Source organism: Schistocerca piceifrons, chromosome 2 (assembly GCF_021461385.2).
Source record: "Schistocerca piceifrons isolate TAMUIC-IGC-003096 chromosome 2, iqSchPice1.1, whole genome shotgun sequence".
Lineage (NCBI taxonomy): Eukaryota > Metazoa > Arthropoda > Insecta > Orthoptera > Acrididae > Schistocerca > Schistocerca piceifrons.
Window position 1 is genome coordinate 408,602,209 of NC_060139.1, and position 288,358 is coordinate 408,890,566.

The 288,358-nt window shown below is 42.0% G+C and overlaps 1 protein-coding gene across 1 annotated transcript; it reads left to right on the forward strand.

Annotated features, from left to right (window-relative positions):
• Positions 1–18,488: 18,488 nt before the first annotated feature.
• Positions 18,489–206,146, forward strand: LOC124775432 (cubilin-like). Its single transcript, XM_047250265.1, has 10 exons — positions 18,489–18,510; positions 29,410–29,630; positions 104,671–104,921; positions 110,485–110,771; positions 126,060–126,381; positions 132,369–132,581; positions 156,236–156,491; positions 173,847–173,954; positions 174,003–174,296; positions 205,454–206,146. Exons 1-10 carry the CDS (start codon positions 18,489–18,491, stop codon positions 206,144–206,146), a joined length of 2,667 nt encoding a protein of 888 aa, XP_047106221.1.
• Positions 206,147–288,358: the final 82,212 nt, after the last annotated feature.

The window sequence follows — 288,358 nt, forward strand, 5'->3', positions numbered from 1 at the left end:
CTTGGAATATCATTTCATGCAGCAGTTTGAATGCAGTTTGGATTCTTTTTTTATTTATTTTTTTTTAGAAATAAAAATCTATCTTAGCCGCTGCGTGCTGGTTGTTGTGCTTTCGAAATCTCTGCAGCAATGTTGTGACGAGATGAGGTAACAGGATATTTGGTTAGGGCCAGAAAGTCGTTTTACTTCGGTTGCGCAGTAACTGGCACAGAAATTCTCCGCTTCAGAAGAACGAAAAATAAGGAAAAAATTAGAATCAAAGAAATTGCCCATGTTTTATCACAACAACGCCTGAAAGAAATACATTAGCATCTCTCTCTAAACCAAGTCCTATACATTCCAGCATCCTAATTTACTTTTTAAAGAAACACACCGCCATTTGAATTATTATTTATTTAAGTTCAACGCATGTTTCGGCCTTTCACGCCATTTTCAAGTATTTGATTTTATGTCTTTAACGTATATTGCAGGACACTTAACATGTTGTCAAGCCCAAAGTTGGCCATAAATTAAGAAATATATTTATGACCAACTTTGAACTTGACAACATGTTAAGTGTCCTACAGTATACGCTAAAGACATAAAATCAAATATCTGAAAATGGCATAAAAGGCCGAAAACACCGTTGTACTGAAATAAATTGTTAAACAGTCAAATGACAGTTTGTTCCATCAAAATGTATTACATGACAATTGCTCAGCAACATCAAAACCTGTTTCCTAAACTACGTCACTCGAGATAACGTGAACAGACACCCTTACTGAAGTACCAAGGTACAGTGTCGCACCACGCTACCGGATCGAGGTTCACAGGTAGGTCGGAGAGAATATGTCCCAGCCACCCGTACCAAACTATGTAATAACATGCTGACCAGTGCCCACTTTGCACAGAATGTTGGCTAAACTGCCGCTAATGTTCAAGGAATCCTTGCCCTGAACGAAAGTGTGTGGAAGCATTAGCCACAGACACTTGCACAGTCTCCCTAGCAGTCGAGATAAGGAATGCGAAAAAGAGTACGGAAATATAGAAGGTACACAGAAATATAGCACTGGAACATGATAAACGTGGTTTTATAAGAACATATACACTTCATAAGTGTACAGAAATAAGTTGAGACATCGCAATATCTGAATATTAAAGTGTCGTTGTGGTCACATAATGAAACACTCAGCTGTTCACCCTTCTTCAGAGGTAGCAAAATAACAGAAAACTGGTCAGCTCTATAGAGATAACAGAAAAGCTCACAAACAGACGTTTCATCAGTATTCATATTCTTAGGGTGATATTATGAAACTGATCGGTGGCTTAAGAAATGTCATTCAGACAGTCACTGTTACATTGACCAGTTTATGAATAGACAGAAAGTTGCTAAAATCTGTACCAAATCCCCTAAGCCGCGTACAGTGCTTTGTAGATTATAAATGTAGATGTAGGCAAGAGGAGAAGATAGCACGCCGAACATCGAGGTTACCACATTCGTAATCTAAATATATACAGGGCCCTACTTGGGACCTTTCTGCTTTGCACTAAGCCGATTTTGTAGCAGCTACCACATTTTACATGGATGGATTAAATTTCTTTTTCGACTATCTGTTCTGTTTGGTCGATCCATTTTAGATAGCTCCAGACATTTACATTATAAGGCAGATAATGTTTTTAGCGATTTTTCAGCTACAGTGTAAACGTACGGTACTAGATTTCTTGGCGCGTGCAGTACGTTACATGTACTTGAGTTCAGATCCCTAAAGAAATTATCGATCCACTGCAATTCGATACAGCCTTCAAGCATTGCTGTCTTCTTGTAGACAGTCACGACATCTGGGACGAGTCCCATGGAGCTGCCGACATTGTCGACTGGGTCATCTATACCTGGGGTTCCCAAACTTTTTCTCTGACGTAATACTTTCAGAATATTCGTACGTTGATGGAACGGCTTGTTTATTTTTAAGATTAATAAAATTTTAAAAATTGAGAGGAATGCATTTCATTCAACGGTTTTTTAAATTTGAAATCACAACAAGTAACGTAGATGTCATTGAAACATTTAAAAATAGTATCGTCAAAATGGCGAGAAAACTGACATATTAAGTTCTTCACGGAGGACTTATTCATTTCCCGCGGAACACCAGCATTCCGCGGAACACAGCTTGGGAAATCTTGATCTACTCTGTAGTGGCTGTTTCCTGTGTCGACCATATACAATCAACGACGCAACGTTAATTTACCAGTAGTAGTGTTAGTATGTGATATTTGGTCTGGACAGTAGAGAGACATGACTAAGTGACATTAGCGTCACGTATGTTTCGTAATAGAAATATTAGGAATTTTGATAAGTAATAGTATATACAATTTATAATTTTACACAATATCAAATTATTTTCGTTCACAGTCAGAGCCCTTTAATCATTTTTGCATATTTCAATAAGCCACCTGTATGTGCTTCGTACACATACTGTTACTCTCTACCACAAAACATCTACTTAGGCAGTAAATTTAGCGGTGTATATTTGTTTAAGGTGCATTGCTTTCCTTGATGTTGTAACGTATCGACATTGTACCCCTTACGTATCGATGGTTACTGGAACTTTCTATGCCAAGCTCGCCTTTTCTCTAAGGGACCACTGCCCTGCTGTTCTATAGCAACAGTTCCCCATCTCTAGTTGTCACGCACCACCTTGATGGGTGCAAGTAGAACCGTTGTTGGGGTTATTATTTCAAAGCGACATTTTCCACTTTTTAACTATGTACCTTTAATGTTTCAAAAGTATAAGAGACACTTATTCGTATTAAGAACTGGCACTGTTTATTTCGTAACAAAGTGTGTTCTCTTTGAAAATTCACATATGCGGTTCCGGTAGTCCGATAGCCGCATAAGTAATCTATAAACTGATCTGAAAAGTCATAAACTGAGCTATGCAGCATTAAACTGGAAAGCATTGTGTAGCGTGACAGCTATATTGCATAATTGCACAAAAAGTGCTACGCAATACGAAACGCCTGTCTACTGGAAACTTTTTCCATGATTTTGATGAGATGCAGGAGTCACTTACCGGCAGGCAAAGTGCCCCATCACAAAACGCTTGCTGTGGGTAACAGACTCGCGTTCTGGACTATGTAGCACATCTGAAACAAAACGGGTGTTTTAGAATACCTTTCCTTTCCAAGAATAGAAATAAGTCATTAGCCACATTATTAATTATGGAACATTGCCATCCTGTCACTGACTAATTTGCTTGTAAAAACAGCAATGCCTCTATTTTTAAAGAAGGTGAGTGACTCTGATTTTTTTTAAGCTTGCGTTTCCCTTTACTATGTAGTTTCCGTACAACATACAGCGACATAATTACTACTGTTTCTAGAGATTGGCTGTCAATAGTGTAATCACACAGTATTGCATTTCTATATGTATGTATAACTACGTCAGTGTTATGAGGTTCGTGGTAGTAACTTGACAAATATATTCGATCCTTGCACAGTAAAGCGAGACATACTGAAAAGCCCCATTCTACACTCCTGGAAATTGAAATAAGAACACCGTGAATTCATTGTCCCAGGAAGGGAAAACTTTATTGACACATTCCTGGGGTCAGATACATCACATGATCACACTGACAGAACCACAGGCACATAGACACAGGCAACAGAGCATGCACAATGTCGGCACTAGTACAGTGTATATCCACCTTTCGCAGCAATGCAGGCTGCTATTCTCCCATGGAGACGATCGTAGAGATGCTGGATGTAGTCCTGTGGAACGGCTTGCCATGCCATTTCCACCTGGCGCCTCAGTTGGACCAGCGTTCGTGCTGGACGTGCAGACCGCGTGAGACGACGCTTCATCCAGTCCCAAACATGCTCAATGGGGGACAGATCCGGAGATCTTGCTGGTCAGGGTAGTTGACTTACACCTTCTAGAGCACGTTGGGTGGCACGGGATACATGCGGACGTGCATTGTCCTGTTGGAACAGCAAGTTCCCTTGCCGGTCTAGGAATGGTAGAACGATGGGTTCGATGACGGTTTGGATGTACCGTGCACTATTCAGTGTCCCCTCGACGATCACCAGTGGTGTACGGCCAGTGTAGGAGATCGCTCCCCACACCATGATGCCAGGTGTTGGCCCTGTGTGCCTCGGTCGTATGCAGTCCTGATTGTGGCGCTCACCTGCACGGCGCCAAACACGCATACGACCATCATTGGCACCAAGCGACTCTCATCGCTGAAGCGACTCTCATCGCTGAAGACGACACGTCTCCATTCGTCCCTCCATTCATGCCTGTCGCGACACCACTGGAGGCGGGCTGCACGATGTTGGGGCGTGAGCGGAAGACGGCCTAACGGTGTGCGGGACCGCAGCCCAGCTTCTTGGAGACGGTTGCGAATGGTCCTCGCCGATACCCCAGGAGCAACAGTGTCCCTAATTTGCTGGGAAGTGGCGGTGCGGTCCCCTACGGCACTGCGTAGGATCCTACGGTCTTGGCGTGCATCCGTGCGTCGCTGCGGTCCGGTCCCAGGTCGACGGGCACGTGCACCTTCCGCCGACCACTGGCGACAACATCGATGTACTGTGGAGACCTCACGCCCCACGTGTTGAGCTATTCGGCGGTACGTCCACCCGGCCTCCCGCATGCCCACTATACGCCCTCGCTCAAAGTCCGTCAACTGCACATACGGTTCACGTCCACACTGTCGCGGCATGCCACCAGTGTTAAAGACTGCGATGGAGCTCCGTATGCCACGACAAACTGGCTGACACTGACGGCGGCGGTGCACAAATGCTGCGCAGCTAGCGCCATTCGACGGCCAACACCGCGGTTCCTGGTGTGTCCGCTGTGACGTGCGTGTGATCATTGCTTGTACAGCCCTCTCGCAGTGTCCGGAGCAAGTATGGTGGGTCTGACACACCGGTGTCAATGTGTTCTTTTTTCCATTTCCAGGAGTGTATATGAGACCTCTATGATAATTGTGACATGGTATAAGAAATCTGTATTCAATATATATTAATATTATTACATTCAGGACGGGAAAGTGTCATGGCATAACAATCAGTAAAACGATAGGAAAAGATTTTCGTGGCCCGCTCCTACATAGGGATAAAACGGTATTCTTAAGGGAGTAAGAGAAATCAGAGCACTATCCAAAAAGGTTTAGGCGGTTAAGATGTGCTTAGTTCGGTCTTCACCGCAGTATATTCGACGATGGAATGGTCGCGAAATAGTCCGTGAATCCAGTGGTAAGCACCTGGATACAAAATGCAGAGTAGTTTGCTACATTTATTTTTCTGTGATATAGCGTAGTATGGAGTAAATTGTCACAGTGCTATTTATTTATCTGAAACCGAGAATACTATCAGATAACCTAAGAAAATCTGTTATTCCGAATCTAGTTTGACATTAATTTCGTTGCTTTTTGTACGGAGTCGCTGATTTTAACAGATAATTCACTTTTTTTTTCTTTGAACTTAAAACATGTACCACCTCAGAAACGCTTAAAAGTTCTAGCGGAAAGTGATAACACAGATCTAAACGCGGCGCGTCAGAAACAGCGTCGCTTTCTAATAGCTGTGTGTTCTCGCCGATGTGCAGCAGCCAGATATAACGGGACGGTCGCTCCTCTCGCCAGCTATGGCGTCTTGTACATGAGTGGATTACCTAGACAGTAACCGTGGAGGTATAGGTACCACATCGTGGCTTTGCGTGCCCTCTCTGCTGGCGTGGCAATCGGTGTAGAGATCGCGCAGACTGCTGCTGATATTTGCGTAACTGAAATAAAACATCGAAATAAATAGAACAATAATCCACCAAAGAATAAAACGCTGACACACATCCCCATCTTACTTAAAACAGTGGTAGCAACGTCGTAGCAAAACGTCTAACTAGAAACAACGTGAAATAGACATTAACGATTAATAACCATCTTACTGATCTTATAACAAATCCATAACGTGCGTCTTCCTGTCTAATGAAAGTTGTATCAAGCTGTGGTGCAATGTGTCCACTTGGGATACAGGAATACCATACAATGCACCTAAAATATGGAAGACATTTTGGCGAGTTCTAAAAACTGTAGAATTACAATATTTGACAACCATTCGTTTGATGAAATGGTTAACTTGCATGTAAACTACCTGGAAACTGATTACACAATTACCAACACTATGATTAGGTAACTATCTTCCCATGTCACAAGTAGAAGTTTCGTCAACACCAATACTTTGAGTACGTTATGCTTAAAGAAAGCATTTGCTTTTTATTCTTAGTATTGCACACCAGTCTTGATATTACAAAGCCACATTAATAGAAGAGACAGACAAGATCTATCGAAGAGCGGCATGCATGCGATCGTTTAATCAATACAAGAACATCACGGAGTTACTAATGAAACTCCTGTCGTAGACGCTGCAAGAAAGACATTGTGCATGAAGAAGAGGTTTAGGGATATGTGGATCCAAAGTACGGTCTTGTCTACCTGCAGATTACGAAAGTAGTCCCCTCATTATCTAGTGTAAAATTGGCAAGCGATCTGATTTAGAAGCAACCTAGAAATATTAGATAAGAATTATACCCATTTGTAGTTCCATTTGCATCTTCATATACATTCGGCGAAGCATTGTACGTGGCTGAGGGTATTTGGTACAGATATTAGCGGTTTTCTGCTCTATAATCATATTAAGCAACGGAATAATGAGTATTTGTATGCCTATTTTCCACAATCTTCCTATATGACACTATTACCATATGATGTTCGCCACTTAGCTTGTAATTAGATACTATTAGATTCTTAATGTTGTGGCCGTTAGCACATGTTACAGTTAGCATCTTTCATTACACTAGAGGAACTTTTTGTCCTGTTTTGCGCAATTCCTTACGATTGTCGACGTATGACGCATTCCTCTGCAGAGCAGCATTTTCGCTGAACAGTCTTACAGAGTTGCTGATACTATTTGCTAAATTCTTTATGTTAATTGAGATGTGGGACATCCGGCACCCAGTATAACACTTTGTATTATATTAGTTAAATATTCCGTAACTAAAGAGATAGTCTTCAGGAAATCTGGGATCGCTATATTTGATTGCGACATCGTCGTCCCACCAACAGATAACATTTTGAGCTTGGGCGAGATATGGTTGTGGAGGAGTTAACATTACGAGCTCCAGGCAGCTCACTTATTATTGATATGGCTGGGTTAACTCCTGTGATGTATCACAACCAGTGCTTAATGCATGACTAAATTACTTTAATGATCCTCGAACGATCTTGGTCGTAATTTAAGTTCCGTGGCAGAGTAGCATCGCCGGGTGTAGTTCACATATATTGAACGTGATATGGGCATAAAATGCCTGCATTCTGCTGTGTATAGGGAAATGGTGAGGCTCGGCAGGCCTCTGCGATCCAGTCGAGCTGCAGTGGGGTTAGGGGCTGAGACATGAGCAGTCCTGTCTCTGTATGCCTACTGGAGCCAGCTGCCCTATGTGGAACACAAGCGTATAGGAATTTCCAAGGCAGGCTGTGTAGGGCAATTGTCATGGCAGTGGCTCTGCAGACATGGCTCATTAATTGTAAAAACATTATGGTTTTCTGTGTTTATAATAATAATCAATCATGATGTCAGGTGCAGGACCAGGTTCCTCTCAGAGAGAGGGGAGAGGGATGGGAACCATCGAGGACAAGTGATGTCATATAGGATGCCATATTTTTACCAACAACTTCTTGAGTGCTATGTGGCATCATAGTATCGCCATACTGGAAAAATCAGACAACTATGCAGACTGTTCCTGTATCAACAACCAACAGTATAATGTCCAATCTCCAGTTTTCGAATTGGGAGAGGGAGGAGGGGGAAGGGGATAAGAGAGCGAGAAGACAAGGGTTCATTGGTAGGGGGGAAGTGGAATGGTTGATACATTATCTTGGAAGGGAGGAAATCTGGTAGGCTGTGCTCAGAGTTGTACAGCTCCACTACTAACCAATGTCTCCACAAAAATTTAAGTATAGCAGAAGATACAGCGTCTCTAATGTAATAGGACTTTTACGAATGAGAGGTACTCCATTTCTACAATTTCGAAAATAAATAGAAACGATGCCTGACGATTTTGTTACCTTTTCTGTCACATTGCAACAGGGTTGAAAGAAAACGCGTATACGAGTACATAGACAAGCACCCCTGACATCCCTCTTTGACTACATCTGAAGCATTTTATCTGGAACATTACAGAAAACATGCATTACGTTTTTGCTGTATAGAATTACCAAGACATGTGTTGACTGATTGTTAGAAACAATATAAGGGAGCTAAGTATTGATTGATACAACTATGACACTGGTTCTAACATAGCAGAGGTTTTTCTTAAACTTATGTCTGACTTTATACAATAGTGAGGTGCATCTGAGCCCGATGCCCTAAGCATTATTGTGTACATCCTGCTGACAGCAGAAGTGCCTCTCACCAACACTGCACTGAGCACTTCACGTGTTTCTTCGTCACTCATACAAAACATATTATCCCTCCGTGAGCGTGTTGCGAGTAAAATACACGTTTTTAAAAGGATATCAGCCTTGTAATAATATTTTCATAAAGCCACATATAATCTACAGGTAAAATAGATACTGTGCGATGTGTGGCTATTTTCAGCATGCTACACTTCGCGCAACATTTAAGACAAGGCACCGAAATCTGAATGTTTATGAACTAGGAGCACAAATTAAAAGTGATATACATCCGAAAAAATTACGTTTGACGAAAACAACGGAACTCCAGAGATTGAAGGGCTTAATTTTTTAAAAGTGGTACATACTGATTTTCTTTTATGTGCATAGCATTTCCAGGACTGTCACACTGCTGAAAATTAGACACTTTATGCGAAATGGCCCAGCATACAAAGGAAACTGTTTGTGTAATTAAGGTTTTCCTTTCCATGGATAGATGTCTTCACAACTATCATCTAGCTTCTGCAAAAAAATTACTTCTTGGGATCTGGGCATTTCTTTTCTGTCTGTTGATGTTCGCGATAGTCTCTGCAATCATCTACCTGTGTCTGACGAATTTTTGCAGAAGAAACGTCACTACCTCTCTAGTCTGTCCTCAGGTGCTTGTTTGCCAAGAACTTGATTGGTTCCATCTTCGTTGAGTCTGGGGGTCGATAAAAATACAAACTAATTAAATCCAGTTGGGGCTAGATATATCAGTTACGTTAAAATGCACAATGAAAATACCCAAAATTAAATGGGATCGGTAAAGAGCAATCAAAGAGAAGTATAGAATTAAAACAATTCATAACTATACAGTGGCTGATCAGTCCTTTTCCTCAGATCGGACATCTCTCATTTCTGCTTCAATTAGGCCCGACGGTCATGAATACGCTTAACTACAGAACATGGTCGAATGTAAAAAACAATAAAAAATGGGAGAGATGGGGCGACCGCAGTTCAGAGTGTCAATTGAATCACTTGCTGGCGTGGCACAAGCGCGCGTGTGTTTACCTTGCGTTGGCGGCGACAGTGGCGGCTGTCAGCGTGAGCTGCGAACCTGAAAATCTGTTCTAAATCTCTCTAGACTATTAAACACCAATCGGATACATTTCCTGCGTCCTTGGTGAAACCGAGACTCCTAGTTATTCCCCAGCTAACTGGCATGGTACATCCTATTTGGTTGGAATAGCGCGTGCGTCGTTGCCTTCAAATCACTAGCAAGCGTTAACTGTCACTGCTCGGTGCTATTCTCTGTGCTAGGGGACTTTGCAGTTAAATCTTTTTGAGGAGCTTGTGAACAAATATTCACATAATGACTCTCGCAATCATCTGAGCATGGCCCGAGTCCCCTTGCTCAAACACTCAATGATGTCTGCAAGAGAAGAGGAGCCAATTACTCTGTCCACAATTTGCCTGTATCAAAGCTTTGTGGCCACACGTTTTCTTTCTGGCCAATCAGATATTCGTACTTTGTTATAACTACACGCACTAAAGTTTTTTGCATCCTGTCACAGGCATCGTTTCTTTCGTGTGGCTGAGTTTAACTTCTGCTACGTAATACTGAGATAAACAGCTTTTTCATAATGCGAGGTTTTAACGCAGGTGGCTACAATGAGTCACGTATGTTTTGTGTTGAGTTTCTCCAGACGTTTCATCTCCAGACATTCTATCTGGCATCTCCCACCGTGTTTCTGTAGAAAGGCTTACCGAAGGGTTCTCATTAAAAGCTTGGATAAGGGGTGGGTTTTGCCAAGAGCCTAAGCAGTGACGGCTAGCATCTCATTGTGTCCGCTAGATGCCCCATGGCGAACTGTGTCGGTGTACATGGCACGGGCATTGCCGTCGTAAAATTCTCTTTCCGCCAGAGCTGCATCTCGTAGCTCGGGCCAGGGAAATTACTTGCGTACAATTACTAGTGAGAGTGTTAGCAGTTTATTTTCATGAAATGCTGGCTTATTTATTACATCAGCAGTTTAATATCATTCGTTCAATTTCACGTAACTATGTCATGTGACATATCAAGTTAACCGGAATTGTTTTAGGAATTCAATGTAAGGTGTTTAATTTGTTCGACACCTTACAGTACTTGACATGTCGCACAACTCCCACAAATTCTCTGTTGAATGTTTTGGAGACAGAACTCCCTGTAGTCTTCTCAAATGGTGTCAGGGTAATATATTTAAATACTACCACGATATAATAGTGAGAATTTATCATTCTCACAACCATCGACCTGGGCTCTAAGGCAGCATAATCTTTTAACTTCCTGGTTGGGGATTTCGACTTTTGGCACTTACAAGCACCTTTCTCATATGGTATTACATGCTACTGAAGTAGACCAACTACTTTAAGTTATTGTCGAAATAGTCCGACCCAATATAAGCGTGGGTAAGATCTGTGTACACGTTTAATTTGTTTATTAGCTGTTTAGCACACATATCAGCCACTAGGAACCCTTAAAATTTTGGGGGCAAAATAATAGGTTGTTTCTAAGCGGATAGTACTGTCTCAGAGCCAGAAAGATTTTCTTTCCACTCCAAGCTGCATCGGATGTTTGTCTTGCACCTGATCTATCACCATCAGAGTATTTCCTAAGAAATTCTCAGATATTCTTATGGAGCAAGATATAGAACCCATGTTTAATAATTCTTCTTCTGTTTCTCGGTTCAGCCTGATAGGTGAGTGAGACAGCGCAGCTGTGACTATTTTGTTTTTTGGTAGGACATGTTCACTTCAAAATAAAATTCCTGCGGATAAAACACCCAGTGAGACAACTATCCATGTCAGTTTGATTGACATGTGAGATTCTAGGTTCTGGTGATCCATATACATTGCGATTGTTCTGCATACAGGCGATAACAGAATTTTCGAAAGCAGCAGAAGATTGTTAAAGATTGCAATTCAGCGACAGCGTAGTTATATTCACATTTATTCAGCATACTATTTGCAAATGCAGTTCTTCTTTGCCACATTTCTCCACTGATGTCCAACTCCTGGGGTCCACTTCCTGGGATATCTCCACTGCTGACCCAGTTTTGCTGCTGTCCCTGGTGAAGCAAAATGGAATACACAGACTTGGGTGCGCTAGGATGAGCACATTCACTAAAGCTTGTACCAACTGATGAAAGTCCCTATTGGCACCCATCTTAGTTCCACGGGTTGTTTATACGAATGAGAATTCATAGTCTGCTGAATGTCATAACATCATACCCGATGAATCTCCATTAAATTTTTTTAGCCTAAGGCAGTTTCTCACTTGATTTTGGTTGAAGAGTTGTGCGTACTCCATTATAACTATTCACTAGCTGTCATCAGGTCGAATTCTGTCTCAGGAAATGCAGTCACTCATGAAAGCAATCTCCTTCTTTCCAAAAAACTGGTATGTATAGAATGACTGTTAACCTGTACATCAACAACGCATGTGACAGATTCCACGCATAAAAACTGAGCTCGGATCGTGAATTTGTTTAAAACATTGCCATTAATGTATTTCATGACTAAACTTGTCTTGTTGTTGAGTACGATATCAGGAACTTGAATCAAAACACAAGAAGACATAGACGAACTAGACGGTGATATCTTTAATTTTTAACATCTACCACAGTACAAGAAAGCAGTGTACTGCCAACAGGTAGGGTCAAACTGAATGTGCCATAAATTCGCCCACAGTTTGGTCACTTTTGCTGTGGAATCTGTGGGGTAGTTCCTCCAGAAACTTACGTCGATCTTCTTCTGGCAATATAATAGTGTTCATCTGGCAAGAATTCAGCACCAGACTTATAGAGCCATCCAGTTTTGAGAATACTAACGCAATATTTTGTACTTAATATCTAAAGAAATATTTCACGGCCAACATTGGATTTAAATACTTATTTTGAATTGATCACTGCCTTCAACAGTATTTTGCTGTATTTGATTGATTACCCTCCGTTCAGATTTGGTCTTCACTGTGATTTCAATGTGACAGTATGTTCTATGCTGAAATCACCTCATTGGGAGTTGAAGATAAGTTAAAGCCAGTATTTATAATCAGTAGCCTGAGGCAGAAATCTGCTTGTATTTACTAACACGCGCGAAAAATCTGGGGAATGGTTAAAGGACCTATAACAGAAGTGGAAAAGATGACATATTAAGATGGTGATAGCTGTTTTTCTTCAGACACCTTTCTTGATTTGATGTGTTTGCTTCGTTTCTTTCTTTTTGATTTCAGTTTGGTCAACAGGCATTTTTTTCTTTTCAGGTGTGTCTTCTGATGGCTAAATGAAATTCTCAAAATTTCTACTGTAACTATTGTTACGGAGGAGATTTTCTGGATAAAAGTTCCATAACATATGGAAATCCATAAAGGGAATCCCAATTCATTGGGTTACTTAACTGACAGTGAAGAATGTGATTAATTGCAGCTAGAGATTTTTGGTAAATAAATAGTGCATCTTACTATGCTTTTATACTTAGCAAGTATTTTGTATACCCTGCAGAATAGGGAAAACTTTGACAGCAACCAAACTGTGGAAAGACATGCGGATCACCAGAAGCAGCAAAGTCAGTCATCCCTTTGCTCTGCAGAACGCTGGCCATTTCTCCTCAGACAGATAGGTGACCTGCATCCTGGGCCTTTGAAAAAGTGAGGCACCTCCGAATGCTATGACACTAAAAAGACAGTAATGCAAAACCCGCCAACAACGGCTCACGTAAATAAGTTAATTATAAGTTACAAAGAGACAGCAGATAGCGACAATGCAAAACACCTTATTGGTCGAAAAAATGGACGCACGCACACACACACACACACACACACACACACACACACACACACACACACACACAGAGAGAGAGAGAGAGAGAGAGAGAGAGAGAGAGAGAGAGAGAGAGATAACTTTCTTCCTTAGGTGGTCGTAAGACACAAGTTATTTGTTAACCAGTTAGAGGAAGGGGGCTGACATTGCTAGGAACATCCTGAGTTGAGCCAATGAAAAGTCAGTGGCTGATGCAAGACGCAATAACGAGAGTTCATTTTAATTAACATTCGATTAGATGTCCGACTTCACTGCAGCCTTCAACCTTCAAACTTCAACCGGAAAGTCTGCTCAACCTTCAAACTTCAACCGGAAGCTCTGCTGCCAGACTTCCACGCTGAAAGTCACTGCTGGCTATGGATGGAGCTGCCTGAGCTAATGCAGTGGGGACTTTCAGGCTAATCTGAATATAGCCGCCGACGAGGGCTGTAGCATCTGCCAATGATCGATTCGTCAACCAGAACAGCCACCGTCTGCACTATTGTAGTGAGATCGAGCTACATATGACGAGGTTTAGGGTCCTTAAAATCGTTTAAAAGCAATCAAATTACTTAAAGTTTCGCTCTGATGACATGCAAGTACTAGCAGTTCTTGCAGGCCTACAAAAGAAAATGCCTTCAGTATGTTTGTTCGTCCTCAGAGTGCTGCTGTGCTGTATTGGATCATTACCATATAGGACTGACGGGTGGCATCGAAAAATCCAAAGAAGGACCGCTCGTTTCGTGTTATCGAGGGACAGGAGGGGGGGGGGGGGAGGGAGAGGGAGGGACAGCGCCATGGCTACGATGAGCGTGTCGGAACGTCAATCATGAAAGCAAATGGCTTTTCGTTGAGACGAGATCTTTTCACGAAATTTCAACCACAAACATTCTCCTCTGAATGTGAAAATATTTTATTCTCGCCAGTCGGCATAGAGAGAAACGGTCATCACGATAAACTAAGAGAAATCAGAGCTCGTACAGAGATAGTTAAGTGTTCATTTTTCCCTATTAGAGAGTGTTACGGTGGAGTAATAATCTGTAGGTGATTTGAAAAATCTTCTGCCAGGCGCTGCAGTATGGATTGCAGTGTAGTCATGTAGAAGTAGATGTAGATATTTTTAGCATTTCATTCGCCCATCATAAGATAACAACTGAAATGAGAAAATACCTGTAGAACCAAGCTAGGAATGAAATCTGGCAACGAACATACAGAATAGAAGCAAACGCGTAAGAGCAAAAAATAAAAATAAATTAATAAACAGTAAGTAAGGAAATATAAATTTGTGAGCATGTGTTTATACGAACTTTTTTATTTCATTTTAAGTCCTCAGTCCGTCTCTCAGAGGTTTCCCACATATTAATTGTACAAGACGGTCACAGTGTTTCACTAAGGCAGTATGCCTAGTTTGTGGTAGTGATATTAGTACAGCATTGTTCTTGTAATTTAAGCGCACTTTGTTCACGGGAAAACCTAAATGAAAAGACTGTAGTCATGACGCCCAGAGAATCTCTTACTTTGACAAAGAAAAGTATTTAATAACCATATCTTGTAGAGCATCTGAAACCTTTGCCTGATGTTTAGAAACAGGCATGAAATCTATTAAACCTAGATATTCCAATCATTTTATAATTACAAATAAAAATTAATAAAAAATCGATACCTTAAAACAACTATGGTTTCTTGTCAGTCTGAAGAAAGTAACGGTACGTCAAATGGCAAAACTCTGTTCCTCATAGACTTCTATAGACTTCCTTCGAATTTCAAGTAAGTGCAGTGGGTCGAATCGACTTTTTATGACGTCTTGGTTTGCCAGTTTCTGATTTCCACTGACAACGCTTCCACTAACAAGTGATCTTCCACCTCTAAGGTAAGACAGGTTCCTGAATGGAGGCGAACAATAGCAACAAATTGTACTCATGCGAGAGCATCAGAGTTCGAGAGCAGCGAGTTTCAGTTCCAAATTAATGTATTCCGCCATTAGCCTAACTCACTTAAAGTGTTTCCCTCCTCCAATTGAACAATAAACGCTAATCTTTCTTCATCCACTTCCTTGTTTTGCAGCTTTCCCATGTTTCCGGCTTGCCGTTGAACGCTATTTTCTTCCCTTCCTCCAGTTAGAGAAAATGTTGTGTGCTAGACGAAGGGTAAATTTCCTCTGCTAGCTAATTCAGCTTGTAACGTTAACAGCAACCAAAATCTCGTGGACATACGTCTTTCGTCAACGGCGTACCAGGTGCAGTGTGATCCCCTTCGCACCACGAAATATTGCTGATGAAACACCACGGATTTCAAAGTTTATTTATGAGTTTGTCAGTGGGCTGTGAGACTTGTGCACGGTCCTGTCGAAGCGATGAGAGAGTCTACTCCTGTTGCACGTTGCTGTGCAAGTTAGAAGAAATCCATACTAATTTAACCTGCAGATCCATATATTAATGACTGCAGCAATAAACAATATATCACTGTTTAACCCGAATGTTTATATTTCATCTCTCATCAATTTTCTTTGTCGAACGTATCCATACCGATCATGGATTTGTGTAGTGGGTTGGAGAGCTTAACATGTAATGTCTCATACATACGCTTAAACTTGAACCAATGGTGTTACTGTTTCGTTTATCCTCCAAGTGTATTTAAGTTCTAATACAAAGAAACAGCGTTGGTTATTACATGTCAGTGACCACTCGCACAGGTACCAAAGTTCTACAAGCTTTACCACAGTCAGAGTCACTCGATAAGCTTGATCACTTGTTTGAAAAAAAAAATGGTTCAAATGGCTCTGAGCACTATGGGACTCAACTGCTGAGGTCATTAGTCCCCTAGAACGTAGAACTAGTTAAACCTAACTAACCTAAGGACATCACAAACATCCATGCCCGAGGCAGGATTCGAACCTGCGACCGTAGCAGTCTTGCGGTTCCAGACTGCAGCTCCTTTAACCGCACGGCCACTTCGGCCGGCACTTGTTTGAAGTAGCCGTAAATGCGACAGTGTCACCACATTGTTCAACTGTACAAGAATGGACGGCGTCAAAGATAAAACCTTTCGCTAACTCAAAATGACACTTGCGATTGCACCAACGTACAACGAAGTCGCACGCGTTGTCAAAAGCAGTGTTCGACGTGGCACCTAGTCGACAACGTAGCCGACGTAAATTTTCTTAGTTCAGCAAAGGGCCACCACGACCACATATTTCAGAAGCTGAGTATCGAAGCCTACAAGCCTTAATAACAAACACACATGTCCATAACCTGAAGAGTAATAACAGATCAGTCTCCACTCCACCGATTCCTATCAAACCACATTAGTAAAAACGTAAAAAGTTGTGTTATTCAATATTATTATGCAATTAATGTAAGTCATACATGTCAAAGGAAAGGTATTCCGAACTGTCTGCTATTCTGAGAACCCGCGTATACATGTGGATTTCCTACAGCTTATCAACACAAAGAAACCATTGCAGTTACTCATAAAACAGATTATACAAATTAACTATACAGAAAAACGTACATTCGCAACACATAAACAATGCAAACATCACGGTTAACTAGACGGTTTCATGTTGCGCCTTGTCACGGTGTATTCCCATTTACATCAGGTACAGAAGTTTTAGATTTTCAATATTTATTACTGCTGTTTTAATCAACTTTCAATTATGCGGAGTTGTGTTGGTTTTCGCATGCTATCATCACATCTGAGATAAATGAAACTTTATCCGCGTTTCAGCCACAAATTTTGTTCAGAACATTTAATTGTTCTGTAGCCTTACAACCATATGCTTTAAGTGCTGTATATTTCAGTTGTAAATATTTTTTTTAAATTTAAGACATAATTCGTCTCCATAGCTTCCTACGTTTGTGAATAACTGAAGTTTTCACACGGTGCGCCTGCCATAACAATAGCTGCTGTGACTGTTTCGATGAGCAGCTGAATTTGCTTCATCGAGACGAATTAAATGATGTGTCAGAATTTTCGGTAGCTTTTTTTACATCGCATTGTGATTTACAAGCAGTATGAAAAGTCTTTAAAACGTATACACTTGTAAAACCAGGCGGATCTTTCGGGAAAGGAAATTTTGTAATTCTGTACTTGAGATAAAGTTTACAGTTTTCTGTCTTTATGCGTGCAGAAGACACTGCATTTGGCAATCGGATGTATCTTTCAGAAACATGGTACACGAATAATTTTGTCCACAACCAGCAATGACAAACGATACTTGTTTCAAGTAACGATGTGAGCAGAAACATTTATTTTGCATTTATGTCAGTTTCGAAGTGAGGTAAGACATTAATAGTTGGTAGGATGGGCTAGGTGCATTCACATTTGGCACGTTTACATTCGTGAACTGCAAGCCCCGTGTCTGTTCTTCTGAGAGTCACTAACTACAGCAATCTTCAGCGGAATCAATTGTCGGTTTGTAATACTGTACACACTAAGCGGATTACAGATGTTTTTGCTCCATGACTCGAATGGTGTTTCCACCTCTACGCTGTCACACTTAATGCTGACTACTCTGAAGTACGTAAGCGGATACCTGAACACTGCCAGCAACTGAGGTATTATTGCCCCGTCATGGTGGGGACGTATACTGGGACCTGCGAAGAGAGTTCAGACCAAAAGCTTGAACTGAAGCTTTTAAAAGCAGCGGTGGTAGCAAAGAGACGGAGGGACTGTAAACAAGGCGCTTCAGTTACAACAGTAGGCGGCAGTGGCTTTCAGACTCTCTTCTCCATTTTAACTGAAACAGGAGCATTAGACGGTCCGGTCGGAGTACGAGTGGTGGCTTGCGCGCTGCTGTGAAAGAAAGCTCCCGCCGTTTGCCCTGCCTTTCAACTGCGAGCTACGAGCGCTGGGGTCCGCAGCATCCGTAGCTAATTTCGTGCTGTCCGGAAAGGTCCCTGACGGCAGAAGTGCGTCCGCTGAATTACGTGAGATGCGTGCGTATGAGAAACGAGTGTTTGCGAGAGGAGCATGCGGGAAAAATGCTTCTGGGTCACCGGGGAAGCCAGCGAAATAATAATAAAAAAAAGAGGAAACGGGGGCAACGGCAGGAGTTAAAAGAGAATTCCGAGCCGGTCTGGATGGCGCGCGCGGCTTGGGGGACCGCAGGCAGGCTGCTGCCGCCTAACAGCCCTCATCTCGCCCCATCGCACCCATTCCATGCATAGCAAATTGCCGCCGTGCGGGCGTCGACCGAGCCGGCTGGAACGATGTCCTCGCTGCAGCGGTGCAGGGGCGACAAAAAATGACAACAAAAACAGTGCGCGGTGAGTGGGAAAAAAGGGAAAAGTGCGCCGGTGTGGAGCGGGCTCTGCGGTGGCGCAAGTGAAAATCGCGGCCACTGTGCGTGACGCGGGCTGCGTCCCAATCCTCGCAGGCGCGAGCTGCCGCCGCTGACTTTAGTTGCTCTTTAACGGCGGCGAAATAAAAAGTGGGCACGCGCCGGGTGTCCGGCGCCGCTTACGTGTTTTACGCCAGCCATTAAATGAGCCAAATTGCCGTGTTTTATGGCCGGGGCTCCGGCGGAACAGCTATCCCTGTGCGGGAGCCCGGCTACCTTTATCTGGTCGAGCTATCTGAATACTGCGGCAATTACAGGCCGTAGCCGTCTTATCAGACGGCGATACTCCGTGTCGGGTTATTTCACGGTTTGTGAACTACTGCAAGACTGTTTCCACTGTTCGAAGCTCCATATAGACCATCGCAAATCCTTTCACTGTCACCTCATCTGATAACGTTTATTGGGGAAGGAAGATAAAGCTTCGGACAGAATTCTAGTTCAGATCCGCTGTAAAAAGGAAGTGTCGTCGTTGGGCCTACTGGGAAAACGTCCTTCACACTTGCTGTGTGTAACAGTCCGCAGGGGTAAATACACTACTGGCCATTAAAATTGCTACACCAAAAAGAAATTCAGATGATAAACGGGTACTCATTGGACAAATATATTACACTAGATCTGACATGTCATTACATTTTCACGCAGTTTGGGTGCATAGATCCTGAGAAATCGGTACCCAGAACAACCATATTTGGCCGTAATAACGGCTTTGGTCCGCCTAGGCATTGAGTCAAACTGAACTTGGATGGCGTGTACAGGTACAGCTGCCCATGCAGCATCACCGCGGTTCCACAGTTCATCAAGAGTAGTGACTGGCGTATTGTGACGAGCCAGTTACTCGGCCACCATTGACCAGACGTTTTCAATTGGTGAGAAATCTGGAGAATGTGCTGGCCAGGGCAGCAGTCGAACATTTTCTGTATCCAGAAAGGCCCGTACAGGACATGCAACATTCGGTCGTGCATTATCCTGCTGAAATGTAGGGTTTCGCAGGGATGGAATGAAGGGTAGAGCCACGGCTCGTGACACATCTGAAATGTAGCGTCCACTGTTCAAAGTGCCGTCAATGTGAACAAGAGGTGACCGAGACATATAACCAATAGCACCCCATACCATCACTCCGGGTGATACGCCAGTATGGCGATGACGAATACACGCTTCCAATGTGCCTTCACCGCGATGTCGCCAAACAAGTATGCGACTATCATGATGTTTTAAACAAACCTGGGTTCATCCTAAAAAATGACGTTTTGCCATTTGTGCACCAATGTTCGTCGTTGAGTACATCATCGCAGGCGCTCCTGTCTCTGATGTAGCATCAAGGGTAACCGCAGTCATGGTCTCCAAGCTGATAGTCCATGCTGCTGCAAACGTCGTCGAACTGTTCGTGCAGGTGGTTGTTGTCTTGCAAACGTCCCCATCTGTTGACTCAGGGATCGAGACGTGTCTGCACGATCCGTGGCAGCCTTGCGGATAAGATGCCTGCCATCTCGACTGCTAGTGATACGAGGCCGTTGGTATCCAGCACGGCGTTCCGTATTACGCTCCTGAACCACCGATTCCATATTCTCCTAACAGTCATTGGCTCTCGACCAACGCGAGTAGCAATGTCCCGATACGATAATCCGCAATGCGATAGGCTACAATCCGACCTTTATCAAAGTCGGAAACGTGATGGTACGCATTTCTTCTCCCTACACGAGGCATCACAACAACGTTTCACCAGGCAACGCCGGTCAACTGCTGTTTATGTACGAGAAATCGGTTGGAAACTTTCCTCATGTCAGTATATTGTAGGTGTCGCCACCGGCGCCAACCTCTATATCTACATCTACATCTACATCTACATCCATACTCCGCAAGCCACCTGACGGTGTGTGGCGGAGGGTACCTTGAGTACCTCTATCGGTTCTCCCTTCTATTCCAGTCTCGTATTGTTCGTGAAAGGAGGATTGTCGGTATGCTTCTGTGTGGGCTCTAATCTCTCTGATTTTATCCTTGTGTGAATGCTCTAAAAGCTAATCATTTGCATATCACAACATAATCTTCCTGTCGGTTACATTTCGTGTCTGTTGCACCTCATCTTCGTGGTGTAGCAATTTTACTGGCCAGTAGTGTATGTTCCAAATGAGCTAACGGAGAGCCCGTCAGTCCTTCGTGCAGACTCAGAGCTGTTAACAACAACTGCTCTATGATATCGTCCGTTGTGCGTGCTCCTGCGGACACCAAGTGTCGCGATTCAAAGGCTGACTTGTCCGTTAAGCTCTAAGATTAGGTCTTCTGTCTCCTGACTGGTTTGAAGTGGGCCGGCATGACACCGTCTTCTTCATTTAAACTCTTCTTCATTTCAAGTTAACAGTTTCACCCAGCCTAAACACAATCATTATCATCAAGGTTTTCTTTGCACATACATCTGTCACATAGCTAGTCACAGCATTACGTTAAAGCAAGACCCTTCAGAACTGAATGTATTTTTTTCGCCAAAATCTTATTCTATTCGTCTGTCTTGAAGTTTCTGCACCGAACAGTAATAGTTCTTTGGCTGCCAGTTCCTCAAATTATTTTAGAAATTCTGAGGGAATGGTCTCTGTCCATTCTTCCTTATTCAATCTCACGTCTCCCAAAGTTACTTTAAAAATTTGACTCTTATATTGAATGCTCTGTGTCCTCCATATTGACTGCCATTTCTTCTATCTTTATGAAATCCTCCTCCTCACAGAGTTATTCAATCTAGCCTTTCACCTCTTCACTCTCTCCTCTGAGTTACCGGAATTCTCGTCGCATTCCAAATATTGCTGCCATTCCTTTCAATTTCATCAAAGTTTATTTAGACTTCCCTGTATGGCGAGTGCTGAAATACTTCTTCTCTTACCCAAGCTTTCTTCGCAGTCACCTTCCTCGTTTCTGTGTTTGCCTTTCCAACATCTGCGATTGCTCTTTTTAGAGAAGTCCACTGTTCTTCAACTTACCCTCCTACTGTGGTAATCATCATCGAAGTAAGCAGGTAAGACAAAGAAGAGTGGACTACTCTATAAAGAGCAATATCCACATCTGTAGCGAACTTCAAACAGGTCTCAACATTCCTCAGCTCTGAAGTATCTGTCTTCCTTCCACAGCGCTTCTTTCATACGATTCTTTTAAATTTCAGTATACTCTTTATCATTAGTAAATCGTGATTCGAGTTTATATCTGCTCCCACGTACACCTTACAAACCTGTATAAGATTTAGAAATGTTGCACCTAACTATGATGTAGTCCAGTGGGAGTCTTCCCCTTCTTCAGGCTCTTTCCGATGACAGACCCCCGCTCTTGTGATATTTCATTGCATCTGCTCTTATTCACCGAAATTTAAGCAGAACTCAGTTGATCTTCCTACTCTCTAATTCCTGCTACAAAGTCAATTTTCACCGGTAACTTTCTACTCCTTTTCCCACAACCGAGTTCCATTCGCCCATGATTATTAGATTGTATCTCAATTTACGTGCTGAAATACCCTTTCGGTACCCCTATATACTTTGATCATCTCTTCATCATCTGCTTGTGACGTCAGTACGTATAAGTGAACTAGTTTTATCGGGGTTGGTTTGCCTTCGAAACTGTGAAAGTAGCCCTATCAAGGAACTGTTCCTAATAAATCACTCTTTGCCCTATCTTTGTTTATTGCAAATCCAACACCCGTTATACAATTTTATGGTGCTTTTTATATTACCTTGACCAGAAATCTTTACCTTTCTGCCTATAAAACCTGAAAACTGACATGTGATTCCTACACAAAGCAGTCCTACATCCCATTACTGCAGCACTCATGACGGATCAACTCAGAGGGCGATGATGTGTTCCTTCCAATTTAAGTTGTTCGTAATTGTACTAGGTATTTAGTTGAATTTACGGCTTTTAGATTAGACTGACTTATCGTGTAACCGAAATTTAACGAATTCCTTTTAGCACTCACACGGATGAACTCACACTTTTCAATATTTAGGATCAACTGCCACTTTTCGCACCATGCAGATATCTTTTCTAAATAATTCTGCAATTTGTTTTGAACTTCTGATGACTTTATTAGTCGATAAACGATAGCGTCAGTTGCAAACAACCTAAGACGGCTGCTCAGATTGTCTTCCAAATCGTTTATATAGATAAGGAACAGCAAAGCGTCTATACCACTACCTTGGGGAACGCCAGAAATCACTTCTGTTTTACAAGAACTTGTGTCTTACAAGAACGATGTTTTCTAAACCCATGTTGACCTTGCGTCAATAGACAGCCTTCTTCTAGGTAATTCATAATGTTCGAACACAATACATGTTCCAAAATCCTACTGCATATCGACGTGAACGATATGGGCCTGAGCCGTGCGGGATTAACCGAGCGGTCTCAGGCGCTGCAGTCATGGACTGTGCGGCTGATCTCGACGGAGGTTCGAGTCCTCCCTCGGGCATGGGTGTGTGTGTGTTTCTCCTTAGGATAATTTAGGTTAAGTGGCGTGTAAGCTTAGGGACTGATGACCTTAACAGTTAAGACCCATAAGATTTCACACACATTTCAACATTTGATATTGGCCTGTAAGTAAGTGGATTACCCCTACTACCTTTCTTGAATACTGGTGTGACGTGTAAAACTTTCCAGTCTTTGGGGACGGATCTTTCGTCGTACGGTTGTATATGATTGTTGCTTGTCTCTTACCACTGACAACTCTGCGTAAACTCCGCTACCTTCTGTCTTTAACGAGTAGCCGTCGGCCACCGCGTTTTCCATGGTGAGAGATAATGCCTGAAACTTGGCAGGAGATCTTTCAAGTACTTGGCTGTTGTGTACGTAGGTGCCCCAATATTACTGACAATTGGACATAGGGGCACGCCCTCCTTGTGTATCTTAGGCAGACCATACAGTCTAGGTGGCACTGGCGCTTTTTCCCGTAGTTGTCTGATGATCTTATCGGGCATCCCTGTTTCCTTCAAGAGAGCACTAGTCTTCTTGGCCACCTTGGCCGTGGGGTCACACTCCAGAATTCTCCAGGGTCCTCCAGGAGATGGCGTACTTTCTCATCATAAACCACCCGCTGCAAGATGACAGTGGAGTTCCCTTTGTCTGCTGGCAGTACCACAGTGCTGTTGTCTTCCCAGAGTTTCTTGAGTGCAAGCCTCTCCTCGTTTGTGATGTTCGATTTCGGCAGCCTGGCCTTCGTGAGGGCCCTGCAGGTCTCTCGGCGGACTTCCTCTGTCACATTAGGTGGAAGTGTGGCTGCAACTTGCTCTACTGCACTGACGAAACCTGAAATGGGTACGTTTCTAGGGGTCGTAGCAAAGTTGAGACCCTTGCTAAGTACCTTTAAGGTTGTGTCACCAAACTGTATGCCACTCAGATTCGTCACAGTGCGTGTCTCTTCCATCTGATGTGCTTTCTTACACATACAGAAAAACTTTGCAGATTGGCAAGATGAGGCATTCCTTCTAGCACACTCAGCTAAAGACCAGAAGGAACGGTCTACCCAATCCCTTTCTTCTCTGGTTAAGGAGGCTGCCATGTACAGATGAATGTGTAACAGCTCCCTGGCCACAACATCTAACCTGTGGCGCATATCTCGAATCCTCTCTCTCACCAGTGACATGCTGGCTCTGAGTTTTATCCTGTTCGCCGCTCTGGAGTTGATGTATTGTTTAATTCTGGCAAATACTGGTACCACTTCTCCATCTCGACACCTGATGAAGGTTACGAACTACGTGACCGAAATATTGTGCAAGTACGACGCTGATATCCGGCAGAACACCCGACAACAGAAGATGTCATTAGATCGCCGGGAAAGCCTGAAGAGTTACATCAAAAGTCTCTATGGGGACGAGATGTATCAGAATATCAAGTAGCGGGACAAGCTTCGGCAGAAGAAAGGGAAGATGCTGAGCTCTCTCAGTTTTTTGCTGAGGTGTCTAGATGGAGAATTGGTACCAGTATTTGCCTGAATTACACATTCATCTGTACATGGGAGCCTCCTTAACCAGAGAAGATTGGTATTGGGTAGACCGTTCCTCCTGGTCTTTACCTGAGTGTGCTAGAAGGAATGCCTCATCTTGCCAATCTGCAAAGTTTGACCGCATGAGTAAGAAAGCACAGCAGATGGAAGAGACACGCACTGTGACGAATCTGAATGGCATACAGTTTGATGATACAACCTTAAAGGTACTCAGCAAGGGTCTCAACTTTGCCACGACCCCTAGAAAAGTACCCATGTCAGGTTTCGTCAGTGCAGTAGAGCAAGTTGCAGCCACACTTCCACCTAATGTGGCAGAGGAAGTCCCCCGAGAGACCTGCAGGGCCCTTACCAAGGCCAGGCCGCCGAAATCGAACATCACAAACGAGGAGAGGCATGCACTCAAGAAACTCTGGGGAGACAACAGCATTGTGGTACTGCCAGCAGACAAAGGGAACTCCACTGTCATCTTGCAGCGGGTGGTTTATGATGAGAAAGTACGCCATCTCCTGGAGGACCCTGCATACAGAATTCTGGAGTGTGACCCCACGGCCAAGGTGGCCAAGAAGACTAGTGCTCTCTTGAAGGAAACAGGGATGCCCGATAAGATCATCAGACAACTACGGGAAAAAGCGCCAGTGCCACCTAGACTGTATGGTCTGCCTAAGATACACAAGGAGGGCGTGCCCCTATGTCCAATTGTCAGTAATATTGGGGCACCTACGTACACAACAGCCAAGTACTTGAAAGATCTCCTGCCAAGTTTCAGGCATTATCTCTCACCATGGAAAACGCGGTGGCCGACGGCTACTAGTTAAAGACCGAAGGTAGCGGAGTTTACGCAGAGTTGTCAGTGGTAAGAGACAAGCAACAATGTGCAGAAATCAATGTGAGAGGTATGATGAACGTATCTGTTAGGATAGTGAGGCGAAGTTTTTGTTTTGTGCTATTATGTCAGCAGGCGACAGATGCGAGTGCCTTTGCCAACAGCACGGTATCGCTTGCACCGAATCTCCTAGGCATGAGACCATATCGTATGGCTCGTAAACGTCTGCAAAACCCTAGTGTGGTCAGATGAGTCCCGATTTAAATTGGTCAAAGTTGATGGTAAGCTTCCAGTGTAGCGCACACGCCACGAAGCCAAGGACCCAAGTTGTCAACAAGTCACAGTGTAAGTCGGTGGTGGCTCCGTAATGGACTGTGCTGTGTTTTCATAGAGTGCACCGGGTCCTCTGGTGAAACTGAACTGATCATTGACTGGAAATGGCTATCTTCGGCTACTTGGAAACCATTTGAAGCCATTCATAGACATCACCTTCCAAACATCGATGTAATTTTTAAGGATCATTGTGGGCCATGTCAGCGGGTCACAGTTGTTCGCCACTGGCTCGAAGAACATCGTGGAAAATTCGAGAGAATGATTTGGCCACTCAGATGGCTGACGTGAATCCCATCAATAATTTATGGGAAAAATCTTGCATCGGCAACCCTTTTGCAGTCATGCACAGCTACAGAGGCAGCATGGCTCAATATTTTTTCTGAGGCTTCCAAGGCCTTGTTGAATCCATGCCACGTCGATTTGTGCACTACGCTGAGCGGAAGGAGGTCTGACACGATGTTAGGAGGTATCCAATGACGTCTTTCATCTCAGTGTGTAGCACGAGCAATTTGAAGTTTCACAGCTGATACCAGCACACAACCTATAATAGGAGCCATGATTCACACAACTTTCTCTATCCATTGTATTCACATATTGTTATAGTGGTTTTACGGAACTTAAATACCATTGTAAGAATGCATATCGTCGCTATGCCTCACAATATGTGCTCCGACTTACAGCCGCATCAGATGGTTGAAAACGCACGATTTTTCGGCCGAGTGCTCGGCGGACAGTGTCAAGTGGTAACTGAGAGCAATGTCGTCGTTGACCTCACTGTAATGTCGTAGTACCAACTATGTCAACAGCACTCGCTCCATCTCTCAATAAGCCAATGTCTTGTTTCTACATCCGTTGTGGTTTTTTTAATATAGCTATGGCTTGGTTTCACGCTGTATTGCTAAGTGCCGTCGTTATTGGCACTGTTATTAGACGTTTTGATCTCTGTAGCACTTGTAATTAAGCCTTTCGTGGAAAGGATATCCTTTATGGCGACAGAGGATTGGTCGAATGAAATTTAATGTCATAATGAATGGAAGTAACTTCGAATGTACCCGAAGGCTTATAGGACAATTTCTGTTCACACTACGTGTAAATGATGCAAATGATCTTGGAGACAACGTCGGAAGCTCCATGTGGCTGTTAGAGGACGATTATGTTGTAGAGACGACACGATGTTTGACAAATGTCGCGAATTGAAGGACTATCTTGGAAGGATTGACACACCAGCAGGGATCGTTAGCTGACGCCCAACATAAATAAATATAACACAGTGTGCATACAGAAACAGAAATCTCGTTTATCAGGTGACTACATGACCGCCATTCACTGAGAGCAGGCAGTTTCATTAAATATCTGGGCGTATGCACAGGGTACCATCTGAAGTGGAACGATCAAGTAAAACTAATCGTGGGCAAGACACACACAACCCTGAGATTCATTGAATGATATCTCGAACTGCATTTCACCTGCGAAGGACGACCTACAAAATCTTTGTTCGACCGATACTTGATCGTCAGTCTGCAAGACTTACCAGAGTAGACTGACAGAGAAACTAAAAATGATCCAAAGGAGAGCAGCAGCTTCGTGTCAGGTTCCTTAAGAAGTTTACAGTTTCGAAAAGAGATAGCAAATTGAGTTATGTGAGGGCAAATGCACCGTTAATGTGAATGCTCACACCTGTGCGTGTAATGTGGGTCGATCGGGATTTGAATGAAAATGAACCCTGATTTTAAATAATACAACGGAAACGCTCCTTATAATCGAATATAAGATCATCTTTCCGTATTACATTGTCTTGCAATAACCTTTCCATTGCCTGTTTATATGGGATAACTTTTAGGATAAAGGGAGGAGGAGAGTTGAGGTACAGTTACTTTTAGCCAACGGGTTTCTTTAATTTTACTGGGAGTAACAGCTCACTATAATGAACAAGATAACATTGAACGCCTAACCTAAATAATAGAGCCTTAGGGATAATACTATTATAGGAAACAAATTGCAAGAGAATAAACCCGCTTATTACCGTACGTTCCTTAACAGTTAAACAAAATATTGTTTCCTCCTACGCGTAAGTCGTGAAAAGACCATGAAGGTAAATTAGAGGGAATCGAGCTCACGCAGAGGTCTACTAATTTACGATCTTTCCGTTCGCCATTCGCGACTGGAAATTAAACGGGATACTGAAAGAGTTTTAAAATATATCCTCCGCCATTTACCTCATAGTGACTCGCCAAATGAAGATGTACCATATTGCACTGCCTGCTCATATCAAAAGGAAATTTGTATTCTATTCACAGTAACACATGCACTGTAATATCATATTTACCCGCCGACACCAGGCAAGCGACTTCCAAGTAAACTCTCACCTTTGCGGGAATATCCGTAGTGGATGTACGATTACAGGTTGTCGACACGCTGTTGACAAGATTAGGACGTTTGGGTCTGGCCGTAAGTCGTGAACGGATATCCAAATGGTAAGGAACCGCTCGCGAGAAATCCGGGTTCGAGTCCCGGTCCGGAATAAATTTTCATTGCCGTCATTCCATTTCACAGCATTGGCTTGTCCATATTCGCAATTGCGATTTCATTTAATGCACACTCAAGAGCCAAAGACACCGGTACACCCGCCTCATATCGTGTAGGCCCCCGGGAGGGCGTAGAAGTGCGCAACAGGGTGTGGCATGGACTCGACTAATGTCTAAAGTAGTGCTGGAGGGAACTGACACCATGAATCCTGCAGGGCTCTCTATAAATCCGTAAGAATACGAGGGGAGAAGATCTCTTCTAAACTGTGAATTGCAAGGCATCCCAGATACGCTCAGTGATGTTAATATCTGCGAAGCTTGGTGGGCAGAAAAAGTATTTAAACTCAGATGAGTGTTTCTGGAGCCACTCTGTAGCAATTTTAGACGTTTGCGGTGGCGCACTGTCCTGTTGCAATTTCCCGCGTTCGTCGGAATGCGCAATGGACATGAATGGATGCAGGTGATTAGACAGGATGCTTACGTACGTGTCACTTGTCAGAGTCGTATCTAGAAGTATCAGTTGTCCCATATCACTCCAACTGCACACGCCCCACACCATTACAGAGCCTCCACCTGCTTGAATCGTCCCCTGCTGACATGCAGGGACCTCCGATTGATGAGGTTGTATCGATACACGTGCACGTCCATCCACTCGACACAGTTTGAAACGAGACTCGTCTGCGCACGAAACTTGTTTTCAGTCATCAACACTCCAATGTTGGTGTTGACGGGCCCAGGCGAGGCGTAAAGCTTTGTATCGTGCAGTCATTAAGGGTACACGAGTGGGTCTTTGGCTGCGAAAGCCCATATCAATGATGTTTCGTTGATTGGTTTGCCGCTGACACTTGCTGATGGCCCAGCATTGAAATCTGCAGCAGTTTGCGGAAGGGTTGCACTTCTGTCATGTCGAACGACTCTCTTTAGCCGTCGTTATTCCTGTTCTTGCAGTATCATTGTCTGGCGCTTCTGTGTAAATAAATATGTAGTCGAAGATGTCTATCCAGTTTCCAATCCATTACTCTGGATAGTACCTGTGCGCGACTTGCACCTCAGAATATTTTAGTTCGTTAAATACCATTATTTTCAGTATAAAGCATATGTTCTCATTCTTTTTTTCTATATGCACACATAGTTGTTACCAGATTCACTGCGAAGTTGACGCAACGGTACTTGCAGCTGAGGCGCGGCGCGACCACTGCAACAAGACGGTGGACATCTACGAAGACGTGGCGAGTCCCGAGGTGACGGCGGAGAACGTCGGCCGGCCGATGACGTGCTGGTACCGTTTCCGATCATTCCGCGGCACCCCGCGCGACTGGGTGCTGCGAATCCGCTTCAAGAAGTTCAAGGTGGGCGTGCTCCTCAACAGCACTCACTGCCTCGGTGGATATATGCAGGTGAGTAAGGCTCACATGATGGTGGTGTGTATACTGTTAACAGTCTACGAGCGACTCGAGGCACAACAACAATATCTGAAGCATACTTCGCTATATTGAACTTCCCACCTTATATTCAAGATGAATGTAATCTCATGAAGAATGTAATAAATTCCAGGAACACAGACCCTGGCCACTGTAAAATCCGAACTTGTGAACGATCTGTCTGGGCTGCGGAGCGTTGTAGGAACACGAGTGCAATATTGACTCTCAGATCTATCTTAGGTTGAAACAAGGCCAGCCTCTGTTTATAGCATTTGTATATTTAGAGAAAGACTGTTACACACTCTTTGAAATTCTGAAGGTAGAGGTGATCAAATACAGGCTGCAAGTGTAATAGTTGGACATTAAAGTGAAGAAGTATTTGAGAGGTGTTACTGATATATACTAGATTATATGCAGTCATACATTCAGCAAGCTGAGAAGGAAACTAATGAGAAATTTGGATAATAAATTACAGTTGAAGGAGAGAGAAATGAAAACTTAGAGATCTGCTGATGACTTTGTAATTATGTAATAGACGGCAAAGGACTTGGAAGATCACTTGAACGGAATGGTAGTGTCCTCAAATGGTGGTATGAGATGAACATCAACAAAATGAAACGAGGGTAATGGTGTTTATTAGAATTAAATGTGACTGGGGTACACTAAAGTGATTAATGAGATGATTTTGAAAGCAAAATGAGTGATTACGGAAGGAGTACAGAAATGTAAGTCATTTAGAAATGAAATACACAGGAAGTTCAGGGTATTTAAAGCAAAATGGCTGTAGGAAAAATGTGATGAAATCGAAACTGAAATAGTTATGCGAAGGACTGACTCAGCATTTAGAAAGTTATAAGAATCTTCGGCGAAATTAAAAGCAAGAATGTTAACATTAAGACTGTAATGAAAATTCAACAGTTAAATGCAGAGGGGACCGCATTGGTGAAAGGAGCACATTGAAGGCCTCTATGAGGGGGGAAGACTTGTCTTAACAGTTCATGCAACAAAGATGCTGACGACTATAGTATACAGATGCATGGAAAACAAACCTGAAAATGTTTTAAATGATGATCTGTTCACCTTTAGGAAAGGTGAAGATACCTGACAGGCAATTCTGACGTTACTGAAGAAAAATCAAGACAGGTTCATAGGATCAGTCTACCTGAAAAAATAGTTCAACAATGTAACATGTCTAACATTCTGCATGGTTTCTGTTTGTTCCAAGTCGTGTCTCCCTACCACTTTCGCGCAACGACGCTCTGAGCGTGTTTTTTTTAGGGAATTGACTAGTTTGAATCTGGGACCTGTTGCTGGTAAGCAGATGCCAGACCACACATGACATGTAGAGTTCAGAGAGACTAGCGATGATATAATCAAATTCTTAATGATTTCAGCGTCAGCTCCACTGCACTCCCTGTAAAAGAATTTTAATATTAATTAAATTAGTGGACGGGGTTCAAGGCTTTCCTATTTTTAGTTATCTGGAAAACTAACGTCGAAAAAGCAGTTAAGTTTACCGTTAGAAATTTTATTCTACTAACAAAATATTGTTTATAAATTGCAGTATTTATAAAAGGAAATGTTTTACTACAGGATGATAAAAACCAACTGCGTTCAACAAAAATGTGAACGAATATTCCCTGAATGGGTTTCCAAGTTCTACAATGGATCGAAGGATGACCTATGCAATATCACATCTATAATCTAGATTTAAATTAAGTTTCACAAAAGAGAAAACTACGAAAATGGTCTACAGTGATCCTCAACTATCATTAATTACTTATCTAACTTGTTGTAAATTACAGTGGGTGATGTGGCCTCTCAGTAATTATATAACAGAAAAATCATCGCGTTTCAGATTTTAACTTATGTAGCAAATGTAAATACCATGAGCTTCAGTTGACGATCGACACTAGTATTACGTAAAAAGGGGATGTAACAGATGAGACTTCTGCAGTTCTGAGTGAAGGCTTATGCGCTGAAAAATGCGGCATCGTGTGCGTTCATTACCTTGTCGGTGTTCGTCAAGGGGCGGCGGCCGGCGCAGCTCCACGCATCTCGCCGTCTCGGAAGCAAATCTTTTCTAACTTCTCCTTACTACAGTTAACCTATGTTGGTTTAAAAAAAATCTATCTGGGTGGGTTTTCATCTGACCAATCAGGGTCTCAATGTTAACCTTAAGCTCCGCCTACAAAACTTCTGTCCATCCAATGAGAAACGTTATAATTTACGTGGTGGGGCAATGTTTTTAAGATTTGCATCGTAACTGAGACGCGAAAACGTCTCACGCTAAAACTTGCAACTGGTGTGGTCCTTTTTGTGTTATTGTAAGATCTATACTGTTCTTCTGGAGGGCTCTAGCTTTTAACATGGGCTGGGGGGTGGTCCTAGCGGTTACTTTTCGTGGTGGGCCAATATTTTTTAGATTTGCAACGTAACAGAGACGCGAAAAAGTCTCACGGTAAATCTTGCGGCTGGTGTGGCCCTTTTAGTGTTATTGTAAGATCTATACTGTTCTTCTGGAGGGCTCTAGCTTTTAACATGGGCTGGGGGGTGGTCCTGGTGGTTAGCTGGCGACGTGGGTGTCTGTCCCTTATTGTAGGGCCTTCTAGCTTAACACGGTTCTGCTCTCATCTTCTGTTCTCGTTTTTCCCCTCGAAACTGCGTCTTTCTCACGGTGGGAAGGTATGACATGGATTTAGACATTCTTGTGTTAGTCTGTGGTATTCCATTTGCTCACTCGTTACTCGTATTACTTTGGTTAATTTAATGTAACGATTTATTCGGAGCTATGTGACATACTACTGGATTTCCTTATCATGTCAGGGTTTTCATGGAAGGTGTTGGATTTGCCTGACACCTTACATATTACCACCCTTCGAACTTAATTTTTGCACTGAATTTAGGCAATGATTGAATCGTTGTCGAAGTCAGTCAAAAATTATTCCCTTATCTAAAGTTTGTTGCCTACTGTTCAGCCACGTTATTCTGGTTCTATACTAGTTTGTATTACTAATTTATATTTTTACATTCTTCCACATTATTCATCTACATCTACATCGATACTCCGCAAGCCACCCAACGGTGTGTGGCGGAGGGCACTTTACGTGCCACTGTCATTACCTCCCTTTCCTGTTCCAGTCGCGTATGGTTCGCGGTAAGAACGACTGTCTGAAAGCCTCCGTGCGCGCTCTAATCTCTCTAATTTTACATTCGTGATCTCCTCGGGAAAGGAGGAAGTATGTTTATATTGACAAGCGAAGAATATTTTTTATTCTATTATAATTATTATTTTATGATTATTTTCTTTCTTTATTTAAGTGTGAAGTTTGTTTTTTAAGAAGTTTGTTATTGAAAGTGAGGAGTCTTTCACATCGATTTTCTTTGAAATATTTTTTTTATAAATGTAGTAATTAAGTAAAATCTATTCCTAACACATTTTCTAAATATCATGTACAAGTAAAATGTTTTTGTTTCTAGACACTCATCTCAACATTGTTACACTAACAAATAAGAATTATTTCCAAGAATTGGTTTGACAAATAAATATACATACACAAGTATAGAGATATTATCCTAACAAATGGTACAAATGTTAAAAAAAGGGAAAACATCGAACAAGGTAATTTTTTATTCTTTGTTTTTATGGAGAGAAAATAAGTAAAATATAGTTATTCTTTTATTTTTATGATGAGGAAATAAATGGCATATAGTTTTAGTGTCCATTATGCCTTACTTTTGTTCTTTATATAATGTCCAGTTCAGAACTAATGACTTTTTTTATCGATAGTCTATTTTTTACTTAAGTCCATAGTCAATGACTGTTATTTTGTAGATTATTAGCTGTCTACTTTGCTTAACTTATTTAGTTTTTCACACATTTCTTTTGCACAATTCCTACATCACATAATTTGATTCCACACATTCACACAATCCTATGAATGTTTAAGCTTGAGGTTGGCGAATGTTTTTGCACGAAGGTGATGGACTTGAGCGAGATGGATGTGGGCAAGTATTTGATGTACAGCTTCGTTCGTCGTTCCTTGTTGGCTTTGCAAGTGTGTGTTGCTGTTGTGGAGGTCCCATAATGGAATGGAGCTGTGAGTGCAGAATCTCGTGGTTTACTCTCTTTGTATGCGTGAAAGTCATCGTTATGTGTCACTGAAATCGGTCGTTTTTCGTTGTAATACTCCGCAGACGACTAGTTTGCAGTAGGATAGGGATTTGGGAAGGTATGTCGTCTATTCTTCACCCATCTTCTTTCTTGGTGTCAATCTTGGGAATCTTCAACTTCTGACCTTCCTGCTTTTTCTCTGCTTCTTACTTGATACTTGGTTATGGAAGTATTTATTGATAACTAGTCGCTTAGAAGTTCTCCTCTTAGTAACAGTTTCATAAACTGTTTGGGCGTGTCATTTATACTTTGTGGAAGTTTTCTTCAGTTTCATGCATCAGCGTGCTTTTTAATAGCAGTAGTGTGACTTTTACACATATTTTTTTGTCAGTGGTGGCTTGCCCAAGCGGTCTTCTCGTCCGGCCGTTTTTTTGCTCTCTCCTCTGAGTTGGGACGTCCCGGCGTTTACGAGCAGTGAAAGTCCGATGTTTGCTTGTCAGTCCCTGCACCAGTCCCTTCAGCAGTAGATTTACAAGTGCCCTTTGTTGGTCTCACTGTCCTTTCCCTTCTCTAGACGCTGCTGTCTTGTAGGAATCGTGTCTTGCTAATTACGTCCTTTCCTTTTTTGATACTTCTTTGATTGCAACTTGTGGGTCGTTGCATCTGGTTTTTTGCTGGAGTTTTTTACAATGGTTCTTACAAAAAGTTTTACTTATAATCATCTAACATATGACTAGTACCTACATTGTTTTATGCCTTCTTAAAAAGCTTTACAAATTTCGGCACCCTTTCCATGTTACAATTCTAAGATATTTTGAGTCTTAACTTCTGCAAGAATCCTCAAATACGTTTTTTAGTTTTTGTGTAGTGTCGTGGTGTATAGCATTTTAGTATTTCATGCTGTCAGACTATCTATGCTTTATCCCTTCACCTTAATCTATGGTACTATTGGTGTTATTTTTGTTTTTGTTTTTATTGAAACTACTTTCTTTTTCCCACCTTCCTCTCTCTTCATCCTTCTTTCTTCTGACGATCTTATCTGCAACATAATCTTGAAATATTGTGCTGATTATTTACCAGTAATAAAATTAATCTTCAAACTTTTTGATAAGGCTCACATGGTGAAGTCCTAAGGTTTTGCCTGTTTTACTTCAAACTTGTACTGAAGGTGTTTAACAGTGCCAGTCTTAGGTAAAAATACCTCTACTTTATCTCGTAAAACACCCTCTAATTCTCTTTTACTGTGTTCTGAAATACCTTGAACTTCTTGCGATTTTTCGTCGATTTCTTTATGGAGTTCTAACATGAGTTGAGGCGATTCCCCCTTTTGTGCATACCATTCTAATTCTTCATTCTCTTTATCTCGCGTCATTCTTAATTGTTTGTTTATAACTGATATTTCTTCTAATTTTAGCTTTTGCTCAAAGACAAATGTGACATTCCCAAATGTTACGCTACCTTTCCCCATATCTGTTATCGCTCGTCTCTCATTTAAAATATCTACACCTATAATCAAATCTACAGTTAGTTTAGGTATAATCACGAAGTCGGCTTCGATCTTTTGACCTTGTCACCAAAGAGTTAACCTTGTTTGTCTCGTAACTTCCGCAGCATTGTTTCTAATAGGACCTCTTACTTTAATCTTACGTGTTTTCAGAACTGGCAATTCCTCGTTGGCATTACACTGCATGAATAAATTTTCTGAGATCGCAGTCAGTTCACTTCCGCTATCAATTACAATATTGACTGGGATATGCTTTACCATGGCCTTCACAATTGGTTGAATTTGAAATGGTTGGTTCTGCTCTTCTTCTTCTATCATCAACGAATCCTCCACTGAATCATACATGAGTCTTTTTAGGAATTTCCCTTGTGAATTCGAACTTTCTGTAGGATAAGCTTCGACTGTTACTTCTCTCTCTTTTATTTCCTCTTCTCTATTTATTCCTTCATTTACACTTTATTCAACATCCTCTACTTTTTCCTCATCCTCGTCTATCTTCTCCTTCTTCGTCGCTACTTCCACATAATCGCATCTAAATGCTCTAATTATCGCTTCATAACTTCCTTCATTATATACGTTGGGTTGTGTGCCGACTAATAACTTATTTTCAACTTCTGTCGACTGCGCATTATCCTCATTGAATTCGCTTTCCCTGGTTTCCATCTAAAATAGCTCTGCAATACTCATTATTTCGTCCCTTCCTCCTACATTCCTTCTGCATGCCTCTCGTAATTCATCTTCTTCGTCAGTATTCTCCCAATTAATTTCGTCCCAACACGATATTGCTATTTTCCTGTCATCGTTTTCATCTGGTCCCTGCGGATTTGTTTCTTCCTTCGTCTCTTCTCGTGATAAGGTATTTACTTCTCTGTTCAAGGTGCTGCAATTGTCCTGAGTCGGTGCGTCATTCTCTTTGGCATGGGCGCTTTGCTGTCAATTCGAACGTTTATCGGGGTTTGGACGTCTTACCTCCACCTCTTCTATCTGTATTCTCTTTTCTCGTTCAGCTTGTTGATATTGGTTTCTTTGTTGATAATTTGTCGGTCTATTGATTCTCCAATACCCGTTCCGGTTGTCGTTATTCCCTCTGTAATAGTTGTTGCCGCTCCTGGGTGAATTATAGTTATTGCCACATTCTCTTCTAAATCCATGACCGGTTCTTTGTTGAAAACTATTGTCTTTTCTTGGTGCGAAGTTATGACGTGGTTCGTAATTATTGTTTCTTCGTACTGTGTCTTGTGGATTCCATTGCTTTTTGCTTTCGTTTTCACGTGCGCTTCGTCTTTTTCTTGCGTCATTTTCCGAAAATATGAACTCTAGTTCCCTTAGAATACCTTTAAATGCTTCGACGTCACTGCCTCCGCGCCCTACTAATGATTGCTGGTATTTCAATGGTAACTTCATCGCGCAAAATTTAATCAACTCTCCGTCACTGTATGGTACATCTAAGCATTGATTTTTCTTTGCCATTAATTCGAAAATTTTCACGGGTCTTCTCTCCTGAATTTTCAAAATATGGGTTCTGTAATAATTCGTACTTCACTCTGTTCTGTGCTTCGCTGGACCAATATCGTGAGAGAAACTTCACTCTGAAATCTTCGTACGATCGGCATGTCGCTGCAACATTTTGCATGGTTTCTGCGACTGTTCCTGACATGAGTGCACATATTAAGTCTAATTTGTGTGCTAGCGTCCAGTGTTCTGGTAACCCTACTCGGAATTGATCAATAAAAGTTCGTGGATGTAATGAGTTTCCTTCTCGAAAGTGTTGAAATTTTCTGACTGTGAGGAAATGATCGTTGTTGTACTTCGTCATAGTTCCATATGAAATTCGCGATTCTTCGCCACTTTTGTTTCTGATCATTTCTCCCGTCGTTCTTTCCGGTTGTGGTAGATCCATTGGATATTGTCCACTGTAACTTTCGCCTACCCTTGCGTAGTATCGTTGGAGTGGTACGCAATAATTTTCTTCCATCGGCTGTGAACATGTAGCTGAATGCATTACACTGTACTCTTCGCGACCTGGCTTTCCATTGTCATGTATTGGTTCGGTATCTTGTCTGGCTAACCTTGCCGCTTCATTGCACGATCCAGACTGTCTTGAAACATACATTTGTCCTTCTGCATGTCTGTGTGGTGCCATTTGTTCATCAAGAATTTTGAAACGTGTCTGTTGCGGTGCAGGCTGTCTGATTTCACGTATGTTATTTTCCGCCTGTGATTGGAATCGCAAATGCGTAATATCTTTGTTAATTGTCTGTTTTTCCGGTGCTGTTACAGATACGGATGTGGATGCAGACTCAGTGCTTGTTCGATCCTGTTCACTACGCTCTTCAATGGTTTGCAACGACTCTGTTCGCAATTTGTGAAATTGTCGCTTCGTTTGCCCTTCTATTTTGACTATGCGGTTATCATATCTTTTCAGCGCTGCATTTGTGATACGTTTGCGTAACACACTGTTTTCAACAATTTCATGCGCTGTACCTGCTGCTTGTCTAGTGATTACGTTTATCTGTTTCTCTAGTTTCTTGACTTCTCCCTGGGTGTTGTTACGTAATATTTTGATCTCGTCCTGAATGTCATTACGCAATGTGTGTACGTACGCTTGTACCTTGTCAATGTCTGTTCTCAATTGATTGTGACCTGTTACTAAGTTTCCTATCACTTCTCGAGATTCTTTTGCCTCGTCTTCAATATGACTTAGGTGTAACTGAATTTTTTTGTTTTGTTCTTTAATCTCACGCATTTGTCTCGTGGTTTCTGCAATATGTTTCGTCGTTTCTGCGTTCTGAATTTTACTTTGGTTCGCAATTTCTTTATTTTGTCTTGTCATGGTTTCCGTCATTAATTGTAATAATTCCGCCAGATTGGTGGGTCCTATTGCGTTTTCTTACGACGTCCTACGCTCTGTGTTTTCGCCCAAGAGTTGGTTCGCAACCGATTGCATTGAACTGTGCGGTGACACTTTTCTGCTCGAATTCCTTGTACTCTGTGGTGAGGGAGCTCTGATTACATGTACTATGGATTCTAAGTATTCAAGACGCAATTTAGAATCATCATCGGCTGTCTCTCTACTTTCCTGCTCCTCTGTCGTATGCTGACCTAGGTTTTCTGTGCCTTGGCGTACATTATCCTCGTTATGGTGCGTTATCTGTCCTATTTCTCGCAATACTGCATCGTCTGTTGTACTGTCCTCTATTCTCTGTCCATCTTCATGTTGGGTCTCTACCTCAATTCGGTCAAGGTCTCGATCTGCCATTGATAATCTTTCCAAATCCCCTATTTTCTGTTTTAAAAGCAATTCACGCGCCCTACTTCGCGTCAACATGCGCTCATAAACTTTTTGCACACACGACTTGAAACTTATTATAGCCAAGACTGGCAATCCATTCACTTACTTGTTGCGTCAGAACCAACTTGTCAATGATGTAGCCGCCACCTGTGCGCTTGCATTGGAGAGAAAACTTAATTCTAACAATATTAAAATTCATAACTTAATTATGTTATTGTCTCTGCTAGAATGTCTCACTTTCTATTGAATAATTTATTACTATCTATCGCTGCAGCTACTGTTTTCAACTATTTATGTCTTTCAAAAAAGAAATTTTTATTACGAAATTTTTTCAACAGCATATTTTTCTGACCTAGTTAGGCATGTGGTCGACCTTCAATCATGGTATTTTACCATCCTGGCATTCTCTAACATTCTGCGTCGTTCCTCTTAGTTCCAAGTCGTGTCTCCCTACCACTTTCGCGTAACGACACTCTGAGCGTGTTTTTTAGGGTATTGACTAGTTTGAACCTGGGACCTGTTGCTGGTAAGTAGACGCCAGACCACACATGAGATGTAGAGTTCTGAAGAGTTCAGTGAGACTAGCGATGATATAATCAAATACTTAATGATTTCAGCGTCAGCTCCACTGCACTCCCTGAAAAAGAATCTTAATACTAACTAAATTTAGTGGGTTCAAGGCTTTACTATTTTCAGTTAGCTGGTAAAAGAACGTCGGAAAAGCAGTTAAGTTTACCGTTGGAAATTTTATTCTACTCACAAAACATTGTTTGTAAATTGCACTATTGATAAAAGGAAATGTTTTACTACAGGATGATAAAAACCAATTGCGTTCAACAAAAATGTGAACGAATATTCCCTGAATGGGTTTCCAAGTTCTACAATGGATCGAAGGATGACCTATGCCATATCACTTCTATAATCTAGGTTTAAATTAAGTTTCACAAAAGAGAAAACTATGAAAATGGTCTACAGAGACCCTCAATTATTTTTAATTACTTATTTAACTTGTCATAAATTACAGTGGCTGATGTGGCTTCTCAATAATTATATAACAGAAAAATCATCACGTTTCAGATTTTAACCTACATAGCAAATGTGAATACCATGAGCTTCAATTGATGATCGACACTAGTGTTACGTAAAAAGGGGATGTAACAGATGAGACTTCTGCAGTTCTGAGTGAAGCCTTATGCACTCAAAAATGTGGCATCGCGTGCGTTCATTACCTTGTCGGTGTTCGTCAGGGGGTGGCGGCCTGCGTAGCTCCATGCATCTCGCCATCTCGGAAGCAAATCTTTTCTAACTTCTCCTTACTACAATTTACCGAAGTTGGTTTAAAAAAAACTTTCTGGCTGTGTTTTCATCTGACCAATCAGGGTCTCAATGTTAACCTTAAGCTCCACCTACAAAAATTCAGTCTATCCAATGAGAAACGTTATACTTTACGTGGTGGGGCAATGTTTTTAAAGTTTGCAACGTAACAGAGACGCGAAAAAGCCTCACGGTAAATTTTGCAGCTCGTGTGGCCCTTTTTGTGTTATCGTTAGATCTATACTGTTCTTCTGGAGGGCTCTAGCTTTTAACATGGGCTGGGGGGTGGTCCTAGCGGTTACTTTTCTTGGTGGGCCAATGTTTTTTAGGTTTGCAACGTAACAGAGGCGCGAAAAAGTCTCACGCTAAATCTTGTGGCTGGTGTGGCCCTTTTAGTGTAATCGTAAGATCTATACTGTTCTTCTGGAGGGCTCTAGATTTTACCATGGGCTGGGGGATGGTCCTGGTGGTTAGCTGGGACGACGTGGATGTCCTTCCCTTATCGTAGGGACTTCTAGCTTAACACAGTTCTGCTCTCGGCTTCTGTTCTCGTTTCTCCCCTTGGAACTGCGTCTGTCTCACGGTGGGAAGGTATGACATTCATTTAGGCATTCTTGCGTTAGTCTGTGGTATTCCATTTGCTCACTCGTTACTCGTATTACTTTGGTTAATTTAATGTCACGATTTATTCGGAGCTATGTGACATACTACTGGATTTGCTTATCACGTCAGGGTTTTCATTGAAGGTAATGGAATTACCTGACACCTTACACATGGTGCAAGGTGTTCGTAATTATCAGACAAATAGGGTTAAATCTTCTGGAAAGACGGGTAATATACAAAATGTACAAGAACCCAAAGGGGTTAATAAGAATGACGGACGAAGAACTATGTGCTCAGATTAGAAACGTGGTAGAGAGGAATGTAGTCTTTGTCCCTTACTATTCAGTCTATACACCGAAGAAGCAATTACTGAAGTAAAAGAAACATTCAAGATCGGAATTATAATTCAAGGTGAAAAGATATCAGCGATAAGATTCGCTGATGACATTGCTACCTTCAGTGGAAGTAAAGAAGAATTTCAGAATATGCTGAGTGGTGTGCACAGTCTAATGACTACAGAATATGGACTTAAAGTAAATCGAAGAAAGACGAAAGTAATGAGAAGTAGTAGAAATGAGAACAGCGAGAAAATTGTCATCGACATTGGTGAAAGACAGAAGATGAGGTTAAGGGGCTTGCGTGGGGGGGGGGGGGGGGGGGAGTGGTACTAACGTGATGGATCCCACGCCAAGAACAAAATCTACCGACTTCCCAAGACAGGAAGGCAGAGGCGTTATTGCCGACGAAAGCGACAGGTGGACCAAAGACCGACATAATATTACTAAGATGTCTAATGCTGGCCCTGCGGTCGCTCGCCCTCCCTTCCCCCCCCCCCCCCCCCCCCCCACACCCACCGCCCAAATCACGGTGAGTCATACAGAACGTGAGAAGGCTTCAATCGCAACGAAAATATAGCGGTAACCCTCCTGAGTCTGGGGTAAGAGGCTGACATAAAGAAAGTGATCAAGTCGCGTGGCACGAGCCGGCGCTTCCGAAGCACGGTTCACCCGTATTAGTTTATCTCAGGGCTACCGAACTGAATTTTTTCGTAACTTCTGCAAGGCTAAAATGTTGTACAAGACTTATAAAACTTTGTTTGACCTCATCGATTTTCTTTCTGAATTTGGGTTCTTTGAATAGCAGTACTTGAGTCATTTAAATTTTCATATAACTCCCAGCATTCAATAATGGCTTAATATATTTCAGGAAAACCAATATGCTCCCCATAGGCGAAAGTTCGAACTCCCTATCCGCCTTCTCTGCAGATGTTCCGCGTAGAAAACTGTAAAACTGTAAAACGATGTTCCTATCCAAGTGTACATTTGTTGTATGAAGGAGGTCCTGTCGAATGACATTTTTTTCAATTTTTACATGTAAATGATTTAGTTAGGTCGACACTAGACTTCAGGTAGCCTACAAAGAAATAGTTTACATCTTGAGAATGTTTCTGCCAAGTACATTTACGAGTACGTTTTCGCGCCGTGACAGGTACCACTCTAGCGTCACCTTAACCGCTTGTCCACCATTACACTTACCGAGATTGTCGCTTAAATACACACTTCTGCACGCAAGAGTCGCTTTTTCACTGAAATTGGAACTTTCATACGTGTCTTTTGGTTTTCATTGAGCAACAGTGAAATTTATGATTGATAACATACCTACATGCATTATGACGCGGTACCAAAACCAGAAAACTTTTATGTCGATCATCGGATTTGTCTCGATAGCCGGTATCAGAAAATAAGTACCAAACTATAGCACCCCAACTAAAAAGCAAAGTTGACCTTCATATCACCTGGCTGAAAAAAACCGCTTTTCAGCTCCTATCATATTTTCGGAGATATTGTTGGTGGCCATAGGTAGTGACTATGTGTGTAGATTAAGTGCAGCTCCAAATTCATAGATAGCTCATGTTAATTAGACAGTTGCACGTTCATTAATTCATTTGAACGATTATTTCATCGGTATTGTGTGCAACGAGTTAGTTTAGAGAATATATGTACATGAATACTGTTGACGTTAATGAATTCATTATTATTTTTAGTTTTACGAGTCCGCCCCTGATAGCTGAGTGGTCAGCGCGGCGGAATGTCACACCTAACGTTCTTGGTTCGATTCCCGGCTGGTTCAGAAATTTTCTCCGTTCAGGGACGCGGAGTTGTGTTGTCCTTATCATCATTATTTCATCCCCATTGACACACAAGTCGCCGAAGTGGCGTCAATTCGAAAGACTTGCACGGTCTACCCGGTGGGAGGCCCTAGCAACACGGCATTTCCTTTTTTTTGTGTTACTAACGCAACTACATTTATTAATTTTACTATTTTTCCTACTGGCCACTAGTTCTTTCGTAAAAATTCTTCAGTTAAATAGCAGCATAGTACTATAAAATTATTTGATAGTTGCTGTCTCTTGTTGTTGCAGTGTTGCCACATCCAGTGTAGGCTATCGCTCGGATGTAGGAGACACACAAACATCGCACGTCGCTGCACACACGCTGTTAATGCATAACGCAGAGCGATGTTGGAAGCAGCGGCAGCTAGGTATTACAGAAGTGGGAGATTCTAGGTCGACAGCTGATTTTAAGTGGCCAGTGGCTGAACTGTGACAGACGACGGGCTTTGTAGCCCTGTATTTGAACTCATGTCCTAACCTATCTACAAACTCATGATGTGCAACGTATGAGAGAAACTGGTGATCAACGAGCTGTGGCAGAAAGATAATAACGATCGCTTTGTTCTCGGCGCTTAAGGCTAACCTCTACGTGAAAACTCAAGACAGAAAAATTTCATACTATGTTAGGTTGAATAGCCATTCCCGCAGCAAAATTTCAGTCTTAGCGGTGAAAGTAAACTGAAATTTCTCATTCTCATTGGTTACCTGCAACCATCCTCTCGCTGACCGTACGGGATGCCCCAGTAATAATAAATCAGCACTCCTGGTTCGCACTTGGCTGCAGATTTTAGGTGACAAGGACAGATTCCAAACGCAAAAAGAACCCTAGGCTGAGAAATAAGAGCAAATAAAAAAGTCGATGCGATGATGAAAAGATGCAGCGAACTACCAAATATAAAAAAATTACATTTAAACCAATTAGTTAAATGAAAATCGTGATCAATGTCATTTGCTTAGAAATACAAAAAAATCACTGCATTTTAAGATATTCGAACTGTCGACCTTTTATATGTCGGCTTTGAAGGCTAGCACCTACGCTATGCTATTACGCCCTAAAATGTTGTATTTAGAATCTGGTGTCACAGTGGGAACGATTAATTGATGGCCTTCAAAATTCGGTTTCATGCAACTTCCTGCGAAAGTTATCTCATGTAAGCCAATATCTGTGATTATAATAACTGTATAAATGACATGAAGCACATGTTTTTTCGCTAGCACCATTGTGTGTGTGTGTGTGTATGTGTGTGTGTGTGTGTGTGTGTGTGCGTGTGTGTGCGTTTGTTATTTGTAGTGTCATTATTATGTATGATAAAATATGCAATAATACTATCAGACACAGGACCCAAACAATAAAGAAAGCCAGACAAGGAACTGAAAGTGAATTAATTGTTGTGGCAGTCTGACAGTGGTGAACGGTTCAGGCATGGAGGAAACCAACTACACCGCGTGAAGTGCCAACTGTCATGTAATTTTAGTAGGCCTGCAGTTGTCCAGGACAAGCGATTTTAAATTCGATTTAAAACTTCCTCTGCGTCCTGTCAAACTTTTGTGTTATTGTTGATATTTATTGAACTCTTTTCTGAACCACAATCGCTTTAATAATAGTAAACGTAGGTCATAAAGATGCGGCCATCACTGCTATGGATTATTTACGACGAATTAATGACAGCGCATTTAAAATGCCTAGCTCCTTGAAGAGGTGCCAGCAAAATGTCCATTGGTGAACATCACATTTTATTCTTGCTGCTCACTTTTTAGCGACCAATGCTTTCTTTCTGACTGATGAGTTCCCCAGAAAATTATTCCGTAAGGCATTATTGAGTGGACACATGCAAAATATGACAGGCGGTTGATATATTTGTTTCCAATGTAATCAATTATACAAAGAACAAGAGTGGCTCAACTTAATTGTTTGAGAACTCAGTAATGTGCTTTTTCCAATTCAAGTTTTCATCAATATGTACGCCCAAATACTGGTGCATTCTCCCAGTTTACTCATTTGTGCTCATGTGCTACATCAGTTGTTAGTATGACTATCTGTTGTACAGTGCTGAATGTAGTGTGATTTTTCAAAATGTAGGGAGAGACCTTTTTCAAAGAACCACTTAATAATTCTTTGAAAAGTATCATTTAGCACATTTTTTGTTGCTTTCTCTCAAATTGGATCTGTTATAATACTAGTAACATCTGCAAAAAGTACTAATGTTACTTTTTGAATATTAAGTGGAATGCAGTATTCATAGAAAGGAATAAGGAATAAGAATAGGTTCAAAATTGACCACTGCAGGCCTCCCTTTAAGGTTTTTCCCCCCAGTGAATAAAATTTTCTACTTTCTCGTAACAGTCAGAATTATTCAGCACAACCTTTGCATTCCATTAATTAAGTATGATTCAAAACAGCTGTGTGTAAAGTCATAACTTTTGTAAAACTTTTTATCTAAGAGAATAACTTGAGCTACACAAAGAAATGCCTTTGGAAGACCACGAAAATACTAAGTGACGATATATTATTATTTAATGCCTTTGCTGTTTCATGAGTGAAAGTACAGATAGCATTTCAGCTGAGCAATCCTTCTTGATTCCAAACAATAATATGCTAAGTGAACTGTATCCTTTTAATGGTATGACCTCCCTTCAGTATATTATTTTCTTGTTTATTGTGGAAAATTTTGTCAGTAAGGAAACTGAATGATAATTGTTTAAGTCTCTCTTGTCATGTTTCTCACGAATTGGTTTAACAACTACCTAACTTAACTTGTCTGGAAAAATTCCCTGTCTCAGTGGTGCATTGTATATACCACTAAGGATATTGCTTATTGAGGTGGAAAAACTTTTCCGAAATCTGTTTGAAATTCCATCAACCCCATATGACCTTTAATTTTATAGAGTTTTTTATAATTGTATTAATTTCAGTGAAGAATGTCGATGGTACTTATAGATGCCTAAAGTTTTGTGGAATGACGTTTTTAATGTGTTGTCCTGCTTCTTCAATTGAAGCATTGAATCTTACGTTTGCTGCTGTTCATAGAAAGTGATTGTTAGTGGCACCTGAAGCCTCTGAACTATCACTAAGAACACTGTCATTCTCTTAAAATGTTATGGTATCTTGTACAAAGTCTGGCAGTCCTGTCTCCTATTTGATAATGTCCAATTTAGTTTTAATCTTATTGTCAGCATTACTTAGTTCTATCAGGACATGGTTACTTCTGGGCACTTTAATGGATATCCTTAAAATATTACATTATTTTTTGTAGTTTGCAAGTAATGTTGGATCTTGACATACTTTGGAATTTGTATAAATTTCTGTCTTCCTCTTACATATTTCAGTTCCTTTAGTTACCAAAGGCTCACTTATTTTTTAAATGGTTCTTGTGGATAAATTTTTTAGGGAAGCAACTTCGAAATATTGACACAAATATTCTATGGATCAAATCAGGTTAGACATGAATACACCTCATTCTATACCACCCCTTTCACCTATTTCCTAAAATACTGTATCCTGTTCTTTTTAATAAACTTCATTGTTTGTATGAATCTGCCTCAGGGTTATAAGGTGCAGTACAGTTTATTTATATTAATTGAATACCATGATCACATTCTGATGGGACATGCAGAAATGAACATGTCCAGTAAATGCAGCTTTTCACTTACTTCAGGCATAGGTATGAATAAAAACAACATATTTCAATGCAAACTCCTTTACTTTTGTGCTTCAAGACCGTTCATATCAGTGAGTCAATCCTACAATGAAAATAATTCTTCAAAGAATCATCAAAATATGTCAATGTTATCACTTGCATTAAGCATTTGGACATATCTGACTTTGAATGAAAGTATTTTTTAAATAAATTATATCTTATTGTATAATGCTTGCTCTACTGTATTGTATTATGTATTTATAACAACTTAGAGTGTAATAACACAGAAAAGTTGTAATTTGCTAACTGTTACCTCAATATTGCTGACAGTATTTTACCAAAAATTCTGGTTTCATTGTTGCTTCACCATTATTTAAAATATTTCAAATAAGTATCACGAAATACAATGACAAACATTGGCAGTACCTATTACTTGAAAGATTCTTTAAATGTTACACTCAAACATGTAAATCAGGAACATCTTCCAAACAATCGAAAACAATTTGCTCTACCTCTGTGTTGAACAACATAAGCACATCGCCTCTGATGGAGGTATGCTAAGTCCTTTTGAATTTGGCCACACTTTTCCAAAAATAGTTTATAGTAACCCAACAATATCTTTCATCCTGTCATCTCATTATCTCTGACTGGATGGCTGAGAAGTGCTTCAACTCGTGGTTAAAAAAAGAGGTTTGTAATGGTCCATCTGCGTTTATAACGTGACTTTCGCTCTTGTATACCTAGTTGGGACCTCTAGAATGCAGTTCCCATCCACACCAATATAAATGTTTCCCATAGCTTCATACTTGTATCTGAATACTTGTTTGTTTTCACTTATGTGACCTAGATTTCGCAAGTCTTCAGATAGGGATTTCATATCTCACTCTTCTCCATGTATCCCGTGACTGGAAGGGAAATCAGTGACTGTTTCAGCATCTCTTATTGGCTGTAATGGGCTAGTCTTCTTTGCACGAAATGTACAGGGGTGAGAGGTTTGGGTTTGCTCTGTACCATGCATTTTCATAGCCATGTATTTTGGCACATGTTTAGCTTCACTTAAATTGCTTATCGTATATGTATCATTCCATTCTCTATGTGATTTGTTTTAAACTGTGGACTTGTCACCTTTGCATGCCAGCTACTCAGATAGTCCATTAGCAATTGGGTATACATTAAACGTTTCAGCCTGAGTGCTGTCTATAAAAAGGTTATGAATCAATGCCTTACTACTTTTCTCCACACAAGTTGGAAAACTGAATATTGAAATTAAACTCAAACGCCCAAATAATAATTTTAGTTCACTTTTCCTGTGTGTTGAAACGCGTACGTTTCATAGGCAGCGATGGCGAGCCACAGAATCTCTGACCAGAGAGCATGTAGTTCAGTTGCGGGTTAGCAGTTGTGTGTGAGGAGTCGGCGGGCGTCGACATGGCACTCTGGTCAAGATTCAGGACGAGGTGTATTATTTTTAAATAAGAAAGAAATGATGCATAAAGGAAATAAATTAAACAGAAATAGGAATTTCAACTACGGAATAGACGAAAGAAGATACAAACACCTTATGAGGAAGAGTAAATGGATCAGAATTAACAAGCATTAACAAGAATATACTATACACATCGTAGAATAGCAGTCTTAACTAATTTTTTCTTTCAGAATAGAAGGCTATTGATACAGGCTGTCAGACAGAACTACACATCTTAGTTTTAAGTGATGAAATATGCTAGAGATAAGGAATAGTTGTGTAATGAATAATGAAGTGATTTTTATTTTGCAGATGATAATGCATGTTGATGAAGGTGATGATAATAATGAAGTTATGATAATATGGATAATAATGAAGTTTTTCTTTACAGATGAGGATGATGTTGAAGTTTATGTATTTATGCTATGTAGTTATTTAAGTATTTTGTTGCAGTTTGCTTTGACAGCAGGTGTTATATTGCATAGTAGGATGACTGAAGGTTTTGGAAAGGACAGCTATGGAACACATTTTTTATACACATTTCACTACCTGTTAATTCGAAGTTCACTACTTTCCAGGAGAAGCTTTTCATGATACTTACTAAACTTGTTACTTATTATACCTTTTCTAGTACTTGCATTTTTATTTTTTACCCATTTGTGTCTATCATTTATAAATGTGATCACATATACTGCGTTGTTACATAACCTTGCTACAGCTGACTCATGACGAATGATGTTACCTATCCTCATTTGCAGCAATAGGTCAAAAGGAAATATTGTTATGCCTCAGCAATTAATTATTGATCCCAACGCAATGCATTGCTAGCACAAAAACAAAACAAAAAAACAAAAAAAAATGTGTTACCAGTCCCAAATAATGTTACTAGTTTAAGAGAATTCTGAGTAATACTGATCAGCTCTGAATAGTATGTCACTTCAGTAATGACTTCTTAATGATACAAAAAATATATATATAAAATAATGCTTTGTAACTGGCAAATAACTGCCACTGTTTATTGTAATGAGACTACTTATAATGCCCATGATTATTAATGCTATGACTGTAATTAACTGATTTTTAATCATGACTTCTTAATGGTGTGTATCACCAGTTTCAAATAATGCTACTCATTTAAGAGAGTTCTGAATAATACTGAATGATGAACAATGTTTTATACTATTCAATACTTGCTGGCCATTAAGTGCTGATAATTAATGTAACTAAATGATTTATGTTATTAATTACGCCATTAATTAGCTCCTGTTTTCAATGATGACTTTTCATGTTTTGGTAACTGGCCAATGAGTGCCAATAATTTGTATAACTCAATGAATTATGTTAATGCTATGCCAATAATTGACTCTCCTTTTCAATGATGACTTTTGATGAACATTATTCTGTCATACTAAATATGCTTAGTGACTGGCCAAGGACTGCCACTGTTTATTGTAATACGATTACCCATGATGCCAATAATTTAATTTTATGAACATTATTCTGTAATACTAAATACATGGTACAGAAATGTTCAATTACTGGGCTATGAATGCCGCAAACTACTAATGTAATTCCTAATCAAGACTTGTCTGTGACTTAATGTCCTTCACCTTCTCACCTAACTACCTGGAATTACTGTAATATCCATTTGTCCTGTCCATCCTCATGATCATGGAGCACTATATTCGGTTTTTGCACTAATTCTACGTTGGTGTGCCTTGTAAGAGCGTCGTGTTGACACGACATTCTGTCCACCACCGTGAGCGATGAAGACGTTATTATGGTCCCACTGTTTGGTGTACCTGACGTACTGCCAAAATGATAACAGTAAATATTACTATGACATTTCAATGTCTTGGATACGCTGATAAATACTTCTGGGAAAAGAACTGCAAATTGTTTCACTTGGTGTTGTACTTCTGTGGAAAGATATGGACTTTCAGTGCAGCTGCGTGCAACCTAGGTGCTACAACCATGACGCAATCCTTCCAATTCCTTCCCTAATTCTTGTAAAATGAAAAAGTCATATACAGTGCGTGTGCACTTCCTTTCTTTTGTTAATAAGATCAGTTATCCTGAAATTACTAAAGACTTCTATAGTGCATGTGCACTTTATTACACTCCTTGATTTGTTTGTTTGTTGTAGAAAAATACTAGAGAGTACTACAGTCCGAGTGCACTTTTGTCATTTGTCAATATAATTTGTACTCATTAGGTTTATTTGTAGTAAAAATATTAGAGAGTTTTTCAGTGCATGTGCACTTATGTTATGTGTTAATATGTTTTCTACTGAACTTCAGTGCCTGTGCACTTTTCTCATTTTTCAATATTATTTGTACTCATTCTGTATACCTTTTATGATCTCCTGATATGTTCAATACTTCAGTGCGTTTGCACTTATGTCATTTGTTACTCATTGTATATACATTTCGTCATTTGGTGATATGTTCTGAACTGCAGTGGATGTGCACTCATGTCACTTGTGAATATGATTTTTTGCCATTCTGTTTATTTGTTCTAAAAATGCTAAAGAATTTTTCAGTGCGTGTGCATTTTTGTTATCTATCAAATAATTTGTATATACATTTTTCTGATTTGCTAATATGTTTTGTACTCACATTTTGTCTACGTCTAAAATGTTTTATACTCGGTGCATGTGCACCACATCTAATTCATGTACTACATCTGTATATATGCTGTAATTGTAAATTTAATTAGTTAAAAAAAATTCTTGCGATGGCAAGTCCAAATGACTCACCATCGCTGCCAAATTTTTGCCCCCCCCCCCCCCCCCCCCCCGTGGAGGGTTATGAAACGCATACGTTTCGTAGACAGCGATGGCGAGCCACAGAATCTCTGACCAGAGAGCATGTAGTTCAGTTGCGAGTTAGCAATGGGAGAGTTCAGCGCAGTTGCGGTCGAGTTATGAGAGAGTTCAGTTGCATGTAGGGAGTCAGTAGTGGCAGTTGCTAGTAGCACTCTGTCTGTGGTAGTAGCGCGCGAGAGATAGTCGCTGTTGTGTGTGAGGAGTCGGCGGGCGTCGACATGGCACTCTGGTCAAGATTCAGGACGAGGTATATTTTTAAATAAGGTAATGAAGCAGCATTGCGCACATTTGATAATGTAATGTAAATTAACTGTAACTAATTTGTTCAAGAATCGCCCCAATAATAATGTTGTTTTTAAACCAATCATTTTTTAACAAAGAATCCTTTTTTGAAAGAATATTTGCCTTCTATTTCCTTAGAGAAAAGTTTCCCTTAAATTCAAAATTTTTGCAATGAATTCCCTCCAAGCTATGGCGAAAAATAAGAGCAGATGCAGTTTTACTAAGGTAAGAATTTCAGTTTAATTAGTGAACAGGGCCTAAGATCGACATTTCGGTCTATTTGTGTTTTCATTGTCACTGAGATTTTATTATCACTGATTTGACTTAAATTTTTTTTTTATGAGGAACTTATACTTGGGTCAGATTGGTAATTTTTATTTAATTGTCATTGTCATTAAATTTATTTGCTGGGAGGTTATATTAGGTTCTATTCTGGTTAACATTCAATTATTGTGTTCAAAATCTCTCTGGGGAGGTTACACTTAGCTCAAAGTCCATTTGCATTTAAAATAATATCTTTTAAATTTTTGTGGGGAGGTTACAGTGTATCCATTAAAAAATCTACACTGAAATCTCCACTAAGTACTAACTGTTTCTTCTTGTCCCACAGGTAGCTCAAAATTGGAATGAGATAGCTCATAAAAGATAGTTCATAAATAGTTGAAAGTTTCTTGGAGGGGATCTGTAGACTGTTACAGTTATCACAGAAGTATTCTGCAGTAATAACTCACAAGAACGTACTTCCAGGTTCTTATCAACAGAAAATCTATCAGTTTCAATATATTGAAAATTTAACATGTGCTTTGCAACTCCACGTTATTCCATGCATACTCCACAAGAAAACAATGTAAGTCTATAACCCTTGATAATTAACTTATCCGTACCTGTGGTCACATGTTTCTTAGAGAAGTACAAAATATTTTTCACTTCAGAGTTTTTCATTTCTTCAGAGCATACAATAAGCCCATCCTTTTTCTCAACTCTTTAATGTCCTAATGGAGGAAATAAAGTTTTATTTTTCTGGGTACAGACTTATGGTCTTGTACTGATCTAATTTCTTTCAGTGCTCTGTGTCTGTAACCTGACTCTAACCTTAAAAATATGCCCGTATTCGCGTGTCACCAGAGTGTGCCTGGTAGCAATATTACAAGTACCTTGGTCATAATATAAAATTTTCTTATTTTTTCTGATTTTCGTTGGCAACCTTCTTCAAGCCTTAAATCGTTTGTCTACATCTACATCTACATCTACATTGATACTCCGCAAGCCACCCAACGGTGTGTGGCGGAGGGCACTTTACGTGCCACTGTCATTACCTCCCTTTCCTGTTCCAGTCGCGTATGGTTCGCGGGAAGAACGACTGTCTCAAAGCCTCCGTGCGCGCTCTAATCTCTCTAATTTTACATTCGTGATCTCCTCGGGAGGTATAAGTAGGGGGAAGCAATATATTCGATATCTCATCCAGAAACGCACCCTCTCGAAACCTGGCGAGCAAGTTACACCGCGATGCAGAGCGCCTCTCTTGCAGAGTCTGCCACTTGAGTTTATTTAACATCTCCGTAACGCTATCACGGTTACCAAATAACCCGGTAACGAAACGCGCCGCTCTTCTTTGGATCTTCTCAATCTCTTCCGTCAACCCGACCTGGTACGGATCCCACACTGATGAGCAATACTCTAGTATAGGTCGAACGAGTGTTTTGTAAGCCACCTCCTTCTACATCTACATCTACATTGATACTCCGCAAGCCACCCAACGGTGTGTGGCGGAGGGCACTTTACGTGCCACTGTCATTACCTCCCTTTCCTGTTCCAGTCGCGTATGGTTCGCGGGAAGAACGACTGTCTGAAAGCCTCCGTGCGCGCTCTAATCTCTCTAATTTTACATTCGTGATCTCCTCGGGAAGTATAAGTAGGGGGAAGCAATATATTCGATACCTCATCCAGAAACGCACCCTCTCGAAACCTGGCGAGCAAGCTACACCGTGATGCAGAGCGCCTCTCTTGCAGAGTCTGCCACTTGAGTTTATTAAACATCTCCGTAACGCTATCACGGTTACCAAATAACCCAGTGACGAAACGCGCCGCTCTTCTTTGGATCTTCTCTATCTCCTCCGTCAACCCGACCTGGTACGGATCCCACACTGATGAGCAATACTCAAGTATAGGTCGAACGAGTGTTTTGTAAGCCACCTCCTTTGTTGATGGACTACATTTTCTAAGCACTCTCCCAATGAATCTCAACCTGGTACCCGCCTTACCAACAATTAGTTTTATATGATCATTCCACTTCAAATCGTTCCGTACGCATACTCCCAGATATTTTACAGAAGTAACTGCTACCAGTGTTTGTTCCGCTATCATATAATCATACAATAAAGGATCCTTCTTTCTATGTATTCGCAATACATTACATTTGTCTATGTTAAGGGTCAGTTGCCACTCCCTGCACCAAGTGCCTATCCGCTGCAGATCTTCCTGTATTTCGCTACAATTTTCTTATGCAGCAACTTCTCTGTATACTACAGCATCATCCGCGAAAAGCCGCATGGAACTTCCGACACTATCTACTAAGTCATTTATATATATTGTGAAAAGCAATGGTCCCATAACACTCCCCTGTGGCACGCCAGAGGTTACTTTAACGTCTGTAGACGTCTCTCCATTGATAACAACATGCTGTGTTCTGTTTGCTAAAAACTCTTCAATCCAGCCACACAGCTGGTCTGATATTCCGTAGGCTCTTACTTTGTTTATCAGGCGACAGTGCGGAACTGTATCGAACGCCTTCCGGAAGTCAAGAAAAATAGCATCTACCTGGGAGCCTGTATCTAATATTTTCTGGGTCTCATGAACAAATAAGGCGAGTTGGGTCTCACACGATCGCTGTTTCCGGAATCCATGTTGATTCCTACATAGTAGATTCTGGGTTTCCAGAAATGACATGATACGCGAGCAAAAAACATGTTCTATAATTCTACAAGAGATCGACGTAAGAGATATAGGTCTATAGTTTTGCTCATCTGCTCGACGACCCTTCTTGAAGACTGGGACTATCTGTGCTCTTTTCCAATCATTTGGAACCCTCCGTTCCTCTAGAGACTTGCGGTACACAGCTGTTAGAAGGGGGGCAAGTTCTTTCGCGTACTCTGTGTAGAATCGAATTGGTATCCCGTCAGGTCCAGTGGACTTTCCTCTATTGAGTGATTCCAGTTGCTTTTCTATTCCTTGGACACTTATTTCGATGTCAGCCATTTTTCCGTTTGTGCGAGGATTTAGAGAAGGAACTGCAGTGCGGTCTTCCTCTGTGAAACAGCTTTGGAAAAAGGTGTTTAGTATTTCAGCTTTACGTGTGTCATCCTCTGTTTCAATGCCCTCATCATACCGTAGTGTCTGGATATGCTGTTTCGAGCCACTTACTGATTTAACGTAAGACCAGAACTTCCTAGGATTTTCTGTCAAGTCGGTACATAGAATTTTACTTTCGAATTCAATGAACGCTTCACGCATAGCCCTCCTTACGCTAACTTTGACATTGTTTAGCTTCAGTTTGTCTGAGAGGTTTTGGCTGCGTTTAAACTTGGAGTGGAGCTCTCTTTGCTTTCGCAGTAGTTTCCTAACTTTGTTGTTGTACCACGGTGGGTTTTTCCCGTCCCTCACAGTTTTACTCGGCACGTACCTGTCTAAAACGCATTTAACGATTGCCTTGAACTTTTTCCATAAACACTCAACATTGTCAGTGTCGGAACAGAAATTTTCGTTTTGATCTGTTAGGTAGTCTGAAATCTGCCTTCTATTACTCTTGCTAAACAGATAAACCTTCCTCCCTTTTTTATATTCTTATTAACTTCCATATTCAGGGATGCTGCAACGGCCTTATGATCACTGATTCCCTGTTCTGTACATACAGATTCGAAAAGTTCGGGTCTGTTTGTTATCAGTAGGTCCAAGATGTTATCTCCACGAGTCGGTTCTCTGTTTAATTGCTCGAGGTAATTTTCGGATAGTGCACTCAGTATAATGTCACTCGATGCTCTGTTCCTACCACCCGTCCTAAACATCTGAGTGTGCCAGTCTATATCTGGTAAATTGAAATCTCCACCTAAGACTATAACATGCTGAGAAAATTTATGTGAAATGTATTCCAAATTTTCTCTCAGTTGTTCTGCCACTAATGCTGCTGAGTCGGGAGGTCGGTAAAAGGAGCCAATTATTAACCTAGTTCGGTTGTTTAGTGTAACCTCCACCCATAATAATTCACAGGAACTATCCACTTCTACTTCACTACAGGATAAACTACTACTAACAGCGATGAACACTCCACCACCGGTTGCATGCTATCTATCCTTTCTAAACACCGTGTGTACCTTTGTAAAAATTTCGGCAGAATTTATCTCTGGCTTAAGCCAGCTTTCTGTACCTATAACGATTTCAGCTTCGGTGCTTTCTATCAGCGCTTGAAGTTCCGGTACTTTACCAACGCAGCTTCGACAGTTGACAATTACAATACCGATTGCTGCTTGGTCCCCGCATGTCCTGACTTTGCCCCGCACCCGTTGAGGCTGTTGCCCTTTCTGTACTTGCCCAAGGCCATCTAACCTAAAAAACGGCCCAGCCCACGCCACACAACCCCTGCTACCCGTGTAGCCGCTTGTTGCGTGTAGTGGACTCCTGACCTATCCAGCGGAACCCGAAACCCCACCACCCTATGGCGCAAGTCGAGGAATCTGCAGCCCACACGGTCGCGGAACCGTCTCAGCCTCTGATTCAGACCCTCCACTCGGCTCTGTACCAAAGGTCCGCAGTCAGTCCTGTCGGCGATGCTGCAGATGGTGAGCTCTGCTTTCATCCCGCTAGCGAGACTGGCAGTCTTCACCAAATCAGATAGCCGCCGGAAGCCAGAGAGGATTTCCTCCGATCCATAGCGACACACATCATTGGTGCCGACATGAGCGACCACCTGCTGATGGGTGCACCCTGTACCCTTCATGGCATCCGGAAGGACCCTTTCCACATCTGGAATGACTCCCCCCGGTATGCACACGGAGTGCACATTGGTTTTCTTCCCGTCTCTTGCTGCCGTTTCCCTAAGGGGCCCCATTACGCGCCTGACGTTGGAGCTCCCAACTACCAGTAAGCCCACCCTCTGCGACTGCCCGGATCTTGCAGACTGAGGGGCAACCTCTGGAACAGGACAAGCAGCCATGTCAGGCCGAAGATCAGTATCAGCCTGAGACAGAGCCTGAAACCGGTTCGTCAGACAAACTGGAGAGGCTTTCCGTTCAGCCCTCCGGAATGTCTTTCGCCCCCTGCCACACCTTGAAACGACCTCCCACTCTACCACAGGTGAGGGATCAGCCTCAATGCGGGCAGTATCCCGGGCAACCACAGTCGTAGTCCGATCAGGGGATGCGTGGGACGAGCTGGCCGTCCCCGACAAACCCCCATCCCGACCCCCACAGTGATGCCCATTGGCAACAGCCTCAAGCTGTGTGACCGAAGCCAACACTGCCTGAAGCTGGGAGCGAAGGGATGCCAACTCAGCCTGCATCCGAACACAGCAGTTGCAGTCCCTATCCATGCTAAAATCTGTTTTGCTAAGAACGTCTGAACTAATCTACAGAGAGCGCAAACAAATCGACACAATTTAAACGGTTATTAAAATACAAGATTGCCTAGTAAATGCAGTAATGCTGCTACTTGCGCACTGCTGACACTGCTCGGCGGCGGAAGGAGACTAAGCGAATTTACACTATTCAGGTACTAAAACGCGATGCTACACTCAAATACTATAATACACTCGAAATTTATGAATTAAACAATGCAAGAACCAAAAACACGCAAAGAAATTAAGAATTAAACTATGTAACAAATGAGTGAGCTAGGAGTATACGACTTACTGCGACCAACCGACACTGGCCGTTCAAAACAAATCAGTAGACAAACGACTACGCGAATTTACACTATTCAGGTACTAAAACGCGATGCTACACTCTCAAATACTATAATACGCCCGAAATTTATGAATTAAACAATGCAAGAACCAAAAACACGCAAAGAAATTAAGAATTAAACTATGTAACAAATGAGTGAGCTAGGAGTATACGACTTGCTGCTCAGCTGCTTATCCAACGGCGGCTGATTGAGAGTATACCGCCCCGACCTTCTTTATTGAGCAGATGATCCAATCTTTAGAAAAAATTGCTACATTAAGATAAACTTCGGTTTGAGAAATAACTTTTTTGTTAAAAGCTGAATCATTTTTCTCTCGTCCGCTAGTCCAGTTGTTGCTGAACCACTGTTAGTGCTTATCGCTGACTGGCGCGCGTTTGCCAGAACGGTGTTGAAGCCAGAGTTCGCTGTAGGACGAGTAACGGTGAATATGTATAGTATCTGGAAGTCAGTCTGTGGTTGTACAGCGCGGCAAGAACTCTCTTCGCTCCTCAGATACGGATTTAGAGAGCTCAGACTTACGAACTGGAACGAGATTATCTCCGATTATTTACGTGAAATTTAATTTTCTATCCTGTTCTCATTTGGCTTGATGGCGGCCACTAATAGAAATACCTTCTGACGAGTTACCTACCAATATCGATTCCACTCTATGGCGACCATACTATCAGCTTAACAGTAACAGTTGTGGTAATAAATGCTTATTGAATGTGAGTGGGCACTAAATGCTCAACTTACTGTTGACTGTTAAGGACAATTTCAGACTATGGAAGCTCGCAGGGAGGAGGACTTATCAGTCCCCTTTAGGTAAGAAAGGTCATAATTTATGAAGCTTTTTTTCTCAAATTTCAGCGGTTTTAAGACCAGTAGTATTGACTTGTTCAATTGCAATGCACCAACTACACTATGCCGTTTATTCAATTTTTTTGTGTACGCTGCACTAAATACATCAGAAGATAAACAAGTTGTTTGACTTCAGCATCTGCTTGTTTCATTACTGAGTAACTAAAGTCTTCATTGAGTGTGAACTTTCAGGTACAAGTAAATTGATTATCATTGAAATGTTGTTCATAATTTTAAAATGGTTTGTGTAATTGCACTTGATCTGCACAACGGCACTGGCTGACTCATAGATTGTTTAACCCTAGCACCACAAACGGGGAGGGGGGTGGGGGGGGGGGTAAAATTGCTTTCAGTATTTATTTTATTTGTGTATTGTATCTGTCTGTTGGGGTGAAGAAGCAAGAATTTAGGTAGTTGTAGAAAAATATGTAGAGTATGTATTGTCATGGTTTTATAATTTTTGTGAATTATTTAAATCAGCCTATTATACTTAATATAAGTGCAGGCAGTTTTTCCCCCCTCCCTCCCTTAAACATCGGTGACACAACTTTTCTCATTAAAATATTTCTCAATATGGCAGAAAGAAATGCTGTTTGTGACTGTTGGTACCGCTGTATTGTGTTGCCATTGTTGTTTTGAAATAAATCTTCTTTGTTGTTTGAGCATTTGTACATTAATCACAGGTCTAATAAAATGTCTCGTCAGTATCAGAGGTTTCTCACAGATGACGAGGTGTCGGCTATAACAAATGAAGCAAGTGAAGGTGATGAAAGTGATCCAGCAGAAGAATTGTGACATACGATAGTGACACAGCTATTGAAAATGGGTCAAGTTCACTGAGTTCATCCCTTGATTAACAGCATGCAGCTGCTTCCAGCATCCTTGTTACAGCAAAAAGCGGTAGGGAATATATTGCTGCTCCTCCATGGCAAGTACGCAGGTCAGTACAAAACATAGTGAATTTTCGTGAAGGTTTGATTAATGAAGGCTTGATCTCTAGTGTGTCAGAATCTTTCAAAAATTGTATGACTCCAGAAATAATGAAGATTATCGTGATTTATACAGACCAAGAAGTTCCCTGAATATGGAACTAAATAGGAATATAAAAAAGGGAGGAAGGTTTATCTGTTTAGCAAGAGTAATAGGAGGCAGATTTCAGACTACCTAACAGATCAAAACGAAAATTTCTGTTCCGACACTGACAACGTTGAGTGTTTATCGAAAAAGTTCAAGGCAATCGTAAAATGCGTTTTAGACAGGTACGTGACGAGTAAAACTGTGAGGAATGGGAAAAACCCATCGTGGTTCAACAACAAAGTTACGAAACTACTGCGAAAGCAAAGAGAGCTTCACTATAAGTTTAAACGCTGCCAAAATCTCTTCGACAAACAGAAGCTAAATGATGTCAAAGTTAGCGTAAGGAGGGCTATGAGTGAAGCGTTCAGTGAATTCGAAAATTAAATTCTACGTACCGACTTGACAGAAAATCCTAGGTAGTTCTGGTCTTTGGTTAAATCAGTAAGTGGATCGAAACAGCATATCCAGACACTCTGGGATGATGATGGCATTGAAACAGAGGATGACACGCTTAATGCTGAAATACTAAACACCTTTTTCCAAAGCTGTTTCACAGAGGAAGACCGCACTGCAGTTCCTTCTCTAAATCCTCGCACGAACGAAAAAATGTCTGGCATCGAAATAGGTGTCCAAGGAATAGAAAAGCAACTGAAATCACTCAACAGCGGAAAGTCCACTGGACCTGACGGGATACCAACTCGATTCTACACGGAGTACGTGCAAGAACTTTCCCCCCTTCTAACAGCCGTGTACCGCAAGTCTCTAGAGGAACGGAAGATTCCAAATGATTGGAAAAGAGCACAGGTAGACCCAGTTTTCAAGAAGGGTCGTCGAGCAGATGCGCAAAACTATAGGCCTATGTCTCTGACATCGATCTGTTGTAAAATTTTAGAACATGTTTTTTGCTCGCGTATCAAGTCATTTCTGGAAACCCAGAGTCTACTCTGTAGGAATCAAATGGATTCCGGAAACAGCGATCGTGTGAGACCCAACTCGCTTTATTTCTTCATGAGACCCAGAAAATATTTGATACAGGCTCCCAGGTAGATGCCATTTTTCTTGACATCCGGAAGGCGTTAGATACAGTTCCGCACTGTCGCCTGATAAACAAAGTAAGAGCCTACGGAATATCAGACTAGCTGTGTAACTGGATTGAAGAGATTTTGGCAAACAGAACACAGCGTGTTGTTCTCAATGGAGAGACGTCTACAGACGTTAAAGTAATCTCTGGCGTACCACAGGGGAGTGTTATGGGACCATTGCTTTCCACAATATATATACATGACCTAGTAGATAGTGTCGGAAGTTATACGCGGCTTTTCGAGGATGATGCTGTAGTATACAGAGAAGTTGCAGCATTAGAAAATTGCAGCGAAATGCAGGAAGATCTGCAGCGGATAGGCACTTGGTGCAGGGAGTGGCAACTAATCCTTAACTTAGACAAATCTAATGTATTGCGAATACATAGAAAGAAGGATCCTTTATTTTACGATTATATGATAGCGGAAGAAACACTGGTAGCAGTTACTTTTGTAAAATATCTGGGAGTATGCGTACGGAACGATTTGGAGTGGTAAGATCATATAAAATTAATTGTTGGTAAGACGAGAGCCAGGTTGAGATTCATTGGGAGAGTCGTTAGAAAATGTAGTCCATCAACAAAGGAGGTGGCTTACAAAACACTCGTTCGACCTATACTTGAGTATTGCCCAACAGTGTGGGATCTGTACCAGGTCGGGTTGACTGAGGAGATAGAGAAGATCCAAAGAAGAGCGACGTTTTTCGTCACAGGGTTATTTGGTAAGCGTGATAGCGTTACAGATATGTTTAGTAAACTCAAGTGGCAGACTCTGCAAGAGATGCGCTCTGCATCGCGGTGTAGCTTGCTATCCAGGTTTAGAGGGGGTGTGTTTCTTGTTCAGGTATCGAATATATTGCTTCTCCCTAAAATGGCTCTGAGCTCTATGGGACTTAACGTCTGAGGTCATCAGTTCCCTAGAACTTAGAACTACTTAAACCTAACTAACCTAAGGACATCACATACATCCATGCCGGTCGCGCGGTTCCAGACTGTAGCGCCCAGAACTGCTCGACCACTCAAGCCGGCCGCTTCCCACTACTTATACCTCCCGAGGAGATAACGAATGTTAAACTAGATTCGAGCGCGGGGCGGCCAGTGTGGCCGAGCAGTTCTAGGCGCTACAGCCTGGAACCGCGGGACCGCTACGGTCGCAGGTTCGAATCCTGCCTCGGGCATGAATGTGTGTGATGTCTTTAGGTCAATTAGGTTTAAGTAGTTCTAAGTTCTAGGGGACTAATGACCTCAGATGTTAAGTCCCATAGTGCTCAGAGCCATTCGAGCGCGCACGGAGGCTTTCCGGCAGTCGTTCTTGCCGCGAACCGAGTTGTTGTTGTTGTTTTTGTTGTTGTGGACTTCAGTCCTGAGACTGGTTTGATGCAGCTCTCCATGCTACTCTATCCTGTGCAAGCTTCTCCATCTCCCAGTACTTACTGCAACCTACATCCTTATGAATCTGCTTATTGTATTCATCTCTTGGTCTCCCTCTACGATTTTTCCCTCCACGCTGCCCTCCAATGCAAAATTTGTGATCCCCTGATGCCTCAGAACATGTCCTTCCAACCGGTCCCTTCTTCTAGTCAAGTTGTGCCACAAACTCCTCTTCTCCACAATTCTATTCAATACCTCCTCATTAGTTCTGTGATCTACCCATCTAATCTCCAGCATTTTTCTGCAGCACCACATTTTCAAAGCTTCTATTCTCTTCTTGTCCAAACTATTTATCGTCCATGTTTCACTTCCATACATAGCTACACTCCATACAAATACTTTCAGAAACAACTTCCTGACACTTAAATCTATACTCGATGTTAACAAATTTCTCTTCTTCAGAAACGCTTTCCTTGCCATTGCCATGCATCATTTTATATCCTCTCTACTTCGACCATCATCAGTTATTTTGCTCCCCAAATAACAAAACTCCTTTACCACTTTAAGTGTCTCATTTCCTACTCTTAATTCCCTCAGCATCACCAGACTTAATTCGACTACATTCCATTATCCTCGGTTTGCTTTTGTTGATGTTCATCTTGTATCCTCCTTTCAAGACACTGTCCATTCCGTTCAGCTGCTCTTCCAAGTTCTTTGCTGTCTCTGATAGAACTACAATGTCACTGGTGAACTTCAAAGTTTTTATTTCTTCTCCATGGATTTTAATACCTACTCCGAATTTATCTTTTCTTTCCTTTACTGCTTGCTCAATATACAGATTGAATAACATCGGGGAGAGGCTACAGCCCTGTCTCACTCCCTTCCCAATCACTGCTTCCCTTTCGTGCCCCTCGACTCTTATAACTGTCATCTGGTTTCTGTACAAACTGTAAATAGCCTTTCGCTCCTTGTATTTAACCCCTGCCACCATTAGAATTTGAAAGAGAGTTTTTTCTGCAAACCATACTCGAGTAGAACAGGAAAGGGAGGTAATGACAGTGGCACGTAAAGTGCCCTCCGCCACACACCGTAGGGTGGCTTGCGGAGTATACAAGTAGATGTAGATGTAAATGAATAAGAACTTACAACTTACAACCATAGAAGAAATGTACACCTTCATTGGTAATTTGATACTCATGGGCACAAATCACGATACTGGACTGTTTCTTTAGGACTTATGGAGGAAAATACCCGAAAGAATGAGTCGTATTCCATGTGGAGAATTTTTGTACCTAATTAGATTTGATGATAAAGAAATAAGAACCGAAAGACGAAAGCAGGATACGTTTTGCCCTGTTCGTGAAGTTTTCAACAAAGTTGGCGAAATGTTTGTGAAATACTAAATCCCAAGTGCAGATCTAACGATCAATGAAATGCTCTCCCTATTTCGAGGAAGATGTCCCTTTAAGGTCTTTATGAGAGATAAGCCCGGGAAGTATGGCATATTGATTTGGATGTTATCAGTTGCACACACTTGGTATGTTCTAAAAATGGTGGTCTATGGAGCTAAGGATGAACGACCAGCCGAGGAACGGAGCGCAAAGGGAGTTATTAGACGCCTAGTGGCAGGAAGTGGAAGAATTAAAACAGCAGATAGTTATTATACATCCATAGACCTAGCGGAGGAGCTTTACAGTGACGAAAAGTTAACTTTGATGGGAATATTGAAGAGTAACAGAAAACCCCTTCCAGAACAGCTAAAGAAGACGCAGTGTCGAGAGCTATATTCCTCTAAGTTACCATTCACAGATCCGAAAACGGGCAACGCACCAGTTACCTTGGTTTCATACATCTCCAAACTGAAGCCTACAAAGAATCTCCTAACTCTTTCCACGCAACACAATGATACCAAGTTGGATGCGTCGACAGAGAAGAAAAAGATAAATATCAATCTCTACTACAATGAAACCAAAGGGGCATAGACAACATTGAGCAAATGACGCAGCATCATTCAGTAAAACGAGAAACGAAAAGGTGGCCACTATCTCTCTTTTTCACCTTAATATGTATTGCCTGTCCCTGTGCTGGAACAATTTTCACGACAAACAATCCAAACTGGAATGGTGTAAGAAGGCTATATCTGCTAGAATTAGATAAACAGCGCATTAGGCCAGCTGTGGAAGAGAGACAAAAGAATATCATATTTTTAGAAAAGCCTATCATCACTGCTGTGGAAAGTGTTCTAGGGAAAACGCTGCCCAGCATTATTGCAACTATTCGACCTATTAAATTTTATTCAAGAAGTAGATGTCACATGTGTTTGAAGAATAAAACTCTAAAAAGGAAAAAGACAAGATGACAAAGTGTCTATAGTTTGTTGCAGGTATTCCAACTATGTGTGTTACACTCGTTCTACAAAAAACAATCACATGCAAAACTGAAAATAAAAGTGAATAGGAAAGAAAAACTCAATTTTAATTTCTGACTTTGATTTTCTTTCTTATTTGTGGTTTGCTATTGTGTGTTCTTTTATGATTTCTTAATATAATCTGATATGTATGAAATTGTTAGTTTCATGATAAAAATATAAGAATATTTTCATATTCATTACTTTATTTATTGTATTTGTATATGTTATAATGTTCCTGATAACTATGGAAAGTGTGTTGCAACCTAGTAAAGAAGTTCTTAGTTCATTAAATAATCAAAACAAAGAAAAAAGTTGTTAAAAAGTGAAATGAATGTGAGGGCAATTTCACCCACCCCACCCTCCTAGACATCCATGTGACAGATCCGAGCTTAGTATTTCCAGGGTTAATTGTGTATAAAATTAATCGAGCAGTTATATGAAAAATAGTTTGTCTCGAAGAGAATGTTCGTTAAAAGTGATATTTAAATGTGGGTCTTGCGCGACACCGTTTAAAGTCACCGCTGCTCCCGAAATTTCATTCGGACCCACTATACAGATCGCGAAATAAAAAGCACTGAAGAATCTCCATGGGGTTCCTACGAATCTCATACGATAATACAGCATCACGTAGAAGCTTATCATTGTTCCAACTGGAGTAACACAGAGCGTGTAGTAATGAATTCGTATTTGTGAATGCCACGGAAACATTCAGTGAAAGAACAAAATTTATCTATTGTCTAACATTCTGCGTGGTGTCTGTCTGTTCTATATCGTATCTCCCTACCACTTTCGCGCAACGACGTTCTGAGCGTGTTTTTTAGGGAATTGACTATTTTGAACCTGGGACCTGTTGCAGGTAAGGAGACGCCAGACCACACATGACATGTAGAATTCAGAAGAGTTCAGTGAGACTAGCGATGATATAATCAAATACTTAATGATCTCAGCGTCAGCTCCACTGCATTCCCTGTAAAAGAATCTTAATACTAAATAAATTTAGTGGAAGGGGTTCAGGCTTTCCTATTTTTAGTTAGCTGGTAAAATAACGTCGGAAAAGCAGTTTACCATTGGAAATTTTATTCTACTCACAAAGCATTGTTTATAAATTGCACTATTGATAAAAGGAAAATTTTAATACAGGATGGTAAAAACCAACTGCGTTCAACAAAAATGGGAACGCATATTCCCTGAGTGGGTTTCCAAGTTCTACAATGGATCGAAGGATGGCCTATGCCATATCACATTTATAATCTAGGTTTAAATTAAGTTTCACAAGAGAGAAAACTATCAAAATGGTCTACAGTGACCATCAATTATCTTTAATTACTTATCTAACTTGTCGTAAATTACAGTGGCTGATGTGGCTTCTCAATAACTATATAACAGAAAAATTATCGCGTTTCAGATTTTTACTTCAAGTGGCAAATGTGAACACCATGAGCTTTAATTGACGATAAACACTAGTATTACGCAAAAAGGGGGTGTAACAGATGGGACTTCTGCAGTTCTGAGTGAAGCTTTATGCGCTGTTATGCGGCATCGCGTGCGTTCATTACCTTGTCGGTGTTAGTCAGGGGGCGACGGGCAGCACAGCTCCGCTCACCTCGCCGTCTCCTAAGCAACTTCTCTCCTAGCTTCTCCTTACTACAATTTACCGAAGTTGGTTTAAAGAAACTATCTGGCTGTGTTTCCATCTGACCAATCAGGCTCTCAGTGTTAATCTTAAGCTCCACGTTATTCTTTTCGTGGTGGGGCAATGTTTTTAAAGTTTGCAACGTAACAGAGACGCGAAAAGATCTCACGTCAAAACTTGCAGCTGGTGTGGTCCTTTAGTGTTATCGTAAGATCTATAATGTTCTTCTGGAGGGCTCTATCTTTTAACATGGGCTGGGGGGTGGTCCTAACGTAACAGAGACGCGAAAAAGTCTCACGCTAAAACATGCGGCTGGGGTGGCCCTTTTAGTGTTATCGTAAGATCTATACTGTTCTTCTGGGGGGCTCTACCTTTTAACATGGGCTGGCGGGTGGTCCTGACGTAACAGAGACGTGAAAAAGTCTCATGCTAAAACTTGCGGGTGGTGTGGTCCTAGCGGTTAGCTGGCGACGTGGGTGTCCGTCCGTCCCACATCGTAGGGCCTTCCAGCTTAACACGGCTCTGCTCTCGGCTTCTGTTCTCGTTTCTCCCCTCGGAACTGCGTCTGTCTCACGGTGGGAAGGTATGACATGCATTTAGGCATTCTTGTGTTAGTCTGTGGTATTCCATTTGCTCACTCGTTACTCGTATTACTTTAGTTAATTTAATGTCACGATTTATTCGGAGCTATGTGACATACTACTGGATTTGCTTATCATGTCAGGGCTTTCCTGGAAGGTGTTGGATTTTCCTGACACCTTACAATTGTTTAAAGAATTTTTTTTCGAAACAAAGACACGTTTTATTATACAACTATCTGAAACATACCACATCCTCAAAAAGCTAGATTAAACTTGTACAATATTTTGCTTTTGAAGATGCAAGTGGAAGCTGTTTTAGGAAATTGTACAACAAATGCAAGTGGCATCTATAACACATATTTAGTTAATCAATGTCTTTTCACACATGAATTCATGACAAAAGGGTTTTTTGTAACGCAATCTGACTTTGTAAAGAATAAGATATGAAGTCAGGAGCTCTCAATCACACGCAGCTGGGTGTAGACTTTATGACTAAACATCAACCACCGTTAAAAGTTAGCCATAAAACGATATGCAATTACAAAAGTTTAATAATGATCAGCTTATATTTGCAGACTGTGCAATGGGGATCATGGCCCCTGATTATAATCACCGTACATAGATATGGATATGACTAATTTCTGATAATACTTCTTCGAGCTATTTGAGTAATGACGTGTTACGAAAGATATGAACCCGCAACTGGCAGGAACTTACAATATAATAAAATAATGGAATAGATGATAATAAAATGTTGAAATGCGTGGCTTTTTAAAATGTATTGAATTAATGAGATTAATTTATCGGCATGAATGACAAGCACAATAAGCTGAGCAATGCCTGGAAATAAGTTCGTATTAGTTCATATTATTTTGCAGGGCGAAGTAGTTTCTTTCTCGGCTGTAGATTTGTGCTTACCATTCTTTATAATGCTACGTTTGGTCGCCGTGTTCTCCTTTGAAATCTTGACCGTGTTCCCATTAAGCTTATCGGATCTTCGTCATTTTCCAAAGTACACAGGTGGGCTTCAGTTCTTGTAATTATTGTACTATTTGAAATACAAATCACACGACCTTTCTGTTAATAAAACAATACTGTATTTTTCTAAACGGTGCACATGTGAAATACATACTCCTCACTTAATTCATAGCGACCCCAAAATGGCGGTCTACAATTGCTCGCTCAAAATGGCGTGCTTCTCCCTCGTTCACTAGCTGAGCTCGAATCCTTCCTTCCCCCTACTGGTACCAGAAAAAATTCTCTTTTTTTTAACAACTGAAAGTCAAAAAATACGTGACGGTAGGCATAGGCTCTATGATGGGCTACCGCTTCATCTTCTCTCTTTGCCTTTAAAGAAGACGAAAACACAAAGGAAATGCAAAAGGTTTATCACAAACTGTTACGGAATACAAAACACATCAGTGCAATGCTCTGTCGAAGTTATTTCAAGAAACATGCTAGCTCACCTACAAAATCTAACAGGGCAATTCTACAGTCGGATATAGACGACAATGTACCTTAAACACTTGAAAAATGAGTGCAGTGGACGGGGTATTTAACGATGTTGAAGTGGGACAATATGTGTAATTCGAATTACTTCTCCATCCGAACTACTTCCCTTGCAACATGTGCGCACGAGATAGCATCAGACAAATGCTAAACCGGAAACATAGATAAATATTAAATAAATAACTTAAGAAAATACAAATGAGTAACACAAAATGTAATTAAATGATCTATATTGACTTGAAATACGTTGACATCAAAGATACACTTGGAATGTACGTCGAGAATTGCAGTAATCACAGAAATTCAAATTTATTTGTAAAACACTCGGCAAAATACAGACTGGCATAGATTGTAGGAGAGTATGACGAAACTGAATACATAATGCTTTGTACTGAGTAACCATAGACCAGTCCTGTAACGAGCTCCTAGCTCAAGAGAAACACAAAGACCACTTTTCTAACACCTCGCACCTAAATTATCGCTCGTCTTGGCAAATCGTAAAAAGTTCATCACACTATAACAATGAATAATAACCGCGCGATACACGTGGCACACAAATGTAATGACTCCGGCACCTTGCCCATTAGCATGGAATGTTCTCCCCAAATCAGCCGACTGCTGCTGTCGCCTCAGTCCTGTGTCTAAGTCACCATAGGACTCCCGGAAAGTTATACGCGAACATGGCCAAACCATCTATTAGCTGACTGTCTGAGAGTGGGCATAAACCACCAGAGGTAACGTAATTCTTCCGAAGTATCTTGGAAAGACAGAAATCAAAGTACAAGTAGTCCGAATCGATACTGGCTACAGATAGTTATAGGTACTGGCTGCAGCATATTATCGGTACTGGCTACACAATGTCTTTGCAAAATGTTAGCGAAGACTAGTCACTGAATGCAAAACAACTGAGAAAGTGAAACTGTTGTGTAACACGGAACTTTCAAACTCTGTATGCGTTTAGGTTTGTCGATATTTTGCTAAATACTGTAATACAATAATCGGTATAGCACTTGAATTACTACAGACTGACAACAAATTTATGGCCCATTAAGGAGCCATAAAAGTAGCATCCAGTAATCGTTTTTGCCTAAAGTTTAAACTTACCCTTGATTGTTGACTTCAGGTTAATGACTGATGATTTGGTTAGTCTCTTGGGTAACTTAGTACAAAAAAGGGGCCTTCTAAACGTCTCCATCCTCCTAGTGCTGCACTGGTTGTTTAATGACCGACTTGGAAAATTTTGCAAATTCAGAGTATAATTTATCTTCCCATATACTTCCTTTTAATTTGCTCTATCTGAATAATATTCAGAAGAATCAAAGAGAGAACATCCCTTCTTTGTATTGTTGTCCAGAGAACATGGACTCTGTCACATAATACCTGGTGAAACTCTAGAAGCCCCACAGAATGCCGACAGCAGTACAGAACACATAAACACAGTAGGATATGGCATCGACATTTAGCATCTGAACGTCGGTTATCAGCGTGCTTCATCTTCCTTGTCGATCGCTGTCATTCACGTTTTTGCCGCCAGGCTGAAAGAGCGAGACCGTGATTTACATTTCGTCCGTATGTCACTAAGAAAAAAAGAATCACGCGTTTTCCACAATTAGTTACCAAACAGGTTTGAACTGAAAATATCTGTAATTAGCGATATCACGTTGAAGATCATCTGAACAAAACCAAACTATAAGCGAGACTGGAAAAAGTTTTATATTAGCGTAGTAGAACATAATTCGGAGTGATAAAATTTCAGAGACCCAAATTCAGTAGAAGATGAATATAAAATTTGTAGTTCACCTTAACAAAGGAAATATCTCTGAGAATCAACTGTTAATATTTAGGATGAGTGCTAGAAATTTTAAAATGTACGACGAGCACCCAAGTACAATGAAGAGTGAATATCTCCACATCTAATGAAAATCACCATAGCGAGATTAAAACAGTCTTGGAAGTCTTATTCCATAACAATAACAGGTATCGAATGAGTACCCTCAGGAAAAATATTTCATACAGAAGGCCATAAATAATAACGAAAATATGCTAAATGACAAAAAAGCAATAGCGTAACGAAGATATTCTCGCTAATTCAGAGCTTACCATAAGAAAATTGATGAACACTGAAAGAAGAACGGGAAAATAACCTCTCTCTCTCACACACTACACGCACACACGCAAGCGCACGCGCGCGCGCACACACACACACACACACACACACACACACACACACACACACAGTTCTCTCACCACCACCCAACCTCCATCACCACCCCTACAACCCACTCCACAATTACGTAGAGCATATTGGATTATTTGTTGTGAAATGTATAAATGTGACATCAACTAAACAAACACTGTTTTTTGCCTTGTTCCACAAATTGTATTATTGTTGTTTCAGAAACAAGGCAAAAAAATGAGCTGCCAATAATTGCTAGAGATTTGCTATAATTAAATTACATTCTTTATGCTATAGACCACGGATGATGGCTAGCATGTATAGTGTAAACATAATATCAAAAGATCAACGTTTACTAGAGATAAATGATGTGTGGCAGGGCTAAAGTGCTTAGAGGCTTAACTTTCGATTACACATCTATTTATCTATACACAAACGAAACCATTTGAAGACAACCTTGATTTGTAAATTGTTGTCCTGTTAACATCAAAATTACAATGGCAGACAATACAGCGACGATTTAACTTCTGTAAAATTGAAGTCAACAGCCAGACAGTTATCAGATCCACGCTCACTTGACTACAGAATCAGTTAGCTTGTAGTAGTTACGTCTTTTAGGATAACAGTCCAATAACTGTAAACATGTAGCTGAAAAGATCCTTAAACCAGACGTGCCCCAACTTCCCTGCCGTAACCTCAACATAAACAAACTCTGACCACTGTCATACACCGTGTACTACCCAAAAGCTTTCAGTAGCATGCAGTTTCCTTGTTATTCCCTAAAAAGTAAATGCAGGTAAACATTTCGATGACAAACTGAAAATGAACTAGTGTTAATACCCTGCATTGAATTTAACCCACAGAGTATTTTTCAGGCAAAACCCATTTGACGTGATAAATTTCGAACTACGAAACACAGCACCTTGACTTAATATTACTCTAAAGAGCTACCTCCTTTTTTAAAAATTCTGTGAAATAACCTGTGCGGCCACACGTCTTTAATGACAAACAATAGGGCATACACTTCACGAGTGGTCAAGGACAAATTGATTAAGCAGCCATGAAGGGCTTAATAACCGTCCAGTCTGAACAAGCTATGTAAAATAACGTCCATGCAGAATGGCTTAAGATATGTCACGCAAGGAGATAAAAATCTCCAAAGAGCGGGTAGCAATGCAAACTAAGTCACCACCACCTCACTGCAGATAACACGGGTACATCAGACTCTTAACGACAGCAGTCAACATCCGTTATTCGAAATAGAATTCAAGATACGGCCCTTGCTTGAGGGAAGCATACTGTAACCCCAGTCCAGTAACATGCAATTTGTAGCCGGAAATCACACTGCATGCCCCAAATACCTCAAGACTACAACCACAGTAAGCACGTCTCCATAATGTTTCGCACCGGCTTCAAACTGTTTACTGCACACAAATAAATAGCTTCACTTGCTGTCCTGAAACCAAGTTGCATAGTCGTCTACAGCAGTACCTCCTCTTTTCACAAAGCTGTAGCGACAGACTCCAGTACACAGAACATAGTACACAGTACAACGCAGTTTTTTAGCTGTCCCGATTTTTATTATCAGGGTGTTACAAAAAGGTAGGGCCAAACTTTCAGGAAACATTCCTCACACACAAAGAAAGAAAATATGTTATGTGGACATGTGTCCGGAAACGCTTACTTTCCATGTTAGAGCTCATTTTATTACTTCTCTTCAAATCACATTAATCATGGAATGTAAACACACAGCAACAGAACGTACCAGCGTGACTTCAAACACTTTGTTACAGGAAATGTTCAAAATGTCCTCCGTTAGCGAGGATACATGCATCCACCCTCCGTCGCATGGAATCCCTGATGCGCTGATGCAGCCCTGGAGAATGGTGTATTGTATCAGAGCCGTCCACAATACGAGCACGAAGAGTCTTGTAAAGGCACTTGTTCAAGCAGCACAGGTAGAGTATCCCGTGTGAAATCATGGCGGTGAATCGAGGAAGTACAGTACATACTGACGAAACTAAAATGAGCTCTAACATGGAAATTAAGCGTTTCCGGACACATGTCCACATAACTTTATTTGTGTGTGAGGAATGTTTCCTGAATGTTTGCCCGTACCTTTTTGTAACACTCTGTGTAAGGTGACTTTTTAAGAAAGAAGTCGCTGAAATTATTTCCACAAACATAAAAAAGGAATTTTTTCTTTGACCTCTTAGAGCCGTTATAACTTTTTTTTAAAAAGTCTAATAGACGCACTTAATAATTTACAGGAAGGCGCTTTATGAAGTTTAGTATTGAATACCTATATTTTCAAAAACAATACCAGAATTCCTAGTATTAGAAACTGAGTAACCAAATGAAGCGTGCAAACGCGAGTGCGTCAGCTGAAGTGGGCGAGTGGGCGGCGGGATGGAGGCAAGTAACGTGTGTTGCTCTGGAACGTAAAATACATGAAAACCAAATATTTTGGGGTAATACTCGAGTCTAAGGTGAAAATGATTACAACATTCGTGTTTATCACGCCAAGCTACCCTGAGTAAGTCCAAAAGTCTTTTTGTACGTTGCCCAGATGCAGAGATATCAAAGTTAATGCAAGCCTTGGCCATTTAGAGTCAGATTTCAGAGCGAGGATGTACCGGTTTCCGATGGATCTAGAAATGTAATAAAGCAGTCGATACTTACAAAATATCAACAGGAAGTAATTGACACTTCCTTTTAATCCGAAAAAGGTTCTCATGTAACATTTATCGATTACAGCCACAGGTTTTTGCTTCTTTATGAGGAATCGCTTTTTGCATCCTCACTGATTTTTCTGTCCATATTCGCCATTTTCGATCGAGTTTCACGAAACTGAAACTCTATTTAAAATTTAATATCCTATACGCTCTTTTTTCTGATCTTAGGTAGTGATTCTTGCATTCACTTCTCCGCAAAGCATGGACTATTATGACTGTAGAACCAGGGGCACATTTGAAATGTGCGGACGAGTGGAACACTGACATAGGTATAATTCACGAGAATATTCTATAAGAACGTTACCATTCTAATTCATTAATGCCAATACATTCCTTACCTTATTGTGATAGGGATTGTGATTCAGTACATGGTGAATTTATACGTAAAAAAAAAAAAAAAAGAGTAAGGTTACAAGGTAGTTAATTATTTTGTTTATTACAAAGTTAAAGTTTTTCTATTCACAGTTACATTAGAATATATTTATACAGTACAATTACAGACTTAACGAAAAGACACTATAGTAATGCGCTGAAGAGCCAAAGAAACTGGCACATCTGCCTAATATCACGCAGGGTCCCCGCTAGCATGCAGAAGTGCCTCAGCATGACCTGGCATGGACTTCGTACTGTCCGAAGTAGTACTGGAGGGAATTGACACCATGAATCTTGCAGGGCTGTCCATAAATCCGTAAGGGTACGAGGGGATGGAGATCCCTTTTGGACAGCACGTTGCAAGGCGTCGCAGACATGCTCAATAATGTTCGTGTCTGGTAAGTTTGGTGACCAGCGGAAGTGTTTAAACTCAGAAGAGTATTTCTGGAGCCAATCTGGACGTGTGAGGTGTCGTATTGTTCTGCTGGAATTGCCAAGTCCGGCGTAACGAACAATGGACGTGAATGGATGCAGGTGATCAGACAGGATGCTTACGCACGTGTCCCCTGTCAGAATCGTATATAGACGTATCAGGGGTCCCAATTCAATCCAACTGCACATGCTCAAGACCATTACAGAGCCTCTGTCAGCTTGAACAGTCCCCTGCTGACATTCAGGTTGCATGGATTCATAAGGTTGTCTCCATACCCGTGCACGTCCATCCGCTCGATACAATTTGAAACGAAACTCGTCCGACCAGGCAACATGTTTCCATTCATCAACAGTCAAACGTCGGTATTGACTGGCCAAGGCGAGGCGTACATCTTTGTGTCGTGCAGTCATGAAGGGCCTTTAGCTCCGAAAGCCTATATCTATTATGTTTAGTTGAGTGGTTCGCACGCTGACACTTTTTGATGCCACAGCACTGAAATCTGCAGCAATTTGCTTAGGGGTTACACTTCGGTCACGTTGAACGATTTTCTCCATTTATCGTTGGTCCCGTTCTTCCAGGATCTTTTTCCAGCCGCAGCGATGTTTTGAGGTTTGATTTTGTACCCGATTCCTGATATTCAAGGTATACACGTGAAATGGTCGTATGGGAAAATCCGCACCTGCTCGCTACCTCGGAGATGCTGGGTCCCATCGGTCGTGCACCAACTACAGCACCATGTTCAAAACCACTTAAATATTGATAACCTGCCATTGTCACAGGAGTAACCGATCCAACAACTGCACCAAACACTTGTCTTATAAAGGCGTTGCCGACCGCAGCGCCATTTTCTGTTGTTTACAATCTCTATATTAGAATACACATGCCAGTACCAGTCTCTTTGGCGTTTCAGTGTAGTTCGGAAAGCTTACTATCAGCGACTAGTGACCATGGCGCTGCCTAGATCTTATACTTAATAATCTTTAAACATCGTAATAGCATCTACAACTACATTAGCTTAAACATTGTTCATTTATTTATTGAAATAACTGCTTACTTGCGTTGCGATATTGTTGTAAGCAAGTGCTTATGACCGGTAGACTTCTTCAAATATTTGCAATGGAAAAGATGGCTTTATTAGTACATATATATTAAATAAAATCACCGGTTTCGCGCCAGAGTGGCTGTGTTCCCCCTTCGTATCGTGCACCGACGTAACTGTCTCTCTCAGACCTAGACACAGTGCCTCACCTCACCATCTAGCGCCAGTGCCAAATGGTCCATCGTCTACCTTAACCGGCGCCGGAACTCAAGCATTATTTACTGCCTGAGTTTATCGAATGCCACTTATACCTTCAGAAGCAATAAACAATGTACCACTGGAAAATGAGGAAATGCAGTGTGGTTTGCAAATGAGCTGTACATTACACACTGAGAAAATGGAAAAGAGTGCTTATTTCTTTAATTAGTGAACGTGCTGTTCCCCCCTTCATATCCTCACGGATTTATGGACAGCACTGCCGGTTTCGTGGTGTCAGTTCCCTGCAGCACTACTTCAGACATTGTATTGTATTGTAACCGGGGGGGCCTAGAAAAGACGGAGAGGCTCCGTTTCCGCCGCAGCCGCAGCGGTCCACAACCCAACGACGACTACCGCAGTCCACTTCACCCTTCCGCCACCCCATACCGAACCACTCTTTCACGGTTATTGTGCGGCTCCACCCCCGGTGGACCTGCCCCCCCTCCAGGAACGTCTCACACTAGATGAGTGTAACCCCTATGTTTGCGTGGTAGTGTAATGTTGGTGTACGCGTACGTGGAGAGCTTGTTTGCTCAACAATCGCTTACATAGTGTAGCTGAGGAGGAATGAGGGGAACCAGCCCGCATTCGCCGAAGCAGATGGAAAACCGCCTAAAAACCATCCACAGACGGGCTGGCTTACCGGACCTCGACACAAGTCTGCCGGGCGGATTCGTGCCGGAGACCAGGCGCTCCTTCCCAACCTGGAAAGCCGTGCGTTGGACCGCACGGTGAACCGGACGTGCACTTCAGACATTAGTCGAATCCATAGCACTTCATGTTGCTGCACTTCTGCGTGTTCTTGGGGACCCTACACGATATTAGGCAGCTGTACCGGATTCTTTGGGTCTTCAGTGTAGTCTTGCCGTAAGAAATTGCTAGTTTTGAGCTAATAAGTGATTTAATGTTTTATTATTATCAAACTACAGTGTTTTGCGTAAATAAACATAAGGGCATCTACGAATATAATTTCAAGAAACGTAGCTTCCCGCATCGTCACTTAGAATTACAGGGTATAGAGTTGCACTTCCCAGAGATCCAACATTGCTAATACTGCTGCTGCGAGGGACCTCATCTACTACAGTTTTTCTGCAAAGCAGGAAGCAAGACATCATTTGCAACGACTCACTAAGATAATCCAGCGTCGGATGTCTTAATCTCTATAAATATCGAATGGGAAAGCACGCCTATTTACACTGTATGCCGCTTACGCCGCCTTATACGGACTCACTAACTAAATCTAGACGCTTCTGGGGACTTACTAACAGTGAGGGGTCTTAGAAGTGATATCAGTACTATCCGGTCGATAAGCTCTTATTGTATGTAGTTTTTAGGACAAGGATATCTCCTTCATTGCAGTATAACAGACTTACATCTTAGTTTTCAAGTTCCCTCTCCTCCCCCTCCCCCTCCACCGCCCATCCTGTCGTATGATTTCCTTGAAGTCTTTAGTTGTATCAAATGCTCTTGAGCATAAATACTAGGTTAATTTAACTCGCAAATAGGAAGAATGTGATGGTTTTGTGTCATGGTCCGAATGGACAGTTTTGGCAAGTTTACAGTTTTCGCAGAGTCTGGCCGTGGGCAGTGGGTACAACAGAATCAATCATGCCTGCAACATACGGAGCACAGCTTTTATCTTACCGAGACTTGTTGAAATTCGAGTATGGAAAATACACAGGAAAGACGAAATGCTGATAGAACTAGAGGATGCCAGAAGCGCTATGGCCAAAACATTTGTATACATAGATTGACGTGGAGGTGTTGAGCTATTACCATGTCTCATTTACTCATGTTGGTGCCATAAATTTCTTTTATCCGTAATTCTGTTCACACCTCTTCATTATTTGTTTGATTAACCCATCTAATCTTCAATGTTCTTCTATAGCAGCACATTTCGAAAGCTTCCATTACCGGAACATTTTGTCGTCCATCTTTCACGTTCGTAAAATATACAATATGTAATACTTAATATATAATAATCTTGTAATTGGTGACTTCTTGCCGAGACAGTCTGCGGAAAAATATAGCCCGGCCGCAGACCGTGCGGTTCTAGGCGATCGAGTCTGGAACCGCGCGACGGCTACGGTCGCAGGTTCGAATCCTGCCCCGGGCATGGATGTGTGTGATGTCCTTAGGTTAGTTAGGTTTAAGTAGTTCTAAGTTCTTGGGGACTGATGGCTTAAGATGTTAAGTCCCATAGCGCTCAGAGCCACTTGAACCATTTGGAAAACTATATTTATTTTCGTGTTAGGCGTCGTCGTTCTCAACTTCAGCCTAATTTCGTCTAACATACACATTGATACTTACTTGTTACTTCTTGATAATATGTTTTACTGCTTCTAATCATTGATTCATCTCCATTTTCAATATCGTGCCAAGGTTTTTATTTATTGTTCCGTTCCACCATAATTGGATTTTCCTTCTGTTTAATGGTTTTTCATGAAGTTATTGTTTCACTTTCATATCTTCTGAAAAATACCGTACTCCAGAAGTAAGAACCGTTTCTTTTTCCCGCATCTAGAAAATCTTTCACTGTGCTCCTTCTTCCTCTTCCCTCTGAACCACAGCGTACCTACTTCACGTCTCCTGTGTATATTAACATCTGAAGTTTGTGTTGCTCTGACCTTCGCTAGAACAATTGGCTGAGTACTCACCTTCCCCTTCCCCCTCCAACCACCCATCCGTACACACACACACACACACACACACACACACACACACACACACACATCTCATTACCGGGTCGGACAACCGACTCATAGGGGGAACCGACTTCAAGTACCATATCTGTCTCACTGGTCTGAGCGGTTCTAGGCGATTCAGTCTGGAACCGCGCGACCGCTGCGGTTGCAGGTTCGAACCCTGCCTCGGGCATGGGTGGCTATGATGTCCTTAGGTTAATTAGGTTTAAGTAGTTCTAAGTTATGGGGGACTGATGACCTGAGATGTTAAGTCCCATAGTGCTCAGAGCCATTTGAACCATTTTTTTTTGTCATACTGGTCCTGGTGGAGGTTCGAGTACTCCCTCAGGCATGGGTGTGTGTGTGTTTGTCCTTAGGATAATTAAGTTAAGTAGTGAGTAAGCTTAGGGACTGATGATCTTAGCAGTTAAGTCCCATAAGATTTCACACACATTTGAACATTTTTTGTCTTACTGGTTTATGTTTTTCGTGGTTTACCTAAATACAGCTGCTAATTTATGGAGCGCTTCGTCGAAGAAGACCGCGGCAGTTCGCATTTCCTATCCAAGTCCTACCTGAAAAGTAAAGAAAGTTTAAGATTTGACTCTATTATGAGGTCGTTATGGATGTGATAATGCCGGCCGGAGTGGCCGTGCTGTTCTAGGCGCTGCAGTCTGAAGCCGAGCGACCGCTACGGTCGCAGGTTCGAATCCTGCCTCGGGCGTGGATGTGTGTGATGTCCTCAGGTTTAGTTAGGTTTAATTAGTTCTAAGTTCTAGGCGACTGATGACCTCAGAGGTTAAGTCGCATAGTACTCAGAGCCATTTGGATGTGATACTGTTTCCGTTTCTACAAGTATCGAGATGTATGTCTTTGTGTCGGCTCATTACAGTAACTATTCCGTCATAGGGATGCAATAATCACAAAAATTTCCTAGATCGGGACTGCAGTTTAGGGATTCAGACGTCTTTTCTCTCGAATTTAGAGTGCAGTGTACGCGTCCGCCGGCCGGGGTGGCCGAGCGGTTCTAGGCGCTACAATCTGGAACCGCACGACCGCTACGGTCGCAGGTTCGAATCCTATCTCGGGCATGGATGTGGCTGATGTCCTTAGGTTAGTTAGGTTTAAGTAGTTCTAAGTTCTAGGGGACTGATGACCTCAGAAGTTAAGTCCCATAGTGCTCAGAGACATTTGTACGCGTCTCTGCCCCCATCTCGATCGATTTCCAGTCCGAAGTATAATGATCTCAAATCCGACTCGATGCTACATTTTAGACATCGTGGTCGTCATTGTGGAGCAGCCGCCGAATCAGCACATGTTACCAGTATCCTCTGTTTTGCTCAAGTATTCGAACGGAGCGGAGTAGGGAGGCGGTCGCTACCGCCGCGTCGCAATGGCGGCCCTGGCCTGATGTCCCCCGGGCTTTCATTCGGCGTACATTATCGGGGCGCTGCGCTGTGTTTTACCGCTAAAGGCCTTGTTTCTCGCACAACAGGCAGATTGCTTTGTGCAGGCGGGCTGCGCGCTGCGGCGCGGCACACAAAAGGCGCCGCCGGCCTGTGTGCACAGCAGCCGCCACAGCGCAGGCCTGATTACACCACGACCACGACCACGACAGCGAACGGACCGGACCGGACCACACTCGAGTGGGGCTCTGCTGCCGGCGAACCACTGCGCCGTCAGGACGTGGCCTCGATTTAAAATTGAAGAGACACCAGCTTCCGCTCCCTATCCCGGCTGTTTCGTACGCCGCAACCCACGAGTGTCGCTGTCTCTTGCAAAATGGTTCAAATGGCTCTGAGCAATATGGGACTTAACATCTATGGTCATCAGACCCCAAGAACTTAGAACCACTTAAACCTAACTAGCCTAAGGACATCATACAACACCCAGGCATCACGAGGCAGAGAAAATCCCTGACCCCGCCGGGAATCGAACCCGGGAACCCGGGCCTGGGATGCGAGAACGCTACCGCACGACCACGAGCTGTGGACTGTCTCATGCAGGCGCTGTTCGAGGCTCATCCGTAATTACATCGTGCTCTTCCTGATGTTTCCACCGAATTACGGTTCGTGGACACAGTAACAGAAGTCTAGAGCACCTTATCTACCACCTCGAGAAGGCGGATTGGTGGCGATTACTGCCGCCTGAAAACACGCCACGCCAACGTTTTCTAACTTCGCCACTGTGAATCGTTTTAGTCAGGACTTTACATGTTTCTCGAAGCTACATTCCGTCATTACATGTAATACAATGAATACTTAAGCTATTTCAGTACGTCTTTTACTTGGACTTTCTTTTTATTTCTTTTGCCTGTGCCTTTTTCCCGCAGTGACGCAGGGTCGGAATGGTTAATTGGATTTTGATGGTTAATTTAAGGGGTGGCCGGACGCCCTTCCTACCGCCACCCCATACCCCTAGGACGGAATTAGTCTATCCCAACTGTCTGTGTCCAGTGTAAACCATTTTTATTTCTTTTGGCTGTGCCTTTTTCCGGCAGTGTCGCAGGGTCGGCATGGTTAATCGGATTTGGCAATGTTAATTTAAGGGGTGGCCAGATGCCCTTCCTGCCTCCACCCCGTACCCCCAGGACGGAATTAGTGTACCCCAACAGTCTCCATCAGTGTAAAACATGGAATAGTGTGAATGTGTTCGGATGTCTGCGAGCCGTGTAACTGAGGTGGGACATGGGGACCAGCCTGGTATTAACCTAGTGGGACGTGGAAAACCACCTACAAACCACATCCAAGCTGGCCGGCACTCCGGCCTACGCGTTAATCTGCCGGGCGGATTCGATCCGGGGCCGGCGCGCCTACCCGAGTGCAGGACACAGCGCTTTAGCGCTCTCGGTTAACCTGGCGGGTATCTTTTACTTGGACTGTGGAAACATAATTTGTGCAAGTGGCGCCGTAGAGTTCGTGAATATTTGAATACAAGCATTTAAAAATGTACTGATGAAGTAGATCGTTGTAGAAAACTTAATTTTGTTAGCAGAGACGTGATTGACTTAGCACTAGGTAATGCTTTTTGGTACAATCGCTTTTTGATGATAAAATCATGACCAGTTACAGTCTTCAAAGGCTATCTTCAGATAGTACAATAGGGGACAGAGGGGCTTAAATAAAGACCTGAAACAAGTGCAATTACTTTAGGTCTAGTTCTGATATTAGTAAAATGCTATTTACATGCATATGGTTCATAGCATTGGGTGGCATTAGATGAACAAATGTTCTCACAGTATCAACTAAACATAAAATCAGGAAGCAGGGAACTATAAAAATACAACCAAGTATATTTTTCCTTGCCTACTCTTTGCACTATATTCACGCCTCCTCTGTAATACAACCTTCAGTTGTAGAAACCATAAATTTTGAAGTTATTACTATAATATTTCAGTCAGTTAGTCATCAAATATGAAAGTAAAGCAGGTGGTAGACTTGGGTTTATTGATAGAATACTGGGGTAGTCCAATGACGAGGGTTGCCCAGAAAGTAATGCCCGCATTTTCTTCTCAGCTGAAAACAATGTTACGGATGAGAAACGGTACGCCCGCACTTCATTCTGAAGTCTGCTGAGTGAGCGCGCCAAGTTCCCGTCATTTTCGACAGATAGCGTAGCTGCAGCACAGTTTCAAAATAACGTCTGTTGGTGATGTACGTTGCAAGCAACGTGCCGTCATTGAATTTCTCACTGCAGAGAAAGAAGCTGTGGAGCTCATTCACAAATCCTTGTGCAAAGTCTACGGAGCATCTGTTGTCGACAGAAGTACAGTTAGTCGCTGAATACGGAGGGTAAGGTGATCACATGGCGGTTCGGCGGATCTCCACAATTTGCAGAGGTCGAGGAGACCATCCACGGCTGTCTCACCTCACATGCAACGAGCTGACGTCATTCGCGAGGACAGACGCATTAGACTTGGCAGTTGGCGCTGCATCTGTCAATCAGCAAACGAAGTTCATACTATAAACGTATCGTCGACAGGTCTCCAGAAGCAAGTTGGTTTTAAGAAGGCCGTCTTCGGCGCCATGTCCTCTAAATCTTCCACAAAGAAATTGGCAGCTATGGAGGATAATGGACTCCCCATAGCTACTCCGTCAGCCTGTTCAAAGTATTTGTCGTTATATAAAATATGGTATCGTCAAATGGGAGGGACGCTCTAGATCGTTTCCTAGATCATTTTAATTGCCTGCAGGCCGGCCGGTGTGACCGAGCGGTTCTAGGCGCTTTAGTCTGGAACCGCGTGACCGCTACGGTTGCTGGTTTGAATCCTGCCTCGGCATGGATGTGTGTGATGTCCTTAGGTTAGTTAGGTTTAAGTAGTTCTAAGTTCTAGGGGACTGATGACCTCAGATGTTAAGTCCCATAGTACTAAGAGCCATTTGAACCATTTTAATTGTCTGCATCCCAGTATTAAGTTCGCGATGGAAGTTGTAAAGGTTGGAAAACTTCCGTTTTTAGATGTCTTTGTCTACATGAGGGATGATGGGACATTAGGACGTCTTGTTTATCGTAAGCCCACGCATACGGACCGATATCGTCATGCTTCAAGTTGTCATCCAACGTACCAACGTAACGAGGTCTTACGTACATTGGTAAAAAGAGCTTACGCCATCTCTCATGCAGATAGTTCGACACAAGAACTGGACCATCTAAAAGCCGCGTTCAAGCAGAATGGTTATAATGGCAATCAGATCCGTCGTGCTCTGCACATTGAAACTCGCAGAAACCAACGGAAAATACAAGCAAATCGGTTGCACTCCAACCTCCTGCGGGGAGCATATCTTCAAAAATTGGAATAATTTTAACGAAATTTAATACTAAAAGTGTATTCTGTCCGCCAGCTAAGACTAGAGCCCTGTTGGACTCAGTGCAGGATGACAGGTTTGAGACAGCCCGGAATCTACAAGATTCCCTGCACATTGCCAAAGTTTATATGAACAAACAATTCCTACGGTTCAGGTCCGTTGCGTGCAGCATCATCGCCACACGCGTTTATTTCAGCGAGAAAAATCTCCCGTGATGGGACATTGTCCTACGGAATGACATAAAATGTTGCACGATGTGACACAAGTGGTTGCCCCTGCGTCGCGGTATTGGGACTGTGTAGTGAAAGAAGCCTATGAAATACGGCTATCTGACAGTATTGTAAACAGAGATAAGGGGTATCCTTTAAGTAAAGTGTTGAAACCTATTATGTTTGGCATTAAGAAACATCGGTCCTTGTCTCGGACTTCAAAAACTGTCTATAGAATTTGATATGGATGTATTGTTTCCGCGTGCTTTCACCACCGGTGCGCTGTTGTGCCTGTCACTAGTGGGCAGTTACACAACTGGCCATTAAAATTGCTACACCAAGAAAGAATGCAGCTGATAAACGGGTATTCATTGGGCAAATATATTATACTATAACTGACATGTGATTACATTTTCACGCAATTTGGGTGCATAGATCCTGAGAAATCAGTACCCAGAACAACCACCTCTAGCCGTAATAACGGCCTTGATACGCATGGGCATTGAGTCAAACGGACCTTGGATGGCGTGTACAGGTACAGCTGCCCATGCAGCTTCAACACGATACCACAGTTCATCAAGAGTAGTGACTGGAGTATTGTGACGAGCCAGTTGCTCGGCCACCATTGACCAGACGTTTTCAATTGGTGAGAGATCTGGAGAACGTGCTGGGCAGGGCAGCAGTCGAACATTTTCTGTATCCAGAAAGACCCCTTACAGGACCTGCAACATGCGATCGTGCATTATCCTGCTGAAACGTACGGTTTCGCAGGGACAGAATGAAGTCTAGAGCCACGGGTCGTAATACATCTGAAATGTAACGTCCACTGTTCAAAGTGCCGTCAATGCGAACAAGAGGTGACCGAGACGTGTAACCAATGGCACCCCATACCATCACGCCAGGTGATACGCCAGTATGGCGATGATATGGCGATGACGAATACAGGTTTCTAATGTGAGTTCACCACGATGTCTCCAAACACGGATGCGACCATCGTGATGTTGTAAACGGAACCTGAATTCATCCAAAAAAGTGACCTTTTGCCATTCGTGCAACCAGGTTCGTCGTTGAGTACAACATCGTAGGCACTCCCGTCTGTGATGCAACGTCAAGGGTAACCGCAGCCATGATCTCCGAGCTGATAGTCCCTGCTGCTGCAAACGTGGTCGAACTGTTCGTGCAGATGGTTGTTGTCTTGCGAAAGTCCCCATCTGTTGACTCAGGGATCGAGACGTGGCTGCACGATCTGTTACAGCCATGCGGATAAGGTGCCTGTCATCTCGACTGCTAGTGATACGAGGCCGTTGGGATCCGGCACGGCGTTCCGTATTACCCTCCTGAACCCACCGATTCCATATTCTGCTAACAGTCATTGGATCTCGACCAACGCGAGCAGAAGTGTCGCAATACGATAAACCGCAATCGCGATAGGCTACAATCCGACCTTTATCAAAATCGGAAACGGTACGCATTACTCCTCTTTACACGAGGCATCACAACAACGTTTTACCAGGGAACGCCGGTCAAGTGCTCTTTGTGTATGAGAAATCGGTTGGACACTTTCCTCATGTCAGCACGTTGTAGGTGTCGTCACCGGCGCCCACCTTGTGTGAATGCTCTGAAAAGCTAATCATTTGCATATCACAGCATCTTCTTCCTGTCGGTTAAATTTCGCGTCTGTAGCACGTCATCTTCGTGGTGTAGCAATTTTAATGGCCAGTAAAGCACGAGCTGTGGACCCACTTTCGGTGTATAAAGAAGCCGCCGCGGCGAGTTTGATTTCAGTTCCGGCGAGATAATGCAACGGCCTACTTACCTGAAGATGGCGGACAGGTGGACCGCCGAAATATTGTGTCCAGATGCCGAGTGTTCCTGCTAGAGGCCCGATATAAAGACAACGAATTATTACGCTGTGAAATTTTACTGAGCCAGGCGAGGATGACTTGTCGCATCTCCCCCGGTCACCACAGTCCCCGGAATTATTGAGGCTTTGTCATATACTTTGATAACATTAACGATCAGAGGTGTCAAAAAATTTAGCTGCATCAGACAGTACCGCATCAAATATTGGCTGACATGGAACCTCTGAATTCTCACACCGGAAGTTGTGGGGTAACTGAGTCCGAGAATATTTAATTTCCCTCAGGAATAATTGTATATTACACCCTCACAGGCAAGCAGAATTAAGAAATGTATAACATGACAAATATTCACACCTCTGTCAAACTCTAAACCTTTTTCCCCTAACACATTTATTTATCAAACGCACTGCGCAAATCGTGGTGAGCCAATGTTTGCTAACGTAATGTCGGACAATGCGCAACTGTTCAGAGCACAATAAACCGCATGAGGATTGGCGCAAAACAAAGGAACAAGAAAATAAAAAAGCAACATCAGTAAACAACACAAATAAATAGGCATAAGCGAGTGTATGAGAAATAAAGACTGAATAACTTTTGTCTCATTGATTATAACAGCAGTTATTTGCAATAATGAGGACTGTTTCGGAAGAAAGGAAAGCTGTACTTGCAAATTAACAACAGCCCTAAAACGAATTGATTTCATGAAAAAAGTTATTTTAAATTTTAATTTTGAAAGTTGCTGAAAAAGGCAGTTGAAAGTTAAGTGCAACTTCATATATTCGGAAGATGATGACGACAAAAAGTAACATAATTCTCACACAATTACTAACTTGAATATAAAGTCTTTTTTTTGGCAAATAGCGAGGGTTGAGCTCCGACTTTGTAAATCAGTCTTCATACAGCCGATGCTGCCGGCGAGTCGACGACGTCGGCGATGTTGGTCCATAATTTCTGAGTGTGTAGTTCAGTATTTATTGGCGTCTTCCTGATCCTTTCAGTCGTAGACGACCGTGGTTCATGTTGCAGGTACGCGCTGTTTTTATAGAATAATCGTAATTAGTGCGTCTACGTGCATCGACGGAAGTAAGAAACGTTTCCTTCATTTAACGCTTGACGTATCCTGGCGTCATGATGTTTGTTAGCCGCCGGTCACAGTTTTCCCTTCGATCACAGCTACGCAGATTTCACAGATCAACCTTTAGCAATAAGAAGGTGCATTAAGTTATTTGAAACTTGAATTAACAGTCCGCGGTATACATCATATTGTTTCTGATCTATATTAACGACACAGGAGACAATCTCAGAAGCCGTTTTAGATTTTTTGCAGATGATGCTGTCATTTACCGTCTTGTAAAGTCCTCAGATCATCAAAACGACTTCCAAAATGATTTAGATAATATATCTGTATGGTGCGAAAAGTGGCATTTGACCCTGAATAAAGAAAAGTGTGAAGTTATTCACATGAGTACTAAAAAAAATCAGCTAAATTTCGATTACGCGATATGCCACACAAATTTGAGGGCTGTAAATTCAACTAAATACTTAGGTATTACAATTACAAATACCCTAAATTAGTGCGATCACATAGATAATATTGTGGATAGAGCATACCAAAGACTGCGATTCATTGGCAGAACACTTTGAGCCGGCCGGTGTGGCCGCGCGGTTCTAGGCGCTTCAGTCTCGAACGGCGTGACCGCTACGGTCGCAGGTTCAAATCCTGCCTCGGGCATGGATGTGAATGATGTCCTTAGGTTAGTTAGGTTTAAGTAGTTCTAAGTTCTAGGGGACTGATGGCCACAGATGTTAAGTCCCATAGTGCTCAGAGCCATTTGAACCACTTGAAGAACACTTGGAAGGTGCGCCGGCCGAAGTGGCCGTGCGGTTAAAGGCGCTGCAGTCTGGACCCGCAAGACCGCTACGGTCGCAGGTTCGAATCCTGCCTCGGGCATTGATGTTTGTGATGTCCTTAGGGTAGTTAGGTTTAACTAGTTCTAAGGTCTAGGGGACTAATGACCTCAGTAGTTGAGTCCCATAGTGCTCAGAGCCATTTGAACCATTTTTGAACTTAGAAGGTGCCACAGGTCTACCAAAGATACTGCTTACACTACGCTTGTCCACCCTATTCTGGAGTATTGCTGTGCGGTGTGGGATCCGCATCAGGTGGGGCTGACGGATGACATCAAAAAAGTACAAAGAAGGGCAGCTCGTTTTGTATTATGGCGAAGTAGGGGAGTTAGTGCCACAGATATGATACGTAAAGTTGGAGTGGCAATCGTTAAAACAAAGGCGTTTTTCGTTGCGACGGGAACTTCTCATGAAATTTCAATCACCAGTTTTCCCGTCCGATTGCGAAAACATTCTGTTGGCACCCGCCTACATAGGGAGAAATGATCATCACGATAAAATAAGAGGAATCAGGGCTCGCACAGATGAAAATTAAGTACTCGTTTTTCCCGCGTGCCGTTCAAGTGTGGAACGGTAGAGAGGCAGCATGAAGGTGGTTCATTGAACCCTCTGCCAGGCACTTTACTGTGAATGGCAGAGTAATCACATAGATGTAGATGTAGATGTAGATGCAAACAACCCGTGGGCAAACTGTTGGTGCTCGTATGTTGGGTACTTCCGTAATCAAAGCAGCCGAAGTGTCTAGTGGTTCAAGAGGCACCGTACGAAGATTTATGCCGCATATAGTTGTCAGAGCGCTAACGAAAACGGGTGTTGAGAGATTTTCATAGGCGTTCAACACCATGCGACACCAAGAGAGCTCCATAAATAGGGAAAACTGTACAAGTGGAGTCTTCCAAAACCCACTCTTCAATTATGCAAATGCCCGTAACAAGAAGATGTGGTGCCGAAGCCATAAAATCTTGGCTACGGAGCCATGGAAGGAAGCTATTTAGCAGCATGTGTCTATTTTTCACTTCTGAAGAGTGAAAAATGTCGGGGTTCTGCTGTTCATTCCACAGTTACTATACAATGTCGCGTTACTGCCTAGGATGTAATGACTATTTTGGTTGATCAGGCTCACCCCTTGGTACAGTGTTTGATGACCAGTGGTGATGCAGTGTTCTAAGACGGCAGGCCCGCTGTTGACGCAGGTCGCCACGTCCAGGAGCACTCGGATGAGTTGTCGCACGTCCCCTTGCCGTATCGCGGTATTCCTTGGTCCACATGGTTGTACTGCAAGGCCACATTTCTGCCAAGCATTGCATGACTATCTTTGGCTCATCAGGTCAATCTCATAGTGCAATGTTTGTTCCCTAGTGGTGACGCTGTGTTCGAAGGTGACAGGGCCTTGTTCCCTCAGTTCGCATCATTGAGAAATGATTTTGTGAGCATGAGGACGAACTTTCGAATATCCTCTGACAACAAAAGTCACCAGGCGTCAGTAGTATGAAGTGTTCGTAGTGTACTATGTAAAGAAGAGTGCGTGATCGTACTCCACCTCCTTCATCGTTACCAAAACTTGCCACAGTTTTGAAGGAAGACTGTTATAAGATATTTTCAAATCCGTGCAGGAGCTGCATTTGTCCCTTAAGAAGAGTGCCGAAGGGTTTCTTACATAGTATTAGCCATAGTAAAGTGTTTTTGGTGTTTCCATATTTTGTGCACCACCTATGTATGTGACGATACACTGGCATCCCATCAAATCCTTTTTCATAAGCTGGTTTCACTACTATTACCACTTGAGCGGCCATTAATTGAATTAATTAAACTTCAAAGCTCACATGGTGGACTAAATTACCATCTTATCACCCACTCATTTAGGTGATATGCATCTCTAGTGGAAGAGTCGTTTGGAAGTTCCTCAGTAGCAGACTTACCTGGAAGTCACTGTCAAACGGAACGAGGCGCGTGACTTGGGATAAAGCATAATATCGTGTGTGAAAACATGAACGTGTTGAGGCAGATGTACCAATCCAAGACTTTTAAGATACTGTTTCATCTTTAAAAATTATCTTTCATTATGTTCGCTCAGGAACTGCCCAGTTATGAAGCATTATAAGAGAGATTTTACTAGGTTAAGGTTCTAGGCACTCTGCTCCCCATACTTCCTCATAGATCCATCACTTTATTTTGACCTGTGTGACACAAGAGACTGGACTGTAAGGTATTTCTTGAAAACCACTCACATTAATATTCGTCAGCTCTAAATGATCGCCTGTAAGTAATGTCAAATGGTCTCAGCTATGTGATACAGCTCATCAAAGAAATCGACGGCATATACCTTAAATGTAGATTTATCCCATCGGTCTGCATACACATTCGACTGTAAATCACGCTCATTAGCCTAAATCTGCTTAAATTAATACAGTATTTACTGCTAACCTGTCTGTAGGCATTGAGATAACTGCCACACATTCCCCTACACCAACAAACATTTGCCTCCTTGTCCGATACCCAGAGGGAGCAAGCTGAGGAGGCTATGGACGTTCCCTTGCTTTTAAGCAAGGCAAAGTTTTTTGGACAGCGCACGGACTAATTCTGTGTTTTTGGACTCTGTTTCACACGTAACTCGCACTTGGATCGTTCTAATCCAGAGCACGAGTGAGGTCCCGCTAGCTCCATTGTCTCGGAGCTGCATGGAAAAACTTATTATAGAACCATAACGTTCCGAACACACTGTGGCTTTCCCAAAATTTTTACCTTGTCATGTAAGAGCGTTGAGTATCACTCACGCAGCGCAATTAATGAATTATTTAAAGACACGTACCCTCTGGCCTCTTGTAGATCACTGGTACAGCTTCCGACTCGTCTTCACCACATCATATCGTTGTCTGCTCATTCGACAGTTGAAATGTGCCAGTTGGCCGTCAGCTTTCGTTCGTGAAGCATCAGGAGGCTAACAAGCCACATATTTAGCTCTTCTGTTTGTTTTCATAGTTTCATTCTTAAATTACTTGCATATTTTTGTGTTTGAGAGACGTAGTATCGCGTTCTAGCAACGGTAACGTGTGCATTTGAGCAGTCTGTTACCCAGTGGTCATTTTTTTTCGGGAGGAGGGAGGGGACGGCAAGTGACCATTCACCACAGTTGAGCCAGCTGCCAGGCTACATTACTAAACCACCAGAAGACTAGCTAGTAACATATTTAGCTTTTCTCTATGTTTACATAGTTTCATTCTTTAAGTTAGTAGGACAGACAGGATGGTTGCGCTCTATGTGTGGACGCAGAAGGGGCTGACCGTAGTTCGCGAGCAGCTGAAGACGCTTGTGGACACAGGCTGTTGCTTCAGGATGTGGCAACAGAGGAGAAACTTGCGAGACTCATGGGACACCTAAGGTGTCGCTTGCTTCGTCCACTGAATCTGCTATCTGGCCACAGAACTCGGCATGAGGTTCCATGCTCACTGCAGGTAGAGTGGGGGTTTGTTACGCGGTTGCTGTGCTCGAGATGGAGACTCAATGTGGAGGCTAGCCGTCTAACCTCTCCCATTGACTCAGTGAGTGGACGGATGATCGCTCCTCCAGCAAAGTCTGAACAGGCACACGGTGGGAGCGGTTTCTTAGTTATCGGGAAATCCAATGTTATAACCTTTACGGAGCTTCTTAGGGATACAACGAAGAGCCCAGGGCTGGATAATATTCCATTCTGCGCTCACTGTGTCTGTCGGAAGGCCACATGCGAGATGTGGAGGAGTCTCTGCCTGCCGTGGGTGCGAGGTGCTCTACTCTGCAAGTTGTTACGCATGTCGGTGCTAGGGACGTCTGTCGCATGATTTCTGATGACAACCTCAGTTGCTATTGGCGGAAGTGGTGTGCTGGTCTCTCTGGCAGGCCACAAACAGCTCGCAATTGGCAGCATCATACCCAGAGTCTTTCGGGGTCCTTTTATTAGGAACCAATTGCTCTCTACCAGACCGATGCTTCTGTGGCGGTCATGGCTGCAGATGTAGGGACCTGCCCTATCGGTTGTAGAACCTCCTTGGTGTATTAGGCGTGTACTACGCAAAGGGAACAGTTACTCGAGTGGCAAAAAACTTGTGGGGTGCACACGTGGATTTTTAGTCTAGGCCAGTCGATATGCATAGAGCGAAATCAGGTTGTGGACAACGTAGATACACTTACACTATCAAAATTTCAACAATACATAATCGAAGGATTCATAACAAAGTTTCTGAACTTACTGCCCTTCAGGAAAGTTGTAGCGCTCAAATAATTCTCGATACTGAAAGCTGGCTGGAACCTGAAGTAAAAAGCTCCAAAATATTTGGCAAGGGATGAAACGTATATCTAAATTACAGATTTGACGCTTCAGGATGGGTAGTGTTCATGACTATCGAGGTCGGAACTGAGCCTGACTGTGAAGTTATCTAAATACGAGTAGCAGGCCCAGGTGAACTCAAGTTAACTATCGGATGTGTTTACGGGCCACCTAATTCTGCCGCATAAGTTGTAGAGTCAGTCTACGCACAGTAGCGAGGAAATACCCCGATCTTGCAGTATTGGTTGAGGTGACTTCAGTCTACAGGGTATAGACTGGGACGGCTATGGGTTCACTGTAGGTGGTACGGAAAACGGTCTTGTGAGGTACTTTCGAACATGTTTCCCGAAAACTGCCTTGGACTGTTACGAGGGCGTGCTTCAAAGAAATACCTCTCAATTTTCTATGTGAAACCACTTAAAGCTTTTCAAATAACACAAAAACTATTACTATTCTTCATCTTCATTTTTCGTGTCAAAATATTTCTGAACGTAGTCAACCAGGGACGGACACATTTCTTCAAAAGAGAGACCACTTTCTTGATACCGGGACTGTAGATTTTTTGACTTTGTTGACGGAGCCACAACCTGACCTCCGCTTGCACCGTTGCATCACTGTCGAAATGGTCCTCGAAGGTTTTCTTTAAGTTTTGCCAACAGATGAAACTCGGATAGGGTCAAGTTGGGAATGTTTGTAGGATGATCGATGACAGTGAAACCAGGAATCAGGTCGTTGCAGATATCGCCGGTCCCGTGTATGGTCTAGCATATCGTGTTGAATGAAAGGATTCCCTAAGTGCGAACGTTCCCTTCGAATTGAAAACGCGGCCATAGCACGCTGTTTCTCACCACCAACCAAGTTACATTACACACCGTCATGGTACACGCTACGATTGTGAGCTCTCTATTGGCAGAGGGCTGCAAGGATGAGGATACGAAAAATAAAGATGTAGAATGATACTACCGTTTGATTTAGGAACCTTTAATAATTTTCACATGAAATATTCGGAGACATTACTTTACAGCCCACAGCCGTAGTCAGGCAACCCACACGCAGTTTAAATATTTTAGATCTTGTAGCTATAAACATGATTGACCTTATAGTCAGTGACAGTGAAGAGGCAAGAATTAGTGAGAATGTTGTCCTCATCGATATGGTGATTACTAGAATTAATAAATCCATCTAAAAGGCAATGAGAGTAGTTACGCTAGGAAAAGCAGGTCTGAAGCTGTTGGAATCCGATTTAGATAATAAATGGACATCGTTAGTTCCAGTACAACGTGGGAGTAGATTAAAGTGATTGTATTTCGAGCTCAGGAGACGAACATGTCGTGTAAGTGGATTAAGGATGGAAAAGACACCTCGTGGTTTAATGATCAGATTCGGAAAATACTGAGGTAATAGAGGTTGCTGCACTCTCAGTTCAAGAAGGAATGTGCACATGTATACAAGAAAACGTTAGTAGGAATTTATGGGTCTGTAAGATCAGTGCTCGATGCATACAGCAACTTCCACCGTTGTTTGACCGTCGCACAGACTCACTCATGGAGCACATAGAAATAAACATCACTGATTCAGAGCAGCAACTGGAGGAGCTGAAAACAAATAAGTCGCCGGGTCCAGACAGAATTTCAAGTCGGTTTTAAAGGGAGTACACTGAGGCATTGGTCCATTATTTAGCTTGTATTTATTGTGAACTCTCGCCCAGCCCAAAGCGCCAAGTGACTAGAAAAAAACGTAGGTGACTTCGGTATGTAAGGAGGATAACAGAGGGGCCCCGCATAATTACAGACTAATATTCTTAACACAGGTTCGCTGCAGAATTCTTGAACACATTCTGAGTTAGAATCTAAGAACTTTCCTTGAGACAGGAAAACTGTTGTCGTTGCCTAGCCAAATAGGAAGCGTGTCCTTTACTGTCTCACAGTACGTGTCACTCTGTATCCTTCAAATGAAACCCGTCACAATAATACTCTAATTCATGTTTCTCTTCCTCATTTAGATGCTCCCTTTGCGTATCGTCTCTGACACTTAGCAATGTGAGCGTCATAATCTTGGGCCTGTTCTGGCGTTTCTAGTAAATTTCTTACAGTTGCTTTGATGCAAAGCGTTTTATGATTAAACACACACAACTAACATCACATCGTGTTTTGCACTATAACATTTTTCCTTTCTGGAATCACTTCTGTTCTTTTAGTCAGAGGCTTATGATGTTTCAGCACGTCGGTCTTACCGTTTGCTTTTGTAACTTTCAGTTTCCTTGCCGTGCCTTCTCCTATGTGGTTCTCCATCACTGGTTATTTGGTTCATTCCATTACTTGCACTGCCAGTATGCTGTCTTTTCAAAGTCCTATTACGTCATTTTTTTTCCATGGAACTCGTTTACCATACCCTCATCTTCCTGACAGCCTTACCGTGCCCCATCTTTACAACAGCCTTTCGTGGTTCGGTGTGTTCCTGTGGCACCTCCCTTACCGATACTGTCAACCACTTCACGTCAACCCATTTACTTCTAATCGTATCTTGCTGCATCAGTGGAAACACCCTGTTTGCGTAGGAAATTTCTGCCTACCGAACCACTGTTCGCTTCCTTAAAACGGGAAATCTGTAATCTCCCAATACATTTCCGTCTATTCTCTAACTCATTAACGCTCTTCCAAGCATGTTCACTGTACCATGTGTTACTCCTTTTCACATCCATACCTGTTGCTTCTTTATCGGTATATGGTAGTGACAGATTCTTCTTTAGTTGAGTAATTACGGCTCCTTTATCTATAAGGAAAATCGATTCTATACCGAATTATCTGCAATTGATCGATAGTACGTCATTTTCTGCCCTGCAGATTACAAGAGGTAACTAGCTGCCGGTTGTAGCTAAACGCTTCACGTTTTCCAAATATCCTGTTTGCCTTTCGATCTGGTCACGTACTCTGGCTAGCTCTCAAAGCTGCGACATACAATTAAAATATTAAAATATACACTTTGTGACAAAAAGTATCCGGACACCCCCAAAAACATACGTTTTTCATATTAGGTGCATTGTTCTACCACCAACTCCCAAGTACTCCACATCATCGACCTCCCTAGTCATTAGACAATCTTGAGAGAACAGAAGGGGCGCTCCACGGAACTCACGGACTTCGATCGTAGTCAAGTGATTGGGTGCCACTTGTGTCATACGTCTGCACGCGAGATTTGCACACTCCTAAACGTCCCTAGTTCCACTGTTTCCGATGTGATAGCGAAGTGGAAACGTGAAGGGACACGTACACCGCAAAAGTGTACAGGCCGACCTCGCCTGTTGACTGACAGAGACCGCCGACAGTTGATGAGGGTCGTAATGTGGGCAGACATCTATCCAGACCATCATACAGGAATTCCAAACTGCATCAGGATCCACTGCAAGTACTATGACAGTTAGGCGGGAGGTGAGAAAACTTGGATTTCATGGTCGAGCGGCTGCTCACAATCCATACATCACGCCGGTAAATGTCAAACGACGCCTCGATTGGCGTAAGGACCGTAAACATTGGACGACTGAACAGTGGAAAAACGTTACGTGGAGTGACAAATCATGGTGCACAATGAGGCGATCAGATAGCAGGGTGTGGGTATGGCGAATGCCCGGTGAACGTCATCTGCCAGCATGTGTAGTGACTACAGTAAAATTGGGAAGCGGTGGTATTATTGTGTGGTCGTGTTTTTCGTGGACAGGGTTTGCACCCCTTGATGTTTCGAGTGGCACTATCACAGTACAGGCTTACATTGATGTTTTAAGCACCTTCTTGCGTCCCACTGTTGAAGAACAATTCGGAGATGGCGATTTCATCTTTCAACACGATCGAGCACCTGTTAAAAACTCACGACCAGTGGCGGAGTGGTTACACATCAGTAACATCCCTGTAAGAGACTGACCTACACAGAGTCTTGACCTGAATCCTATAGAACACTATTTGGATGGTTGGGAACGCCGACTTCGTGCCAGGCCTCACCGAGCGACATCGATACCTCTTCTCATTGCAGCACACCGTGAAGAATGGGCTGCCATTCCTCAAGAAACCTTCCGGCGCATGATTGAACGTATGCCTGCCATCAAGTCTAAGGGTGGGCCAACACCACTCTGAAATCCAGCATTACCGATGGAGAACTCCACGAACTTGTAAGTCATTTTTAGCCAGGTATCCGGATACTTTTGATCACAAAGTGTACGTACTAAGGTACTAGAATAAGCGGACCGTGAAGTGCCTGCTGTGAGGAGCTGAAACAGTAGCATTTTGGGAATTAAGAAGCCGCTTCGAGTGTACTTAATCTTTTAATTATAGGATCACAACCCGTTTCGTGGCACTGGAAACGACATCGTCAGGTGTCATGTAAGTCACAAGAGCTAAGTAACCCGGAACATGAAAAAAAAACATTCGTTTTCAGACCAGACTAATAAAGCGCTAAACGACGGTAGTCAACCATTCAAAAGCAGCTGATCGTAGGGATCTAAGTCCAAAATTGTCATTGGACCCACAACTCCAGTCTATGCCCATTCCCAGAACAAGAGACGTCATCACTTACTGTGAAACCTTTTATGATTTCATAATAGAAAGCGGCTTCTTAATCCCCAAGTTGATTTGTCACAGCTATGGTTGCCGTTTCAACAAGGTTTTCGGAAACAGTAACAACTCGACTGTTTCACAAACATTTTCGTAACGAACGCGAAGAAAGTAACCTCAGTCGTCAAATTCTCTTCCCCAGGTCACCACTGATGAACTGTGATCATAGATTGATACGGCATGAAAGCCAAAAGTTCCAAAACAAACGGAAAAATCTCCTTATTTAATATCGAGAAGATTATTCCATTGATTCTGTGCCGGTTCAGTTCTATTTGTTTTATACTTTAATCTGTTTTCCAGTGCATTATCCTTTAATGTTTTGTTCTCACCGTTATGTCAGTGTCATTTGCCCCTTCGTGTTTCGACGATATCTTGTCATCATCGTTAAACGTAAATTAGGTTATTTGTATGACTGACAGTCGAATGTACAATCAGTTTTAGGCACATTCTTTACTCATAAATAGCGTTGCATTGTACCTTTCACTAGTGTATAAACGAAGAGGAAAACTTTAGTTTTCAAACTGGGTGAAAAATTTCATGATGACAAGACAGCAGTATTACTGCTAACATTTTATTAGCTCGTTAGCCGCGTAGATAGTGAATCGGCGCCACCTATGTTAGATTCTCTGCCTAGAGTAGTCCTGCTAAAGTTCTCGATACGTGCTCACAAATGACCAGTATGAAAGAGAATAGCTAACGACGTAGTTTGGTACTGTGCCGACTGTAGATGAAAGGAAGAACACTAAATTGTTGGAAAATGTTCGTTGCATTCGAGAGCAGTGAATATTTGCCGATGCAGAACTGCGTCGAGAAAAGGAAGGCAAAAAAAGAGAGGAAGGTGATATTAGTCAGGTGGTTGTGAATAGTGCAGCTCCTTTTGGCTGCCAACTCACAACGACGGAAGCTCCATTTAGGGACAGCCCAATTCATAATTCAATTAAGGGCTCTCTAATAGACGGCTGGCAGCTCGGCGCGGCGTAGTTGCGCAGCGCACGTGCGCACCAGGAGCCGCGAGCCCGCAGTGTTGTCTGCCGGCGCCATTGTCCGCGGCGCGCTCTCGATAATTAACGCTGTGCGCCCAGCTGGCTTCCCGTCTTCCACAAATGAATCACAGTCACCGCGCGCGCCGCTGCCGCTGCCGCTACCAGCCAACAGCTGGCCGCAAGAGCCGGCCGCAGTGCTGTGAGCTGAGACCTTGCAGTTAGGTGCGGTGCTCAAGCACTTGTACTATGTTTTTGACGCGTCTTTCGCATACGGGATATAGGTACAGTTGATTGGCTAATATATGGACTCACTTCAGTGCGTTAAGTGTTTTTTTTTCTCTTCGTTTAACAATGTTCCCACAAACACATCACACATTATGAAGGGCTTATTTCAATAGTGGTACTAGTCCCATTTTGTTCATTGTGAGATACAGAGTCCTGAAGTTAAATGAGCGCTGAAAAATCTGCAGTTGAGATACTAGAAATATTCTAGCATATGGCTTTTTGCTAGAGATGAACCTCTCTTTCTGTTTGTTTGGATCATTAATTTCAGAAGCATTCTAGGCAGAAAAGTGGAGGTAATGGACTTGTACCACTCTCGAAATAAGCCATTCATATGAATCCTGTTGTCATGTGCACTGTAGTACTTGCGCCGTGGAGCAGACTACCCGTTCAGCACCCTCGCGTCCACATCTCAATACCTCAAAGTGCTGCTCGGAGCAGAATGAACATTAATGGCTTGATAAATTTTGAAAACATCTCTCGAGCAGAAAATCAGTGGTCTAACTAAAGACTTTAAAAATGAACTAAAAAGCAGCGTGGATCGCAATAAAATATTTATTTTCAATGGCAACTGATTTAGGTCGTATTGTGACCGTCTTCTGATCATTTGTCCTAGGATGACAGACGCTGGCAGTGAACGAAGCAGATATTGTGCCTCAGAGCAGTCGACGTTTGTGGAACCAAGATACCTGCTCTACTTACCGTCACCATCTATCATGGTATAAATAGTCTGAAGGTGGTCACATCATAATGCAGTTTATGGCGGGTCATGGCCCATCGAACATGGCCGGTGTCTGGTGGAGGTTACACCATTAAGTTATGTAGTGGTTTAGTCTTTGTACACATGTACTGTTTGTGTTTTCCCTTTTATTCGTTTATAAATGTATAGCCATGGTGTTCTTTTAATCATTGAGAAAGGTCTTCTTAGGCACTTGTGGGTTTTATTGTTCTGAAGAAGATGTAGTTATCGACGCCGAAACTTAGGTTAACACTAGGTGCTTTCTACGCAATCGAGGCGGGTTTCTAATTTTTTAATACATCATAACTGGGTAGTATGCCTTGTGCCAGGTTTTAACTGCATAGCCCTCCATGCTTCTCTGTCTTCTGCGTTCCTCTTCATTCTTTGGTGCCCTCCTTGTGGCCTGCTGACACCATCTAGCATTTGGAACCTTCTTCTGCCCTTTTTTCAGTTTCTCGGAACGAAATTTTCGATTGCCTCTACTAGAAGGCAATATCTTCTTAGATTGTGACCTACCCAGTTTAGTTTCTTGTTCTTCACTAACCGACAGAAATTGTTTACCATAAAATATATATTTTGCAGTCAAGACTGGTTTGAATCCACTTTTAAACCATTAATGGCTTGCTTGTGGGTCGTGGTTTGATGTACTAACCAACCTAAAACATCCTACTCGGAATAGCTGTAGTTATTAGTCTGATATTGAAGTAAATTCTGATGCAATTTTGTTCAGTACACTGCTCTCAGTCATCAGTAGAAATATCGGCACTTATAACCTTAACATCCAACGTGGCACGATTCCTATTTGGGTATGTTAGCACCTGTTATCTGCTCTCTTCGAGATGCCTGCAGTAAATGCGGAAGAGTAAAATACGGTGACTTTTTTAGCAAAAGTGTCCAGAGAGGACCAACGTGCTTGTATTCTTTCCATGGACAAACACCAGTAGACACCATTGGAGAATTAAAGAAAGTGTAATGGGCAGTATTTTTGCCGAAAACCACTGTTTTGGATTGGTGTGCCCAGTTCAGTGCTGTTAACGATTAGACACACGGCGCCAGCCGCTCCGGGAGGCTGGACATTCGACATTTGTATGCTCGAGATCTCGCGCTACAGTTCGGATCTTTCTCATGATTATCACTTCTTTAGTCCCTTAAGAAAGGCCTAGAAGTGTCGACATTAGCGAGGATTTGAAGCAGGAATTTGCAAACTTACGTAGCAGGTAACGGTGTTTTGCCAAACGTGTATCTTCAAACTGGTGCGTCGGTGTGGATAATTGTCTCAATTCTCACGACTCCTGTACGATCTCTGAACGGAAAATTTATGGTCGCCGCTTCTACAGTGCTAGCGATTAAAACTGCAGCTACAGAAAGGAAGTGTAACAAATGAATGAATTTATAGTGTGGTACACAGAATTCGTGATTAAATTTTATGGTGATATGGGGTGCAAAGAGTGTGAAATATAGTGCATTGAGCTACCACTTACAGCGGAGGAATGGCGCCGGCCGAGGTGGCCGAGCGGTTCTAGGCGCTACAGTCTGGAACCGCGGGACCGCTACTGTTGCAGGTTCGAATCCTGCCTCGGGCATGGGTGTGTGTGATGTCCTTAGGTTAGTTAGGTTTAAGTAGTTCTAAGTTCTAGGGGACTGATGACCTCAGATGTTGAGTTTCATAGTGCTCAGAGCCATTTGAGCCGTTTGAGGAGGAAATGGCTCTAACCTGTCTGGGTATCGAACTGAACTGAGCGTGGATGACAGATACGGTTATGTCAATCCATATTGCTTCAACACTATGCCAGAGTGAATCAATAATCGAAACTGACAAATGCTGGCATGTCAGTCTGTCGGAAACATATGAACAGTTATTCTCAGTGGGTAAGAGATTTGTAAAACGTGCTGGGCAGGCCAACATTTGAATATTCCTTGCAAATGTGAAACGCTGGTATATTAATAACCAGTTTAAGCGTCAGAATGTTAAATCCAAACATGCAAAGTGCATGCATTGGGTTGTACAGGTGCCGCATGTTAGTTTGTGACACGGTGTTCCATTCTTGTTGGACTTGGTCGGTCAATAGAGGAACGGTTAACGCTGTTTGTGACTGATGCTGCAGTTATCGTCCCATGATCTCCCGTATGTGCTCGATTGGATACGCATCAAGTCGGCTCTCTGGGTTACAACAGCGGTACGTGGGTGAGAGTTATCCTGTTCGAAAACACCCCCTGAAATGCTGTTCGTGAATGGCAGCACAACAGGTTGAATCACTTCATTGACGTAGAGGCTTACAGTCAGAGTGTGTGGGGTGACCAGAGAATGCTCTTGGTGCCATGCGAAATCGCACCAAAGACCATAACAACATGTGTCTAGCACGCAAACAGGTTGGTTGTAGCCCCTCAACTAGCATCCTTCTGATCGTCCCACGGCCATCCTGGCACCGAGGCAGAACCACCTCCAGTGAGCTCTTGTTTGACACCACTGAAGTCGCAAATGGCGATGGTTTGTTGTCAGTGGGACGCTAATTACAGCTGTCCTTGAAGTAACAAGTTTGCAATAGTTCGTTGTGTCACTTTGCTGCTAACGCTGCTCAAATTGCTGCAACAGATGCAGTACAATGCGCGAGAGCCCCACTCCAAAAACGATGGTCTTCCCTCTCGGTAGCGCTACGTGAATTTCCGGAGCCTGGTCTTCTTGCAACCGTATAGCCTCATGACCACCGCTGCCAACAACCGTGCACAGTGGCCACATTCCTGCCAAGTCTTTCTGCAGCATCGCAGTATTGCAGAAGGAAGATCGAGGTATTCGTAGCCCTGCTATACAACTCATAGAGAGGTGTTGATAACGGCGTCTTCATCGCCTAAGAAGCACTGTATACTAATACCAACTCACCAGGTCTAGTCTGAAACGTAGCTTACTCTCACGATTGTTGCAGTGTGTATTTAAAGTAAATCAATTTGCAGCCTCATAGTGGCGCTACTAACGCCACTTTAATGGTACTGGCGTGAAATTTGAATAGACATCATCTTTCCGATGTAGCAACATGACCGCTGGTTTTCGTTTATGTCGTACAACTCCTTCTTGGAGATGCGATTTGTTTTTCCGTCAGTGTATTTCAACCATTAGTAGTAGCGTATCGGAAGGCATACAGGTTTTTTTCTCATTTTTTTAAAAAGCTGTCGATCTAACTATGAAAGACACGTTTGGAAATGAAAATGTCGTAATGCATAGTTCCTGTAAATCATACAACGAGAAGCATGGTTACGAATTAAGACCTCTTACGGGATCGTTAGGTACCCATGGTCTAGGGGTAGCGTCTTTGATTCATAATCAAAACGTCTTCGGTCCCGGGTTCGTTCCCCGCCACTGCCTAAATTTTGATAAGTAATCAGCATTGGCGGCCGAAGACTTCCGGCATAAGAAGTCAGCCTCATTCTGCCAACGGCCTTGTCAAAGAGGCCGGAGGAGCGGATAGAGGTTCAGCGCACTCTCTTGTCTTAGGGGTGGGAAATGGCCCCTAAAGGCGGAAGAATCAGCAATGATCAACGACATGAGGATGCCGAAGGCAATGGAAACCACTGCATTAAAGACACGTAACGTGTGTCCACAGGACATGTGGCCTGTAATTGAAGAAGTGATGATCTCTCCATTGGCAAAAGATTCCGGAATAGTCCCCTATTCGGATCTCCGGGAGGGGACTGCCAAGGGGGAGGTTACCATGAGAAAAAGATTGAATAATCAACGAAGGGATAACGTTCTACGAGTCGGGGCGTGGAATGTCAGAAGCTTGAACGTGGTAGGGAAACTAGAAAATCTGAAAATGGAAATGCAAAGGCTCAATCTAGATATAGCAGGGGTCAGTGAAGTGAAGTGGAAGGAGACAAGGATTTCTGGTCAGATGAGTATCGGGTAATATCAACAGCAGCAGAAAATGGTATAACAGGTGTAGGACTCGTTATGAATAGGAAGGTAGGGCAGAGGGTGTGTTACTGTGAACAGTTCAGTGACCGGGTTGTTCTAATCAGAATTGACAGCAGACCAACACCGACAACGATAGTTCAGGTATACATGCCGACGTCGCAAGCTGAAGATGAACAGATAGAGAAAGTGTATGAGGATATTGAAAGGGTAATGCAGTATGTAAAGGGGGACGAAAATCTAATAGTCATGGGCGACTGGAATGCAGTTGTAGGGGAAGGAGTAGAAGAAAAGGTTACAGGAGAATATGGGCTTGGGACAAGGAATGAAAGAGGAGAAAGACTAATTGAGTTCTGTAACAAGTTTCAGCTAGTAATAGCGAATACCCTGTTCAAGAATTACAAGAGGAGGAGGTATACTTGGAAAAGGCCGGGAGATACGGGAAGATTTCAATTAGATTACATCATGCTCAGACAGAGATTCCGAAATCAGATACTGGACTGTAAGGCGTACCCAGGAGCAGATATAGACTCAGATCACAATATAGTAGTGATGAAGAGTAGGCTGAAGTTCAAGACATTAGTCAGGAAGAATCAATACGCAAAGAAGTGGGATACGAAAGTACTAAGGAATGACTAGATACATTTGAAGTTCTCTAACGCTGTAGATACAGCAATAAGGAATAGCGCAGTAGGCACTACAGTGGAAGAGGAATGGACATCTCTAAAAAGGGCCATCACAGAAGTTGGGAAGGAAAACATAGGTACAAAGAAGGTAGCTGCGAAGAAACCATGGGTAACAGAAGAAATAATTCACTTGATTGACGAAAGGAGGAAGTACAAACATGTTCCGGGAAAATCAGGAATACAGAAATACAAATCGCTGAGGAATGAAATAAACAGGAAGTGCAGGGAAGCTAAGACGATAAGGCTGCAGGAAAAATGTGAAGACATCGAAAAAGATATGATTGTCGGAAGGACAGACTCAGCATACAGGAATGTCAAAACAACCTTTGGTGACATTAAAAGCAACGGTGGTAACATTAAGAGTGCAACGAGAATTCCACTGTTAAATGCAGAGGAGAGAGCAGATAGGTGGAAAGAATACATTGAAAGCTTCTATGAGGGTGAAGATTTGTCTGATGTGATAGAAGAAGAAACAGGAGTCGATTTAGATGAGATAGGGAATCCAGTATTGGAATCGGAATTTAAAAGAGCTTTGGAGGACTTACGGTCAAATAAGTCAGAAGGGATAGATAACATTCCATCACAATTTCTAAAATCATTGGGGGAAGTGGCAACAAAACGACTATTCACGTTGGTGTGTAGAATATATGAGACTGGCGACATACCATCTGACTTTCGGAAAAGTATCATCCACACAATGCCGAAGACGGCAAGAGCTGACATGAGCGAGAATTATCGCACAATCAGCTTAACAGCTCATGCATCGAAGCTGCTCACAAGAATAATGTACCGAAGAATGGAAAAGAAAATTGAGAAAGCACTAGGTGACGATCAGTTTGGCTTTAGGAAAAGTAAAGGGACGAGAGAGGCAATTCTGACGTTACGGCTAATAATGGAAGCAAGGCTAAAGAAAAATCAAGACACTTTCATAGGATTTGTCGACCTGGAAAAAGCGTTCGACAATATAAAATGGTGCAAGCTGTTCGAGATTCTGAAAAAAGTAGGGGTAAGCTATAGGGAGAGACGGGTCATATGTACAATACGTACAACAACCAAGAGGGAATAATAAGAGTGGACGATCAAGAACGAAATGCTCGTATTAAGATGGGTGTAAGACAAGGCTGTAGCCTTTCGCCCCTACTCTTCAATCTGTACATCGAGGAAGCAATGATGGAAATAAAAGAAAGGTTCAGGAGTGGAATTAAAATACAAGGTGAAAGGATATCAATGATACGATTCGCTGATGACATTGCTATCCTGAGTGAAAGTGAAGAAGAATTAAATGATCTGCTGAACGGAATGAACAGTCTAATGAGTACACCGTATGGTTTGAGAGTAAATCGGAGAAAGACGAAGGTAATGAGAAGTAGTAGAAATGAGAACAGCGAGAAACTTAACATCAGGATTGATGGTCACGAAGTCAATGAAGTTAAGGAATTCTGCTACCTAGACAGTAAAATAACCAATGATGGACGGAGCAAGGAGGACATCAAAAGCAGACTCGCTATGGCAAAAAAGGCATTTCTGGCCAAGAGAAGTCTACTAATATCAAATACCGGCCTTAATTTGAGGAAGAAATTTCAGAGGATGTATGTCTGGAGTACAGCATTGTATGGTAGTGAAACATGGACTGTGGGAAAACCGGAACAGAAGAGAATCGAAGCATTTGAGATGTGGTGCTATAGACGAATGTTGAAGATTAGGTGGACTGATAGGATAAGGAATGAGGAGGTTCTACGCAGAATCAGAGAGGAAAGGAATATGTGGAAAGCACTGATAAGGAGAAGGGACAGGATGATAGGACATCTGCTAAGACATGAGGAATTGACTTCCATGGTACTAATGGTACTGGAGGGAGCTGTAGAGGGCATAAACTGTAGAGGATGACAGAGATTGGAATACGTCAAGCAAATAATTGAGGACGTCGGTTGCAAGTGCTACTCTGAGATGAAGAGGTTATTAGCACAGGAAAGGAATTCGTGGCGTGCCGCATCAAACCAGTCAGTAGACTGATGAGCAAAAAAAAAAACTCGCTCGACGAGGTATTACAGTGGTAGTTAGATAGCTAGTTTCGTGTTCCCTGGATCATTTTGCACGATTTGTCGTAATGGTGTGAAACGAGAAGTTTTACATTCACATCATACATTAATTTGCGAATATCGTTACATGCTTGATATTTATAACGCTTTTTTCAAATAATGATATGAATTGGTCATGGAAAAGACACTGGACCCTGGACTCGCAATCGGAGAGACGATGGTTCAAATACATCTGGGCACGCGAGTTATGGTTCCCCGTGGTATCTCTAAATTTCACAAGGAGAATATAGGGATGGTTCATTTCAATATCGCAAGGTCATGTTCCTACCCAATCTTTCTTTAAACCTACTCTATATTCCATGCGTATTCACCTAGTCGCCAGTTGTTTGCCATGTCGTAGTTTTCTTTCTTATTTTGGAATTGGGTCATAAATCTCCGTAGGAATTTTCATCACAAGAATTCATTCCATGCTCGTACCGTTACTCGACTTTATTAATGACTACGAGGAATATACAGGGTGGTCAGAAAATGTGTTAAATGATTGTAGGGATGTTACAGGGCTGGTTGTACTGAGACATAAATGTTATGAAAAAAATTCGATACGTTGCTCCGTTTCCGAGTAATTTAGCGTAGAATTTAGCCAATCGGGGCGCGCTCACATTCAAGCGGCCTGCTAGGGGCGGTGTTGCCCAACGAGTGCTGCGTCTCGTTAGCTGAAACTTGAATTTACGCTCGCGACGATCTGATTGGCTAACTTCAATGCTAAATAACCCGGAAACGGCGCAACGTATCGAATTTTTTTCTTAACATTTATGTCTTAATACAACCTGCCCTGTAACATCCCTACAAGCATTTCACACATGTTCTGACCACCCTGTATACACACGATTCAATGCAGCTCGTTAACTATCATCTCAGGCATTGGGTGGAATATACAGTATAGCTCCTATACTTCCTTCCTTTCCCACGAAAAACCGACTCGACTGAATTTCCTCTTTCTTCGGTGGTGTTAATATTTATTATACCGATAACAACACTTTGCCAACAATTTGCAGTCATAATTGTACTGCAGGATGCGATGCAACTGAAGAACATTGTTCAGTACTGGTTAATGTTAGCGAAAGTAAATACGGAATATTTAAGTACGTCCCACTGTCCAGGAAAAAATGACAAATTGTTTTCAAGTGCACTTATTATTCATCTTACCACATGTTAGAAGTCATATTCAGGCTTGCGTTCTTTTTGATACACTTACTGCTTCAAACTGTGCTTATAGCTGAAATTTAAGGTTAGCTGCATGTTACTAACATCGGTGTGTTCATGGTTGTGTGACAGATTGTGGATGGCAACGCCAAAACTGACGTAAGCAACCGGAAGGATCCAGGAGTGTTTTGCGGTGAGACGGAACAACCACAGACGTTCATTTCTGAGACGAGCTTCGTCAAGGTGGTGTTCCACGCGGACAACTTCACGGACCAGACCTACTTCAGCTTTGACTCACGTGCCGAGCAGCAGCTGGAAGTTTACCTGCGTTATGGGCAGCATCCGGAACTCTACCCCAACAGGAGAGGGGAGGTCATACCCGGGTACGTAATCCCACGACTAATGGAATTGTTCTGTTCCAGGTAGGTGTTGTGACAAGCATGTATAATATTGTTATGACTTCTGTTACTGTATCCACCTTAGTGGACTATTGCAGCTACTCCGACTTCCTGGAAGATTTACCTGCAAGTTCAGTGGCACCACAGTTTTGTCAATAGTGTTCATGTGAGCGTTGAGACGAAACTTGTAAGCTGTATTATCATCAGGCCTAACTGTCGGGATGGTGCTCTATTGTAACCCAGCATGTACGCGAACTGGAGGACGGAGCTGCACTTAGATCCTCGTCATCGTTTAACACAGCAAGGCAAAGGTACACTGAATCACTTTCCAGCGGAGTGAGGGCTAGTTTGAAATTGTATGTAGGACCTGGATCCGAACCCAGAACCCTGCTTTTAGCTTGCAACGTTATTGACTGAGCTATTGTGGAACGACTAGTAAGGCGCGCTAGTAGCTTCTGTAGTAGCAGTTCCTCCTCCCTGTTTTCCAAATTTCATAGAAGCTCTCCTCCGTTCCCTGCCGGCTTACATCTCTAGGAAGGAAGGATGAGGTGGAGCAGTAAAGACGGCAAGATTTTGTAGTAGCTTTTCAGGTGGCGGGCGCACTTTTAATCTGTAAAGTACTTTCAGCTTTGTAGACAAATTAATTTATTCCTAGAACGCAAATCCGGCAAAGTATGAAAGAGAGCTTCAGTGGAAAAATAATATTGCCAGTGGATATTGTGTGGCCGACTAATAGATTTCCTTTATTTTCTTGCAGCAACAATCACAAAAGAATTTCAGACTGTCGTAGCCGGTCTCGACCGACTAGTGCATTTCATGAAAAACTGTAAAAACACTTGCGGCTTGAGGTGACGTATCATTCCTGTCGCAATGTCAACACAGGTTTATAAACTGAATGTTACAAGGCATTTGAAGTACGAGTACTTCTTGATATTGCCGAAATGAAATAAAAGAAGAGCTTTTGTGAGTTTCAAAAAATAATAATCAAGCACTGGCAAAATGTGTGGATGGATCACATAGCAGCAATAGCAAGTTTCTGGGATGGAGTCTCGGTCTGATACGGTTTTAATGTGTCAGGTATTTTCAGAAACAAAAGTAAAGAATAAAATCTGAACGAAAGCTAATTAGGGGAAAGTTCTGTACCTAGAGGTCAATGTATCTAGGATCACAACACTTTTATTTGGTCGGTGCTTAACACTAATCACTAATTTTAGAATCACATGAAGGAAAGCACACTAGAGGCCGCAACAAGGAGTTTCCGTCAGTTTATGTACTTTTTGTTATTTTGTTTAGTGCAGCATTTGTAAATAGTTCGGCGTTTTACACATGTAAGTTCTATATAGTACGTTAAAGCTCTTTGAGGTAGTATCTAAACGGAAGATGGAGGGCGGACAAAGAAAAGGAAAGAGAAGGACCTGATGTTAACAGTTGATTCGTGAGTTTTTGCCTGGGTGAGAAGTGAAAATATGTACCGGGCCGGGACTCGAACCCAGAATCTTCTACGTATTAGGCAACTGCGTTAACCACTGCGCCATCTGGACAGTATCCCGAAAATGCACGGACAATATCGGCGCAATCACCGGCCGAGCCACGCTACCAGCTAGCGCCACCTACCCGCAGTCCCTGTTTATGTCTTCCATTATCGCTAATTTTTAGATTCCCGCCGGAAGTCGAACGGTATTGTGCATTTACAGTGAAGGTTGTGCATCCATTGCTCATCCACGCGAATCAGTTACATGAATCCATAGTGTCTGTTCTTTCAGACAGGGGGGAAAATGAAAGGAAAGGGAAGGAACTGACGATATCAGCTGTATTGGAATTTTTTGAAGAATTGTCTGAAAGAACAGACATCACGCAATCGTATAACTGATCTTTCTCTATGGTGAATCAATCCACACCCTTCAGCGTGGTTGTGCAATATCGTTTGACATCCGGAGGGAACCTAAAATTAGCAAGCGTGGAGGACAAGGACAGTGACTCCTAACAGGTAGCGCTAGGTGGGACGTTGAGTCGATTGGTGATCGTGTCGAGATATTCCGTGCATTTGCGTTAAACATCGTGTCAGGATGGTGCAGTGGATGGGGCGTTCCGGGATGGGAAAGGAATGGCATTAGGTTTCGACCGCTGCTCACTGTGTCTGTACCAGTCTGAAACTGAACACCAGATTTTTTACCACCTTAAAGAAACAGAAAGGAAACTGGGTAGAGCCCTTTCCTGCGAAGGACAGAGGTCCGAGGTTCGAACAAAAATAAAAAATAAAATTAAATAAAAATTAGAGAAACACAACTGCCTAATAAGCAGAAGATCCCGTGTTCAAGTCCCGGTCCAGCACAAATTTTCACTCGTCGTCGCCGATTCCTTATAAAGTCCAGCTGCAGCCGATATCATCAGTTCCTTCCGTTTCCTTTCCTTCTCCCCCGGCCACCTTCCATTTACATAATATGTATTAACATAATATGTGGATTCCACATGACGTTTGTTCTTTCGGACATGTCTGAAGGAACAGACGCCATGTATTCATATTATATTTGGAATGTATTTTTAATTCCTCATGAACAAATTTTTATAGGGGGGGGGGGGATAAGGGGCTATTAATGTTCAGATTTATTACTTAAAATGTGGACACTTCAGCCATACCTGGTCGGTCCTGCACCATTTCGTACCTTTAACCAGCAGGAGGCCTTTTACCATGGAATATGTGATACTTGCATATTAACAGAGTTTCTGTTATGTCTTAGCAAATATACGAGTTTCTAAAATGAAAATTTTTGTTAGTTTCCAATAGCTTCTACTTCAGAATATATTTTTAACTGGTTTTTGATCATACTTCTGCTTAATTTGAGTCTACTTATTGTTTATTTGTTTGCAGTTGAGTAATAATGTAACACCTTTAAATTTAAATCGAATATTTGTTCATAGGTTCATGACCATGTTCCACCTTGGAATAAGTTTCCAAATACGGAAAATCCTAAGTTTTCCGGAGTATTGTTCGTAATTTTAGGAAAACACTGGAGCACCTAAAAAATGAATGCCCTCATTTATAAATGGAGTAAGAAATTATATCAAATCTTTATTACAGGGCTGCGTAGAGGTGAATGTCTGAAAAGAGACGGAAGGAACAACACATTTCCCTACTCGATCGCAATCCATTGGTAACATGAAGTACAATTAATTGAAACACTCAGCATTTCATCTCTTACAGTCAGTGGAACTCAATTCTAAATTTTACATCTCTAGTGTTCATAACCAGAAGTGAATGAGTTAGTATTGCCTTTGTTATCACTGATGTGCAAATCTTTAAAGAGGAAAGTAGCATTCGCACGATGCCTCACTGCCAGATACTATAGCTCGATGAAACTTGAAGCACACATAGAAAGAACAGCTGCAGTACAGAACAGTACACAATGTAACTAAAAGAAATACGCAGTGAGACGAGTACAAATTACACTTTTATTCGAAGACAATAATTACACTTAAGTCAACGCGATTCATCGCGGCCCGCTGGACATTTCGAAAGGTGCGACATGGGTGTTAGTAGTGTGTGAGATCACCACGGTCGGTAATGCTAGCTCTGGAACGTGCCCCCAAGCTCTGGCCACTTGGTTTGTAAGGAGTTTTTGTGGTAGTGCGTTCCATTATTCCACCAGCGCTATTGACAATTGCTGGATGGACGTTGGTGCACATGGACGCGTTGCAGTACGTCTTCCCAACGCATCCACAGTGTGCTCGATTGGATTTCACGTGGAGGATCGGGCGGACCAGTCCATTCGACGAATATCCTCTCGTTAAAAGAGCTTCTCCACTTGCGTTTTTTGACGCGATCGCCCATTGCCATGCATAAAAATTAGGTCAGAGCCAAATGTATCCCTGAAAAGATGCACATAAAGTAAACGTACAGTATCATAAAAACGTTCATCGGTGACTGTGTAGAGTTCAAAGATTTGGAAGCCAGTACGCCAATGGGATATAAAGTGTACACAGACCATAACACATAGACAAGCAGATCGATGAAGTTCGAGAGTGTTCTTGGATGCAACAGGTACCCTCAAACGGCGAGAGGTTGTCGAACACGACTGCTTCGCTGGTCAGATGTGGTAACTCTATTCGTCCACGTCTAACAGTACAGGTGTGCACAAAACTGTAAGCAAGCAGTGCACTAGCAGCTCAGTGCAAGCAGATGTCTTTTTGAGAATCCAATGGAACACGCTGTGCTCCAATCACGACTGTAACGGGTGTTTCAGAAAATATGTTCTTCAAGTAAGACTAATAGCAACCTTGATCGTTTATAGCTTCGACTAGAGACAATCTGCAAATCGCCAGACGCAAACAAAATCGTTTATTAAAGTGGTTATTAATGTTGGTCCGTACTTCTGTCGGAAATAATTTGTTTTGTCAACATAATACACAGACACCACGGGAACCACACTCATGCTCATAAATTAAGGATAATGCTGATACATGGTGAAACAACGCTCTGGTAGGCGGTTTGCGGGTTAAAGCACCTCGGGTTATGACCATGTGGTGCATCTGACCTGCCGTCGTCGCACGGTGGCACTGGCAGCAGTCCACATACGCAGAGGTGTGTTGGTGCATGTCAGAATGCTGTGCAGCGAGTAAATGTGCAAACGTTTTCAGCAGTGCTCATGGTAACTGTGTGTTGAAAATGGCTCAAAGAACACATATTTACGACTTTATGAGGGTTAGACTACTAGGGCGAATGGAGGCTGGTCAAACACAGCAGGCCCTCCGTGTGTCACGTTGTGTGGCACCACATTCTGCAGCTATCCTTAATTTATGAGCATGAGTGTATTATACCAAGTTAATGAACATGACAGGTGAAACTAAGGGTAACTGTGAAACATATATAAAGCAACCGAATTACGAGTAAATATCATTACGCTTAAGAAATAGGAGACCCATATCGTACGAACGATAGACACTGTACTTGAATTCTCCATGCTAGAGATAGTGTACGTAGGCTGTTTAGGTTTTCTTATTGGTAACGCCACGTAGCATTCTGTATGAAAATCGCTGGCTGTGCTGTGTGCAGTCTGTGGCTAGTTTGCATTGTTGTCTGCCATTTTAGTGTTGGGTAGCTGGATGTTAAAAGCGCGTAGCGTTGCGCAGTTGGAAGTGAGCCGCCAGCAGTGGTGGATGTGGGACGTTTCAATAGTTCACCACTTACACTTCTCTCACGCTACCAATACTAAGTGCTCGTACATCTGGGGCGAGCTACATCGCAATAGAAAGAGTCAGCGTTACAGACCACTGAGACTCTTAATGTGATATGTAACACCAGGCGAACGTCGTTACAGCTGAGGGTGTGACAGTTCGATCCAAGTTTAAACGCTAAAGTGGAATCCACCTGTAAGATGTCATCACTGTGGCCACTCAGGTCTGCAATCTGAGTAACTCCTTGCAGAAACGAGAATCTACTCCTCCTACTGCCACTACAGCTGTGTTATTATCAACAACTAACAGACAAATATCGTATAATTATTATTATTTTTAATTTATACAGATAGGAGGTGTTACCCTATGCTTGCAGGTCCTACTGTGAGCGCGTGTTCCGCGACTGCCGCCTGCAGACGTGCTACGTGCAGTCTCCCGCCTACCCAGGCGTCTACCCCAGGGGGCTGCACTGCCGCTACCACCTCAACACCAGGCTGCCCTTCATCAAGCTCTACATCGAGAACGAGGAGTTCAACATAGACGGCCAGCGCTGCGAGAACATCATGACGTGTCCCATGAGGCCCATCTCGTCGGGCGAGCGCAACTGCCCATATGATTACATCAAAATCTACGACGGCAAGGATGAATCAGCTCCTGTCATAGGTATTTAGCAAGGCATTTATAATCTACACTTCAGTCTTCGGTAATTCAAAGCATGTGTGAACGAGGAGGTCAGGAATTTCACGTATCTGAAGACAAATATAAAGTGTTCAAAACGAAGTTATGTATCTAACAACATACTTGTTCAAATTGGATCCTTCAACCACATGAAGCATGCATTTCTCTTACACCCCTCTGAGTAATAACTGTACACTAACACCTTTTCCTGCATATGCAAATCTGACGTAAATTCACAAAAGGACCTCAGACTTTTTCGAGCTAAGTAAAGAACTGACCTCCTCAACTAGTTTTCACACGAAGAATCACATTTTTGGTTAAACGATACCCATAGTTTGTAATTTCACTCTACTACGTGTACCGTCTCAAATAACATTTATGGAAGAGGTATATCTATCCTTGAGAAGGGCGATAAAATTTTAATTCCGACAGCCTCGTAGATAGGGCAGTCACAGCTATCAGTATTCATCTTGGGCACTGATAAATGGCTTCACCTGCGCTAAGACCCAAATATTCAGGTGAACATTAAAGCTAAAAAGCTCCGAACTTGATGCCCAACATTCTGTGTCCGCCAAAAGGCAGTACGTCATTGAATAAAACAGCCGGATGCTTGGATTTCAATCTAATACGGTGGATGGGACCGCTTCTCCGGTCTGTAAGCATTCACGGAACAGAGGAAACGACTGTGAGCTGTCTCTTACTTCATTTCAAAAACGTACCCCCCCAGTCAAAAACACATAACACACTAGGTACCTAAATTACCACCGTTCAACCTATTCTTATTAAAGTCAAAGAGGGTATGTGCAGCATACCAGAATCGATTAACAGATGAGACAGGAACTTAAATATATACTCATATTTCTTCCATCCTACTGGACGATAGAGAAAACGCCACCATTCGAAATATCTAATTAGTAATCTTCCCTGCAAATATGTGACACATTTCGAACTTAATACGTTTCATTGCCTAGGACCTTTGCTTGATTAAATCGGTCACCACATTCATACAAATGAAGATATGCACTCTCTTCAGTCCTGTTTACAGGCCCAGATAACGTACAGTACAGAGGCGCTAAGTAACATACATCAGTTGTAAGAAACCCTCTGCATTCCGTGGCCGTATGCTGGTTGTACAATAAACGTCGAGAAAGATCACTGAAGGCTACTGATATTCTACGCCACCTAACTACACGGCGCAACAAAAGTCAAGGATAAATTATTGGGGCCCGTCACTGTCTACCATTGCGACGCAGAAGTGGAGTACAGCGCAAGCGCAATTTTGATTTCGGGTACGTGATGATACCACTTAAGACCGTACAAAACCATTCGACGAAGTATGAACGTGATCCGAAGCAATAAATATGTATGGGGCGGCTGGTTATATATTTAGTTGTTGGTTCTATAGTATTGTTGGTCGCCATCTTACTAGAGCCTGGCAACTAATTTTGTGGTCATCCAGAAAGCGATGGCGAACATACTACATGGCAACATTTTGGTCTAACCCACTGAAAGGAATGTTTCTTTTGTCCTTCTGCTTATCGGGGTCAGGACTGTGCCTATAATTGAAGGTATAGAGTTCTAGTTCAAACATATATTGAGTAAAGTATCTCGCACACAACACTTTGAAAATCACAGTGTTCAATTGACAGTAAATCTCTTTATTCTAAACAGCACAAGTAGCAGTTCAGGGGCGACTTCTACGCTACGTTCCTTGTCCTTCGCCTTGACTACTAATACTCGAATAACTGTTTGAAATAAATGCTCGCCACGAAAGTGGAAATGATATTCACCGCTAACAGTTATTTTAGCAAAATGTAAGAGATCCAGGACGGTGTACAGTCCTTGCCAGTCCACCATCAGTTTTTACCGCAAATTCGCTTTGTCAAAGTTCGTCTCTGACCTCATCTTAGGCAGAGCGCAATCCGCGTTTAACAGACGCGGATCTTACAGTGGCTGAGTGCGAAGTGAACCTTTTCTCCTGCTTCTCAAATTCATGGAGCTTCATGCTCCGGTGAGTTGTAGGATGGACGGATCACGCCTTTCCTACTTCACCCTGGGGGTGTTGAATGTGGTCTTCTCTTTGGATTCTTTTTCATGGTTGCGTTGCTGCTACTGGGTCTTGTTGCTCATGTTGCGGCGTTCCATTACACCAGCAACAGGCCTGGCCACCTTGTGGTCGGGCGCCACTGCACTTGGTTGCCCAAGTTGGGAACGAGGTCGTTCTGCTACGTCCGAGCGGCGGCATAAAAACGCTGCGCCGCTTGCCGGAATCGGTGCTCCCGCTATTCTGTGGAGTTGTCCGGTGCTGAAGTCTCGTGGCAGGTGAAGCGCTAAATTAAGCGCCTTGTTCTGGACCGTCCGCAGCTTTGCAATTGACAAGTCGGCCGCGTTGCCCCCACACTACAGTAGCGTACTCTAACACTGGCCTGATTAGTGTCAGGTAGAGAGTAATGCCGCAGTGTGGGGTCAGGGTCGTCGCTGGGTTGAGTAAGGGGTGTAACAAGCGCAATCTGCCAACCGCTTTACCCCTTATTTCCCTGATACGCGCCCTCCACGTCAGGCGCCGGTCCAGAGTGACACCTAGGTAGCGTCCGGTGGTCGACCGTGGGATGGGGCCTCCCATGATGCTGAGTGGCTGCCGGTCGACAGGAATCTTCTTCCTTGTGAAGATCACCGCCTGGATTTAGGTTTCGTTAAACTTGAGCCGCCATTTGGTGGCCCAAAGAACGTCACAAGCCGATTGTAGGCGGTTACGCCTTATCCTTGCGTTGATGCTTCTTCCGTAGAGCGCCATATCGTCCGCGTAGAGCGCAACATGCACGCCCTGCCTCTTTGGGATGTCGGCGGCGCCTTTTCTCCTGCCTCTCTGGCTGTATTTGTATACGTGCGGCACCGGACGGCCGAGGGAACATCTGTTGTTATCTGCCTTATGCACAGGGCAGCAGCCTCTGAACGACCGCTTCCTTGCGCACATAATCTTTAGTAACAAAGTTATCAATTAATCTAGAATCTTCTTATTTTTACATGCATTCGGGTAAGTTGTTTGAAAGCACAGAAAATGTTTCAGCTCGCTTGAACTAAAAACTTTGCCTTCTAGTTTATACTGGAACTAACGGTAGATCGTTACCTCTGAATCGTATATTTACTAGAACTTGTATTGGATGTTATTACTACTGCGGTTCTAAAATTTGGTATAACTCTATTATTTAGTAGGCTTTATCATGTGCTGTAACCAAAATTTTCTACTATTAAAATTAGGGTATTTAATCTATTACAAATGGGTATATTTTAGTGACAAATTTGGTTTTCATTAAATTGCTCAAAAACTGTAAGAGGTGGCTTAACATGGTTTCTTAGTTACTACTTTTAGGGTGAATTGAAGCACAAAACAAATTCTTACGTTTCTAAGTTCAATTTACAGCGCCTTTAATTTTATTAAAAACGTGGATTCTAGCTGTAATTTTAATTCTTTTGCTTTGAAACTTGCACCACGCATTCTTACCTCCATAGGCACTTTCTGGCTAATTCTAGCTTTCTAGCTTCATTATTTAGCGCCATTAATTATTTTCTTGAAACTGTATTTTTATGGAAGCCATTGGTTTAATTACATTAAGACTTGATGTTCAAAATGTCATTACAATAAAGTATATGTTGACAAATTTTCAAATGGAAATTTTGATTTTTAATTTTAAACATAAGTATAGAACAATCTTGTGTGCTACGCGCAGCGCGTTAAGGTGACGTGGCTCTACTATCAGTGAACTTAGGGTAAGTCCCGGCACATTCGCTCGGTATCTTACAAACGATACAGCGATTGTTTCGCTTCAAATGGTACTTAGGTATGCATTTTAAGCTCTCCAGTTTTCCGCCCACCGGTGGAGTGATCACTTGGATGTGCAAAATTAACAAGTTCCTGACGAAAATGGCAAAGTGTCATTCTAACACCTCCCTAGTTTGGCAACACTCTCGGGCAACCCACGCACATTCATTGACCACGTTACAAATGTACCTGTCAGAAATTTCGACACCAATCAGCCTGACGGCTGCTCTAGCACCTGAGGTACAGGCAACCATTTTGACACTCTTGGGTCCGGTTTGTCTGTCGTCAGGCGCTACAGCAGCCGCCAGGATGACTTCATGTGGAAGGTTATGACAGGTATATATGTAACCTGCTCAATAAAACTTCGTGTGTATCATATAAGCTTTTTCTGAACGGGCGGGTCTTAGAGGTACGATTTACTGTTTTATTCACACATATGTCAATGTTGCGCCTTCGCCTGACAACGCCACAGGAGGAAGCAAAAGAGGAACCTTGAGAAAGCATAATTACCTTTCACTGCTTCACATAACGTTCAAATCTCGTCGAGTGTTTCTGACGAGCTCCTAGTGGTTCCAATTTGTACGCGAGAACAGAATCTACAGTCGCGCTGCACTCAAGATGGGTGTGATCACGTTCAACAGGGATGCAACCCCAAAATGTCCTACAAGAACGACTGAAACGACTGAGGGTGTCAACAGTGTCAAAGAATGCCCAGAACATCTTTCGGTTGCTCGTTGCGCTGCGGACTGTTGTTTTCGACCACGAAATGCGCAAGAATCAACGCCCCAGGGAAAGGGATGGTTTCATTCATGCCCTCAGAGGCCCCCTTTTCTTGTCGATTCTTAGCAGAGGTGTGTCTGAAATGTTTCCGGCGGTCACCCAACAGGAAACTGCGTGATTTCAACGTCGGGGGTCACGGTTCCGACCTTTATCACAGGGACGTCAGAAGAAGGAGTGAAATGTGGGTCAGATGGGATGTGACTACCTGCCAACGGTGTGACACGTCCACAATGGCGTTGGGCGGAACTGTTGTGAAACAGTGTGACGTCATTGACTCACCTCACAGGTCACAAGAACTTCTTAGCTACAGCCTTTTTTTTTCATAGCGTCGACACCTTGTTGTCTGAGGAGTTACTTTGTCCGACGGTGACGTCACAGTGTATCACGCGCATCATTACAAAGGGAAGGTTGTAGGCACCTTTGAGCGAAATCTGAAACTTACATGTCGCAATGGGAGTCATTTATGATGTTCGAAAACGTGATCTTTTATTTCTACTATGCAGTGTATAAACGGCGACACACTACGGTGTTCTCTTCTACGTACTTGGCTGCGTGTGTTTACTTTGCAGAATGCGTAGTAGTAATAGTAGCTACGAAATAAAGTAATTCGCCAATTAAATGTCGTACGAAAGCTTAGTTATGTGGTAACCCATATAGACTCTTAGAATATGAGTGAGTTAGGTTTATCTTATGCATTTTGGATGTGTTTCAACAATGGAACCGTTGTAGATAGGAAGGTTGATGCAGGTCAAAACGTTACTAGTCACGACTTTTTGCCTCGATAAAGCTGTTCTGTCATGAGCTGAATAGCTATCAAGTGACTAGAGACTGATGACAATACGATTTCATTTAAGGAAAAATGTTTTAGAGACTACCTGCAGGTCGTTTTCAAATCTGGGTCACAAGTGAAAACTGCTAAATTTAGTAGGAATCTACCAAAAAAACAGCTATATTAATATAATTAATATGACAGCTGTTACTTCAGTCATTTGCTTGTAATGATATTCTGACGCTAAAATGTTTATCATCTCAAGTGAAAAGGACATGAGTTGTATACCAAATTGAAAATTACAACTGGTTTACAGACAACGTCGACATACTTTTATCATCAAGAATATCGGAGCATCAGATGTAACACTTCCTCATATCATGAAATTTAACGTTTCATAGTTTCTAATTGGCATAAATGACATATTGTAACAACAAATACGTCTTGCGTATAATAATAAAGAATAAGTCAATCATCTCATGATGGTACGTGAGAGAAGAATCTAAATTTATTATATTTATGGCTACGATTACGAAATCACTAGGGCTAGGATTTAAAAATTACAGAAGTTTGGCATTTAAATAAATAGTTTGTTCAAATTTTTTGTATCTCGACATAGCAAGCGCTCGCAGTATACGCTAAATCCAACAACGAGCTTTATGAAGTCCATTAACGCAAAACACATTGTTCTCCTATCTACACAGACCGGTTCTGGTATCAAATAAGAGTGAGTATTGCATTCGAGGTGTCTAGAAATGAACCCGTAACATAATGCTATACAAACTGTACTTCCCTGACATACGTTCGAAGTTGTGGTTGCGGAAAATTATTTCTCTTCATAGTTGCAACATTGGCATGCGTACTACTATCGAGTACATCACGGCTGATATGGATACCTCTAAATTATGATTGTAATAACACCAGCACACTTCTGTGTGTTCTTATTGATAACATTTAACGTGTTTTCGTTGTTCGCGCGTTCTGATGTACGGTAGTTTTCACTTTGGAATTATTCATTTTATGTCCTACAAGCAGTGTGTGCAATAATTCATTCCGAATATTTCAGAATTAAATGCATCTTTTATCACTAAACACTCTGTTTGTTATGCTGCCGAGCAGTTAAGTAAACTCGCTTTTATTGTAACACTAATGCACCCATTTTTGTTTTAATTTGCTGCTATACGTCTAAACATATTACGATAGGCGACTGCGCTTTTTTATTACCGCCATTCATCACTTTTATGGCCCCATATTTTTTCCGACTCGCAAACAATTGCAGCTTTTTGGCTGGTCTTGTACCGCACAGACCGGCTGTCTGCAACCCCCGGTCATCGACCCCTGCCAACGTAACTCTAACGAACACTCCGAAGCATTAATCCTCCCTTGGGTGTTCCGTCCATGCTTGAACGATCCGTCTTCACCCAAAACTCGCCAACAAATCATGGACTAAATTAAAATGTTCGGAGACATTAAGAGTAACTCCGGGTATTACGGGAAGTTAACGTTCTAGAAGCTTCTCTACCGCTGCGACGACTCGGAACACAACTTCTAACTTCATAAGTTCTCTGGCAGCCAAGTTCTTATTAAATTAACTGGGGTCCCCCTAGAGCAGCAGGAGCTGTGAAAATGAGCTTAACGGAAGACGTACCACTGAATCTGAAAATAAATTGACTTTAAATCTATGGTACTGACAGTGGAGGATGCATGTATAATTTACATCGGTACTAGTCAGAGCTACGTGTATTGTATACGTTTTGAATTACACGATGTACTTTCAATTGCTCGATATAATTTAATAGATATCATTATAGATCTCAGAGATCTTTCTCATTGAAAGTGTTAGTTCTTAGAAGCGCCACTTGTTTGAATCAGAAGAGACAAGTGATATTCAAAGAAGGACGAATAGAGAAATCTATTATTTAAAGCCGAAATGATTAACTATTTTATCGGAGAATGATGGAGAAGGATTTAGGTGTAGATCTTTAGGCCTCAGTACCATCCAAGACTTGTACGTATTGTTCCCCCATCTGGTCTCATGTAGTTGATCAGTGACTCGTCTGAGACATGCAACTCTATCAAGCAAATTATAGTTAAGTTTGACACATCGTCTCAGTTAGCTTCTGGTCGTAAATTAAATCGCAGTCGTTTCGTATTTCCCCAGTAGTTACGCAGTCGTACAGATATTTTCATAATACAGTTCCGTTCACGTTTCAAACAGAATGGTTATCAAATCTGTAAATTCCATCACAGGACTGAAACGTTTCAGTTTTTGGTAACAATCATTTAATTTATTGAAACCGGCTCAAAACTAAAGTTTTCACAGAAAATTAGCTCCACTTCTTACAAATACTGAAAGGAGGACCTAGTTTATGTTCACGGTATTTAAGAGGATAAGAGTATTGTAACAGTAATGGTCATCACAGAAGAAGGAACCACGCCACATTTTTGTTCCTAGGATAACAAACTGCATGTATCAGAGCTACTGGTAAACCTCTCAGAACAGAATAACGAAGTATGTACTAGCAATTACGTAGTTATTGGTCCAGTTTATTACCGTTTAACAATTTTGAGTCTGCTGTCTTAAAAACGCCCTACGACATCCTTTTATTCATACAAATTTACATGCAGAGAGCCATCTGAAGTGCAGTATTATACTCTGTAAGACCTGAATAATGCGATCGGCCGGCCGGAGTGGCCGTGTGGTTCTAGGCGCTACAGTCTGGAACCGAGCGACCGCTACGGTCACAGGTTCGAATCCTGCCACGGGCATGGATGTCAGTGATGTCCTTAGGTTAGTTAGGTTTAATTAGTTCTAAGTTCTAGGCGACTGATGACCTGAGAAGTTAAGTCGCATAGTGTTCAGAGCCATTTGAACCATCATGCGATCGGGTGAAGATTGAACAGAATCTCGGATAGACGCATATAAACAGTATTTCACACATTCACCACTAACTCGTCTAAAGAAAGTTCCAGAAAAATCCTTGTAATGCATGTCATCATGCCTTTGCAATTATAGCCCTATAACCAGGTCTGATCTGTAAATTTTCGTCGTTTCTCAATGTTAGTAGAACGCTTGGGCTCTAGCCCTACTGCCCTATTCACGTGTTCGTTTTACTGTATTGCCTGTGTTGGTTGCTCAGTGATTGTTAAACTCTAACATCATCGCATCGTCCTGGGTTGACTGTTCCTGTATAATGGAAACTCCCCCTTCGCACCCCTCCCCCGCCCCTCACATTTAGTGGTGAAATGGCCCTATGGATAGCCCGTTAAAACCTGAAAACAGATCAGGCATGAAAACAGGAAGGAGGTGTACCGGACTGTGAAAAAAGAAACCAAATGGAAACCGTCAGCTATCCAAGCTGAAGATGTACAGCAGCCAGCAATGACGTCGTGCTTATGTTGTCACGGTGTTGGATTACCAATGCGGAAATCCGTGTTCAAATCTCCCTCGTGAACCAAATTTTCACAAAATTATGGAATGTTCGTCTGGTCATCGACGAGTCTGTTTTCCATTTCCTAATTTGTGTTTGTGTCGTGGTGTAACGTCCGCTCGCAGCAGCCAGGTGTAAGGAAGTGATCTCTAGACGTACGTACCTCCTGCGTTTCTACGCAAGTAGCACATAATATAACTCTTGCGTTTTGTTTTGGAAGTTTTGGCTCTAGACTTCCTTTGTTGTAACATAGTTCACATCCTTTTACAAATTGTTTTTATTTCTGTTAGACGTCTACGCGGCATCTCGCAGGCTCTCACTATTCGATTGCGACGGCAATACATTGTTATCACATGGCTCATAATCTATACCCATTGTATAGTATGATAATTGCCAAGATTACAGAAGGAGAAGAGGCATGCCAATGAGCGGACGGAGAGCTCATAATTTTGTGAAAAAAATTAGGGCACGAGGATGATCTGAATGCGGATCTTTCACTTTGCAGTACAACACCGTCACCACACAACCACGACGCCGTGATTGTGACAATTCGCTTGACATTTCACATCTTTAGCTTGGGCCGTTCACTGAAAACCTCTATTTTTCGTGCTTGATCTGCGTTCACGTATTGACGGGTTATCCACTGGGCCACTTTACAACTAAATATGAGAGAGGGGGGAGGGGGGAGTGAGTAGATGGAGAGTTTCTCTTGTAAGAGCAGCATTGTCAGTATAAGATTTTCGATCCTCTCTAATAGTTTTCTGATGGGAAATGTGATCATGTCGCTGATGGTAATGACCTTCAGTTCATCGTGTACGTCTCTTACACTTGACCAAAGTGGAGCTATCAGTATTAGTCGTAAACATCTGTTCCGAACTGAATTAACAGTGGACTGGCATGCAGTGGCCCGAGACGAACTACCGTACGTCGTTGCTAAGCGCATTATAAACTCTAAGTGTGTTGGTGACGATCATGTTTGTGTTTGACAGCAGAGGAAGTAAGGCGTGCATCTGTTTGAAACTGCTTAAACCACTCTCATAGGCAGTGACGAGAAAACCTTGATATTCTATTGATACGCAGAATAAAATACGTAGGCACCAAGGAATACGTTCGATCAACATCTGAAAACTAATCACACAACACTGATTTTCGCACTATTTAACGCATCAAACGAGATAAGAGGCTACATTGCATTAAATAATTTGGAATAGATCTACTTAACTTAACAACTTTTCGAAGGGAATATGCTGCCCTATCATCTGTTAGCTTCTCTGCTGTGAGGCAGTTTCCCCAGTTGTGTAGCCATCAGTTCACAGTGCCAAAATTTGTTAACTGTATGAAAGATAGTATAACAGAAGTCAGGTACCTCTCGCACACAATAATGATACCGATTAAGTGACAAAGTGCTAAAACATGCTTCACATGAGCCCCCAGTGACACAGCAACTGACTTCTGACCTTACTCAATTCCTGTAAACTACTTGGCATGCAAAGACGTATTACCTAATATCGTAGTCAAGTAGCAACCGTATCTCACTAGCTCGTACTTGAAGCAAATTTAAATAAAACATCAATAAAAGGAAGCATATTTTAGGAAACCAGATCGTGACAAATGTTACTAATACACTCTAAGACGTAGTCCATACGGACAATTCCTTTATAGAGCGTCGTTTTCTCTCTCTTAGAGTATTCATCGCTAAGAACTCGTACACAGCTTACAACTACGGGGCGATAATTCTATCCGCTTTACTCATTACAAAATCCAGAGTCTGTCGTCTCGAAAGTAATACAAAGTCACCTATAAAAAAGGAACCTTGCACTCTATAAACGTATTGAGCACTAAGCTCACTACAAAACCATTACTCACTACAGAACCAAGATGCTGTCTCCGTAAAAGTAATCAAACATCACCTACACAAAAATAACCTTACACTGTATAAACACATTAATGTTCACGTTGTTACTCATCACCATCACGAAACACTTGGAGGAACTGAATCCTGTGTGGTTTGAAACACAAACGTCGCCGCAAAATAGGACATGAAGAGTGGCTAGCCGTCGGGTAGCTTGACAACTTGTATGGGTTATGTGAAAAATTCTGATGGTTGGGCTCTATGTCCCTAGAGTTGATCCAGATGCTAAACCATGGAGAAAGTCATCAAACACGCGTTACTGTATGGCGCTTGATCTTTATGCCAAGCTGTGCTTCCTTCTGGAGGTTCAAATTTTGAAACATATTGGAAAGGTGTTTTATCGAGTACAATTCGATTAGGTAAGAACCTGATGTTGTTTTATGTACTCGTACTATCACAAATAAAATGTAGCGCCTCAATAACAATGGTAATTGGAACAAGAACTCACTTCCTGTTACTTTGTCGGATACTTACATTTCTCACAGTTGCAGTGTACAAAATACAAGTTGATTCCGTTTAGAACCGATAACTTCATATTTCTACGTCTTTTGTTTTGATATTACATTTTGTTGTTGTTTACATTTACTGTGGAAAAAATCGAAAACAATTAACGTAAACAACAAAGAATTTAATTGAGATATGATCAGCTCTCGGAAGATGAAGGTGTCGGCTCGTAACTGGTAACTGTGTTCATTTGTCTGTGGATGCCGATTTCATCTAGCAAATACTTTGGCATCTATAGCCACTTACCTGAAATAAAGCTTTTCTTTTGAGTCAACAATCTTGTGACTGGTTTAATGCGGTCCTCCGTGAAGTCCTATCCTGCACTAACCTCTTCATCTAAGAGTAGACCTTGCACCCAACGTCTTCAGATATTTGGTGGATATATTCAAATCCCCGTTTTCCCGTAAAATTTTTACTTTATACAGCTCACTCTAGTTCCGTGAAGGTTACTCTCTGATGTCGTGGCACATGTACGATCATCCCGTCCCCTCTTCTTGTCAGTGTTTACCATATGTATCTTTCTTTGCCGAGTCTGTGGACAACCTCCTCATTCCTTACCTTATCAGTCCACTTAATTCCCAACGTTCTTCTGTAGACCCTCATCTCAAACGTTTCGTTTCAGTTCTGTCCATGATTCACTACCATATAGTACTGTTCTCCAAACGTACCTCATCAGAAATTTCTTCCTCAAATTAAAGTGTATGTTTGATACCAGTAGACTTCTCTTGGTGATGAATGTGTTCTTTGCGTGTGTGAGTCTGTTTTTTTTTGTCCTCCTTGTTTCATCCTTCACGAGCTTTTTACTGCCAGTGTAGTAGAATTCCTTAACTTCACCTTCTTTATGATCACCAGTTTTGATGTCAAGTTTCTCCCTATTTTCATTTCTGTAACATCTCATTACTTTTGTCGTTTTCCAGTTGACGCTCAGTCTAAATTCTATACCATTTGGACAATGCTTTCCTTTCGACAGATCCTGTAATTCTCTTTCAACTTCGTTGAAGATAGCAATATCACCAGCGAATTTTGTTTGTGATATCGTTTCACTCTGACTTTTTATTTCTACTTTTGAATCTTTCTTTTATTTAGGCAATTGCTTCTTCTTTGTATAGACTGACCAGCTGGGGCGAAAGACTACATCCTTGTCTTACGGAGTTTCTAGTTCGAGTACTTCGTTCGTGGTCTTCTAGTCTAATTTTTCCCACTTTGCTCTTGTACGTGGTGTATATCACCCACGTTCCCCAATAGCTTACTATTTTTTTCTTAACCTTTCACCATTATTGCTCGATTTAGCATTGTCGAACGATTTTCTAGATCGACTAATCCTATGCGGGTGTCTTGACTTTTCTTCAACCATGCTTCATTATCAAGTGCAATCTCAGAACTGTGTATCTGATGCCTTTACCTCTTCTAATGCCATACCGATCGTCACCTAACATATGGTCGAATATGTTTTCCATTTTTCCGTACATTATTCTTGTCAGCTGTTTGGATGCATGCTCAACTAAGCTTAGAACTTTGGTAATAGAGTATTTATTTTATAATTTACTTTCTAATTCGTCTCATTATTTTTTTGCGATGATGCAGTAACATCAGAATACATTCTAAATTATTCGTATTCAAGTTAGCTAGATACAAAGAGAGATAAATTGTTTTTTTTTTTCATTTTCTTGACGAATTTCAGATTTCGTGCTTAGAGATACGGTGTTAAGAAATAGCGAGAATATATTTAATTTCTAAATTGACTCATTATTTTTTGCGATGCTGTGGGGCGCAACTTATTTGTGTGGTATCAGAATATCTTCTCAACATTTTTGGAATCAATTTAGTTGTGTACAAATACAGATATATACCATGTGGTCCACGCACACCATCCCCCATTGACGTTAGTTAATCCCCGATAGCACAAACGCCGAAAGGTTTACCTAAGTAGAACACTAAAGTGCCCTCCACACCAACAAAGAGGAGAGCCTGCTATACTTAAGACCAGCGCTTGAAATCAAACGCTTTACAACTATAACTCGTCCTATAGCTTGTGAATAGAAAACTTACTTGCTGTAGGAGCGGTGCTGGATTAGATTTCTGGGCTCGAGAAAGGTGCCTGTTGAGGAGAATGATTCTCCCTGACCAAAACAATCCATACAACCGCCAAAGCATATTAATTGTGTTTCAAGGCATATCAATATAAGGTCATACGACAGCCACTTTATTAACAACAGTTGGCTGTATTACATAAATGCTTTCACATTTTTGATTGCCATAAAGAACAATGAATAAATGATTATCACAAATGATTTTCCTTTAAACCTATGTTATAAACTGGCAGATATTTATAACTGCATTATTCATAATACTAATATTCAAATGCATGTCCGCCTTGTTGGATGCATTAATGTAAGAGCCTTTCGGGATTGGCATGGAATCTCGTAACATTTCTGCTGGTATTGAAGCGCAAGCATGACATACTCTTTCTTTTAAAACATCTGAATTTTCCGGTTCGGTTTCGTAAACCTTGACTTTGATATAACCCCATAAGAAATCCAAGGGCTTTAAATCACGTGATCTTGCTGACCATCGAATGGAACCACCACGAATCTCCACCTTTCGGGGTACACATTGTTCTGATACTCCTTAATCCCCCTACAATAATAGGGGGTTCATAATGTTGCTGATATCAATGAATCACAGATAAATGAAGTAGGATGTTTTCTAGGAGATCCCTACATTTAGCTGACCAGTTAGTCTGGGACCCAAATAAACTCGTCCAATGATGGTGATGGGGTCTCCTAGAATACCATTCCATACGTTAAGACACGAGCTCGCCTGGGTATGGTCGTAACCAGTGAAGATTTTCAGGAGCCCGGTTATGTATATTGTGTCTGATGACAGGAGTGCCATTGGCGAAATATCATTAATCTACCCAGAAAATCGAAAATCTGCCTGATTAAATCTGGATTTACGGCGACTTTATTTACGAGATATGTCTGAATGATGCCCTGTTTTGGATATCGTTTCCATGTAGCTGATGGTGTAGCTACAGCGTAAACAGATGATGTTATCGTTTCTCCATATCCCGAGATCCGCTGCTACTCTGCTTTGTCCTAATTACGATGACAAATTGGTATTACGAGGGGGAGTGTAACGACTTTCATAATATTAATAACCATGTTAGTATTATTATTACTATTATCTTATTATAGAGAGGAATAACACAGAAACCTAAACACAGTAGCACCGTAACAGTTTCGTTTATAGTTCATTGTACGTATGCGTTATTTTCATTTAAATTATGCTTACCGTGCATGGCATATATTCCTAAATACTCGATAACGTTCCGGGAAACATCGGTTGCGTCGGAATAGGTATTTCCACGACTTACTGAACCTGGAAAGCTTCCTCCGTTAGTAAACCCGTCTCTAAAAACATACGCAGAATTTAGACGTCGCGTCGGTAAACGTTGTGATCACAGCCTCCGGGCCTCAGCTGCACTGCGCTGTGTCTCTCCATAGATGAGTATCATATCGGTGCAGTCCTCGCTGGAATACATTGCAGTTGTTACCTCTTTGACTATAAGACCTGACTCGGAACTACGGACGGCCACGTGACCCTATCAGAGCAGTACCTAGGGGAAACGCGCGCAGATGGTGGCACAGTTCGGTACGTGCGACCGTTACGGTCGCAGGTTGAATCCTGCCTCCGGCATTGATGTGTGTGATGTCCTTAGCTTAGTTAGTTTTAAGTAGTTCTAAGTTCTAGGGGACTGATGACTTAAGAAGTTAAGTCCCATAGTTCTTAGAGCCATTTGAACCATTTCAGTACGTGCACTTCTCTTTTGGTAGCAGTGACAAAGCAAAACTTCTTGCACTTCCGTATATCTAGGCAGATATGAGATTTGCTACTTAGAAACTTTTCACTTTCCACTCTTCATATGATCTTTTGAAATTGGATTATTCTCTCTGAAATGTCTTTGTTTGTGTCAGGTTGGTGGCAAATCTGTTAATAGTTGTAGTAACGTGAGCCAGTTTTATGGGTAGAGTGTGACGCTCGCCATTGTTTTCAGGCGTGTTCTGCGGCATGGGCAAGTTCCCGTACTCCATCATCGGCACGTCGGAGGACCTGCTGGTGGAGTTCTCGAGCTCGGCGGCGGGCCCGCTGCTGAACACGGGCTTCCACTTCAACGTGGGCAGCTGGCCGGGCCACGTGGAGACGGCGGGCGTGCGCAACGGCACTTGCGACTGGCTGCTGAGCTCCGAGGCGCTCGCCTCCTCCGGGGACTCTGAGGGCATCTTCCTGAGCGTGGCCCACTGGTACCCGCCGCACACCTCCTGCACCTACCTCATGCGCGGCCGCCCCGGCGAGGTCGTCCGCCTCTACTTCCCCAGGTACGTCGACTATTAACTGACAAATCCCTTTGGCGCATCACATATACTGAGAAGAGGAAGATCGGATACACACAAATCTCAGGACTTTTCTGTGAGTGTACACAGTGTACCGTCACATAAATGTGATTACCGACTATGGTTGATGTTTGACGTCAATTTCAATGACCACCCACAAACGGCAGGTGGCAGCACTAGCAGTCGAGGGTATACAAAGCGTGTCGGAAAACAATGGAGTCGTTGTCGTAATGCGCAATCGGAGCGATTTATCTGACGTCCAAAAGGGCTTGATCATTGGGTTTTTCACCAAGGCTAGAATCATTTCCGAAAGGACTCCGATTGCAAACTGGTCGGATACCGCCATGGTTATTGTACGCTGTGCATGGGAAAATTGCGCTATCCAAAACTGGTGTTGAGACAAATGTGGTGTACTACCGCCAATAGATGACAGGAGTGAACGACGGCTGCGGAGATGTACACGGGCGAATAGATGTTCCGCTGCTGATCAACTGACCGCCCAGATGAACCAAGGAGCTACCAAGCCTTCTCAAAGACCAACACAGCAGGTGCCCGGTTCATGCAACCACGCTTATTGCTGTTCATAGTCAACAAAGGCTGAAATTTGTAAGCCAGTACCGCAATTCGAGGCCTACTGAGTGACAACACGTGTCCTTTTCAGATGGATCACATTTCATGCTCCATCGGACTGATGGCCATAGACGAGCACCTCTTGAAATATTTGAATGCAAAGCCTCCAGACCGGACGAGGGAGCGTTATGTTTTCGTGGCATCCCCTCTTCATTCTGCCACGCACAGTGAACCAGCTAACATATGTATTTATCCTGGAGGACCTTTTACTTCCCCCACATACAGTTTGCTGAAGGAATCTACCAGCAGCACAACGCAACGTTCCGAACAGCTCATAGTGTACGTGAGTCGTTCGAAGACCACCGGGATCACTGCCGTACTCCCCTGGCCACCAAGCCCCCAAGATATAAACCCAGTCGAGTGTCTGTGAGACCACCTCCGGACTGTTCGTGCCATGCATTCTCAGCCAGGAAACCTAGAGCTGCTACCCACGACAGTGGAGTCGAGATGGCTCCACCTACCTGTCAGTACTTTCCAGAATTTTACTGACTCTCTACCTTCACGTCCGTCATTAGGGTACGCTGCGAAATATCGTCATTCAGTCCTTTGACACGAGGTTACGAAAAAGTTCTTAGGCAGTGTGGTTATCAGCGTACGCAGAGTGCATGATACACTACTGGCCATTAAAGTTGCTACACCACGAAGATGACTTGCTACAGACGCGAAATTGAACCGACGGAAAGATGATACTGTGATATGCAAATGATTAGCTTTTCAGAGCATTCACACAAGATTGGCGCCGGTGACGACACCTACAACGTGCTCACAAGAGGAAAATTTCCAACCGATCTCTCATTCAGAAACAGCAGTTGACCGGCGTTGTCTGGTGAATCGTTGTTGTGATGCCTCGTGTAAGGAGGAGAAATACGTAACATCACGTTTCCGACTTTGATTAAGGTCGGATTGTAGCCTATCGCGATTGCGGTTTATCGTATCGTGACATTGCTGCTCACGTTGGTCGAGATCCAATGACTGTTTGCAGAATATGGAATCGGTGGGTTCAGGAGGGTAATACGGAACGCTGTGCTGGATCCCAACGGCCTCGTATCATTAGCAGTCGAGATGACAGGCATCTTATCCGCATGGCTGTAGCGGATCGTGCAGCCACCTCTCGATCCCTGAGACAATAGACGTGGACGTTTGCTAGACAACAACCATCTGCACGAACAGTTGGACGACGTTTGCAGCAGCATGGAGTATCAGCTCGGAGACCATGGCTGCGGTTACCCTTTACGCTGCATCACAGACAGGAGCGCCTGCGATGGTGTACTCAACGACGAACCTGGGTGCACGAATGACAAAACGTCATTTCTTCGGATGAATTCAGGTTCTGTTTACAGCATCATGATGGTCGAATCAGTGATTGGTGATATCGCGGTGAACACACTTTGGAAGCATTTATTCGTCCTCACCATACTGGCGTATCACCCGCCGTGAGGGTATGGGGTGCCATTGGTTACACGTCTCGGTCACCTCTTGTTCGCATTGACGGCACTTTGAACAGTGGACGTTACATTTCACATGTGTTACGACCCGTGGCTCTACCCTTCATTACATCCCTGAGAAACCCTACATTTCAGCAGGATAGTGCAACGACCGCATGTTGCAGGTCCTGTACGGGCCCCTCTGGGTACAGAAAATGTTCGACTGCTGCCCTGGCCAACACATTCTCCCAATCTCGCACCAACTGGAAACGTCTGGTCAATGGTGGCCGAGCAACTGGTTCGTCTCAATACGCCGTTCACTACTCTTGATGAACTGTGGTATCGTTTGAAGCTGCATGGGAGCTGTACCTTCAGACGCCATCCAAGCTCTGTTTGAGTCAATGCCCAGGCGTATCAAGGTCGTTATTACGTCCAGAGGTGGTTGTTCTGGATACTGATTTCTCAGGGTGGATGCACCCAAATTGCGTGAAAAAGTAGTCACATGTCAGTTCTAGTATAATATATTTGTCCAACGAATACCCGTTTTTCAACTGCATTTCTTCTTGGTGTAGAAATTTTAATGGCCGGTAGTGTAGTATGTGTCTTGTGACTTGAAGTAAACACACAAACTCAAGATTGAATGTTGTATGTTAAACGTGCACGTTCAGTTCTTCAGTAAATTTCTTTCAGACATTCGCGAAAGGATCTTTGTTGACTAATTGCAAAGATGTTCCGTACCCAATATCGAGATATACAGCGTAGATTTTTCGAGTTCTCTATCTCTCAAATGTCGCGAAAGGGGCATTGTCGCCTTTGACAGCTGTCAGGCGCTTTCAGCCCATCACTGTTCTGGGCATTGTAAGCGGACAGCTTTGAAACACACTTCTTCCAGCATGTTTGTTATGAATAGACGTGTGACAGATACTGCGCTTCGAGTTTTCAGTTATTGGTGAGAGATTTTTGTTATTAGAAGTGGTTGCTTACAGGCTAGGATTTGAGTCATTTTATTCGCATGGTGGTTTCAAATGGTTCAAATGGCTCTGAGCTCTATGGGACCTAATTGATGAGGTCATCAGTCCCTAGAACTTAGAACTTCTAAAACCTAATTAACCTAAGGACATCACACACATCCACGCCCGAGGCAGGTTCCGAACCTGCGACCGTAGCGGTCACGCGTTTCCAGACTGAAGCGACGAGAACCGTTTGGCCACTGCGGCCAGCATGGTGGTTTCAACCATGGCTTATTTTCACTAATTTCGCTAGTTTGAAGGTGGTTACCGGCACGTCTTATGGTCAATAGTCAAATAATGCATTATGCATTCAATGTCGTCACTCTCCCCTTCAGCTTAGTTCATTCTGTACTTTTCTGGAAGTCGTGAGTACGTATTTGTGATATTCTGATTTCTTTAACTTCCGACCTAAATAGTGGATGTATCTAGAATGCCAAGTGGCTCATGTCCCCTGTTTGCTGATTTCAAATCGACATACAATTTAGTTATATTTTTTGTTCTTGCTGCCGCTTTCCCAAGCCTTTTTTTTTTTTTTTTTTTTTTTTTTTGAACGTTTAAGTAGCAATTTGACCTGTGCTGTTTCTGTATCATTCCGTATTTACATATTGCTAAGTATCCCCTTCGTCTGTCATTTGTGGCCTGTGATGAAGCAGAAGTCATTGAGTTCCAAGATGGTTTTCCCCAGTCTGTAGTGATGAATATTCCAATCTCTGGATGCAAATTTTTCAAAAGTAAACATACGTTCTACTCACTTACTGAGCGCAAAATTGCTGTAGCAGATTCTGTACAGTATGTGTGATCATTTTCCACAAACCTCACTTGCAGATAATGTTGTTTCGAGCGTTCAGCAATATGCAATAGTTCATGCATATTTAATTGCTTTCAACCGCATCATAATTCATGTAACTAGGAGACGTTTTACCAGTAGCTTCTTATTTCCATTTTCGAATATTCTGATTGGAGGAACGGGCTGCGACGCCGATTCCACCACGTCGGGTATATGTTGATCACTGTTATAGATGTTAACATAAATAGTATTTTTCAAATAATTTTCGCATTGACTGATACTTGATTATAAATGCGATGTCTACCATTCATTGGATTCGCGTTTTCCGTAAGTGTGAGCTACATACTTTAATTCCTTTTTCATGATTGAAGTCAGGTAGCGTCATGAATTTGTTTACAACAGGACATCAAGGCTTAAGCATATGTAGTCAAGTTTCCATAGAAGTACCCACCTTGAAAGGTGTAACGTGTCGTTGATGATGGATTGTTAGAGAAGCTTGTTTCTTCAAAAGACACTGAATTAGATGTGCACATTTTTTAGTATCATTCCACTGATTACGCCACCGTCTGAAGTTATTAGGTACCAGTTTCTTCCCGTGCAATATTTATTCATCAGTTCAGTGTTTATCGCTATGTTTAGTATTGAAGAAAATGCCCGCAACATCTGCTATTTTTATTTTTATTTTAAACCAAGAACGGTTTCTGCCACAAAGGCCATTATTCACTGGCATCTACATGATATGAAACAGCGGAGTATGACAGAATTAATCAAATGATAGCAATACGCATCATCAACAACAATTCAAATACATAAATGTTTAAAACAATTCGTCTACACAATTCAGATAATCAATGAACTAACATAATATAGTGTGAACTAGTCTATTATTAAAATGGATATGTGTTATATAAATTAAATAAAGTTGAAAGGCTTGTTAACAAACATGAGGAAACACCATGGTGACGTAAATACTGTAACAAGTAGTCACAGTTTATTAAATCGACATATTTCTCTTGAACTTGCAAGTTAGGTGTCGTGAGAGGGCACAGGACTTTAATACGGGAGAAGCAAGTTAGAAGTAGGGCCAGTACGGGGTGGGTAGGTGATTAGGCAAATGGAAATTATGAGACAAAAGTTCGATTTAAATGACTGACAGAGGTGCATAATGACAAGACGAGAAAAAAAGTAAAAGTATTATTACGAAACGAGAAAGTACAGCAGATGACGTTCAGAGACGCTACGATGGTCTGGGAAACAACGGTAGTAAAGTAACAAAGGACATTTCTGGCGCAAACACTATGTTAACATGGCATGTTGCGATAAGGAACTTAGCATGGCATGCTGTTTACGATAAATGGGTCTGTGCAAAGAGATATTATAGGGTACAATTAACTAGCTTATAACACGTCGAAACTATTCCGAAAGGAATTCAAAAAAACAATGCTTTTGAGGTTTTTTTTCTTTCGTTAAGAATATCACTGTTACTATGGTGCACATGACTGTAGACTTTTGTTTCCTCAAAATTGTTCATACGGGTACTTTTTTACAATGTATGCGTGATTATTATATTATTGGCAATATTAGTGACCATGTGTCGTTTTGAAATTAAGTAAGACAAAAATCTAGATTTATCCTCTGCATTCTTACTCGCTACTTACGTATGTTCTTTGAATCTGTTTTCAAAACTTCTGCCTGTTTGGCCAATATAAAAGGCGTTGCAGTCGGTGTAGCAGGTATTTTAGATTCGACGTTGTGTACAGGTAGCTGACCTAGTGTGTTTTCGGCTTTGAAGGCAATTCTTACACTATAACTGCTTAACAATGTTCTGTGTTTATTAGAAACGTTGCCATAAAAGGGAATTGAGATGAATTTATATCTTTACGGCCACATCGTCAGTAACTACATAGTCTCTGTTTCGAAGAACAGTTAAGAATTACATCTCTTGTCAACTACGGAGAAATGATAGCCGTTTTCATATCAGTTCGGCGCAGTATACAGTGGTTTGCTGATCACTACTTGGAAAACGTCTTTCAATGCTGCGAGTTGGTTGTTCAAATTTTTCGCATTTGCTTCATCCTGTCACTAGCTTAATAATGTGATTTACAAGTGCCTCCTGTGCAGTTTCAGGATAAACCGCATCGAAGCGCCCATCCAGCCTTATGAAGGTGACTGCGGGGAGTCGCTGACGCTGTACGACGCTGCATGGGCGGACGACGCGCGCATCATCAAGACTTTCTGCGACACCTTCTCCAGGGCCATGGAGAAGCACGACTTCGTCTCCACCGGGAACGCGCTCTTTGTGCGCTTCGAAAGCAAGACTGGCAGCTATTCTGGGTGAGCGACAAGAGTACCTTCTTTCAGAACTGAGCTGGTGCATATCAGTTTGTATGACATTATTGTAGCGGTGAGGTACCCTAGTTAGCGGCTCCCCATTTATTTACATTTGTAGTATTTACACCTTTAGATATTCACAAGTATATTAACAGTTAGAAATAAAACAACGATAAACTGTCAGATAAACAGAAGGAAAAGTCAAAGATTAATGTCCTGGTTTTGCAAGCACTCACTTATTTTAAACATGAAAGTATTTTTTTCAGGGTGCAATCCTGAGCGATATGTGGCACTGCGTGCGCCATCTCGCTGCAGCCACACTTTGGAGAGTCTTCCAACTATAGAGAGTATCCGCTGTACTCCCTGTCCCACATCCGACTGCCAGCCGCGGTGGCCGAGCGGTTCTAGAAGCTTCAGTCTGGAACCGCGCGACCGCTACGGTCGCAGTTCAGAATCCTGCCTCGGGCATGGATTTGTGTGATGTCCTTAGTTAGTTTTAAGTAGTTCTAAGTTCTAGGGGACTGATGACCTCAAATGTTAGGTCCCACAGTCCTCAGAGCCATTTGAACCATTTTTGAACCACATCTGGCTCTATCTGCGCCACGTAACACGAGGAAGATGAGGAGTTCTGTAGTTTTATTTCTAATTCACAGTAAGCCTTTCTTGGGAGAAGATGACTACTCCACAGGATTGGCTGCACTTTCGAAGGTAATCATTGTGGTTCTCTTCGCTGATTGACAGTATTTCAGTGGAATTCAGGGACCTTTCTATATGATTTAATTTCCATAACGGAGCTATATATGCGGTTGCTTAGCACTGGGTGTAAGCAGAAGTGTACTAGATGCAATGTGCATGGCTGCCGAAACTGAACATCCACCAGGTAACTGTGGGAACTTTTCGGCCAAATAAGTAGGAAAGAACTCAACTGACGATTACCCTAAGCCAGTGTTAAGACGACATTTTAGTTTAGCTTGTATCGTAACAACATCAACGCATGAGATGTACATCAACGCATTAGATGTAAAAACGGAGTCCTCTATCGATGTGACACATCAATATAAATAGAAAGTATAGTAGTGAATATAATAGTCGTTAGGAGAATATTAACTCTTTCTAACGAATGGTAGAGGAGTGGCTATTACCATTATTGCGTTTGTTGACCAACATTCTGAAGCAAGTTATTAATTTCACTACAAGGAATAGAAATTTACGCACATTATAAAAACGAGCCTCTAGCTTTACTGGGCGAGCAACTTGATATTAGGGAAAAATATTTCTTTGATCTTTTTGAAGACTTGTTATAATTTTGACTGCTCTTTCGTTTTTTCTCCCGTCTATGTTTCAGAGTACCTTCTTTCTATACAAATAATGCCGGCTTGTAATTTCGTCATTAGCATTATTCTATGATTAATGATTTTACAGTTTCCTTATATTTTTCCCTGTTGTTATGTTAATATTCTCGATGTTCTGTTCCCAACCACCCCCCTTTCTCTTATGAAAGTGTTTTTTTCACTAACAGTCTCTTTTTAACGGATTTTGTATCATTTGATGTTGAATGGGTTGTTCCTGCATCACCATTACTTTACACAATATTATCTATCATATGAATTAAAACCATTTCTTGTCTAACACGAGATGTAATGGAGCCTTGTATATCTAAAACCCTATGCTGCCCTTTGTGCCTATGTTTCCTTCCTACATAACAGGCAAGATTACTTGTTAACTAACGCCCCATGTTTCGCTATTCGGCCATTCATATTACTATGAATAATCCCTAACGACTATTATATTCACTACTATACTTTCTATTTATATTGATGTGTCACATCGATAGAGGACTCCGTTTTTACGGTAAACCTTAACGTTTACATAGATCGTCTTTGCTCCCATTACAGCACTCTGTGGCAGCTTTTCAAAATGTCGCATCGATATTGGACGCCGTTTCTACGTCCATATAGATTATCTTTGCTAGTAGCTTCTCTCTATCGCTATAGCATCCTTTCACAGGTATTCCACATATCTTTGCCAAGAGAACGTATGTTACGGAACGGATAACAGCGGGCAGCCTAGACTATTTTAAGCTAATTATTTACTACAGTTTATATTTTTTCACGAATAGCTATTTCATAGAAATTTTACAATGTATTTTACCTATAACTCTTCTTCAAATCTTAGTAATATACACAATTGTAATACATTTTATGCTAATAGTACACACTGTGCTTCTGATTGGATAACACTGCTGTCATACACAGGACGGTGAGTGGGACTAGTGCTATTTAAGACCACTCCTGGCCTATCCATTTAGCAGTTAGTTTAACGTCGTGGATCGACGCAGCCTGCTCCATGGAAGTGCACCTGCCATTCTGGGTGTATATAGTTCGTAATCTTACTCCAGTGTATATAAGTTACTATAAAGATCCCTCTATCTGTACGTGTGTTATTTAAGAGTCTGAAGATGATCCTTAAGGATTGAAACCGGTCACTCCGATTAAAAGAAATTTGCGATCAATACTGTTTTTTAATTATCAGAATGGTATCGGTTCACCATCCTGAGCGGGACTGCAGTGTTGTGGTATCACGCAGCAGCGAAGGGATAACTGGGGACACGGCTAATGCTCCCCAGTGACTTAGGCGGCCATGATTGGCTGAGTGTGCAACTCTAAGCACAGGCCCATCGGAAGGAGGGCTCTCTGTGTGTTTCGTCAGGCAATGACCTGTCAGCATGGAGCTGCTGTTTTAGCACAGTGGCCACAGTGCTGACACAGGAACAGCGCCAGGTGGTGCATGGATGTCAGAAAGCTCGTCGCATCAAACAGCTGGCCTGCCTCCATTACTCAGTGTGACAACCCACTGGGCAGGTGAGATCCTTAGCAAAAGTGATGACACTGTCCTGTGTCTGCAGAGGGAAAATTGTGGACAATGGCAGCGTGTGTCCACATTCGGCAAAGAAGGACGACAATGTTTGCCCTGTTCAGACAGTAATGGCTGGGCAGCTGGAAAGCCCTGGCTCGAACTCCATTCCGCAAGGAAGACGACTAGTAGCTGTAGACAGTCACCCAGAGGGATCCTCTCCGGTGAAAAGGCGCCAGTCTGTAGCTGATGTCGGAGTCAGTCTGGCCCAGTATGCTGTTTCACCTTGGATGATATAGGGGCATAGACCTCCCACTGAAACAAGTGGCTGGCAGTGACCACATAACACATAATTTCTGCATGAACTTGGTAATATACATAAGCGGCTGTTTGGTTAGTGTTTCTGAAACGGCAGTGTTCATGACCACTAAGTCATAACAGGCAGGAGTTGCCAGGCGTAACTGTTGGGTAATCATGACATCATTTGCCCTAGCTTTTCTGTCATTTCAGTACTCTACACGCTCTGACAGTGTTGTAAACTGTAGCATTTCCTCCTTTTCACAGGTCCAGAAAGGTGTCTACTGCAATTCCAGCTTCCAGAATACACGTTAATGCGCACTGAATCTATGTTCTTGCTCTGGCATGCCTAGTTACTGAGGCGTCTTGTGTTATCCTCCAAATGACGTCGTTGTGTTGAGTCAGCCACAAGAGTAATTCGCTACTCCAGGTGGAGCTGTGGCGCAGCAACTAGATGCAGTTGTATGTAAAGATAATAATCATCATATTTTAATTGGTCCATTAATTCCCAAATGAAATGTTACATGATTGGTAGCTTTCTTAAGGTTATTCAGAGAACCTAAATCTCTTATCTTACACCTGTCACAAAATGAATACCTCAATACTGAATATGATATTAATTTCGCAGTGCTGCTATGAAAGAGCAGAGTCCCGAATGGTGGTGAGAAACGTAACAGGCAGTGCTTAAAATATGAAAAAATACTGTATAATTTCACAAACTTTCACTGCAGTAGGAAACACTAAGAAATTGTGCATGCCATATACTGGGCAAGGGCGTTTTCCTTCTACTTCTTGTTTCCAGAGTTTTGATTGTTCACCATTTAACATTCTACTGTAGTATGTGTCGACTGTAATATTCCGAAAATGATTGTTTTATCTCTATCGAAGTACCTACGATGGGTCATTGTACAGCACGTCGATATTTTCAGCCAAATACCGTTGTGATACGAGAGGGAGATCGGGTCGACAGAATGGATATGTTTGGAGAGGTTTGGCAGTTACGGTAAATGATTGACAAGCATGGGTTAAGATGTTTCTACGACCTCTGTTATTATGTTGTGTTACATAGTTTCGAAAGATGCATCATTCCTTGTACACTAGTTGGTCGATCCGTATTGATACACAAAAAACACGTCAAATTCAGTCCTTAGTCGTCACGAATACGTCGAAACATGGATGCCCCTGTCTGCCGTCCTGTCACGTCTCTACATTGACTTTGACCTATCATACTGCGCTGTGTCAATACAACTGACCGGCACGTACGCAACCCATTACTGACATAACTTAAGGCAATGGTGGAGGGCAACAAGGCTCCTTGATTCCCGTTTTACACGAATCCGTTTGGTGTGCCGACCTGTCGTATTAATTCGGAAGAGTACTGATTTCCAACGTCATAGGACTCAATACTGAAAGCACCCAGTGAGGTTCCATCATGTCCAGGTGTCGTATTTACTTCACGGTCTAAAGACAGATCTCACTTAACATCTCATAATTAGGAGGGCGTGGTGAGAAGTGCGCCAAAGAATTTTTTTTAAGTGGAAACTCTTAAATCTTTTCAAATAAAAGAAACTTTATTAACACTCTACATGTTTATTCTTCACGATTACGGCTTTTTATTTTGTCAACATAGTCGTCCCGGCGACGAGCGCAACTCTCACAGAGACCATTTGTTGATACCATCACTGTAAAATGTTTGACTTTATTGACCGCGTCACAATTTCACCTCTACAGCTTCATCTCTGCCAAAGTGAAGTCTAGGAAAAGCACTCCGTCTTCAGGCCACAAGTGGCCCATCGGGACCATCCGACTGCCGTGTCATCCTCAGATGAGGATGCGGATAGGAGGGGAGTGTGGTCCGCACACCGCTCTTCTGGTCGTTAAAATGGTTTTCTTTGATCTGGGTCGCTACTATTCGGTCTAGTAGCTCCTCAATTGGCATCATGAGGCTGAGTGCACCCCTAAAAATGGCAACAGCACATGGCGGCCTGGATGGCACCCATCCAAGTGCCAGCCACGCCCGACAGCGCTTAACTTCGCTGATCTCATGGGAACCTGTGTATGCACTGTGGCAAGGCCGTTGCCGAAGTCTTGGAAGGTGTTCTTTAATTTTTGGAAATTGGTGAAACTGGGATGAGGGCAGGTCGGGACTGATTGATGACTACAGTGAACTGAAGCCTTCAGATCTTGCAGCGCCCCTGTTTGATATGGCTCTGTCGTGATGAAGGAGAGAGGGCTACGCGTGTGCAAGAAAGCTTCGAATTCGAAGCTCGATTACTGCACACTGTTTCTCGCCCACCGCCATAGTTAAATTACACGCCGCCGTGTTACACACTATAATTCGGAGCCCTCTAGCAGCAGAGGGCTACAGCTTGCGTCAGCGAAGTGGAAAAGTCAATCAAGCAATGTGCATGACATGCAGCCGGTAATGAGAACAGAATAAAAAATTCGCAGTCATTATTTTTCAGAACAATCTCACATGATACTGTTGCGTTGTTTATCTCGCGTTCTGGGTAATATGAAACAGGAAACAGATTTATTCTTCATTACTTGCTTCGTCTATCCACTTTCATAACAAGCAATTTGTAAGTGAAAGAAGAATACTTTTACAATAAATATGCAAGGAAATATTTAGTGAAGGATATTATCCATTACTCATTTCAATATTGAGTGAAGTACCGTTCCTACTATTAATTTAATTTTGGGATGTGCTCCTTTATGAGGAATGTCTTGTTTATTTATTACAATGAGTTCTTTATTTCACAAATAGGAGATAATCCTTTTCCAAGCAGATAGCATGCTTTTTTACCACGTTACAGAAACATAATGAGGACCGCAAATCTGAAATCAGCTCAGCAGTGATTTTAATGCAGGGCAGAATGAAGGTCAGCATCGGCCGTAACATCATCTGTCTTTGTTATTGCATTGCAACTCCAGATTTCAGCTGTTTGGACCAATGTTTGTACATGCCGATGTCGTATCTTAATGTGTGTCGTAATGATTACTTCATTCTACATGAATGCTTATAGCGCACTGGTCACAGCTGCACTGTCAGCTGAAATCTAAATTTTGCAGTGCAATAAAACAAGACTGATGACATTACGGCGAATGCTGGCCTTCGTTCTATCTTGGATTACATCACGGTCGTGGAGCACAGTCGTTCCCTTGAAATAGAACATAATGTGAGCTTTTAATTCTTTTCAGGTCTGCTGAAATGGTGTGTCACTTTCATTACTTTTCAGTACTTTTTATGTGCTTCGCTCAAACGTTTGCGCTTTATCATGCCTGCGTTTTCTGAACTATACGACTGTCTTCTCAAGAAAATATTGCTACCATTTATTTTCATTCTCATCCAAACATGGAGGTATGGTTGTTTTTTTTCTGTAAAGCAGATACACATCACAGTATTTTCTTTGAAGGCAAGGATGAGTCATATTTGGCCCGAATATCGAAAACTCGAGTTGGTACTATACTGACGTTTTGATAATATTACATCACTTGAGATATTTTTCCCAAGATACAGTCTCTCGTAGCGCTGTGATGTCCACTCGAAAAGACTATTTAACTCAAAAATTTACTCCTTTATTAATTACACTCAACATTTTGTAAAATAAATGAGCGTAGTGTATTGCAGAGTACACCGATAATTTCCAGCACACGAAAAGTTTTTCTTCTCTGTTAACACAGACAGTCTCAAACACTGTGCCGTTATTCACAAGTCTGTCCCTCTCGATCAGAAAATGAGGGTACCCGTCTAGCAGATTCTTCATTTATGAACTGAAAGTGGAGCTTGCTGCAAAAGAGATGAGATACTATTCGCACTCGGAAAGAGAATTCATTAAATGTACTGGCTAACAATACCCGTAAATGGAATGAAAGCTGTACAGTACAAAGAGATTGAATTCAGAAGAGTAGCTGCTCGTGAAATATTTTATTTACGCTGCTCGATAACACCATAAATTATCAGAACATTCTGATAACGCGTTAATGAAATCCCGTGCGCCACAGATACTTTTTATCAGGTGGCACGCGATATGCGTTTCATTTAAAGCCCTAATCTCTTTCCTTTATTATATGGATTCCAGTTATCGAGTGAGTCCTGTTAGATTTTCGGCGAAAAAGCTTCACACTAACAGACTCTTCAAAGCTATTTCGCTTGCTTGATCAGCCCAGTAACAGCCAAAAATATCAGGTGACGTCAGGCACTGAAGCTACCCACCGTCTGTTTGAGTTCCGCGACAGGTCAGTGTTAATGTAATACGAAAGAGCTGCCCCTGTTGCTGCTTGGAATTGAGCAGAAGGACTGCAGTGATACAACTGGGAATATGAATATAAAGGGTCAACTTTCGTATCCTCACGCTCTTAATTTATGTTTCCCATAATATTAGTGTTTTCTTTCCTTCTTACGTTCCCTACTAAAACAGATGAACTTCAATCCAATTCTATATTTCCTACAATGTCAAAACAGTTTAGCAAATTTATTTCAGGAAAACTGTATTTCATCTTGTTGCATGATACTCAGTTAAAATGTCAGTGTAATATTCGACAGATATTCTTTAATTTAAAAGTACACCCGTATTCGACAGTAAATAAATTTGTTACTGATCTGTATCTGTCTACAGTAAATTTCTTCGTATCCCCACGAGGTGTTTCCACATTTGATACAACTACGATAAACAATACAGGGCAGGCAGACTCTCATTGCAGTATATGCTGTCGCACCTTCCTCCTATTTAACAGGTGTTCTTCGGAAATTTGACAAGTAGTGTATCAGTTTTAGCCGAATCAGATGAACAAAAGCGGCCTTGGAAACAAATGTGAAAAAATTCTTTCATTTAGCATCGGACATTAGCAATGGCTCACAGAGTTGTGCACCGCACCTCAAATCTCACCAGGTGGAGGTACGGCATCGACTAACCAATTTCGATGTAGGTTCTCGAGTTCAGTTCTGCTACTGCCTATTGTAGCCTTAGCGTATTAAAGCGGTTGATCATGAAACGCTGTTTTCTTCTGGTGACGGTTACTGACACCGCTCGTATAAGTAACAGACAGCTACAGTTTCGGTAGCCAAATAAACTTCCTGTAACAGTTTAACCTGATGGCATTTGTCGCTGTATTTTTTGCTTCGTATACGCTCTACATACGTCGTCTAGCGCCACTGATCTCCCTGCACAAAACCTTAGTGCCACCTAGACAGATAAACACTAGCATGCTAGTCTCACACAGTCATCATAAAATATGATGAAAGTCATTACGACAATAATTTAATACAGAATGTGCTTTGAATTCTTATTAATTTTATATTGTTTGCCTCTAAGAGCAATGGAAAGAATTATGACACCTCCAGAAGAAGAGCCGATGCATTCACAAGGCGGGATAAGGATAAGAAACTGCCAAAAAATAAACTTTAGTAGACCTAAAACAGACGTATAGTAATAGGAGGAACATAGGCACTGGATCATGAATGAATTAATAAACACAAGTTCAAAAGCAAATGCGAGAGACGTTGACAAATTTATTATATTACTCATGTATTATATTTACGATATCAGTATCCCTTTAAATTTTTTACAGCAGTACATTAGTCATTATTTTTATGTCGAAACCCTCGGATTATTAAAAGAGATTCAGTCTGGCGCTTCCATGTCCCTTTAGCTTGTTATGTGGGATTGCGGAAGTTTTGTTTTAGAAGGAGTTACGATCGGCAATTTTACCTGTTCTAACGAACTACTTTTTATTACACATAACTTGGTAATATATCACTGGCCATCTATGCGCTGTATTATACTGCATGGGGATCGATTGGATTAAAAGTACCAATTGGTACTCAGTTTATTGTTGTTCACAAACCTCCTACAGATGATAAATTTTTCTGCACTGAAAATGCAAATAACTTTTTCATAGAAACACAGTTCGGCGATGAGCGGAAATTATTGTTAATAGAACTGAAAGACTCTGAAATCTATGGAACTTGCGGTGTCACTGAAATTTTAGTTTCATCTCTGTACTTCGTCCATTATTCCTGTCGCCCGTTACTCAATTAAGCGTATGTTTTCCATTTCCAGTTTTTTGCAATTTACAAGTTACATTAAAATGGATGGCACAAAATGGTTGCTTTTATTACCGTTTAACATTACACACACACACACTCTCTCTCTGGTTCGGTGACATCTTATTTTCGTTCTTTTTCTACATTCGCCAAAGAACTTTCACATAAATAGTTACTTCCCTAGGACGTTGATTACTGAAAAGTTTATAAGGTAATTTTGATTATTGTGAAAAATAACAAATTTCTGTATAATATCCACACAAATATTCATAAACAGATAAATTCCATGAATTCCAGTACACCAGTCATCGTAGCTCCACTCAAAATATGGGTGTATTTTGCTGTTTTATATTAGGTTGCTCTTTTCTCACCGGACCATACCACAAATACCTCCTACTCTTTCAGGTGAAGATTCATTTCTTTACAAGTCTTGCAAAGAGACCGGAATGTGTATTTCAATCTGCAGTATAGATTAGGTTGCAATAAAACCTTTATGACTTACTTAAATTACTTGCCGTACAGTAACATTTTCTCTGAACCTATCTCTCGGGTCCATCCCCGCTAGCCACCATACCACGCATGGTGGCAATTACCTTACACCATTACTAGCCATTCCCATTCTCGTTCAGCTCGTAAATGAAGCGACAGAAAAGCGAGTATATACCTGCTTACAAGCTCAGATTTCTCTTATCTTGTCTTCGTGGTCCTTATAGGTTGGCAGCAGTAGAATCGTACGGCTGACAGCCGCTAATTCCGGCTCTGTAAATTTTGTAATTTGTGTGAAAAGAACGTCGTCTTCCCTCCAGTGATTTAAAGTTGGATTTACGAAGTATCTCCATAATAATCCCGAGTTGATCGAACCCGATGCTTATATGTCGTCCTTTATTCTGACCCGGCGGGCTCCCAAACGCTGGAGCAATATTCAAGAATTCTATATGTAATCAGTTTTACAGGTGAGCTAAATTTTCCTACAATTATTCAATAAGCTGAAATCGGGAATTAGCATTCGCTACTAGGGACCTCAAATTATCGCTCCATTTCATAGCACTTGGCAAAACGTTATGCCAAGTTATTTAATCGAAGCGGTTCCCTATTCATATGGACTAACTTATATTTTTCTTCATTTCAGGCAGGCTGCCGTATGTCACACGACACGGGTATTCTCTCTAAGTCATCCAGTATCTTCCTACAAACACTCTCTTGGCCGTTCAAAACACCGTTATTAGCAAACACTCGCAGATTGCTGTTCACTCTACAAGTCAGATCGTTTACGTAAACAGAGAACAAGGTTGTCCTATCACATTTCTCTGAGGCGCTCCTGACGATACCCCTGTCTCTGATGATCACCCGCAGTCCGGGATATCGTACTGAATTCTGTCAATGGAGCTACTCACTTACCTGCTCGGATCTTCGTAGGCCGTCTGTATGGGGGACCGGGTCAAACACTTTTCGGGTATCTAGGAGTATGGAACCTGCTTCTTGCACTGCATTCAAAGTTTTCAAAATATATGGGAAAAAGGTAAACTGAGATTCACGAGAGTAAAGCTTTCTCATTCCGTGCTGACTTACGAACATAATTATTTCTACCTCAAGGTAGTTTATTATACACTGAAGCACCAAAGAAACTGGTACAGGTATGCCTATTCAAATACAGAGATACATAAACAGGGAGAATGCACCGCTGCGGTCGGCAACGCCTGTATAAGACAAGTGTCCGGCGTAGTTATTTGATCGGTTTCTGCTGCTACAAAAGCAGGTTATCAAGATTTAAATAAGTTTGAACGGGTGTTGCAGTCGGCGTATGAGCAATGGGACACAGCATCTCCGAGGTAGTGATAAGTGAGGATTTTTCCATACGACTATTTCACGAGTGTACCATGAATATCCGGAATCCGGTAAAACATTAAATCTCAGACATCGCTGCTGCCGGAAAAGGATCCTGCAAGAACGGAACCATCGACGACTGAAGATAATCGTTGAACGTGACAGAACTCCAACCCTTCCACGAATTGCTGCAGATTTCAAAGGTGGTCCATCACAGAACGTCAGCGTGCAAACCATTCAACGAAACATCATCGATATGGGCTTTCGGGGCCGAAGGCCCACTCGTGTACCCTTGATGACTGCACGACACAGAGCTTTACGCCTCGCCTAGGCCCGTCAACAGCGACATTATACTGTTGACGACCGGAAACATGTTGCCTGATCGATCGAGTCTCCTTTCAGATTGTATCAAGTGTGTGGACGTGTACAGGTATGGAGACACCCATGCACCCTGCATGTCAGCAGGGGACTGTTCAAGCTGATGAAAGCTCTGAAATGGTGTAGGACTTGTGCACTTACAGTGATATGGGAGACCTGATATGTCTAGATACGGGTCTAACAGATGTGACAGGTTACACGTAAGCATCCTGTCTGACCACTTGCATCCATTCATGTTCATCGTGCATTCCGACCGTCTTGGTAATTCCAGCAGGACAATACGGCATCCCACACGTCCCGAATTGCTACAGATTGGCTCTAGAAACACTCTTCTGAGTTTAAACACTTCCGCTGGCCACCAATCTCACCATACATGAACATTATTGAGCATGTATGCAATGCCTTGCAATCTGCTGTCTGTCCGGAACAGATCTCCATCCCCTAGTACCCTTACGGTTTTATGGACCGCACTGTAGGATTCATGGTGTCAGTTCTCTCTAGTACTACTTTAGACATTAATCGAGTCCATCCTACTTCGTGTTGCGGCACTTCTGCGTGCTCATAGGGGCCCTGCACGATATTAGACAGGTGTACCAATTTCTTTGGCTCTACAGTGTGTTCGAATATGCTCAAGAGTTCCCTAGCTAACCGATGTTAAAGATGCTAGTTACTTACTGGTGCGTTCTTTACCCTTTTTTTTACAGTTGCATGAGACTTTGTACTGGGCCAGAGATTTGGGACAATTGCAAGCTAATTAAGAGGCCAGTGACGAAAGATACTCTCTGTAAAACCGAACTGCAGTTCCATGCAGACTTGCTGACTTTTACAACACGTTTAGTTGCTACTCAGCGGCAGTTTTGCCTGTACCCCGCATATTCTGATTTTGTTGAGCGATGCCATGTTTGTATTATTTTGCGCGTGTTATTTTTTGAACATTAACTTTAAAACTTCAGCTTTTCTTTTCCTATTTTCTATTGCCACACCAGGTTTGTCGACAGGTGACTGGATAGGATTCCTCGGCTACCTTACTAATTTTACGTAGGACCAGAATTTTGTTATGTTCTCTCCAAGGTTTGTCGCTAAGATATGAGGGTAGAAGTTGTATAATTTTCATATAGATCTTGTTATAGACGCACAAATTTCAACTAACTTTCGACTGTCAGCATTCCCCATTCTTTTTCTAACAGCGTTTTTCGAATTTTTTTTTTTTTTGTTGAACCGTAGTGGGTCTTTTCGTTCTTTAACCTACCTACTTGGCACATACGTGTCCAGAGCGCTTTATAAAATTAGTTTAATCTCTGCCCATAATTACTTTACGCTCATCAAATCGAAACTAATATATGTGCATGCGTTATCTAAGTAGCAGGCGAAAAATTGGTTATATTGATGACTTTGTTTGCACACGGGTTCAGGGGCACGATATTGTTTTGGAATGAAAACATTGTCCGTTACGGGCAATAAAATTTTCTGTTTGTTCGCTACTGGCCAGTTTCGGATTTGTAGTCATTACCAAACGAAATCCAGATAACATCTCTCCAAGAAATTGCAGAAGATGTGATAGACGAATCAACAGCCAACAGAAAATAAACTGAAATTTGCACGGGTACTAATGGACATGTTTTCTTTTGAATAAGTTCCCAGCTGCTCTTCCCGGCGCAAAAGCTGATAGATTGATTAATTTTGGTATCCATCTTTGCTCATGATCGCTAATTCATGACTATACTGACACTGTCCGATAAGGTCAGGCCTGCTTGTAGCTGCATGGTATAAAATATGAGGGTTGCAACTTTAATAGTGGCAACTATTTATTTACAGCTCGTACAAAATAGATACGTGTTTCAAAGTTTTACTCACCTTCAGAGTAGTCACAAGCATTGTGTATAACCGTTGCCAGGGATGTGGAAGTCGTAGGATACTCTTAGCAGTGCCAGTTATGTTGACAGCTCGAGCGGCGCTGTCTATTGCACGACGGATTTGTAGCAGTTCTAAAGCGAATGCAGTGAAGTGTTTCCTTCAGCTTTGAAATCGGGATGAAGTAACGAGGGCTTAAGTCAGGGGAGAGCAGTAGGTGGTATACCACTTAGCAGCCCCGCCAGACAAACAAATCAGTAACAAATTGCACTGTACGAGCTTGAGCATTGTCCTGCAAAATGATGGTCAGGTCCTGCAGAGAATGTCATCACTTCTGTCTCTAAGCTGGTCGCAGGTTGCGTTCCAAAACTGAACAGCAGACAGCAGTGATGACATTGTCTGCGGGACCTGGCTATCAATTAACAGGACAATGTTCAAGCACGTACAGTGCAAGCTGTTACTGATTTTTTTGATGATGGGGCCCCTAAGTGCTATACCACCTAATGCATTCCCCTGACTTAAGCCCTCGTAAGTTCAACTGGATTTCTAAACTGAAGGAAACACTTCACGGCTTTAGAACAGCTACAAATTCGTCGGGTAATAGACCGCGCGGTTCGAAATGTCAACACAACTGGCACTGATAAGAGTATACTATGACTTCCACATCGCTGGCAACGGGTTATAAACAATGCTGGTGACTACTTTGAAAGTCAGTAAAAGTAAATAGTTGTCACTATTAAAGTTCCAGCACTCGTGTTTCATGTGTTGAAGAAGCTGCTCAAGACTGTTTCCGGGAAATGTGTTCAGAAGCACTTCACAAGACTGTCTGTGACTGCCATCTGCAATTAGCCCATAGATATCCCAGTCCATACTAGCAAATTTAAATCCCCAAATGTTACGAGGGAATCACGTGACCAGAAAAAAATTAATGATTAACCTAAGTTCCCCCAGGCCGGTTGCTCGTGCCCACGAAACTACAGAGTCACAGTTTCGACTTCTATACATACTCTGTCTTCTATGACGTCTAATAGTTCCATGCCTCACTAAACATCTCGGAGTTTTCTATTTCAAGTTTCACCCAGCTCGCTGTTTCGAGTATAATTTGAGAGCAACAGCTTTCCTGGAGGGCAGTAAATTCACGAATTATCTTACGAATGCTTCAGCATTTTGATGTTAATATTTTGGCATTCGAAGTACCGTTTTCTTTGAACGCGATCTGATTACACTGCCCACGTGGCCATTGGCGAATGTTCCTCAGAAGATCTAGGCCAAGAAATTGGCAGGTGCACTCCACAAGTACTCATCTACCTGAGTATTGCAGCGTGAGCTGCCAAGGTGAATGTTAAAGTTCCCCAACCCGTAACGCAGGTTCGAAAACCTGTAGCGAAAGCCATCACAGGATCGAAGGAGCACATTCACACACTCAGTCTGAGTACTGATTCCGGATGTACCCTCATCCTAAAATGACGTACTCTCATATGGCGTGAAATGGGAACACGTAATGTAACCCGGATCATCGTCAAACATGATCGTCTTTGTGGCCCAGATGTTATGGTGTGAGGTGGCATAATGTTGCACGAGAGTACTGACCTCCAGTTCTTTGAACGGGATACACTCACAGGTCACCGTTATTGTGACGATGTACTCCTTCCCCATTTGCGACTTTTATGGGGTGCACTCGGCTATGAGTTCATTTTTACGGATCACAATGCGCGACTGCATCGAACAGCGCAAGGAGGAGTACCTCTTGGAAAGAGAGGATATTCGGCGAATGGACTGGCCTGCGCGTTCCCCAGACTTAGATTTCGTCGAACAAGTATGACATGCGTTGGAGAGACATATTGCAGCACGTTTACATGAACCAACGAGCATCCAGTGGTTGTCAATCGCTCTGGTGGAAGAATGCACCACTCAACCACCAGAACTCCTTGCTAAATTTGTGGCCAGCATGGTAGCATGTTGTAGGGCATGCACTGCTGCCCGTGGTGATCATACACCATGTTAAAAACAATCTCCCACTTTTCGTAATGTCCAGGGGACCATTATCAGTTGTGACATCTGTCATCCTAAAGTTTTGCGTGTTCTGAGTCCCACCAATAACACAGCGACCAGTTGTGCGATCCGTGAAACAGCCACACCACAAGTTGACAGACGAAAGCGTTGTTAACCCACTTCTCTCAAATACTATGCGTTTTGCACGGACGAGCAGTGTACACTGAGAAATATGATTTGCCCAAAATTTGTAAGCGATGTTTCATTCGTTTACAGAGCAACTGCGCAGTTTTCGTAGAGACTGTTTGGAGGACCAGTAATGAATCTTGAAAGACACTTCGTTGACGCTGTTCATGGAGTGAAATGCGGAACGAATGAAGTTCGTTGGAATGTAGTACTCGCAGAAAAATTGTTCAAAGGATCCTGCTTCCACATTCAAGCTGTTTCGTAGTGAGCTGTGAATCGAGTATTACCACACCAATTTTCTCAGCAGTTTCTGTACTTTATCGTTGGAGTGCTTGTTTCTTCACATTTTCAGTTCATCGAGGTTTTTTTTAATAATGTTCACAAAAACAATTCGTGTTACTTCTCACCATCGGGATACCTTTTAGAAGGAACTTTCCAATGCATTGTAATAACGCACGTAGGTCCAAAATCATAACATTGTAATTAAAAATTACATGTAACTACACGTGTAGTTAGAAAATTCAGTACATTGTCCGTTATAACCCAGTGAAAACCGCACGTAAGCTTACTGGGGGACCATATGGCAATTGAATTTTTTAAATTTTGTATGTATGATGATATGTGAAGTTCAGAGGCTAAAAATCAATATCGAGAGAAATTCAATGTAACTCTCAAAAACCATCGGGAAAATCGACTTGGAAACGTCCCGAGCGCTCTTAACAAACTAAAGTTAAGAGAATTTTTCTAAGGGCAGCGTGTTTTTGTTTAAATGCCACGTAGGTGGCACGGATTCAATTCAAGTTCGTTGCAAGTCCTGCGAGCACTTGAATGTTGTGTGAAGTACGTTAAGAACAAAACTAAACCGGTAGTTCTCGAGACTGGTAACAGTTGGTACGACCTCGTTTCGGTAGTTATATTTTTCGTTGTTTTTTTTCAGTTAGAATATCTCTTCATTTAAATATAAAATTCAATGTATGTATATTAAGTCACTTATGAAAACTGCAAGTGAGTTAAAGGTAAAATTGGAAAATGCAGCATTTATGGTCGATGCAATGTGGATTCCCTTTGGCTCGTGTGAGACACCTTTCCAGTTCGCAGTATTGTACAAATTACAAAGGCCACATAGAGCATATTTCATAGTGTCACCTATTTACCATTTTAATTTAACTTGTCGAACAAGTGCTTATTTGCAGCCCCACAAGAAATTTGGGTCTAGTGAAGCAGGGGATACAACCCGTCGGCTTTGACCAATGACGTCAGAATTGGCCAGAGAGCATTTATTACACGGATGAACGAGCTGACAAGACTGTTCAGAAACAAAGGAATACGAGAGACGAAAAATATAGTTGACATATATCAAGGCAAGCAGTATTTTCATGTTACGGATATCGCGTGTTTGTATCGTATTATTTGTGTGGAAAATAAAGGGGAAAGAATGGTTTGAAGTATTGGTAGCATAGAATACCTCACGTAACCTCATTCTAACTGTATTGGTTAATTGCAGCACGGGATACAAGTTTAGCGTACGTCGATTTCTTCGTTTTCGTTAGCGTTGATATTGTGTTGTTCAGTTGAACTATATAGGGGAACTGAAGCACGCGATACAAATTTTTCATGTGTTTTTTCGCCTCCGCTACCACCAATACTCTGTTCTTACGTAGACAGTAGTACTACCGATGGCAGAAGGAGCTACGTACATAATATTTGTATCCCATACTTCCGTTGACCTACATATATGTACACTGCTAATGAATACGTAGCAATAGACGTACGTTACATTTGCAGCCTGTACCTCAGTTGAACTACGGGAAGAGGCAATAAGGCGACACATATACAATTTGTATCCCGTACTTCACTATGGGGTACAGTTCTTTTCCTCCTTCGATGTGAATAGTATCGACTGAAAGTTATAGTTTTGATCACAGCAGTGAAAATAGCTGAGCTATATAGCTATACACAACATTTGTATCCTGCTCTCCAGTTGACATATGTAGGTAAAAATTATCAATGTTATATATATCGTTGTTTTATAAATGGTAGTGTTAGTGTAAAGGTCAACTGAAGGACGGGATACAAATTTAAGTTGTGTCGGGCGTTTCGCCTTTAATATTGCTAGTACAGAGTCGAAAAAATCGTACTGATATTAGTGCTCGGAAACGAAAGAAAAACGACAGCTGCGAAATTTCTATTACGTACTGGAGTACACGAAAACATACGTTATGGTGTAATACAACAATAAAATACGTCAAAATAGTCAAATGCAGTAAAAGAATAAAATGGAAAACTGAACTTACTACATGGGAACTTCTTAAAAGAACCGAAGCTCGCCTAGAAAGACATCAACAAAAACCACATACCCTCATACGCAACAAACAAAACATTACGAAAACACTCTCCCTCCTCTCTCTCTCTCTCTCTCTCTCTCTCTCTCTCACACACACACACACACACACACAAATTCACGTCCCTACCCCCCATCCTAACGTGAAATTAGCTAACATATTTCGGAAGGTACATTTACCCAACACGTTTAACAAAACATTTAATCGGGCAATATGTTTGGGGAATAGTACGCCTCCATGAATATTCACCTAAGTTGTAATTGTGGAAATCCGGCGTTTCCCTTCCCTACAAGAGATTTCACAGCTAACCAATGACCCTCTACGCTATTTGTGCAAGCCCCTGTGGATAACGATCTGAACTCAGTATTGTGATTAACTACGAGATGCTGATAATCCCTTTCCCCTAAATCCCTATATGAAGAAAAACCATCTGAAATTACAGTGCAACACTCTGCAACGTGATCTTCAATTAAGCTGACCAAAACTTACTTGCTTCGATTGGTTACTACTTCAAACGCTACATCGTCACACTCTTGACCTGAAACTATAGCCCCCAAAACCCATAATCCGACCGGAGGTTCCCCCCTGTTGTACTTCCTTTTGCCAAAATGCAACTCGTCAATTTCGACCATAACACCCAGCCCCCTATATTCCATATATTCCCCTCAAACGTCCCTACATAAAGAGTACCAATCCACAACTACACCTCACTCGACATTCATGTACCCACAGCCACCCAAGATATCTCCAACAGTATGTGATTTTCATAATGTCTCTCAAAGCGGGCTTACATTTATCGAGCCCCGTCCCTCGTCTAGCCACACAAGATATCTCCGACTCCAACAGTATCTGATTTTCATAATGATCTCCGACTCCAACAGTATCTGATTTTCATAATGTCTCTCAAAGCGGGCTTACATTTATCGAACCCCGTCCATCGTTTAATAGAAACACAAGATATCTCCGACTCCAACAGTATCTGATTTTCATAATGATCTCCGACTCCAACAGTATCCGATTTTCATAATGTCTCTCAAAGCGGGCTTACATTTTTCGAACCCCGTCCATCGTTTAATAGAAACTACAACACTTTGAAAGCCAAGTGGTACCATGGCCACACTACACCAAGAAATTTATACGGCTCAAAGATTCATTATGACTGCGAGAAGTAAATTATCTCTAACTCGTGATATTAAATTTCTGTGGATATAATGTGGAAGATTATATGAACAATGGACTTCGTACTTCTGATCGAGAGTCGCGGAGAGTAGGAAAGCAGTGTAATTGTAATTAGAGGCATGGTTGTAAGCTACAATTTTGAATATCGAATGTACTTTGGTGAATTATATTACTTCATCTAATACAATATGTATGCTGAAATGTAGCTAGGAACATAAAATATAGAAGGAAACATCATTCAAGGAAAAATTTAATTTCATGAATGGAATAGGTGCCTTCAATTCTTAGGTTATTTTAACTCCTCCCTAGTGTGTCGCTCGGAACAATAATTAGTACGTCGTAACCTGTAGGGAACTATATGTTCCTGGAAACGTTGTATTCCGGGAAATCAGTAAAGTCTGCACACAGTCGTTTTTGCTCTATTTTAAGAGATTAATTCTGGACTTTATCGAAACTGATACACAACTTGGAGACTGAGTCTCATGCTGCAGAGCGAATACCTAATATCACCCAAGGCGGCTTCCCCACGGCGGACGATTTTGCCTCTGATTTTTTGAAGGATTTGCAGGGTCGACGATCGTTGGAATTGTGCAGCGCCACAGAACTTTTATTCCACGTCCTGACCTCTACATCGATAATCAGAGTATGATTATAATCTACAACTTTTAATGATTTTGTTTTATAGGTTTCAGAATTCAAAATAGTAACAAAATTTCTATCTGGAAATGCGAGGTATAATTGGTGTGAAATATTGGGGAAGCCACTTCTCTTGCCCAAAAGTTTCCATCCAAGTAACTACATGTTATTCGATCATAATAATTTAACTTCAAATTTAATGGGGGGCGGAAGTTAAAATTTGTTTTAATTTAAACGATCTTTAAGAGTAATCTTTCGCAAAACGTCATTGAGTAAAAAATTATGTTTGCGCTGGAGAATGTAAGTTTGTGTGCGACCTTTAGTTACAAATAACAAGCTCATTTTTGATTAAAAATGATATATATATGTCAATTACCATGCATTTGATGACTGTTTTATTTAAATGACGCGTGTATTCGAACTGAGCGAAAAACGAAAAAAGTAGTTACCGAAAGGAGACTGAAACCAGCTATTACTGGTCTCGAGTGCTACTGATTTTTCTTCTTTTGTTCATCTTTAAGTATTTTACGCTTTATGGAGATGTTGGTAGAGCATGCACCGGCGTTTAAAAGAATGCATTGGCTAGGAATCGAACACAATCCTTATGTATGTGAGGAAAGCATTGTACTACATTCTACGCAGCCCAGCTCACTTTTAGGGAATTAGAGATGCTCGGAAAACATGAGAGTAGATTTTCTCGAGAATTTTTCTCAGTTACATAAAGCTGCTTTGGGAACTGAAATTTGAGTTCTGAACTTTACGTACCACAGATTTAAAAAATTACGAAAGTCCGGTGGCTTGTGGTCTCCGTGTTAGCAAAAATTTTTTCAGTCGACTGTCACCAGCATCGATGTACTTGGACAAATGCATGATACACACTGTGCTGTCTACAATATATTTATGCACTACTGGTTTCGATCATTGATCATTTTGACAGTGGAAAAATAATGATTGTGACAACTTCATATGTCATAAACGCTGTTCAACCAGAGAAGTATATCCTACAACTGACTTGCAAGCTTTGTTGTCGTCGGAGAGATTTTTTCCTTCACATTTCCCGTTTACTGAAGTTTTTTAGTAATGTTCGCAGAAACATATCGTTGTTAGTTGACTCCATCAGGATACCTTTCAGAATACAAGTGCGCTATTGCTACGGGTTTCCGACGACGTACCCCTAAAGCGAAAACATTATTTTCAACTGTCGTAATCACTTTAAAATAAGAATAGAATCGCATTCACATTACTATGCCAGAGAAATTGTGCTGTGCACTTACTGCTGTTACATGTCACTTATTTTCATGTTTTAAATGTTTTCTGCCTGCTTAAGCCGTTAGTATGGCGTTAAGTATGTATTTCTGACTTAAGCAATTCAGCTCTGTAGTACATGTTTCTGGTTAAATAGAATGTGTAACTTTTGAAGTTGTAACGCTAGATATTTTCCCGCTGTGGAGGTGATCCGTGATCGAAACCGTTTGTGAATAAAGATATTGTAAGGCAGCTTCTTGTTAGCCTTAAACGATGTAATGACTTGAAGAAACAATGCCACGCAAAATCTACATCTACATAGATACTCCGCAATGCACCGTACTGCGCGTGCCGGAGGGTACCCTGTACCACTAATTATCAGTCATTTCCTTTCCTGCTTCACTCGCAAACTGAGCGAGCGAAAATAGACTGTCTGTATGCCTCCGTATGAACCCTAATTTCTCGTATCTTCTTCGTCGTTATGCGCAATATATGTTGGAGGCAGTAGAATCGTTCTGCAATCAGCTTCAAATGCCTGTTCTCTAAATTTTCTCAGCAGTGTTTCTTGAAAAGAACGTCGCCTTCTCTCCAGCGATTCCCATTTCAGTTCCCAAACTATGTACGTAACACTTGCGTGTTGTTCGGACCTACCAGTAACAAGTCTAGCAGCCCGCCTCTGAAGTACTTCGATGTCTTCCTTTGATGCTACCTGATACCTGTCCCAAACTCCCAAGCAGTACTCAAGAACAGTTGGCACTAGCGTCCTAATTGTGGTCTCCTCTAAAGATGAATTACACTTTCCCAGAATTATCCCAATAAACTGAAGTCGGCCATTCGCCTTCCCTATCACAATCTTCACATGCTCGTTCCATTTCACATCGCTTTGCAACGTTACGCCCAGATATGTAGACGCGGTAACTGTGTCCAGCAGGAAGCTACTAATGCTGTACCTGCACATAGTGTTGTTGTTGTGGTCTTCAGTCCTGAGACTGGTTTGATGCAGATCTCCATGCTACTCTATCCTGTGCAAGCTTCTTCATCTCCCAGTACCTACTGCAGCCTACATCCTTCTGAATCTGCTTGGCGTATTCATCTCTTGGTCTCCCTCTACGATTTTTACCCTCCACGCTGCCCTCCAGTACTAAATTGGTGATCCCTTGATGCCTCAGAACATGTCCTACCAACCGATACCTTCCTCTAGTTAAGTTGTGCCACAAACATCTCTTCTCCCCAATCCTATTCAACACCTTCTCATTAGTTATGTGATAGAACCATCTAATCTTCAGAATTCTTCTGTAGCACCACATTTCAAAAGCTTCTATTCTCTTCTTGTCTAAACTATTTATCGTCCACGTTTCACTTCCATACATGGCTACGCTCCATACAATTACTTTCAGAAACGACTTCCTGACACTTAAATCTATACTCGATGTTAACAAATTTCTCTTCTTCAGAAACGATTTTCTTGCCATTGCCAGTCTACATTTTATATCCTCTCTACTTCGACCATCATCAGTTATTTTGCTCCCCTAATAGCAAAACTCCTTTACTGCTTTAAGTGTCTCATTTCCTAATCTAATACCCTCAGCATCACCCGACTTAATTCGACAACATTCCATTATCCTCGTTTTGCTTTTGTTGATGTTCATCTTATATCGTCCTTTCAAGACTCTATCCATTCCGTTCAACTGCTCTTCCAAGTCCTTTGCTGTCTCTGACAGAATTACAAAGTCATCGGCGAACCTCAAAGATGTTATTTCTTCTCCATGGATTGTAATACCTACTCCGAATTTTTCTTTTGCTTCCTTCACTGCTTGCTCAATATACAGATTGAGTAACATCGGGGAGAGGCTACAACCCTGTCTCACTCCCTTCCCAACCACTGCTTCCCTTTCATGCCCCTCAACTCTTATAACTGCCATTTGGTATCTATACAAATTGTAAATAGCCTTTCGCTCCCTATATTTTACCCCTGCCACTCTCAGAATTTGAAGGGGGGTATTCCAGTCAACATTGTCAAAAGCTTTCTCTAAGTCTACAAATGCTAGAACCGTAGGTTTGCCTTTCCTTAATCTAGCTTCTAAGATAAGTCGTAGTGTCGGTATTGCCTCTCGTGTTCCAATATTTCTACGGAATCCAAACTGATCTTCCCCTAGGTCGGCTTCTACTAGTTTTTCCATTCGTCTGTAAAGAATTCGCGTTTGTATTTTGCAGCCGTGACTTATTAAACTGATAGTTCGGTAATTTTCACATCTGTCAACACCTGCTTTCTTTGGCATTGGAATTATTACTAGATTCTATTTCTTACTCATACACATGAACTTATATTTTTCTACATATAGAGCTATTTGCCATTCATTACACCAACTAGAAATGTTGTCTGGGTCATCCCGTATCTTCCTACAGTGACTCAGCTTCGACAATGTACTGTACACAACAACATCAATAGAAAACAACAGCAGATTGCTGTCCACCCCGTCCTCCAAACCATTTATGTACGTGTATAGAGAAAAATAGCGGTTCTGTCACAATTCCCAGGGGAACTCCTGACGACAGTCCTGTCTCTGATGAATATACACCATCGAGGACAACGTACTGGGGTCTTCAAACCACTCACATATTTTTGAACCTGTCCCATATGCTAGCTGAATTTCGCAAGAGTGAAACTTCCTAAAATCATGCTGAATCGTGGACGTAAGCTTCTCGGGCGCCGCATTTGTTTCCAGAGGTAGACCAATCCGCCATTAAGCAGCTGGTCATTACGTTTTACCCATCGTTTTATGTTGTGAGGGAACTCGTTACGCGACGTTAGCCTGTGCCCACGGCAGGTCTTCGCTGTACTACTGGGCGCACTACGACTTCTTCAACGCGAGCCGCAGCGGCGAGGCGGTGCGGGGCAGCGCCTGCGACGAGGTGTTCCCCGCGTGGCGCCGCGCCTCAGGGTACCTGCGCTCGCCGCTCAACACGCTGGTCTACAAGCGCAGCCCCGACCACCACCACAGCGTGCGCTGCCAGTACCGCTTCATCACGGACAGGAGGCTCTTCGCCAGGGTCATCCTCACCATAGAGTCCATGGGCTTCAAGGTAAGCGACATCTCAGTAGTTACGTTATCACTCGCCTACGTAAATAGTGTGCCTGAAGGATGGGTGTTTAATAGCACATCGTCATTCATGATGAACTGGTCAAGAAGGACTGAGAAAGAAATCACCATAATCCTTGTTTGATTGTATGTACATAGACTGAAGCAGCGAGTGAAAATTTGTACCAAGGCCGAGAACCGAACACAGGTCTCCTGCTTACTAGGCAGATGTGCTAGCAACTATGCCATGTGTTTCTTTTTTTTTTATACACAAATGGATAAAGGAATGCCGTTCCTCTTAAGTCACAATAATAAAAGTCGTCCCGTTACATCAGGGCGCTCCATGCTATAGCCCTCTTCGGGTTTTCTGATGACTGTCTTCTCGTCGCTGTGTTGTTTCCGTTGTTTCTTCAATCTCAGTAATCAAAGGAACTGGAAAGAGGTTCAAAGGTTATCTTCTCATATCGTGGATAATCCAGCTGCGAGTCGGGATATGGAATGCTCTACAATGAAAATTGGAGAAATATTGCACGTATTTAGGGTTCTTGAGCCATCCGCTGTGACCGAGCTGTTCTAGGCGATTCAGTCCGTAACCACGCCGCTGCTACGGTCGCAGGTTCGAATGCTGCCTCGGGCATGGATGTGTGTGATGCTCTTAGGTTAGTTAGGTTTAAGTAGTTCAAAGTCTATGGGACTGATGACCTCAGATGTTAAGTGCCATAGTGCTTAGACCCATTTGAACATTTTTTTAGGGTTCTTGACGATCGCATAATGTCGTTCGTTGAGGTAATACCAAAAATCGGGTAATGTCTTTTCGGTATTTCCGAACAGGTAGTGAACAGCGTGACCGCTAATAAACGTCACAGAGTTCGTTTTTGCTCTTGGGAAATACACCCCATCTGAGACAAGAAGTGATCGTGTAGTTATCCTGTCGGGAGTCGTGCGTGTGAGAAAAGCCAATATCTGACGCACCAACCGCGCGGGATTAGCCGAGCGGTCTTAGGCGCTGCAGTCATGGACTGTGCGGCTGGTCCTGGCGGAGGTTCGAGTACTCCCTCTGGCATGGGTGTGTGTGTTTCTCCTTAGGATAATTTAGGTTAAGTAGTGTGTAAGCTTAGGGACTGATGACCTTAGCAGTTAAGTCCCATAATATTTCACACACATTTGAACTTTTTTTTTTTTTTACGCACCTAATAACAAACGTCCTTTGCCAACCCGCATTCGAAACGATGTTCATCCGTGTCAATCACTTAGCATGTGGCACACAAGGGCGAGTCGGTGAAGTGAAAATGATGTGGGCGGGACTGGCACAACTGTTTCCCATTAACAGTTATATACCATGCAGATTGCACATCTGTATCAGGGGTGGTGGCAGTGCCATGCACTGCCTGCCACACAGCACGCCACTTTGTAGTATGGTATTTGCTTTCAATCACATTCGGGATCCTGTTCAGTTGCATGGTAGTATATATCGCCCACATCGTCATCAAGCGTGTGGGTATCAGTGCGGTATGAATGTAGCTTAATTCAAGGAAGAATTGGCTAATGTAGAAGAAAGGTGCTTCGATGTCCGATATCATCACATGGGGTGTGAGTGAGGTGAGTCGTAAGGCCTCGAGTAATAGACATGTGAGACACATCAGGCTTCGTCGCCACAGGTGCAGGTGACAGGTGACGAACAGGGCCTCGTCTCTGTTCTGAAAATTACAAGGTCTAAACCCCCTCTGCTTCTCTGGAGGGAGAGGGACTCCTAACGAATCTTAAATAACATGCCAGTACTAAGAGAGGATCCCAAAACCGCCAACATGCGGTGAGCCAGAGTAGGTGGTATCGGTTCGCACAACTGCACGGATTTTCTGGCGCGCCTCCCTCCTCGATATGAATTCTTACTGCCGACCCAGTCTACTTTAAATTCTCCCTTACAAAAGAACAGATTTGTCATGGTCCTCCACGTTCTGGAATAGCACATCAGCAACCAGTCTTAAACCCAGGTGCAGGATCTTATACAACTGAAATGACATTATTTTAGAGACTTTATTGGTCTGTTTTATACGTATAGACTGAAGTGGTGAGCAAAAATTTGTACCACAGTTGGGAATCGAATCCTGGTTTCCTACTTACTGCGCAGGTGCTCTAGTAACTGAATCACCTTCCTACAGTGGTTCAAACAACTGTACAGATTACTCTGGCACGCCTCCCAGCTCAATCCAAAGTCTCACTGCCACTCTAGATACCATTAAAGCCTCACGAATTGTGTCATTTCATTTGTATAAGAACCTGCACATGTATTTTAGGCTGGATCCCCCATTTTTGTTCAATGCTGAGGTGCCAGTCGAGAACATGGAGAGCCTTAGCAAATCTATTCGTGTGTAAGTGAGAATTTTAAGTAGACTGGGGCGGCAGTAAGAATTTGGATCGACGGCCGGGGTGGCTGAGTGGTTCTAGGAGCTACAGTCTGGAACCACGAGACAGCTACGGTCGCAGGTTCGAATCCTGCCTCGGGCATGGATGTGTGTGAGATCCTTAGGTTAGTTAGGTTTAAGTAGTTCTAAGTTCTCAGTTAAGTCCCATAGTGCTCAGAGCAATTCGAACCATTTTTGAATTTGGATCGAGGAGGGAGGCATGCCAGGGAAATCTCTGCAGTTACTTAAACAGCTGTGTCAAGGTGGCTTAGTGGCTAGCACACCTGCCTAGTAAGCTGAAGACTCAGGTTCGGTTCCCGGCCTTCGTACAAATTTTCACTCGTGGCTTCAGGCTGTAAGGCGTCAGGCAAATCCAACACCTTCCATGAAAACCCTGACATGATAAGCAAATCCAGTAATATGTCACATAGCTCCGAATAAATCGTGACATTAAATTAACCAAAGTAATACGAGTAACGAGTGAGCAAATGGAATACCACAGACTAACCCAAGAATGCCTAAATGCATGTCATACCTTCCCACCGTGAGACAGACGCAGTACCGAGGGGAGAAACGAGAACAGAAGCCGAGAGCAGAACCGTGTTATGCTGGAAGGCCCTACGATAAGGGACGGACACCCACATTGCCAGCTAACCGCTAGGACCACCCCCCAGCCCATGTTAAATGCTAGAGCCCTCCAGAAGAACAGTATAGATCTGGCGATAACACAAAAAGGGCTACCCCAGCCGCAAGTTTTAGCGTGAGGCTTTTCCGCGTCTCTGTTACGTCAGGATCACCCCCCAGCCCATCTTAAAAGATAGAGCCCTCCAGAAGAATAGTATAGATCTTGCGATAACACAAAAAGGGCTACCCCACCAAAAGTTTTAGCGTGAGGCTTTTCCGCGTATCTGTTACGTCAGGATCACCCCCCCGGCCCATGTTAAAAGATAGAACCCTCCAGAAGAACAGTATAGATCTTATGATAACACTAAAAGGACCACACCTCCTGTAAGTTTTAGCGTGAGACTTTTTCGCATCTCTGTTACGTTGCAAACATTGCCCCACCACGAAAAGTATAACGTTTCTCATTGGACAGCCAGAATTTTGTAGGTGGAGCTTAAGGTTAACATTGAGACCCTGATTGGTCAGATGAAAACACAGCCAGATAGTTTTTTTAAACCAACTTCGGTAAATTGTAGTAAGGAGAAGTTAGGAGAGAGTTGCTTCCGAGACGACGAGGTGAGCGGAGCAGTGCTGCCCGCCGCCCCCTGACGAACACCGACAAGGTAATCAACACACGCGAGGCCGCATAACAGCGCATAAAGCTTCACTCAGAACTGCAGAAGTCTCATCTGTTACACCCCCTTTTGGCGTAATACTAGAGTCGATCGTCAATTAAAGCTCATGGTGTTCACATTTGCCACTTGAAGTAAAAATCTGAAACGCGATGATTTTTCTGTTATATAGTTATTGAGAAGCCACATCAGCAACTGTAATTTACGACAAGTTAGATAAGTAATTAAAGATAATTGAGGGTCACTGTAGACCATTTTGATAGTTTTCTCTTTTGTGAAACTTAATTTAAACCTAGATTATAGATGTGATGTGGCATAGGTCATCCTTCGATCCATTGTAGAACTTGGAAAACCATTCAGGGGATATTCGTTCACATTTTTGTTGAACGCAGTTGGTTTTTACCATCCTGTATTAAAACATTTCCTTTTATCAATAGTGCAATTTATAAACAATGTTTTGTGAGTAGAATAAAATTTCCTATGGTAAACTTAACTGTTTTTTCGACATTATTTTAACATCAGAAGAGGCACCAATGTTAGCACTGAATAGGGGATCATGAAGGAATTTTATAAGGGGGCTATGCTCCAGACTGAACGCTGAATGGCATAATCAGTCTTAAAAGATGATGCTGATGATGATTTACCAGCTAACTAAAAATAGGAAAGTCTTGTACCCCTTCCACTAAATTTAGTTAGTATTAAGAGTCTTTTACAGGGAGTGTAGTGGAGCTGACGCTGAAATCATTAAGCATTTGGTTATATCATCGCTAGTCTCACTGAACTCTTCTGAACTCTACATGTCATTTGTGGTCTGGCGTCTCCTTACCAGCAACAGGTCCCAGGTTCAATCTAGTTAATTCCCTAAAAAACACGCTCAGAGCGTCGTTGCGCGAAAGTGGTAGGGAGACATGATATAGAACAAACAGACATCACGCAGAATGTTAGAAGGCTTTATACTTAAAATCCTGTCTGTATGAGACCAGAAAAGTTTCCAATATTCTCTCATTTCAGTTGTTTTATTAATCATCGAGGCCTTTGCTATCTACAGATCAGGGACAGTAAGGGAAGGTCCTAGTCTAGCTCCCAAACCTCTGCAAAGCTGAGTTTATTCATGTTCAGTCCATTAAGAGCTGTTTGCTGGGTCTTTGCGCTCAATAAGCCAAGTTTATGTAACCGATGAAGACAGCAATCAAACATTTTGCTTGTAACTTATTCACTTTAATTATTTCTACTGAAACAGAACTAAGAGATGAGGCAGAAAAGAACCGGAGATACATTATTCTAAGTTTAGTATTGTTTTTATTACCAGTATTTATAAATGTAAGCCCCGAGTTTCATACGTATTCAGATCATTACCATTATATTGGTTCAGTTCATACAGCATGTTCGAAAACAACGTGTAACAAAATTCCATGGAACTATCAGAAGAAGTTTTTAATATACAGTTGCATAAATTTAAAATAGGCCATTTTGAGAAAATCATACATACAGATTGAAATGACAAAAACTGAATTTTTTAAATTAAGGATCAAAAGAATCTTGCAGCATAGTCAGCATCATCTTCTTTGCCACCCTTGTGTTGACCTTGCTTCTTGGGTGGTGAACTTGGCGGCACAACGTGCCCTGGCAAGTCGCAGCTTGTCTAATAATTTCAACACCTGTATAGTATCACAACGTGGGGTGATATTAACATGGGTTGGAGCGCATATTCCGCCAATTGTTTCGTAAGTAACTCCAAATTTTAATGTATTTAACCCTCCAGACACAATTTTGGGGAGGCGTGTCCAGCATTATTGAAGGACTTATAGGGATTAAGAAGCCGCCCTGTAGATACATTCAGAGCTGGTCTGGGTGAGCTAGGTTCCTTTAACTGGCATGATGGCTCCAACAACAGCTGCAGGAATAGAGTTCTTATGTTCAATACAAACTCCTGATTCATCAGACTTTTTTACACTGTCATTCAGATATAGGTGGACAAAGAGAATTCTGGTAGTCGAGACATCGTTGAAAAACGAAAACATGGTCCAAGCTGGCTGCAGTCTGTTTATTGTCTGTGCTTTTAACTAATGTCGACTGTCTGTCAGTTTCAAGCACCTGAAATACACCCACGAAAATGGTGGGATTTTTTTTATACATTTTCTGTCTACATGAAAGGTCTCGTGTATGTATACACTTCACCGACAAAGTACATGAGATCTTTTGTGTAAGCACACAATATATAAACCAATGTTACCATTTTTTGGACACATTTGAGGTGCATAATAATGACAGACGATCGGAATTAGCTAACGGCACAGACAGTAAATAGATTACTGCCTGCTCGGACTATATTTAAAATATGTTGAGGCCTGGGAGTCCCACTAGCGCAAAATTCCGAAAACTCGGTGGAAGTATGAGATCCATATTGATGTTTTAATACTTTATAAATCATATCTGTTATTCCTGATGGCCATTTACGTAATTCTGGACTGGCACTTATAGGCATGTTTATATTTTGTCTGCACAACATCACTTGGAGAATCAGTATTTCACTCGAAGTTAATTACTTGGAGAGGAAAAATAGCCAAGCAGCAGACACACTGCGAACAGCAGAGTGGCCAAAATTGAGTGGCGCATATTTTCTGTCGTTAGGTGTGTATCACAGGCTTCTATATGGCGTAATTCCCAACATATCCGCATATGAAGAGATGCACGTCCGAAATTAAGTAGTTTCCGACATACGTAAGTAATATTACAAATTAAAAATAAAATACTTCTACGCATCACGCAGAGATCATTTATACATTATTTTCTGCAGGGAAGAGGGAAGAATATTGCAGTATTTCTTTCGTTAAATATCAGAACTCTGGTTTTTTTGTTTGCAAAGTCCCTGTAAGGGAAAGTGGAGCTGGATTGGCTATGAACTTCTCATTACAGATTTAACGAACCTCTTCAATGTCCAGTTTCTTAGCTTCCGATCGAAGACAAAAGCTCTACATGGCTACCAAATATTGTTTTACAAATTTCATTTATTATATATCACAACACTGGTTTCCACAAATAGTATAACGACCGGTTTCGACTTTTTAGAGTGTGAGTCTTAGATACAATGTTTAAAAACTAAGAAAAAGGGGGTAGTAAAATTCAATGAAACTAAATTAGAAGTCAAACTAACTTCTGTATTCAACTTTAAGAACTTAAATATGCCATATATCAACTTGTTACGTAAACAGACCAGGTGAGGCTACCACAGTACGAACATATTTGCGCTCTAACTGTTAAGACTAAAGGCTATGGTTCATTATGTTATAGTACAGAACTGATAACTCATAACTCTACAACTGGAGACTTAAATTAAAGATGAACAGCAATGTTAATTTTGCGCGAAATATTGTAGGTTGCTGGAATAACTTTTTGGTTTCTGATTTTCACGATCGTGTCTGCTTCGAATCTCTGAAGTGTGTCGATATTGTTCGCACTAGCAAATCAGAGTTCGTAAATTGAAAATCAGCCTTATTTTGAATGATTACTGCAATTAGTTGAGATCTCAATGAGATAGCTGCAATGGTGACAAAAAAGAATTTTGCAAACCGGTTATTCCACTTTATACAGGCAGATTCATCCGGATTTCCATTGTAAATTTTTTCAATAACGTACCAGAGATATCAGCTGTAAAAAATGAAATAACATCACAAAGGTTTAAGCAAAATTGAGTATTATTCTCAGTTAAGGAAACTTACATTGATTCATATGGCTTAATAGATCACGAGAAGGGGGAGGAAAGCTGAAAATGAATGAATCAAATTAAATATGCCAGATAAAAGGCGGATATTGTTTTACAGCGATGACATTTTCTTAACTGATTACTTCAGTCTTTATGTATTGTGACAACACGTCTCATATGTAGGTTGTGTCCTTGATCACAAATAACGTATTTATAGCGAGACTATTATATTTGCTTCAAAATAATATATCTTTGTTAAAGTAAGAATAGAAATAGATAATCCATAAAATTTCGTTGCGGAGCCCCATTTGTTTGAGGCAAGGAAATTATTGTATTCACTAGACGAAATCAAACTCAAAAGTCATTCAGTAATTCCAAATATCCAGAAATGACAGATAAAAAGCTCAAATAAGTGTTTATCTGTGTGCAGAAATAAAATCTTGCACTACATACTTTATCAGATCCACGCATTCTTCGAATATATATAGATAAACATGTTCTTCATTATGCTGAGTTGTCTTTATGTCTGTCCTAATAGTCTTGTATCATCAAGAGTCAGATCATTTACACAATTATCCCCAGTAACAGTTTTGGACCATACTTACCTGTAGTTACTTTAAATGTTCGACATGGAACACAAAAGCACAAATCGCTTGGTTGCCGTTTTAGTCTTTTCTTTAAAAGGTTGAATGAAAATTCTTTAGTCATAACATCGAGATGAATTTTAAATGAGAACATCTGGATAGGCCGGTGACATGTGCTTTTCAGACGACGGAGCAGGTGCGTAGGACTGCAGAAGCCATCATGTGGTGCCTCAGGACCCACAATCGGAAGCCGGAACATTCCACGAAGGTTTTTTCCGAAAGTGATGGACGAGATACCGTTCAGGACAGGATTGTAGGAGATAATGGAGACGTCGACATTCCGTGGACTGCATGAAAACATAGAATAGATGGGCGTTAGAATAGTGGCACACACGAGGTAACTGAGTGTGGGCCAAAAATGTTCATTTGAGGGTAAAGTTAATTTGTTTTGTCCATCCACAACGAGATTTTCACTCTGCAGCGGAGTGCGTGCTGCCAGATTAAAACTGTGTGCCGGACCGAGACTCGAACTCGGAATCTTTGCCTTCCGCGGGCAAGTGCTCTACCATCTGAGCTACCTAAACATGACTCACGCCCCGTCCACACAGCTTTACTTCCGCCAGTACCTCGTCTCCTATTTTCCAAAGTTCACAGAAGCTCTCCTGCGAGCCTTACAGAACTAACACTCCTGTAAGAAAGGATATTGCGGAGACATAGCGTAGCCACCGCCTGTGGGATGTTTCCAGAATGAGATTTTCACTCAGCAGTGGAGTGTGCACTGATATGAAACTTACCGGCAGATTAAAACTGTGCGCCGGACCGCGAACCCACTTAAGGATTTCAAATACATAGTTAAATACACCTTTCCAATGTTCATGTCTCCGCAATATCCTTTCTTCCAGGAGTGCTAGTTCTGCAAGGTTCGCAGGAGAGCTTCTGTGAAGTTTGGAAAGTAGGAGACGAGGTACTGGCGGAAGTAAAGCTGTGAGGACGGGGCGTGAGTCGTGCTTGGGTAGCTCGGATGTTAGAGCACTTGCCCGCGAACGGCAAAGGTCCCGAGATCGTTTCTCGGGTCGGCTCACTGTTTTCTTCTTATTCGACAATGGTCGTTTTTGCTTGCATCAGAATTTATTTGTAAGGAATTCTCGTGAGCATAAATTTGAAGCCACTCTATCTTTACCTGGCTGTGTCAGTCTTATTTACGGCACACTACAGCTTGTAGATTATTTTCTTAAATGAATGTTCAGTTAGGTATAACTAAACTTAGGTGTAGCTTACAGTGTCTATGAGCGTTGTTTTGTCACTTTAAAAGACCTTTTGCTTGTCATGAAAGTTAAGAGTCTAGGCGTCTGAATCAGGGCACCGACGGCAATTGAGTCTTGCGTCGCCATACTGATATAATGAATGGCGCGTACTCACATGTCGTCGATTTAGTGAACGTTCAAGACGTGTGTAACACCAGTAGTTTACAGCATTTGGCATTAGTCACTAATCGAATAACCTTTTTGTGACTGCATTTGCCGCTCGCTTCCGAAACGTCCCAGCACTGCTAAGTGAAATGTACTTTCATATTCGCATAATTTGTTGAGAGTGGGCAAAACAGTTACTTTGCACCGCCATCTATCACCGTTTCGCTCTCTATTCATCACAAACTGTCTTAAATGCACCCAACACAATTTTGTTGTTAAGACAGAATCAAACAAATTTATTGTCTCTTCTTCGTCTTACAGAACATATTACGCGTGTGTATGCCTCGCTCACAAGTAGTTAACTATTAGCCAAGAGTTCATCGGATACTTTTACATTATATTAAAAAACTTTGTACATTTACAGCTTCCTCTTTCTGTGCGTGAAGGTCATCCAAGTGACCGGAAAATCAATATTTCGTGCTTTAATTCCGCTCAAACGGAAACACAGTTTAGTACATATAGTGCTCTCCTCACTTTTCACTTTTTACTTCTGTAATGGGTCAAAGTATTTTTAAGATCTCTGCGTGAATATAGCTCTTTAAACGTTTTGGTAGTGGGATATGTAACAGGTCAATGATTAAGATTTAAACTGCCTTCACCCATTCTGGTGGTGTTTTGTTTGTGTAACACAGCAAAGCATGTGCACCATGCCACGTTCAGTGTATTGATTCGTAAGCCAGAGGATGGTATTAATTTGGGTTTCCGTTAATGTTAATTTATTGACACAAGGCGGGCCGAGTTCTGTGTATCGAGTATAATACAGCGGCTGCGTGAAGTAACTCGCTCCGCGACTGTTATACATTTTGTCATTGTAATCACTGCTGCTTGTCACAAAGGTGAAAATTTCAAACCGTTTGTGTTTGAGTATACTTTTGTGTAGCACAGTGGTCGTCAAACAGCGACCTGCGTGCCACATGCGGTGCAAATTAATTATTTATGCGGGCTGCGGTTCTTAGCCGCGTTTTCTAACAAAATGCATCTAGCAACCTACAGACGAATCCAAAAATGTGACATTACAGGCACTAATATCTTGAGACGTGCTTAATTTTAACTGATGTTGGTGAATTTAGCTGTCAGCTTAGTAAAGTTGGCCCCGTGCCTCAGGAGCGGAACGGCTAATAAGGTGGGCATTGTGAGTTTCGAAGATGGGAGAGGGAGAATGCTCATTGGACTGTAAAACTGCATTCACAGCTTCTAGGGCTATTCTCCTATCAAAACCATGTGCTGTGACAGCTCCAAGTAAACGAGTAAACTCGAAATCCGATTGTCCCTTGACATCAATTACTTTAAAAACGCCCATGCGTTACGCGACTGCCTTGTCTAACTTAACAGATTACTCTTATTCGTATCACTTTCTATTTCTTACTGGTAGTACGCTAAATTATCCTAGAAATTACACCAAGATGTATCAGGATGTTTCGGCGTACTGCAGCGCATACCATCAGAATTTGTTATCAACATAACATATAATGAATAAGCTAACAGAATTATAATTTCATACTCTTATGATCATTCGCAGAGTAGATCATGCGGGCTGAAAAGCTATCAATCGCCTTCTCTACTTAGGCACATTTGTTTTCAGAATAGTTAGCTTCCTAGAAGAGACTCCACAATTGGTGTACGTTGGATACAGTATCAGATAAATATGATTTCGGTTTATCGTAATAAGTACATATATTGGAAGACAATCGGAATAGTTCATGTGTAGTGTAAACTGTGCACAGAGCTACCACCGGAGTGGATTTCAGCAACTGGCGTCATAACGTTTCATTTTATTATTATTTGCAGTTAAAACCAAATGATGTACTGAGAAGGTTCGTCATTTTTGTGTTGTTCTTATTTTACTGACGAAATATTTTTATGACTCGTGTCACTTCATACTCATGAAATAATCAAAGCATGGTCTTCACTACCTGTCAGTAATACTGTTCCAGCCCGCCCAGCTAGTCGCGCGGTCTAACGCACTGCTTCCCGAGAGGGAAGGCGTGCCGGTCCCATGCACGAACCCGCCAGACGGATTAGTGTCGATGTCCGGTGTGTCGGCCAGCCTGTGGATGTTTTTAATGCGGTTTTTCATCTGCCTTGGCGAATGCGTGCTGGTTCTCCATATTCCGCCTCAGTTACACTGTGTCGGCGACTGCTGCGCAAACACTTTCTCCACGTACTCGTACACTATAATTACTCTACCGATCAAACATTTGGAGTTACATTCGTCTGGTATGAGATGTTCCCGAAGGGGTGCGGGGTTGAACCTCACAATAACCCTGGATTCGCTGTGGGGAGGTGGTGGGATGGGTGGACTGCTGTGGCCTGTTGTAAAGTTGTGAACCAAGGCGGGACGACGCCTCTCCGTCTGGGTCCCCAGTTCAATACACGTACACAATACTGTTCCAACTTGGAAACGGTTTTTCTTGACTGGATATCTCACTATAATTCGTGTTGAACTTTATAATCCACCATAATTGCTGGTCATGGAGAGCACAGAACTGCGTGGACGGAGGAAGATGGACTACTGGAAATGCGGGGAGGGAAAAGGTAGGTGAGAATGTAACATTACAAATTACATGGACGGCTCAAGTACTAATTGAAGTGCTAAGGAAATTGACATGGAAAGATATCTATGGAAGGCTTTCGCCAGAAGGAGAGACCGATTGGAGAGACGTGTGCTAAGACAACGAGAATTAGTTAACCTGGCACCTTTGAGGAGCATTAGAGGGAAAAATAATTGGGGCAGACAAAGAGAACAGGTTATAGAAGATGTTGCGTTTAATGGTCAGGTCGAAATGTAAACATTAGCACAAGCTATATGGGGCGATCAAAACGAAGACCATACAGCTGTGAAGCAGCATGCCAGTCACCGTGAGCGCTGAGGCAACCATAACACCAAAGCCCCAGTCTGAAGATACCTGTTTGGTAAAACACCGTGTCCTGCTGCGTGGAGAAGTCCGTATCGTCTGCTGCACTTCCTCGTCCGACAGGAATCATCGACCCGTCAAGGCCTTTTTTAAGGGACCGAATACTTGATAACTGTAAGGGGAGAGGTGAGACCCACAGGGTGTTCAAATGGCTCTGAGCACTATGGGACTTAACAGATGAGGTCATCAGTCCCCAAGAACTTAGAACTACGTAAACCTACCTAACCTAAGGACATCACACACATCCATGCCCGAGGCAGTATTCAACCCTGCGACCGTAGCAGCCACGTGGTTCCAGACTGAAGCGCCTAGAACCGCTCGACCACAGCGGCCGGCAAGATCGAGGTCGAAGTGCTCGGATTAAAATGGGTGTAAGGTATATAGTCCTTCACCCCAACTGCTGAACCTATACATCGAAGAAGCAATGAGGGAAACAAAATAAAAGTTTAAGAGCGGGATTAAAATTCAGGGGGAAAGGACATCAGTGATAAGATTCGTTGACGACATCTCTATCCTCAGTGAAAGTGACGAAGGATTGAAAGATGTGGTGAATGGAATGAACAGACTAATGACTACAGAATAAGAATGGAGAATAAATCGAAGAAAGACGAGGGTAAACTGAAGTAGCAGAGCTAAGAACAGGAAGAAACTTAACATTACAGATGCAGCCATCCTGATTTACGTTTTCCGTGATTTCCCTAAATCGTTTCAGGCAAATACCGGGATGGTTCCTTTGAAAGGGCACGGCCGTTTTCCTTCCCAATCCTTCCCTAACCCGAGCTTGCGCTCAGTCTCTAATGACCTCGTTGTCGACGGGACGTTAAACATTACTAACCTAACCATCATGAATCGCGATGATATCTGTGTAATTTTTCTCTTTGAATAAAAATGTCATTTCTGATCGACTCTATGCGTATTTCTTTGTCATCTTCTGTACAATACTATAGCAGTTCTTTCCAATGTACGGCGCAATGTTCATAGAGCTGTGTTCCTTGATAATGCCACATCATGTGAAAGTTCCTTCCGACCTTAAGGGGCCAACGAGTGGGTGACGGACGAAATTATAGCTCAAATTCAGGATTTTTTTTTCTCCGTACTGGAATGCAGAGAACAAATGGGGTCTGATGAAATGAATACAGCATACATTGAACTTCTAATTGGCATTTTTCATTGCAAAAATTAGTATCTTCACTGTGTAATTGGGATTTTCCTGAGGCAGATCTAAAAGGAAGTAGATGGACGGTTGTTGCTGTAACTCCGGTTGCGGTTATCTGAAGCAAGAAATTAAAATATCACCCTGATCCTTACAGATTTAATGCTGTTTCATCGTAGGGATTTGCAAAAGAAAAAAAAACTGAGAAATATAGGTATTTGAAAAATGGGCAGTTGGCAGTTTTTGTACCCATCTTTTGTGGAACCATCTTTTTGGCCGAAAAAATACTATATATCAACATAAAAAATCGGCTACGATGAATTGAAGAATTTCAATTTGCTTCAAGGGAGATTAACAATCATTAATATTAGATGAAAATTGTAGCGTGGGTAGCGAGAAACACGCTCGAAAAACATGGGTTTGAGAAAAACGCGTTTAAAGTTTGACAAGTGTTCGTCACATAAAAAAAGGGACGAAGCTAGAAACTTACAGGATACCGTCGATTCCTGGTCCGTAATTATTATCGCCCCTGATAGTGGATAGCCGCTTTTTGCTACTTTGACCTGATAAGCACTCAGTTTTGTCTTCAAAGTGTGTGGCTGGCGGAGGTTCGAGTCCTCCCTCGGGAATGGGTGTGCGTGTTCGTCTTTAGGATAATTTAGGTTACTTAGATGACCTTAGCAGTTAAGTACCATAAGAGTTCACGCACTTTTGAACATTTTTGTCTTCAAAGTCCTTTACGTGGCTGGGCGCATCGCCGCTGGCGTCCCTGTCCTCACAGAACCGGTGCATTTCATTGCCGATTTTGATTTGAAGCCCATTTGCCACGTGCATTAATGGAGTATGGCCCACACTGAATAGCATATTGCCAAATTTGAAGCAATGTTGACAATCTGGCTTCGACAGGATGTTGTTTTTGGAGCGTTTCTACAAATGAGACTGTTCAAACTTTCGTTTACATTTAGAGTGAAACCGCCCAAACAACGCTTCAGTAGATTTACTCCAGTCGGCATAAATAGAGGTGGTGGCATCGATAACGACTTTTGGCAACGGATTCTATAACGCCGAGGCGTGTAGTGCACGCTCACCTTCAAACGCTCACAGAATCGTTACTTTTTGGAGTTTTCGCATTATTTTTTGCGGAATAATTATTCAATGTATATACATTCGAATTCCATAATTAAAAAATTTCGAGTTTTTTCGACCGTCACCCTGTCGTTCTATCCTAAAAATCTGCACACGGATATACCAAGTGTAGAAGTATGGAACCGGAATTTGCCTATAGATGGTGCTACTAACAGTCAGTGCAGGGTCCATGAGAGCGCGTCTACAGCGCCATCTGCTTCCTGTAACGGTTGACGATGAATGTCAACACGCAGTAACCCGAGTTACATACATTGGTATGTGTTTCAAACCCGTAGACATGTCGAGGCTTCTGCCTACGAGCTACGATTTGTGGACAGCATTTGTTATCTTTTGAATAAAACTGCTGCAGAATCGCATCGAGTACTTGTCGAGCTTCCGGAAAACAAGCTCTTGGGAAAACATAGTGTTTTGACTGATTCAAAACATTCAAAAGTGGTGAGTTTGACGTGAGAAACGACGAGCCCGTGAGACCACCGAGAAAGTTCTAAGACAACAAATTTCAGGTCCTATTGGATACAGATGATAAACTCAACAGGAACTCGCAGAACAATTGAATATAACATAGAAAGCCGTTTTTCTTCAGTTGAAAGCTATGGGAAAGGTGCAGAAAGTGGGAAAATTGATTCTGCATGACCTGAATGAAAGACCATAAGCAAATCGAAAGACCACTTTTGAAACGCTGCTCGACAGATAAAAAAGAAAGTCCTTTCTCCATCGAATTGGGACAGGTGATGAAAAATTGACATATTTTGAGAATATTATGCGACATAAATTATGGGTGAATCCAGGCAAACCATCTACATCCACTGCAAGACCAAATTGATTTGGAAAGAAACAATGTTCTGTGTTCGGTGGGATCAAAAAGGTGTCATCTATTATGAGCTGATAAAACATGACGAAACTGTTAACACTGATCGTTACCAAAAGCAAATGATCGATTTAAATCGAGTATTACGTGAAAAACTACCGGAATAAATAAAAACGCCACACGAAGTCATGTGGCTCCATGATAACGCCCCATCACACGATGGGAAAACGGCTCAGGGAAAGGATCGAGGATTTCAGTTGCGAAATATTAGGGCATGCCACTTCTTCTGCAGTCTTGGGTCCGTCCGATTATCATCTATTTGCATCACTGTTACACTATTTCCCCGAACCACGCTTCAATTCGTATGAAAATGTACGACAAGGGCTCGCTGACTGGTTTGCTTCGAAAGAAGAGCAGAATCTTTGGCGTTGAATTCATAGCCTGCATTCAGAGCCTGCCGGAGAGTCGGGAGAAATATGTAAATAGCAATGGAGATAAAATATTGTTCATCAGTTTCAAACAACAGACCTGTAATTACTGCAACCTAATTCCGGTTTCGTACACTATGTGACGAAAAGCATCCGGACACCTGGCTGAAAATGACTTAGAGGCTCGTGACCCCCTCCATCGATAATGCTAAAATTCAGTATGATGTTGGTCCACCCTTAGCCTTGATGACAGCTTCCATTCTCGCAGGCACACGTTCGATCAGGTGCTGGAGGGTGTATTGGGGAATGACAGCCCATCCTCAAGGAGTACTGCACTGAGGAGAGGTATCGATGCCGGTCGGTGAGGCCTGGCACAAAGTCGGCGTTCCAAAACATCCGAAAGATATTGTATAGGATTCAGGTCAGGATTCTGTGCAGGTCGCTCGATTACAGCGATGTTATAGTCGTGTAACCACTCGGCCACAGGCGTGCATTTTGAACAACTGCTCGATCGTGCTAAAAGATGCAATTACCATCCCCGAGTTGCTCTTCAACAGTGGGAAGCAAGAAGGTGCTTAAAACGTCAATGTAAGGCTGTACTGTGATAGTGCCACGCTAAACATCGAGGGTTGCAAGCCCTCTCCAAGGAAAACACGACCAAGCCATAATACCACCGCCTTCGAATTTTACTGCTAGCACTACACAGGCTGGCAGATGGCGTTCACTGGGCATTCGCCATACCCACACCCTGCAATCGGATCACCACAGTGTGTACTGTAATTCGTCACTCCACACAACGTTTTTCCCCTTTTCAGTCGTCCAATGTTTACGCTCCTTACACCAAGCGAGACGTCATTTATCGTTTACCGGCGTGATGTGTGGCTTATGAGCAGCCGCTAATCCATGAAATCCAATTTTTCTCACCTCCCGTCTAACTGTCACAGTACTTGCTGTGGATCCTGATGCAGTTTGGAACTCCTGTGTGCTGGTCTAGATAGATGTTTGCCTATTACACATAACGAGCCTCTTAAACTGTGGTTGGTATCTGTCAGTCGACAGATGAGGTCGGCCAGTACGCTTTTGTGCTGTACGTGGCTCTTCACGTTTCCACTTCACTATCACATCGGAAACAGTGGACCTAGGAATGTTTAGGAGTGTGGAAATCTCGCATACATACATATGGCACATGACACAAGTGACTCTCAATCACCTGAACATGTTCGAAGTGCGTGAGTTCCACGGAGCGCCCATTCTGCTCTCACGATGTCTAATGACTACTGAGGTCACTGATATGGATTGCCTGGCAGAAGGTGGCAGCACACTGCACCTAATATGAAAAGGTATGTTTTTGGGGGTGTCCGTATACCTTTAACCACATCGTGTACTTCTACATCTGGTGTAATGTAAATGCACCGGCTCATGTTGAGAGTTGAGCACTTTCCTTGCCCTTTTGCAGGACCACCCGTACAGCGCGGTGTCGTGCACGGACTGCTGGAGCGACCGCGTGGACAAGCTGCTGGTGTGGGAGCCGGCAGGTGACGCGGCAGGTGGCAACGCGTCCGCCGTCTCCGCCGCCTACTCGCCGGCCGCGTGGACCGAGCCGCAGCCGGAGGGCGCCACCAGCCGCTGCCTGTGCCACGGGGGCGCGCAGCAGCCGCCGGCGTCGGTGGTGTCGCGCTCCGAGCGGCTGGCGCTGGAGCTGCGCGTCGACGCGGCGCACGCCGCTGTCAGCTACTTCAAGCACCCGGCGCCGCTGTTCGAGGCGCGCTACCAGTTCGTGCACGGACCACTGTGCGGGCCGCCGCTGCTCGCGCCCGCCACCGAGGGCGAGCTGCTCTTCCCGCACTACGAGGCTCTCGGACACGCGGAGCCGCCGCGGCAGATCCGCTGCATATGGGAGCTCCAGGTACACACGCTCTGCCTTTCCGCCATAATACTCTTAAAATGGGAAAGAAATCGTTAGATGACAAGTACATGTAGAGTCAAACAAATTATTACAGGTTCAGAAAAACATTGATGATTTATTCAAGAGAAAAAGCCGAACGAATTCAACAAGAAATTAATGCGTTGGTTCACCACTAGACCTTATTGCAGGCTGTCATTCAGCTTGGTGTTGACTGATGGTGTTGTTGGATGTCCGTCTGAGGTATATCGTGCCAAATTCTGTCCAATTGGCGGGTTACATAAAAGTATAGACATGTTTGGAAGATCCTGCCATCAAAATACAGAGATGTTTGGAGGGCCCTGCCCAGTTCCAATCGTTGTCACTCTGGGAGAGATGCGTCGACCTTGTTGGTCAAGGTAGGGTTTTGCAAACAGTAAGACAGGGAGAAGGGATAGTATGATAGAACATCTGTTAAGGCATCAGGGAATGATTTCCTTGGTACTAGAAGAGGCTGTAGACGGTAAAAATTGTAGAGGAAGAAAGAGACTGGAATAGATGCAGAAAGTAACTGTGAACGTAGGGTCCAATTGCGACAGTGAGCTGAAAACCTTGGCACAGGAGAGGAATTCGTGGAGGAATGCATCACACCAGTTAAAAACTGATGACTCAAAAAACACGAGCAGAAGACATTCTTGCCGAATGTAAGCCCAGGTTGACTTCCCGTGAAGGGGGACAAAACGAGGCGCAGAACATCGTCGACTTACCTCTATGCTATAAAGCTGCAGCAGATGACGACCAAAGTGGACCTGCTATGAAAAGAAATTGCATCTCAGATCATCAGACTTGGTATTCGGGTAGTAAAATGGGCTAGCGTCAGGTTGGTATGCCATCGCTGCCTGGGGGGTCTCCAGACACGTCTTCGCTGGCCATCAGGCCTCATGTCGAAGTGGGACTCATCACTGAAGTACTGAAGTATTTCTACTCAAGACATGAGTTCACACACCGCAGACGTAGTCTAGAGATTCCCCAGACAGCAGTGGGAAACCTTCTCTTTCCACAGCAGGACACTATCATTGTCATCCATGACACCCTTAGAGCACAGTGGTGCGTCGACGATATTATCCGCCCTGTTTTGTAGCCTTTCATGGCAAGCAATGCTGGACTAACAAGTCAGCTTGTCTTCGTGCTTGCCAAACCATACCTTGGCCAGCAACGTCGCCGGATTTCTTCCTGGTTGAGAACTTCAGGTCCATTCTGGGTGGGCCCTCTATCTATCCCCGGATGCTGACGATGTAATGAGCCGCTTGCACAGATTTACGCTCGATATTACTTCGGAGGACATCCAGCAAATCTAGCAACCAAAGCCAAACAACTCCTAGCATAAGAGCTAGCGGTGGACTAACAAATTATTAACCTGGACAATTTGTGAAACTCTGCCTGTTAAATATATCGTACAATTTTTCTGAAATTGTATTAATTCGTTTGTTTGTACATTTACATATACCGTTTTCGCCGCATTCTGGTATTAGTCCTGGAGAGCTGGACCACTTTTTTCCTTCAGCCGAAAATTTGTGTGTTTTTCAACTTTTTATAACCCCTGATCCCATATTCTTAAAGTGCGAGATAAAATTAGGTACAATATATTACTGAGGCACTGCCATTTAAAATATAAAAGATACGATAAAATGAAAATGTAAATGAGTGGTGCATCTCACCCATACGTATATGGGTGAGATGGACAAGTGTATTGGGAAAGATGGACCATATAAAAATGGATATAGATGAAGAAATGAGACAGTTAAATTTTCATATTTTTATCTGGAATATGTTGTAATGAATACAGAACTATACTATTAAGTATTTTTATCCAAAAACATTTATCAGTTTATTATAAACCATAATTGAACATTGGCTTTTCTAATGAGCTGTTCCTTTTGCTCGAGCATTAACTTGTCTTCCTCTTACCACAGCAATTACACTTATTATCAGCTGCTGAACAACATTCATATGACCATTGTGAACAGGAAACACAATGAGTCCTGAAATCATTTTTATTACTATCGTAACAGATTTCACCACGCCTTCATCTCTTTCATCGAATTTCTTTCGTAATCTTCTACAATGTCTGCACCTGACGAACCCATGAGCAATATGTAGTTATATTTTTTTTTGTTTTACTTTCGTTAGCCTTTTTTCTCGTCAGGAGTGTTGCCCTTTGGTGGTATTTTTGTACCTTTTTTCTGTTTCTTTCCCCATCCCTCTTTTTTCTTCAGAGATTCAATGTTTTCAGAAGACTTCAGCCATTTGGATACAGATGCTGTCTTCGTCTTAAAATTTATAGTTTTATCATTATAACGACTACCCAGAATTTCGTCTGTTTTTGCTTAGAAGTAGTCATTTTTGAGGTGTTATTGATGGAAGTTCTAGGTATAGTAGGAGTGGAATTCGAAGTTGTGTCATTGAAAGAATTTGACCTGTGCAATAAGAATGCTCTTTTGACGTCCTTGGAATCAGTAGGTGTTTTGATGTACTTTGAGCAGATTGGTTGGCCTGTGTGTGAGATTCTTGTTTTTCTTTCTTGACATAGATATATCTTCCGACAAATAACTATCGCCTGAGACTGGGGGCCATCTTCAGTGGAATTATTCAATATGCCTTGAAGCTAAATATAATTGTGCCCAATCACTCTCACTTTAAAACAAGTGTTGTATCTCTCCCAAGTAACACTGGTCCATCTCTCCCGATTGTCTGGGAAAGACGGACCACCCCAACGTCTATCTGTAGATGGCGAAATCTAAGGTCATTTTAGGTTAGTTCCATGTCTACACATTTGCCAAGCTTGCAGTAAAAGAACTGCAACAATGTTATTCAAACTAAGCCTTAGTACTAAAATTATGTAACTACACGATAAAACTTTTCGGCTTACCCGAACAAAAAATGTGGCTTCTGTCCAAACTGACACGAAAATCAAAGTTACACTTTTGAACCAATTTTGTTCACCAAAGATCTTACTCGCAAGTTGCGAGATTTGTTTCCAGCTGCTCATTTGTGAACTAAGTCTTTGGTCCGTCTCACCCAATGATTCTACTTACCCAGTGTATTTGGCGACACTCCTGAACATGCGATACTGTTAAGAGCTGTTCGAGTATAAGCACACTGTAGACAATACTACCCTTAAAAAACATTACACTGCTATCGTGTAACATCTTCTGTGCCTCGGATAATGGACTCAAATCAGAGAGAAAGAGATTACTCATCATATCTGACTTATCTAGAAGAGACATTAAATTATGAAGACATCGGTCGCATAGTATTATCATCTTGAGGGGATGTTCACTGCTACTGCAAATAATCATGGACATTTACTATGGGATTAAGAACGGGTGTTTTACTGGACCATTGGGGGCAAGATGCGATGCCCAACTGTTTTTTACATCATAAACATATACATGCAACCCAGTCAATACAGTTATTGTCACCCTGGAGAACATGAGTGTCTATAGTACACTCAACTTCATAATGAATCCATAGACATTACAAAAGTGAATGTATGCATGCATGTGTGCTTGCTCATCTCCTGATAAACTACTGAATAGTGCTCAACCAAACGTGGTACAAACATCACTTACTGTCCTAAAAGAAACTCTGTGGGTGTAAGAACCACTTATCTCCTAAAAAAAAGGGGGGGGGGATGAAAAGAAGCATAGGCCACGTCGCGCCAATAGCCAGAATATATTTATCCAATTTTTGTGAACGAGGGTACTTAGCTACGTGCAACCGACTTTACACATACTTTCGAATTTTTTCGAAGATTTTCTAGCCAATAAGGCCCACAAAATGGTGAAATATAAAACGTTCGTCGCCCACAACATTTTTGCTATTCATGCAGTAAAACTGAAACATCAGGCATGACCTTTTAATTGATTACTTTTTTATAACTAACTACACTCCTGGAAATGGAAAAAAGAACACATTGACACCGGTGTGTCAGACCCACCATACTTGCTCCGGACACTGCGAGAGGGCTGTACAAGCAATGATCACACGCACGGCACAGCGGACACACCAGGAACCGCGGTGTTGGCCGTCGAATGGCGCTAGCTGCGCAGCATTTGTGCACCGCCGCCGTCAGTATCAGCCAGTTTGCCGTGGCATACGGAGCTCCATCGCAGTCTTTAACACTGGTAGCATGCCGCGACAGCGTGGACGTGAACCGTATGTGCAGTTGACGGACTTTGAGCGAGGGCGTATAGTGGGCATGCGGGAGGCCGGGTGGACGTACCGCCGAATTGCTCAACACGTGGGGCGTGAGGTCTCCACAGTACATCGATGTTGTCGCCAGTGGTCGGCGGAAGGTGCACGTGCCCGTCGACCTGGGACCGGACCGCAGCGACGCACGGATGCACGCCAAGACCGTAGGATCCTACGCAGTGCCGTAGGGGACCGCACCGCCACTTCCCAGCAAATTAGGGACACTGTTGCTCCTGGGGTATCGGCGAGGACCATTCGCAACCGTCTCCATGAAGCTGGGCTACGGTCCCGCACACCGTTAGGCCGTCTTCCGCTCACGCCCCAACATCGTGCAGCCCGCCTCCAGTGGTGTCGCGACAGGCGTGAATGGAGGGACGAATGGAGACGTGTCGTCTTCAGCGATGAGAGTCGCTTCTGCCTTGGTGCCAATGATGGTCGTATAAGTGTTTGGCGCCGTGCAGGTGAGCGCCACAATCAGGACTGCATACGACCGAGGCACACAGGGCCAACACCCGGCATCATGGTGTGGGGAGCGATCTCCTACACTGGCCGTACACCACTGGTGATCGTCGAGGGGACACTGAATAGTGCATGGTGCATCCAAACCGTCATCGAACCCATCGTTCTACCATTCCTACACCGGCAAGGGAACTTGCTGTTCCAACAGGACAATGCACGTCCGCATGTATCCCGTGCCACCCAACGTGCTCTAGAAGGTGTAAGTCAACTACCCTGGCCAGCAAGATCTCCGGATCTGTCCCCCATTGAGCATGTTTGGGACTGGATGAAGCGTCGTCTCACGCGGTCTGCACGTCCAGCACGAACGCTGGTCCAACTGAGGCGCCAGGTGGAAATGGCATGGCAAGCCGTTCCACAGGACTACATCCAGCATCTCTACGATCGTCTCCATGGGAGAATAGCAGCCTGCATTGCTGCGAAAGGTGGATATACAATGTACTAGTGCCGACATTGTGCATGCTCTGTTGCCTGTGTCTATGTGCCTGTGGTTCTGTCAGTGTGATCATGTGATGTATCTGACCCCAGGAATGTGTCAATAAAGTTTCCCCTTCCTGGGACAATGAATTCACGGTGTTCTTATTTCAATTTCCAGGAGTGTATATTCGCAACACATTTCGTGCACACTATTCACATGTATGACTGTATGTATCTGCAGATTCATATCACTGTGGCGACTCATAATTCAGGCGATTACGACGTTATAAATATTGAGCTGCAAGAAAGTGAAATTACTGGGTGGAATTCGTTAGAGCTACAGGTGATGTATGTGTAAAACATAGTTAAATACATTTTAAATATACGTTACACATGCTTTCATAGGCAAGGCCTTAGGTAAAGAACTCCTCTTAAGCCCTCTGGAGCGATGTGAACGAAACTTGTATACATATTACCTACTATCTGGAAAGAGATACTGTGGGTATAAGAAGCAGCAACCTCCTGTTTGTACCGAAGTGATAAACTGAAGGGACAAAGGGGCTAGGAGTAGATGGACGGAGATGGTGGGGTAGGGGACGAGAGGATGTGGGTTAGTGAATAGAAAGGGAACAGGACATGGAAAGTGAGAGTGAGGGGGGGAGGAGGAGATGGACAGAGGGAGTGTGGAGGAGATTGACAGAGTGACAGGAGAGGAGATGGACAGAGAGTGTGCGGAGGAGGAGCTGGACAGAGAGACAGGACAGAAGGAGATGGACTGAGAGAGGGGGAGGAGGAGATGTACTGAGGGGTAAGGTGAGGTGAATGTGAGGGGGCGAGATGAAGATAGATGGGAGGTGCACATGGATGATGGGGGAAGGAGTAGACAGACAGGGAGAAGGTTGAAGGAGGAGATGGTCTCATTGAAGACTGAAATATATACATACCTGGACAAACTGAAGCACTCAACTAAGAATAAAATAAACATTCCCCTTGGAGTGCACAGCTCTTTTACTGTTGTAAAGAAATTTCAACAGAACAAATTTAATTTGAGTAATAAACTGAATAAATCCCAAGCAGATTATTACTCTCTAATTAGCCATCACAGGCGATGAGAAACCTAAAATCCTCCCTGAACTATCTCTGAATTTTGTGTGGCAAATCAGGATTGTAAAAAGAGATCTACAGATGAATAAAGCTATTACTACTACAATAATAGTAGTAGTAATGGCTTTATTCATCTGTAGATCTCTTTTTACAAGGTTATAGGACATGTCAAAGTATTTAAAAGCTTAGACGAATTAAAAATAAGCTAATTTGTATACACTTACATTCACAGACTTCTAGTTAAAGACAATCATTAGATTTACTCCAGGTATACAATACTGTTTTTACAAATAACTTATTAAATAATGTAATACCACACTGTTCACTGTTCACTATCAATCACTGCACAAACTATACACACACTGTTTTATAACACTTCACTCACTAAGCACTCAAACACACAATCCCCGGGCCTTTTCTTCACCACAATTTCCCATTAGCTATCCTGAAAAACTGAGGCAGTATCCCACCATAATGAATGAGACGTTGAGCACAGAAAGAGGAACAGGTTTTAGTGCTGTGCAACACATAGCTTGGAGGTAAGTTTTCTAGAAATGAAGAAAGAAGGGAAGAAACAGTGTGAATGTGTTATGTGGAATGCTGGATGTTTCATAATCATTGTTGTTATTTATCTGCATAACTTTTTTTACCAAACCACTACTCAGTTTTATCTAATTAATCTTACAATTTATAAAATATATTGCATAACAGGTACTTTCTAGCTGCCTTTGTAAATAAGCGTATTTTTGAAATTTCCCTTATCTCTGTTGGTAATTTATTGTAGTTTTATCCCTTGGTAGAAAATGCTGTTTTGAGTTTTATGTTTGTTTTTTCTTGGCAAATGTAAGTTGTGTCTAGCTCTTGTTCGATGGTCATGGACAGAACTGTTTGTGTAGTAATTACCAATGTTATTTTTTATGTGTATCACTGACTGGCAAATGTATTCACATGAAGAAATTAAAATACACAGTGTTTTGAGCAGATCTTTAAAATGAGCTTGACTACCATTTTTGGTTATGATTCTTGTTGCTCTTTTCTGGAGTTTGAAAATTGTGTCCATATTTTTTGCATTTGTTCTCCCAGAAAGAATGTCATAGCTAAGAATTGAGTGTACACATGAATAGTTGTAACTAAAAGACATTGTATGTTACACTCTGATGATAGGATTCCAAGGGCATAATATGCTGATGACATTCTATTTGCAGTTACATTTCTGTGTTCACAGGACTTCAACTGAGAATCAATATTCATTCCTAGAAATTTTGCATTTGTTACACAGACTATAGAGGTGGTATCTACATTTGATTTAACATTGTCGTTTTCCCTCTTCAAACTGAAATTCTTGGCATTAGTTTTCTTTATGTTCAATTTCACCTTATTGCTTATTGACCAATCATAAACTTCCTTGACAGCTTCATTTGCTTTCTCTGTAAGGAGTTCTCTAGCTTTCTCAGTGACTATAATATTGATGTCATCACCAAAGAGAATTTTTTCACCATCAGTAACACTACTGGGAAAGTCATTGATGTATATAAGGAATAGTATTGGTCCTAATTTGCTACTTTGTGGAACCCCTGTACTAATGTATTTGGTTCTGATAAACATTTCACTAAATAGATATATTTGAACTACATGTTATCTCTACTCTTTGTACCTTATCTGCTAGGCATGACCAAAACAAGTCATTAGCTACCCCTCTTATTCCTAATCTCCTTAATTTATTTAATGGAATCTTGTGGTCAACTGTATCAAAGGCCTTAGAAAGATCCAAAAATATGCCTGTGACACACTCGTCTTTGTCAAGAGCGTCAAGTACAACTTTAGTGAATTCTACTATGGCTGACTTCATAATTTTGCCACTTTGGAAACCAAACTGTGATTTGCTTAATAGGTTGTACTTATTCAGGTAATTCATTAATCTGTCTTTCATAATTGGGGAGAATGTGACAGCAGGGAAATGGGCAAGTAAATTTCTATGCCTTCTGCATCACTTTTCTTAGGCAGAGGTACAACTCTTGCCTATTGTAACTGCTCTGGAAATGTCATTGATGTGAAGAATTCATTTATTATATTTGTTAAGGTGTCTTGTATAATCTCTGTACATTGTTTCAGTACACAAATTCATACTTCATCTAATCCTACTGACTTTCTAATTTTTGAACAGTTTTATTGACTTCATTCTCTGGGGTTGGAAGTAACGTCATTTTATATAGTGCAACATTATTTACAGATATTATAATTGTTTTGGGGATTTTTTCTTGTAACATCTCGGCAACACTTGAAAAATGCTCATTTACATAGTTTGGTAAGTGTTGTGTATCATTTATTACCTTATCCCCACCTCTATTAGCAGTATGTTATTCTGTGTTTCTTTGCCTCTCCCTGTTCCCTTTTTTAAAAAATCTCAGACTGCTTTGCTTTTACTCTCTGCATTATATATATTATTTTGTCATTAAATGACTTTTTTGCAGCAATCAGATCCTATGGATCTTTTTGTATCTGTGATAGAAATTTAAGAATTCTGGATCACTGCAACTCTTTTTCGTGGAACTGAGATATTTGAGTGTTTGGGAGGACTTCTTAATATCTGCTGTTATCCATCTGTTTTTGGGAGATGTTGATAGAGACATGCATACCTATTGAAATGAATTTTCAAAGTTCAGTTTAAATAATGTGGAGCATTTAGGGAATGTCATATTCACATTGGTTTCCTTATACACTTCATCCCAGCTTTGTTTTGCTAGTTCCTTTGAAAAATCTTTTATTTTGATTTCTGATAGATGTTTTTTATAGGCTTGTAGTTTAGGGAATGATTCGGTGACTGATTTTACTGTTGTTATTTGACCCAGATGGGCTGATAGTCCAAGATCTTTTCCAGTTACATCACATTTTTCCCTGTCCATATTTGTGGCCACATAGTCAATTACAGATGCAGTTACTGTAGTAACTCTTGTTGCACTATTGACCAATAGGAACATGTCAAAACTTTGAAGGATATTTCTGAGGTGCTGCTTGATTCATTTATAATAATAGTGTTGTTGTTAATGTTCCCACACAGAATTATGTTGACCTTTGTACTTGAGACTTTATCTAGAATTTCTGTTAGTTTATTCAAAAGTGTCCACATTACCACTGGGAGATACACACATAAAATGATTAAGTTCTTGGTGATATCAAGCCCTGTTAATTCTATAGCTGATATCTCAATGTGTTTGTCTTCACTTGCTGTGATGAGGTCTTGTCTTGATTTGAACTGTGTCCCTTTTCTGATGTAAATGCATGATCCTTCACCTCTTGAAGCAGTTCTGCAGTAAGAGTTTGCCTTTTATAGGCTGATAACATTACATGTTCGACTTCTTTCTCTCTACACTAGTGCTCAGTAACACAAACTACTGTGCAGTTCAAAGATTGGAGCTCAACTTCTAATAGTTGTATTTTATTTTTTATTGATTACTTGTTTTGATGGAGGAGTTTAAATCTGTGAAATGCACCATGTTACCCTTTTCAGTTGTTTGTTTTTCTTTGTGACATCTAGTATGTGTGATATTTTGAGTGTTAAAATCTGTGTTGTGAGTGATTGTTCCACTATTTTTTAAATTGCTGGGGATATTCTGTAGGCAGGTGAACCTGCTGTCTGGATTTATCCTAAAAAAAAAATTACTTTTCCTACCCATGACAACAAGTATTTTGACCAAGTGTGGCATGAGATCCACCCCCTATACTTTCGTGAATCAGCTGTACCAATATTCCCTTCCCGATCCTCTTCAGATGTAGCCCATGTCTAGTGAAACCCCATCTGTTGATGGTCCTGACGTGCACCAGAGACCCATGAGCAAAGTTGGCTGATCTCAGAGCCATCCCTAGCCCTACATTCATTCACCTCACAGCCCCATCAAGGTGTGGCCGAATGTGATGCCGGAGCAGCTCAACGATGCGTACATTGGTGCCATGAATCAGGGAAGCTATGTGGTTAATGCATGGCCGCAGCATGAGGCGCCTGGTGGATCACGCTATAGTTTTAACTAAGCGCGATCCGCTGGAAAGACCCGTTTCCGGTACCGCCATTGCGGTTTATCAGGGCTTCACTTCCTGCCGCGCCCAGCTAGCTTCTAATTATTTGCGGGAAGTGTGACGTATGGCGCAGCTCTTATCAGTACATGCAGGCAGCTACTGCTTGTTTGTACGCTTTCAGTTCATTCATATATGTAGCAGCTGCATTTATTTTAAGACGAGGCTACAGCATGTTTTACACAGCCATGCAGCGTTCTCATTGATTTCTAATATTATGATCATATTATTAATTATTTCTGCAGGAGTTCCGACTCCTGGGGCGGTGGGTGGGTTTATTTTCTTATCTATTAAACACTACTACACATTGATCTTGCCAAAAGTGGAGAAGCGATTCTTCTTAATGTTTTAGCTCTCAGGGGCCATCTGGGATGCTCTCTGGGGCACTCTGGGATGCCCGCTGGGGCACTCTGGGATGCTGTCTGCGCCTGTTTTTGATGCTCTCTGTTGACTCTCTGATTATCTATCGCTCAGTTTTTGATCCTTTATCTCTTATTCTTTATTTTATTGTTCATATTCCCCACTACTGTCCAAACTGTTTCTCGCCCCATCCACTATCACTGCATGGTCCTCTTTTGTAAAGTCCTCACATAAAGACCCTGTCCTCTATCACATGACTTAACCCTGCATTGGCTTAAAGTTACTGGTGGCCTGGTACGCTGCCTGTAAACTTTCCTGTAACTGAGGGCCTACACTACGCCTATGGCTACTACCTAGCAGCAGCACTTCCTTCTTCCGAACACTTTGTACACTCTTAGGCTTCTCGGACTCGACTGAAATGTGCTGCACATTTTATGCTCCTCGTTCTACCTGAGGCTATTCTCCACTTCACTCTGGCTGTGGTAGATGCCTGTTTTTGGCGTTGATGATAAAACTGTCAGATTGCGTTCTCTTTCTTCCTATCCTCCTACCAGCTTCCAGTTCCCAAACACCCTCCTCCCTCCCCCCCCCCCATCTCATTTGATCGTCAGCAGTTCCTTCCTTGCTTCCTCCAACTGTGCCTCAAAGGCACAGATTTTCCTTTCCTGTTCTGCAATCAAAATGTTCCTACTACATACTCTGCAGTTCCCAGGAGAGAGCCTCTTCTGTTCTCCCAGCATACCCACCCATTGTTTCCACTCCAGCGAAAATATTTCCTACAAGATTGGCAACAGCTCCTACATTTCTCACACATGTTTAGTTTCGAAAGAATGTTTCAAATTATTCAGAGACGCGAGATGTAACAAAAAACGATACAAAGATCTTATGTATGGTTGCGGTTGTTTTTGTACAGATTTAGGACCACAGTGACAGAAGAATGAGTTAGTAATTACTTTGCGTTTAGAGAATTTACGTATCAAACGTGTTTGATCAGGTTTTTAAACGTTTACAACTCGGAAAATTTACGTCTACATTGCGTCTATCTAACTAGTAAACAATAAGAAATGTGTTAGTTAAATACTATTTAGAAACGTTTAATTACACTTTTATTGGGACAATAGACACTGATGAAACTGTCAGATCGCGTACTCTTTCTTCCTATCCTCCTACCAGCTGCCAGTTCCCAAACACCCTCCTCCCCCCTATCTCCTTTGATCCTTATCAGTTCCTCCCTTGCTTCCTTTTTTTAACGAATTTTGCACTATCAAGAAAACTTGGTCGAACTTTTTGTGATTGTCCCAAAATTTTGGGTTTTGTAGGGATTATCGTGACTTCAGATAACACGAAGCTTTTTCAAGGAGATGATTTAACGGGACGCTAATACTCTGTTGTGCGACAAGAACGGACACTACAGCAAGTGTTCGAAATAAAGAAAATTTAAATTTTGCACTATTTCCTCTTAAATAAGTTCTTTTAGCGGACGAAGGAAATACCTGTGATCTCTCTCGGCGGCCATCTTTGTGAAACTCTAAACCATCTGTATGTATGTAAAACTTACTAGGATTAGCATGTATTACAACCTTAAGTACAGGGTTCATTATAATTTTAGGATGAGGCTAGAGTGCGGTGACACACTGAGGTTGGGTTGCTTCCGTAGATCTTTTAGGCAATCAAGCAGTTACTGTGGTTTCATTGTCACAGGATGGTCGACTTCCAAAATTACTCTTTAATTCGCAGCACAACAAAATGCGTCGCATCCCACCAGTCTTGTATGAAACTGGGGCCTAAATTGATCAGTCGACACACTGACAACAGTTTAGGCTGAGATCTGCTAATTTCCCTTTAAACGAGTGAGTGGGAGAATGTCTCCAAGGATATTTAGCGGGGGTGATCTTGTAACGGAGAGGAGAAGTTTACAGGAAGTGAATAAGGTTGCAGACACTTCCAAATAGTCCGCCCCCGGTAGCTGAGTAGACAGAATGTCAATCCTAAGAGCCCGGGTTCGATTCCCGGCTGATTCTGAGATTTTCTCCGTTCAGGGACTGGGTGTTACGTTGTCCTAATCATCATCATTTCATCCCCATCGACGCGCAAGTCGCCAAAGTGGCGTCAAATCGAAAGACTTGCACACGGCGAATGGTCTACCCGACGGGAGGGCCTAGTCACAAGACTTCCAAATACAGTTTAAGAAGACTGTTTTTAATAATTCAAACTTTGTGAGGTGACATACAGCGGCGTTTTATCTATCAATGATGAAATTCTGTCACTCTGTCAACCCAAGTTCTTCAGTATTACCTTTTACATGCTTTCCTAGAGACTTGTTCCGATGCTACAGTCAAATACTTGAATGAAAGTAAAAGAGGAGTATGAGACTGTACTCGTTATTCCAATGCACAGAAAACTACCAATTATTCCTCGTTGCGAGTCATGGAACTAGAAGCTGGAAGACAAGTCTTAGGTATGACTTGTTACCTCTGTATATTCTCACACACAGAAATACTGTTACTCTTCGATACTTTTAGAGACACGCTCTACAGAGATTGTTCTTTACTACCTGGTAGGAAACTCACTGGAAGAATTGTGGTTGGATACTAATCAGAAAATCAGTGCCTCGTTCGAATGTGTGCAGTTTCCTCATAGTTTGCTGCAGCATCATCGAACTGTCACTTTACAATGATGATTTCCGATGAATTAGCTGTCCCCTATTGATGACTATGGCACCAGCTGTGTGACTCGCTTGTCAGTTCTCTCACTGATTAACTCATCCGCTACTGCCGAGACTGCCTCTAACTGCCATTTGTATACTGCTTTTTCAGTGTCTTGTAAGAATTTCCTGTGGCTGTATTACTTCCCTTACTTTTAATTACTGGAATACTTCTAGAAGCTTCTCGAGCCTCCTTGGACAGTACTGTAACGTCCCACTTGTGCCAGGACATCGTAATTTTGGCCCCAGTCAGCTGGCCATTTCAGTTTCCATTACTTACAGCTTGTTGTTGCTCCCGCAGTGATCGTGACTGGCGCAGCGTACCACTTTTGCCTAGGGTGTGCTGAATGCAATGTTTAGTTGCTCACTTTCCTGTATACATTTGCAGCGTGTCTCTCCTGTGCTATGTCTGTACCTTAGTACTTACTAAAGTTTCTATTCTTTTCAAAGCGTCAGTAACATTCCTTATATCTATAACACTAGGAGCTCTAACATTAATCCTGACGTCCATAACGCATCCCACCTTAAATAAATCATAAGCAATTGTCCAATGTGCCACTAATTCCTTTAAATTTACAAATATAATTGTTGTACCTTTTTATACTGTATTTCTTATAATCTAGTTACATTTTATCCATAGTTTCTACTATTTATTCTTTAAATATCCTGCATCTTATTTTCCTGAGGATGTGACATCATCGTCTCCTCTTTTCCCAATCTAGGAGGTTCGGGTATGTCAAGTACAGTACTTTTAACAAATACCGAGCGATGTGGGCAGAGGTTAGTACTTTGGACTCGCGTTCGGGTCGTTCAAAATCTCATCCGCCTGTGCTGATTTAGTTTTTTCGTGATTTCCCTAAATCACTTCAAGTAAATGCCAGGATGTTTTTTTTTTTTTTTTGAAAAATTTCCTTCCTCATCCTTCCATAATCCCTTGGGACCGATGACCTCGTTGTTTTGTCCCCTCCCCCAGATCAACCAACCAACCAGTCTTAACAAATACTGACTGACAAAAATTTCCAGCGCCAAAACAGTCGTGTCAAACTTATATCTGAAACTTGCACCGTAAATATTGCAGAAAGTGCTACAGTTGAGCAGTTATCACAGCATGGGTTGGTAGTCAGGGGACTGTATTGCTAGCCAATCAACAGAATTTAATAATACTTGTAAGTGTATTTTTTGTGGAAACATACACTTTTCAAATGCAATAATGCCTATTCACAATAACAGACGAAAAGTCGGTTAAATTAGAGTGTCACTGATGTTTGTTTCAGGATTCTAGTGGGAGTCGTTTAAGAGATATCGTATTTTGAAAAGTTCTCACAATTACACTTGCATAATACCTGTGATTGCGGTCACTAAAAATAACACAAGTGCATACATGAGTTATGCCGAGACTGACCAATAACGAAACAACTGACCAGTACAAATTGTGTTCAAATTGACCACCAGCAGCGGTAATACACATATCCAGTCTGGTACGGACAGACTGCTGCACACGTTGTAGCATTTCACACTAGATGTCCGAGCAGGTTGTAGTAATACGTCGTTGCGTATCATTCGGTGTAGTTGGCATGTCTATAGATGTCAAATCCGGGGAATGGTCCAGCCAAGGTACAGGTCCTCAGCGTCCTATCAAATGATTTGGGAACAATTCGTGAAGACGTGCTGTAGTTCTTCATGCACTATGGGCTGGACAGCTATCATGTTGGTACCACATATCCCTCCTTGTCTGATGAGACTCTTCTTCTATCGTCCGTGGAAAATGGTATGTTAAGAGACTACACTTGTGCGAATTCAGCGTTGGGTCTTTGAAAAAATACCTTTGAGTTTATGGTTCACCATCCCACGCCACACGTTTAGACTCCATGGATGCCGACGTTCCACCTGACGGAGCAAACGGGGATTGTCAACAGACCAATAGTGCATGTTTCGGCGCTTTAACAGGCCGGGATTGGTAAATGTGGCTTCATTACTATACAACATACATGGTACATCTAGAGTATTCTATCTTAATGTTCATGTACAGAAGTTAACACGATTCTAATAATCCTTTCCGTGGACCTCTTGATGGAGAGAGATTACCAGGTTACTTGCATGGCACATGTCACTTCCTTGTGGTATGGTACGGGAGCTGACTCGAGGGTCAGCTGCAACAGCAGAGAGAACATCAATTTCCCCCCTCCACTGTCGTCAGTTGTTTTCTTCTGTTACTTTGTCTAGGTGTTACACTCCACTTCCAAGTAACTGTTGAAGAAGCTGATAAATAGCTGCTGATGAGGCTAATGGCTAATGGGATATATTGCCGCATACACCGTACAAGGACGAAATCAATTCATCCTACACTCTCCATACAATTTTTGTGTTTGTGGGGATCCACAGCAACCAAATTCTTAACAAACGTAAATATGGTCAGTATCAGGCTATAATGCAACAAGGGCAATACAAAGATTAGTAACTAATAACTATTTTTATGATTCAGATTAAGCCTACGTATGCGTACAGTAATGTTGGTCTCTTCTGTCATTGTACATATCCCTTTGCTAGTTAGCAGTCAGCTGTTCGACATACTTCAATCTCATTACTGCTACTTACAGGTCCTATAGCCCGCTAACTGCATGTGTTAATGGCAATGCTAATGGTGCTTCTGTTGTGTTTGGTTTTTGCTAACTGCATGTGTTAATGGCAATGCTAATGGTGTTTCTGTTGTGTTTGGTTTTTCCTCTAATTCTTTATGACCATTGAGTTACATTGTTACACTAGGAACAATGTCCCTCCTAGCGATATTAGTCTGCACTGGACGTACACCCGCAATCCACAGTGTTTGCAATTTTTATGGAATGTTAACAATCCCACACCTTGTAGTTGAATTTGTACCAAGGAAAATCGCCCAACAGCAGTACATTTTGAGAAGTAATTTTATTTAGACAACCTGTTTCGGAATCTCAATAATGCCATCTTCAGGCCCAATACGCACTTCATTCATAGACAGATGTATCGACATTAGCGTCAGACGTATCGATACTAGCGTACTAGAGGTATCTCGATACCGTGAATTCGTTGTCAGAGGGATTGCTTCGAGGACTTGATAATTTTTCTCCTAGATGTGGAACTATTATATATTTATGGCTGAACTATGTGTCTGCTTTGTTCCAATTTTGCTGCATTACTGTCATTACTCAGAATGTTACATTCAGCCAGTGATATTTAATTTGCTTAATCTTTCTCTGCACTGTTGGACGTCCCTGTTCTCTATCCCGTCCACTCTATAGAATTAATCGTCATGCATTATCAAGTAAATGTACGTTATAATTTTCCATGCGATATTCGTAATCTGAATCTTGCCGTGATGATAGAAGCAAATCACAGGTGTATCTTTCATATTTTGGATCTCCACCGTGTCTTCACGTGATTCGGCTCTCAATGGACCATTTAGCAGGTTCAATGACAATTATATCTGTTTAGACTGAACCATGGCTCTCGTAAAAGAAGTTTCCTCTTGCTAGTGGCTCCTCTGCATTTTTCTTGTCATTAATAATAAGATTTCAACCGATTTATAAGTACTTTTATCTGCTTATTTCTAGATATTTTAATTGTGATACTGGGCAGGTCTATTGTAATTACTTCTTACCGCCCTCTGGAATGCGAATATAGTTTCTTGGAATGACTTTTTGTTACCTTCTCATCAAGCTATATAAACCAACCCGGTCTCCTGTTGTAGATATTCTTGAATTATGCGTCTGGTAACAGTGAACCTCACTGATTTTCTTCGCTTCTCTTACCTTTTCTCATGCTACTCGGTTCACTTCTCGCATTCTAGTTCCCAGCTACGGCGTTATATCAAATACAAAAATACTATATGGTACCGACAGATCCAAGTTACTACAGAACTCTTTTGTGAAGTAGATATTCCATCAGCTTTATGTTTGTCAGTGATATGATGTGGCCTGTATCTCTCCCGAATCCTTAATAATGTACATACGCTCTTGAATACTTGGCTCAAAATCTTCGATCCCTGGTTGGTGAGCAGTACTAACAGAATTCCCTACATAAACACAATTTCTTCTACAAATATCGGCACCACTGTCTCGGCGTCCTGTTTCTCGAGTGGTACTGCTGCTATGAATTTACTTAGGTTATTGTGAAATCTCGAGCACCAATTTCCAGTCGTTGTCTTATCTAACAGACCTACTATATCTATGTTACATTTCTTACAAATGTCGTCAATGTGTCTGTAATGACTAGAGGCACCTTTGTCTCGCTCAGAGAGAAGTACTCCTTTGTCACTTGTCGCAATTCCCAACGCCTTCTTCTACGCCTCTTTCCATGCTTTTCCACTGCTTATACTTCTGTTCGTGATATCATCGAGGACATGGTCGAGGCGGAACGTGAGCGTCCTGGAATGTAAGGAAACTAATAAATTAGAGTAAGAGATGTTCGAACAAATTTGCTGTATTTTACTACCAGTAAGCTATCAGTAAAGGGCACAGTTGTAAGAGCGTGGCACATGGGAGGCCACCGACAGCCTGACTGAGGGGCACAGAGCCCGAACAAAGATGAGCAGGAAGGCACGTCTGGTTATGTCGAGAGCTGGCTACAAAGAGAGCTCTCGCTAGCCTGCTTGAGTCCCCCACGTAAGCTTTCACAGCCCTCTGATTAGCGGCTGAATGGTACTTCGCAAACGTGTCCTAGTCACCGATGCTTTAATAAAGCATTATCCCTCCAGCAGTACTCGCGGTGAGAACACTACTCACATGGACTGCGAGTGGGTGGTGATATTCAGTGTCGTAAGTGTCGCATTAAGCTTTCCAGATTTGTACATAATGTCATAAGAATACTCCTGTAGTTTCCGTTTCAGTAACCTTCATGATGGATCTTCGTCACCGAAAATCCACGTCAGTGGCTTCGGAATTGTTGCGATGCTAAAATGCCGACAGTCACTATAAATGATTTCTCGAAATGTGGGTAGCTCAGTATGGGAGGATTTAGAAATCTCTCTCGTAATTCCCCAAATGCAGCTTATTGCTGGCCTCCACTTTCGTATGGCACCCCAGTCCTCAACAGTTGATGTAGTGGACTTGCAATCTTACCGAACTTTGGAATATACCTACGGTAATATCTGGTTAACCATTAATATCCTTTTAACTCTTTGGTGGATTTCGGAACTGTACAGTTCTTTACCTTCAACACGTTTCCCTCGTTCGGCTATACACTTTTATCGCTTGTTCTCTGTCCTAAGAATATTACCTCCTTTCTCAGAAATTCGCACTTATTTGAGTGTAGCTTTAATCTATGTACCGTACACCTGTCCGAGAATTTGTGCCAATTCTTATTATGTTCTTTTAGAACTTCCATAGTAAATTATGTCATCCAAATCCCCAAACACTTTGTAAAATGGCTCTGAGCAGTATGGGACTTAACTGCTAAGATCATCAGTTCCCTAGAACTTAGAACTAATTAAAGCTAACTAACCTAAGGACATCACACACATCCATGCCCGAAGCAGGATTCGAATCTGCGACCGTAGAGGTCGTGCGGTTCATGACTGTAGCGCCTAGAACCGCTCGGTCACCCCGGCCGGCAAACATTTTGTACCTCGCAGTCCTGCCGAATAATGGTCATCAGATTCTGAAATGTGCTTGGTGCATTCTTAAGCCGCATCAACATCCTTTTGTATTCATGTTGATGAAAATTTGCACTGAATGCTGTCGTTTCTCTTATCTACTGGTTCATTTAAATGAGATAGTACCCTGGCCAGATCTAAAGTGGAAAAATTCTTGGCTATCCTTTATGGTCCAATATCTCACTTACTTCAGGATTGGAAAAGGCTTCCCCCAAAGAGATTTCGTTCAGTTTCCATAGTCTGTTACGAATTTCTGTTTTGATAAACGACTGGCGTCTCATTTCCTTGGCACAATCAACACACGTGCATTCAACAATTATAATTCCATTAACTATGTTCTTAATTTATTGGGCATTTTTTCTCTTCCGGTATTCTACAGCGATGTTCATTCGCATCTTTCCCTTTGTGTTCTGACAGTATTGGGACTGCATACTTCACGGTTTCTGTAGGTGACAATTTGTCCCCCGTTTTAGTAAAATAGATCACATTATGAGCTATACAGGGTTTCCAATTCATATCGCGCTTCTTTGTTCAGTTGCTTGGTTTTGATTGCTTCTCTAACTCACGTATTGCAATTTCTATGGGTGTTCATCATGTTCGTTGGTTCCTGCACGACTCGTACTGGCGTCACTTTCTCTATCTCTTCACCTAATACTCTTTTGCTGCACTCAGTTCACACTTGGACTCCCTCATGTTCAATACTCTGGCTCCGCTTTCGAACTCCTTCGTTGCCAATGGGAGAAATTGATGGGTTTTCAAGGAAATGACCCTTCACTTTTGTTGTGCTGTGTAACTATAAAATGAGTACTCCATCCACAAGTGAAAACAGATCGTGCTGTATGTTCTGCGCATGAAATTGACATCTTCAGTTTTGAAACAAATGAAACGTGGTGTGCCATATGCGCATTCCATGCGCAATGTTTGATACATGTTTTGCTCCTTAAAAATCGTCTGAAACTCATACTGGGATCTTTCCACGCGCCCTCAGGGCGAGGGGAAGTCACCATCGCTTTAGTGCTACCTTGTCTATATGCTCAGTTAAAGCCTAAAAACGTATGCTATTTAAAGAACTACACCATCAGGTTCTGTGTGCTAATCTGAAAGTCGGCTAAGGAGACGCTGAGCAGGACTCAACAAACGTCTGGAAGGCAAATCAAAAGCCACTGTTTTTTAGCCGGCACAAGTGCCTCAAAGGAGGTCGTGAGTCTATGGGAGACGATCCCCACGCAGATGCCCATTCACGAGCAGAAAAGAGGACAATGTTCATAGTACGCATGTTGCATTGAACACAGACCGGCGGTTAAGTGTTCGAATGACTACAGACCACACAAGAGTTAATAAACAGACTGTGAAAAGGGTTAAGGTAGTCTTGTTGACCTTTCTCACCGAATTTTCCTCATTCGCCCTACAACCACAGTGTGGCCCTGCAGAGTTCGTCCTCTCACTCTGAGTGAAGGCACCACTTAAACGACAACCCCATCAGGCAACAGGAAAGGTGAATGTGGCTGCAAGGCGATGCTTGAAGAGTGTAAGATATCTAGCTCTTGCAGCCATGACTACTTTCTTGTCACTCGAAGCGCCTTATGTACGAGGGTCAGTCAAAAAGTAATGCCTCCTATTTTTTTTTCTACGTTTAATTGTCAGGAAATTTAAATGCAATTACATAGGTTGAAAACCTCAACATTGAGGATCATTTTGTCATTTTTCAATGTAATCTCCGCCCATCTCTACAGTTTTGGTCCATCTTTGAACAAGGGCATGTATCCCAGCACGGTAAAAATCACAGCTCTGCTTCCTAAGCCATTGACGCACGGATGTTTTGACGGCCTCCTCATCTTCAAAATGAATCCCACGATGAGCTTCTTTTAGTGGCCCGAACAGATGGAAGTCTGATGGTGCCAGGTCAGGGCTGTATGGGGGATGAGGCAAAACTTCCCATCCAATTTTGACAATCTCGTCCGAGGTGTGACGACTGGTGTGTGGTCTTGCATTGTCATGCAAAAGAAGAACATCTGCCATTGATTTTGTTGGGCGAACCCGCTGAAGACGTGCTTTAAGTTTGTTGAGGGTTGTGACGTATTGAACAGAATTTATTGTGCATCCCTGCTCCAAAAAATCAACCAGAATCACACCCTCTGTATCCCAGAAAACTGTTGCCATAACTTTCCCTGCCGATCGCACAGTTTTGAATTTTTTCTTCCTCGGCGAGCTTGTGTGACGCCACTCCATTGACTGCCTCTTTGATTCAGGTTCAAAAAAATGCACCCATGTTTCGTCCCCGGTCACAATTTTTTTCAGAAACTCATCTCCCTCCAAACGGAAGCGCTGCAAGTGTTGGGAGGCTATTGTTTTCCTTGCCTCTTTATTCTGATCGGTTAACATTCTTGGAACCCACCGTGCACAAACTTTTGAGTACCCCAATTGTTTAATAATCGTGATCACACTGCCTTTACTAAGAGAAATAATGCGACACACTTCATCTGCAGTCACCCGACAGTCACCACGAATGATGTCATCAACTTGCTGAATGTTGTGTGGAGTCACTGCACTCACCGGCCTGCCGCTCCGCTTTTCGTCAGTCAACGGTGTTTGCCCTTCAGCTTCCTTACAACGACGAACCCATCGTCTAACAGTGCTGACATCCACTGTCACAACACCATACACCTTCTTCAGTCTTTCATGAATGCGTATGGGCGTTTCACCTTCTGCATTCAAGAATTCAATCACACAACGCTGTCTCAAACGAACATCGATGTCGGCCATCTTACAAACTTCTGCTGTGCTGCCACCTGTTGACACAGAAAGTTACTACTGCAGTGGATTGCAGAAGAAGGTTTGAGGAATGGCGCCAAATTCAAATTTTTCACTTAACTTAATTTCTTTAAGTAGAAAAAAAATGGGAGGCATTACTTTTTGACCGACCCTCGTATTATAGCAGGCAGCTGACAGCACAAAAAATGATCGATAGGTGTTCTCAATCAAGAAAAGCTGCAGATTTCTGTTTGCACAGAGTAGTTTAGTGAGCTCTTGATGGAGCCGTCGGAGAATGCTACGTCGTGACCGGATGCTGCGTTAGGATTGTCCACCGACACCTATTACTTCAATGTTTTTTAATTAAACAATATGTCAAAAAAGATTTAGCAAAAGGATCGAAATCTCTCTTCAGTGAACTCATTAGGATGTATTTATTAAACTAATCTGTATATGAAGTTATGAACAGCCTGAATCACACAGCGCATTGACACGAACAATGCCCCACGAAGTGATCTGCGCTGACAGTTTTTCGTGATGTGAACGCCATGGTGGCAGCGGTGTAGCTGCGTGTTGGCGCGAAGCTGCGAGCAATTAAGACCCGTTACTTACTGGGAAAGTTACATACTATTTATTTTCCATACAAGTGTTATTGCAACATATCTGTATTACCTTGCGTGTGATTATAGATCGGAGAATGTTGAGGGCACACAACTTTTGTATTGTTTTGTTATTTTAACCAACGCGAATGTCCAGAATAAAATCCACCCTCAAATTTCTATTACGTCACCTATTAGTATCCCCAAGAAACTTAACTGTAAGGACTAAAAGTAAAATGAACATGTGCACGTAGAACTGTTCCTGTGTTTCAGAACGAGTAACTGATTTCAATTATTTGGCTGCATTTAACGCGTAGGGGACAACCAATGCACTTTTCGCTATACACTGATAAATCGCCACTCTATTGGTCAGTGAAGTAATAAAATGCAAGTAGGATTTTATTATGCCATGAAAAATAATGAAATTTTGATTAAAATATAAAGAAAATTTTGTTCCGTTTGTTAATTGAATCACTGCAACGACAACAGCTACAGCTTTTTAATAAATAAACAAGAGTCGTGTACCTCGTCGACCAATGAGTAGTCCCGGTGGACTACTGAAAAATTGTTCTACGTTCAACGATGCGTTTTAAGACATAACGCTCCAGTGTTAATCACGAGTGAAAAACGATCGCAAATTCATGAAAATGTTTCCGCGTTCAAACCTTTTTCTTGCTAACTTGCTGAAATCTTTGTAAATCCACACCCTGCTACCCGGCAATGCATGCGAATCTCACAGGCCCCCTATTTGTCGTTATAAAATTTTGAACACTGCACTAACACGTCCCAGTCACTTCTCATAGTTAAATACGTCTGCATTGCTCCATCTGTTCCACACGAATGACCAACGCCGTAATCGCTGACGCTCTTGTATGTCCTTAAACTGTCATTACGAAAATAGCACACTTGCTTTTACCCTACATCCTAACAGCTATGCCATCTTACGCTACACAGTAAATTCTTAAATTGGCAGCAGTCAACAACTGTAGAATTATGGATACAGTGAGAATCAGACTGGATAGCAGATTCACGCCAAAAGTTTATACAGACTGTACCTTGATTTCAGCAGATAAATACCTGTCATCCTCAGTAGAAGTAATAACACGTGTTGCGTATTGTGTGAAAAGACAAATAAACTGTACGTCCTACTCAACAGTAAAATGATCCATATAAATGCTTAAGGGATTTAACAATCTAGTGCACACCAGAAGTGTATCCACAACACTAACGCAATTCCCAACAGCATAACCCTGATGTACCTAAGTTTACATTTAATAACAGCCACTCATACAATTGCCAATGACATGCTGTATGCCAAAGAAACGGTAACAAAAATACAGAAAGTTGGAAGTTTAATGCTAAACTTGTAAACTCGTGTTTGAAAGTCTGAATTGTATCTAAGAAATGAATAAAACTTATTCTGGTATAGAAATAAGTAAATCTCAGTGCAGGCTGACAGAACTGTGTCCAAATTAAATTTTGAACGTAAGTATGTATGTGGAGGGAGCTGAAGCTACACGATGAGAAATCCAGACTGGTCGGTACAGAAAACAATTCGCCTGCAAGAAAGCAATCCTATTGCAGTGAAGTTAACATATATTATGAAACTGCAAAACAAAATGATTCAATTAAAATGTTGGCCCTGAATATTGCTAATGTTTATCTTTAGTCTTGCTGCATCAGAACCGTTATTGTAATACACGGCAGATGAACATAGAAATTAGTGCATCTCACTATATGATAAAACTGCTTGAAAATTTACAAGGTAGCGCTTTACTGAAAGCTTTCTCTAATATTAATCGTCAGAACGGGTACTAATATTTACACAGAAACATTCTGACAATGACTGTGATTTACAAGGGACGTGGGATTTGGCAATAAATTAAAGTAATTGGCATAACTGTGCTCACGGAACGCTCGTCTGCTATATAACCTCTCACTATTAGGATAATGATGACATTGTCACAGTTCTAATATCATTTACTGTACTTGCAATGTACAATGTAGGACGGTATCTTATAAGTTTCAATACAAATGCTTTTCAGTACACAACTCGCGATATGCAATTCGAGTATGCGAACAGAGTCATGAAAGTACATGAAAATGGGGAATTAATCTTAACGACTGACAAGACTCCGAGATGATTAAGCCGTAACAATACTACACTTTTCATAAAGTTCTCACACCAACAAAGGTGTGCAGAAATATGTCTTAATAACTCTCTTGCGTAAAATTGCTTTCCTTGACACTTGTTTCAACTATCATAGAAGTCCATGTGCTTCATTATAAAATTTCTACAGCAAGCTCTAACCATACACAATTTTCTAGTAACAAGAAACTACACAGTTACAAATAAAAAAGACAGGATTATCTTAAAAATTACCTTTTGTCATTATTGCATTCTTATCACATTTCCTCGAAAATGTTCCTCAAAATATGTTTTTACAAAACCCTTTTTAAATAGTGTTGCTTCCACTAACACCAGGCCAACTTCTATCCTTCTCGAACTAAGTACATAGCCATACTGTCCAATCCTCACTACTACTACTCTCTTCTAAAGAAGTAACATCTCTGACCAACATTTGTGGTCTCAGTAACAGCCTTACAAAGAATATGATTATATCGATACTACACAGGTTCAGTAAATTTATTAAATTCACAACTTCGTATACGTTTACGATGAAAACTTCATGAAAATAGCAATGCTAAATAAGACAGCTTACCTTTCACAGTATGCCAGAAATAAGGGCAACAAAGCAAGAAATTGTTTTGCGTCAAGGCGGACGGCGGACCCACAATCCCATCTTGTTATCTTCAATACTTTTTCTCGAATCTGGATTCTGCTGCTTATACAAATCATGCAGTGTGGCTAGCAGAGTGCAGCTGCTCACGGAATACGGAAACGCAGGACTTGCAGGCGTACCTTAAAATAGGGTGAAGAGAGTAGAAGTTCCCACGGAAGATGTACCATATCGCGTCAGGAGGATAATGAGAACATAATTCAAAGATTTGTTTGTGTAGATTGGCAGTGAACCAGTTTAACAGAGTATTTATAAATTTCTAAGTAGTGTACGCTGTCAATTGATGCTTTGTTTACTCTATGACAATCATCAGATGATGTGCTGAATTTACTTACTCCGAGCATTATATGTAAGTGCCAACATAATTTGCATTGTTTTAACTTAAGTACCTAGAAAGAAAATTTGGAATTCTGTTTAACCAGACGTTTGCCCTCAATGTATACTAATATTAGACTCGCGTTTCGGCTAGCTGAAAACATAGGGTTACGTTTTCGGTATTTGTGGAGTAAATAGAAATAGGAATCGACAGTGCTTCTTCAAACGAAGACCAAGAATTTGACGGAAATAAAGACACAGGACCCTGTTCTGAGCATAGGTTATGATTACAGTACATCGAGAAGTAAATAAAAAAAATGGCTCTGAGCACTATGGGACTCAACTGCTGGGGTCATTAGTCCCCTAGAACTAAGAACTAGTTAAACCTAACTAAACTAAGGACATCACAAACATCCATGCCCGAGGCAGGATTCGAACCTGCGACCGTAGCGGTCTTGCGGTTCCAGACTGCAGCGCCTTTAACCGCACGGCCACTTCGGCCGGCCTGGAGAAGTAAATAGTCATTTAGATTGTGTGCATGTAAAATTTGTTTTTTAGATGGCAGAGGTACGTTGGACTCTCTTCGCGAAAATCAAGGCCGGTTACAGACTTTGCTTTAAAAGATCACGACTCACTTTCTAGCCATTAGAAAGCTTTCAGTTACTTCTTGGTGTATGGGCGACTTGTAGATTCAAGAACATGATAGCTTTTAAAGATGATGTCAGTCACTTAACCTATTAACAAACAAACCCGCTTCATCTACATAGTTTTACAGTAAATTAAACAGAAATATAATACTTTTCATTTGGATAGGAGTTTAAATGATCAGAAGTCATGCATTATTCTTAGTTTTGTACTGAATTAAACCTTCTCTGAACCAGAGAGAGTTTGCTTCTTGTTATCCTAGAAGCAAAACAGATTTTTAAATGTCCCTGTTAGCCCAGTGGAGAAATAAATAGAAGTAATTAAACGATGAACACTGCTGCTTTTATTCAACCTTTTCCCCGGAATGAATAGAAACACATTTTCTTACTTTTTTTAATGATATAAATCATGAGATATGTCCGAAAGCCGGGTATAAGTTTAAAGTTAGGCACGAGACTCGTAGTCCCACATAATTTTTATTTTATTTTCTATTTTTAAAACTAGCTGAGTTGCCAGCGTCACTCGGATATGTATTTATTTCATTTCTAGTAGCCCATCTCCTCCTTCCCTCTTCGTTTGGTCTGTCTCCTTTGCCCCCCTCCATGTCCATCACGTTCTGCCCCTTCTGTGTGTCTACCTCCTCGAAACTCACACCATCCACTCCCACCCCTCTCTCTGTGTATCTGCTACTCTCTGTTCTCTCTGCTCTCTCTGTCCATCTCCTCTTTCCATTCTGTGTCCATCTTCTCTTCTCCCTCTCTCTGTGTCGTACAATGATATAATTTTGTAGGTTAGTTCAGCAGCAAATGTGGATACTTTTGCTAAATGTATTGCGAATGGAGTTAGTTCCAAAGAAGTTATGAACTTAAACGTCATGATGCCATATCTGATGCAACAATTTTACTGCATGAACAGCAGAAATGTAGTAAGTGATAAACGTTTATTGATTCCATCATTTTGTGGGGATTGTAAGCGAGAAAAGGTGTGTAAACGTTTGAAATTACGTGTAAAGTTCGTTGCAAGTGACTAAGCGCTCTCGTTTTCAAATATCGAGTAGCACGCATAGCAGCTATACGTTAATCAATGTGTATATCAGGCAACAAATAGAGTGCAAGTATGGTTCAAATGGCTCTGAGCACTATGGGACTCAACGTCTGAGGTCATCAGTTCCCTAGAACTTCGAACTACCTAAAAAAAACCACTCCGTGTACAGGCCACAAGTGGCCCATCGAGACCATCCGACCGCCGTGTCATCCTCAGAGGAGGATGCGGATAGGAGGGCTGTGGGGTCATCCCGGTCGTTATGATGATATTCTTGACCGAAGCCGCTACTATTCGGTCGAGTAGCTCCTCAATTGGCATCACGAGGCTGAGTGCACCACGAAAAATGGCAACAGCGCATGGCGGCCTGGATGGTCCCCCATCCACGCGCCGACCACGCCCGACAAACTTCGGTGATCTCACGGGAACCGGTGTAGCCACTGCGGCAAAGCCGTAGCCTTAGAACTACTTAAACCTAACTAACCTAAGGACATCACACACAGCCGGCCGCGGTGGCCAAGCGGTTCTAGGCGCTTCAGTCTGGAACCGCGCGACTACTACGGTCGTAGGTTCGAATCCTGCCTCGCGCATGGATGCGTGTGATGTCTTTAGGTTAGTTAGGTTTAAGTAGTTCTAAGTTGTAGGGGACTGATGACCTCAGATGTTAAGTCCCGTAGTCCTCAGAGCCATTTTTTGACATCACACACATCCATGCCCGAGGCAGGATTCGAACCTGCGAACGTAGCGGTCGAGCCGTTCCAGACGGTAGCGCCTAGAACCGCTCGGCCACGCCGGCCAGTAGTGCAAGTATGGATCAGACACATTGAAAAAGGTATAAGCAATGTATTCATTACTTTGAATCGTATAATGTGGCACGTAAGAGCAAAGAAATGGATTTTTACAAATGTCATAAAGTTCAAAAATCAGCTGTGCAGTGAATAAGTTCTGGCCTGAATTTGGGGCACTCTTGAAAATTTTACAGTTATACTTGGAAGGTAGTAGCTGAGGGACTGATTGGCACATCAGATGGCAAGCACAGGTGATGTTAATATTTAGCAAACGTTTCTGCAAGACAGGTTTACGACACCACTCACCGGCGAGAAGGCACCGCCCGGTGGGCGCTGTGTACGTGTGTGGATAATGAGGGCAGCAGAGGGCACTGGCAGGATGTGGTGCAGTTAAAACAGCGCCAAGTGGCCTGTGTGCAGCGACCGAACTGGGCTGAGGAGAGCTGACACTATACTTATTAAAGAGCACCCCACTTGTCTCCCCAAGAAGAAATGCATCTTAGGTGTACGGAAAGGATGTGTAAATAAGCGAGCTCGGTCCCTAAATTCAAGCAGTTGCGTCGCCATTCCGTCCACGTCTAGAGCTGGAGAGAATGAATATTGTTTAAGTTGCAGGCCAATCATGACGACCCTTTGGTAATGGCTATTGGCTGCCAAACGGACCATTGAAACTACCTCCAACCTCCGCTGCACAGATGCATCATAGCTGTGGGGGGGCACGCTGCACCTTGGATCTGCATCGGTGTTAGGAAGAAGAAGGCTACTGGGCTCCGCTCTCTGGGTGACTTGGTCCAGCGGACTGCAAGATGCAATCCGCAGGGGCGAGGCTGGGGCGCGAACTTGCAGCCACGTGTATGCAGAGCTACCTGCGGCCGCCGACAGAGCTGCCTTGGGCGGACGGCCGGAGCTGCTGAAGATCACTACAGCGACGGCGGACTGCTGTATTCCCTTCGGCGTTCTACATGGCATCCACCAGTTGCGCTTGAGGGAGCAGTCAGCCGTACCGCGAGCTATCGGCACAGCGAACACATGCAGCGCGCCACTTAGGCGTGGCCTGAGTAGGAACGCTGCGTCTGCAAGGGTGGGCGACCAGACACCGATGCAGCAGATCACAACATTGTCACTGGTGCTGACTCACGCATGCGTTCACACTGCAAGGTGCCTTCACCTTGACCAGCAAAAGGCCGGCTGTGTACTATCGATGCAATGAAGTCAGTGACAAACTTGCTGGTGTTTCTCAGCTTGCTTCAACGTGAGTCACCCTTCTCTCCCAGATCATACCTCTCAGTCGTTTTGACATATTACACCCTCTGAGCTCGAAGAAACTGTAACAAGTGAAAGACTAAATACCCTTTCCAGTGAGTTCCTAATTCACCTACTACACACTTTATGATATAGCCTGTGATATTCCACAGGGTTTAAGCTGAGTCTTTATCAAACCTCATCGATATCGCTTCAGCATGTTAGTAATAAGAAATTCTAACGTCATGCACGATGCGACAGTTTCTCACACATCTCAGTGTTTATGACGTCTTATATCCTGAACTATGTATCGTAAAGTGATATAATCTTGCATATGCATTCATTTGGACAACGTCTGCTAAATGCGCCAAGAATGCAGATTGTAGGGGGTGGCAGCGAAAAATGTTTCGTAAAGGTTTGAAATTATATGTAGAGTTTCTTTTAAGTCACTAAATGTTCTCGTTCTCAAATACTGGGTGAATAAAATCTGGATATTCACGTCTATAGGTGTACACTTCTTTTACACAGCCATTCCAACCTCTTTGATAGGTAGTTGGGATTCTTTCCAGACAGCAAATGATGTAAATGCGACGTTTGGGTGAAATCGGTCCATTTGTTTCAGTAGAGACGTAGAACAAACATACAAACATTTTTTATAAAGGATATGGATATCAGTCCTTTTCGTGGTCCGATTTTGATTAAATATAGCCTCCAATTCTGTCAGAGACAGCTAAGGACTTGAAAGAGCAGTTTAACGGAATGGAAAGTGTCTTGAAAGAACGATATAAGATGAAAATCAGCAAAAGCAAAACGAGGATAACGGAATGTAGTCGAATTAGGTCGGGTGATGCTGGGGGAATCAGATTAGGAAATGAGATACTTCAAGTAGTAAAGGAGTTTTGCTATTTGGGGAGCATAATAACTGTTGATGGTCGAAGTAGAGAGGATATGAAATGTAGTCTGGAAATGGCAAAGAATGCGTTTCTGAAGAAGAGAAATTTGTTAACATCGAGTCTAGATTTAAGTGTCAGTAAGTCGTTTCTGAAAGTATTTGTTTGGAGTGTAGCCATGTATGGAAGTGAAACATGGACGATAAATAGTTTGGACAAGAAGAGACTAGAAACTTCCGAAATGTGATGCTACAGAAGAATGCTGAAGATTAGATGGGAAGATCACATAACTAATGAGAAGGTACTGAATAGGATTCGGGAGAAGAGGAGTTTGTGGCACAACTTGACTAGAAGAAGGGGTCGGTTGGTAGGACATGTTCTGAGGCATCAAGGGATCACAAATTTAGCATTGGAGGGCAGCGTGGAGGGTAGAAATCGTAGAGGGAGACCAAGAGATGGAATACACTAAGTATATTCAGAAGGACCTAGGCTGCAGTACATACTGGGAGATGAAGCAGCTTGCACAGGATAGAGCAGCATGGAGAGCTGCATCAAACCAGTCTCAGGACTGAAGGCCACAGCAACAACATAGCCTGTACGGTACCCAAACCTAGACTCAAGTTACCTACAAAACCCCACGAAAATTCGAGCAGTTGTTTCGTAGATCAGCGTTTTTTTTTTTTTTTTCAAGGAGACAGACAAGAAAAATTTAATGAAACTTCAAATTACGGTGTATTTGTTTTTCTTGCCCAGGTCTGATGAAATAAAGCCTATACGTTGCCCTAAGCTAGGCTGATGTTACCTGTTAAAACCCCTAAAAATCCGTCAAGTAGTTTTGGTGTTTAACGCATACAAAAATAAACAGATGGACACAGCGGTTTCAAGTTTTAATTTTATTGTCGAGTAGATTTTTTTTCTTTTAAGGGTGAAAACTTCCTATTCAACCCATTTTACAGTAGGCTGAATTACGATATGTTTGGTGTTTTTTTTTTTTTTTACAATGGTCGACTACGTGCATTAGTTGTTTCTTGCGATATTGCCACGAATACTGTTATTGCAACAGGTGCACCGGGACCGCGACATCTGGCTGCACTTCGACAAGGTGAAGTTCGCGTCGCGCTCGTGCGAAGACGGCCACCTGCAGCTGTTCCTGCCGGGCAAGACTGAGCCCTTCCTGTCGGTGTGCGGCAGCAACGTGAGCGTGCTCAAAGAGGTGCCCATAATCCCGGAGGCGGACATAATGGCTGCGGCGACGGAGGCGGCGGAGGCGGCCGGAGCGCCGGCGCCCGGGGCGGGAGCGGGGGCGGGGGCGGGGGCGGGGGCCGGCGGCCACCTGCCCGCGGTGCGCATCGAGTTCGCGGGCAGCGTGTGGCCGGCGCGCACCGCCTTCAAGATTGCGTGGACCGAGCTGTTCCACCTGCCGCGCAACCCAGACGGCTCGGTGGCGCAGGCTGGCCTGGCGGCCGGCGACTGCGCCTACCTGTGCCCCGGTGACGCCGGCTTCTGCGTGCCGTCCAGGCTCGTCTGCAACGGCGTCGTCAACTGCCCCAACGTGACCGGCGCGTTGGGGCCGCACGACGAGAACCCCGAGCTGTGCAAGCTGCGCGGCGCCGAGCAGGTGGGCTGGGCCGCCGTGGCCGTGGGCGCCGCCTGCGGGGCCGTGCTCGCCGTCTGCTGCGTCGCCGCCGTCTGCCACGTCTGCTGGTGGCGCAGCAGGCTCTCCGGCCACGTCGACCTGCCCTACCGCCTCTCCTAACTGACAGCGCCTGCCTCGCAGCCAGTGAAGTGCAGCCGCCAGAGGACCTCACAACAGCTACAAACGCACGCAAGAACACACACACTCATACACACAAACAACCACAATTACAAGTATTCGAAGAAAAACTTCACTGTATACAATGGGCTGTTTGTTGAACACAAGTTTTCTATAGCACTACTGGGCAGTTTTGAGTTTCAGCTCATTTCCAGGCCCACCGGTGGATTACATTATCCCATTTTAGGTCTTGATAAAGTAGTGGCTCTTAATTACTGGTGAGATGTTTAATCTCGTTATGAGATTTATTGATTGGCGACTCCATGGAGTGTTCTGTGCACCAAGACCAAATAGTGGATAGAATTTGAAGGATAATCAGCATTGGTCGTATTTTTTTTGTTTTATTATCCGCAAAATCGGTTTTCGGTCACTTAGTGACCATCCTTAGCGCTGTAATATACAATTAAAGTTGGTAGGCACACATATGTGATCGCTATAAGCTTGTTGATACCAGTGCCTACCAACTTTAATTGTATATTACAGCGCTGAGGATGGTCACCAAGTGACCGAAAACCGATTTAGCGGATAATAAAACAAAAAAATACGACCAATGCTGATTATCCTTCCAATTCTATGAGGTTTATTGTATTCACCTTATGTTTCTGGTGTCAAACATATACCGGGTGATCAAAAAGTCAGTATAAATTTGAAAACTGAATAAATCACGGAATAATGTAGATAGAGAGATACAAATTGACACACATGCTTGGAATGACAGGTGTTTTATTAGTACCAAAAAAATACAAAAGTTCAAAAAATGTCCGACAGATGGCGCTTCATCTGATCAGAATAGCAATAAATAGCATAACGAAGTAAGACAAAGCAAAGAAGATGTTCTTTACAGGAAATGCTCAATATGTCCACCATCATTCCTCAACAATAGCTGTAGTCGTGGAGTAATGTTGTGAACAGCACTGTAAAGCATGTTCGCAGTTATGGTGAGGCACTGGCGTCGGATGTTGTCTTTCAGCATCCATATAGATGTCGGTCGATCACGATACACTTGCAACTTCAGGTATCCCCAAAGCCAATAATCGCACGGACTGAGGTCTGAGGACCTGGGAGGCCAAGCACGACGAAAGTGGCAGCTGAGCACACGATTATCACCAAACGAGGCGCGCAAGAGGTCTTTCAATCGTCTAGCAATATGAGGTGGAGCGCCATCCTGCATTTTGATTCTAATAAAACCCATTGTTATTCCAAGCATTTGTGTCAATTTTTACCTCTCTATCTACATTATTCCGTGATTTATGAAGTTTTGAAGTTTATTCTGACTTTTTGATCACCCGGTATATTTGATAGGAAGAGAACCCCATAACACCGAAATGAGGTGGCTTGCTTGAATTCAACTACGACAGGGCCTCGTCATAGGGCCAAATGGGATTGGCAGCGACTACAGCAGAATAAGGACAACACAGGTTAACAAAAAGTAACAATAATTTATTTATAGAAACCTGTTTTATTTGGTCAGGTTACCTTCCATTCAGAAGGCTGTAGCACTCAGCGACTGTTATATTGAAATGTAAATAATAAATTTCAGCTGTCAGTTGTCCTCTTAAAATTTTATTGGCAGATCTAGATTTAAGCTAGAAACTAGACATGCTCAATGCACTATCATTTTTGATCAATGCATGTATTCAATGAACTGTGGATGAATCCCGACGAACAGGCATTACATGCATTGATAAAAATGATAGTGCATTGAGAATGGCTAGTTTCTAGCTGATATCTAGATTTGCCAATAAAATTTAAAAAGGACGACTGATAGCTGAAATCTATTACTAACAATTCCTTTTTTTATTTATTCTTATTGTGACTAGATGAGACTACAATAATCTGGCCACAGCTCTGGGTTTTTTGAGTGCTGTGTGAAGGATGCGGTTCATTTTTAATCACAACAAATGAAATGTTAGTTCACTTTACAACTTGAACGAGTTAAAGATTTACTTAACTTTGCCACACTTCTTTGCCACAGGGGTACTGAACAATTTAGAGCTGTTATGCGCTAGCATATGTGGCGTCCCCGCCTTCGAACAGCGTGTTGATATTGTCGACGCCGTAGAGCTGGTACTGCCTCAGCTCTCGCAGTGGAGTTAAGACATGATGCGCGATGACGTAGGTCTCCGTTGGTGAACGGGAGACAGAAATGCAAACTCGTACGATGGATGCTGCTTCTGATTTAAGATTGAATGATTCATTGCCTGGATATGCAGTAGTTGTTAAATTTCATCTCATCCGCATCGTACACACCACCAATTGCGAGGAAACATTGTAATTGTTAGTCTTCTCGTACGTTGTTGGCTCGTTGCTATGGAGCTGTTGAACCTGTATGAAGCGAGATCCACAGATACCCTTTGATCACGTCTGAGTGAATCTATGCCGTAATGTTAAAAAAATGTTCAAAAGTTCTCTTGTCAATTAATGAAGTAGGTGATTTCGTAGACTTTCCCGGCGTAATAACTTTTGATATTCTTCACGGGTTTGCAGCCGGATCATGTCGTCGTCCTGACAATATTTCGGCAGCCCAGCTGGCCGCCATCTTCAGGTGAGTTAATGCTAGTGCACTGCCTCATCGGAACTGAATTCCAGCCACAACGACGGAAACCTTTATACACCATGAAGAGAGCACCGCGCGTGCGGGAGATGATGGGCAGCGCCTCCAGGCGGCAAGTAGACACGCAGCGCGCCGGTCGGAGAAGACGGCAGAAACGATAAATCGCAACAGCACTAGTTGGAAGATCATTGGATAATCTAAGTAACTTCTCCCTGACATCAGTCTTTAAGGGTGCAGTTCGTCCCCATAGAGAATTTCTTTCTTCCCTCACCCGCAGCTACAATTCTTGGAATCGGTGATGGTGCTATTCCTGTGAAGCGGTAAAGTCATTCCACTGGAATAGATCTTAGGCTACCTGTTACGATTCTGCAGGTGTCATTGACAGCTATGACCACCTGTTTGGCATGCGTAGAATTTTTCCCAGAGGTGTACGCATATTCTGCTCGCAGAATAGCGTAGTGACACTCCAGACGTTCGTAGATTTTCAGGTCGGCACGGCACTATGATCAGATCAGTTTCCGTAAATTGTTTCCGGCCGAAAGTATTGACTTGCAGCTATAGAAACATTACAAATAACTCACTGAAATATGAAAATGGTGCGTGGTAATATTTCAGTGTTCGTTTGCGCTGATGTATTTGTTACTGTGGTTCATCCCAGAACTCAGTGAATTATAATAACGATCACTTGTACAATGTCCAGTTGTCTCTTCTCGCCGGCAACTGTAGGTCCGGTCCTAATGCTGTATTCAGGCACTGTTCATACTGTGCTAATACTGTCTTGAATAGAGCAATGAGTCAGCTTATATTCGTGTTTCGCTGTTGGTTGTGCACTTGGGAACTATTTGTATAATGTAACGCGGAAGCTCGAAGTATTACTTGACCGCAGGCACCTTCTCTGGAATCTAACCTCAACTCGGTTGCACCTGAGTGTTAGACAGCTCGGCGCTCTACTGTGTGGTTGTAATCCGAATCTTTTTGAGGAAACAGTGAGAGCCCCAGTCATACGATGCGTTTCAATATCAGGCTCTGACCTACCGGTAAAATACACAAGACTATGTTACAAAGGTCGCACAACACAAATGATCGTATTTTAATGAAATTTTGTGTAAGTTATTACGATATCCGCTCCAGAAACATGAACCTGAAACAGAGGTAAGTGATTTGAAGCAAGCGGCCATGGCCATTCGATAAAGAGGTAATGTTGTGATCAAAATATTGTATGCAGTAAAGAAGGAAGGAATAAAACAAGTAAGCAGAGGTGATGTCACAAATACCAACAATAAAAAACGCCTGACCTTATCCTGCAACTGATATTTGCTACAAAATCGAAGAATCCTCACGTCAAACGAATGTAAACATAGTTTTTTTCGAAAAAATAACATAAAAAATTCGGGTTCCACTATGAAGACTGTAACAGCAGGAACAAATTTCGGCATTCATGCGTGTAAAGTGCGTTTCACATCTACATTTTAAAAATTAGGGGACAGTTTCTTCATACCGAAACGAGAAAAAAAGTGTAGTAACATGGCCACTAAAGTACGTACCGTAAGAGCTATGAGCTCTTGTACATCCTCGAGGCTGTGAAACATCTCTTCTGCTACAAACTTTCCAAAATTTTGGAGGATCTTGTATGGCCCAAAAGAAGAAAATAATGTATAAACATGGGATCTAAAGTGCATACCTTAAGAGCTATCATCACTTTCTCGGTAGAAAAGATGTATTTTACAGTAGCCAACAGGAGCAAGTGCTTACCGCTATCAACGTATGCACTTTAGTCTCCATGTATACTGGTCAATTTTTCTTTTTGTGGTCCATACAATCTCCTCCCAAAATATGGAAAGCAATGAGCTACACTAGAAGAGATGTGTTTCACAGCATCAAGGATAAACAAGTACTCATAGCTCCATGTTTAATGGACGTTTCTTTCTTGTTTTGGTGTAAAGTACCCTCACTAAATTTTGAGGACGTCATCTTGTATAGGATGAAGTACAGTTGTGAACAGTACACAGGGCAAAGGCAGAGGGGTTTCGACACTCGATTCAGGAAGAACACATACTCTCTGAACGAAAACGAGTTTGGAAATGCCTATTTTAATATTTATGAAGAGAAAGTGTGTAGTGGGATAGCTGGTGCATGTGTGCTTGTGCCTGAAATACGTGAATGGGCCCTCGTGCGTGGTACTCTGCCCGAAGAGCTGTTAGCAGACGACTGTTCGGATTGCAGCCTAACAGAAAACAACGACTGTAATAGGAAGCGCGCCATTACGGAGACAGACCTGTAGCAAAGCCATGAATACGTACGCCGTCCGCCATTCAAAATACGTATAGTTGTGATACTTTATAATGTTTTTACTTCTGACACACCACTAATTTTAACAAATGTTTCAAAGAACGGTATTCATAACCAACACGTAATTGGTATTAATTCAATTTGGGAATGTGTTTTTCATTCATATGTGACGAATGTATCAGACTCAAAGTGATAGGAGTTGCCTTGTGGGCCCTATGACGAACTTATATTCTGCGTGACTGCTTTTTAGCCCTATGACGTACCGTGTAAACTTTTCTAGTAATTTGGATGGGTTTTTCTAGCAAACTGGTAGGTTCTGGTACTTTTAATGTTTGATAGTACAGTATGATAGCAGCACTGTACGTCGCGGAATAGGTGTCGATTAGTTATTTTACTTTTATCTACATACGTGAGGATGGGTCTTGCGAACCAAAACGAGTTATTTAAAAAAATGAAAAGAAATCGAAACGGACCATAAAAAATCCTTTTACATGGATTAATAATGGACAGTCGATGATTTTACTTTTAATGTTTCTCAAAGTATTAACGTTTATTAAATATTCCAGAATATTTTACCCGCAGATGAAATCATGTTCTCTAAAGGCACCACGTGACTTGTGATCGTATTACGAATGTTACGTGGCTCATCAAATTTTAATATTTTAGAAGCGGATGTGAAAAAATTCTCCTAGTAGTTATATGTCGAATATCACATTGTACATTTACACATGGCGTGGGATTTACAGTCTGTTCAAATGTGTTGCAGTAGTCCTTGAAGGGACGGTTGTAGTTCTCCGGCTAACACTCACAGTCTGCAAATCTTAGGATACCGTAACCATGCAGTTACAAATGGCATTGTTACGCACTAAATATTCTTGTGATAAAGTCCCCCGACTTAGATGTGGCTGTAAGTGACTTTCCAGTATCACTCTAAGTCGGGGCAATGACTCTCATTACACGAGTACAAGGTAACTACTGTGTCTTCCATTTCACTGCAACAATAAAAACGAAATTTAGTTTTCATTCCTCTGTTCCCTACGAAATTCTCCTCTATTACAATTTAAACATTTATATCAACTTTTTATTTGTGTACATGTCACAATATTCTTTACTTAAATTATTCTGAAGCAGATTCAAGCCACTAAGTTGACGACAAAAAACATAAATCCTCTAGACTGTGTATTTCTGTTAAACGTTTCCAAGGTATCATTCCATTTTCATTGGGAGCAGCTAATTTATGAGATGTCTCCAAGGTCGTCTGTTATATGGTTTTAGAGCTATGATGTCCTATAACGTAAAAGAAAAGGTAACAAAGAACGGGAATGAACGAGAAAGAAATTATTATTCACAAGGCAAAACATCATAATAATTGTAACATTAATGTGCTTACTGTGAAATAGTGCCAATAATATTCTGCATTTAACACAAACATAAGCTGACCAATCTCTTTAAATCATATGTTCAGCTTTCATCGGCACAAGCTCAAATTTCATTAAGAGAAATCGGGGAGTAGTGTACTATTTACACCGGAATATCGAACAGTATGACCTTTTAGAGTCTTGAAACGTGAAAATACAGCCAAAAGAGACGTCACAGGACAAGTACACGCAATATTAATTGGCAGCTCCAGAAACAGCAAAGCATGGATAATTAGACTCTGATAAAATACGTTTTGAATCATCGTCGTCCTTGAGAGCAGAATCGTCATCTTTGAAACCAGTCGCGGTTGTCAGCGACTGTTCCAAAGCGTACGCACCACTCGAATATTTTCAGTTTCTTCGTCCGTTAAGTTATTGTTATCACGAATGCAGATGTTTGAGAGATTCAGAATAAAGAAGACTGATCCAAGTTTCGTTTAAATAAATCTCTTCCTGTTAGGATCTCTAAGAGTAACTTTTCAGTAGTAATCTTAATCCTGCATTTATGTTTTGTCGATCACAAATGAGTGAAAAAGGATCTCCATTTTTCCAGGAAATTTTTGTTCAGAGTCCCGGAGTAGCTGCTGGGATGTAGTAAATGAGATGATTAATAGAGGGGCTATGTTGCCAGCAAACGTGCTGAAACTTCCAAACATATTAGAACGATGTTCTTGACAGATGTCTCTGTTTCTCATAAGCAGCTATAAGTTCAGTCAGGCAACGTATAAGCTGCCATTAACTCACTTTTACTTCTGCCAGATTCACGAAGACCATTACAAATTACAAAATACAAGATTCATTGTGAATCCCAGTTACTTGCTCAAGTATACTTCCCCGCATCATATCAGCATTATATTAATTCAGAACAATACCACAGCTTCACCTAAAGCACAACCAATTTCAATTGCAGTTATTACACAGTTAATAGTTTTTCCACGCTACTAATTGAGGCATAATTACTACCGCAGAGTGGCCTTTATTTAATTCACAAGTTAATTAGCAGCTAGTTTTATCGAATCGACAATGATGCCACTCGAAGCTATGTATTTCTGCTAGGAGTAATCATAATTTTATAGCACATATGCACTGAAATAAAAAGATAAAGAATCTCACATTTTAGAATAGTTAATATGGTTTGTCTTTGATCTTATCTGTTACAAATCTATTAAAGTACCTTACAATTTATGACAATTCTTATGTTCGATGTTAATGTCCATTTGTAAATAGAGAGAAACTAAAATTATGTGAGTTACTAGCCCATTTACATATATTATATTCTTAACTCATCAGAAGCATCGTTCATCACCTTAAAAAAATTGAAATTAAAAGTTGCGTGAGTGATAGATATAATTTATGAGAACTGGTTAGCTACTCGCTATAGAGAAATTTTATATTTTTGACATGCTGAGTGTCTGTTAATTCGCCCGAGATCGGAAAACTTTTGAAAGATATTCCACACCTCACGGTTTTAATACTTTCTTGCGACTTTGAGTATTGTACCATAACAGCTACTGGCCATCGTCGTGTCAAACGGCAGAAAATTGCAGCCGTAACATTTATATCACTTCCACCTGAGTACACATAGCAATAACCTCGCTCAAACGCTACGCATCCACAACAGACTATGAGTAATGGTGCTCTGCAGCTATTACCATACCGACAAAATTGGTAATTTCATTGCACAGTTCCCGCAGAAACATTTTTTGAGGCAGTACTCATGACCATTACCTCATTCTTTCACATTTTCACTGTCTCTAAACACCCATAATCACCTAGGTTACGACAGTTTCAGCGAGGTTATCGTTGAGTGAACATTTACACTATATATATATATATATATATATATATATATATATATATATATATATATATATTTCCTGCCCGCAGAAGACAGGTGTCCAGGTTCGACTCTAGGTTTGCTAAAGAGCTATAATCCGGAAAACGGTCACGTGTGGCCACACTGTCCTTATGTCCTTATGCTGCGATCTAACAATGATATTTTCCTTTATAGATTAACGGTATCTTGAAACTTAACGTTTCAGTTAAAGTACTAAAGTGTACGGTATTAAAAAGAATAAAATATTTTCGTTAAGAATGTGACAGCCATCTATCAGATAATAATGTTTCCTAAGACGTTGAAGGACGTCAGTAACTTTGCAATTCGCAAAAAATATACTCTGCTGTGAGGGACACCAATAACTTTGTCAGTTTCTACCAAAATATTGTTTATCGCTTCGGTGGTGGATTACTCAGAGATTTCCTTTTTGAAGATGTGAGATTCGTGCATTTGTACAAAACTTGATACTTCCGTCGACTCAATACTTTTGCTGTTACCTTTATGGACTCTTAATTTAAACACTACTACAAGGTAATTATGCATCTTCGTAAACCAATGAAACTGAGCATTAATGTGAGTTATCGTTTAGTAATATTACTGTTTCTTTTCTTTATTATTGTCTAGTGAAACATTTAAAGGATTTTATGTACATTTATTAAATAGCTAATCGATTGCTTACACAAGGGATATTGTCTTTGACTATCGTGTTTATGTTCAAAATTTTGTAATTCAAGAGCCATCTGCCAATAATTCTTCTGGTAAAGGTTCTTGGTATGTGTCTTTAATATCACTAGAAGTGTACTTCACAATTCGAGAAATACTAATGTTAGTAACTTTCTAATTGTTATTGTCTGTTGTGTGCCATATTTTTATCAATAATTGTAAAAAACATATGAGGTATTTTAATATATACTCCAATCCTTAAAGAAAAGTATTTTCTTGTTGTGAACATATTTTCATATTCACTGTATTAAAAATTTAAATTGCCTTGTCAAGACGAAAAATAAATCAAATACTCAAATGAATTGTTAATTACAGAGGATTTACTGAAATCTTGTTTTCTTTTAAAATAAACGTCATTAGTTTTCTTTTTTTAACATGTATTAAGTATGCTTGCGTTTGTTATGCCCTTTTTAGGACGGTGGCCGTGGTTATTCCTGTGTGACAGTGATCTTTCTTGGGTTTGTATATAAAAACTCATCTGATGTTTATACTATGGAGATATCTGCAGTACACTGTTCCAAAACCGAAGACAAAATTACACTTGCTCTTTGTAGCTCAACTTTGTTCAAGCTTTGTAGTACACGTGATAAAGTTACCATTTGCTACGTTTTGGATGTTTCTGTCAACAAGGCATTTCTTTTAACCGGATATCTACGAAAAAATGTTACAATCGCCACGTAGGTTTGCTTTAGTTCTGACATTACTAATTTTAACGAAGACCTAGTCGTCTAATACATATGCACGGTTGCGTCCTGTTGTCGCTCGCGTATCTGCCAATACTACCTTTGTCACTCCGATCTGGTTCACAATGTCAGTTACATAAGGAAAACAAAACTCTTTAAGACAGTATCGATAGAGCAATGGACAAGTTCTACCCTATCGGGCAGACGCATACTGCGGGCATAACTCCTGAATTCGAGGTCAATTCCATCAGGTCATCGTGGCGTATACTTTACACCTCCCTCGTTGTTGGTAGAAAAATGTATCCATAATAAACCGTGTTTTAACGTCGAGCACAAATTACTGATTATCTTCACACCCAAAGTAACACCCTAGGGACGCTAAGATCTACAGTCAGCTACATATCAAACGACTTTGTGTTTACTTTTCCTTGAAACAGTAATGGAGAAGCTGTAATTTAGTCCATATATTAAATCACTGAAGCAGAACCCGTTTCTAGGTTCGTCATTATGGTGACCAGTTGGAAGGGACGGATTGCTTGTTCAAAGCTATTAGTCCAGATCGACCTCGAAATTCTAAGGAACGAGAAGAGAGCCTTTTACAAGCTTTTGAGCGAATCACAACAAAACGTATTGACTTTTGCCGTTCTTATCTTGAAAGACGACATGTTCATCCTTATTAATTTCAACAATGAAAAAAAATTTCTAGTTAGCGGTAAAGTTAACCGGATAACACGCTCACATGGAGACTCTAGAACCCAAAAAAGTCGTTGAGCACGAAAGTGAACGTGTAAGGTGGTATTTCTTATTCTTTAAGAATTTCATATTCCCACAGGCCACGTGTTGTGGCGCGAGCTGTTTCGCGTAGTTGTCTGCTGACAGTCACTAGCTTAAACTAAGCCAACAGCAATTCTTTGTTATTTAGTATTCATCGTTTCTGGGGGCTACTAAATTACATCACGTCTATAATGTTTGGAAGTTCAGGAGTATTCGATACTCAGTAACACTAGCATTCTGGAACATTTGATATTTGCAGCTCTGCTTTCAGTCCAGGAGGCCAGTTCTGTTCTGGCTATATGTTGGTGTTTGTATTAAATGTGTCTCACTCGTAAGCGTTGGACCATGCCTTGGTTCTGGACTTGATTGTGGTTTCAGCGTGACATTCTTTGGTGGAGACGTCGATAACTTCGAAACTTGTATATCACTGTGGCTATAATTATTTTTATTCGTTTGTCTCATTGTTTGTGGTTCATGGTGTGGGTTCCTGTAGTCATGTCCTAGTTCATGAATCACGGGCAACGTATGAGTGGCCAAGTAAGTGGTCCCGACAGTCGGCATACCAGTTACTTTGGAATAAGGCTGGGCATCTCGGACATATTCTGAATCGTGGTCACCTTTGTGCTCATACGGCAAAGACTACCTAATCCACCGGTTAGTCCCTCAGCCGTTAGGGGTAAAACCCAATGGGACTCGGGGCAAGTAAGGCTAGCAACCTGCTTCCCTGATACTTTAAATATGATGCTGGCAACAATAGCAAAATGCCTCGGACCTTTGGAGGTGACGGAGTCCCACCTCCAACTGACAAACCAGGGACTCGTAAGATACGACTTGGCAAACAAATGGTAATGAGATGGGGAGCTATTAATATCAATGGAGGCTACTCTGGGAAGAAGGTAGAGCTGGCAGAGGCTGCAAGTAAGATGGGGCTGGACGTTTTAGCTGTTAGTGACATTCGGGTAAGGGGTGAGAAAGAAGAGGAAGTGGGAGAATACAAGGTCTACCTGTCAGGAGTCAAAGTAGGAATAGCACAATGGGGTGTAGGGCTTTACATCAGGAAAGAAATGGAACCCAGCGTAGTTGCAATAAGTTATGTAAACGAACGACTGATGTGGATAGATTTGACAGTGTCTAGCAAGAAAATTAGGATTGTGTCAGTATATTCGCATTGTGAAGGGACAGATCAAGATAAGATGGATAGTTTTTATTAGGCACCCAATGATGTAGTTGTTAGAGTAAAGGACAAGGACAGTGTTCTGCTCATGGGTGATTTAAACGCCAGGATTGAAAATCGAACAGAAGGGTATGAAAAGGTTATGGGTAAATTTGGAGAGGATATGGAGGCCAACAGGAACGGGAAACAACTCTTGGATTTCCGTGCCAGTATGGGCTTAGTAATCACAAACTCCTTTTTTAAACACAAGAACATTCACCGGTATCCTTGGGAAGGCAGGGAAACCAGATCTGTCATTGACTATATAATAACAGATCATGAATTCAGGTAGGCTGTGAGTCACACGCGTATATTCAGGGGATTCTTTGATGACATTGACCATTATTATTTAATCTGCAGTGAAATTGGGATTGCGAGGCCGAAAGTGCAGGAGGTCAGGTCCATATGTAGGAGGATAAGAGTGGAGAAACTTCAGGATAAAGAAATCAGCCACAAGTACATAACAGCGATCTCAGAAAGGTACCAGTTAGTTGAATGTAGTCAGTTACAGTCATTGGAAAAGGAATGGACAAGGTACAGGGACACAGTACTAGAAGTGGCTAAAGAATGTCTTGGAACAGTAGTGTGTAAAAGTAGGATGAAGCAAACAGCTTGGTAGAATGACACAGTCAAGGCAGCCTGTAAAAGGAAAAAGAAGGCGTATCAAAAATGGCTACATACTAGAACCCAGGTAGACAGAGAAAGTTATGTTGAAGAAAGAAACAAAGCCAAACAGATAACTGCAGCATCCAAGAAGAAATCTTGGGAAGACTTTGGAAACAGGTTGGAGACTATGGGTCAAGCTGCTGGAAAACCATTCTGGAGTGTAATTAGCTGTCTTCGAAAGGGAGGTAAGAAGGAAATGACAAGTATTTTGGACAGGTCAGGAAAACTGCTGGTGAATCCTGTGGATGCCTTGGGCAGATGGAGGGATTATTCTGAAGAGTAGCTCAATGTAGGTGAAAATGCGATCCGTAATGTTTCAGATTTCGAGGTAGAATGGGATAGGAACGATGATGGAAATGGGATCACATTTGAGGAAGTGGAGAAAATGATCAATAGATTGCAGTGCAATAAAGCAGCTGGGGTGGATGAAATTAAGTCGGAACTCATCAAATACAGTGAAATGTCAGGTCTTAAATGGCTACACAGGATAATTGAAATGGCCTGGGAGTCGGGACAGGTTCCATCAGATTGGAAAAAAGCAGTAATCACACCAATCTTTAAACATGGAAGCAGGAAAGATTGTAACAACTACAGAGGTATCTCTAATCAGCGTTGTGGGTAAAATCTTCTCAGGTATTGTTGAAAGGAAAGGGCGAATATTAGTTGAGGACCAATTGGATGAAAATCAGTGTGTGTTTAGGCCTCTTAGAGGTTGTCAGGACCAGATCTTTAGCTTACGGCAAATAATGGGGAAGTGTTATGAGTGGAACAGGAAATTGTATCTATGCTTTATAGATCTAGAAAAGGCATATGACCAGGTTCCTAGGAGGAAGTTATTGTCTGTTCTACAAGATTATGCAATAGGAGGCAAACTTTTGCAAGCAATTAAAGGTCTTTACACGGATAGTCAGGGAGCAGTTAGAGTTGACGGTAAATTGAGTTCATGGTTCAGAGTAGTTTCAGGGGTAAGACAAGGCTGCAACCTGTCTCCACTGTTGTCCATATTATTTATGGATCATATGTTGAAAACAATAGACTGGCTGGTTGAGATTAAGATATGTGAACACAAAATAAGCAGTCTTACATATGCGGATGACTTAGTTGTGACGGCAGATTCGATTGAAAGTTTGCAAAGTAATATTTCAGAGCTAGATCAGAAATGTAAGGACTATGGTATGAAGATTAGCAGCTCCAAAACGAAAGTAATGTCAGTGGGAAAGAAATATAAACGGATTGAGTGCCAAATAGGAGGAACAAAGTTAGAACATGTGGACTGTTTCAGGTACTTAGGATGCATATTCTCACAGGATGCCAACATAGTGAAAGAACTGGAAGCGAGGTGTAGCAAAGCTAATGCAGTGAGCGCTCAGCTACGATCTACTCTCTTCTGCAAGAAGGAAGTCAGTACCAAGACTAAGTTATCTGTGCACCGTTCAATCTTCCGACCAACTTTGTTGCATGGGAGCGAAAGCTGGGTGGATTCAGGTTACCTTATCAACAAGGTTGAGGTTACGGATATGAAAGTAGCTAGGATGATTGCAGGTACTAGTAATTGGAACAATGGCAGGAGGGTGTCCACAATGAGGAAATGAAAGAAAAACTGGGAATGAACTCTATAGATGTAGCAGTCAGGGCGAACGGTCTTAGATGGTGGGGTCATGTTACACGCATGGGAGAAGCAAGGTTACCCAAGAGACTCATGGATTCAGCAATAGAGGGTAGAAGGAGTCGGGGCAGACCGAGGAGGTGGTTCCTGGATTTGGTTAAGAATGATTTTGAAGTAATAGGTTTAACATCAGAAGAGGCACCAATGTTAGCACTGAATTGAGGATCATGGAGGAATTGTATAAGGGGGGCTATGCTCCAGACTAAACGATGAAAGGCATAATCAGTCTTAAATGATGATAATGATGATGGTTTGTCTCATTAGACTCAGGTACCATTGGCTAGGTCTCTCTACCGGTCCGTTACAATTTATCGATAAATACGAACACGGACAGTAAAACACGAAGAATAATTACTAGTGCAGCGACAACGGCGCTTGCCTACACTGACCGCTACCGCCATGTACAAGAGCTGCTCAGTAGCTGTTGGATTGCTGGTTTTTCTTCGTGGTTTACTGCACCCGTAAATTTTTTCAGTCGTCAGACTCCTAACTCATTTGATGCGGCCTGCCAGGAATTCCTCTCCTGTGCTAACCTCTCCATTTCAGAGTAGCATTTGGAACCGACGTCCTCAATTATTTGGTGGATGAATTTCAATTCTGATTTTTGTTTTCCTCTTATTAATACATGTCGATATAAGGAATAATGCACTTCAGTAATTGGGGGTACTGAAGTCCTTAGAAGTTCAGTCCCTTTAAACAGCAACTAATTTGGGACCGCTCCATCCAACGGACCATAAACTTCCCCTTTAAAAATCATTTTCTTTGTAATGGGCAGAGAATTTTTTTTTTCGACACTGGACATCGTATGAAAGAGATGATTAGCAGTTTTTATTTGGAGTGACTCCAGCTACACGCTGCTAACACGAAACTCCAAATATCTGTCGAAACACCAAAGAAAATGCACCTGACGATCCGTATGATTACTGAAATGATAACTACAGTAAACTAACGATTGTTAATCTTGCCGTTGAAACTTCCCTCAAAGAGTCATCGAAAGACCAGTGGTTGATCGTTTATTAAAAAATTTCCTCATAAACATCAGATAAGTCTTGTATTGGAATGCAAGTCAGTTAGACTCGGCTACTTTCGGTGCATGTAGTGCTTATATAATAACGCGTACAGCTGCACTGCGCATATTCATATACGGTAACTTATTAATGAGGATGTAACCTGGGTGGAAATTATGAGGAAACTGTGAAAGCTAACTACTGTTGTCTTTTCATTAATTTAACAAATCAACCACAGTCAGAGATATTTTCAACGTTTACAGTCATTTATCCGGCAAGCATGTGAAAACATGCTTTCGACCATTATTTATTCAAAATCACAGCGGAAAACAAACTCCAGAGTACCACAAGGAGGGAAGTGCAATTCGTAATGATCGCCTAGTTCTATAAACAAAGGTATGTCAGCTAGAAAGAGCATAGACTAGCAGTTTGTAATGAAATGGATACCTCCATAATGGAAATCTCAGTACCATGCACTACATGGAATTCGAAACAATTCCCAACAGTACTCAGGTATACAAACAACAATCACTGAATACAACCCGAGGTCTACAATAATGACATAAGCTGAAGAAATGGATTAAAATGTGTCCCAGGCCGTGTCACAGATTGTAATTCATTAATTCAGCTTCTAACGTTGTCTTAAATAAAGTTGATACCCCAAATGTTTCAAGGAATATTTAATTGTATCAGATCTATATGACCCGAGGCTTCAGATTTCGTGAAACCTTATCCGTAGCGAGTGCTGGATGCCCTGCTGAATTTACCACGTCTCCTGTATGGTTACTTACCTCAAAATGTTGAATGTCACGTAATATGTGATGACACTTTTAACGACAAGAAAAGTGCAAAATATTTGTGAGAAGCACCCCGTTTAAATAGGACATGGGATCATAGTATGGCCCTTTGCAGACTGTGGTATTACTAAAGAACAGAGGAAGCTTGGCAAAACATACGGATACCACATTTTGTAATTAATTGTTCTATTAGAAAACTCCTCTTTTGACAGATTAAGCAAGTGTACACAGAAGTTCACTCATCAACTACAAAATTCGCCCTATGTATATTAAAATAGGTAAGTTTACAAAATATATAAATTAATACTATCAGAGAGTCAGACTTATTTATTGCTGAATGAGTGGCGACGGTGTTCATCGATGTCAACCGAATGCATGGAAAGTTTTGATGAGGACTGGATCCAAAGTCTTCGAGAATTTTTTTAAAAATGAAGTAATTGCGCTTTAAACTGTTAAAATATTATTTACTGCCACTGCATTTTCGACACATGGCCATTTGACGCATTCTAAAAGGAGTTACCAAATAATATACCAGTAGTAGCTCTGGAATTTTCATATCTCAACCTTTATCATTAAGTGACTTTATTTCATGCCTGATTGCTTTCGGATTGCTTGGCAGTGATCATGTGTCGAAATTTCAACGCCAGTATTTTTAATATTCTAAAGCGGAATGCCTTCGTTTAAAAATACAAGGGTATCCCGACCACGTGGGCATATGGCTGAATCCAATCCAGAAAGAAACTAAATTCCATTTTGGGTCTTAATGCTGAAGAAATGTAAACGGTATACTGTATACAGTATATCTTCAACATCGGAAAAATAAGGTCATCTTACATTAATGCAATTGTTTGAACTTGGAATGCGTTTCGTAAGCCAAAAGATGGCTAGCCATTTCACCAACAGATCTACAGCAACATGAACCGAACACAGCACCGACGACCGGACGGCCGACCAGAACCAAGACAAAAGACAAGAGTAACAGAATCACACCACGCCGCAGTTCCACTGCAGGAAAAATGAATATTCGAGGCGAGCGTCTGGTCGCCGCAGTCAAAGAGTCTGCCATGAGGTATGTTAGGTATTCGGCTATCTGTGAGTCCAAAGAGTTACACAAGATAGTACAGCATCGGTGCTTGCGCATATACGTGGGTGCCTCTTTGGGTATGACAGGGTGGCGTCATGTTGTAGGGGGCCGGCTGTGTTTTCAATTTTGGTAGCATGGAGTGGTTTGATGGTAAACTAATGACCTTAACTGTATTTATGGCTAAAACCAAGGAAAAATATGATAGTAATACCCTTAATCATTCCTCTAATGCCTCTATTGATAATTCGTGCTCTATAAGTGCAATGGCCACACTGTGATTAATTACAGTAGGAGAAATTTCTGCCGGGAAAACAAGTAAAATAATTTCTTTAACATATCGCAACGGAAACGAGTAGCAAAATATGGCCTTATGGAGGGATATACGTTGTTTAGCAGTATATCATACATGTATATTTATTAATTTTATTGCCTGATGGTTCTGAATTTGACCTAGGGGCTTGAAACAAAAGACAGAATTCAAGCTTTTCGATTTATTAACAGTTGCTTTTACATGAAGTACATTTGAACTGCGTAGCAAGCAACGTTCTTAAACGCTATTATCCCTTACGAAATTAAGACTTGACAACTTCGAAGGTATTAGTTGCTGTTATTGAAGCAAGGGATCGAATATAATGGCCAACTAAAACAGAGTGGTGTAAGGAATTTAGCTTATGACGCTAGCGGCAAAGATTTCAGCAATTTGGGAAGACTGTGGTACGAAGAACTGTGGCTACGAACAGGCTCTGATCGCTACCCAACCAGCAGTACGCCAGTAAGGAACTGTATTTCGCCTCACCGTCATTGACGCGTGGTACAGCTGCACACAGCGTCCCCACCGGCCAACAGCACCTCCCACATGTCCACACTGTAGCTCGTCCCGCCTTCAGCTACCTCCTGTTCACTCCTCAATACCTCTAGTGGACTCATTTGTTGGGGAACATTCCGGCCAGTCACGGGTCTACCATACTTGGAGCAACGCGACGGCCCAGTCGGCTAACGTCCAAGAACACGCCCTACAGATCCGTTGCTCGCCCTTTTTAACTGATAGATTTCTCGTTAGGCCTCGAACTTTCAGCAGCCAATGGGAACTCTCACACATGAATTCGGCGGGAAAGATCGTTCCGCCTACGCGCTCCAGGTCACGTACGCCAAGACAGATAGAGCTGGGGTCTTCCGCCACTATGTCTCTCATTATTCTTCGATTCTCCCCCGTGCTGTTGTCCTGTGCTTTCCAACAATTTAGCCTTCTATTCCTAATTTCGGAGAGAGAAAAGAATTCGCTTTAGCCCTAGTCAGACTAACAGAATGGATATCATGCAAGACATTGTGTGTTCATGAAGTAGAGACTAAGAGACAGAAATAAATAAAACACGTCCCCCACAGATCACTTCTTATACGGCAATAGTGTACAATGTTTGACTCACCTGGGCCACACTCCAAAAAGACCACTATTTTTCTGGCAGCCTATAATATACTCAATGCTAACAGTGTGTGTGTGTGTGTGTGTGTGTGTGTGTGTGTGTGTGTGTGCGTGTGCGTGTACGTGTGTGAGAAAGAGAGAGGGAGAGAGAGAGGGAGAGAGAGAGTCTGAAATTGCAAATTATCAATTTATCACTTACCGATCAACGATGGTCCTTCTTGGACGGCATTGATACTTGCTTTGGGGTGCATGCAGCCTGTGTGCCGTGCATTGGACACCCCCGTTACAGGCATTGATACGCGTACAATATTATAGAAGTGGGATGCCAAAATGATAAACTATCGTACCTAGTCGATAGGATATACTCCAATTGAAGATGTACTCAAATAAATGAATGTCTTTCAGTGTTAGTGAGTGAAAGAAATGAGTTGAGGTGAAAAGCAGAAGCACTTACCTGTGTGCCTCTGATTCGAAGAAAGTGGAGTGTAATGTCTTTCACTTCTACATAACAAGAGAGAGTCCACCAATTTATTAAATTCAGTACTCAACGCAGAAATGGAAAATGATCCATGATCACACTTAATATTTACCTAAAATATTTAAAAGGGAACGTTAAACAAAACACAAGAAGAAAAAGCAGTTGCTGCTAACGAGACACATTTGCCTAAAAGTTTTTACATAACGAAATGACAGGAAAAGAATTTCTGGAAATTGTAAAGACAGTTTATGGATGGATAGAAAAACTTCTCCTACTCCTGAAGTTCAAACAAAAGCGATGTATGCTCATTCCAAACGTCAGAGGAAAATCGAGAGTGCCAGGGTCATACGTGCTGGTTACGGAGGTAGTGCCATAGTCGACACACTGTTCGAGATAAAAGCCTGTAACCCAGCGACTGAACGGATTTTCCCATACATATAGGTAACTCTCATCCAGTACAGTACACCTGTTGATCTGGTCGAATGTACAGAACCGAAATATTGGGCTTCTGGGCTTGTTGGGGATTACCAGACGAAACATGCACTATCTCAAGAAAATTCAGAATTACAAAAATTGCAAGAAAAACGCAACTTGCATGTGGGTAGTCATGGAGTTCGGTGGTCTGTGATCCACACTTTGAAAATGGTGGGTTAGCTATGGTATGTAGCATTGCGCAAGTACTCGAGAAATCAGCCAGGAAGAAGCTTTAAAATATATCATGATAGATGGTTCCAGCTACAGGAGCCAGAGGCTAGATCTGTTAGCCAGGGGACTTTCAAGCAGGGCAGCGCACGGAGCAAAATCTGGTGAATAAGGTGGCTGTGGTAGTACTGAAATTGGTTTTGAGGTCAAAAATTGCTGTACTGACAGAGCAGTATGGGATGGTGCATCATCCTGATTCACAATCCTACTATCAGCAATGTTGACACGGACACGAAGAACTCTTTTACGAAGTCTTTCTTAAATATCTTTGTAGTGAGAGTATCGGTTAACTGTCCAGGAGGTACTCACTCTTTATGAACAATTCTCTTGGAATCGAAGAAGCACACAAGCATGCATTTCACATTTTACTTTGACGTGCGAGCTTTTTATGGTCTGGGTGATCCCTTTGAGCACCATTGCGAACTTCGGCGGTTTGTCTCTTGATTGTACTGAAAAAAAAAACTTTCAGTAATAACACGGCTCAACAATTGTGGATTGATTTCCGTTTGCTCTAACAGATCGGCTGCCACATTTATCCGTGTTTCTCGCTGTTGTGTTCTGAGATTTTTGGCGACCATTTTTGCACAAATCTTTCTCATACCAAGATCTTCTGTCATTATTAGACGAACCGTTTTTCGATTGGTGTTCACCTCTTCTGCAATCATTATCATGGGTAATCTTCGATGGGATCGTACGGGTTCACGCACCATAGCCAAGTTGACATTTGTCAGTGAGGTTGATAGTCGTCCACTGCAGTCTTGATCTTCAACGTTCGTTCTGCCTTCACTAAACATTTTATGACAACGAAAAACTTGAGCTCTTGACATTACCTCCTCTCCAAAAGCCTTCTGAAGCTTACCGTAAGTGTCGTCGCGTTTTCACCCAATTTAACGCAAAAAGAAATGGCATACTGTTGTGTTGCCCAATATTATGCGGTCCCATTTCCGTGACAAGACACATAAACACATGTTAACTTACTACAGCACAACTCACGACTATGCAGTTGCATCGATGCACCGCATGGACTAGAAGCAGCTTATAGACCAAGGTCAAAGATACTGTGCCTACGCAAGCCTTCAGGGTAGCCACGTCTTGCAAAGATAATCAGTCTCCCTACTTCATTGTCGCACCTCGTACAACAGTCACTGAAATTAATAACTGCTGAAAGTTTCATGCAATCTTCATAAATGAAATGTTGGACTCAGCACTCTAGCTATCATCCCTGAGAGTCATTCATTGATACATGTTTCATTTACCGAATTACTCCGTTATGTATCTTTTCATCTCGTAAATGTGTCAGACCTTAGTATCCTCCACAGTTGCTCAGCAAATAGAAGGTGTGTGGCAATTCTCGGCTCTAACCATAAATGAGCATGTTATGTTTATATAAATTATTAACTGTTTCTGAATGATAACTAAACGCTGTGTTAGCCAGTATTCAAATATTTGTAATTTAAATACGGTAAATGAAATATAAGATTTAGTACCATCAACAGATTGAGGCATTCGTAATTTAAAATTAAAACGGTAAATGGTCCATTACATTTAACACCATCCATAGACTGAAAATGGAAAGACGCATCAGATGAGCTGGCCCATCTTATATTTCATACATGAGTATTTTATATTATTTTTGTAAGAGCATAAGTACGAGATAATGTTTAATTGTGTCTAGCCATTTATATGTACAATATCGTGTTTGGTCTCTGCAGAAGCAGGAGGAAATGTTCTTTAATTTAAGCCAAATACCTAACCTGTAACTTTATTGTTACGCAAAAGGTGGTCCATTTTACAGATTTTAGTAGGTACTCTATCTGGTGGGGGATCGAATGTTTGTGACTGGCCAAAGTAGTGAGGCCTTTTGATTCGTGGAGTGGCTCTTGGGACCACAGATGTATTTCTGGTAGATGTGGAGTTGTGTAACAATTTTTGTCGAGGTGTGATAGAGGAAACATTTTGTGGTGAGACTAGGTGGAAGGAAGACTTGGTGCCGTGATGGTAGGGAGGAGGGACTTGGTATCGTAGACCAGTTAGTGCATAAAGGGGATTTCTGAGCGGCTATCAGTCGATAATACTTTATCATTTGCTAATGCTTCGTTAGGGACTATGAGACATAGAGTAAGTACGGACTTTAACTATGCGAGCATAATAAGATGTGCTTCAAGAAACTTTTGAATGATCTACTTCCTGTTCTGCGATTATTTGTGTCCGGTGCCTGGTTGAAAGCGTGAGGCTTTGTTATTTCATGAGCCATTAATGATTTATTGATTTCGCAGGAGTCTACTACCGTTCATATTGAACAGATTCATGCAGTCTTCATTTCAGCTATAGATTTATCTATTTTTATCCCAGATTTGAATAATTGTGGGACCATAATTTCTAGATATTCTTCCATGTGACTGACAAACAAATTATCATTACATTAGACATAGATTATTGGTGTCTCCTACATCAGTTTATTAGCAGCAGATAATAGCCGTTTGTTGACATTTATCATTATTAAAATTTAGCTGCACACTCCAGGGCTTTAGCTGATTGACCAGAGGATCATAATATGAAACACTTAATTCTGTTATATCAGCTAATTAACAGTATGCAGACATGCAGTGCTTGGCCCTTGACAATGTAGATCCACATTTTCTGAACAGAGCAGTGCATAACGCAAATATGAACTGACAACCAGTCCATTAATTTCGGTATGTCGCAGAAAATGGTTTCTCATTAGGGAATCTAATTAGGAAATATATCCATCGTTATCCAAAGTCGTCAAGTTACAAGTATCTCATTTAAGAGGCATTTGCAGGTCCTTAAAATTCGGTCTAACACCAGAAAAATTCGAACTACCACACTGATGCGAACTCTTTTCACATTTAGATATTCTTCTAAAACCACACATTGTGATCTAACTTTCGGACAACGCCATTAAGCTCTAATAGCACATGGGGGGGACACATGATAGGCAGAACTAATATTTTACATTAACTCCAGAAAACTACAGAAGTAGATAATTAACATGGATATCTACCCCATGAAGTTATTCAACAGAATCTACATACTGTGGTCTATCTTTTCGACAGCACAGCTATGTTTTTCCAGGTAAACTATGTCACATGTGGAACATAGCTCTCGAGTGACACTGTGATGAAACACAAATTAACTCAAAACTTACGATTATCAAATTAATAATTGGAGTTTAGGTGAAAGGATATATATCATCCGTAATTATACCAAGACACAACAACATTCCATAAGAAAATGGGCACCTGCAGTGGAGATGCCACTGAAACAAACTGTCCTGTCTCAGATTCACATAAACACAAAAAATTATATATTTTTCCAAATGTCAAATTTAAGTAGGGGAACGAAATATGTACTCTAACATCACAGCTGAGGGATCACATTAGTTATCACGTAAAATCAATACCCTTGTAAAATTAGTACTTTTTTCCACTCTACTAGTGGTCTGCAAAAGCCAGCCACTCATACTATCTGCACTTCCAAAACTGACTGCCATTTGGGAGGCAGCCTCAGACAATTAACCCAATGACTACTGGGGGCGGGGGGGGGGGGGGACGGGTGGAGGCTCAAATGGCTCTGAGCACTATGGGACTTAATTTCTGAGGTCATCAGTCCCCTAGAACTTAGAACTACTTAAACCTAACCAACCTAAGGACATCACGCACATCCATTCCCGAAGCAGGATTCGAACCTGCGACCGTAGCGGTCGCCCGGTTCCTGACTCTAGCGCCTAGGCGGGTGGAGGGATTTGACGTATCATTAGACTCGTAGTGGAGCACCATCTACTTCCTGAGGGTGAATTCTCCCTGTCACTACCCAGCTAGGTACGGAATACCAGTTTCAATGCGTCAGATTCTGACCATGCAGAGGTAATTTCAAGAACATCCTCTCACACTCATACATTAACACACAGAAAAATAAGTGGAAAATAGTCACAAAGCGGACTCTGTACCCGAAAATAAATAAACAGAGATTGCTCTTCCCTTCTCCAGAGGCACCGTGTGGTTGTGACGGGGCGAAAATGAGAGAGAAGTACATGCTGCTCACACATTAATCTGCAAACAATTACGACGTTTGTGAAACGGTTTCATCTGACCTATTTAATCACTCTCCGCCATCCTAGAGATGTGAGAGGTGCCTGTTTCCTAATAAAAGGGCAGGATCAAGCATATATGTGCATATTTGTGCCCATTTCTTCTTTAGTGTGGAACAGGAAAATGCAGATACTCATTAACTTCATCATATCTACAAGGATAAAAAAGAGGTCATATGACCAATGAAATCTGGCCGAAAGTGTTTATGAAAATAATACTCAAATGTGGATGTAGATTAATCAGCACAAATGTTAAAGTTTCTTGTCAATACCTTAGTCCTCGGTGGTATTGCCATTAGCCTGGTTGGACGGTTGAAACACGTTTGAAGCCGACGTCGTAACAGCTACATTACGGAATCGCCACTAAGAGCAGTTGGTACTACAGCACACGTAATAGCCTTAGCTTCCCTTCCGCTGGGGCATGACTGTCTGGAACTCATCACGAGTGAAGACTCAGCCAGTCCGCAGCTCGTGGTCGTGCGGTAGCGTTCTCGCTTCCCACGCCCGGGTTCGATTCCCGGCGGGGTCAGGGATTTTCTCTGCCTCGTGATGACTGGGTGTTGTGTGATGTCCTTAAGTTAGTTAGGTTTAAGTAGTTCTAAGTTCTAGGGGACTGATGACCATAGATGTTAAGTCCCATAGTGCTCAGAGCCATTTTTGAAGACTCAGCCAGTCTTCGGAATGCTCGCGCAGGTGTCTTCTACACCATTAGCTGCTCCTTGCCCCAAACGTGGAATGGTTCTTTCGCGTAGTGCTTATTGCAACAAATGTCACCAAAAGCAACCACTAGTGTGGCCCTAGACAACCTCAGAAGACCGACACGTTGTGTCGTCAAGAGAATGTAAATGTGCGTTGACGTCGGAGGTGCAATTTATGAAAATCAGCTTTGAACCTAATAATTTGCCTTCGCTTAAGATCTTCTGTGAGCTTTTAACTATATTCTGATAGGTGAGTCTCCGTAATCAACAACAATGTCATTGTGTGTGAAATATTATGGTACTTAACTGCTGAGGTCATCAGTCTCTAAGCTTACACACTACTTAACCTAAATTATGCTACGGACAAACACACACACCCATGCCCGAAGATGGACTCGAACATCCGCCGGGACCAGCCGCACAGTCCATGACTGCAGCGCCTCACAGCGCCTGTGACCGCTCGACTAATCCCGCTCAGCGACCAATAACAACTGAGCGCACATAATATAGAACTTTTTTACTTAGCAGTACCTTGTTGCCAAACGTTTGCTATTTCTTTACATACAGGGTGTCCCACGAGAAATGGTCGGTATTCTGGAATGTGAAACGAATGCTCATTTGAGGCAAAAAATTTCTTATAGATTTCTACTTCGAATGGTTTCAGAAGTAGAACACATTTAATAAACATTTATTTTTCGGTTAGTGACGCACACGTATGTATGTTACCCACTTACGTTATCTGAAGCAATATTGTAGCCAAATCTACGTAGTTGCTTTCAGACACATTACTCGGGATCTCTTTCTGCCCCGTAAGTAACGCAGTCCATGGTGTCTTGTGAGCAATGTAGTGCGAGGCCATCAAGGGGTATGAGGCAGAAGCATCGGATAATTACGCTGACGGAAAAAATCGCAACACCGAGAAAGTGTTGTGCGATTTAACGAGGGTTGATAGTCGTGTTTCTACAGCTGAGAAATGATGTCTATTGAAATTTCGCGAGCGTGGCGATAGTGGCACCACTACGATGATGCAAATCAGGTTTTATTTAAATACACGCCGTAACGTCCGTGAGAGTTATTTACCTTTCAGAGTGGACGATACTCAAAAACACATGTAAGGCGACAAAGACGCCAGTATCGACACCTTACTGAATTTGAATGTGGTCTTGTAATAGGGCTACGGCAAGCTGAATGTTCCTTCTGCGATATGGCAGAAAGACATGGGGGAGGGGGAATGTAGCCACTATAGACGATCGCTGGCAGCCGTGGTCACGAGAATGCACGGTCGCAAGAAGACGGGGCTCCGGACGGCCGCCTGGCACTATCAAGAGGGAGGACCAGTGTGTTTGGCGTGTGGCCCTGTCACATCGTACCAGATCTGCAGAAGCAGTTTCGAGCAGCGTTGGCGTCACAGTGACACAACGAACTGTTACATATCGTTTCCTTCAATGAAAATTCCGAGCGAGATGCCAGTTGTGTCAAGCAGTATCTCATAGATTGGTTGGTTGGTTTGGGGAAGGAGACCAGACAGCGTGGTCATCGGTCTCATCGGATTAGGGAAGGATCGGGAAGGAAGTCGGCCGTGCCCTTTCAGAGTAACCATCCCGGCATTTGCCTGGAGTGATTTAGGGAAATCACGGAAAACCTAAATCAGGATGGCCGGACGCGGGATTGAACCGTCGTCCTCCCGAATGAGTATCTCATAGAGGGCAGGGTGTAGGTCAGTTATGTTTTCTGATGACAGCTGATTCTGCCTCAGTGCCAGTAATGGCAGTATGTTGGTTAAAGAGATGCCTGTCTGCGTGTGTCTGCGTGCTAGACACATTGGATTTAAACCAGTCAAGAACATATGGGTCATCATCGGACAACACCAGTGGCACCCACAAACAACATTATCCGACCATGTATTGGCTGATCAAGTGCAACAGTCACTGACCTCCATTCCACAAACTGACTTCAGGCACCTGTACAACACAACGCATGCACGTTTGCATGCCTGCACTCAACATTCTGGCAGTTACACCGGTTAGTAATGTACCAGCATTTCACGTTTTCTGTGGCTTATCTGGAGCTTACGTTAACCTGTGACCTTACAATGTTCATCACTTAAGCATGTTACCTAGAAAAATGTTATCCCTGAATTTCATTACTCTAGCGCGACTATTTTTTTGTTGTGACTTTTTTTCCGTCGTATATGTTTGCACGGGAGTTGGCTAAAATTCCACACATCTACAGTAATGAAAAATATACAGATACGCTGCATGTTTACGTCATCTGCGATGGCAGTGCTCATAGTGCCTTCGGAGAATACCTTCGTCACTTTTGGTCGTGTCGACTTTCTGATCGTACAGCATTTACCAAAGTTATTAAGTCACTGCGTGAAACAGGTACTTTTGCCAGTTCACACCTTCCTTGGGCACATGTTGTTCTGCAACCTGTGCAGGATCAGCAGCATACTGTTGATATGTTGCAGGAGAGTTCTACTACCAGCACACGGCGACTTACTCCAAGCGTCAGTGACTCACGAACAGGTTCAGGGCGAGCATTACATTCGGATATCTTTTACCTGTTTCACACACATAAAATACTACACGAACTTTACTTTGCCTCTGGTTTAATTACATCGTTATTTGCTTTCATTATTACTAGGCACTAATGACGCCACGTTTAGACTGAGCGGAATCGACAACACTCATAATCATCATCGATGATCACAGGAAAATCCACACGCAACAATGGAAACACATTTCAAGTTCGATTATCTATCAATAATTGGTGTGGTATCATCGGTAACATATTGACAGGTCATCTCATTTTGTAGCAGTGTTTGAGGAGACACAATTACATGCATTTTTTTTTGTAAAATTCGTTTGTTCAACATCACGACGACGTTTCTTCGGCTATGCGTACAGCAATGTTCTTCAAGCACGACGGAGCCCCTTCACTTTTTACCAGACGAGTGAACGTATCACCCGCACTTACCCTAGTCGCAATGCGGGTCATGGTGGTACCAATAACTAGCTACCAAGATCTCCAGAGCCCGTGCTACTGCAATTTGATTATATGCTGGATGAAGTCTGATGTGTACAAACGAAAGGTGAATACGCGAAATGAATTGCTTCGTCGCATCATGGACGCTGCTGTCCTCATTACGAAAGTGCAGAGGCACCAGCAAATAAACCTACTCAAGGGATAAAGTTCGATTTTAACGGCTTTGAGGATGGTTCAGTGTAGAGCAAAATAAGAGGCACATGGCCTTTAGGGGGGAGGATGGGTTAAACACCTTGAGGAAAACTGACTGTAATACATCTGAATGAACACTGTTGAAACGGTAACAGACATAAAATAACATCAAATAGAAGTTCTACGGTTTTCAATGTACGTTACAACGGTGCACCCCGATTTGCCGAAAAAGCGATTAGTTTCGTACTCCACCCCCCCCCCCCCTCTATTTCGTATTTGTTTTCGACGTTTTCCATTAAGCAAAACGTCTAATATCGTTAATAGAAATTCAGTCATATATGATGAAGTGGTATTTGTAAGGGGTCCGTAGGCCCTTACTATAACTTTGCACTCGGCACAGGTCGATAGGGCGAACAATCGATTGTGAGGTGTTGCGAGAGCGAGTATCTAGAGGCGCCAGAGTGTTTGGCGGGAATGGGGTGTGTGTGGAGGCCATTATTGAAATACAGGGTTTTTAACCGAGGTGGGTGTCACCATCGCCATGGTTAGACCCCTAAATAATAAATAAATACCGGAAAAGTGATGAAGTATCTTTATAAAAGTGACAGTGACGTTACTAGTGCCGATATTTAGATTCGCGTCTACCGCGTCGGCCTAACCTTGGATTGCAGTGTTGGATGCAGTGATGGATTAGCGTGTGACGATAATGGCAAATGAAGAAAGCCTGTGCTGAGATTAGCCGTAATTAGATATGTATGACGAAGGCAGTGGCTGTCTCCTTTTTGTGTTTTGAGAAGAATATAAGTTCGTAATTAGTAAAACTGTGTTGGTGTTCCTTATTACCATACATTTAGTATTACAGTATTGAACGAGACGAACTGGAAAGTAACAACTTCCGCAGCAGTCAATTCCGATTACTAGCGCATTAGGTTCACGGTCATGTTAATAATAAATATTAGGCTGCAATTGGATCAGATAAGGTCGGGATAAAAACGCTGTTGTTACATAATCCAAAAATACATTTGTCAGAAGTTAGCTAGAAATACCTGTGTATCGCTGTACGCACACCCGATATGAGTCCACTTCAAAGACAGGTGCCATGATGGGTTCTTTTAATAAGTCTATCCCAGGTAAATACATACTCTATTTTTCTGTACATTTTAGTTCTGAACACATTTCTTAAATTTTATGAAATATAAAATGTCTTACCTTATACTTGTGTTTTTTTACATTTGGTGCACGTTTTTGTTTTCAGGTTGTAACCTTCACAGATTTTATATTTCAACCTGTTTGTATGTTACTAATGTAACTTTTACTGTAAATATGTACAGTAATGAGGAAGCGCAGAATTTTTCGACTCACAGACTGTACTTCGATTTTTAGCACCAGGTACAACAAACAGTTGTAATATCACTTCATGATACGTGGTTGAAAATGGTATTAATGATGCAATACGTTTTACTATTAGTCATATGTTTAAATAAGAAGCAAAATAGTGGGGAAGTGGGGATTCCGAAAAAAATTACCTTTTTCTACAAACCTGGGTGCACCTTTATGACGACATTTAAAACCAGAGAACATTTATTAGAAGTTCCTTTACATCTGTTACCGTTTGAATGACTTTCATTAGGAAATATTAAACTCAATATTTTCAAGACTGTGTTTCATCCTTTTAACTGTGATACGGGCACCTATGAAGAAACGATATATCTCTCTCATTTTACTCTACGCTGCAACATATTCAAAGCCGATTAAAATCTAAGCGTATGCCTTGGGTAGGTTTATTTGTGAGATGAGCAACATCTGTCGTCCCAAGAGTACATAAATGCACCGAAGATGACGATGGTGATTTTCGAGGATTTTTGTGAAACATCTGATTTCTAGTCAGACGCCTTAACCACTCGGCCACGACTGCTCGTAACTGAAGTTTCCCTCGAAACGAGAAAAATCCAACCGGTATGCGTCTGTGCAGAATGCTGACAGGAAACGAAATCCGTGCACTGATTACGGTAGGGCTACCATCGCTACGAGACGAGCCATTACGGAAGCGTTAAAATCTTTGCCCGGACGGGGACTCAAACCCGGCACCCTTAGGTTAAAAGCCTAATGCTCTACCGACTGCCGTGTACCATAATGTGTAGAGGCGAACGCCTTAAAAGTACACATTTTTCAATCGATGCTCTGCACAACGCATTTTGTAAGGTTTAATAACTTTTATACATGTGGCCGCGTGTCAACCTGTTTTTAACTATACAGAAAATAAGTAACTGTGTACATTAAATATGTTCTATCTCAGAAGTCATTCGGAATAGTGCTTATGTCCATATGAAACGTATTGCTTCAAATAATATCCATGAATACTGGCTTTTCCTCCTGGGCCACCCTGTCTAGCTCTCACACGTGGCGCCGCCGTCGACACGGAAGCTATCTGGCCCTGGTCCCCTCCTCCCGCCGTCCTCTGCTCGCACGCCGGCCATCAGCTGCCCTCCGCCGCCGCCGCCGCCGCCGCCCCCTGCTTGCCCGCGCTGGTCACGTAGCGGCGGCAGCGCCGGGCGCCAGTTTGAGGTGGCAGGCGGCGTGACGCGCATGCCGAGCCCCACCCCCTGCCCCTACCCTACTTGTTGACACCGCTTCACAGAGCCGGCCAGCTCTCGGTGGCTTAGCCATCAGCGCCAGTAGCCGCGCTGCCCACGCGCAGCCTTTCGCCTCCTCGCTGGGCACTGTAGAGATCCAGGGAAAACTTCTTCGTCAGCAGAGCCAGCTATCAGTGCGCGATTCGGACCTTGTCCCCCTTCTTGCAGCACGTCGATTCCATTTCATTTCAGTAAATGATTAAATTATTTCTCTCAAGGGAAACAGCAGCTAATCGAAAGACAGGGTATTAAAACCAGAATGCGACACTTTTTTAACCGGATTATATTAAATAGGGAAATTGTAACTCCGCAGTACACAAGTTCATAAATTACAAACTCGTATATTCATAAGCCTGTTCGGAAATGAGGCAATGAGTTCTGAATTTAATCCAAATAAAAATGCACAGGACAACGCAATATGACTCTGAAAGAGTGGAAGTGCTCAGTATTCGCTAAATAAGGGAAAAGGCAATAATTACGAGGGGTGCTGAGTGAGTAATATCGTACATTTTTATTCTAAAAGTAGTGGTGAAAAGCATGCCGGCCGCGGTGGTCTAGCGGTTCTAGGCGCTCAGTCCGGAGCCGCGCGACTGCTACGGTCGCAGGTTCGAATCCTGCCTCGGGCATGGATGTGTGTGATGTCCTTAGGTTAGTTAGGTTTAAGAAGTTCTAAGTTCTAGGGGACTGATGACCATAGATGTTAAGTCCCATAGTGCTCAGAGCCATTGGAACCATTGGTCAAAAGCATCATATTATTCAGTGCGACGGCCTCACGCCACCTTACCAGGATGGCCTGTATCTCCACATGGTACCACTCTAGTGGTCGACAAGGGAGCCAACGTACTGCTGCATCTGTAACCTCCCCGTCATCACCGAGCGAGGTGGCGCAGTGGTTAGACACTGGACTCGCATTCGGGATGACGACGGTTCAATCCCGCGTCCGGCCATCCTGATTTAGGTTTTCCGTGATTTCCCTAAATCGCTCCAGGCAAATGCCGGGATGGTTCCTTTCAAAGGGCATGGCCGACTTCCTTCCCCGTCCTTCCCCAATCCGATGACACCGATGACCTCGCTGTCTGGTCTCCTTCTCCGAAACCAACCAACAAACCTCCCCGTCATCTACGTACTGCTTCACGCGCAGTGCAGCCTGCATTGGACCAAACAGATGGAAGCCGGAATGTGGGAGATCCTGGTTGTAGGATGAATGCGAAAGAAAAGTCCTATGACGTTTTGTGAGCTCCTCTCGGGTGCGAAGACTCGTGCGTTGTCATGGAGAAAGGGATGTTGATTTAGATTTTTGTGACGACGAACGCACTGAAGGCTAGCACAATACGTTTCATTGATGATTACTACACGATGAGCGAGTATTTGTCTTGTCTTGGGGTCTTCAGTCTGATGACTGGTCTGATGTAGTTCTCCATGCTACCCTATCGTGTGCAAGGCTCTTCGTCTTCGAGCAACTACCGCAACCTACAACCTTTTGGTCTGCATACAGCATTCGTCACTTGGTCTCCCTCTGCTGCTTTTACCCCCCCCCCCCCCCCCCACACACACACACTACCTCCCAATACTAAATTGGTGATCTCTTGCTGTTTCAGAATGTGTCCTACCAAAAGATCCCTTGTTCGAGTAAGGTTGTGTCAGAAATTCCTTTGTTCTCAGTTCCATTCACTACCTTCTCATTAGCTATGTGATCTACCCATCTAATCTTCAGCATTCTTCTGAAGCACAATATTTCAAAAGCTCATCTTGCTTAAACTGTTTATACTCCATGTTTAACTACCATGCATAGGTACACTCCATACAAATACTTTCAGAAGCGATACTTACATCTAATTTTTCTTCTTCAGAAATACATTTTTTGCTATTGACAGTCTACATTTCACATCCTCTCTACCTCAGCCATCGTCAGTTATTTTATTGCCCAAATAGAGAAACTCATCTCTTTATACAGCTGCTTCTTTTTGCTACGAAGGCATCTTTAATTTTCCTGTAGGCAGTATCTATTATTCCCCTAGCGATATTTGCTTCTAGATTCTTACATTGATCCTCTATATACCTGCTTAGGTATTTTTCGATTTTTGTACTCCCTTTCACCTGCTTCATTTACTGCTGTCTAATGTTTTCTCCTTTCATCAATTAAACTCTTTATCTCTTGTGTTAGCCAAGGATTTCTGCTAAACCTCGTCTACTTTATCCTCTGCTGCCTTCACTATTTCATTTCTGAAAGCTATCCATTCATCTTCTACCGTATTCCTTTTGACTGTTCTTGTCAATCGTTCCCTAATCCTCCGTCTGCTACTTTCAGGAACGTCTGGTTCCTTCAGTTTATCTAGGTCCTATCTCATTAATTTCCTACATAGTTTCGACTCATTCTATTTTAATTTACAGTTCATAACCGATACATTGTGGTCAGAGACCGCATCTGCCCCTTGAAATATCTTACAATTTTAAATCTGGTTCCGAAATCTCTGTCTTACTATTATATAATCAATCTGAAATCTTCCGATGCCTCCAGGACAATTCCACACACATAGACTTCTTTCACGATTATTAAAACAAGTATTAACGATTATTAAATTGAGCTCTGAACAGCATTCTGCCAGGCGGCTTTCTCTTTCATTCTTTTCCAACAGCCCGTATTAACCTACTATTTTTCCTTCTCTCCCTTTTCCTATTAAATTTTCGTCTCCTATAACTAACTGAATAATTTCTTTTTCTCATCATACGTTTCTTCAGTCTCTTTATCATCTGCGGCGCTAGTTGGCATATAAACTGTCGTGGTGGATGCGGGCTTCGCGTCCATCTTGGTAACAATAATGCTTTCACTATGTTGTTCATACTAGCTTACTTGTGTTCCTATTTTTTTACTCATTATTGAGCCTAATCCTGCATTATCCCTAACTCATTTTGTATTGATAATCCTGTATTCACTTGACCATAACTTGTATCCTGCTCTCATCGAACGTCCCACTACATTTAATTTTAACCTATCCATTTCAATTTTAAAATTTACTCACCTAATTGCCCCCTTAAGGTATCTGACATTCCACACTTCGATCTGTAGAACGCATGTTCTTTCTCCCGACAGACATCCTCCAGAGTAGTCCCCATCTGGAGATCACAATGGGGCATTATTTTACCTCTGGAATATTTTATCCAAGAGGATGTCATCATCATTTAACCATACAGTAGAGCTACATGTCCTCGGGAAAATTTACAGCTGTACTTTCCCTTGCTTTCAGCCGTTCGCAATACCGTATCAGCCAAGCCGTTTCGATTGATGTACAGTCAATCATCCATCTGTAACAACTTAAAAGGCTGCTGCCCACCTTCAGGAACCACACGTTTGACTTCCCAATAGCTACCTCTCCGTTGCGGTTGCACCTACAGTACGGCTATCTCTATCGCAGAGGCAGACAAGCCTGCCCACCACCGACAACGGACGTGGTTCATGGAGGATGGATATCAAACAGAATAACATCTTCAGAATCCCCGAACACGGTTGCCATGACTTTACCAAATGACTGTGCGCCTTTATTTTTTTTTTCGGAGGATAGATGAAGTGGCTCATTTCATGGATTGCTTCGGTTCGAAGTGATGAACCCATGTTTCCTCGGCGACGTTAAACAAAAAATTGTGACCCTCACCCTTGTAACGCGCAAGCAACTTCACACAGATGGTCTCTCGTCGTTCTTCATGGTCGTCTGTTAGGCGCTGAGGAGCCAGCAGGTTCATAGGTTTGAACGTCCCAACAGGTGGACGAGTGTGTCAACACCACTAACAGAGACGTCCAATTTATCAGTCAGGTGGTTGGTTGTGATCCGTCCATTACACTGCAGGAGTTACGCGTGTATGCAATCCTCCAGCATGTCGGAGATCGGACAGGTTTGTGCGACCCTGTTGCGATGATGACAGACAGTTCGCCCAACGACTCACTGCGCCTTGCTTCACTTCCAAGTCTCCGTAGACATTCTGCAAGCATATATGAATATCTCCAATGTCCTGGTTCTCTGCGGTATTATTCCACGATGTCCCACAACAAATTCTAGCTTTTCTCAACCGAAACTGGCAGAGAAAAAAAATGTCTTTTATTATAGAGCGTCCCTCGTACGAAATCAATACCACCATTCCACTGTGGACTACTCCTCTGAGTAGCTAATCATTGAATGTAAAATGAAAAAGTCATCAGTGTCACCAATGTCTTGAAAGGGTTTCAGTTTCCAAAAAAGTTAATATGTTTAATATAGACGTGTGTAGAGAATCTCCCATTGCTGAGTAAAGATCAGCAGAAGAATGTCACAGCATTTTCAAGTCAGAACAGATAAGGAGATGAATAATTTTGGAAAAGGCAGACAGAGGACACAGATAATTGTCTTATGCAATGCCGCAACCAACAAGTTCTTTATGGGTACTACTTGCAGTATCCAATGCTTAGTGAAAATCCAAAACGTGTGCTGGCGCAAATAAAAATACATGTGAAGAAATACAGTTGCTGTATTTCAGAAAATAGTGTAATCCACAGCCACAGATCAGATCAACCAATAATATTCACATATTGTATTTCGCAAACATTAAACCTAGCTTGATGAAGATTGGGTAATAGTAACAGGGCAACAGGATATCTGTGCCATTTGTTAGTGTGGGTTGCACACATTTAGGGGCTACATTGCTTGATTTATAATCCTCTTCGCCTCTCCTTAATTTATTGGTGGACTAAGTGGTTTATGAACCACTGAGGGTTGATTTAGACCTCCTGCAGACAACCTGTCCTTCTGGGAAACCACCAACCCTTCCCCTCCCCTTCCTCCTCCCTATCCCCATGGGAAACGTCTCGCTAGTATAAGCGCGCTTTTGATATCAAATTAACTGATTAATTAGTTAAATCTAAAAGTTAATTAATAATTCCTCCTCTGGGAAATCGCCCAGCGCTCCCCTCCCATCCCCTTCTCCCACTCACTTCCCCCATCTGGAAACTGGTTGAAAAAGTAGCCAGTCTGTGCTGGAGAGGAAGGATCTCATGATACGAAATTGAAGTCAATGTCAATTACATAGCCGACGATATAATGTTTATTTATAGAATTCAATTTTCAGAGGTTGGATCACTCTTTTTGGTGGGAAAAGCTTACATCCAGCAATTACATGACCGAATTAGGTAATTATACTGCTGCAGTTCGCAGGTATTGTCTTGTTGGAAGAAATTCGCGTGTGTGCTCACTTTGGCATGCAGGGATCGACTGAGCTGGAGCACAATGTCACCACCAGAGAATGTCCCACCTATCGCCACCTCCCACCCCACACCTCTCAGAAAAAATTTGTGGGAAACATCACTGAGTTGCTGGATTGGAAAGATTGCACTCCAGGAAATTCAATTACATTGCAAAGGATGTACTGTTTCTTTATAAAATTCAGTTTGGAGGCGTTGGATCTCTCTTATTTGGTGGGAAACCCTAATCAGTCTCTGCTGTTTCAGAAGGTGCAGGTGTTGTAAAATGCAACGAAAAGAAATAATTAAATACATCGGTTTTTCCGATCGTGCAAGCGTAACCGACTTCAAACACTCACCACTCATAATTACACTGTCACAGACCGAGATAAACGTACCTCGCGAAAAAACACTGCCGATCACGTGGCTGACTGCTGGGCCAAACGCACTGCACTGCGCATGCCAACAGCCACGGACCGCTGTACCTGTGAGACGAGGTAATCCTTTGCAAACAAACCATCAGCAAACGGCATCCATTTGAAATTTGATACCAGACTGACCTCCAGCCTTTCTCTCTTCCTCTCTCCATCTCAGGTAGTAGTTTCCTGTCTGTGTGAACCAGTGTATTCTATCACATGCAGACCAAGAAACGGCCCGCTACTTCAACATTTCACACCCCTCCACTTTCCTCCTCACCATTCATGCAGACGTGGCGTTCGTAGTCGGTACATTTCTTTGTTCTCATGTTTACACTTCTATGGGAACCTACAGCAGATGGAACAACGACATTTGAGAATAAGTAGGTAGCATCTGCCGTGTGCCACACTAACCACCCTTTGCCCTGAACAAAGTAATGGATACCTGGTAAACCAACAGCCGCGGTTGTCTTGGAAATATTATTTCACTCTGTCAGATTGATTGACCAGATTAATTAAACCAATACCCTTTCTGTGCGGCCAGGTTTTCCTTGCATCATATCCGTGGATAATACGTCTGGTATACTTTGCAGAATTCAATCCCACTATTTCTTGGTTTCCAATCCCTATTTTTCCCTCTTCTGAATCTTTTACACTAGCCTCCTATTGATGGATACTGGCACAGTTATGTCTTTTGGTTGGAAGTCCATTACATTGGAGGTAGCTGAAAATTTCAAATTACAGCTCAGTTGCATGCTATGTCCTCGAACAACTTGCAGAAGGATCTGGATAGATGCATTCATTTAATAGCACTATCGAAAACAATAAATCAGTCAATCTGATATTTGACGTTGCGGTTGGGTTTTTGAAGCACTACAGAATCCCTCAGTTGGTTCTGTTTGCAACATTAGGGAGCAAAAGGAAGGTTACCTACTTCGTGACAGGATAGGGACAACAACAAACACCACTGCAAGACCGAGGGCATTGTGATGTATTGGGACACCCGAGAGGACCCGTCATTCATGAAGGGTGCCCAGGATTACTTTAGTGGTTGGAATTCTGATCTTATCAGTGCGTCCAGCGCCAATACACGCCATATTGAATCTTCTCAAATGTCCATAAAAAAAATCAGAGAACAAGCACAACACAGAGTCATGAAGGCTAACCAACACATATTGAGAATTAGTTCACCATTCACCGGAACTGAGGGCGCCGCGAAGACAAACGCCAGGACTTGTGTCCGCGGCTGTGGCCAGGGACCGACTAGCCGACAAGGCGTACCTTTTCTTTGTACCCGCCGCTAGCGACAGTGTTATGCCACAAATGTCAATTCACTACGGCCAATGTGTACACCCAAAACGCACCCAGCATGCCAAACAGTGTCGTCCTAGGAAACCAGTCGTATATTTATCGCTGTAATTGCATTTAAATATTACGATTTCATCCCGAATCTGGTGACATTCGACATTGAGCGATGTATCGGAAATACCTCCGCTGTGTCTGGGGCGAATCTCACTTTGAAATATCAATAACTATATCCTCCTTACGTCCGCTCATAATTTTCCACGTAAAATCTTACAGCTGTCGACGTGTTGAAATCGTAATTTTCCCATGTAAAATCCATACCTCCTTTACGGTGGATATATTTTCTTTCCACATATCGAAACACTGACCACAGTAACTTTCCACTATAACACATACTCTATAAACCTGTGGATCACAGCGATCTATTACACATCCCCTACTAACTACAAAACTTCGCCAATAACTGAGTGCTGGTAACATTAAGCATTATTTAGCGAAAATTTGTTTTTCGTGTTAATGGTACCAGTTTGTCTTAGGAAGAGAGCCGTAATCGTATTATAAGCCATCAGCTAGACTAGCTATTAAAAACACGATCGCAAGGACCACGTTACTGTCACTCTGCAGAAAGAGCAGTCTTGAATCTACAGGCATACACAAGTAGTGCTAACGGTATCCATGTTAAAAACTATACAAGCTTTATAAATGCAGGTATGGTCTTGCTTCCGACTGAAGTGGCGATCCACACAAGTACCACGATATCGAATATAGACGAGGATCTCAGGATGTGTACTAACCGACGGAAAGTGCGGTTGCACGTCACCAATAGTGTAAGCTCTTAATAAATTCACCCTTCTTACCGAATTTAGAAAGTGATTCGGGTAAATAATGTGGTATTGAGCCGTTATTTGCAACTCTTCATGCTGCTGCTAGATATTGTCCACGCTAATAGAAAATAATTCAATCGCACTCCATCTCGATACGATGTGGACAACGTAAAGGAGGTTCTGCGATATATTCATGGCCAAACGAAGCCTTCACCTGCAACACGAGGTAGTAGAAAATACCGAATGAGTAGTTACGGTGGTGTTCCTTACGGAGAAAATTAGGAAGACTTGACATATGCTACTGCATTGCGTTGCGTTCCAGACTACGTACAGGTACTGCAGTCTGTAGGGGATCTGATTTCCAGATCTATTGTGTTATCCTATTAATGTGACAGAACCATTCCTGCCACATTATCTCACCCCGCTTCTCCATGGGATGTAGAAGGTGGTAGATACAGCACTATCGGACTTCCTCTCGGTTCCAACTTGAATTTGACCGATCACATGTACAAAGCTGCAGGGAGAGCGGGTCAGAGATTGAAGACCAGTTACAAGATGCAGAGAGACTGTCTAAAACCACACTGGAGTGTTGATGTGTGGGCTCCTTAGCAGATAGGTTCGAAAAAAGGAACTCGCCTCAGAATTTGAAAGTGCCACGAATATGATTCACCGGTGGCTGTAATCATTAGAATATGTCTCCACAGGATCCAAAGGAGAGTGTGATTGAATGGAGATTCTTGATTCCAAATTGTAGACAGACTTCAAGCTAGCGTTGCATTTCTTAAGTGATTCCTCACACAGCGTACCATCTACTGTATGTGATCATTCTCAATCAACCGTCATCCTCCCTCGCCTATAATCCTATGGATATATTGCAGAACCTGTGTTACTCTGTCCACATGGTATCGGGATAGAATGCGTAAATACTGTTTGTTAGTAGAGGAAACATCTAGCAGCAGCATGATGGACTTGTAAATATCGACTTAATACTACAATCCTCAGCCGACACACTTTCTAAATTCGTTGAGAAGTGTGATTTTATTACGAACTTACACGGCTGGTGATATGTGCCTGGACTTTCGGTTTGATAATACACATCCCATGATCACCGTCTATATTCAGTGCCATGGTATTTGTGTGGAAGACTGTTTCATTCAGAAGCAAAGCCATAACTGGGTTTGTAATGCATGTATAGTTTTTAACATCGATTTCGTTGGAGCTATATGTGGGTGCCCGTACAACCAAGGCCGTGTTTATGCTAGGTGACAGTAACATCATCATTGCGATCATGTTTTTAATAGCTGCTCGCTTATAAGGCGATTACGTCTCTCTAAGACTCACTGGTACTACTCCCACGAAAAACAAATGAGACATGTCCATCCATCGCATATTTTCGCTAAATATTGTTTGGTACCTCTGCTACTCAGTGTCGAAATGTTATACTTATTAGGGGATTTGTGAGAGATTCACAGTGATCTGCAAGCTTCTGATATATGTGTTGGTGTGGGAAGTTACTGTGGTCAGTCTTCCAACATGGCGAAGAAAACGGCCCTGATATGAAAAGACTAATTTCAATGAATCGATAGCCATAACGGAGGGGGGAAGGGGGTGAAAGATTTTACATGGAAAATTATTATGTCCAGTCATAAGAACGAGATAGGTATTGATGTTTCAATGTCAGATTCGTTCCAGCGCCACGGCAGCCAGTAGGAACTATTTCCGATACTTCTGAGTGTCGAATGTCACCAGACTGAGGCTTCAATTGTAATATTTAATAGTAATTAAAGTGATAAATATGTTGCTGGTTTCATAGGGAGACACCATTTGTTACGAGAGACAAGTAGTGGATGTAGCCAGTGGCCGGAACAAATTGGTATTTCTGGCTTAAGGTTGTTGCGAGTGGCAGATAGAAAGAAGAGTTCTGGCTGGCCAGCTAGTCAGTTCTTGCCCGCACCTGCAGGAACAAGTCCTGGCAGTGGCCTTTGAGGAGCCTTCCTGTTGTATGCTTAGAGAAATAATACTCTGTAAATGTTGGGGAGCCGACATATTCTCGTGTGTTGAGTATTCTCCGATTTTTATTTAAAAATTAGAGCAGATTCATTGTGGCGAGTTTTGTCGCTCGAAATATTGAAAACATCCGAATTATAACCACTTCGGTCATCCCGGACACCCGCTATAACTGGACGGTCCTCCCTGGTGGCTCACTGGAGCTGCAGACTAAGCGCGATCACTGAACACCCGTCCACGGCCGCAACTGGCGATGTGCGGCATTTGACCTGGGGCGCTGCGTGTGCAATCAGGACGTGAGTGCACGGGATGTGTGTGTCAGCGATCTCCGACATGTAGCCATGACAAACACTACTAGTAAAGTTTGGGTTGTGGTTTAAGTATGTAATTATTAAGTCTTCTGAATACGTCACAGTGGTCTGTCTTGGAGTGGTATTTCTCGTTGTCTCTATCCTACCGTTGGGTAGGTCCTTCCTTCTCCTTACAAATGGAACAAAGGGAACCAACTTCGGAAATCTACAGTGCTTCAAAAACTCAATAGCAATGCTAAATTTTCGTTTGATAAATTTATTGTTTCTGATAGTGGTATTGCGAGCACGCATCTGTCTGGCCCCTCCCACAAATTGTTAACGGACATACCTTGCAACGGAACTGAAATTCGAAATTTTCAGCTACCTCCAGCATATTGAACTTCCAGCCTAATGGCCTAATTGCGCCCATATTCACCAGTAGGAGGCGAGGGGGAAAAATCCAGAAGTACCACAAGTAGGGTTTGGAAAGTGGGTAGTTGTGCGATTGAATCCCGCCAAATAAACCAGTTCTAGTATTCACTAATAGGATGCAAGGGAAAACTGACCACACAAAAAAGGTATTGATTTACACTACTGGCCCTTAAAATTGCTACACCAAGAAGAAATGCAGATGATAAACGGTTATTCATTGGACAAATATAGGTGACACACACACAGTGGTTACGGTTGCTACAAGCCACACCACAAGTTGGGAAATGGGGCCAAATTTCTAGTAGTCTACTGTGGAGTTGAGATTTTCACAATTTTTTTTTTCGTATCTGACAGAAACTAGCAGTACGGCAATAAACAGCCTTTAAACACGCCGCTAAGGGCAATCAAGTAATTTATAGCAATACAACAGTTCAAAATTTTTTAAAGAACACTGAAGCTACAAGTACAGCAATAAACTACCTTTTAAAACACGCCGTTAACGCCAATCAAAGTAATTTATAGCAATACAGCGATTTCAAACATTTAAAGAACATTAGTAAACAGGCTACGAAAGTAAATACAGAACTTTGTTTATAAAGTACGGTGAGGAAGTGAAGCTACCAACACCGCCATTTAAAAAATTTAACAGGTCTCAGCAAACACACGATTAATGCCAATAAAAGGAAGTTATAAACTTGGAGGAATTTAAAATAAAAATTTAAACAAAAGTATTCTCGAATATCATTAGAACATAACAGATATGACGGACCCGTGTAAGGCGGCCACAAATCACCCACTCAGGGATGCTCAGCCTAGACAGAATGCTGACCAATTTAAATACGCCCGTAAACACAATTGACACTCTCAGGCTGGCCACTTCACCGACTTCTAGCCAGCGAAAATTTGTTATAAGATGGCTTAACTTGCTGACAGAATTAGAGCTAACCTCATGCAAGGAAACATTACACCACATCGTCCTGAATGACGGACCACATGATCAACCAACAAGAAACATGAAATTACTCATAAGCCGCTACATAATAGCGAAACAAACTGCCAAAACTACACCTCCCCAGAAAACCCGGTCACCGGAGGCCACAAAGCAGAAGAGACGTTGGTTACACAAAATTATTACTTAATGATTAAACCTTCCAAGAACTTAACTTGCAATTATGCTCGAACAGGCAGTACACGACCTCCGATGGCAAGGATCCACATATTCGACCGCGCACGCGTCGCCAGCGTGCCCAACACGCCACGGTCACGCGAAAGCACGCTCTGTCACCGGAGTTCACGTCTTCTCTGCAACGTTGACGGGTAGTGACCGCTCCTTCAGGTTAGGTGTCTCCTTTTGAACTCCAGTGTAGAAACGAAAGATTTAAAGGAGCTTGTTAACGCCCCACCAAGGCGAAATGAACAGCAACTACTAGTGGGGCGATTCTGTATACAACCAACACGCGGGGAGCTCTTCCGTCAACTCGACAAGCTCGTTACACACAACCGACATACATCACGTGGCGACTCTGTAAAACCGACCACACCTGCTTCACGCTAGAGAGCCACACTTTGCCCTCCCGTGTCCACCGCACTCTCTGCGCGCCACGCCCCTACTTCCGCACCACCACACGAGGTTACAAGAGGTCAAAGATCTCATTCCCTCCATAGCAGTTTCCCGGAAGCAAAAACGCAGATATCGATAGCGGAGGGAAAAGACAACCAAGCAGCCACTTAATGACAGAAAACATATCAAACAAACATGTCAGGGGAAGAAAAGGAAAACCAAAGCAATCTAAACACAAGGTGTAGCACGAGTCGATACATGGCTCAGTAGTATACTAGAATTGAATGTGATTACATTTTCACAGAAATTTGGGCGCATATATCCTGAGAAATCAGTACCCAGAACAACCACCTCTGGCCGTAATAACGGCCTTCGTACGCCTGGGCATTGAATCAAACAGAGCTTGGATGGCGTGTACAGGTACAGCTGCCGATGAAGCTTCTACACGATACCACAATTCATCAACAGTAGTGAATGGCGTATTGTGATGAGCCAGTTGCTTGGCCACCATTGACCACACGTTTTCAATTGGTGAGAGATCCTGAGAATGTGCTGGCCAGGGCAGCAGTCGAACATTTTCTGTATCCAGAACGGCCCGTACAGGACCTGCAACATGTGGTCGTGCATTATCCTGTTGAAATGTAGGGTTTCGCAGGGGCCGTATGAAGGGAAAAGCCACGGGTCGTAATGCATCTGAAATTTAACGTCGACTGTTCAAAGTGCCGTCAATGCAAACAAGAGGTGACCGAGAAGTGTAACCAATGGCACCCCATACCTTCACGTCGGGTGATACGCCAGTATGGCGATGATGAATACACGCTTCCAATGTGCCTTCACTGCGACATCGCCAAACACGGATGCGACCATCATGATGCTGAAAACAGAACCTGGATTCATTCGTGCAACCAGATTCGTCATAGAGTACACCATCACAGGCACTCCTGTCTGTTAAGCAGCATCAAGGATAACCGCAGCCATGGTCTCCGACCTGATAGTCCTTGCTGCTGCAAACGTCGTCGAACTGTTCGTGCAGTTGGTTTTCGTCTAGCAAACGTCCCCATCTGTTGACTCAGGGATCGAGACGTGGCTGCACGATCCGCTACAGCCATGCCGATAACATGCCTGTCATGTCGACTGCTAGTGATCGATGCCATTGGGATCCAGCACGGCGTTCCGTATTAACCTCCTGAACCCTTCCATATTCTTCTAACAGTCATTGGATCTCTACCAACGCGATCAGCAATGTCCGACCTTTATCAAAGTTGGAAACGTGGTGGTACGCATTTCTCCTCCTTACACGAGGCATCACAACAATGTTTCACCAGGCAACGCCGGTCATCTGCTGTTTGTGTGTGAGAAATCGGTTGGAAACTTTCCTCATGAAAGCACGTTGTAGGTGTCGCCACCGGCGCCTACCTTGTGTGAATGCTCTGATAAGCTAATCATTTGTATATCACAGCATCTTCTTCCTGTCGGTTACATTTCGCGTCTGTAGCACGTCATCTTCGTGGTGTAGCAATTTTAATGGCCGGTAGTGTAATTAATCTGTCAATCAGTCTGATAGAGTGAGGGAATATTTCCAAGACATCCAAAGTTGGGGTTATTACAGGTATCCATTACATTGTTTTGGACAAAACGGAGGTTAGTGTGACACACATCAGACGCTACCTACTACTTCTGGAATGTCTTTGTACTATCCGCTACAGGTTTTCATAGCAGTAAAAGTGTGAGAACAGCGGGATGTACTGACTATGAACGCCAGATCAGCATGAATGGCGAAGGGGACAGTGGACGGGGTGGAAAGCGAGGAGGGGTGGGGGGAGGATGGCTTAGGGGCATCTTGGTCTGTTTGTGATTACATACATTGGTTCACACCAATAGGACGCAACCACTGAGAGAGAAAGAGAAAGAGAGAGAGAGAGAGAGAGGCAGAGAGAAAGTGTCTGGTATCAAACTACCTGAAGGTGTGTTAGTGGAGGATTAGCACACTCGTGCAGTTGCAGCTTTCCATGACCTGTCGTGTGCATGGCGCGATGCAACTGACCTGGAAGTCACCCACTTCATCAGGAGTCTTTTTACGCACAATACGTTTAGTGCGATCCGTGACAGTGTAATTACGTGTGATAAGTGTTTCACGATCGCATTCCTTGCGCAGTCGGATAAAAAGCAATCTATTTAATGACTTACTTTTCTTGTATTTTACAAGAACTGCATCTTCTGAAACAGAGGAGACTGATGAGCGTTTCCACCAGATAAAAGAGAGATCCAGACCGTACAAACGGAATTTTGCAAATAAGCGGTATATCCTTTGCTATGTAATTAAATATTCTGTGGTGATAGCCTTTGAGCCCAGCAGCTCAGAGATTTTCCCATCAATTCTTTCTAGGAGGGCCATGGGGGACGCGGTAATGGGTGGGGCATCCTCTGGTAGTTGCACTGTGCACTAGCTCAGTATATTCCTGCATATCAAGATGTGTGTACACATGAATTTTTTCCAACAAGACCACACCTTCAATCTCCAAATAAAATGGTATAGGCATGTGTATTCAAATACAGGAATATGTAAACAGACACAATACGGCATTGCCGTTGGCAAAACCTATATAAGACAATAAGTGTCTGGTGCAGTTGTTAGGTCTGTTACAGCTGCTAGAATGGTAGGATATCAGAATGTAAATGAGTTACAGTCAGTACATGAACGATAGGACACAGAAGTTCCGAGGTAGCGATAAAGTTGGGATTTTTCCAAACAGTCATTTCACAAGTGTACCATATCAGGAACCACTAAAACATCAAATGTCTGGCAACCCTGTGGTTGAAAAAAAGTCCTTCAAGAACATGGCCATTGATGGCTGAAGAGAATCGTTCTATGTGAAAGAAGTCCAACCTTTCTGCAAATTGCTGCAGATTTCAGTGCTGGGCCATCAACAAAGGTCAGCATATAAATCATTCAATGAAACATCACCGATATTGGTTCACAGAGACTGAAGGCCCACTCATGTATCATGGACAACTGAATAACACAAAGCTTTTCTTGTTGCCTGAGCCCATCAACACTGACATTGGACTGATGACAACTGGAAACATGTTGCTTGGCTGGACATGTCTCATTTCAAATTTTATCGAGCAGATGGATGTATATGGGTATGGAGACAACCTCATGAATCCATGGACCCTGCATGTTAGTGTGGACTATTCAAGCTGGCAGAGGCTCTGTAATTGTGTGGGGTGTGTGTAGTTGGCTTGATATGGAACCACTGATTCCTCTAAATATGACAAGTGAGATGTAAGCATTCTTCCTGATTACCTGCATCCATTCATGTCACTTGTGCATTTCGGCAGGACAATACGACACTCCACAAGTTCAGAATTGCTATAGAGTGGCTCCAGGAAAACTCTTCTGAGTTTAAGCACTTCCGCTGGCCACCAAACTCACCAGACATGAACATTATTGAGCTTATCTGGGATGCCTTGCAATGTGCTGTTCAAAAGAGATCTCCACCCCCACGTACTCTTACAAATTTATGGACTGCCCTGCAGGATTCATGGTGCCAATTCCAAAAAAATTGTTCAAATGGCTCTGAGCACTATGGGAATTAACATCTGTGGTCATCAGTCCCCTAGAACTTACAACTACTTAAACCTAACTATCCTAAGGACATGACACACATTCTTTCCCAAGGCAAGATTCGAACCTGCGACCATAGCGGTCACGCGGTTCCAGACTGAAGCGCCTAGAACCACACGGCCACACCGGCCGACATGCCACTTCCCTCCAGCACTGCTTCAGACATCAGTTGATTTCGTGCCATGTCATGTTGTGGCACTTCTGCATGCTTGTGGGAGGCCCTACACGATATTAGGCAGGTGTACCAGTTTCTTCGGCTCTTCAGTGCATGTAAGTAAGACATGTAGTTGTCAGATGCAAAATTTTACCACCAAATAAAGATATCCAAGCCCTGAAAATTGAATTTTGTAAGTAAGCAGTATATTGTGTGTTATTTAGTACCCATTGGCTTCAATTTTGTATCATGAGATCCTTCTTCTCCAGTACAGACTGAGTCCTTATCCCACCAATTCTGGATTGGGGATGGAAGGGGATTGGAGAGAAGGAATAATTAATTCCCTTCTCTAATTAATTAGTCAATTAATTTGATATAGAAGGTGTGGTTGTGTCAGCGAGGGATTTCCCTGATAGGTGGGGATGGAGGAGGGGCTGAGGCATTTGGGGGCTTCTCAGAAAGCACAGATTATTCCCAGGGCATCATGAATCTTCTGTCAGGGTTTCATAAGCAACTTAGCCAAACAATAGATTAAGTGGAGGGTGAGAGCATCATAAATAAATTAAGTTTGTTCCTGAATCTGTGCTTAGCTCTGAATGAATGCAGCCCTCACTGTCAATGTGGTCCAGAGACCCTGTTGCCCTACTACTGGTAACAGTGCAATAAGCGGACTTCTGTATGCTGAAGATATTGCTGTAAGAAGTGACAGCAAACAGCTCTTGCAGCCAAGTTACAAACAAATGAGGAGTATATTAGAACAAATAAACCCTCAGTCACAAATTTTAAGTCAATGAGCGTCGTCTTCAGAATTAGACTACCTGTTCTATAACGTATTAGGTATATAATACATTAATAAAATTAAAGTTTGTACTGACTGGAAAAAGATGCAGTACTTACAAGTCACATATAAAAAAAAAAAGATCTAAGCCGGAAAGGCGACGTCATGAATAGTAAGTAAGATGGCGAGCCACTAAAAGCTGCTCGTACTGTGAACAAGGGTTGCAAACAAGACTGAGGTGCCCACGTTAAAAAGTGTGGGCAAGTAAACATGGTGTTGCTACGAGCGCCATCTAGTAGCCGCGGAAACAACTAGGCTACTGTACATTCAAAATTAGACACATGAAATTGTGATGCAGCTGATTCAGGCATAACGTACTAATAATAATAGCATTAAGTTACATATTTATCTGCTTTAAATGGAGATACATTTTGTAACGTAAAAAAAAGTTAGTTGTGACATACAAGAAAACAGCAAAGATGTGACAGGAAAACAACATTTCGGTAAACTGCATGAGCAAATCCGAATCAAAGATCAAGTAATGGCTTCATACAGTCGAAAAAGTTTTTATTTCGCAGCTGCAGCTGTTCGTTGAGATTGAGGCCATCATGACGACAGGGGTTTGAAAATCGCCAATTCCTCTAAAACATCTAACCTACGCCCCTTTTTCTCGGTATGCAGAATATTGTTATCGCCTGTGGCTTTAGGCATGTGTCCAGTAATTAAGAGATGATCGGCAAAGGATGAATTTAGGGGACTGGTGCCGTTTTTTCTCAAAATATGTTATTTATATCTGTGGGTGAAAGCACGTCCAGTTTGCCCTATATAAGAGGAGGAGCAGGTAACGCAGATGATCTTATAAACGCTAGAACTTTCTGTAGGGGAGCGAATGGATTTCAAATTATGAATGAAATTTCTCTTTAGATTATTATTAGTAGAGAAGGCAACATTACAGTTGTATTTGTTGCGAAGCATGCGCTGAATCTGATAGGAAACGGCTCCTATGAACGGAATAGAAAATTTTTTTTGTGTTAATTTCTGTGCATGAGGTGTTGAGCGTGGTAGTTCTTGCAGTTTTCTTTTTTAGGATATCGTCCACTATGTTAGGCGTATATTCATTATTGATTGCTTTGGTTTTAAGTAAATTAATCTCCGCATTAATCTGTTCTGTTGAATGTTGTATAGAAGTGGCTCAGTGGACGGCAGAGTGAAAACAGGTCAATTTTTGAGACTGTGGATGAAAAGAGGAAGCAGGCACGATTTGGTCTGTATAGGTTTCTTTCCGAAAAATATTGAAAGTGATGTTATTGTCTTCTATTGTAAGCGTCAAGTCTAAATAATGTAATTGGCGGTTTTCGATTTCGAGTTCAACAGTGAAAGAATTTTTTTCATGGAGGTCGTTAAGAAGTTTAAATATATGATCAATTTTATCAGCGGGTCCGTTATAGATGACTAGAATATCATCAACGTATCGTTGGTAAGAAAGGATACCTAGTGAAGCGGCTGAGACACGGTAAACAGCTTTTTTTCCCAAGGAATTGATAAATATGTCGGCAAGGATGCCGGCTAAAGGGTTGCCCATACCGAGCCCATCAGACTGCTGGTACAGTTGTCAGTTGAATTCAAAGTAGTTGCTCTTGACAACGACATTAATGAGATTCATAAAATCGGTAATCTGTTCATCTGATAGATCTTTTTTAAATTGACGTAAATTTTCTTCCACAATGATGAGCGTCTCACGTACCGGGATATTGGTATAAAGATTTTTAGTATGTAACGAAAGGAACTTGGTGTCTGAACTGCATAGTAAGTTTTTAGTATTTTGAACCAAGACGAAACATTGTTTCAAAGTTTCGTGTAGATATCGGGCCAAATCGTGATATGCGCTATTCATGCTATTGGAGATTGGACGTATTGGATGATTAGGTTTGTGAATTTTGAACTGGAACCGAAGTTTAGGGAGCTGAGGGTTCATATTGATGAGTAGTTTCGTTTGGAAAGATTTTATAAGAAATTTTGCTTTGTTAATGGCTGACCTCACTTCTTTCTGTAGTTTAGGAGTCGGATGATCATGCAGCTCAGATATGTTGTTTTCACTGAAGAAATTTTCAGTTTTAGAAATATACTCAGAAACATAACCACTGACTAGACAACAACCTTTATCGGATTTAGTTATTAAAGCATTTGCTGTTTTAAGTTTATTATTAATGGAAGTTACTAAAATTCTGTCGTTATGCGTAGCATTAGACAGCGTAGCTGTATTTTTCTCTATCAAGCGGGTTACATCATACGGAATTCCGGCCTGAGAAGCATTATCTATCTTCTAATAACAGAGAACGATTTTTAAATCAACAAGCATATTTTCTGTCACATTTTTGTCTGACAGGTTGGGCCTGACATTGTATTTTAGTCCTTTTGCTAACAATACTTTTCCATTCTGAGTAAAGATGATGTTAGTTTTAGTTAAAAATTTTTCATGAAAGACGTGTCTGCTTTTTGGAAATGTATTCTGAGGGCATTTTTAATTAGAAAGCAGACAAAAAATACTGCTGAGCTTCTTCTCGTGTTCCTGCATTACACCTATTTTACAAATCTCTAGATGTTCAAATGGTTCAAATGGCTCTGAGCACTATGCGACTTAACTTCTGAGGTCATCAGTCGCCTAGAACTTAGAACTAATTAAACCTAACTAACCTAAGGACATCACACACATCCATGCCCGAGGCAGGATTCGAACCTGCGACCGTAGCGGTCACGCGGTTCCAGACTGAAGCGCCTTTAACCGCACGGCCACGCCGGCCGGCTCAAGATGTTCGTTAATTTGTGTCCACATGTAGTCATATTAAAATTATAGTCAACACGATAAGTGTTTGTGATATTTAAGTACAAATGGTATGCTTCTTCGTTAAGACGGTCTTTTTTAGCGTACAGCTCTTTTATCCTATTACAAATAATAGTCTTAATGAAAGGTCTAAAGGTTTTTGGATTTTTCTTACATACAGTAAAATTGATGTAGGTGTTTGTATAAGCCGGGACAAGTCGCCTTTTTTCACACTGCTTATTAAAATAGATAGCCATACTTGTATTAAAAAATTTTCTTTTTTAATTCTTTATATTTAGAAGCAGCCTTAGATACCTGGGCAGCTAAGAAACGTAAAACTTTTAACATAGCTGCTAAGGTTCAGTGACCGTGTCACAGTTATATTAGAACTAATAAGCCCTCGCTCACAAATATTAAGTCAAAATTGACCAGGTTTCGACGCTTCTATGAGCGTCGTCTTCAGAATTAGTCTAACTGTTCTAAAACATATTAGGTATATAATACATTAATAAAATTAAAGTTTGTAGTGACTGGAAAAAGATGCAGTACTTACAAGTCACATATTAAAAAAAAAAAAAAATCTAAGGCCGAACGGCGAACCGCTAAGGGCTGCTCGTACTCTGAACAGAGGTTGCAACAAGACTGAGGTGCCCACGGTACAAAGTGTGGGCAAGTAAACATGGTGTTGCTACGAACGCCATCTAGTAGCTGCAGAAACAACTAGGCTACTGTACATTCAAAATTAGACCCATGAAATTGTGATGCAGCTGATTCAGGCATAACGTCAGCATTAATTATAACAGGATGAAGTTACATATTTATCTACTTTAAATAGAGATACATTTTGTAACGTAAAAATAGACGTTAGTTATGACATACAACAAAACAGCAAAGATGTGACAGGAAAACAACATTTAGGTAAACTGCATGAGGAAATCTGAATCAAAGATCAAGTAATGGCTTTATACAGTCAAAAAAGTTTTTATTTCGCAGCTGCAGCTGTTCGTTGAGAATGAGGCAATCATGACGAGAGAGGTTTGAAAATCTCCAATTCCTCTAAAACATCTAACCTACGCCTACCAGAGTTTAATTCTCCTGGTAACCCTATATTACTCTGACACTTTTACGTTACGAAAACTAGACGAACAAAAACTGCTAGTCGTTAAAGAGAAGGATATTTAGGAAAAAATTGGATCCAGGAGGTATCCCCAGTCACAGGGGTGGACGGTATTAAAAACCCAGGAGGTATTGCATCTGTACTCACATGTTTATATTGTCCAGAGGATGAAGACAAGTAGGGTTATCTGGGCTGGACACCTAATTAAGATGGAAAAGTAAAGACTACGGCAATTAGCATTCTCATGATCCGCCGAGAGCAGAAGGGTAGACGAAGGCCACGGACAGAATGGAGTAGTGGTATGAACGGAATGTGGAGGTGATGGGTCTGAGAAAAGAAGAATTATCCACGAAGGCCAGAAACTGAAGTGATTGGTGTAGGAATTTAGAGAAGGACAGTTCTACAACTTGAAAAGTAATTACTGTGACACAGGCAACATGTACACGATATTACAACCTAATGCTTTACGGTACAGGTTTAAGACCGTCTAACCTCACCAAAGATGTTAAAATAACTGTGTGAGATGACAGTAAAACTGTTTTACAACTAAAATGATAATCTAACGCAGTATTAATGCAATCCTGTCCCTTCACAGACACGGTAAACACGGATGCAATAACGATTTTCCATAAAATTTAATGTTTCGTAAATGACATTTCTCTTCCTCCCTCCATTACCCAAACCCTACAGTTCGCTACCAACCCATTACCCTTCCCCAATCACATTCCCCGTCTCACACTTATCTATTTACTTTATTTGAAATTTTCTGAAAAAGAAATGATGCAGAGAATCCGACAGCATCATTCGGCAAAATTGGGCAAGGCGGAGGTGATGGCTCCTACTGGTCAACTACATAATAATCTGCTCGTGATTGTCCACCGTATAGGTAGGAATAGGCCTGTGCGCTTGCACTGTCTTACAAAGCAAGCCCTTCACTAAAACTGTCACGCCTTGTAATCTTGACAGTTGTGCTCATGTATAAAGAGGCATCCGTTCTCTTATGACTGGTATCGATCAAGAGATATAGCTCATTATTTGAGTCCCTGTATTATGGCACTTTTACTTTACATCGCCATAATACATGAAATGTATTACTTAAACTACTATCAGTATGTCACATAATCTTAAGTAAGCTGCAATCAGTGCGTTAGCTTAATGTTATATTAGTGTTATGCATCCACAACAAGTAGGTTAGAATTTTAGTACGTTATATTAACATGACATATAGGTTTCAATTTTAGATTGTGTGTCATCAGTGTCTATAACCACTACGTTACACTCACACTTCTGTAATACATCTACAACCAGTACGCTACTATTTTACTTTTATCTACAGTCAGTACTGTACAGCTCAGTCAGTTGAAAATGACTTCCAGTCACCCACACAGCTGCTGGCTAGCCGTCTCTTCTTGAAAATGAACCGTCATTTCAGCGCTCACTTCATCATCCAGGATGAAGTGTTTATTGACTTTCGCTGACAATGCCAGTTTTTATGGCATTACAGTGGGAACTTGGACTGAATTGTGTACTGATCAGTTGATTTATCTGTCTCAGTTACCACCAATGCTTAATTCGTTAGTTACAAGTGATTCACAACTTCCAGTCTACGCATTAAGCGTTATGTTTTACTTTCGAGAGCATGCATTTTTTCTCTCAGTTCAATGAATTCTATAGTTATGTTCACTGATCCTTCATCTTTCATTAAACCAACTTTCGTTTTGTTGACATAGGGAATGTTATAAATAGTGTTACTGGGATAACACGAGATATCGAACAAGCTATGCAGAACCCTTTCAGTAACATCATAAATATTTGCGTTAGTTATGTGATATGTCCATGTGTGTGAAATGAATTTTAAATTTTTTTGCCTCATTTCTCTTCTAAATTACCTGGTTTGTATACCTACAAGAAGCTATTTATGGATGTGTAAAACTGCCATTCTTATAGATAAGAATTGTCAGAAATGATGTCAAGTCTGCGTAATTCAATAGCAACTAAATTATCCTTAAGTATAATACTGAGCTAGAAATTTGGTTAGCAATCGGAGCAATAGCTCCTAACCTACCTTCCAACCTAGTTACAAATTACTACATAGCTCATTTATTGCACGTTGTAGTTTTCCCAAAAGCTCTGTTACTGGGAAGTTCCATAAGTTCTTTTAAAAACTTTCTCTCGCATTTATAAGTTTCTAAGGGTTAATAGCGATATATGTTTTCATGCTGGAAGCTGTACTGAACATTACTGTACAGCAAAATTTGATCATAATAAGACTACTTTTCAGACAGGCTTTACATTTCCGTGCTGAATCGTATAGCTTTTGTAAGCGTGGGTTTCCCCGGTCGTTGTCATAGTCAATAAAATTATTTTGGGTTTGAGGCCGATTTGTCATCTATAAAATTCCGACGTTTCGGCGACTGTTGCAATTCGCCTTCCTCAGGGTGTATTGCTAATTATTGAATGAGCACTAGTCTGGTTACTTATATACTATGGACTAGTGCAGTTACTGGGTGTGAGAGTGAGGAGGAAGGGTATTAGGAGTTCATGAACTCCTGATACCCTGAGGAATACGCCATGCAATTGTCGCCGAAACGTCTGAATTTTTTAGATGACAATGCGGCCTCAAACCCAGATGAATTTTATTGACCATATAGCTTTTATTTATCGTATAACGTGCAAATTAGCTTCTTTGGAACTCATGGTTGCGACACCGCTCGCAGACTAGAAGGCATGGCCCGGTGGGCACTATATGCAAATGTGAAATAATCAGGGCCAGAGGGCACCTATGAGCTGTGAATAACCCACACTTTGTAGTACAACGGTGCCTACTGACCTGTATGTATGGCCCGAAGCGGGCTGAGGAAAGCTGATATAATTATCAACGAAGACTCCACTTGTCCCCTCCAGAGGAACTACGGGAGAGACACAGGGAAAAGATGTATAAATAAGCGAGGGCGGAGGCTGAAAGCAGGCAGTGGTGCCGCCTTTTTGTCCGTATCTAGAACCGGAGATAATGATGATTGTGTAAACTGCAGGCCAACCACGACCACTACTTCCAACCTCCGCTGCACGGACGCGTCATTGCGCGTCACACCTTATAGCTAAACCGAGGGTAGGAGTAAGAGGAATACTGCCCTCCGGTCTCTGGGTGGCATCGTCCGCTTCAGTCTGCAACCGCGCGGCCATTACGGTTGCAGGTTCGAATCCAGCCTCGGGCATGGATGTGTGTGATGTCCTTAGGTTAGTTAGGTTTAAGTAGTTCTAAGTTCTAGGGGGCTGATGACCTCAGATGTTAAGTCCCATAGTGCTCAGAGCCATTTGAACAACTTTTTTTTTTTTTTTTTGGCATCGCCCGGCGGACTGCAAGCTACCGTCCGCAAGGGATGGACTGGGGCGCGAACTCACGGCCTTTCGGGTGCTCAGCTGTCTGCGGGCAATGGACGAACTGCCCTGTTCGGACGGCCGGAGCTGCTAAGGCTCACTACAACGACGGCGGTCGGCTGCTTCCCTTCGGCGCTCTACATGGGATCCACGAGTCGCTCTTGAGAGAGCAGTCAGCCGTGTTCCGAGTCAAGGAGCACAGCTAACGCACACAGCGGCCACTTACCCATGGTGTGAATGTGAGCGCTACATCTGCAAGACTTGGCGACCGGACACCGACGCTACAGATTCCGGCATTGGCGTTCTCCATTGCTGAGTTCAGCAGAAGAGCCGCTGTGTATCCTCTATGTAATAAAGTCGGTGTCACACTTGCCTGTGTTTCTCTGCACGCCGCGGCGTGAGTCATCCCTCTCTTTCAAACCATATCTCTCGGTCGTTCTAACATATTACGACCCTTGAGCTCAAGGGGCTTGTAACACCTCCCTGAATAGTCAAATGGTCTATGTTAGTCTCTACTTCTTCCACTTGATTAGACGCAATTTTTACAGATTTTAAACAATTTTCATTTTTCCATTGATTTTGCTATGCAAACTTATGTGCTTACTTTCACATGCAGCTGTTTTGTGCTCCATTTTCTGAACATGTACCTGTATCTGACCCACTCTTTGCATGCTTCCAGTTGCTAACGTTTGTATAATCCCTGTTAATTCCTTTATTTGACTACCTGAGGACTTTTTTACAGCTTACCTCAACTTGAGAATCCTTAATTTCGACCTTTCCATCAAATGCCTTCAATTGTTTATGCCACATTTCGTTTAGATCAGAAGCCTGGTTTCTGACTTAATATCACTTTCAACTTTGTGCTGTTTAAGCTCACCAGCTAAATAGTTAATAATAGCACTGGAATGCTTATCAATTTTCCTATTAATATTTTTATTTGCTTCGTTGTTGCTAAGCATTAATCCTGCTAACATATCCTTTACATTTTCTTGATCAGTTTGCTTTACTTGCAACATATCAAATTTGGCATCTGCCTATCTTGTCCCTTGTTCATTTAGGCCATTCTGGCTCATGTCAAATAAATCAGCATCACAAAAACCACTAAGTCTATTATTAAAAGAGCTGGTACCTTTTCCACTAGTTACGTGTGTTAAAACATTTTGTCCCTGTTTCTCTCTCACAGATCGAGGTAACTGTTGTAAATTAGGAACTGAAGCATCATTAATTTCTAATTCATTCACATTTCTCCACGCTGTAGGGCCTGCCTGACTGGCACTTCCATCAAACTGAATCACAACCTCTTCCTTCACAACTGCAGAATAATCATTCCCTTCCATTTTAAAAAGTCCTTTGATACAAGCAAAGAGTAGATCAGCTAAGCCTAACTTGCCTCCTTTTGTCGACTTTAGTCTCCGCGCACTGAAACTGCTGGTCCGTCCTCCTCCCCCAGCTATACCAGTTCGTGTTCTGCCGTCTTCGGCCAACTCCGTCAGCGCAGCTGCCGCTGCATCCGTCATTGCCCCCGCTAACTCCACCCTGCTTCGTCTGTCGTATCTGCGATGTCCTTTTTCTTTCCATGGTGGGATTACAGTTCTCACTGCAGTGTCCTGCTTTTCCACTTTGTTACACAATTTTCTATCCCGTTTTTTGCTGACTATTCGACAGTTTTCATTTTGACATTTAGTCTCGACTGCAGTTCTCTCCTCTACAACTGTTAATATTTCTCGATCTGTGCTGCACCATTTACGGCGCTTCGGTGCATTTGTGAAGATCCTCTCACCTTGTGGTTAACTTCTTTTCACGTGCACACCTCCTTGCAGTTACTGAAATGCAGTTCTCAGTCTCAAAAAGGTATAAAAATAACAGCTGTATACATTGTAACTACAAATCGTATGAAAATTGTTTTGTCGGTGGTTGGAACTGTTGCAGGAAAGTGTGGATGGGCGTAGAATTTAACTGTATTATGATAAGATTGCATACACCAGTCACTGCCAAGACTTTCTAAACTGTATAAAGTGTGAAAGTTCGCACGAACACCTCATTCATAACTGTAGCGTTTATGGTAATGTTTCACCACGGACTGTTTCCTTTAGAATTGCTTGTTCAAATGTTGCTAATATCAGCCTAATGGAACAAAATGTTGAAGCTGGCGAGTGAGCAACATACCATGCAGTATATATAATAAACGTCACCAAATATTCCGAATTTGACTCCGTACTTTTAATCAAACTCCCTCCCACACTATACGGCACTTTCCAAGCGTTATAGTACCGAGACATCACAATATGATTAATTTACAGTGGAGCAGGTATCACTATGAAATCCATGCCACGACTCTACTGCTGTCTCTATACAAAAGAAACTTCTAGTTTTCAAAATATGCGCGAATATGCTAATTTACGACTGGAAGAGAAACATCACAGCCAGTCGGAGAGTAATATGAAGCCCGCTAAATCCAGTGCATAAATACAGCAGCAATCAAAATTACTCACCGAATTAGATCAGTAAATTAACACAAATAAATTTAGAAAACGCATAAAAATCAAATTAATTCCCTCTTACCAAGACTAATTTTCCGAATTCGTAATCTTTTTTCCCCAGTACCATAACCTGACGACATGGGTGCGAATGACTAATGCACACGTCATTCGCGAAAATTACTCTCGTGACCAACTACTTCAATGTATAGCATAAAACTTACACTACTGGCCATTAAAATTGCTACGCCACGAAGATGACGTGCTACAGACTCGAAATGAAACCGACAGGAAGAAGATGCTGTGATATGCGAATGATTAGCTTTTCAGAGCATTCACACAAGGTTGGCGCCGGTGGCGACACCTACAACGTGCTGACTTGAGGAAAGTTTACAAGCGATTTCTCATACACAAACAGCAGTTGACCGGCGTTGCCTGGTGAAACGTTGTTGCGATGCCTCGTGTAAGGAGGAGAAATGTGTACCATCACGTTTCCCACTTTGATAAGGGTCGGATTGTAGCCTATCGCAATTGCGGTTTATCGTATCGCGACATTGCTGCTGATCCCGTTGGTAGAGATCCACTGACTGTTAGCAGAATATGGAATCGGTGGGTTCAGGAGGTTAATACGGAACGCCGTGCTGGATCCCAACGGCCTCGTATCACTAGCAGTCGAGATGAAAGGCATCTTATCCGCATGGCTGTAACAGATCGTGCAGCCACGTCTCGATCCCTCAGTCAACAGATGGGGACGTTTGCAAGACAACAACCATCTGCACGAACAGTTGGACGACGTTTGCAGCAGCATGGACTATCATCTCGGAAATCATGTCTGCGGTTACCCTTGACGCTGCATCACAGACAGGAGCGCCTGCGATGGTGTCCTCAACGACGAACCTGGGTGCACGAATGGCAAAACGTCATTTTTTCGGATGAATCCGGGTTCTGTTTACAGCATCATGATGGTCGCATCCGTGTTTGGCGACGACACGGTGAGCGCCCATTGGAAGCGTGTATTCGCCTTCGCCATACTTGCGTATCACCCAGCGTGATGGTATGGGGTGCCATTGGTTACACGTCTCGGTCACCTCTTATTCGCATTGATGGCACTTTGAACAGTGGACATTACATGCGTTACGAACCGTGGCTCTACTCTTCATTCGGTCCCTGCGACACCCTACATTTCAGCAGGATAATGCACGACCGCATATTGCAGGTCCTGTACGGGCATTTCTGGAAACAGAAAATGTTCGACTGCAGCCCTGGCCAGCACATTCTCCATATCTCTCACCAATTGAAAACGTCTGGTCAATGGTGGCCGAGCAACTGGCTCATCACAATACGCCAGTCACTACTCTTGATGAAGTGTGGTATCGTGTTGAAGCCGCATGGGCAGCTGTACCAGTACACGCCATCCAAGCTCTGTTTGATTCAATGACCAGGCGTATCAAGGCCGTTATTACGGCCAGAGGTGGTTGTACTGGGTACTGACTTTCAGGATCTATGCACCCAAATTGCGTTTTAATGTAATCACATGTCAGTTCTAGTATAATATATTTGTCCAATAAATACCCGTTTATCATCTGCATTTCCTCTTGGTGTAGCAATTTTAATGGCCAGTAGTGTACTTATCTATACTGGCCACAAAAACCGCAGCCGGTCCTTGGCCTCACTCAGTCCAGCCTTCCACACTTTCCTGTCATCTGCATCTTCATCTCCCAGACCCAGTATCTGCGTGTCTCCCATGATATTATCCTTCTATCTCGTTCTCGGCCGTCCCAGGGGTCTCTTTGCTTCAGCTTCTCTATCCATTACACCCTTTATTGCTGTTTTCTCCCTTCTCCTCACACGTACCATTTTAGTGTCTTAATCTTCACATTCACTACGACGTCAGGCAGTGTGTACAATTGTATGAGTTCTCTCTTTTTTCTTATTCTCCACTGATCATTTTCTTTCACTGGTCCATGTATTTACCTCAGTACTTTATTTTCCAAAGTGATGAGTTTTTTCTCCGTTTTCTTTCTCAGGGTCCATGTTTCACTTGCATAGCACACTGCTGGCTTGATGATGGCCCGATATATTGTTATTTTTGCCTGCCTAGATAGTAACTTCGATCTTATGATGTTTGCATAGCTCCTAGACATCTCCCCGCAGCTTGAATTCTTGTTACTATCTGTAGTTCTATAAAGTTTTGATGGTTGATGTTGACACCGAGGTACGTGAATGTGTCTGTCTTCTCTATCGTTAGATTTCCGATTTTTAGGTCGTTTGGTTCTAAATGAGCTCTTCTTCCTACTACCATGAACTTTGATTTCCTTTCATTTATACTTAGTCCTACCATCTTAGTTTCTTCCATTAGCACAGTCCCCATTTTCTCCAAGTCTTCCATGTTCATTCGTGGCAGCACAATATCATCCGCAAAAGCCAGGACATTTATCTTTTTCCTATGGTGCCTCCAGCACATTCACATGTTACTCTCCTCAGGGTGTTGTTGAGGGTCAAAATGAACTGGGTTGGTGGTATAATATCTCCTTGTCTCATTCCTGTTTCTACTGCAAATGCATCTGAGAACTCCCCCTGTATTTCGCTCTAACTTTGATCCCATCACACATATTTTAGCTTTACATCACACATAGCTTTTCAGGTATTCCACACTCTATCATTATCCCCCACATTTCCTCTCTTACTATGCTGTCATATGCTTTGTTGAAATCTATAAACAGGCAAAAGGTATCATGATTGTGCTCCCAGTTCTTATCTAATATTTGTCCTAGTTTGAATATTTGGTCGTTTGTTGATTTACCTTTTCTGAGCCCTTTTCACATTCCAACCTTCTTTCACTGCCATAAAGAAACACAATAACAGTTGTAACCGGTAAAAACATGAGAAAATTAAATGAACAAACCCTGAAATAAAATTAACAGTATTTTGACTCAAGCCCAAACAGTATCCGTCATTTAGTGACCATTATAAAAATGGTTCAAATGGCTCTAAGCACTATGCGACTTAACATCTGAGGTCATCTGTCCCCTAGATTTAGAACTACCTAAACCTAACTAACCTAAGGACATCACACACATCCATGCCCGAGGCCGGATTCGAACCTGCGACCGTAGCAGCAGTGTGGTTCCGGACTGAAGCGCCTAGAACCACTCGGCCAACGCGGCTGGCGACCTTTATCATATCGCATATAAACTACTTAGTCTCGAACCATCTGACGCCCTCTTACTGCACGTCTGTTCACAGATCTCCCATCTCAGTAGGGACGATGCAGAGGTGCTACGCCTCAACGTCACCATCCGCAGCTGATGTCACTTCTCCGACAGTTTGCAGCCAGCCGACAACTGTTTGGATTCGATGCTCACCCTCAGAACTTTGTGTCCCTCAGTTGTCAAACTCATAACGGACAAGTTTTGCCAAGGATTGTTTTTGTTGAACAAGAAAAAGAAATGTTTATATTAACTTTTCTTCCCGCTGTTTAAAAGCTGATTAACTACTGACGTCGAAGCAACAAATTGTACTGTAGTCATTCACATCGTAATAGTCCTTTTCTAAAAATCTGTGTTTTGTGTAAAACATTTGTAGAAAGATTACGACCATAGAGTTGATGTTTATATGTCTATTATCAGCGTAATAAAAGAAGGCGCAACCTTCAAATTTTCTGAGACCGATAGAAGAAGCCTGGTTGTTCCATCTTGTATTTTTTTCTTCAGTTTTTGACATGTGAGCATAGTGGGCTAAAAATGTAGTTGTATCACGATATATTAGCTTATCATGACTTACGTACGAGGTGTTTCATAAGAAATCTTCCAGCCCACATGTTTATTTCATTATTCACTGTGTCATGAGTCTCATTTTTCCACATCGCTAGCAGAGAGGACGCAACACTTCGATCTGGTACCTTTCTGTCATTTGGGTGATTTTATTGCTAATTTACGACGTCCATTCTTAATCATTATGTGTGCGTAACATGCAGTCATTGAGACAAGACGACTGACTTTTTCAAATTAATCATACAGCTACAGCGACTACCGAATGGCGGTTTGCAAATCATATGTACTAAAATTCAGTCGGTCCACATCCTCACTGCGCCACTCCCAACATTAGTCTGGGATCACAGTCTTTATTCTGGTATTGAAATTGTAACATATTTGAGTTTGCTGAGGTGAAAGCTTAACGTACACAAAATATTCGTAATATGTTGTAATCTTACGTTAGTAGTTTTCAGCAAAGCATCTGATGTTAAATGAAGTGTATTGTCTTACATTCAAGTAAGCACCAAACCTTGCACGCTCTTCAGTGTCCATATTTCTTTATAGTGATGTCACCAGCCAACGTGTTGTTGACCGATTCAGTTTGTGGCAATTCTTCGTCCAACAAACCGAGTTTCTCAGTAACATAGTCATGTGGAAACATGCCCCTTTTATTAATCCTATTAAACTGCACTCTGTTGGGGACATTTTTTGTGATTTTCAAATCATCTCATTTCAAATACTGAAAGTTGTCTATATGACTTAAGAGAGGGGAGACTTTGGAGAGAACTAAGTATCCTCGCATAGTGAGTCAAATGAAAGTAAACTACTACTAACAAATGTGTGGTGAGGGACTAAATGAACTGTAAGCTGCTGCTATTGCTTCTAGTAATGATGGTTGTAGATGCCCGAGCGTCAAAAATAAATGAATGTATCCTATGACCTGTAGGATGATCAGTAGCTATCTGATTTAAAATGGGATTTGTGTAACTGAACTGTCATGAGAAGCAGTGCTTCTTGGTCTTGTTTAATATATATTCAAGTGACATGGGATTAACTGATTACTGAAATAACATACAGAAAAATTCGATTACTAAACAATTACCTTTGTATGATGTACACATTGAAAAAAAGAAAAAAACTGGACATGGCAAACGTCTTTGTTTAAAAATAACAAGAAATACATGAAGTATTAAATCGTCTGATTTGAAGTAATGGACAGTTGGTGAGCACCCAAGGTACAAAGGAAAAACATCGACGCAAATGAGTCGACTTTCAATGGTGTGGCAGAAGTTATTGCGTTACCATGGCACTAAGGAGAGATTAGACATGAACCAGAAATAATAGGTGCACTGGGAAATTTAACGAGCAAGTCAATGATAACTCATGATACCCGAAATGCGAAAGAATTGAAAGAAAAATTTAAGAATCATGACTTCGTCAGCGACGCGACCCTAACTTGATCATAAGGTTCCTAAGGTTCACATATTGCTAAGCTTAATTACAGCGAGAATATTTACAATTCTCCCTGCCACCTTGGACCTCAAACGAAGATCAGCTGCTCCTCATCGATCTCGGAAACAGTAAGCAGCTGTTTTCCGACACCCTCCAAATCAGAACCTTTTGTGTTCCACCCTAAGGAGCATAATGTTCTTTATGGAACCGGAAGTCCTCCATTATCCTCACTAACAATGTGCTCTCAACTGTTAATTTCTCTGTGGCGTCTTCACAACAGTATTTCCGCAAAAAGCACACGCCAGCCAACCAGAATTCGTGCTTATTTGTTTCCACCTATTGAAAGACGGAGAATTTTCCTCACAATTCCCTTCCTATCGTCTTAAGAATCTCATAAAGATCCACGCCACAAATTAGCGACTAATGAGGACACTAGTCTTGATGCTGGCCTACGAGACATGAGCAAAACGCTTGTTCCCCCACCTACCATTCTGAATGTTTTTCGAAATCGTCTAAACTTTACCCACGGTTTTCGTAACCACCTTCAGTAGGTCTGGCAGGGACGCAACTAACTACTTAATCAGGATGCTGTCAACCTTAGACTGGCACCAGTATGTAATTTTGGGGCGTAAAAAGACATTAATTTCCAAGTTGTCGTTCTTGGGCTGGAGAGATCGAGCTTACAAGATGCCTCTCTCCGCTGTTGATTGGCGAAGTGTCCATCGTAATGCAGGGCCTGTGAAGGGACCGCCCTGGACAGCGTCTCTTCTGAATGCATCACAAGAAAGTGCTGCATTGTTTGTGTGCATCAAAGAGGGCCACCAGGAGACACACGGCTCTCTGGTGAAACTCAGCCGTTTGAATATTACCTGTGACGAACGAAAGATTTATTTCAGTAAGAAACGACTTGGTTCCTCTACCACCAATTAAGTGGAGTATTGCAATGTCTATCGAGATTTTATTAAAAGAGTAAATTGGGTGGCCACAATTGTTTCCGCACTGAAACCCCTGCTGGAAACCAGTCTTGACGGATTTTGAATTACAGTAAGGGACTGTCTGGGTCAAAATGAATGAAGTGAGACACATACCAGCGTCTCCTCATGTCCCTTGTGTTAATCCACCTCTTTATCGTCTGTAGTCAGATTAGATTTTCACATCACATGGATTAGGAAATAAACGGGGACTGCGGACCCATGTAATAATTTAACAACTTGTAAACGAAAAGAAAACTACTGCATACCTCTTTCCGTGAGATCCATCACATTCACAAACATTTACCCAATGCCAAAAGCCAATGGACAGTTTAGAAAAGCAAGTGACAGGGATATAACAGATTTCTCTCATCACACCAACGTCACGAAAAGAAACATTGTGACAGAACTAAATTTGCTGTGGAAAGTTAGCGCCAATAGTTTTTCCTAACAATTTTATTGTTTCTTTCACAGTGCTTTTAGAATCATAACAAATTAGAAAAATTTTACTTTACGGTAAATCAACATGGCCTGTGAAAGTAGGAACAAACACCTAAGAACCTATAATGACGATACGTCACTTACTTGAGTAACATCCACAAAAAAAACAGACTGAAATGAGTTTGAAATCAAATATACCTAGTTGATTGTTGAACTGGTCCAGAAAAGACGTAACAGCAACAAAAGGGAAATAACTAAATATAATTACAAGGAGAGAAGTACAAAGCATACAATCATATTTAAAAACCGGCAACACTAAGTTAGTTAAAGAGGCTACAACAAGGTGACAAATAAATACTAAAAGTATTTATAACAAAACAGAAATAAGAATTTATTGAAGAGCACATTGAGAGGACAAGGAGTATCAAGTATGTGCGTGTACTCAGCGTAACACATTAAAGCTAATGTACAAAGTAAATTAAATGTGCGTACGAAACATTTGGAGAAGCACCTTATACAAGTATGAGTCAACACTATACAAGATACTGTACTGCACATCAGATATTTAATTACAAATACACAAAAAGAATCATCCAAGTTAGGTTGAATGTGGCTAGCCAAAAAAATGGTTCAAAAGGTTCAAATGGTTCCGAGCACTATGCGACTTAACTTCTGAGGTCATCAGTCGCCTAAAACTTAGAACTAATTAAACCTAACTAACCTAAGGACATCACACACATCCATGCCCGGGGCAGGATTCGAACCTGCGACCGTAGCGGTCGCTCGGCTCCAGACTATAGCGCCCAGAACCGCACGGCCACTCCGGCCGGCCTGGCTAGCCAAACAAGAACTGTTTACAGGCCACCATAGGAATCACCAAACGGTGTTATTTGACGACAAAAATGTACAGTAAATACACGTGACACAGTCACACAAAAGATAAAAGGTACACCTATCATAAAGAAGCAGAAGCACTGACTTTGCGAACAACATCTACACATGATCACTAGAAGCCTATGTCATACTCATTTCATTTTAAACTTCACTTGTCCGTTACCCTCGGCCATAGAGTCGTGTCACTACGTTAATTGAAGTGTAGCTCGTTCAGTAGGCGAATAGTAGGAGAACTTAAGAGGATTTTGTCGCTGCATCTTGGCGTATATGGAATGTTGCTCTGTGATGAAAGCGATCAGCTCGGCCTAGCGTCGTACATCGTCTCCATGACTCAGCTCGTCCGTCACACAGCAATGACAGCAGCGTGCCGAAATTGGGCGTAAGTCCACAGGCACTTGTCATATGTCGGCCGCCGTGTTTCCTGCTCAGTAATATCCGTGATGTTCACCAGGAAGATGTCATCTCCTGCTCATCAGGTTAGTGCGTCCACTAACGACAGAACGGACCATCCTAAACCTTCATACTCACATGAGAATTCAAGTACTGCCTCTTCTTATGATATAGCACGTACCACTTGAGTCCTGCCTAGAACTCACAAGTTTTCATCTTTACAGTTCTTGAAGAAAACAACAGTGGGTATAAGGTAGTGCAATGAGATTGCCGACGTTTCGATCTACTTGCTGCTTTTCTCTTTTCATGATGCGGCCTAATACGCAAAATTATGTTATTCAAAAAGGTTCTGTTGCAGAAACCTACTAATATCACTCTCATTTATATTTAAATCCAAAATGAGGTTTATAGCATCGTTCTGAATCGTGCATAAACAAATCCGGGTGCTGATCAGGTGATTCATTGGCTAATACGTTGTCATACAGCTCGTGGCAAGAGCATTGCAACTAGTCATTACTCGATCGTTCTCATTTGCATTTAGGTTACTGGAGCATCCTGTTCCTGTTACAATCGTTGATCACCACGCTTCTGTTACGGGCACAGTTGCTGGTTCAAATGGTTCAAATGGCTATGGGACTTAATTTCTGTGGTCATCAGTCCCCTAGAACTTAGAACTACTTAAACCTAACTAACCTAAGGACATCACACACATCCATGCCCGAGGCAGGATTCGAACCTGCTACCGTAGCAGTCGCGCGGATCCAGACTGTAGCGCCTAGAACCGCTCGGCCACTCCGGCCGGCGTAGCTGCTGGAAAAGTTCAGTCGATCCCGCAGACGTTCCCCTCTGAAAGGAGGCGACAACCGCCCTCTCGCCAGCGAAAGCATGACTATTGGAGGGAAGGGCCTGGTGGCCACAAGCCATTCAGACGATGGCTCAGGGGACCATCCTCAGGACCCGATTCGCTCTCACCGGCCGCCCAGGAAGGAAGAGGACGACAGGCAGGGAGAAAGAGAGAAGGGGGAAGGAGGGAATGAGAGAGAAGGGCAGTCGTGACTCACCCATCTACTTCGATCGTTTCACATGGTCATTCATAACACACACAACAAAATTAATAACAAAGATATAAAAATATAATTTCCTTATCACTTTTCTCCCCTGTTAACGTTATAAAACAACTGGGGTACCTACACTAATCCACAGAGTACACTACTAATTAAAGTACCTATCCTGGTTCATAAGATTCACTACCAATTACAAAGTAAACAAATCCACACCTATACCATAAATACCTGTATATCTGTACAGTATGTGAGAATGCATCTTTTGTTTTAATCACGTGTTACAAATAATAGCAGCCCACATCATCATCACATGATCCCGAAATGTGCTTCTACTTGTTAGCCCCTAACCGCTTATACACTACAGCGTGCATGAGTTATGATGCCAAACATTGAAATCATACCACTAATTAGCTCGGGATGGATGCAAGCACTACTTTTATTTACATGAAACTGAAATGTCGACAAACAAAACATCCAAACCCTTAGCACAAAGAAATCGTTTGTGCTCGAACCAAATCAACCTTCATCGAACGTCGATCTGTCAGGAAAGTATTATCGTAATGAACAAAATCAACTATATACAACATGTTCTCTTCCACGGGAATTTGGAGTTTTACTCCCTCATCATGCATTAGTTCCTATTACTGTCACCTTTAGTCATCTTATTCCTTGAAGATGTCTCTCTCTCTTTGGCCACATCTCTTTTGTTTCCTGTAACTTGGGAATCGCACTAGCACAAACACATAATTAACTAAGGAAAAAAAGCGTCGTACAGGATTCACTCATTTCACACGCTAACGTTTGAAACATACGAAAAACATACATACTTCATACTTCACTAACCTAACTTCGAACTAGCCGTTACTTGCGTATTTCCGTTCGATGGCAAAGGATTATTCTTCCTCTGGCTCACTCTTCCTTTACTTTTCTGCTCCACCAATGGAAGTGGACTGTTCTGTACAGAACATTCATACACACACACACACACACACACAAACACATGGTATCACACATTAGATACCAGACTTCATAATTTAAGTTTTATTTCCGTCACTGAGAAAGACTGGAAACACATTACATGAAATCCTCTCCATTTCCCACTACGACATAACCGTGCCTAATCCTCTGCATCACTGATAGTATCCAAGCAACGTTCTATAGTCACTCATAAAAAATTTCCTCGAAAAATGGTATGAATTAAGTTAGACTTGCCTTAGTTTCTTAACCTCATTTTGTTTCCTTATTATAGGCTCTTACTGTGGGATTACGTTAACTCCACGCCGTACTTAGTAATTCATCATATTTCCGTCTCCATCATAGTCAACGTACTTGGTTCAATAAACATGTTATAACGTGGCCTCTGTATTGTCCCCACAGAAAATACCCTCTACCACGCATCAATTAATCATTGTCAATCAAACCATCCACATTCATTCACTTTGGAAAAATATCTGATTTCATTTTCTCGTAATATATGCGGCGACAGCTCGTCGACGCCAAAGTATTTTCTAGTACGTTTATTCTTTGAAATAACAGAGATGCATATATGCATTCTCCATGGTTGTTAGAGTGGTAACTAGAACAGCTTCTGGAGTATCTGTTGCAGGATTGACGAGTTTCTGAGAGATACATATTCTGCTTTTCTTCTCGCTAAAGGGAGCCAATTAACATTTGTGCCGCTAGCGATTTGTTTGAAGAGAAAGAGACTGTAAACGGAAAATAATTAAGACGTGGAACTACCGGAGATATGGACATGTAATGGAGATGGATTTAATACACGATTTCCTTCATAAATAAGGTTTGTGACTTTTTTTGTTCTGGAGTGAATGAACGAATGAGTTTTTTCTGAATCATTTGATGATCACGTTGGCTCTGTAATTAGTGGGGAAGTTTCAGCTGTGTCGAAGAGAGCCTGCAATCACTAAGTCTGTGTTAAATCGTCCAAAAAGGCTTCGTACACATCTGGAATTCGCAATCTTTCGTAAAAGGAACAAATTGCCCACACGATTGATTCTCCCGACTGAATGTAGTGTTAACAGTAATAATAAATGTAAAGCTCTCTTACAGCAAGCCAGCCGCTGATTACCAAGACGAAGGACTCCACCAAAGACTCTATTTGGCTGATTTCACGCAATGAAATATTATATTAAAAACTGTACATAGATAAAGGAGAGAAAGAGAGAGAGAGCGAATGAAAATAGAGATAATACTAATAATCCTCCATTAGTCTAACTTTTCGCCTGACTTATCACGGATCAGCCAACAAATGGGAGGCCCTTACTTTACTGTATAGATTTATGTGTGAAGGTGAAGGGATCTTAAAGGCAACAGATACACGTCTATACAGACAAGACATTACACAAAGTTAGCGGCTAGCTGCATTCATCATCTATTCTTAGACGAAGAGACGGCAACTTATTATCCTTAACATTTAAAAAAATGTTAAAATGGCCAATCCATGACAGGACACGTTTTTGGACGTTGCTAAAATAATTTTGTTCTCTGTATCATGTCAACTACGACGAGCTAACCTAACTGACGCTTGGAGAAGAGGGGAAAGACTCGCAGGTGGTATAATTGGATCTACAAATAAAGCCGAAATACAGCACGCTGGGCGCAGAGCAAAGGCCTGATCTATATATATTATTAATAAAGCTTGCTCTACGACGAGCTAACCTAACTGACGCTTGGAAAAGAGGGGAAAGACTCGCCTAACCTAGCTGACGCTTGGAAAAGAGGGGAAAGACTCGCAGGTGATATAATTGGATCTACAAATAAAGCCGAAATACAGGACGCTGGGCGCAGAGCGAAGGCCTGATCTATATACGTTATTAATAAAGCTTGCTAGTACAGGTGAAGTATAGGCTTTTGTGTTTAGTGCTACGTGATATTTGAACATTGGTTAATTGTGTTCGTGTTGGATGTGTTTTGATTGACCTGTTCCAGTTGCATTTATCTCTATGTGTACATTAAGAAAGTAGCCACAGAAGTACTCTTATGTGAACGGAGTAACACATTTGATAGTAGAAGGGAGTTATAAATAGTGACAGTAGAACATTTATATGGTTTTAACTAGGGCAATGTTTAGGATGAGTCAAGCAGAGCAAAGCAGCACGCAACAGCCTTCAGCTGTTAGCACTGATAATAATGATGCAGTAAGAAGTGTTGTAGGACCGATGGCTACAGATAGCGCAATAGAACGCCCTGTAGACACGGCTGGAAGTATATCAGCAAGTACGCAGCTGTGATTAGATCCATTGGTAATTATCATGAGACAGATGCACATGATAACCGAGAGCATGAATACTTTGAAAACCGACATTAACGCGAAATTAGCTTCAGTTACTGAATGGCAGGAAAATCTGAAAACCGATATTAAAGCACAATTAGTGACAGTCACTCAAACTCAAGAAGAAATGAAATTAGTCCAGACTGAGATTAAGCAGCAGTTACAAGACAGTTTTTCCGAATTAGAGCAGCGGATAGAGGCGAAGATCAAGGAACTCAAAGATCAGGCCGAAGAGACGGAACGAAAATTAACTGCACAAATAGAATTGCTGAAAGCACAATGTGAGGAATCTACTCACCGCCTACGTGTCGAAATGAAGGAGTATGTGGTTATTAAGATAGATACTGTACGGGAACAAGTGGAAGTGGTTCCGCAATTAGTACAAAAGCAAGACGCCATGTCATGTGCAATTGCGCAACTTCCTGAATTGGCATGTACACAGACTAACCTAAAGGAAAGCGTTGAACATCTGACAGAGCGTCAAGACGTTATAGACCACCAAATTAACGTATTAACGGGTAAATTATACGAAATCACATTAGAAAACAAAAGGCTAATGTGTGAAAACGTTGAGCAAAATGTTAAGGCAGCATTCCAGAGTTTATCTGGCCAACAGGAAGAGAATTTGTTTGCGAAAGGACTTGAGGAGGTGCGACAGCAGTTAGGTGCTGATTTTGAGCATTGGAAACAAACGATAGAAGAGTCGATGCGCGCTTCACAACAAAGCTCAGAACAAATGAATACAGGGCAGCAGCAGAAGTTGGCAGCGACTACAGAGCCAGTTACTGCCCATTCGCACGCAATACCGACTTGTGCAAGTAATTCAAACATTAAATTGCCACAAGCTGGTTGTTCGTGTCAATTCTTATCTAACGGAGATTACGAAAGCCTTTGCCATGCCGAAGAAAAAATGATAAAGCATCGGCAATTCCAGATTTTTAACCCTGACAAAACGTGGGGGGGGGGGGGGGGGGGTCCATCCAATTGTTTTTATTCGAAGTTTCAGAGGAGTGCTACCCAGAAATTGGTCGGAGTGGCAGAAGATCAGTTTTGTTGCAGGATATATACAAGGTTCGGGGGCGATCTGGGCCTCGGACATGACTTCTGTTTGCCCGACATATGACGATATTGAGAAGGCGTTTTTAGCAAAGTTCTGGTCAGAAGGGGTACTGGAACGCCTAAGGCAGGAGATGCTCTACCAAGAGCCTTTCTCCTTTTCGAAAGGAAGCCTTAGAAAGTATTTCGAAAAATATATAAATAAAACGAGATACTGGGACAGACCTATACCCTTGACAGACATAATAAACATACTTAAGGCAAGACTACCAAATAGCATCCGGAATCAATTGATTTACGGCAACGACAAAGACTTGGAGTCGTTCCTCACGACGTTAGACCATATAGATATTATCGAAGAGAACAACCAGAAAGCCCGTAATAACAGATTCCAATATAGGGAGATAGAACCTCCGCCAAACGGTAGGCAAGGTGGAAGTATGTGTTATACCAATGGCGATCAACCGACACTTAAAGGGAATGAACAGAAATCGTTAAATAATGGAGAAACACCTCAAAATCTCAATAGTAATCCCGGCAATGGTCTTGCGAGGGGCTATTCAAGGAACAACAGGAACGGGAAAAGATACAATCCCGTGTGGGGGAACGAAAGAAATTTTAGACCCCAAGCCTGGAATAATAACGATAATAGAAAGTGGAATCAACCGGGAGGAATGAATTCAAATAGCCAACATCAGTGGGGACGGACATCTCCGAATCAACCGGTAATTACCGAAGTGACGGATGATGTCAACCAGCAGACAAATCAAAATCCAACAAACTGATAAGGACCCACTCGTGCCCCGGAGGAGCGGTCAACAATTGGTTGAGGGGCAACAGGATATGTGTACCCATGCTAATGTATAATGATGGACGATTACTGGCAGATGAACTGACCGAGGACTTAGAATCACAAGATGAGGATAAGGAACAGGTGGCAGTAGACGAAGTGCAAGTCATTATGGAGACCATACCTATAGTGGCGGTTTTAGACACAGCTGCAACCACAAATGTTATTTCGGAGGCACTATTCAACAGGATCAGAAATATAAGACGAGTACCAGTATTTCCAGTTCAAAATTGCAGAACAATAGGCGCCGTTGAGGCTCGATCGGCTAATGTAAAGGTGCAGTCACTACGTGGTGTGGAATTCGGAAATGTAGCAATATTAAGCACATTCCTTGTTGTGAAAAATTTGGTGGTAGATGGCATTATCGGAGTCGACAGATTACGTCAATACGGATGCAGAATAGATTTTAAAACAGGAAAAATTTGGTTGAATGTTAATAAACAATAAATTGAGTTGGAGTTGTTGATAAAAAAAAGCCTTACGAGAAAATATAATTGTGGGATCAGTGTGCAAGTAATCAGGACGGCCCAAAATTCAAAAGAGCATGTAATTAATTTCCAAGTCAAAGAAGATTTCGGTCAATTAGTGTTTGAAAAGTTAAATGAATCCGACTGCATTATCGAAGATCAGAAGAAGCAGCTCAATGAATTATTATTAACGTATGAAAACGTTATTGATGAAAGGACAGGAGTTATTAAGGGATACATATGCCATCTCTACGATAAGCCGCACGAAACGTATTGTAGAACTTTCTATCCTGTTCCCTGGAGGTTAAAGGCTCAAGTTCAAAAGAAAATAGATCGCATGTTGAAATGGGGTTTGATCGAACCCTCTACAAGCCCATACTGCTCCCCATTGCTAGTCGTGCCAAAAGCAAATGGGACTGTTAGACTGGTACTCGACGCCAGAGAAATAAATAAAGTCATAATTCCAGTGAGAACACATCCGGAAAATATAGACGAACTTAGACAACGGTTCCAGGATGTCCAATATTTGACAAGCATTGATTGGCAAGTCAAGCTGGATGAGTCATCAAGGAAGTATACGGCTTTCATTTATTCCGGAAGAAGTTACCAATTTACTGTAGTTCCTTTCGGACTCAACATTAGTGCTGGAATCTTTATAGCAGCTCTAGATTATGCGCTAGGCCCAGAACTCAGAAGCAGGATAACAGTGTTTGTTGATGATTGGCTTATTGCATCGAAAACTTGGGAGGAGCATATTACCTTACTGAACCGAGTGTTGGACGTGTTCAAAACCATGGAAATAACTGCTAACCTACAGAAATCCCATTTTGCAGTAAAAAGTATCAAGTTCCTGGGGAATATAATTGACGAAAAGGGAATTTTACCAACCAAGGAGAAGCTAATTGCGATTAGTAAGTTTCCAACACCCAGGAATAGGAGGCAATTAAAAGGATTTATGGGCCATGCCTCATTTTTTAGAAGATTCATATCAAATCAGGCGATGAACGCAGCAGCTCTAAGTAGCCTGTTGAAGAAGGATGTGCCCTGGCTCTGGACATTAAAGTGTCAAGAAGCATTCGAAGAGATAAGGAAGCAATTAGTAAATGCACCGCTTTTGTACCATCCGGACATGCAAGAAGAATTTTACTTGTCAACACATTCTTCGAATGCGGGTTTTGGAGCGTGCCTTTTCCAAGTACGCAAGATAAATGGACAACTCACCTTCTGTCCTATTGTGTTTGCTAGTCGTGTTTCGTCCAACTGTGAACGAACTTACACGACGACAGAATTAGAGGCTCTTGCGGTCATCTGGGGATTTTAAAAATTTTATTATTACCTACACTCCTGGAAATGGAAAAAAGAACACATTGACACCGGTGTGTCAGACCCATCATACTTGCTCCGGACACTGCGAGAGGGCTGTACAAGCAATGATCACACGCACGGCACAGCGGACACACCAGGAACCGCGGAGTTGGCCGTCGAATGGCGCTAGCTGCGCAGCATTTGTGCACCGCCGCCGTCAGTGTCAGCCAGTTTGCCGTGGCATACGGAGCTCCATCGCAGTCTTTAACACAGGTAGCATGCCGCGACAGCGTGGACGTGAACCGTATGTGCAGTTGACGGACTTTGAGCGAGGGCGTATAGTGGGCACGCGGGAGGCCGGGTGGACGTACCGCCGAATTGCTCAACACGTGGGGCGTGAGGTCTCCACAGTACATCGATGTTGTCGCCAGTGGTCGGCGGAAGGTGCCGTCGACCTGGGACCGGACCGCAGCGACGCACGGATGCACGCCAAGACCGTAGGATCCTACGCAGTGCCGTAGGGGACCGCACCGCCACTTCCCAGCAAATTAGGGACACTGTTGCTCCTGGGGTATCGGCGAGGACCATTCGCAACCGTCTCCATGAAGCTGGGCTACGGTCCCGCACACCGTTAGGCCGTCTTCCGCTCACGCCCCAACATCGTACAGCCCGCCTCCAGTGATGTCGCGACAGGCGTGAATGGAGGGACGAATGGAGACGTGTCGTCTTCAGCGATGAGAGTCGCTTCTGCCTTGGTGCCAATGATGGTCGTATGCGTGTTTTGCGCCGTGCAGGTGAGCGCCACAATCAGGACTGCATACGACCGAGGCAAACAGGGCCAACACCCGGCATCATGGTGTGGGGAGCGATCTCCTACACTGGCCTTACACCACTGGTGATCGTCGAGGGGACACTGAATAGTGCACGGTACATCCAAACCGTCATCGAACCCATCGTTCTACCATTCCTAGACCGGCAAGGGAACTTGCTGTTCCAACACGACAATGCACGTCCGCATGTATCCCGTGCCACCCAACGTGCTCTAGAAGGTGTAAGTGAACTACCCTGGCCAGCAAGATCTCCGGATCTGTCCCCCATTGAGCATGTTTGGGACTGGATGAAGCGTCGTCTCACGCGGTCTGCCCGTCCTGCACGAACGCTGGTCCAACTGAGGCGCCAGGTGGAGATGGCATGGCAAGCCGTTCCACAGGACTACATCCAACATCTCTACGATCGTCTCCATGGGAGAATAGCAGCCTCCATTGCTGCGAAAGGTGGATATACACTGTACTAGTGCCGACATTGTGCATGCTCTGTTACCTGTGTCTATGTGCCTGTGGTTCTGTCAGTGTGATCATGTGATGTATCTGACCCCAGGAATGTGTCAATAAAGTTTCCCCCTCCTGGGACAATGAATTCACGGTGTTCTTATTTTAATTTCCAGGAGTGTATATGGGTCAAAGACTATCGTATATTGCGATCATCAATCATTAACGTTTTTACAAACGTGTAAACTGTTACACCCCAGACTATCTAGATGGACCCTCGCTCTGCAACAATACCAGTTTAAGATCGTGCATGTCTCAGGACAGCAAAACATTATCGCTGACGCTCTATGAAGGTCACCACAGGGTTTGACCAAAGAGATTGAAGTAAATAATAACTCAGAATTCCCTGTATTGCTGCTGCAGAAAAATCCATATAAGACGTACTACGTCAATTTGTGTGCGTATATGGCACAGTTACAGAAAAGAGATGCTCAATGGGGAAGTGTCATTCAAAGGTTACAACAGCAACCTTCGGATCAGATGGCAAATTATTACAAGCTGGTAAATGGCGTATTATTTTTCTGCTGTGGAAGGACAAACAAAGTCCGTTGGTGTGTTTGTATACCTGAGGCGCAAATAGAGAAACTCGTATGGTTCACCCAGTTAACCTGGGACATTTCGGTGCGACAAAATGTGCAGACAAGATAAGTGTGTACTGTTATTTTCCCAGCATAAAGCGCAGAGTGCATGAGGTCTTGAAGAAATGCATTATCTGTCAAAAAGCAAAGCTGGATTCAAAAGGGAGTAAGCACCCATAATGTTCTATATTAGCCCGAGAACCAAAAGAATTAATTTCGTGCGATCTGTGTGGACCGTTACCTACTTCAAGAGGTGGTGTTAGAGATGCGTTAACATTTCTCGATGTGTGTACGAAATACGTAAAGCTATACCCGATAAAGGCGGCTACAGCCAAAGTAACTGTATTAAGATTGACAAGGGATTATCTTCCACATGTTGGTATACCTAAGGCGATTAACAGACAATGCTAAGGTATTCACGGGACTCCGATGGAAACAGGCTTTGTCTCAAGTCGGTGTGAAACACATGCTAACATCATTTTACCACCCACAAGGTAATTTGGTTGAGAGAATTTTTAGAGAGTTCAATCGATTTATGAGGACCTATTGCCATAATAAGCAGATTGCGTGGGCAAATTATGTGGAAGAATTTGAGCAGATATACAACAACGTGCCCCACTCCTCCACTGGATATACACCTCTTGAATTGATGTTCGAGGCAAAAGAAGAAAACTTCTGGGCTGAACATATGCCCAAAACTCAGGAAACTGAGATGCCTTGGGAAGAAGAAATGAGACAAGGCATCATAAATATTACGCAAAAGGCTGATCAGAGTAAACAACAATATGACAAATTAATCAAGGGGGTACAGGCGTACCACGTCGGAGAGAAGGTACTAGTCAAAAGACATACCAAATCATCCTTAATAAAGAAGAGTATAAAGAAATGGGAGTTATTATATACTGGCCCATACATCATTCTACAAATTCCGAACCCTGGGGCTTATCTGTTAGCATACCCGGGATCTAACAAAATTAAAGGGTTATTTTCCCATAACGACTTGAAAAATTTAATGAAGATTAGAAGACAGGGAGCAATGGTGTTGCGAGTGACAGAGATGAACGCTCGTAAAAACATAACAATAAACTGTGTGTGTTTAGTGTTAGAAAACTTTAAACTGAAATAATTAATCAGTGACACAGATTGTAGAAATAGTGAGTAACTATTACTATCGAGTGCTGCAAAGAAGATAGTGGAAATAGGCTTCACCTGTGTTTGGGTAAACATGGAACTTTAGCATTGCTAATGTCATCAAGAATTATAAAGGATCTGAATGTCCTTCAAGAAGAAAGGAATGTTTCCCGAAAATGACACTGCATAATCAAAAGAGGTTCCCAGAGAATGTTCATATATAATTTCAAGTGCACGCTTAGATGTGTAAACGTGTGAAGTGATGCGTTTAGGCAGTGAATCATGAGTGACAGTTAACGCCGCATAGATAATTTCCCGCGCAAAACAATTGACGTCGGCGCGAGAGTTAGAATCGATATAGACGACACAGATATGCTTTGTAAGAGAGTCGCATCAAACGCGAGGGGATACTGATTTATGTTGAACTTCAAAAAAGTGTCATAATTAGACGTTAAGAGGTCTTGATTTATTGTTGAATGTCAAAAGAAAGTAAGATTCATAGAATTAGTAGTTATTTAATGGGTCTTGTTCACTTTGGAATTTTGTTTGAAAATCCATTTCCATATATGTGCATGTATGAATGCCGGATGAATCAGAGAATAAATGAAAAAAGTGAATCCACATTCCTCACTACTAATAACTTTTACATTACAGCAATCAAGCGGAGAAATATATGTATTTAGGATAAAAATTTTATGAGTATAGATAAATGGTATGACTTTTCAAGGAAATGATGGATTATGTCTTTGTGTAAAATGAAACACACTTTCCATTATTCGATGATTTGAATCCTAAATCTACTGCAAGTTTCACGAATCCTTTAAATTACGAAGAATAAATCATTGACAGAAAATGTGTCAGAATTTTTGGACTTACAAGCACAAGTGGTGATGCGAAGACCAAAAGAAAATTCAAACTAGAGTAAAGATTATGATGTTTTCGGCAACAGCATTAGTCAATGGATAAATGGAAACTTTAAGTCAATGGCTAAATTCCTTGCAGTACATCGTAAGAAAAAGGATGCAAGAAGCCATAGGGATTTTGTTTTCAAAAAGGAGAATCTTGGACGGTGCAACCTAACCAGTTCTTTTACAGGAAGAGTTTCCCTTTCGGTCATTGCTAATTCTTTTGGAATGAATGTTGCATGAGAAATCTGGTATCCCTGTCCCTTCTACTCTTCCCATTGGGGGCCGCGTAGAAGACCGACTACAAATGTTGACGTCGGGGACATGCAAGATCCGGGGGAGTTCCAGCACCGCAAGATATTGTCCTGGGAACAAGATTGTAAAAAAAATCTCCAGTTATTAATTGTAAATTTTTTTTATCTAGAGGCACAAATCACTCTTCTCCAAATCGTTATATAAATCGATCCCTATCTTTCCTTTAGAGATCAATTTCAAAATTATTTTTTCTCTTCTGTAGGCTTTCCTATCTTCTATGTACCGTACGCTGGGGGTCTAGGCTTAAGAGGTTTTCCAAGGTTTCCCTGCTTAAGAAAGTTCCCGAATGGGTAGACCCTGATAACAGTTTCATGAAAGATCATCTTCCTTGGTTGTGCACAGCAAACATAACACCGTGATGCACGTAAAAGCAACACAGCCGCGGTACCTGTCTCTTCATTTCTTCTGTTTTCAATGTTTCTTTTCTTCGTCTGTCTTAAACATAATTATTTTTTTTCAGTTGGCGGACTGACACTCATCACTTCCGGGTTACCCACACTAATAGATAGCTCGCGAAGTGTGTTCGGTAAATCAAAATTAAGCTCACAAACTTCGCTCGTTGCGAGGGGCATTGTAATGTCCCCACAGAAAATACCCTCTACCACGCATCAATTAATCATTGTCAATCAAACCATCCACATTCATTCACTTTCGAAAAGTATCTGATTTCATTATCTCGTAATATATGCGGCGACAGCTCGTCGACGCCAAAGTATTTTCTAGTACGTTTATTCTTTGAAATAACAGAGATGCATATACGCATTCTCCATGGTTGTTAGAGTGGGAACTAGGACAGCTTCTGGAGTATCTGTTGAGGGATTGACGAGTTTCTGAGAGATACATATTCTGCTTTTCTTCTCGCTAAAGGGAGCCAATTAACATTTGTGCCGCTAGCGGTTTGTTTGAAGAGAAAGGGACTGTAAACGGAAAATAATTAAGACGTGGAATCACCGGAGATATGGACATGTAATGGAGATGGATTTAATACACGATTTCCTTCATAAATAAGGTTTGTGACTTTTTTTGTTCTGGAGTGAATGAACGAACGAGTTTTTTCTGAATCATTTGATGATCACGTTGGCTCTGTAATTAGTGGGGAAGTTTCAGCTGTGTCGAAGAGAGCCTGCAATCACTGAGTCTGTGTTAAATCGTCCAAAAAGGCTTCGTACACATCTGGAATTCGCAATCTTTCGTAAAAGGAACAAATTGCCCACACGATTCATTCTCCCGACTGAATGCAGTGTTAACAGTAATAATAAATGTAAAGCTCTCTTACAGCAAGCCAGCCGCTGATTACCAAGACGAAGGACTCTACCAAAGATTCTATTTGGCTGATTTCACGCGATGAAATATTATATTAAAAGCTGTACATAGATAAAGGAGAGAAAGAGAGAGAGAGAGCGAATGAAAATAGAGATAATACTAATAATCCTCCATTAGTCTAACTTTTCGCCTGTCATATCACGGATCAGCCAACAAATGGGAGGCCCTTACTTTACTGTATAGATTTATGTGTGAAGGTGAAGGGATATTAAAGGCAACAGATACACGTCTATACAGACAAGACATTACACAAAGTTAGCGGCTAGCTGCATTCATCATCTATTCTTAGACGAAGAGACGGCAACTTATTATCCTTAACGTTAAAAAAAAATGTTAAACCTCCATCTGAAAATCAAATCTCATTAATTTGTCATTACTTCTAGTTCCATAAAAAAATCTACAAGTCTACGAATTATATTTGAAATAGTTGGGTTCTTCATTTTTCTGGTTTGAAATTTCCTTCCTGATGCCCTCGAACGGCTGTAGTGCTTCCTGCGCTTGCGTCTAAGCTACAGAGTCTTCTTTATCGGCCACATTCCTCTTATATCAGACATGCAAAACGTACCATATTCACAAACTTCGCGTAGATAAACACAGTCCTCTCATTTCAGGCAATGGCAGTCCTTATTCCTTACAAACCAATCTTCACTAACAGCCACGAACTTTTTGTTTCAGGGAGGTAAAGCCATTCATATCTCATCATGTACAATAATATCTAGAATAAGTGTAAGTCCTGTGTAGATCTTCTTGATTGTTGCCTAACTATATCTACTAACTATTTCACAGTAACCTCTGCATCAAAAACAGTCAATAACCTCAAATAATTATTAGAACATCAACATAACCATTGGAATCAACACAGCATCCTCACTAAGAGTCAGTCAATAAGATTTCAAATCAACCTGTCATCCTCACGAAGAGGGAATCAAAGACACCACGTACCTCAATGTCACCCTTGTAAGAGGGAATCAACAGACATCATAAGTCACAGATATCATTAACATATGTTTCCATTAGTGTTTGAGTAAACCACACGAAACGAATCCTTGGAACTTTTCACCACATAGCACACTCACTGCAAAAGTGATACTGTTGCAGAATTCTAAACAATCACTTGGACACACATTCAGTTAGAGGACCACCAACTTCACACAAGCTTCACAATAAGCATATCAATAGCAAAAATTTCACACTCACACAAATGTAACAGAATACGAATATGGAATAGTATAATTAATAAAATAGATACGATTTCAACTAGGTCATCTTATAGCAACCAAGCATGTAAGATGTGAGTAACATACTCACTGTGAGAGTATTCTACATGGATGATTAACCTCACCACATTTTAATGTAAATCAGACGAACTACTAAGGAAATCCACAGACATCTATAGGACAGAAATGAGAATAGGAAACAGTTCAGAAAAATTAAATGAAATGCGCGTGGTTTCAGTTAGGGGCCCCATGCTACATTGTTGAGTCGGTTTCATCCACATAGTAGTTCAGTTAGGGGCCCCATGCTACATTGTGGAGTCGGTTTCATCCACATGATAAAGTATTTGAAAAATTAGATTTTCACAGCATTGCAGCAAGAAAAAATATAGAAAATCTTAAGCATAGGTAGCAAGAAATTTGTTTCATTCTTATCTCTGTCAGACCATGTCAACATTCCATAACCACAATTTATTCGAATAAAATAATAGGAAAAAAATCAACCAGTATATCTATTATTCTTTTGATTACAAATGTTTAAGCTCACACAAATCAAATCCAGCTGAAATATTACTTAACTAACTGACAGAGCAGAGTCACCACAGACCTACACATGGTGTCACAAACCATTCGGCTCAAACTGAATAGGTGATAATAGGTGATAGTGGGTTAACAACCGATTGTATTGTAATATGGAACCAATGGTAGGACATGCTTATTTATAGTCCCATGGACATGCACAGCTGACACCACGGCAACGTAGCTTACAGTAGCTGTTCAAACTGATAGCCACCAGTCTCAATGCATCCATTATAACGCCACACGAAGCTCTGGCGCACTCTCTCAAACATCCCTAGTGTTTGTCGTAATAGGAGAAAGATAGTTTGGACACCAGCAAGCTGTCTTCATTGTTTTTAAGGATGTTTCATACGCCAACGTCTTGACGGAACCCCAGAGGAAAACGTCTAGTGGTGTGAGATTCGCAAGTTGCGCTGTCCGTGGGACAGGACCTTGGCTTCCAGTCCAAAGACGAGGATAGTTCATGTTCAGGTGCCTGAGGGCAGTGGGCTGTTTGGCGGTGAGGATTGTTCGCTGTTTACCACCCGCTGCCTATTCCAGTTCACAACAGACACCCAGGATCTTTGCGAGAGTGCGGCAGAACTACATTCGCCGTTGCAATATGTGCAATGAGACTGACGGTCGTCGATTTGAAAATTACTATGAGCTGCTTTGTTGTTACGCAGTGTATATTCGTAACACAATAAATATGCATCACGGTATAATGTATTGTGGTCCCTCTGTCACCTGCTTCAGTTTGACCGAAAAGGTTTAAGACAGTCTGTATTAAAGAGCAGTAAAATACCTTTCCGTAAAAATGTCACTCAATGGAAACCCAAAATCATTAAAAATCTCACCTTTTGAGTGTCACACTGCATACATACATTTGAAGACAATCACACAAAACCAAACCAACTTACCAGAACCTAACAGGTATAGAAAATAAATTATATTCATTATGTATTTGTTACTCACAGTTACAATATCACTTTCTGGCTCAATTTCTGCATCAAATTAATTTCGTTGCAGTGAGTCGTCACCATTTTCGCACTCTCTAGTCTCCATCCTATTATTCGTTACTACCTTCCATGGGCTCCACCCAATCGTACGTGCCTCTAGGAGCACCTTATCCATGAACTCCTTCCGATCCGAGCTTACTGATTTATGATCTTCTTAGCAAATCCAAGTGCTGATCAGAAATTTTTTTTCTGTATTCTGAATTATAGCGGTCCACGTCTTCCCATTCTTCACCATTTTCGTCATCATTTTCATCATCATTCTCATCGTCTTCCAAACACACTTGTCTCGGATTTCTGTCGTTCATTGTGGAAACGTGATGTTTATCCAGTGACTCAATCTGCTCATGAAGTAAATTTCCCAACGGTTCATCGTCGTCATCTTTATCTTCACACTCATCATCTTCTACAAACATTTGTCTGAGCTTTCCGTCGTTTTTTTTATGTATACGCGCTTTTCATCCACTGACTCAATATTCTCATCAAACAAATTTCTCAATGGTTCATCGTCGTCTCGTCATCATTCGATTTTATCTCACTCAACACCGAGTCTTTGTCTTGCACGAGCATATTTACCTCTACTGTGGAAGTTACATCTTCTTGAAAGATTACACTTTCAGTAGAACACTCTGAACTCGTTCTCTCATCGGTTGTTTTCAATACTGTGTGTCAAACAGTTTGATGCGTGGGACAATGTATCTGCTACTACATTCCTACTCCGTAGTATGTCCTCCATAGTGAATTGGTACTCCTGCATATAGAATGCCAAACAAGTCAGCCTCCCGTGGGTTAGTTTTGCTGTCATGAACAGCCCTACAGTTGATCATTGAATACCTGTCTTCTTCCCGAATTGGAGGCAGCGAAATTTTCTAAGTGCCCAAAATGGCAAGTGCCTTACATTTGGATAAGGAATAGTTCCGCTCACACCATGAGAGAACGCTACTGGAGAATGAATTGCTTTTCGGTTCTGTGGATCACTACCCTCACATTGTTAGAACAAAACGGCACAAAAATCTGTCCTTCAACTATCTGTCACAATACAAAACGACTTATTAAGGTCCAGATGCGGTAGAATCGGTGTATTAACTAAAGCATCCGAAAAATTTTGTCAAATTCTCTATGCGCATCATGGTGCCATTTCCACACTTCATTTTCCCCCAGTTACTTGGTCAATTGGGGCATAGATAATATGGTATTGTTAAGAAATTCTTATAGAATTTAATTAAATCTAGAGAGGCTCTCAGTTGTTTCCGGGGTATTATTTCACTGCCTGAATCTTTTAAAGATATGGTTGAATACCGTTCGCTGACTCAAGATGACCTACGAATAATATTATACTCCGCTCACAAAACTGCGATTTTTATACGTCGACGGCAACCCAAGATTGGCCAAACCTTCTAGTAATCTTCCTAAAACCTCATTGTGGCATTCCCACGTTTTTCAGCTATCAAATTCTAATTAATATGCAAGGTAATGCCAATCCTTAACTCATCAGAAAGGATCGTGTTCAGTCTTGTAATAAATGT

Excerpts from the sequence above, each read along its gene's own strand:
- LOC124775432 (XM_047250265.1), top strand. The coding sequence starts at position 18,489 with ATGACAACAAAAACAGTGCGCG. Across the intron at positions 29,631-104,670 it reads GCCTCGGTGGATATATGCAG|ATTGTGGATGGCAACGCCAA; the intron begins GTGAGTAAGGCT and ends GTTGTGTGACAG. Across the intron at positions 132,582-156,235 it reads AAGACTGGCAGCTATTCTGG|GTCTTCGCTGTACTACTGGG; the intron begins GTGAGCGACAAG and ends TGCCCACGGCAG.